This window comes from Pipistrellus kuhlii, unplaced genomic scaffold (assembly GCF_014108245.1).
Source record: "Pipistrellus kuhlii isolate mPipKuh1 unplaced genomic scaffold, mPipKuh1.p scaffold_m20_p_12, whole genome shotgun sequence".
In the NCBI taxonomy this organism is placed as follows: Eukaryota; Metazoa; Chordata; class Mammalia; order Chiroptera; family Vespertilionidae; genus Pipistrellus; species Pipistrellus kuhlii.
The window spans coordinates 18,497,931-18,711,359 of record NW_023425427.1 but is presented as its reverse complement, the minus strand read 5'-3'; the positions used below and the strand labels follow the sequence as shown (position 1 = coordinate 18,711,359).

The window sequence follows — 213,429 nt, the reverse complement described above, 5'->3', positions numbered from 1 at the left end:
AGGTGAATACCTGGGGAGGAATGGGAAGGAATGGGGGTTAGGGTACTCGGCACACGCTGATTGGAGATTTCATATAAGGCACATGATTAGGCACTTAGGGACTTAGGAATTGGGGGGCTTAGGGTATTTGGCAGGTGCTGATTGGTGGTTCAATGTCCAGTCCATATAAGGTGCCTGGTTAGGTGCTCAGGAATGTCCAGGCCGCAGGTGCAGGTTACATCATACTCCGTCCATCAGTTGGGGGAAGGGTGGATCTATCATAAAGGACAAACACAAAAAGAATATCCCTTCAGAGAAACAGGGAGAAAATAGTCACAGAATTAGGACAATCAGAAACTATCATTAGGTAGATAAGACGAAAAGGAACTTATGAACAGGTATAGGTGAACACAGGATACCATAGGACCACGCTACTCAAAAATCCTAACCATCAGACATTAACCCAGAACTTGTTAGAAATGCAGAAACTCCTCGGCTGGTGTGGAACATTAATGTCTCCTGGAACTCTGGTTCCTAGAAATTTAGAAATACTGTATTGACCACGAACCAGGAGGTCATAGTTTGATTTCCAGTCAGGGCACATGGCCGAGTTGTGGGCTCGATCCCCATTAGGGGGCCGTGCAGTGGTTCTCTCTCATCGTTGATTTTTTCTCTCTCATTTTCTTCTTCTTCTCCTTCTTCTTCTTCTTCTTCTTCTTCTTCTTCTTCTTCTTCTTCTTCTTCTTCTTCTTCTTCTCCTTCTTCTCTGAAATCAATATAAACATCTTTTTTAAAATTCAGAATCTGAGGACTCACTCACTCCATATTTACTGAATCAGAATTTACCCTTTAGCCTGCTCTTCAGGCCATTCATATGAGCAGTAAAGTTTGAGGAGCTCTGATATCCAACAACATTGCTGGAAGGGCTGGCAGCATAGACTTAAAATGGAGCTTCCAGAAATCCCTGTAAGCCCCCAGAATCCTCATGCCTCTGCCATCAAGATCAGGAAAGAAGCCGCCACCACTATTGCTACAAGAAGCTGCTGAACCAGGACGCTGGTGACCAGTCTGCCACGATCCACGCCGGCAAAATGGATGCCTCTCTTGTTGCCTCTCACCACTTAGTTCCATGTTCAAGTTTCATATAAGTTTATTTAATTGGCAATTCCTGAATCACATTCAAGGGAGTCTGGAAAGTGTAGTTTCCCAATTGTAATGTAATAGAAGGAAGTAGAAAGTGATGTTGTGTGAACCAGTCTACATGTCCACCAGGGGGTTGTCATGGAATCTCTAACAGGTCCTGATAACTTTCCCCTAATATCTATTCTCCCCTTCATCCATGGTAATAGAGGTTTTAGCTGGGCATAAGACTGCTCAGAATAAAGATGTTTATAGCCTCTCTATAGACAGATACAACCACGAGACTACGTTAGGGCCAATTATATAAAAGTGGAAATGTCCCATAACAGCTCCTAGGAATCTCTGAATGTAGACTGCAGGAATATGCCCTTTATGTCTTGTAGTTGTCCCTCCCTACAACATGCTGCTTGATACCATCTTGGACTCTGAGGGCTATACCCTGGCGTTAGCAGGCAGAGCTAGAAAGAGCCTGAGTCCTTGAGTACTTCATAAATCAGCCTTCATTCCTGCTCTGACGACTTACTGCTGAATACACAAAAGACAATTCAACCATTGTTATCTTAGATCATTCCCAGCAGAACATAACCCTAGCCAGTACAGATTTCAAGGGCACTTGAAATTTTGGCAGATCCCTTGAACAGTCCAATAAATTCTCCGGCCATCCTCCCTAGAAAAATGAACGTTTGTACACCATCTTAGGTAACAATCTCAGGGGCTGCATGGTGTTTCTTCCTGAAGATAATAATCTAGGGATTCATGGATTCCTGCTTAAGAACCCCTGGAGCTGAGTTTTTTGAGAAGGGTTTTAACCAACAGGCAAAGTTCTGGGTTAATGTCTGATGGTTAGGATTTTTGAGTTGCTTGGTCCTATGGTATCCTGTGTTCAGAGGAAAGGTAAACACTGAGAAATGGCCCTGAACTTGGCACCAGATTTGATGCCCTTGGTAGGAGCAGTTTCAGGGGGTGAGGCAGGGCAGAAGCTAGACTACAGAGTGCTGAGGGGAAGGGAATGAAGAAAGTGGGCGCAGCAAGGACTATCAACAGTTTGGAGTAGCGTGGCATAGAGGGTGGAGGTGGCCGGGAAACAGTGAAGGCCTTGGGTTCCAGGGAGGGTTTTCCTAGGCTTTCCTGTGCTTCTTGGACCAAACCAGCCAGAGTGAGAGTGGTCTGGGGTATCCCACACTTTCCGTGTCGCAGCCCATTAGGTGGCTTTGGCTTTCACTGCCCGGAAATGATGATGCGACCTCAGAAAGGAGGAGAGTGGGAGCCTGGAAATAAATAGGAAGGGTCTCTGAGGAAACGAAGGCTAGATGGTTTTGGCTCGGCCACATTAGAGGCTCTTAGTGAGGTACCACCCTGTGAGCTCTCATAGGCCCTTGAAATTGTCTTGCTAATAGCACTCATCAAACTTTATATGGTAATTGCTCTTTTATTTCTTTTTATTTTTAAAATATATTTTATTTATTTTTTTACAGAGAGGAAGGAAGAGGGATAGAGAGCCAGAAACACTGATGAGAGAGAAACATTCATCAGCTGCCTCTTGCACACCCCCTACTGGGGATGTGCCCGCAGCCTTCAGACACTCCATGCTCAGTTGCCTCTAGGAACTGCCCCTTTCCCCCCCACCTCTGGAGTTGCTGTTGGAGGCTGGATCTCAGGCCTGAAACCAATGCATCCAACAGCCTCAGCACACCCGCGGAGCTTACATCCAAGCAGACCACAGCTTGTCCCCTGGAGAGGAGAGGGAACCACACCGCATTGTCTGGTTTACCTTCCTAGTGGGAAGCTATTTCAGGCCTTTTTTTTTCCCCCCAATCAGGCCTCAGACTGGTGTTCCTGATGTGCTTCCATGAAGCTCCACCTGCAGCTCCTCAGCCCTGCACCACTCTCCCAGGCTTATCCCTTTCTTGTCCCCCTGAGCCCTTCCTTTTCATCATCCCCCTGAACACATTAGTCACTCACGCCTTCTCTTTCTTTAACATCCATCATCCTTTCAAATGATAAAACCACCTTTCCCGTCAAATATTTATTGTACAGGGAACACTCCCCTGCTCCCCGTGGAGCTGAAATCAGACAAAGGCTAGTCACGTGTCGGAAAGCGGAGAAGGAAGCGGCTCAGATTTATGTCAGAGCCCCGGGGAGCAGCCCGGGCAGTGGGAGCCCGTGGCAGAGGCACCGCCCTGAGTTGCTGACCATTTGTGGAAACACAAAGTACTCATTTATCTCCCGTCTCTTGGAGGAAGTAGGGTCCTTACTGGGGCCTGGCGCTGGCCAGTTTGGCGATCCCTGGGCCGCATGATCAGGTTTCAGTGGTCCTTTAAAGTTCTCAAGCACCCAGGGAGAAGCGAGGCCCCAGGTCAGAGCCTGAGCAGGGCTCCCTCGCACCTCTGAGGCTCCCACTCCCCAGGACATGCTCCCGCTGCTCTGGAATGCGGCCACCTCCAGGAAGGAGACTGGGCTTACAAAGTGGAAATTGTCCAACGACACGTGTAAACATCCCACCAGGACGCCTCCCACTTCCCACTGTCAGTCCCCAGTGTTTGAAAACAAAGCTCAGCAGCCACAGAAAGCCTTTAGGATAGATAAGAGCTGAGCCAGATCCTGGTGGGCCTGGTTTCCTAGAGCGGCCTTATCCTCCTCTGGCCAGAGAAGGCAGCAGAAGGAGTACTTCTCCTGGAATTTTAGCAGGGCGTCTAGGAGGAGGAAAAGGCCCTCTGGATTCTGGAAAACCTGGGTCCCAATCCTATCCTTGCCAGCGACGTGCTGTGTGATTTTGGGTAGTTCCCTTAACTTCTCTGAGCTTCCACTTACTTTCTCAACAGTAAAATAATGATTACAACTCCTCTTAATAAAGTTGTAAGAATCCAATGGCATGATGTCTGCACAGTTCCTGCCTTTTATTCATTACTAACCTGCTGGGAAATACAGTCTCTAAGTAACTTCTCGTTTACCATTTTCAGGAATTCTTTCCTCTCATCTATCAGCTTACCTTCTGACAGATCCTCCCTTCCCCCAAACTGATGGACGGATATTCCTGAGCACATAACCAGGCACATTATATGGACTGTACATTGAACCACCAATCAGCACCTGCCATATACCCTAAGCCCCCGATTCCTAAATCCCTAAGTGCCTAATCATGTGCCTTATATGAAACCACCAATCAGCGTGTGTGCCGAGAACCCTAACCCCCATCCCTTCCAATTCCTCCCCTCAAAAGGCGTGTTTACCTCCTACACGTGGGCTCTTCTCTTTTGCAAGGCAGCAGGGCAGGGTTCTTCTCCTCTAATAAAGCCTGTAGTCTTGGTCTTCAGCCCTCTGTCTCATCTTTCACCTTCGTCCTGTCTCATCATTTCTTTCCCCAGCACCTGGAAAGATTTTCGGGGTTCCTGCTAGCCAAAGGTCCCAGGTGAGCAGCCTCACCTAGGAGCTTGCTAGACATAGAGAATGTCAGGCCCCACCCCAGACCCTGTGACTCTGAATCTGCATTTTAATCAGACCCCCCAAGTTTTTCTCTGGGCGTATTGGAGTTGGAGAAGCACTTGCACTAGCTCGCCCCTTGCTTCTGTTACTTACAGCACCAAATCCCATTGATTTACACCGTTCACACCACTGTGAACGCTGACAGAAGGGGAGCCATCTTAAAGGGGAGCCAAGCAGCCATTCCAGAGGAACGGCCTTGCATGCCCTTGAACCTTTGAATGTTTGACCTGAGCCAGACCTTTGGGCTGGGCCAAACCAACATTGTCTTTCAAACAACTCTGCGAAGCTCACAGGAAAGCAGACGCCCTGACCACAAGGACTGACGGTTACGGACTCTCTTTCTGGAGATACACTCAGTAACCAGCCATGTATGGCTAAAGAGTAACTCAGCTTCAATAGGAACTTCTTCCTTCTATTCATTTAATTATCCCCTTTTCTTTTCTCATAAAAACCCATTGTTCTCACCCTGTCATTGAGACACTATTTGGGTTTCTGCCTGAATCCAGAATTGCAATTCTTTGATGCCAAGTAAACGCTTGCTGCCTCTCATTTTGGCTTTTTATTTTTAGGTTAGCACCACTGAAGAGGAGTTTCCCTCTGGTAAATTGCATACTACATACTACAAACAACGTAACTGTGACACTTAGGCAACAACAAGCCATCATATTAATAAGGTTAATAATAACACAGTCTAACACATGTTTGATATTTACAACATCCTATTACAGCAATCTCATCTGACTCTACCGTGTTTCCCTGAAAATAAGACATCCTCCGAAAATAAGACCTAGCGCATGGAAAGATAAGACATCCCCTGAAAATAAGATATAAAACACTGTCTTATTTTCAGGGAAACAAGGTAGAATACAGTCATATACCGCATAATGACATTTGGATCAACAATGTATTATACCACATAAACAAAGGGGTCCCACAAGGTTATAATGAGCTGAAAAATTCCTGTTGCTGAATGATGTTGTAGCCATCGCCAAGTCATAAAGCATAACACGTACAATTATGTTTAGCACATAATGACAATCATAAACGACTATGCTACTGGTTTATATATTTACTCTATGTATTGAATATATACTTTTTATCTCCATTAAAAAGGGTTGCTGCTGCCGAAACCGGTTTGGCTCAGTGGTAGAGCTTTGGTCTGCGGACTGAAGGGTCCCAGGTTCGATTCCAGTCAAGGGCATATACATTGGTTGTGGGCACATCCCCAGTAGGGAGTGTGCAAGAGGCAGCTGGTCGATGTTTCTCTCTCATCAACGTTTCTAGCTCTCTATCTCTCTCCCTTCTTTCTGTAAAAAAAAAAAAAAAAAAAAAAAAAAAAAAAAGGGTTGCTGTTGTTGCTCTGGCCAGTGTGGCTCAGTTGGTTGAGCACCAAGAGGTTGCCAGTTTGATTCCATCAGGGCACATGCCGATGAATGTTTTTCTCTCACGTGATGTTTCTCTTCTCTCTCTCTCTTTCTCTAAAATAATTGATTAAAAACACATTGCTATAAAACAGTATGCTGTGTTATATGGGCAACAGCCTCTTACATCTCATATTTTTACTGTCTTTTGATTGCATCATTTTCTCCTGGGCTTGATTTGATCTCATGTTGTTTTGTACAGTAACAGGCTCGTAGCTTAGGAGTGCCAGACGAGGTGTGCAGTAGGCTGTTCCACCTAGCTTCGTGTAAATGCACCTTCTGATATTCTCACAATGAGGAAATTGCCTAACTGCATTTCTCATCACACACGTTGTCTTTGGAATGTTCATGCTTACGTGAATTCCCCATACACATGCATTAAAATTTTTATTTTCTCCTGTTGACCTGTCTCTGTTAGTGTGATTATTAGCCCAGCGAGGAGAACTTAGAAGGTGGAGAAAAGTATAATTTTTTTTAGACCCCATAATAGCTTTCTCAAAACCCCACTGACTTCTCATTAGACATCTCTTTCTGCAACAAAGGCAAGGAAATGTGGTTTTATTAGCCAGGCACATTACTGCCCCCAATGTAAGGGTAAAAAAGGTGGGATAATGCCTGTTAGGATAAAAGCTAGCATTCTCTGCCAAAAGGGGCCTGAATGGGAAAAACTCACCATAGCCACCTTGAGAGCAGCAGTGACCTTAGTTTGAGGGATATAGCTAGGGAGGTAGGCAGAAAAATAAACATCCAATCTTCCTCTCCTCCCTCACTCCATCTCTTACCAGGGCTCTCATTCGCCAAACACAACAGGAAACCAGAGGGCAGGAGTATGGTTTGTGGGTCAGGCTTCTAGGGCCAAAAGCAGGGAAGAGAAGGGAAGCGGCTGGATGGAGGGGCAAGAAAGAGAGCAGCACACCATGACAATCAAGGGAAATGGAACTCTGTTTTATTTGGAACGTAAGCAGGGGAGTTCACACTCTCCTGGTATCTGAGTGAATACTGTAACATATCTGTATCAGTCTGTATTCCTAGTTGCATATTCACAGAGGATCTAAGGCACAAGCATATGATTGCTTAGTTATATCTCCTTGTGTGTGTGTGTGTGTGTGTGTGTGTGTGTGTGGAGGGTGTCTGTCCAAGAATTTCTATAGTAAAATACATAAAGATAGATAGATACTTTTTAAAAAATTGATTTTAGTGAGAGAGGAAGGAGAGACACACAGAGAGAAACATTGATTTGTTGTTCCATTTGTTTATACACCGATTCTCCTATGTGCCCTGACGGGGGACCAAACCTGCAACCTTGGTGAATTGGGAGGATGCTCTAACCAACGAGCTATACATGCTTTTTAAAAAATATAGAATGATGCCGAAACCAGTTTGGCTTAGTGGATAGAGCGTCAGCCTGCAGACTGAAAGGTCCCAGGTTCGATTCCTGTCAAGGGCATGTACCTGGGTTGCGGGCACATCCCCAGTAGGAGGTGTGCTAGAGGCAGCTGATTGATGATTCTCTCTCATCGATGTTTCTAACTCTCTATCCCTCTCCTTTCCTCTCTATAAAAAAATCAATAAAATATATTTTAAAAAAAGAAAGAAAAAAAAGAATGATCCATGAATTTGTTATCCCTGTGCAGGGCCATGCTAATCTTCTCTGTATCATTCCAGTTTTAGTGTATCTGCTGCCCAAGAGGGCAGGAAATATATATTCTTATATTATACATTTATTTTACTTACCTCTTTACATGTGACATTTCATGGTTTAATATTACAAAGCTGTGATGTAGGTTGGTCATATTATCTATGAATGCTAAAGATGGTGTTGAAAAATATCTATACTAATAAAAGGGTAGTATGCAAAGTGGTCAGGATGCCCTCACAGTAATGACCGAACAGCAGGCTGAATGGGGTGACAAGGCTGGCAGGGAGGTTAGTGAGAGATGACCAAACGACTGAACAGTAGGCTGTGTGAGGCAACCAGATTGGCAGGGGGGCTGTAAGGGGTGACCAGACCAGTAGTGGGGGGGGCGTGAGGAGCAACCAGGCTAGCAGGGGGGCACTTGGGGACGACCAGGCTGGCATGTAGGGAGGCAGTGAGGAGCGACCAGGCCATTGGGGGTGGAAATTGGAGGCAACCAGGCTGGCAGGGGTGGTGCGGTTAGGGGCGACCAGGCCAGCAGAGGGGGGCAGTTAGGGGTGACCTGGCTGGCAGGGAGGGGCTGTTGGGGGCAATCAAGTTGGCAGACAGAGGCAGTTATGGATGATAAGCCTGGCAGAGGGGACAGTTAGGCAGGCAAGCAGTTAGGAGCCAGATATCCCATCTGCTGATTAAGGCCTGATCCCCAGGATTGGGCCTACACCAGCAGTCGGACATTCCCTGAGGAGTCCTGGATTGGAGAGGGTGCAGGCTGGACTGAGGAATCCCCCGCCCCCCTGCACAAATTTCATGCACTAGGCCTCTAGTTTATTACAAGGGGCCTTGGGTTACATAAAGTGACTCATAGTGCCAGCCCACTACGTGCTTGATTAATAGTAGCTATTGTTAAGGTTTCTATCACCCTTGTCACCTTCAGCACAATTGAGTTGAAGATCCTGGAGACCAGTCCAGCTGTGAGTCAGCGGTGCAATTGGAGGGGACTCAGCCAGTTCCCCTGGGGTGGGTGGTGCTGAGTGACAAAAGCTTGGGTCCTGAGAAACTACAGCTCTGACACCACCCTTCCCTGCCCCGGAACAAGACGTCTCTGGAGAAAGAGACTTTCTCTTGAGCCCTGGATGCCCCGGTGAGCCCCCCTGCTAGGTGCACTGGCGCGGCTTCCAAAGAGCACAGCAGCACCCAGGGATTGCCCCTGAACCCGGGAGGCTGGGCCAGGCCTGGCTCAAGGCCGAAAACACTGAGTGAAGCTGACATCAGCGGGTAGGCCAGGAAGGGAGGGATGGGGCTGGCCTGGGAGCTAGGGCGTCTTGCTCTCAGGGGAAGGGAGGAGATGAGAGAAGAGGGAGGAGGAAGGAAGAAGGCTGTCGGGAGCTGAGCCCTCAGAAGTCTGACTCAGGCCAGTCCTCGGCACAGCTGTAGGGAAAGGGAAGGGAATATTGAGTTACCTCCCAGCTTGAAACTTTTTGTTTTAATTGATTGAGAGAGAGAGAGAGAGAGAGAGAGAGAGAGAGAGAGAGAGAGAGAGAGGAAGGGAGCCAGAGAAACATCGAGTTTTATTGATCCACCTATTCATGCACTCATTGGTTGACTCTTGCAGGTGCCCTACCAGTCAAACCCTCAATCTTGGCACAATTGGAGGACACTCTAACCGACTGAGCTACCCTGCCAGGACCCAATTTGCAACTTAACATTTAAGACCCTTGACTACTTCTTCATTCTCACCTCAAGCCATTCCCTGATGTGCATGTGACCCTTCCACTGAACTACTTACAGATCCCTCCAAAGGCCAGGCAAATCCAGGCCTATTTGGGGGATACAGTTTCCTGTCTGAATTGCCTTGCCTGGCTCATCTAGCTTACCTTGAAGATATCACCTTCTCGAGGGATTCTCCAATTTAGGCATCATTTCTCTGGTCTATGTGCTAAAATCTGTAGGTGTTTGAGGTAGACTAACATGGTCATTTATCAATTCAGTACATTGTTTTCAAAAGTTAATGTGCATCAGAATCCCCCAGAAGGCTGTTTAAAGATGAATTGCTGGGTTCCATTCTAATTCTGACTCTGACTCTAATTCTTGTCTGGAGGTTGGGGCAAGAATTTTCACTTCCAACAAGTAGCCAGGCCTTCTTGTTGCTGCTGGTCCAAGGATGACACTTTGAGTGTCGCAGGTTTAGTGCAAGAAATGATCACTCCTGGATATGATCAGTGATTATTCACTAATTCATTCAGTGAATGTCTACTTATACCAGACACAGGTCCAATGTTGAGTATGCAATGTAAGTAAAGCAGTTATAGTGTGGTGGACAGACAGACATGAGCCGAGCAAGGGCGATGGGCCAGGTACAGAAGGTTACTACAGCAGAGAGGCCCAGGAACCTTACAAAGGGCAAAACTAGGAAAACAAGGACTCCCCCTCAGAGTGACTTTTCCTCTTGGCATAGCGCTGGTTCTATGATTTAAACCCCCTGACCTTTCATATAGATAGTCATGCAGTTAGGACCCTCTCCTGAATTCTCCTCCCCTGGCATATTGCTGGTTTTGACCCTCTTAGATGAAGAACAAAGGGCTGGAGAATAGCCTCATATCACTCTTGTGTAAGCCCTTGCATGACCTCTCCCTTAAGAGCTGGGCCCTCAGGAAAATGACTCACACCAAATAATTTTAGGAAAAAGGCCTTAGGTCTGCTGACCACGGAGACAGAGTTTTGGTCAAACTAGAGACGACATCCAAGTCTCCATTGTATTTCAGCTCCAGTCCCAGAAAAGCAGCAACAGCAGGTGGAGCGATGCATCGGCAGACACCAGGACCAGATGCAATGGCTAATAAACAGACCCCTGCCCGTAGCACTGACCAATCAGGGGAAACCGTGACCCTGAAAGGACACACCTGGGATGCTGATGAATGTTTTATTGAGATCCTTCCCTGAGACCTCCCCTAAAATTCCCGCCTTTAGAAATCAGATAAAACCCTCAAGGTAAACACAGCCAGCTTAGGCTCCCCATGGAGCATGCCCACTCCTTTCCTCTCACTGTACTGGGTGTGTATGTCTGCTGTGTTTCTCCTAATTCTAAGGGCCCCAGCAAGACGTGCACACAGGGGAGTAGCAGGCAGTGGCAGCTTGTCTTAGGCTAACCCGTGAACCTGTCTCCAAGGGCCCCTGGACCCTGACTTTCCAGGGAGCTAACAGCAGCCCTGCCTCTGTGGGTCACTTCTTTCCTATACCATTGCTAGGGAACCAAAGCAGAGCACCGCCAGGCTCCCTCCTGTTGCTTCTTCTGTCCCAAGCCCTCCCTGTGTGTCACTGTCCTCTGCTTTAATAGGCGTGCTCTCAAAATCACCTGGACCAGCACGGTGAGGTCTTCCCTGCAGGAAGTAAAAAACCCACACACGACAGACTCAGTCCCTTTCTGGTGACAATAGGGCCTATGCCCATGGAGCTTCCTGTCAATTGGGATAGACAAATATTAAGCAAAAAACATACGAATCTGTAATAATAAAAACATAATATGCTAATTAGACTGGATGACATTCCGGATGAAGCTGGGGCTGTGAGGGAAGCCTGAGTCCCAAGTGCCAGAGGGAAGCTGGAGCCGGCAGCCGGGGGGAGGAAGGCCTACGCTTGCAGGAATTTCATGCATCGGGCCTCTAGTAAGTACATAATAATGAATTCTAATAAATGCTCTAAAGGAAAAGAAAGACTATTATGGAAAAGAATATGATGAAAAGGATATTCAGATTGGGCAGTCAGGTAAGACCTTTGGGGGAAAAGGGGAATTTATACAGGCATATTTTAAACAAACTTCTTGTGTTTTCAGCCTGCTTCACAGAGTAGGGCATTGGTGGATATAAGAGTGGATGGAAAGATGGAAGAATCATTGCAAAAATGAACAAATGAATGAATGAAATTTAAGATGAATGTATGCATGTATACCTGGATGGATGGATGGATGGATGGATGGATGGATGGATGATAGATAGATAGATAGATAGATAGATAGATAGATAGATAAATGACTGTCTCTGGCACCAATACGGAGAACAAGGACTTATGATAGTACCAGTGAGGCAAGAGTGGGATCTGAGCCGAAACCGGTTTGGCTCAGTGGATAGAGCGTCGGCCTGTGGAATGAAAGGTCCTGGGTTCGATTCCGGTCAAGGGCATGTACGTTGGCTGCGGGCACATCCCCAGTGGGGGGTGTGCAGGAGGCAACTGGTCGATGTTTCTCTCTCATCGACATTTCTGGCTTTCTATCTCTCTCCCTTCCTCTCTGTATAAAAAAAAAAAAAAAAAAGAGTGGGATCTGATAGAAACTTAGCTGCTTTTTAAATTCTATTTCCAAACCCTTTCCATTAATTAAGGTGGCCATACCTTCTGCACTGCCATACATGCACAACTCTGTTATGCTTGCCGCCTACTAACCACCTGTGTGCAAGTTTCACAGGACAAGCAATGCTCTCTGTGACAGTCTTGGGAGGGAAAAGTAGTGGGGGAAGGAAGAAGAGAAAGTTTTTCTCTATCCCTGAGCCAAAGAAGGCAACAGCTCAGAGGGGGATGAGAAGATACCATGCGACTTCAAAAAGTCACTTTAAACGACACATTTCCTGTAATGTGTGCCTTGGCCTCCTAAAAAGAGCGTAGTCTATTTAGAGACTCAACTTGAATCACATAAGGAGAAGAAAAGCATGTAGGGTCTCTCTGGGGTGTTTAAAAAAAGGAGAGTGAAAAGAAAACTACATACAGACTAATTTCTTCCGTTTGAAGACTGTCCACTTCGGGAGGAAAGCTCAGCCAGCTTTGCATGCGTCAGTCTCTGTCTCACCGAAGCACTTAGCCACCCAAGCCCAGCCCTCCCCTGACAAAGGAACTTGAATTCAAAAAGGAATATCCAAAGGATTTAGAGGCAGGAGAAGAGCCCCTTTCTATCCAAAAGAGGACAGAATGAAGAATCTAGGACACAAAATCCCCCAGAGATTGAAATAAAATACTTCTTAATAGTGAAGGACTTGAATAGATGACTCCCAAAAGACCGCAAGAGATTAACAAATGTTAATGAAGATCTATCCCCAATAGAAGCTAAAGAACGTATGCATGTACACTTGTGCGCACACAGATTTTAAACTAGTACAACATTTCTGAAATCATTGCAAGCGTCTTTATTGTTTTTAATTCTTGCCCAAGGAGGTGCTTAGAGAGAGGAAGGGAGAGAGACAAAGAGAGAAAAACATTAATTGGTTGCCTTCCACCCTGACCAGGGTTCTTGCCGGGCTGCCTGGCTCAGTGGTTGAGTGTTGACCTATGAACCGGGAGGTCATGATTCGATTCTCAGTCAGGGCACATGCCCGGGCTGTGGACTCAGTCCCCAGTATGGGGTGTGCAGGAGACAGCCAATCAATGATTCTCTCTCATCATTGATATCTCTATCTCACCCTCTCCCTTCCTCTCTGAAAACAATAAAAATATATTTTTTTTTTAAAAGGGGAAGGGTTGAATTTGACAAGAATATTCCCAGTTCTGACCATTTACGCTAAGGGAATCACTTGAAATACAAATCAACAGCAAAAGAACCCGAATCACAAAGACCTTCATCCCTGTGTCGTATGTAACAGTGAAAGACTGGCAACGGCCTAAGTGTCCAGCAACTAGAGAATGGTGACTAGTTGGACGCTTACTATTTAGTCATGCCCCAGAAGCACTCAGGGGTCTTGGGGATGTAATGGCAGTGGTATTGCCGAGGGACAGCACCCTGACTGAGTCCCTTACGTCCAAAACCTGGTTCTCTGGGCCAGAATCTGTTCTTTCTTAGAGCACCAGGTAAGTCTCACTAATACCACCCAAGCCTGATGTAGCCGTCAAAGGAAATTTATTAGAACATGGTGGATGCCATTCCTTCCCAAACAGCAGCATATGTGTACTCACTGCCCAAGATCTGTTCTCCTGCTGGTTTGGGGATAGATGGGAAGAAAAATCAGAAAGTTGTTTAGTGAGCTGAATCCTATATAATATAGAGCTAATATGCAAATGGTCACCACGCCCTCCCGCCCTCATGCCCTCACACCATAAGACACTCGACACTGGGGAGAGAGGATTGGGGACCAGCCATGCTGCGGCCCGGGAGAGGGACAAGCCACCCGCCCCACTGTCCTGGGTGCCAGCAGCTGCGCCTGCACCTGCAGCCTGGGAGAGGGACAAGCTGTGCACCCTGCAGTCCTTGGAGCCTGCGCCTGCAGTCCAGGCAAAGCTGCCTTCCCATGGTCCCCTGCGGCTGCAGCCGTCCCGGGCAAAGCCGTCCCGGGTCCTGGGTGTCTGCGGTCGGCCAGAAGGAGGGAAGCCCGGGTCCTGGGTTCCTGTGACCAGCCGAAGAAGGGAATCCTGGGTCCCAGGTGCAGGGTGAGGCAGAGGCAGTTAGGGGTGATCAGGCAGGCAGAGGTGGTTAGAGGCAATCAGGCAAGCAGGCAGAGGGGTTAGGGGTAATCAGGCAGGTAGGCAGGCAGGCAAGTGATTAGGAGCCAGCAGTCCCAGATTGCTAGAGGCAGACGAACATCCCCCAAGGGGTCCTGGATTGGATGGGGTGCAGGCCTAGTTGAGGGACTCCCCCACCCGCATGAATTTTGTGCAACAGGCCTCTAGTGTTTAAATAAAAGCAAATGGTTTGGTTAGCAATAAACTCTTTTAGCCTTTTTTTGTCCATGAAGCTCTTTATTGTACCTTCAATTCTGAATGAACAGAGTGGTCTTGGATTCAGTCCCTTGGATTTCACTATTTTGTATACTTCATGCCACTCCCTTCTGCCTAAAGCGTTTCTATTGAGAAATCAGCTGGCAGTCTAACGGGAGTTCTCTTGTAGGTAACTTTTATCTCTCTTTTGCAGCCTTTAAGATTCTTTCTTTGTCTTTAATGTTTGCCATTTTAATTATGATTTGAATAGGTGTGTCTTTTGGGGTTCATCTTGATTGGGACTCTCTGTGTTTCCTGAACTTGGGTGACTTTTTCCTTCATCAGATTAGGGACATTTTCTGCCATTATTTCTCTAAATAGGTTCTCTGTTCCTTTCTCAAATGAATGCAGTGCAGCCACTATGGAAAACAGTATGGAGTTTATTTAAAAAATTAAATATGGAACTGCCATTTGACCCAGTGATCTCAGTTCTAGGAATATATTCTAAGAAACCAAAAACACCAAACAGAAAGAATATATGCACCCCTATGTTCATAGCAGCACAATTTACAGTAGCTAAGATCTGGAAACAGCCCAAGGGCCCATCAGCAGATGAATGGATTAAAAAGCTGTAGTACATTTACAGCCTAGAATACTATGCAGCTGCAAAAAAGAAGGATCTCTTACTCTTTGAGACAGCATGGAGAGACCTGGAGAGTATTGTGCTAAACAAAATAAGCCAGTCAGAAAAAGATTAGTGTCACATGATCTCACTCATATGTGGAATCTAATGAAGAAAAGAAACCAACAAACAAAATAGATTCAGAGACACAGAAGCATGGAACAGACTGTTGAACCTCAGAGGGAAGGTGGGGATGGGTGGGGTGGGTGAGGAGAGATTAACCGGGGAATTTATATGCTGGCCAAGTACCTTTGTTGAATAAACTTGAAAGGCGTGTGGAGGCTTTGGCTAGAAATAAAAGAAAAGGCTTACTCAAGGGTCTCAGATTTGCAGACAAGAAACACAACTAGGCGATATCAGAGTGTTCCAAAGAAGAACAACAGGTGAGGAGTTCTTAGAGTAAACAGTACATTCTTGAGAAGAATCAGTCCTGGGATTAGTTCTTAGCCCTGGGATTAGTTCAAGATGGAAATCCTCTAGATCAGCAGTCGCCAACCAGTGGTCCACCGACCGCGGTCCAAAAGGTTGGTGACTGCTGCTCTAGATAACAGATATGGTCTGGGTAATGAATGTCACGCTGTCTGGATACATGAACTTTTTTTCCTTTAGTTCTTTGGAGGGTTATCAGAGGTTTATCTGGAGGATTTTTTTTGTTTATTTATTGTCTAAAGTTTTACATATGTCTCTTTTTTCAATGGACACCCCCACCCCCACCCCCGATATTCACACCAAGGAGGGTTTTTTTTTGTGTGTGTGTGTGTGTGTGCGTTTTTTAAAATATATTTTTATTGATTTCAGAGAGGAAGGGGGAGAGAGAGAGACAGAAACATCGGCTGCCTCCTGCATATCTCCTACTGGGGATGAGCCTGCAACCCAGGCATGTGCCCTTGACCGGCTTCAAACCCAGGACTCTTCAGTCCTCAGGCCGATGCTCTATCCACTGAGCCAAAATGGCTAGGGCCCCGAGTTTTAATGTATATCCAGGCATTGGCACAGGACTGGAAAGTTTCATATATCCTAGGCTAGTTACAGCAAGAATAGAATTATTTCCTCATGCCTCAACCTACATGATTTTAGTAATTTAGCAACTGCCAAATAAAAAAGTCATGAAACATCTTTTTTTAAAAATCTCAATTAATTTAAATACATATGCATATATGCATAGAGGAAAAGAAAACTTGTGAGGAAATCACCAAGTGCAAAAAGATTGTCTTTAGATGGTGAAGTCAGGGGTAATATTTATTTTTTCATACGCCTATTTCCCCCCCCAATTTTCTACAATGAGGATGTATTATTTTTTGTAGCCAGAATTGTATTTATTTGTTTTTAAGAGAACACATACATCATGTTCTGACCACGTTATCAGGAACAGACCAGACTGACCCTAGCAACACCCACCCAAGGTATCCAGCTCTGGATATGCCTTGTCCTTGTTAATGTCAGAACCTCAGCAAACAACTCCTTCTTCAGAATAGAGAAGGAGGAGGTAAGGCAGGAACCCTTCTAATGAGGGCTTCCGGTAGGAGTGGGGTTGCTCCAGTGATTCCAATTGTCCTGAGTACCTACTATGGAGACATGGGAGTTCTTAGTCTTTCAGCCGGGGTTCGGTGGGCCACCTGGAATAGGATGCTGGGAAACAAGTTGAGTCAGAACCATCCCTGTCCTTGAATAAAGATGGGACTCTACCCCTGGTGACAGGCACCCCCTACTGGGGATGCATCACACATACCATCTCCTGGGGTCAGAGGCGAAACTATAAGCTGAAAGGCAGTGTTTTGATTTCCATGTTTTGTTTTGTTTTGCTGTTGTAGGGGAGGAAAAACACTTTTATCTCTACACTTTTGAGTTCTTAGCTGAGACCCCTATAATAAAAGAGAGATTAACTAGAGAAAAACAAGCAGAACTTTCTTAACATGTATACCTCATGTATACGTGGGAGATAACCAGGGGGAAATGAGTAACTCCTTGAGATGGTTTAGAATTAATGCAGGATTAAATACCATTTTAATAAGGAAAGAGGAGGGTGGCGTAGGCCTCTTAGGGGAGAGGATATTGTTTTTAGGAAAGATAGAAGAAGAGATTGGCAGTATGTTGGTTTGTGACAAAGTTTATCTTCCGTGTGTGATGACGTTGACTTCTAGTCTTCTCTCCTGAGGTGAGAGTTAATCTTCCCTGGTTGACGATGCCTCTGGGAGGAGGAACATTAACCAATGAGTTCCTTTTTGGAGGATCTGTCTGTAGACAAATAAGGACAGTTCATGGAAAGCCTCTCCAAGCATCTGCTGATTTTCAAATGCCTTTGGCTCGAAATAGTCAATACAGTAGTCCCCCCTTCCCTGTGGAGGTACATTCCAAGACCCCCAGTGGATGCCTGAAACTGTGGGTAGTACCAAACCCTACATGTATTTTTCTATACATGCATTCTGTGATAAAGTTTAATTTATAAATTAGGCACATAACAATCACTAATAATAAAGCAGAACAATTATATTAGTAACAATATACTGTAATAAAAGTTATGTGAATGTGGTCTCTCAAAATATCTTACTGTACTGTCCTCACATTTTCACTTAAAGGAAGCACTTTTTTATTATATTAACTAGAGGCCCGATGCATGAAATTCGTGCAAGGGGCTTTATCCGGAAGGTCATCTGGAGGGATGTCTGGTCTAATTAGCATATTGTGCTTTTATTATTATAGATTTTTTTTTTACTGTTGACAGTATTGTAGATGTCTCCCATCCCCCCACCCTTTTACTCCCCTCCACTCATCCCCTGCCCACCCCCCAGGTTTTCACCAAAAGGAAGCTTTATGGCTTTCCTTTGGCATATGTGAACTGCCAGCATCGCTACTCTTATGCTTTAGGGCCATTACTAAGTAAAATAAGGATTATTGAACACAAACACCAGGATACCTTGACAGTTGACCTGATAACGGAGATGGCTACAGAGTGACTAACGGCCAGGGAGTATATACAGTGTGGATTCCCTGGGCAAAGGGCTGAGTCACATCCTGGCAGGGCAGAATGCGACAGTGGGAGATTTCGTCACGCTCTTCCGAATGGCACACAGTTTTAAATTTCTGAATTATTTATTTCTGGAATTCTCCATTTAATATTTTCAGACAAAGTTGACTGTAACTGAAACTGTGGAAGGCAAAACCACAGAAAAGGGGGGCACAAAGCAGTATAATTTGGAGGGGCATGTTCTGCTGCTGTTCATCGCTCTTACTGAAGCTGTGGTTTCCTTCCCGTCAGTTCCTCCCGGCCTGGGCTAGTCACATGACAAGCCCAGAGTGTGGGAAGAGTCTTCCCCTCGGTCCTCACCAAGGCCCCTGCCCCGGCCGAGCCTGCCTGCAGTCTCGTGCCAAACTCACCCCACAGTGCCCCAGGCATGACCTGTTGGGAGGGGAAGAGATTGCAAAACTAGACCACCTGTTCACCCTCTACCAGGCGTCCTCAAACTTTTTAAAGTGGGGGCCAAATCACGGTCCCTCAGAGAGCTGGAGGGCCGGACTATATGAACTACTAATTCCTACTGTAACACCTCAGCTGCGTTCACTGCCCAAAAAACCTGGCGGGCTGGATCAGACTCCTCTGCGGGCCGCATGTGGCCCGCGGGCCGTAGTTTGAAGACCCCTGCCTGAGTGGTTCTCAACCTTTTTAATTCCAAGACGCTTTATTTTTATTTTATTTATTTTATTTTTTTATTGATTTTGTACAGAGAGGAAGGGAGAGAGATAGAGAGCTAGAAACATCGATGAGAGAGAGTCATCGATCAGCTGCCTCTTGCACACCCCCTACTGGGGATATGCCCGCAACCAAGGTACATGCCCTTGACCAGAATCGAACCCTGGGCCCTTCAGTCCCCAAGCCGACACTCTATCCATTGAGCCAAACTGGTTTCGGCTAATTCCAAGACCCTTTAATACAGTTCCTCATGTTATGGTGACCCCCAACCATAAAATTATTTTCGTTGCTACTTAATAACTGTACTTTTGTTACTGTTATGAATCATAATGTAAGTATCTGTGTATCATTGAAGGTATATCTTATGATAAACTATTTGCTAAAATATAAATAAATAAATAGATAAATAGATAAATATAAAAACTAAAATTTAGGATTTTGCTTAAATTTAGCTGTCTTATCGCAAAGAATTGGGAGAAATTTATTTAGTAGAATAAAACCCATGATTATCAATTTGGAGGTTCAAATCGTGTCAACAACACTATTTTGTAGGTTTAAACCGCATCATAAATAACACTTCCTTTTGCAAGGAGACCTAGAAGATAAAAGGACTCACAGCAAATATTTCCTTTCACTTAAAAGTTTTAGATATTGCTTTGACTCAGCTGTTCTAGCACAAGAAATGTGGGAAACTTTATTAACTAAAAGGGTTTTTTGAAGTTCAAATAAATAAATATGAATAGAGATAGGAAGGATCCCACTCTTGGCCATATAATTGGAGAAATTTTGCACAGGTCCATAAAGAGAAATGTAAGAGGTTATTTTATCTAAGGTTATTTGTGATGGTTGGAGAGCTGGACCCAACAAGGCCCTCATCACTGGAATATTCTATCCCCGTAACGAGCAATGAAGTAGATATCCACACAGCATTGTAAATAGATCTGTAAGAGACAAAGCTGAATGGGGAGGGGAGAGTAAGGAACAGAAAGAGATCGCCAGAACAACACAATTGATTGAAATTAAAAATACATGCCCACAAAACAATGCGTCAAGCTTTCCAGAACATTCAGGAATCTTAGTCATGGCACAAACGACAGTCTCTTGGGCATTGGGCACCACTGCCACCTGGTGGTAAGCAATTTAAAGTGGACGTGTTACTCAGTTTTTAAAATATCTACACACTATGAAATGCACAGAGCTTAAATATTTAATTTGATGAATTTTGACAATTAAATGCATCAGTGCAATTATCACTCTGAATAATACATAGAACATTTTCATCACCTCCCGCCCTTTCCAGGAAAACCTCCCCAAATGCTAATCTAGAAGTAACCACTGCTTCGTTTATGTCACTAAAAATAAGCTTTGCCTGTTTTAGAATTTACCAGCTGTGTGACCTTGGGTAAATCTTAAATCTATATGAAGGCTGGTTCTCTCTTTTATAAAGGGGGATAACAACAACACTGAGCATAGCAAATACTTAGCAAGTGCCTTTGAGCCTGAGAACCGAACCCTCCTGAACTTGTCTGGTCCCACAACCATGGGCTGCTGACAGCGCCTGGCCTGGCCGGGAGTGAGCACACTGCCTCCAGAGGCGTGCACCACCACCAGGGGCGCATGGGACACAGAGGCGAGGAAAGACTCTGAGGACCTGCACTGAAGACGTTAGCCCCAAAGACTCTCCTACCTTTTGTCAGGCCACACAGCCACTAACTGCGTTAACCTGCTGCTTTGGCAACATGATACACATACCCCAGCCTGGCCAGTCATAAAAGGCCAATCCTCTGGCCACATTGATGGGTCCAAGAGATGAGCACAGGACTTACCCTATTCAATCAGAGTCCCCCTGGGGCTTTTCTGTAGACTGAAGGAGGCTGTGGAGAAGCTCCCTCAAGTGGTTAAGTCCACAAAGTTAGGATGATGTAAGCTTGCTGCAATGGGACTGGGTGTAGTAAGCCTGCCTGCAGCTGGAGACGGTGTGACTACACCCGGGACTGAAAGCAACCTCAGGAGGGTGTGGTGGCAGCATCCAAAGAGACGCGTGGGAGTGGGAGGTTGGGAATAGGGCTCTGGGGCTCCCAGCACACTCCAGGATCCTGTGAGCATGTTGCACGGCCTGTGGAGGTTGCCACTAAGGATGCTGGATTCCCGACCTGCCACCACACCAGCTGACTGAACACTACTGTGCCCATTATGTATGATGGCCGTGAACGGCATCCCCTGGAGATGAGCACATTCCGCACAACCCCATGTGGTAGCCCCGATCACAGGCGAGCATCTGGAGCTCAGAGGTGAAATGACTTGATCAAGAACCCACAGGCAGCCCTAGCCGGTTTGGCTCAGTGGATAGAGCATCAATCTGCGGATATAAGGGTCCCGGGTTCGATTCCGGTCAAGAGCATGTACATTGGTTGCGGGCACATCCCCGGTGCGGGGGTGTGCAAGAGGTAGCTGGTAGATGTATCTCTCATTGATTTTCTAGCTCTCTATCCCTCTCCCTTCCTCTTTGTAAGAAATCAATAAAATATATTAAAAAAAGAAAAGAAAAAGAAAAAGAACCCACAGGCAGCTCTAGTGGATAGAGCACCAGCCTGTGAACTGAAGGGCCCCGGGTTTGATTCTGGTCAAGGGCACATGCCTGGGTTGCGGGTTCCATCCCCGGTGAGGGGGCATGCAGGAGGCAGCCAATCAATGATCCTCATCATTGATGTTTCTATCTCTCCCTCTCCTTTCCTCTCTGAAATCAATTGAAATACATTTAAAAAAAAAAAAGGAATATCCCACAGGCAAAGTCTCCAGACTCCAGAGCCCAGACTCTGGTGGCCCACTGCCTCCTCACTGCCTCCTAAGGCACTGCCCAGGCCCGAGGAACGCCCCGCATTCCAACTGACCCGCGTGAGCCTGGGCACTGTTACTCTGTGAGCGCTCCTGTGTATCTAGGCAACTTCGTGGGTCCCGAATTGGAGTGAAGCATTACATCTAGGTTTTTGGAGGAGATGCTGGGTTCTTGCCAAAAACTAGAAAAATGTGATCCTTAGGAATAGGGTGCCACCTCTATCCCCTATGGATACAGCATAGAGTGATCGCTGACTGGGCCGCCTGGAGACCAGCCTGCTCCTCAGAGCTCTCTGAAGCCCTGGAGTCCAGTGGAGAATCTGGAGTTGGGCTCCTTGCTGTCCTGGAGTATTCAGTCCTGGATGTATCCCTATCGTCAATACATGAGTGCCAGGTCCTTTGCAGAGCACTGGCGATATAAGGTGAACCAGACGTCCCCTCAGTCTCTCTTTCTGAGAAAGTGAAGATGTTCACATAAGCAAGAAAAAGCCACAGAGTGTTACAGGTGCAAGCTAGGATAGTGGTCTGTACAGATGAGGGGCTCAAAATGGTGAGAGCTGAGGTCCTAGAAAAGAAGGAAAAGGAAGTGACAGAGGGGCGTGCCGGGCGGAGGGTGCAGGATGAGCTAAAGCTTGGATGCGTAGAAGCCTGGTAGGTGGTTCTACCTAATGGAGTGAAGGGTGAAGAGGCAAGAGATAAAGTTCAAGAGGCCAGCAAAGGCACAGTCACGGAGGATGTGTATTGTATGCCAAGGAGTTTGCTTTTCATCCTTGAGTCAATAGAGACTGAATAATTGTAATTGAATTGACTAATAATAGTTGAATAATATTAAGCAGAGGGATCATGTGGTTATTCCTGCATTGCAGAAAGATTGTTCCGGAAGTGGAATGGAGGATGAATTTGGGAGGCCTTAGGCAGGGAGACAATATGAGTAAGGAAGGTGAGAGATCATGGAGGCCAAACTAGAGCAACGCCTGAGGAAATGTAAAAGAGATGATGGATATGAGAGATGGAGAGGAGGGAGGTGAAATGAGTAAGACTTGATTCCCCGAATGCAGACATAAGTGTGGGCACCTGGGTGATGGTCGCACTGTGTACCCAGATGGGGGAACCGAGAGAGGCAGGGTATCTTTGGGTGGGTACGTTGATGTTAAGTTGTCTATATTGAGTGAATGTCCATGAATGTCTCTATCCCTATTTCTATCACTGCTCTAACCACAGCATTTTATAAATACCGGTTTAAGTATCCACGAGTCCATTTCTCTTCCCCACCACAATAAACTGCAAGCTCCTTGAGCACAGGGATGTTCCTCACTCATCTCTGTGGCCCCAGGACCTGGCACCATGACCAGTACCCAGCAGTAGGTACCTCATAAGTGTCCATTGAATGGCAGGATGGGTATCCCCATGGAGGAGTGACTTTAGTTGTTCCCTTCGTTGAATCCTTCTTGAAGTCAGATCCCAAACAAGGAGATGATATCTCCCTTTGAGGGAGTAGGGGGGTGCCCTTTCCTCCCACTGACATCGTGGGGCCCTGTAGCCTGTAGCCAAAAACTGGTTTGGCTTAGTGGATAGAGCGTTGGCCTGCGGACTGAAAGGTTCCGGGTTCGATTTCGGTCAAGGGCATGTACCTTGGTTGCGGGTCCATCCCCAGTAGGGGGTGTGCAAGAGGCAGCTGATAGATGACTCTCTCATCAATATTTCTGACTCTCTGTCCCTCTCTCTTTCTCTCTGTAAAAAATCAATAAAATATATTAAAAAAAGAAAAAAAAAAGAAAAAAGAACTGGAAGTGGCCAGAACTGGGACCTGGACTCAGGTGGCGGAGGCGTCCAGGACAGGACAAGCTGTGGAACTGGCTGTGCCTAGACCCGGCCTCCCTGGAGCGGGTGCCCACACCTGGGCTGCTCACAGCAGGTGGACGGGCGGGTAGGGGCCCTTGAGGCTGGAGGAAGGGTGGAACAGGATGTAGGCTGAGGGGCCAGGGATAGGCCAGGGACCAGCTGACCACATGTCTGTGCCATCTGGCAGACTCAGGCCTGCTTGAGCTCGACTCACCCACCTTAAAAAAAAGACAACATTGTTCCCTTCCCTTATCAGCAAGGCTTGTGACTCAGACCTCATGGATCCTGCATCATCGTCATCAAGGAGGGGCTGTATTTTCTGAGGAGCTGGGCACCAGTCCAGGTCTTAGCAGGCAGCAGGAAAGCTACTGTACTGGTAGGCTAGGGAGTGTTGGCTCAGCCAGCTCACCTGTCCCAGCCTTCACTCTGACGGGGGCAGGAGATGGAGGGATCACCTGCTCCCCTGCTCAAGCCCAGTGTCAAAGCACCTCTGTCCTTACTGTATTGATTCTAGCACTTGGGTAGGTGCCCGTGACTTTTAAGGCTTGGCCTCTGCCCACTTCCAGGTTCCTGGCTTCACAATAGCCACATACATCTCACCTTGCCCTCTCCTTCCCCAGGTCCTCCCAGTGGCCCTGGGACCCAGGCTGGGCTTGGTACATATCAGTGTGCTCACTTCTCAGAGGGATCATGTGTGCAGGCCCAGAGGTGAAGGGATGCACCCACGTTGGTGGCTGGGCTGGGATCCGGGTCTGAGCTGGCCCTCCTCTCCTGCTACTCAATTCCTTGTTTACTCGACTCTAACCACAGTGGGCTCCTTGAGATACGCCTCTGGAGCCCGCCAAGCTTGTTCCCATCCCAAGACCTTTGCACTGGCAGCTCCTCTGCTAAGCAGGCTCTTCCCACAGGTTCCTGCAGGACTTGCTCCTTCTGCTCAGGCGTCAATATCTAAAACAGTGTTTTTCAACCGCTGTTCCGCGGCACAGATGTTGCCTGGTGTGCTGTAGGTGCAGACAAGACAAGAATTTTATAATTTTTCACTATTTTGTTTACTTAATATTTCATAATAAAGTAATTATAAAATACTTTCTTTGTGTTTATTTGATTCATATTCAAGAGAATTACTTTATATATAGTCAATATAGGCACAGAGTTAAATTTTTTAACATTTTCTAATGGTGGTGTGCCTCGTGATTTTTTTCATGAAACAAGTGTGCCTTTGCCCAAAAAAGGTTGAAAAACACTGATCTAAAAGAGCAGCCTCCATTCGAAACTGGTTTGGCTCAGTGGATAGAGAGCGTCAGCCTGTGGACTGAAAGGGTTCCAGTCAAGGGCATGTACATTGGTTGCGGGCACATCCCTGGTGTGGGGTGTGCAGGAGGCAGCTGGTCGATGTCTCTCTTGCATCGATGTTTCTAGCTCTCTATCTCTCTCCTCTCCCACCCTCTCTGTAAAAAAAATCAATAAAATATATAAAAATATATAAATAAAAAATAATAAAAGAGCAGCCTCCTTCCCTTTTGTCACTCTCTCCCCGTATACCAGTGATTTCTCTTCTACACAACACAGCAGGGAAGCCAGCCTCCGGTGTGTTCAAAGCCATGCAACACTGACCCTGGCAGGCAGCGAGCTCCTCATCCCTGGAGGATGAATGGCCTGCTGGTGGGCGGCTATACGAAGGCGGGATTGAGAGATGGGAGACAGATGACCTTTAAAGTTCCTCTCCCTTTAAGAGATGATATTCTTGCTCCAGGACAGGAAATTATCGTTAAATATTTGCTCTGCCTGGCTAAACAGGAAAAGAATAGCTGCCACCTGCCTCGGGGGCACCTGAGGGTCATGAAGCTTCCTTAGGAGGGACAGGAGGATCCTGGAACTGATCACGGATCTCAGGCTGGGCTGGGCTAGGCTGGGCTGGGCTGGGCCGGGCTGCAGATCTGGGGCTTCTGTTGGTCTGTGGGGGTGACTGTCAGGCTGCCTGGGACCGCCAAAGGGTTTCTTCTTCTTCTTCTTCTTCTTCTTTTTTTTTTTACAGAGAAAGAAAAATTGATGTGAGAGAGACACATTGATCGGTTGCCTCCTGCATGTGCCCTGACTGGGGCCAGGGATTGAACCTGCAATCCAGGGATGTGTGTGCCCTTGACCCAGAATCAAACCTGAGACCCTTTGGTGTGCGGCTGACACTCTAAGCACTGAGTCATAGCGGCCAGGGCCAATGAGGTTCTTCTTGGACAAGAATCCTTCCCATTAACGAATTTAACTATTCTCACAATTTATCTGTAAGCTTGAAATCTTCCTAAATAAAAGGTTGTTTTTTTTTAAACTCTGAAATTTTGATTCAAATATTTTTGAGTGAGGTCCAGCTTCTGTAGTTTTAAATTCTCCCATTGAAAATCTAATCTGAAGAGGGAGCTAAAAATCGCTGATCCAAATATGTAAATAAATGTTATGAGTTTAAAAAAATTTTTAATGTTTTTATTGAGAGAGAAAGGGAAAAGGATAGAGAAATATAAACATGGATGAGAAAAAACATCAGTCAATCAGCTGCCTCCTGAATGTGCCCCATTGGGGATCGAGCCCCCAACCTGTGCCCCGACTGCGATTTGAATTGTGACCTCTTGGTTCCTGGGCTGATGCTCAACCACTAAGCCACACCTGCTGAGCATTTTTTGTTGTTAAGCCTCACCTGAGGATGTTTTTTCCATTGCTTTTCAGAGAGAGAATGGAAAAAGGGTGGGAGAGAGAGAAAGAGATAGAGGGAAACATCGATGTGAGAGAGACACATTAACTGTTGCCTCTCTGCTGCTCATCCAGGGGCAGGGAATAAACCTGAAACCCAGGTACATGCCCTTGACCAGGAATTGAATCTGAGCCCCCTTTGGGATGCAGGCTGACACTCTAACCCACATGTGTCAAACACAAGGCCCGCGGGCCAAATCCGTCCCGCCAGGCCTTGCAATGTGGCCCGCACTGCGCTGTCATCACTGCACTCCGCTGCGTTTCCATCACAATGACAGTTTATGACTGTTCAGTAAACCATTCGGCCCGCGATTTAGGCTGGATTTTAGATTTTGGCCCCTTCTCTGATTGAGTTCGACACCCCTACTCTAACCAAACCAGCCAGGGCTTGTTATTCTTTTAATAAATCAGAAATTCTTTGAAAGCAGATAACCAAATATCTCATTCATATATACTGCATAAATATGGGGTAGTTTTAGACACTGACTTTTCTTGGAAAGAATCTTGTCTTCATTAAACCTTTATAGTGTTTTATTTTGTCCTCCCCCCTCATCAATTGTGCCTTCATATGATGCAAAAAGAAATATTTATACCTTATTTCATACACTGCAAAGTATTTTCCTATCTGCCATTAAAACTCTCATCTTCACAGCAGCCCTATGAAAGAGACAGAGCTAGAATCATCACCCCCATTTTGTGAGTCGGTAAACTGAGGCTCAGTTTTTAAAAGTAGCTTTTCTCAGGTCACAAAGTTGGTTGGTAGAGGCACTCCAGCCCCTTTTCTCTGCCTCTTCTCTCTCTCTCTCCTCTCTCTCTCTCTCTCTCTCTCTCTCTCTCCCCCCCCCGCTCCCTCTTCTGACTTGGTTTCTCCATTTTTCTCTTTCTACTTCCAATCTCCCTTTCCCTCTTGCTCCAGCCCTCAGACTGGCATCAACTTTGTGAGCCATCCAAACTTTTCCTCAGTTTGAAAATCTGCCTGCCACCCCACCTCATTTTAGCATCCCTGCGTAGAGGAAGCCCTTTCCGGATGCCCGGGTGCAGAGATTAACTCAGGGTGCCACTCCTGGCCTCTCCATCTGGCCCCAGATAAGATAAGGGGAGGGCCCAGCACTATAAACAGGCCCAGGCTTCACAAGCCAAGCCCACACCAGCCCGGGATCAGCATGGCCGTCCGTCTGTGGGTGGTCGCCCTGGCCTTAGCCGCCCTCCTCGTTGTGGACAGGGGTGAGTGGGCAGAGCTTGGATTCTCTATGGTTTGGCATTGGTAGGTGAGCTTGGGGTGAGGGCAGAGGCTAGGCCTGGAGCACTTCTATGAGGCTTCAATTTTCTGCATATAATTAAAAATTGTTTTTTTTTAAACAATATGTATTTTTATTGATTCCAAAGAGGAATAGAGAAGGAGAGAGAGAAACATCAATGATAATAGAGAATCTAATAAGCAACCGGCCGCCTCTTGCACAACCCACACTGATGATCTAGCCTGCAACCCAGGCATGTGCCCTGACTGGGAGTCGAACCATGACCTCGTAGTTCATAGATCAATGCCACACTGAGCGGCACCGGCTATGCTGCATAAAACTTTTTCTGCACTCCTCCTACCATCGCAGGGAAAGCCCTGGGCTAGGAGAAAGAAAATCTGGGTTCAATTTCTGATTCTGGCTTAGTATTACAAAAAGCCTTTCCCCTCTTGGGCCTACATTACTCCAGCTGTAACGTAGGAGGTTGTCCTAGTTCGAAGCTGCACTGAGCGACCACTGGGCTGGAGATCGGGGAGGCAGAAAGGAGCAGGCCTGTCTCGTCTGCTGGCTGCAAGGTGGTGGGTCTGGAAGGAAGCCTGGCCTGGGTCCTCTTAGCTTCCATCCATTCTGACAGGCTATCGCTTTGGGACTGAGAGCAGCCGCATGAGCACAGGGAGCCCTCTTCCTGGGAGCATTTGCCCTGGATTGGACACGTGCAGCTGGAATGGGGCCTCCTCAGAGCCTGGGGCACCTCTACAGTCTCATACCTGTTGTGTATAGGCTTTGTTCTTTGTTCTTGACCCTTCAGACATATCAGTGAGCTTAAATCCAATGGGAGGGAATGAACAGTAGACAAGATAGGTGCAATGTATGTTAAGCAGTATGTTAGAATATGAGGCAGAGAGAGGGGTTTGGGATGGGGTTGTAAGGATAAATCAGGGGAGCTTTTCCTCAGAGGCTGATGTTTGACCAAAGCTTGAAGGAGGAGTGAGCCATGTGAATATCTGAGAGAAGGAGGTTTCAGACAGAGGGAACAGGCAGAGCAGAGGCCCTGAGGTTGGAGTCTTTGAGATATTGCAAGGAGGCCAGTGCCGTTGGAGGGTAGAGAGAGGCAGGGTTTGGAGTGATGGTAGGGGAGATAATAGAGGCAACCAGGAACTCTAGTGGATGAGGCCTTGAAGGCCAGTGTGAACTTGGCTCTTCCTCTGGATGAGATGGGAGGTACTGAGGTTTTCAGCAGGTATGTTATGAAAGGATCACTCTGGTTAGCTGTTGAGAAGTCTTTTGTACCTGGCTTCTTTGGCTGAGCATGTTGTTGAGATTCAGCCGTGTTGTTACATTATCAGCTGTTTGCTCATTTTTATGGCTGAGCTGTATCTCACTGCATGTGTGTGTCAAGGTCTATCCGCTCTCTTGTTGCGGGACATTTGGCAAGTTCCAGTTTTGGAAATTAAGACATGGGTGGGTTTGGGGCAGTGTGATGACAAGGCTAGATTTGCATTTTGATGCCCAACATCAGGTGTGAACAGCACACAAAGGTCGCTGTCTCAGTTTGTGTTTCCCTCTCTACCTCAGAAATCTCTTGTAATAGCATTTCCAGGCAAAGCTAAAACCAGTGCCTTGTAAACCTCTATTGATGGAGAACTTTCCACTTGTGGAGACAGCCCCTTCATTGAGGCATAACTCCAACTGAGTGAACATTCCGGAACCCAAACCTGAAGTCTCCTTGCTCAGACAGGCTCTGCCCGAGGACGTTGAGGTCTCCCGTGGCCTCAAGACAATCATTCAGAGATTTTAGGAAGCATCCTGCCCTTTTCCAATCTACATAAACCTCTTTCCTTCCACCTGTGGTGTTAGACATGGCTCCCGCCTCATCCACCCGTCACACTCACTAGTCACATCACAATTTGCTCAGGTCCTGTAAGCAGTTCATGCAGACCTTGAGGGGCCTTGGCACACACGTGTGTGTGTGTGTGTGTGTGTGTGTGTGTGGGAAGAGCCAAGTTAGGGAGTGACAGACCTGTGTGCAAATCCCAGCTCTGCCCTAACACGCTGTTTCTTAACCTGAGCCCCTTTGTAGGTTGGTCCAGTTCCCCAGGAAAGATTCAGATCCGCATGTGGTTTGTAGGGCTAACACCCATGAGGGAAGAGGGAAGTTGACTCTGATGCGCCTACAGGGAGCCTTGGAGCTCAGGAGACCCTCCAGCATTGTTCTGAACAGAGACGAGGGGTTCGGGCTGTTGTACCCACATCAATCTGTCATTGGAGGTGGGTGGGTCCAGGGTAGGGGATGTGACCTTGAGTGTGGTAGCTCCATTCTCTGAGAGTAATTCCTAGGAAGGGCCTCACTGTGAATGGCCAATATTCTTGGCAGCTGAAAAAATGAATGTGTCAGTCCCTAGGGTGGGCTCTAGGTAGCAGGCCCCAGCACCCACTGCTGGCTCCATTCCTCCATTACACAGCATGAGAGAGGTATGAAGAGTAATAAGATCTCGTATTCTTGCTTGGCACAGACAGTTATTTTTATTACTACTCGGGGCATAATTCCAGTGGAATCTGACTAATAAGCAACAGGCTGGACTGCTCTTATTTCTAGACTTTCTGTCTCTGTTCGTGTAACCCAAGGTCACATCAGCTTTCTGGGAGCCCCACCATCTGGTAACTCACTGCCTTTCCGCAAGGCATTTGAGATTGGCCAGTGGCTGGAACAAGTCCTCTGATCCCTGGTCTGGGGGCCTAGAGCAGACATCGCCTAATTCTTGCTGTTTTGCCTTTCAGGAGAGCCAGTGTCAGGAGAAAATATCGTTTTCTCAAGAATGGTAAGGCAGCCGCTGGCAGGTCTGGCCTTCCCTCTGCGGAGGGAGCCCTCCTGTCGGAGCTGGTTTGGTTTCCTTTACACCCAAACCATGGCTCCACGGTGGCCAGGGTGGTCTCCTGAGCCCTGTTCCACGGGTTAGCCTTTCCAGGCTGAGCAGGCCCAGCCCCTTTAGCCAAGTCCCCAAACTGGCATCAAAGCCCCTGCCAGCAGTGAGATCCCCCCATCCAGGCTCAGCAGGACCCATGCACTCTGGCTCCAAGCAGAGCCCCGCGCTCCTCCCCACTGCTTCTGAATCCCTAAGTGCCCTCCCTCCCGTCTTCTCTTTCACAGCCCATCTGTGAGCACATGGCAGAGTCGCCAGATTGTCCCCGGACATTCAACCCGGTCTGCGGCACTGACGGGGTCACATATCAAAGTGAATGCCATCTTTGCATAGCCCGGATGTAAGTCCACTCCCCTTCTTCTCCTGTGTTTGCTCGGGTGGGGCTCCATCTCTACTGCATACAAGTCTGAAAGGAGCAAGCCTTGACCTGCCTCCTCCTTCACACACACCTGACATAGGAAGAATCCCCTAACATTTGCTCCCAACAGAATGGGCACAAGTGTAATTCATGCACATGGTTCTAAGCAGAAAACCACAGCTGGTGGGAGGTAGGGAGTGAAGACACTGATCCTGACAAGGTGACCTCATTTGGTTATTTATTCATCCAGTCAACAATTATTTATTGAGCACCTATTATGTACTAGGCACTGGGGAAAACAACAGGGCATAATAAGCTAAGTCAGCATCACTGGCCTTCTGGGGCATACTGTCAGTCTAAGGGGGGAGCCGCGTTGATGGAATGCTAAAGGCTTGAATGGGAGTACACAGGGTTCTATGGGTACAGGGCAAGGGTAGGGAAGACTTCCCGCTCTGAGGGGGTAAGTAGAAATTAGCTAGGAAAAGAAACAAGGGAAGGTAATTCTACTAGTAAATAGAGAAATGAGTTTGGCAAGATCTAGAAGGGAAAGTTTATATTTGAGAAAATATAAGAAGTTGGATATGCTGGAGTAGAAAATTTAAAGGAGAACAGGAGAGAGGCAAGAAATGAGTCTAGAGAGGCAGGACCAAAATATGACCTTGGTACATCTGAACACTCATTTAGTCTCGTGTCTTCACTAAAAGACACTTGAGCTGGCCAGAGCTAAGTGAGACCATGGAAGAGAGTCTTTGGAAGCTACAATGCTTTAGGACAGATGTGCAAGAGAGCACCAGGACAGTCCTAACTTAGGTCATGACTAAACACTCAGGATTATATCAGGGGAGAAGTGAAAGCTGTGAGATTGGATGCCAGGGATGATGGAGGAGGCAACAACATACTGGTTTCTAACTTGTGGGCTTGGGCAGTTGGTGGTGCCATGTGCCAAGGTAAAAAACAGTGAGATGTAGCAGGTTTGTGGGGTGATGATGTCTCTGGACACTTGACATCCCAGTGGAGATATAGAGTTTAGGACAAAAGTCTGGGCTGGAGATAGATTTGCAGCCATCACTATGCTGTGGTGGTTGAAACCCTAGGAAGCTGAAATCTCCCAGGGGAGTGTGTATAAGAAGGAAAAGCTGTAGAAAGATGCCCAGTCACCCCTGGGGTCTGCCTTCCACCGTACTCTGAGTGGGTGGTAGAGCTCAGCAGGGTGTCTGAATGCGCTTTGTCAAGGTCCCTGAAGGATACATTACAGTTTCTGAGGAGGTGGCCTCATCCCTGTCTTCTGTGATCCTAGGAAAACCAAACAAGACATCCAGATCGTGAACGATGGCAAATGCTGATCCCACAGGAACCTTGTAAGCCATGAAGCTTCAGGCTGGAGAGCAGTGGTGGAGTGGAGAGGATGTGACATGAAATAAAAGATCCAGCCCAACCCAGCCAAGTGGGCCAGTATTTTGGGGGACTCTGGGGAGGAGGTTGTGGATCTGGTCCCATCCTCTATGCTCTGAAACTGAAGTCCTTGCCATTGCTCCAGGGCTCCTCAACCACGTCACATGTCCCCCCCATACCCCCACCCCACCCCTCCACCCCCGTCTTCCCCTCATGGCCCGAGATCCCTTTCTGAGGTCAGGGTTCTGAGAGGCCACCCCTTGGCCTTAGCACTCTCTCTGCTCAGTGCTCCTGTCTGAATAAGGCCGAGAACCTAGGTGAGGTCTATGCCCTCTGCCACTGCCAGGGTGCGTGGCCCCAGCTTCAGAAGCCTTTGTGAGGGTTCCACAACTCTTCATGGTTTTTTCCCTGGCTGACGCAGCACCCCAAGCCTCTCCCCACCAACCCCCTCACACATAACACACATGCACACAACCACAGCAAATGTTCAGGTAGTATATACAGTACAACTGAACTGTTTGTTAAAATACTGAACTAGCTCTGGCTGGTCTTTCTGTGAATAGAGTGTCAGCCCTTGGACTGAAGGGTTGCAGGTTTGATTCTGGTCAAGGGCACACACCTTGGTTGCAAGCTCAATCCCCAGTCTGGTCCAGGCACATGTGGGAGGTAACCAGTCTCTCACATCGATGTTTCCTTCTCTGTCTCTCCCCCTCCCTTCTGCTCTCTCTAAAAGTCCATGGAAAACCTATCTTCAGGTAAGGATTAACAAGAAAAAAATATAAAAAATTGGAACTAGGTCTGCTAACAGTTGAAACAGGTGCTGCCTCAAGCCCTTGATGTCCCCCTGCACCCTGGCCACCCACAGCAGGATGACTCCAGAACCTGTTCTCTTTTGGCCAACGTCCACTCCGACTGGCTGTTAAAACACATTGACATTAGACACAATGCCAGCACACACAGCACACGTGCACTCACACAACAGCCCTCAGGAATACAGAGCATTCAGAAATCTGACCAGAGGCCCCAGCCTATAGTATGTGTCAAGCATCCCCTCTTTAGGCTAAAGCCTACAGGAAGAACCTCTTGGTAATGGTGGGAAGGAAAAGAGTGTAGAGCGGCCTGGCCAGATGGGCGCATTTCACATGGACAGTTATTCCTGCTCTAGCGAGGGCAGATAAGGCAGAAAATCCTGTGGGAAAGCACACTCACATTTCAGAGGAAAGTGGGGGCAGGGAAGGTAAGAACTAACATTCCCTGAAACACAGAAATGGGAACTTAAGCAGGAATTGTTGATTAAGATTTAAAATTATTGTAGGTACAGGAAGGTCATTTATAGGCCCTTCCACTGCTACTGACAACAGAAACTCCTGTTCCCCCTGCATATGTATAACATAAAATGAATCTTGGCAGCGAGATGGAAAAGCTGAAATAACTGTGGCTTAAAAGTTTTATTTCACACAGACCTATGCAATAATGCAACTCCATGCTCCTTCTATAATATATTATTAGTCTGCCATCCTCATCCATTTCTACCTCAAGGTCAGAGACAGCTGCTCCAAATCCAGCTACCTTGTCTATATTCCAGCCCTCAGAAAAGAAAAAAATGGCAAACTGCCTCCGAAGATGCTTCCCATAAGGTGTACATAATACTTGCATCTCATTGGCCAAAACGTAATCTTCTCTTGTCCACAAGGAGACTGGGAAATAGTTTTTAGCTGGTTGGTCATGTGCTAAGCTGAAAATTAGAGGTTTACTGATTGTAGCAGAGTGGATATCTGTGACATTTAAGTCTCTGCTCTAAGGGGGACACATGTCTTATATTCAAGTGGCATAACACAGCCAAGTTTCTCAGTGACCCTTTTCTCCCAGCCTGCCACGCATACCAGGAGGAATCACTAAGATTCTGCCTGAGCAATGTGCCAGATACCACAATGGAAAAAATACTTAATTCCCCACTTTACAGATGTGGAAACTGTGGCCTTGTCTCTGGGAACCACTCTGAAAGTGTGGGCTCCTAAAGGCCCTATCTACGTCATGTGACCGTGCTGGTCTGGCCACGGCTGATTTCGCCAGTTTCTTTAGGATTTTTCAAATTGGAAACAAGGGAAACACTCAGTTCCTCTCTGGCAGTGAAGCTGTTTCCTACTTCATGGAAGAAGCAGGATTGAGAGAATGATGCTGACATGATGCTGAAGATCTCGAGAGCAATTCCAGGCAGTGTTTTGAGTTCCTGAAGTCCAGCTGTCCTTGAACTTTCAATTACATGGGATAACTTGAAATCCTGTCAATAAATTTCCATTTCAACAATGTCTTTGAAATTAGGGTTCTGGTTCTTTCAACTAAAAGGAGCCTACTAACCCCCAGATAAGAAAGGGATTCTCAGAGTAGGTAATCTTTACATTATGGAGGGTAATTAGGAATTGTTGACCAAATAGACCGCATGTGGAGGAATCTTATAGTTCTGTGAGGCTGAAGGAAGTTTTGGGGATCATAGAGCCTCATTTGTTCCCCTGAAGTAGGGCGGATCATGTTCTAGGAAAGTGGGCAACTGAGAAGGGATGTTCTCTCCCTGTTCACAAGCAGATACCTTCTGGATGGGCAGGTCAGTGCAGGGAAGGCTGTGTGGCCAGGTCCCAGTAACCACCCTGCACATTTGCTAAACAGCCCATGACTTAGGGCCCCTTTGCTCAACCTTTAAATAATGACTGTTAATACTGTAAATTCCAATGCGTTTGACATTTTGTTTTACAAATATTTATTGAACATCTACTACAAACCAGACAATGTGCTTGAAATATGCTATCAACTAAACAAAGAAGCTCCTTAACCCAGGGAACTTATAGTCAAGTATAAATGGAAAATATTAAATTAGGTAATACCATAAATAAATCATCAGAGCCTATGACACTTGCTGTGAAAGAAAAGTTATGACAAGCTGTGAGAGGGGACTTGATATGTTCTCAGACAGTCCACGGAAGAGGCATTAGGTTCTGAAAGACAAACACCCCTAGGAAAGGGGTGGCAATAGTGGAAGGGTGGCAAGGAGCTGTCCAAACAGAAGAATGGTGAGTGCAAAGATCCTGGGGCAGGAGAGGGCACAGAGCACCTGAGAACCGGAACAAAGACCAGACTGGCTGACCACACTGAGCAAACAGGAGAGTGGCCCAACATGAGATGGGAAAGGGAAGCCATTGGATGGGACTGACATGATAAGATTTGTACTTTATATCACCCACGATGCTCTGTGGAGAATGAATCAGAGAGGACCAGAGAGCAAGTGGAAAGACCAACATGGACGGAGGAAAAGAGAAAATAAGAGCAAACACACATCCCTATGTCAATAGAGGCAGTACAGTAGAGATAAGAGCACGGACTCTGGATCAAACTGCCCAGCTTCGTGTCCTGGCTTAGTTACTAACTCCATGACTTTAGCAAATTACCTAAGCTCTGTTTCCTCATCTCTGACATGGATGAGTATCTATCTCCTAGGTTGTCTGAGGATTAAATGACTAGTACATCACGTGTACTTAAAATACTATCTGGCACACAGTAACTTTTTACTGAATATTGTGGCCCAATTTGACACAGCTACTTCATAAAGCAGTTACGTACTGAATTGCTCGGATTACAGTTGGTGGTGGGCTGGGCCCTGAGCTTCATCCACTTGTCCACTCCATACCACCTTGTCCTAGTCCCACCCACACAGTCCTAAGTTACTGGAACTTCAGTGATGCCCTGTATGAAAAAATGGGGTGACAGAAGCTGACCAGTTTAAGAGTTCTAGCATGCAGAGCTGTTGATCTCCAGTTAGGGTGCTTACAAGAGGCAACCGATCAATGTTTCTCTCTCACACTGATGTATCTCTTTCTCTCCCCCCTGAAAAAAATAGTTTAAATACTCTTCTGATTGCTGATGTGTGTATAGTTTTTAAAAAAATAACAATAGGTGGTGGGATGGGGAGGGGAAGGTCACAAAGTGGACAGGAACAGCCTTGAAGGAAATATAGATCTCAGTACATACAGTGGACAGAAATGCTGTTGAAGAAACTCCCGAAAAGTTTATGGCTGTCTTCACCATCTGTCTGCTTTACTTACTCTGTTCCCCTCTATGTCCTTCCCGAGACATGATTTTGACTTGGTTTCAAGCATAGACTCCATCAACACTGGGTTCTACTTCCTACAGATTTGCTAGGGGACAAGGAAGCCCATACAGCAACCACAGGCCCCACCCCAGGAAAGGCCCCCCGAGATTTCCTGGCCCGTGGCTGTGCAGGTTCACTGGAAAGTAAGTACAAAGTCTGTGAACCAACAACACAACCATTCCGGAATTAGGTCACAATGAGGGATATTTGGACTACTGTGTACCAAACACCTGCTCCAAGCTATTTCCAACATCCCTGACTAGATACAACCTCCAAACGATTCTGATTTACATCTTGGGACTATGGGACCACAAGGGAAAAAAGGCCTCATGTATCTGAAGATCAGGGTGGCCTATAAATCTGAACTACTCCAGGACAAACGAAAGCACCCAAAGGTCAAAAGACATGGGAAGATTTGGGCTCTCAGCCACACACAGGCAGAATGAGGAAACAAACAAGAGCTCTACATAAGATTATAAACACAGTACTTGTTCACTGAGAACAGGTGCACCAATGGAGGTTTTAAGCAGGGAAATATGCTGAGGTGAAAACTGGCAATTGGCCAAGTGGCCCAGCAGCCTTGGAGAAATCAGGTAACTCCTGTTGCAGAGAAGGCAGAGCTGGTGGCACTGTTCTTCAGGGCAGTGCAGCCTCTCCCTGCCTCTCCTCATTTGGCCAGGGCCAAGTTTGTGGATTGCAGCTGCTCTGTCTCCTGGCAGATGTTCTGCTCCACTATGTCGCACTCAGCTAGGAATGCCTGAAAGATCAATGCAGGGCAGTGAGGGTCCACCCGGAGCTAGGCAACCCAAAGGCTCTGTGCTCAGCCATTCTGGAGAACCCATGGGTGACTGACTCATGCTGAAACAGGCTGTGCATGGAGGGCCTGGGCTCCCAAAGTAAAAGGATAGGGAAATGCAGGACCGGGGTTTCTGACAATGCTCTAGGCCACAAGTGGCCGGCAAACTGCTGCTCTCGAGCCACATGTGGCCTTTGGCTCTTTGAGTTTTTAGCAAAGGCCAGCTTAGGAGTACCCTAATTATGTTATTAACATATATAAACTTAAATATAAATTTTTAAGTTTAAAAAATTTGGCTCTCAAAAGAAATTTCAATCATTGTACTGTTGATATTTGGCTCTGTTGACTACTGAGTTTGCAGACCACAGGTCTAGGCCCATAACCACCAAAAGGATGGTGAGGAGAGGAAGGAAGCCTTGACGCTGCACAATTTCAGGGGACACTATACATATGAATGGTGCCTCTTAGAACTGTATGTGTCAGCCCATCTGCTCTCCAGTGATCTTCCTTCCTAATCAGTTTAAATTCAAACATAATTACAGGGACATGAAAGGAGCAATTCTCTTATATTCTGGGTTCATGCTAACTAACAACCAAAACAAAAAGCCACACAACTTCTACTATATCCTTCTTTAAACAGATAAACACATACACCAACCCTTTATACCACGCATGTCAAACTCAAAGGCTAACACAGGCCAAATAAACGAGGCATCTGGCCTACAGGCAGAGAGTTAGACATGCTTGCTTTACACTGTGTAATGCTCTACCACACAACTCACCTGAACCCTTTTCACCAAACTCTTCCTTTTCAGTCTACTTTCTTTGAAATTTTCTGGCAGAACCTATGCAAGAATAAGTTGACACATAAATAATTCGATGAAAATGACTTAAGAACACATCAGAAATATCCATAGTATACCAAGTAGGTCATGAGTCACCAATGGGAATGAGACATGAATTCCAGGAATAATTTTTCTGGGCCGGTATCCTACACGACCCTTCCATGGCTCTTGCTCCTATAAAAGCTCCCTTTGTTCCCGTAGAAACTGATCTGTAATGTGGACTTTGTTCTTTCACAGTTTCCTATGTAAGGATACTATGTTGTGGCCATACCATGAGCTCACTGTGGCAAGAAAAGCACCTTTTACTTCTTTTTTATAAGCCCCTTCCTGTTACCCCATCCTCAAATCCCAAGCAGAGTAATTTACCCTCAAGAATGAGGCATCAGGCTAGTAATATCATTTATTATCATCTATAAAAGGGAAAGTAGTGTCAGTGATTCCCAACAGCCTCACAAGAACTGGGTCCGACTGAATTCTGTACAGGTAATGAGCTCAGTGGAATATCAGTCACATGAGTAACAGGAAAGTGAAGCCCTGTGTTTCTCTGACCACGAGACCATAGACCATTTGGACCCAAGTTTCATGAGGATTAGGAGCTGCTAGCACACATTAATAAAAATGCTAAAGGCCCTATGCTGGTGGGATGTGAGTGGCTGAAAATTAGGAACTGTCTTATCTTCCTGTGTATTCACCTAAGACCTAACAGTATCTTGCATTCAGCAGGTGCTCAACATCCTCAGACAATAAGGCCTCGTTACTGAAAGAGTGCGACAGGCTGAAATATAGTCAAAGGAAACTAGTTCTTCTCAGGTGAATATTTACTTACTAGTGTATCAATCTCCTCCAAGATCTTCATAAACTGCTCGATTGTGGCTTTTACTTTCCTATCCAGTTTGCAGAGTGCTTCAGCTTGCAAATCCTTGGCCAGAAAACCCTGTGGAGAAATAATGCATTCTTGCAAGAATTCCTTGAGGCTGATGAAGAATGCCAAGCTGAGGTACTGATGAAGGAGCCACACTCTGAATCCGAATTCCTCCCAATAGGCTGGGCCAGACCTCAGACCCACAACTTCATCTCTTGGGAAAAAAAGAAAAGCTGGCCCTAAGCCACCCTAAACACTATAATAGGCCACTCTAAAATAAACTACTGGGGCTGCAAATGCCTCCTGAGGCCTGGCTTCAGCAAAGCCAGAAGAGTATACCTACACACAAGAGGCAGACATGAGGAGCACAGGGTTCAGATGTGATAGGGTTGGACTTGAATTCTGACTGCCATTTACTTGCTTGTGATCTTGAGCAAGTTACTTAACCTACCTGTGCCTCCATGTCGTTTTTAAAATAGGGATTATCGCCGGGACCGGTTTGGCTCAATGGATAGAGCGTCGGCTTGGGGACTGAAGGGTCCCGGGTTCGATTCCGGTCAAGGGCATGTACCTTGGTTGCGGGCATATCCCCAGTGGGGGGTGTGCAAGAGGAAGCTGATCGATGACTCTCTCTCATCGATGTTTCTAACTCTCTATCTCTCTCCCTTCCTCTCTGTATAAAATCAATAAAATATATTTTTTTAAAAATGAAAAAAAAAAATAAAATAAAATAGGGATTATGATACTCACACCCCATTAGGATTACTGTGATGATAAAGGGGTATATATGTAGACCCTTAATATAATTTCTGACACAGACATGCTAACAAATGGCAGCATTTACATTATTTTTATTAAATTGTCTTACAGTTTATTCACATTGCTTGGCCAAATGACCAGTTAGCTGGTGACAACAGGGCTCTCTGAAGATGTTTACCAAAGCCGAGAGTTACAGATGCAGATTTGACATGTGATAAACATTAGCCAGTAATTTCAACTGAAGAATTTATAATATCAGTAACAGTCAAAAAAGATTTATGTCTAAAGATTTCAAAGAAGCATTATGAAAAATGGCAAAAGAACATTAGGTGATAGGAGGAAATCAGGTATTTGAAACAGGAGAGGTATTTGATGTGTGAGTTCTCCAAAGCTGACTTGAGGGTGAAGGGGGCAAGGAATGTGGGGGGCCCCTGGGAACTGAAAGCAGCCCCTGGCTTATGATCAGCCCTACAACTACAAGGAACTGAATTCTGCTACAATCACAGGCATTTTTTAAAAAGAGGACCATGAGGTCCAGAAAGAAATGCAGCTCAGTTGACATCTTGATTTCAACCTTGTGAAACCCTAAACAGAGAACTTAGCTCAGCCATGCTGACTCCTGTCCCACGAGTACTGTGAGTTGAGCCAATGATAATATAATTCATAGAAATGGGAAATGATATAACAAAGAAGTTGCCATAGTGCATAAAGAGAGCATTAGTTTGTTAGAATTGAAGGGCAGACTCCTGGTCTTTGGAAGGCTGCTTTCCAGTATGCTTAAACGAGTGGTACTGAACTTGGATTATTTCTTGTTGGAGGGAGGCCTCAGAAAAAAACCAACCCTGCATACACCTTGACCTTGAACTTCCAGCCTCCAGAACTGTGAGAAAATAAATTTCTACTGTTTAAGCCACCCTAAGCAAACTAATACACATGACAAAATGCTTTGAATGGTTAAATCTAAGTGGGGAATGTACAGATGTTCATTCATTCTGCTCATTTTTTCAACTTTTCTAAATGTTTGAAATGTATATATTAAAAAGTGGGAAGGACCAAAAAAAAAAAAAAAAAAAAAGAACATTTGGTGTTAAACAATAGCGAATTGGTTAAGTAAACCATGCTATGTAAGTTTTTAAAAATATGGTCATTTTCAATGACAGAAAATGTTCAAATTTTTATCCAATAAGAGAACAATTTACAAAGTGTACATAACACCATATCAAATATTTTCTTAAGATGGAAAGGTAGATTCCAGTCTTTATTAATGATTATCTTTGAGTTGGGCCTTATAGATAATTTTTATTTTCCATATTAGTGTTCATATGTTTATTTAAAAGTTATATACAATCAGCATATATTACTTTGTAATTAAAACATAACCATACATCCATTAAAGTTATAAAATGTGGAGGTCAAAGACAAATATGTGGTTTGGGGTTGTTTCTAATCCTTACTTGGTTTCTAATATAAGAAACCATCTCTTAATATAAGAAATTGAGTTGGATGACCACCCCACTAAGATCCGCTCAACTTTTACCTTCTATGAATCATCGAAATATCCTTTGCTTTGCTAAACACTTTATAACAAACTAGACCAGAGATTTTCAACCTTTTTCATCCCATGGCACACACAAACTATTAAAATTCTGTGGCACTCCAAAAAAGAAAGTTCTTAGGACAGGTACAAAGTCAACGCCCATAGAGTTACCTGTTGGATTCCAAAAAGCTCTTTATTCAACTCTCCCAGTTGGTCAGCTATCTTCTCCACAGACTTCTCTAAAATTTTCAACTTTTTTAGTTCAATTTCTTCCTCTGGATTGTTCTAAGATGTTTAAGAATAAAATAAAGCCAATAATTACCAAGAACACTATCCTGTCAGATAAAGGTTTTTTTTAAAAATCATAATCGGACTAAACCACTCACCAAAAACAAAGTCTTAACTCTGTTGCTTCTTGGAAAGCAAATTGGAGGATATACATTAAGTTTTCCATCTACAAAGACTCTAGACTAGAGAGACGGTATTAGGTAAACAAGGTCCTGACAATTTGGACTCAAGAGAATAGAGCCAGACTCAACCTCAGCCTAGGGCTGATCATTAACAGCCAGACTGATCCCTGGAGAGTCAATTACTTTTGAACACCTATGAAGTATTCAGAATTTCTAGATAGGTGGAATTCTACTATTCCTTTAAATAGAATTACAAAATGTCATCCACCAACATAACAATGATGAATACTTTTATCACCAGCTTGTAGCTCACTGCCTCACTCTCCTGCTGATCTGTGATCCAGTTGTTACACGGTTGCTCGTTACACTTCACGGCGTAATGACCATTTGCATATTACACCTTTATTATATAGGATTCCCTCTATGCCAGATACTATCCCAAGCGCATTATCTCAATGATTTGTTTTAAGCCTTATCAAAACCCAATGAGAAAACAAAAACAACAACAATGAGGTACGGTACTATTTTAAATGATGAAATTGAGGTTATTGTAACCTAAGGTCACTTAGCCCAAAAGAAGTAGAACTGAGATTTGAATCAGATATGGTTTTACACACCCCAGGACAGCTCTAATCAGGGGTCCTATAGTTTCTTCAAACTCAACCTTTGGGCTCTGCCCAATGCCCATCACCATTCTCCCGGACCCCTAACCAAGAAATCTGGAGTATTTCCCCTTCTCTCACCTAAACAATTGGCAGTCAAGAGTCAGTATCTTCCTGCTTTTATACTATTCCAAATTATTCACATTCTACTTTGTGGCAAAAATCCCCAGTGCCAGTCTCCTAGCAGTTCCAAGCCTGGATGGAATTTTCTTTGCCTCTTCTTTGCTAATCTCACCCTCTTTCCACTCTGAGTCAGCCACCTCACTCAAAGTAAGGGAACTTCATATGACCAACAATTCCACTGTGTCACAATGCAGGGCTGGCCATGGCCCTCCCTCATCACCAACAGGCCATTGTCCTCACCTGTCACTAACTGGCTCTTTTTCTCCCTCAGTTCTTTAGTCTGAACCTTTCTTTCTGGCCAGTTTTTTTACCTTCTGGGATATTTTTAGTAAAAAGGGTGGTTAAAGGGAGAGAGCCTAAAACTTGTATTTATTTTTTAAATCTCCAGGCTTTACAAATTGTTCTTTTGCAAATCCCCTCTAAGTATGGCCGGCACCTTATAACCAGACTGAGATTCCACCACCAACACAAAAGTTGTGTTATTGAGGCAGCACAGCTGCTCCTGACTTTCAGAGTGAGAACCTAACAGAAGCCAGAGGCCATGAGAACAAAACTGGTAACCCCATCACACAGATGGAGACTACATTTGTTTAGAGAGTGCTTCACCAATGCAGCATCTAGATCCCCAATTTTGCCTTCTGCACAGAAATATGCATAGAAGGCCTAAGCATTTGATTTGGTTGTGTTCTGGTGGAAAAAACAATTTACCTTTTTCCCAATTAACATGATTCGGCAACCATTTTGTATTCCAACTGCAGACAATGGCTTTTCCATTTCCTTCAGCGACTGTCCTGAAGAGAAGAAAAGACTGCCAAGTTGTAACAACTGCACATCATTGAAAACAGATTTCAGCAAGGGTCCAGGGGACAAGTGAGTTCACTAATGAGAAGAGGATAAGTTGGTGTAATTTTTCTAGAACTAGGTGTCTTGACTCAGTAATTTCACTTCAGCTATTAATGTAAACAAATAATTGGATGTGTGCCTGCACAATGACACTTTACAATAACTTTTAGTGCAAACTTATTCATATAGAGAGAAACGGGAAAGAGCCAAAAATTCAGGAATAGGGGACTGATGAACTATATATCAGTACAATAGAAGATTTTGTAGGCATTAAAGCTCATTTTTTAAAAGAAACTTCAAGGTCACAATGAATGTTGATAACCCAGTGTTATAAGAAAAAGAAAAAGAAAAAAAAAACGTTATAAAAACTGTATAATCAATATAAGCCTAGTTTTTTCAACTAAAAAAAAGTCCACAAACAAGAACCCACACTTCCGGAAGCCAGAACAAACAAACACAATAAAAAGGTTGAACAGAAATATGCTAAAATGTTATGAGAGATTTTAGCCAGGAGGGCATTTCTTCTTTGTGTTTTTTTGTATTTTGAAACATGAATTTCTATTCCCTTGTATAATTCTAAAGTAAAATGTTTTTATTTTTATGTTTTTATTTTATTTTTTATTGATTTTTTACAGAGAAGAAGAGAGGGATAGTTAGAAATATCGAGAGAATCATCGATCAGCTGCCTCCTGCACACCCTGTACTGGGGATGTGCCCGCAACCAAGGTACATGCCCTTAAGCAAAATTGGGACCTTTCAGTAAGCAGGTTGATGCTCTATCCACTGAGCCAAACTGGTTTGGGCAAAAGTAAAATGTTTTTAAAATAAAAAACAAATAGTTACATTGTGAAGTATAAATAGAAGTACTTCCCATCACTAAATTCTTTGTGACTGGCACCAAATGAGATAAATCTGGCCCCATCAGATACCAAAATAATGGGTAACCATGAGAATGGGAAGACAGAGGGTGGAGGTGTGGAGGAGATATGTGCAGCAGAAATCACATCATCCACTGGGTCTGCCAGGCTCCTGGTAAGTGTGTTCATACAACACCCTCTGTGTCAGCACTCTGCTGAGCATTGGACACATAGCAGTTTCTCTGCCCTCAGAGTTTGTTATTCTAACAGAGAAATCAGATATTCAGCAACTACAAAAACAATTATGTAATAGTAATTTCAATATAAGTTATGCCGAAGTGGTAGGGAGTGCCATGTGAACATACAATGAGAAGAGGATATAACTTAGCCAGGGAAGACTGCCCATGAACTTCATCAAAAATGGTAAGACTGGGCCGAAACCAGTTTGGCTCAGTGGTAGAGCGTCGGTCTGTGGACTGAAAAGTCCCAGGTTCGATTCCGGTCAAGGGCATGTACATTGGTTGCAAGCACATCCCCGGTAGGGGTTGTGCAAGAAGCAGCTGGTCGATGTTTCTCTCTCATCGACGTTTCTAACTCTATCTCTCTCCCTTCCTCTCTGTAAGAAATCAATAAATATATTAAAACAAACAAACAAAAAACCCCGGTAAGATTGCCGAAACAGGTTTGGCTCAGTGGATAGAGCATTGGTCTGCAGACTGAAGGGTCCCGGATTCTATCCCGGTCAAGGGCATGTACGTTGGTTGCGGGCGCATCCCCAGTAGGGAGTGTGCAAGAGGCAGCTGATCGATGATTCTCTCTCATCGATGTTTCTAACTCTCTATCCCTCTCTCTTCCTCTCTGTAAGAAATCAATAAAATATATATATTTTTAAAAATGGTAAGATTTCTGCCACCATCCTGTGACTTCAACTCTAATACCTGTCCAAATGTTAGGAAGTGTCCAGTACACAGTAGGTCCTCAATAAATATTTGCTGAGGAAAATAAATGAAGAAACAGCAAATAAGAATTGTCCAATTTTGAAAGCTAAGAGTTACCATTAGGTTTGGTTAAGCAATTTTAAATAGGTCGTTTAGCCATAAGGGCTCAAAGCTGGAAGAGAAATGCCTACCCTTAAATATGAGTTTCTGAAAAGGTAGCGGGACCCCTGTGGCTTCTTCAACAACCTGGGCCAGATCTTGGACAATTGGTTCACTACTGCCCTGTTGTGCGGTAACATGAAGGTCGTGCTTCTCATTGCCTGAGGAGAGAGAAAAGGGTTCAATTAAGAAAATTTTGCTGGGACCGGTTTGGCTCAGTGGACAGAGCGTCGGCCTGCAGACTAAAAGGTCCCGGGTTCGATTCCGGTCAAGGGCATGTACCTTGGTTGCGGGCACATCCCCAGTGGGGAATGTGCAAGAGGTAGCTGGTCGATGATTCTCTCTCATCGATGTTTCTAACTTTCTATCCCTCTCTCTTCCTCTCTGTGAAAAATCAATAAAATATATTTAAAAAAAAATTTTTTTCCCACATGAACCAACATAGGCTGACACTTCATTTTATTTATGTACCCAGCCTACAGCCTTCAAAGCCCAATTCATATGCCCCCTATTCCAATCAGCCTTTCCCCATCTGTCCAGCTTTCTTCTGGTGATCTGCTCAAGGACTTTTGTTTCCACTATTATAACTGACAGTATGTGATATCAGCTAATATCTGAGTACTTAACATGCACAAAGGGCTGACCAGTCTCATTTCATGCATTATCTTATTTAATCCTCAGAAAACCTCTATGATGTAGGTACTACCTATTATTCCCCATTTCACAGGTAAGTAAACTGTGAGTCAGTCCAGATAAGACCTGTCTAGGGAGACCAACTGTGGAGTCAGCACTTGACCTCTGGTCCATGCTTTTTATCACAAGCCACCTGCCTCCTGTGGTCTGACTGCCCTGTAGTCTATATTGTACTGGCCTTTGTCTCCTTCGCTACAATGGGCAAGGGACTATTTTTCCTCCAAGTCTCTCCCACTGGGCACACCTGGACACATACATGGTTGGTGCTCAGTAAACAGACAAATGAGCCCTGGCCGATGTGGCTCAGTGGATCAAGGGCATGTACCTGGATTGCAGGTTCACTCTTGGCTTCCTGTGTGCTGTCGATGTGTCTCTCACATCCATGTTTCTCTCTCTCGTTTTGGTCTTCTCTCTGACTCTTTCTCCTTCCCTCCCTCTCTCATAAAAGCAATGGAAAAAAATATCCTCAGGTGAAGATTAACAAAAAACAGACAAAAAATACACAAATGAGTGAATAGACTCAAAACAGCAGAAAATTTCTTTTTGGAGCAGAGGTGCCAATTCTCTTTCAGGTATATGAGCAGCAGGAGGTAGTCTGTTTACCATGCACCAGGCTAAGCTTTGAGCCTGCTCAACAGACAAGAAGTCAATGGGACAGGTGTGTTGTTGTTTTTTAATATATTTTTATTGATTTCAGAGATGAAGGGAGAAGACTGAGAGAAACATCAATGATGAGAGAGAACCATTGATTTGCTGCTTCCTGCACACCCTCTACTGGGGATAGAGGCCGAAACTCAGGCCCGGACTCTTCAGTCCACAGGCCATTGCTCTATCACCGGAGGCAAACCAGCTAGAGTTGGGACAGGTTTAGGCAACTCTAACTCACCGAGAACAACTAGATGTCTGGATAGGAGACATCCCAAGATCACTCAAAACTGCAGGATCCAGTTGGGTTCAGTGGATAGAGCGCTGCCTGTGGACTGGAGGGTCCTAGGTTAGATTCCAGTCAAGGGCATGTAGGGAGCACATCCCCAGTGGGGGGCGTGCAGGAGGCAGCTGATCCATGTTTTTAGCTCTCTATTTCTCTCCCTTTCTCTCTGGGAAAAAAAAAAAATCAATAAAACATATTTTAAAAACAAAACTGCAGGACCTAGAATCCTGATCTTCAGATCTGAGGCCCTAGGGTCTCCCACGGTTGGTCCTGAGGAAACCCTCATGGACTTGGCTCGCCCATGAATCCACTGTTTAGTTCAGTGTTAACTCCAGCAGCAGGCACACCCACCAGGTGCCCAGAGTGTATGCTTGGACCCACGGCCCGCTCAAACAGTGTACTCGACACACACAGGTGTCCAGACGTACTGAGCAGCCGTGCACATGGCCAAACACAAGCCTGACACAAAGACCCACAAGAACTGTGCAGGCACACGTGAACACGTGCAACCAGGACCACCGCGTGCAGCACGCATTCGAAGGTCAAACAAATGACCTGGAACAAAACACCGCGTCACAGAGAAAGGTGTATTGACACAAGACCCGCACCAACACCGGCCCCACGGACACAAACAAGAACCCACACTTCCGGGCGCCAGGACAAACAGGACAGGCGCTTCCGGAGGACACGTGGCCACCCCCCCCCACACACACACACAGACCCTGCCGAGCACAGAGCCCCCCGGCCACCCGTGCTCACTGTGGGTGACGGTCACGCTGAGTCCGGCTGCCGCCATTTCTACATTCTGGGCCACTTCTTCGTCCAGAGCCTCTTCTTCGTCCGGAGCGTCCTCTTCGCTCGGGGCCTCCTCCTCGCTCGGGTCCGCCTCTTCGTTCCCGACCACCTCTTTGCTCCCAACCACCGGTTCGTTACGGGCCACCTGTTCGCTCAGCACCTCCTCTTCGCTCAGCACCTCCTCTTCGCTCCGGAGCCCCTCTTCGCTCCGGAGCTCCTCTGCGCTCCGGGCCACCGCTTTGCTCCGGACTGAGCGAGGCCGCGCTCTCTTCCTCACCCGCGGCCCGCGCGCACCGGCGGCGGCGGCGGCGGCGGCGCCCCTGCGGGGTCCGACATGCCCTCTGGCCGCCCTCAGGCCGGAAGATCGCTGAGAGGGAGGCGGACCGCGCTCGGCCGGCAACACCGACTGACGCGACTCCCGGCCTGGCCGAGCGGCGCGCCTCCGGGGGCCCTGTCGCCCGGGGCCCTGCCGCCCGCGGTCGCCTCTCGGTCTCCGCGCGCCACCGCGCTCCGCCAGACCCGCGCTCGCTGCCTGCCCAGCGGTGGGAGCTGAGCGCCGATCCGTGCAATCCCACGGGGCCACTTCCGCGTCCCGCCCCGCCCCGGTCTCCCGGCCACGCCCCTTAGGGGCAAACTCCGCCCCCATCCCGTCCAGAGGAAGCCGCCCTGAGTCCCGCCCACTCAGATGAGGCCCCGCCTTGCTGACCTGAAGCCACGCCCTCACGTCATCCAGCGTGGCCACACCCCCTGCTGACTTTCTATCCAGTACCTCCAAGCTCCGGGAGCTCTCCTTCCCCGGAAAAGGCCGGGCGGAACCCCCGACAAAGGGATCTGGGAACTCCGAGAGGCGCAGTGCGCTTGCGCACGGGGAGCCGGAAGTCAAGACCGAGACGGTGTTGTCTACGCTTCCGTTTCTGGTTCTGCTCCAGTGTTTGGGTTTTCTTCGCGGCCAAGATGAACCGATTCTTCGGGAAAGCGAAACCGAAGGCTCCGCCGCCCAACCTGACAGACTGCATTGGCACGGTGGGCGCTTGACTACACTTAAGCTAGGCTCGGGGCCTTTGAACCCCCTCCTTACTCCACCCACCTCCCGGCTCCCGGCTCCCGGCTCCTACTCCTCCACCCCATTCTCGGTTCCGAGCCCATTAACACCTCGGCCCTTTCCACTCCACCTTTGTTTCTGTTACCCAGGTCATTCCTGACGCCACAAACCAGAGACCCCTGACCTATCACTGTCTCCCCCAACTGGCACCCGACCCTTGATGCCCACTGCCGCGTCCATTCGCTCTTTGCTTATCCCGTACACACTTCCCTCTGTCATTTACCCCTCTTTCATCCCAGGTCAGGACCCTCAGCCTGACATCCTAGGTCAACATATCTGTACCTGATCCTGGATCTCAGTAACAAAACTCAGAACCCTGGTCCTGGGCATTAAGCCTACCACCTTATAAGAGACAGCATTAGATCTACAGCTCCAGCCAGTCTACAGCTCACGATTTCATTTCACACACCTGAGTCTCTAGCCTGACTAGTTTCTGATTCTAGGGAAATTGTACTTAGTCGAGTGACTCTTAAATTATTTTTCTATCCATACGCACTTGAGGGAGACCTGGAAAAATCAGTATCTGGGGGATGGAGTATAGTGTATAAAAGCCTCCCAAAGTTTCTGTCTGAGGATTCTACTCCACCCCCCCTCCCCTTGGGCAAATGCTAGTATAGAGCCCAGCCAAGGCTGGAAGCCTGGACCTCCAAAGTGTTTTCCACCCTTCACCATATGATCCTCTTTATTTTTCTTCCTCCATATTCCTTTCTCTCTTGCTTCTTCTCATGTAAGTATTTATATATATAAAAGCATAATGGATAGTTACCACCGTTCCACTGAACAACGGGTGGACCAGTTGCTATGATGCTCACTGGCCACCAGAGGGCAAATGCTCAATGCAGGAGCTGCCCCCTGGTGGTCAGTGCCCTCCCACAGCCAACCCTCTACAGCCCACCAGCCAGATGGGCTCCTATTGGCCTTGATCACCAACCAGGCCTAGGGATCCCCCACCCACACACGAATTCGTGCACTTGGCCTCTAGTATTACAATAACTACCACTGCCTTTTATTTTTTCCCACTTAAGGTGGACAGCAGGGCAGAATCCATTGACAAGAAAATTTCTCGACTGGATGCTGAGCTAGTGAAGTATAAGGATCAGATGAAGAAGATGAGGGAGAGTCCTGCAAAGGTAAGGTAGGCAGGAGCTGTCGTGACAGCCTAATTTAAGCACCTGTGGAAATAGCATGTGTTGAGGGGCTGCTGAGAGATAACAGAAGGCATGCTCACAGTCTGGTAAGTAGAAAACCTATGTGAGGGTGTATCCTTTAGGGAAGAAAGTTTACAACCAGATATGAAATGGAAACTGGGATTTGACCTGATGGAGGGAAGATACTGATCACATGTCCAAAAGCATGTATGTGGGAATTAGCATATTCTGCTGAGAAAGTGGCAATCTGGAGAGAAAGATAAGCCATGTTCAGGCATAATGAGTTGCTAAGCTGGTCCTGTTAGATTGGTGTAATAGACTGATTAAGGTGGAGTATGCTGGGAAAAAAGTGGCCTTGATAAAGTCACCTTATTTCTTATTTTCCTCTTCTGCTAGGTAGAAACATAGAGTACTGTACTAAAGTGCATGGATTGTGGATGTAGAACTACCTTCTTTGCTTCTATCTTTATATTAACCATTTGAGTGAGGACAAGTTACTTAGCATCACTGAACCTGTTTTCTCATCTATAAAATGGGGATAATATCTACTTAATAGTGTGAGGATTACATGAAGTAAGTAATGTGACCTACAATGCACTGTGTCTAGTACATAGAAACATTCAGTAAATGTTAGGTATTATTAATGTCTGTGAAGTAATAACATCTGCTTTCCCTCCACTGGAGGAGACAAATAAAATGATTTATGGAACTGTATAGAAAGTGACAAGGTAAGAGACAAGCAGCTTTTTTCAGCCATTTTAATGACCAGAAGCAGGAAAGCTCATTTAGATTAGATGGGATGAAAGCTTAAATCATGGTGGTAGTCGGGAGAATGATATGATTCAATCTGAAAGTGAGTTCTGACAATCAGTAATAACTGTTCACGAAGAGACAACAGAGAGAGGAAAGGTAAGGTTGATACAAAGGTTCTCATAGAAGAAGTGAGAGATCGATGGGGCTGTTAGTAATTTCCAAGGAGAGAGCAGGTTGAGGAGTTTGTGTGTCTTTTTGAGTTGGAGTGGATAGCAGGATGTCCAAGTTGGGGATCTCCTAAGGTAAGTGGATACACAAAATCGCACTGTTGTAGCTCGGGTGGGATTAATATAATAGGCACTAGTAAAAAGACATGCAGTTCTTAGGCTGAGATATGGGGTGCAAAGGCAAAGAAGAGTTGAGTCTTAATGACTGTCCTTGGGAGTTGAAGAATAATACAGGAGACACCATATCGGTTAATCTGAAGAAGAGAAAGAGTAGATATGTACATTTGGGGATATGGAAGATTTCTTTTACCATATATTTTTTACTTCTTTTCATTAAAACCTATTTTTCTCCTCAGAATATGGTCAAGCAGAAAGCTTTGCGGGTTTTAAAGCAAAAGAGGATGTAAGTTATATGCAAAATCTCCTTTCTTCCACAGGTTTGACCAAAAGAAATGATCTTCCATTCCTTCAGGTTTTTATACCATTTTATAAGCATTCTTCGTGTAATTACAAATTTCATGTACATATATAGTTAGCTGGCATTTTCTTCCCCTCTATATTCAGCAACATTTGTTGTAGCACCATTCATTTAAAAATTTTTTTTTACTCCTCACCCTAGGATTTTTTTTTTCTGTTGATTTTCAGAGAGAGTGAAATGAAGGGAAGAGGAAGAGAAAGAGAGATCGATTGGCAGATTGCCTCCTACAGGCTTCCCAACCAGGGGCAGGGAGCGAACCCGTAGGTGCCCTTGACTGGGAATTGAACCCATGACCCTTGGGTCTGTGGGCCAAAGCTCCAACCATTAAGCCAAACCACCTAGGGCTCACCATCTAGATTAGTCCTGCAAAGGTTAGTTCCCACAAATGGATAGTTACCACCAGTCCACTGAACAATGGGTGGACCAGTTGCTATGATGCTGGTCCTCCAAGTTGCCAAGCCGGTCCTCTTAGATAGGTGTAATAGACTTTAAGGAGGAGTATGCTGGGTGGGAAAAAAGTGGCCTTGATAAAGTCACCTTATTTCTTATTTTCCTCTTCTGCTAGATAGAAGCATAGAGTACTGTACTAAAGTGCATGGATTGTGGATATAGAACTACCTTCTGATATGGATGTTCTATATTTATGCTGTCCAGTTCAAAAGGTTTTAGCCATGGGTGGATATTGAGTGCTTAAAATGTGGCTAGTATGACTAGAAATTGAAGTTTTAATTTTATTTAATTTTAACAATTGAAGTTTAAATAACCATATATGGCTAATGTCTTCTGTATTGGACTGCCCAGATCTATAGGGTTTGGTTCTCCCATTATTTATTTAATAGAGTTTGCCTTAAGAAAAAAAATTATATATATATATATATACATACATATATATATATACATACATATATATATATATATATATATGTGTGTGTGTGTGTGTGTGTGTGTGTGTATGTATGTATATATAATTTTTTTTCATTGATTTCAAAGAGAAAGGGAGAGATATAGAAATATCAATGATGAGAAAGAATCATTGATTGGCTGCCTCCTGCACACCCCACATTGGGGATTGAGCCTGCAACCTGGGCACGTGCCCTGACTGTGATCAAACCATGACCTGGTTCATAGGTTGACACAACCATTGAGCAACACCACCAGGAAGAGTGTGCCTTTTTAATTTTTGTTTGTGAAATTGGGAGTCTTGGATATTTGTTCCCTCCCACTAGGAGATTTATTTATTTATTTATTTACTGATTAAGGTGTCACATATTAGTCCTCATCCACCAGAATATTTAAGGGTCCTTAAATAGTCTTACCCTTTGACCCAGAATTCCTCTTCCAGGAATTTAGCATAGGAAATAATGTAAAACATTATAAAGGCATATATATTAAGACCTTGTAGCAACAAATGTTATAATATTAAATGGAAAGTAGTGTTATAACTAAAATACATACAAAAGAAAAAGACTGGAGAGTTGCATCAAATGATATTTGCTTGATTAAAGCAGTGATTTTCAATAGGCATGCTGCAAGAATTCTTAAAATATGCAATACCTGACAAGTCAGGAGCACTGACCTCTTTTCCCTTAGATTACCAAATTAAAAAATGACAACAGCCAACATAACAATAGTCATCTGGTGTGAATTCATCAAAACAGCATCTATTTTCTTGTCAGATTGGCAAAAATATATTTTTTGGTCTACTGCAGAATTTTAGTAATTAGTTTAATGTGCCATGAAATGAACAAGGTTGAAAATCACTGGATTAGAGTGATTGTTTTAGCCAATTTTTATTGTATATTTAATTTAAGAACTTTTATAAAAAGAAAATTCTTATTTAGTATTAGACATACTTCCTTCTTGATGGTTTATATCTGTCTCACATTCACCATTCTCATTTACTCTAAAAAGGTATGAGCAGCAGCGGGACAATCTTGCCCAGCAGTCCTTTAACATGGAACAAGCCAATTACACCATCCAGTCATTGAAAGACACTAAGACCACGGTACTTCCGTAGCACCTTTTCCCGTGATTTTATTTTATTTTTGTACTCTTGTGCTCTTTCCCGTGGTTTTTAAAAGACAGTTTAACCAGCATAGCTTCTTAAGACATTGCATTTTTTTCTTAATCTTTTTTTTTAGGTTGAAGCTATGAAACTGGGAGTAAAGGAAATGAAGAAAGCATACAAGCACGTGAAAATTGATCAGATTGAGGTGAGATGTATACTGGCTTCTGTAAGAATGTACTAGTTTTTGCACACCCAGCAGGAGCCATGCTGCTGCCTCTGCCTCGGTCTCCCAGTTTTCTTCCCAGACTCATACCTGCCTTCAGTGCCTTCTGCATAAAAGTGTCTCCATTAACTGCAGGTTTAAATACTAATTGCAGTGTTTGTTAAATAAAGAAAAGAAAACGTTTTTATTGTCTACATGGTTCTCTGTGTAGGCTGTGCACATTTAACCCATAAGGGTATTTTAGACTTCAGCATCCAGTGGTCAAAACTGGACATTAAATTAAGTACAGTGAGAAGGCAATTCAAGAGTGTATGCTAGTATATATATGTCATTTTCCTAATTTCAGTTAGTTTTTGGTAAGCTAGTATGGATAATTAACCACTTCAGTATCATCAATGTGGAATTGTATTTCATGGTTTTAACAGTGACCAGCAAATGTGCTTTTTTTTTTTTTTTTTTACAATTTATTCGTATGCAGGTGGGACTTGGGTGTCTTGAAATAAAATAGTAGGTTTTGCCGGGACTGGTTTAGCTCAATGGATAGAGCGTCGGCTTGGGGACTGAGGGGACCCGGGTTCGATTCCAGTCAAGGGCATGTACCTTGGTTGCGGGCATATCCCCAGTAGGGGGTGTGCAAGAGGCAGCTGATCGATGACTCTCTCTCATTGATGTTTCTAACTCTCTATCTCTATCCCTTCCTCTCTGTACAAAATCAATAAAAAATATATTTAAAAAAAAATAGTAGGTTTTCACCTCAAATATTTTTATTTTATTGTATTTATTTATTTATTTATTTTATAAATATAGCTCTTGGTTTGGCAATATGAGCTATCGGTATATATTTTTTAAACTTTATTTTAAATATATTTTATTGACATCTTACAGAGAGGAAGGGAGAGAGATAGAGAGCTAGAAACGTCAATGAGAGAGAAACATTGACCAGCTGCCTCTTGCACACCCCCTTCTGGGGATGTGCCTGCAATCAATATACATGCCCTTGACTGGAATCGAACCTGGGACCTTTTAGTCTGCAGACCGACGCTCTACCACTGAGCCAAACTGGTTTCGGCCCACCTCAAATATTTTTAATTAAAAAAAAAAAAAAGAAAAGAATGTACTAGTTTCTGAAATAATTCAAATGAATGTGTATGTGATGGGAGGGATACAGAGAGGGATTGAACTTTGAGCTTCTCATTTAAATATGTAACTTTGAAAAAGGGCACCAAAGATTTCCCTTTCCTTGTTAATGCAAGGTTCCTAATACCACATATGGCTAATCTACACTAATAAAAGAGAAACATGCAAATTAACCATCACTCCGCTACACCCACAATCAGGAGTGAGAATACAAATTAGCCCAACCAAGATGGCGGTGGCCACAGAGCTAGAGCAGGAGGAGGCTTGGGTTGCCCCCAGCAATAGAGGAAACCAAGCTTCCTGCCTGCCCTGGCCTCCACTCAAGGAGGCGCTGAAAAAAAAGAAAGAAAAGAAAAAAAGGAGGGACTGGGAGCCTGGATCACTGGGAGGCATGGCCAGCCTGAAAACAGCCCTCAGCTCCTCACCCAGGTTGGCCAGGCACCCCAGTGGGGATCCCCACCCTGAAGGGTTGTGGCCAGCCTGAAACAGCCCTCAGTCCCTCACCCCGTTAGTGGGAATCAATTGGAGATGATCAGGACAGCAGGGGCGGTGGGGGGGGGGGGCAGTTGGGGGTGAGCAGGCAGGCAGGGGAGCTATCAGTTGTTGAGAACTTGTTTTGTGCTCTGCATTTTTTTTGTACATCGTCTTTTAAAAAATTACTTCTCTCTAAGTTCAGAGGAGAGAATAGGGCAAGAGGTAGAGTAAAATGGTAAGAAATTAATAAAAATCGTATCATATATTCCTATAGGATTTACAAGACCAGCTAGAGGATATGATGGAAGATGCAAGTGAAATCCAAGAAGCACTGAGTCGTAGCTATGGCACTCCAGAGATAGATGAAGATGATCTAGAAGCAGGTAAAGTTTTGGGAAAAGCAATGCATGTGTAATGTCAGAGTCTGAAAGGAGCAGCTGCCTGGGACCTTTTCCCAAATGCTAGAGAAAATTCCTGTGAGGGTTACTTGAAAAGTACTTTATGGTCCAGTCTTTGGGAAGACAGCTTGAGAGGCAGCCACACTTGACTTGCACACTCTACCTACAACTTTGGGATGGACAAGCTCTGAAGGAAGGTCCACTCAAAGGACCCTGCTGACCGGTATCTAAACACTGCATTTCCCTACTGTTTTTCTTTTGATTTTGGTCTTCCTATTTTGCTACTTGAATTCCTGTCCCTCAGACTAGCAAAGCAGATCAAGAAACAGCAGTTGATAAGTACTTGTCATGCATCTACTATATACCAGACACTGTTAGGTTTGGAGATTCAGCACTGGAGAAAACAAATATGACCCCTGAATTCAATACAGGGGTAAGAAACTGCTGCTTTCAAGTAATTACAAGAGCACAAGTGGTCAGAGAAGTATGGGGTGCCATGAAGCACATAACTGGGGAATCTAACATGTTTGGGATGGCGGTGGACATAGGACCTAAAGGATGAGCAGGGCCCGCCGGCTGCCATAGCTCAGAGGTTGAGCGTCGACCTGTGAACCAGGGGGTCACAGTTCTATCAATATTTACAGTCAGGCTCCCTCTCCATGTTCTGCTTTTGCCTAGAGCCTCCCCAACCCTACTCATTTCTTAATTTTAAAAAAATATATATATTTTATTGATTTTGTACAGAGAGGAAGGGAGAGAGATAAAGAGCTAGAAACATCGATGAGAGAGAGTCTCGGCCTTAATTTTCTTATTTCCCATCTATAATAAATTCGATTTTAAAAAGTATTAGAAAACGACATTAATTATTACTAGACCTAATAGAATCTCCCCCAATGAGTTTTTGCCTGCTATTATCCTTCCTCCTGGTCACTTTCTACTCACTTTACCATACACTTTTTTGAAAAGCCTGATTCATGTAATGATTACTTAGTATACAACAATTTCTGCCTATTTTCATTGTCTTCTTTCAAGTTCATCAATAAATGAGAGAGAATTTATAGTTAACGTTATCAGGATTTTCTCATTTGAATTGGTCAACTGATAACTATAGATTCTTCTCGTGAAGACTGGGGGCCTTATTAACCCATGAAGAATGTTTGTTTTGTTTGTTTTATTTTTTTATTTTAAAATATATATATATATTTTATTGATTTTTTACAGAGAGGAAGGGAGAGAGATAGAGAGCTAGAAATGTCGATGAGAGAGAAACATCAACCAGCTAGCTGCCTCTTGCACACCCCCTACTGGGGATGTGCCCGCAACCAACATACATGCCCTAACCGGAATCGAACCTGGGACCTTTCAGTCCGCAGACCAACGCTCTACCACTGAGCCAAACCGGTTTCAGCTGTTTGTTTTATTTTGATTTTGTTTTTTCGTAGATTTTATCACATCAGTTCCATTGAAAATTGCTTATAATGCAAATCTTTTATTTTGAAAATAGAAATTAATAATCCCTTTTCCTTTGTTTTTATATGTTCTTTTAATAAATAATTGGGCTTTCTTAACACAAGCTGCCAGTTTTCTTGGTTCCACATTTTTTTTTTATGTTGACTATTTCAATTTCAGAGTTGGATGCACTGGGTGATGAACTTCTGGCTGATGAAGACAGTTCTTACTTGGATGAAGCAGCATCTGCACCTGCAATTCCAGAAGGTGTTCCCACTGACACAAAGAATAAGGTGAAAGCTTTTTCTGTTTATAATTTCTATGCCAATCATAAAGGTTTATGCTTGATCACCAGCTGGGATTCTAAAAAGTACTATTAAGTTTAAACAAGGAAAGACTGTCTCGGTCATTATTTTGGGTACCCTTGAAAGCCCAGTTCTCTTGCATTAGATTATGAACAAGCTGTGTAGATGGTGTCACAGAGACTCAGGAATGTTTTTATACAATGACAATTTATTTAATACTAGAGGCCCGGTACACAGATTTGTGCACCAGTGGGGTCCCTTGGCTTGGCCTGTACTCTCTCGAAATCCTCAGGGGATGTTGGACTGCTGGTTTCAGCCAATTCCTGCAGGTCAGGCCAAGGGATCCCACCGGTGCACAAATCCATACACCAGGCCTCTAGTAAGCATATAAGATCTTTGGTTAATCTCTTCCAATCCTCCTTCCTCCCCCCTTCCCTCTGAGATTCATCACTCTGTTCCAGCTTCATCACTTCCTTCTTTACCTTTCATAAAAAAAATCTCATTCTCATCTTCTGATTTTGATTTTCATGGATTAAACATTTGGAGATGAGTTTTAACCATTAAATATTTGTAATCTTTTTTTTTTAATCAGTTGAAAAATAGTGGCACTATGAGAATATACTAAGTGAAATAAATCAGGAAAAGCTAAAGAACCACATGATTTCACTCATATGTGGGATATAAAACTAAAACTCATGGACACAGACAACAGTGTGGTGATTATCAGAGGAAAGGGGCCTAATATATAGTTTGGGTGATGAGCACACAGTATACTATATAGATCTTGTATCTTAGAAATGTACACTTAACCCTGTATGATCCTAATAGCCAATATCATCCCAATACATTTAATAAAAATTTAAGAAAAGATAAATAGTGGCACTAAAACATTGCTCCCTTTTTACAGGATGGAGTCCTCGTGGATGAATTCGGATTGCCACAAATCCCTGCTTCATAGACTTGCATCGCTCAAGTACATCTTGTAAAATAAATACATATTCTGGGACTAGGAAATACTTATCTTTCCAAATTTACCATGACAGATTATGGCTTCTTTACTTTCTTTGAAGGAAAAGTTAATTACATTACTCTTTTTTTTTTTCCGTTAAGAGACTCAACATTTGGGGGATGCTTTCTTTGTACTACATTTTTATTCCTTTTCTCTTAGGAAAGACTAACTTACTTAAAAGTATCAATGGGCATGTATGATTTCATTCCTTAATAATTTGAAATAAAATCAAGGAAATGGGACTCTTTAGATTTTATGATAGTTTAACTCCATAATCTCAAATTGACCTGATAAAATTGATAAGGCAGATGGGATTTCTGGAACTGTTAATATTATGATTCAAAATCATTTTCTATTGTGGTATTATAGGTTGGTTAAAGTGATGGCTTTTTTTGAAGAGTATTGTTATGTCTTGTGAGTAAACCATTACTGTGTCCAATATTGGAATGGAATTATTGCTATGTCATGAGTGGATGGTTTTATTCTATGGTTCCCTCAGTATTACAGCCTGACTTGTAATCAGTAATGAATATTTCTTGATATTTAATGTATAGGACATTTATTTATACTCAATAAATATTTTTCAAAAGGATATAACTTTAATAATATCATTTCCGCCTGAAACTTCCACTGTAGAAACCACAAATTGAATGTAATTTTAATGTTGCTTGGCCAGTGTTGCTCAGTGGTTGAGCATGGACCTATGCACCAAGAGGTCATTGGCTCGATTCCTGGTCAGGGCACATGTCCAGGTTACGGGTTCAGTCTCTGACAGGGGACATGCATGGAGCACCTGATAAATATTGATAGTTCTTTCTCATCCATGTTTCTATCTCTTTCCCTTCCTCTCTCTAAAAGTCAATTTCAAAAATTTAATATAATTTTAATTTCAATTCAGCCTAAAAACTCCACTATAGAAATCGATTTTACCCGGTGGCATTGTGGTATTGAGGAAAGATTGAGGAACAATCCAGGCTTGGGCCATGGGTCTGCTATGTAATAACTACTAGTAGCCCTCCTCGCTTCTATTTCCTTAGTAAAATTATGCTTACCTCACAAGGCTTTTGTGAGGAATAATGGAGATAATTGTCATTAGTACTTTGTTAACTGCAACAGGCTATTTTCACATAAGGGTTTATTTACAATAAAAAAGCAGGGGCTTTTTTCTTTTCTTGGGAGTGCTATGGCAAGTCCAACTACCTCCATACCCCCGTACTCGCTGGCCGCAGGCCAGATGGGACTTGGTGGAAAATTGCACTGGTCAGCCACCACCAGTGCACACGTAAGTCCTAATAAACTCATCTCTTTCACAGCCAGTCATCCAGTTTATTTATTTGGAATCCACAAACAATATTCTAAGGTTTTTTTCAGACCTCAGTTTTTTGCATAAAATAGGAAAGGCAGAGTAAATGTTTGTTTACTTCCATTTATTTACAAGTTTGGAAAATAATGAATAGGTTTCCTAGTGTACCAGTAATAAATTATTGCCTTTCAGTTCCAAATTTACCTTTTTGCCTGCTCTGTGAAATGGATTTGAGCCTTTTAAATATTTATCCCTTGCCTGCTTTCAGGTATTAAGCTTTATCAGTAGAGGGCACCAGAGAGATATTGCAGGCAAAAAGGGGTTTGTTTCCTGTTTCTATTATAGTTAGGCTTCTGTGTTCTGGGCAGTTTCTTCGCTGTCTGGCTCCTGTAAGGCATATGGCTTCTCCAGCAGCTGGCTTTTTCAGAGTAGGGTAGCTAGCAGCCAGAAACTTCTTCTGGCATCTCCCTCAGGTGGTTTGTAGTGGAGTGTCTCTTGTGATACACCTCTCTGTAAAAGGCTCTTCCCAACATCCCACAAGGTAGATTTATGGCAACCTCTTTAAAAAAATAACACACACATACACACGCGTGCGCGCGCGTGTGCGTGCGCGCGCAAATACTAGAGACCTGGTGCATGAAATTCGTGCACTGGGGGGATGAGGGGTCCTTCAGCCCGGCCTGCCCCCGTTTGCAGTCTGGGAGTCCTCAGGAGATGTCTGACTGATGGCTTAGGGCCTGAGGGAGCAGGCCTAAGCTGTCAGTCAGACATCCTTCGCGCTGCTATGGAGGTGGGAGAGGCTCCTGGCACTATTGCTGCACTCACCAGCCATGAGCCCAATTTCTGGCTGAGCGGCACTCCCCCTGTGGGAGCGCACTGACCACCAGGGGGCAGCTCCTGCATTGAACATCTGCCCCCTGGTAGTCAGTGTGCATCATAGTGACCGGTTGTCCCACCATTTGGTTGATTTGCATATTAGCCTTTTATTATATAGGATATATGTATATATGTATATAGATGTATATATATATATATACATATATTCTATATACATATATGTATGTATGTAGAGAGGGAGAAAGAGAGAGAAACATCAATGATGAGAGGGAGTCATTAATTACTGCTTCCTGCACACCCCCTACTGGGGATCAAGCCTACAACCCAGGCATGTGCCCTGACCTAGAATCAAACCTTGTCCTCCTGGTTCATAAGTCAATGCTCAACCACTGAGCCACCCTGGCCTGGCAGGTTTCTGGCAACTTCTGCCAGGACAGCACCGCAGTGGCTTCCTGCCACCTAGTGAGCCAAAGGAACATCTCTAACAAGGTCTGCACCTCAATTCTGGGGAGATCTTCATTGGATACTATCTCAATCAACCTTAGAGGTAGTGGCTATTCCTTATATTGCTACTCCTATATTCTTTTAGAGTTCTCTTTTGATTCTTTTATTTAGTTAGTTAATTCTCACCCAGGGAATATTTTTTCATTGATTTTTAGAGAGAATGGAAGGGATGGAAGAAAGAGAGTGGGGAACATCAATGTGAGAGACATATTGATTGGTTGCTTTCCACATACATGCACACATGCATCCCAATTGGGGTTGGGATCAAACCTGCAACTCAGATTTGTGCCCTTGACTGGGAATTGAACTTACAACCTTTTGGTGTGCGGGCCACTGAGCCACATCAGCTCTTTTGATTATTAGCCAATCCTTATTACTCCAATCCCCTGTTATAGTTAATATGTCCTTAAACAATTCCTCTCCTGTTCAAATTACTGTATAGTTCTCTCCTGAACGGACCCAGACTGACAAAACTAGTAATTTCTAAAGATGACAACAGGTTTGTTTGATGAATTGATATGTCAAAATTAAGGACAAAATTAATAGACTTAATGGAAGATGAAAATTGAAATGTCTAAGACTGACAAGGAATTGGTATCTATACAAGAAACCAACAGCAAGAAAATAGAGCAATGAGCAATGGATATGAATAAGCAATTTAAAAAGAGGAAACAAATGTCATTAAGAAATGTCAGGCTCATTAGTAATTAGAAACAAAATAGGAAAATGGGCAATGGATATAAATAAGGAATTTAAAAAGAGGAAACATAAATGCCATTAAGAAATGTGAGGCTCAGTAATCAGAAACAAAATAATGAGAGCCCATCGCACCTATTGTTTGGAAAAAATTTGGAAACTGCATAAGGGTTATATCTGAAATATACTTCAGATCTTTCCTTTTTTCTCTCCACATTTACTGTCACTCTAGTCAAGGCCACCATCACATTCTGCATTTGCATAATACAAAAATGTAACTGGTCTACTTCTATACTTGCTTCCCCTAGAAGCAAGAGAATCCGTAGGTGTAACTGCTTAGAGCCTTTCAATAACTTCCTATTGCTCTTAGAATAAAATCCATCAGCATGGCCTGTGGGTGATCTGCACTATCTCCTTAAGCACCTCTACAATTTCATACTGTGTCCCTCTCTTTGCTCACTATTCTCCAGCAAATATTTTAATACCTTGAAGACTTCAAGCTCTTTCCTTCCTTCCTCATAGATTTTGCATATGCTGTTCCCTCTGAGTCTTCACATAGTTTTCTTCTTCTCATCCTTTGTTCTCCTGAAAGAATCCTGGCTACATTTTTCTCTTTTTTTTCTTTTTATTGATTTATTGATTTTAAGAGGGAGAGGGAAACATCAATTTTTGTTTTTCCACTTATTTATGCATTCATTGGTTGATTTTTATATGAGCCCTGACTGGAGATGGAATCCTCAACCTTGGCATATCAGGATGACACTCTAACAACTGAGCTACCCGACCACTGCTGGGCACATTTTTCTGAAACAGATCCTAGTAAGTCTCTATTACTATTACTCTGCTAGTTTCTTTCATAACAACAACACAATTTGTAATTATTTTACAAATGTTTAATTTGTAAATATAAATTACTTAGTTTTTGCCCAACCAGTGTGGTTCAGTGGTTGGCCCAAGAATAAGAAGTCGCTGATTCACATTAAAATTTACTTTTTAGAGAAACAGTGTTTGACACTGTCCTGCACTAGAGAGTGAGAGGCGTAGCAGATCTACCTAATACAAAGTCACAAACCCAAGCAGGCAGCTAAACTGAGGAGACCAAGAAACAACCTCCAAATGAAAAAACAAGAGAATTCTCCAGAAGAAGAGATATGAAATAGAGATAAGAAATTTATCTGAAACAGAGTAATGATAGTAAAGATGTTCAAAAGCATGAAAAAAGGTATAGTAACTATGAAAACAAATAGACATAGCACAAATGAACACACTGGAAAGAATACACAGCAGATTAGGGGAAGCTGAGGATCCAATCAGTGAATTAGAAGACAGGTAGAAAGAATATAGGGTTTTGTTTTTTTAAATATATTTTACTGATTTTTTTTACAGAGAGGAAGGGAAAGGAATAGAGTTAGAAACATTGATGAGAGAGAAACATCAATCAGCTACCTCCTGCACACTCCCCACTGGGGATATGCGCTCAACCAAGGTACATGGCCTTGACCAGAATCAAACCTGGGACCCTTGAGTTGGCAGGTCAATGCTCTATCCACTGGGCCAAACCAGTTAGGGTGAATATAGGGTTTTTAATATTGCATTCATAAGCTGTACACTAGGTTTGTTTGGGTAACAACATTAATAATGTTATTTTCATTATCTTCCAAGTATTTGGATGATTAAATATAGGGGTGGGCAAATAATTATTAATAAATAATAATACAAGAATAGGGTGGGAACCTGGTGGAGGGGGGAAGAAACAAGGAACCTGTGTAATAATATGAACAATAAAGATTGATTAAAAAATAATAATAATAATACAAGAATAAACTCTGTTTTGTGTACTCACACCTATAAAGCTAATTTTTTTTTAACTTTTTATCTCCCCTACTAGACAATGCATTTCATGAGGGCAGGAACCATGTTTATATTTTTTCACCATTTACCTCCAGCACTTTAAGCGATGCCTGACTGAGACAGAGTATGCATTAAAATGTGTGTGAATGAATGAATCTATTTCCTATTCTTATCAAAGCCTGGGCCAGTGAATTACTTTACAAATGTAGATACTTAACCCTTAAATGTTGTGTTATATTTCTTAATGCAACAACAAAACAAACACTCCACACATTCACTTTTTAAAATATTTTATACTTTAAAAACTATCAGTGCCTACAAACTTTCTCCCTCATATCTCTCGTATTTGTTGTCATCTGCCCAGTCAAGTTCACCATTTCCAACAAGTGGCTTATCGTTTTCTGATTTGTAAGAGCTTTTTGTATATTATCCATTGTTTTGCAGACCATTTGTCCCAAGACTGCCTTTTGACCACTTAATTTTCTTTTTCACATATATATATGTATATATATATATAGTCAATACAAAATAAATACATATACATATTTATTTATTTTGTATTGACTTCAGAGAGGAAAGGAGAGGGAGAAACAGAAACATCAATGCGAGAGAATCATTGATTGGCTGCCTCCAGCACGCCCCACACAGGGAATTCAGCCCATAATCCGGGCAACACAAAGGAGCATGGAACCGTGGGTCCACGCTCAACCACTGAGCCAGGCCAGCTGAGCAGTTTTGTGTTTTGTAACCCGAACTACTGTAGGTGATGTCCGAACTGACTTCAGAAGACCAAGGGAAATTGGTCGGGTGGGAGAGCAAGAGGGCAGAGTAGCAGGTGAGCTCAGTGAAAGCTTGACGAAAACGACGATTACACAAGTGCCCGCGCCTCCGCCCCACACCCGCGTTCCTTGCAAGCTGTAGTCACTAGTCTCCTCCTTCCGCCCCGAGCGTGGCGCAACTGTCTGACGTCATGATTGCGCCACACAGTTTACTCTGGCCGCGCAAACTCTGTGGCGCGTCCACCCGGCGCGCAGGGGCGGACGTTCTCTCAGCGCCGGAAGTCGAGGGCACGTGACCGGGTGACAGCACTCGCTGGACTGCAGGGCTCGCTTTAGGTGTTGCGGCACGCACGGGATGGCGGAGGCTCCTCCTGTCTCAGGTACTGCTCTGGTCCGTGTAAGAAGTGGACCCTTCTCTAGTTGCGCAGGTTTGGTCAGTGACGAGTCCTAGGGCTTCGGCCATTCATATCGCGAGAGTGGCGCCTACTAGGGTTGGGGATAGTGGCTCGGAAGGGCCAAGACGCGCGCGCGCGTCGTGCTGACGGAGACCTCGACCATCCTGGACGAGGTTGCGAAATCCGGCCTCTGGTTATCCAAGGGAGAGCGGGTTTGTCCCAGAGCCCAGCGAGTATGGATGTGGGTGTCCCGTACCCCCCGGGGCAGCAGCTGATCTCCGATTAGCGGGCGTCGGTGTCTGGCGGGCTCTCGACGCCTGGTGGCTTTGCACGCTGTGCCGAAGGTGTATTCGCGCGTCCCGGTGCAGCGGCGGGGGCGCGCGCTGAACACCTGTGGTTTCCAGTCTCGGCCTTCTTCGAACTCTCAGTGTGGCTGAGTCATTTTCTTCACCCGTCAGTGGGGAATCATGTAGTTAATGCTTGTGAAGGCCCCCGCCCTGTACTGTACCTGCTCCATAATTGTTAGCTCACTTCCTCTCCCGGAGTCCCCTCTGTGTACAGAGACAGCCTCATTTGGCCATGAATGTAACATCCATTTCCATTTTCTTCAGAGTGTACCTTAGGTCTTTGTTTTGCAAACTTTTGGACAGTCACCGAAAAGAAACCTTAAACTTAGAGACCTCAGTGCACACATACGTAAATTTTAAAACAGAATCAAAAATTTCTGGAAGCAGGGGCTTTCCTTACTTTCTCAATACATCATTTTCTGTTTCTTTTGAAGAATTTCTTGTCACAACCCACTACATTGATTTGGTTTCAGGCCTCACTCTTTCTGGAAAAAACAAAACAAAACAAAAAAAACGGCAGCAATTTGCAACATGAAATTTGTAAACAATCATTGATTTGAATCTTAGTTCTGCTATCTATAACCAGCTGTTAGGGTACTAAGAAGAGTATATATGTATTTGTGTACTGGATGGCAGATAAAATGTATGTATTATTGTGGATCTTGGTCAGAAAGTTGGAGAACACACAGCATTGGTATACCTCATTCCTGATTTGGGTATTAAGTCATCTTGGTGGGTGGGAACCTTTCATGCTGGTGTTTATTATCCTGCCACCCATTCTCTTCCCGTCTCCTCTAAAGTGGATCCAATAATCTCAGGCTCACTTCTGGTGTACATTTCAGTGTTTGAAGAAGAATGGGATGGGATTAGTTGTGAGTCATAGTTTTGGCCAACAAAACTCCCCATCTACTGAGAGACAAAGTCCATATTGCAAAGATCTCTCCACTCCTTATTTGCCTGAGCTTGCTTTTGCCCTCGTTTCTATTCCATGTTCTTATTTCAACTTGATCTCTAACCCACACCTCCATCCCCACTCAAGATTTCGTTCTTTTGCCTGTCTCTGTCCTCAGACAGCAGCCCAGTCCGGGGGGCTGTCTTTCTGCCCATGTGCGGACTCTTATGCCAGCTTTGTCTCTGGGCTTTATAATCTACAGTTTACTCTGCTCCACCCACCCATGGACACCTACAGCGCTGCCATGTGATCTTGAATGTAGGATCCCACTTGCACGATAGCAATGCCTTGGTATGAGACATACCATTTACTGAGTAACTTCCAGCAAATAGTGTGGGGGAAAGGGTGTTTCAGATCTGTGTGTCTCAGGTCCAGTTTCCTGACTCATGTGCCCTTTCCCCTTTCTTGTGTCTCTTAAGGCTTTTTCTGAGAGCTTTGCCTACTAGATCATGTCTAGTGGAGCACATTCTGTATATGAATAGGTACTGTCCTGTTTAGAATATCCAGTAGTTGCATCAACTCCCTACTGCTTAACATGAAACACCCTTTTTCCATCCTTTACCAGGTTATTTACTGACCCTTTTTTGCTTCTTTAAGCGGGAAAGGACTACATAATACCGACTTGGTCTGATCTAGACATTCCCACCTTCTCTGCCAGTTTCTGAATTTGTCTAATCCTTTCACCATTTTGTAAGGCTCTCTACCCCATCCCAAGAATCCTGCCTATATGAAAGCTTTCAGAACAAATTCTAGGTTGAGTGAGAGATTACCCTATGACCTTTTTGATCTTGTTCACTACTTTTGTGTATGTTTCTATGGTACCAGCTGCCCAGCCTCTGACTGTAGTATGGTGATAGTGAAAGAGCATGGACTCCAGAACCATAGAGCCTGGGGTGGAATTCTAAATCTGCTTTAGAAAACTCTTGTGGCCTTGGGCACGTTACTTATTCTTTCTCTGTAGCTGATTTCTCATCAGGAATGTGAGGGAAGATTAAATGAGCTAACACATGCAAAATGCTTAAAATAGTGCCTGGCACCTGTTAAGTACCTAACCCGATTATTATTAAACCAAAAGCCCCCAGGCTGTGAACTGCGCCCATCTGTGGTTGGGTCTGTATGTCTCAGATAGCCTATAATCCCAACAGCAATAATAAAGCACCATTTTAACCACCTTATACAAGTTATTAATTTGTATTACTCTTCATAGCAATTCTTTGATGTAGGAATTATTATTATCTCCATTACATATAAAAACTGGTGTTACAAAACTTTCATAAAGACAATAAGTAAACCCTCGGCTCTTTGGCCCTATAAATTCATAGTATATTTTATATGCTACATATAGTTCTCACTTGGCTACTAATTAGTTTTGTATCCTGAGGCAAATCATTTTGTCTTTGTGCTTCAGACAAAATGAGACTAAGTTGACTATATAAAGAAGCATTTGGGGGGAATAAATGTATAGGGCATATGTTTAATTTTTGAGACTTTGGAATTCTGAACTATATTATAAAGCTTATGTATGGAACAGATAATAGATATTCCTGGGGGGGAAGAGATGAAAACTAATGTACTTACTATGCTAAGTACTATCTATATGAAATCGTATTTAAATTTCATAATAACCCTTTAAAATAGTATTATCATCTTTTGTCATGGGTGAGGATGCTAGGCAAAAAGCAATCAAGTGATATATCTAAGCTCGTAGCATAAGTTGGAGGGCCAGACCTCAAACTGATTTTGGCTGATTCCTAAGCCTGTTTACTTGATATTGCACAATGCTACATTGGAGTTTCAAAAGATCACATGGAACCTGCAACTGATGTCTCATCTCTGAACTATTTGCTGACTTAAAATTCTTTGAGAAAGTAAATGCATGTATAGATAATGCCTGATGGCCAGGTGAGCAGTTTTACTTAGCAACTCGCAGTGCTGGCTATTGGTGAAGCTACTGGACATGCAATGATCAGTCTTCTGCAACACCTTGAACCCAACACCTTCACAGGAAACACGTTTTACTAAAAGCCCGTTTTATACGAAGTCCTTAGGAAAATAACTTTTAGATATGGCTTTCAGTCTGATGAGTTTCATGGTCAACTGACTAATATCCTGGCATGTCTGTTTCTTGTGTCCTAGGTACTTTTAAATTCAATACGGATGCTTCTGAGTTCATTCCTCAGGAGAGGAAAAAATCTGGTCTACACTGTGGGAGTCAAAGAAGACTAGATTCTAATAGGATTGGTAGAAGGAATTGCAGTTCACCACCTCCGTGTCACCTTTCCAGGCAAATCCCTTATGATGACATCTCTGCTGTTCATCAGTACAGTTACCATCCTTCAGGAAGCAAGCCTAAGAGTCAACAGCTTCCTTTCCAATCCTCTGCTTCTAATAAATCACTCAAGAACCTTCAGAATCAACCTGTACAGAAATTGAGGAGTGAAAAGCAGCATATCAGAGTCAAGAGAGTACAGAGTGTAACTGACCAGACCTCAGATGTATCTGGCTTAGAAAATGTGGCCAGATCAGAGAGTGGGACAAAGCTCAGAGAACACAGCCCTGCTGAAAGTGAGAAGGAAATTGTTGGTGCAGATCCCAGGGGAGCAAAACCAAAAAAAGCAGCCCAGTTTGTCTATAGCTATGGTAGAGGGCCGAAAGTCAAGGGGAAGCTCAAAGCTGAGTGGGGTAACAGAATGACACCCAAACCCGAGGATGCCGGGTCTGAAAATATCAAACCTGTGGGGGCTATCCACCCTGACTCTTCAGATACATCCGTTAGAAAAGGAGTACCGGATGGGTCTGGGGCCAGACGCAATGAACAGAGAAGACACTCACAGAAGAGGCCTCCCTGGGAAGTGGAGGGGGCGAGGCCACGTCCAGGCAGGAATCCGCCGAAACAGGAGGGTCAACGACATACAAGCGCAGGCGCCAGAAACAGCATGGCCCCCATTCTAAAGGACAACCTTACCGAACGACCAGCAAAGTCTGCCTGCAACAACGGGAACTTGGCAGTTGTCAACAAGTCTTCCAGAAGGATTGACCCAGAGAAATGTGCCATAAGGAGGCAGGATCCTCTCCCCCGAGGCAAACAGAACCCCGTGCTAAAGAATGTGGAAACTCACACAGGTAAATCTACCTGGATGGGTAGGAAATGTTTTGTTTTTCTGATTTTAAGGTTTGTTTTTAAAAATATATATTTTATTGATTTTTTTTTTTTACAGAGAGGAAGGGAGAGGGATAGAGAGTTAGAAACGTCAATCAGCTGCCTTCTGCACACCTCCTACTGGGTATGTGCCCGCAATCAAGGCACATGCCCATGACCAGAATCGAACTTGGGACCCTTGAATCTGCAGGCCAATGCTCTATCCACTGAGCCAAACCAGTTAGGGCTGATTTTAAGTTTTTGAATAGGTAATATATTCACACAGTTTAGAAGTCAAAAAGTATAAAAAGGTACACAGGTGGCGCAGTTAGTTAGAGCATCATCCCATACACAAAGAGGTGTGGGGTTCAATTCCCAGTCAGGGCACATACCAAGGTTGTGGGTTTGATTCCCAGTCAAGGTGTGTATGAGTGGCAACTGATTTATGTTTCTCTCTCTCTCTCTCTCTCTCTCTCTCTCTCTCTCTCTCTCTCTCTCTCTCTCTCTCTCTCTCTCTCATCAATTTAAAAAAACAACACAACAAAACAGCCTGACCTGTGTGGCTCAGTGGTTGAGTGCCTACCTACGAACCAGAAGGTCATGGTTCGATTCCATTCATGGCACATGCCCCAGTTGTGGGCTCAATCCCCAGTGGGGAATATGCGTGAGGCAGCTAATCAATGATTCTCTGTCATCGTTTCTGTCTCTGTCTTCCTCTTCCTTCCTTTCTGAAATCAATAAAAATATATTAAATATTTTAAAAACACAAAAAAATCTATATCCTCAGGTGAGGATTAAAAAAAAAAGAACACAGTGAAAAGTCTCTTTCTGTCCTTGTTCATCATCTGTCTGGATTCTGCCACCACCACCTCCTCTCCCCAGTAGGTAACTATTTACTTAGTTTTTATGTCATAAGCAAATACAAATAAGGAATTTTTTCTTAAATAAGGAATTTTGTAAGGATTTTGAAAAATGCATATATGGATGGTATAGATATTTAGTAGCAAGAATTTTTTTTACTTTATTTTTATTAAATTTTGTAATAAAAATACAGATCTTCTTTATACAGTCCAAGACAGAATGAGTAATCAAAAGTTATTTTTTTTATCATAAACTAAATAACTGATAATGAATACTGACAGAAGACTACACAATGTACCATAATATTATAAAATGTAGCAACTGATTCTTCTGTGTTCTCTTTTCTTTTGCATGGGTGAATATTTCTTTATTGCTTTTAAAAATTTTTAAATTTAATTTTATTGTTGACAGTATTATAGATGTCCTCCAATTTTCCTCCCTTTTCCCCCTCTTTTCAGCCCCTGCCCCACCCCACCAGGCCTTAACCACACTATTGTCTGTATCCATTGGTTATGTATATATGTATATAAGTTCTCTGGTTAATCTCTTCCTTTCCATCCTCCCTATCCCTATTTGTGATATGTCAGTCTGATTCATGCCTTCATGCCTCTGGACCTACTTTGTTCGTCATTGCAAGATTTTTTTGGATTATGAAAGCACAAATAGAAGATGGTAATATCTCCATTACCTCTCCTGGTTCCAGCCTGCATCATCTTTTGTCTGCTCATCTGCAAGTGTTCCTAACAAATCTTGCATCTCCAGTTTCTCTCAGTTCATCTGTTATACTAGGATCAGAGAGTGATCTTTCTAAAACATATTGAATTGTGTCACTACTACCATCCCGCCCCCTTTTGTTCACTTTTTTTCATCACCTATATTTTTTTGGCTTCTGCCTTACCCAACAACCCCATTTTCTGCTGCCCATCGCATTTTACTCTCTGGACTCTATATCTTTTTATCTTTGCATGATGTTGCATGTTTTGGCTCTCTAGAATGTCCACCACCCAGCTCATTAGTGAATTCTTAACTCATTTTTCAAAAGCTAGTTTAGTCACATTTCCAGGAAACCTTTTCTCACCTTTACAGATAAACATTTTTCAGCCCTGTGGTATGTCTTTCCCTTACATCTACATGCTTTATTATAGCAATTACACTGAAAACCATCATTTGTTTATGTGTCAGTGCTCTTCACTTATTTATAAGCTTCTTAGAAGCAGATATATCTTTCTCTTTTTTTTTTTTTATAGATTTCAGAGAGGAAGGGAGAGGGGGAGAGAGAAACCTCAATGGTGAGAGAGAATCATTGATTGGCTGCCTCCTGCACGCCCCTATTGGGGATCCAGCTCACAACCCCGGGCATGTTCCCTGACTGGAAATCAAACCCATGACCTCCTGGTTCATAGGTTGATGCTCAATCACTGACATGCTGGCCTGGCGAGACTGTATTTTTCTTGACTGTTAGAAAGTTCTTCCTTATTATAAATACTTTCTATTCCCTGGTTCAAGTTCTAGCCTTTGAGCCACACAGCAACTAGTCTCTCTTCTCAGAGTTCCTCTCCCCCTCATTGCAAATCAGCTTCTTGTAATATTTGAAGACACTTCTCATTTTGCCCTGAGGATACATTTCACCTAGACCAAATAGCTTTATGGACCTTCACAGTTCTGGTCTCCCTCCAGTTTAATGTGACATACAGCCTAACGCGTGAAGCCACCCCCTGCCTGAGTCTATAGTTCTTTTAGTTCTAATTTGCTTCACCAGGTAGTCATTATTGGGACCTTGATTTGTTTGTGAAGCCAAGCAGTGTTATACCAGAGTTGCTTCTGAATTTGTAAGGCTGGTTAATGGTCTCCTATCTATATACATTAAAGGCTAATAATGCAAAGTGTCCCTGTGGGAGTTTGGGAGTTCGATTGCTCGCTATGACATGCCCTGACCACCAGGGGGCAGTGCGGAATGAAGGAAGGCCCTGGCCAGCAGCCAGAAGGCCCCATCAGCCCTAATCAGCCGCAGGCCTGGCCTAGGGACCCTACCTATGCGTGAATTTCATGCACTGGGCCTCTAGTTTCATAATGAATTATCACAAATGTAGTGGCTTAAGATACCACAAATTTATTATGTCGCAGTTTCTGTGGATCAGGAGTCTGGGTCCAGGTAGCTGAGTTCTTCATTCAGTCTCACAGAACTGAAACTTGGCTGGGGATGCAGCCTCATCTGAGGTGTAGGGCCCTCATTCATGCTCACTGGTTGTTGGTAGGATTTAGTTCCGTGTGTGTAGGACTGAGGTCCCCATTTTCTTGCTGGCTATTGGAACACTCTCAGCTCCTAGAGGCCACCTGCAACTCTGTACCACATGGGCCCTCTCCACAACTTGGTAGTTTACTTCTTTAAGGCCTATAGGAAAGCATCTGCTATAGATTCTTCAACCCTCTCTGATGTCTGTCTCTGATCTCTAGACTATTTTAAAAGGGCTCTCCTGATTGGATCAGCCCACCATACTCAAGGGGTGGAGATTATACAGAAAATGCATACCCCAGGGTGGGAGTCTTGGAGGCCATCTTAGGGTTCTGCCTAACAAATCTTTCTTGGCCTCACATCCCTACATTTTCTTGAGCACACTGTTCATATTTATTGAGTAAATATTGTGTGCCAAGCATTTCTAGATACTGGAACTACAATGCTAATGCGACTTACATTCTGATAGGGAAGACAAGCAGAAAGCACTTACATTTTTAAAATATATATATATTTTATTGATTTTTCACAGAGAGGAAGAGAGAGGGATAGTGAGTTAGAAACATTGATGAGAGAAAATCATTGATCAGCTGCCTCCTGCATACCCCCCACTGGGGATATGCCCGCAACCAGAATCGAACCTGGGACCTTCCAGTCTGCAGGCCGACGCTCTATCCACTGAGCCAAACCGGTTTCGGCAGCACTTAAATTTTTAATTTGTCAGGTAGGTGATAAGCTAAAAAGAAATATAAAACAGGTTAAGAGGACAGGATAACAGGGGCACTAGTATAGAAAAATTTGGTCTCTTTGATGAGACATTTGAAGAGAGACCAGAGGGAAGTGAAGGAGTGCACCCTGAGGCTCTTTGGAGAAGAGCATTCTAGACAGAGGCAGATACAGGTTTAGCCTGGGGTGGGAGGGCAGGATCGGGAGCAGTGAAGGTAGTGGGGAAGCAATTAGGAGGAGATCAGAGAAATCACACGAGCTGGATTATGTGAGGCTCTTCGATCTGGTTCTGAGTAAGAAGATGAGAAGCAACTGGAAGGTTTTAGGAAAAGGGCTGGCATGATCTTCCTAACATTCTAAAATGAGCCTTCAGCCTGCTGTGTGGAGATTGGGCTTTAAGGAAGCAAAGGGACAAGTTAGGAGTCTGTTGAAGGAATGCGGGTAGTTGATGGAGACAGACTAAACCATTCTTCTACCTTTGTTTTAAAATCCTTCTTTCATTGAACCTAATGCCACGTTACCTTGTAACTACATCACCTGCCATATCTTATTTATTAGTCTCCAGATCTCCCAACCCTCATTTATTAATGCTTCTAGCTACATCTTTTCTTTACCTCAGTGGTTCTCAAAGTGTAATTCCAGACTAGCAGCCATTAGCAACACCTGGGGACTTGTTAGAAAAGCGTATTCTTGGGCCTTTTCTCAGATTTACTAAGCAAATTCTGGGGCCCAGCACTTTTACCTTTTAACAAGCTCCCAGGAGATTCTAAGGCATGATCAAATCTGGGAACTAATTTACCATATATCTTTCTGTTATTCTGAGTAACTTTAGTGATCATATGCATTGTGTCATCTTCAAATTCTTTGATATCGTTAACCACAGGGACTTGGACCTTCATTTCATTTCCATACCGACTACCGGGGAAATAATCTTGGAAATGCCTCATCTCTGAATTATTAAAGTCTGTGTTCCACTCTCTGACCATAGATTCCTGTCCTGGCTCCCTCAGTTTCTTCCACCCGTTACCATTTTTGCCAGCCTCCTACCCCTCTGCATTCCCTCTCTAGGCGGGACTAACCATAGGTCATTTGAAGTATCCTTCTGCCAAGCTGTTCGGTAGAATCACATCCCTGGATTGATGGTGCAATCTCTCTTTCCTCCTCCTGGGTAACAGAATGCTGTTCCAGGAGATTACATAATAGTACAGATTTGGCACTGCTGCAATTAATTTGCCTTCTCAGGGAAGCCTCTCTGATCACTTTGTTTAAAACCATACTTCCCCCACTGTTAGCATTCCCATTCCTCCTTTCCTGGTTTATTTTCCTCCATAGCAACTTATCACTATTTGATGATGCTACATGTTTTCATAATTTATTCATTTATTGTCTACTTTCCCCCCACTAGGTGATAAGCTTCATAGGGCAGAAGGTCTGTTTTCTTCACAAATATCCTAAGTGTCTAGTGTGCCTGACACAGTAGGTTTTAGTAATTAAAAAAAAAAAAAATGCTTTTATTGATTTTAGATTGAAAGGAGAGAGAAAAAAACACATCAGTATGAGAAACATCAATCGGTTGCCTCCCGTAAACACCCTGATCAGGAATCGAACCTTGGGCATGAGCCCTGACAGGGAATTGAACTGGCAGACTTTTTGTGAATGGGACGATGTTCAGTCAACTGGGCCACACTGGCCAGGGCCTAATAGATATTTTTTGAATAGCAGTCTCCTACATCATTTGGCTTTCAGCACTGCCTATATTCTCTTGTACGACTTTGGTCAGCTGTCCTTCCTTTTCATCTAAGACTACTCCAGATTTTTTCCTCTTATATTTTCTTCCATCAATTTTTTTCGGATTTACTATCCCACATTCTCAAGCTGAAGATCTTCCCAAGTCTGTTCTACCCGCCACAAGAAAAACTTATCCTGTTATATGACCTCCCAGTAGTGATTCCTATCCTTCCATTATAGTCAAATCAAGAGTCATTTGCCTTCCCCCCGCCTTTTCCCTATTTTGATTAACTTCTCATTCCTCTGCCATCATTACCACGTGACTCAAAGCTGCTGGTAAGGTCATGAATGGTTTCCTATTTGCCACATCCAGTGGAAAGATGTATTTCAGTCCTTATTATGCTGAACTTCCCTTTGAATTTGATGCAAAGATGGAGCATTTTTATTTTTATTTTTTAAATATATTTTATTGATTTTCCACAGAGAGGAAGGGAGAGGCATAGAGAGTTAGAAACATCGATGAGAGAGAAACATCAATCAGCTGCCTCCTGCACACCTCCTACTGGGGATGTGCCCACAACCGAGGTATATGCCCTTGACCGGAATCAAACCTGGGACCTTTCAGTCTGCAGGCTGACACTCTATCCACTGAGCCAAACCAGTTTCGGCAAGATGGAGTATTTTTACTTATTTATTTTTAAAATATATTTTATTGATTTTTTACAGAGAGGAAGAGAGAGGGATAGAGAGTTAGAAACATTGGTGAGAAAGAATCATAGATCAGATGCCTCCTGCAAACCCCCTACCAGGGATGTGCCCGCAACCAAGGTACATGCCCTTGACCGGAATCGAACCTGGGACCCTTCAGTCCACAGGCCGACGCTCTATCCACTGAGCCAAACCGGTTTCAGCAAGATGGAGTATTTTTTTTTTAAATGTAACTTCTGAGTAATATATAATTAAAAAGTAACTTCCTTGACTCATTTGTTCCTTCATTCAGTCATCTGACAAATATTTATTGAGCACCTGGTATATGTCAGAAACTGGAAATACTACAGTGAGTAAGGCAGACAAGGCAGTGTCCCTGCCTCACAGAGCACACAGTCCTGAGGTGTTAGTATTTTTTGTTATTAAATCGGACAAAGTAATCTTAGGAGAGCTAATACAGAGGATTAAAATGAGCTTCTGGGTCATATAGGAATGAATTTTAATTTTGGCTTTTTAATTTCTAGTTTTGTACCTTGCATAAGTGATTTAACCACTTTGAGCCTTAGTTTCTTCGTCTATAAAAACAATGCTCATATTTTATATTTGTTAAGAGAATTAAATAATATGTGTAAAGTGCGTTAGCACAGCATTGGGTTGGGTAATTTAAGGTTATTTTATTCTTATAACCTATTTAGACTTAAAAACAAATAAAATAACCTGAAATACTAGTAATGCCTAAAGTATGAACTAAATATATATATATATATATATTTATACACTCATCTCTGAGAGCACCTGACTATATTTGGGATAGAAAGACTTTGCTGAGATTGTATTTGAGGAAAAAGTCTGGAAGTAGGTAAAGATTTTGAGGAATCTGGAAGGAGTCTTATAATGCCATCATGGCGAGCTTCTGGAGCCAGGGCTGTTTCTTTCTGTCTAGTAGCCCTATCACAAGTATGCTTGTGATAGGAACTAAGCATATCTTTATTGAGAGAATAGAAAAAGAAAAAGAAAAAAGACTTTCAGGGCAAGAACCATCTTACCACCATGGATTGGAAGCTATCCAGGCTTCAGTTTCTTGCAGTTGGCCATTCACTAGCCCCACCCTCTCCTGAATCCATGGATCTGGTAGATTCAGAGCATCCCACTTTAAGTAGGACAAGGCAGGGCCATACAGTGTGCTGGTCCCATGGATGCTCAAGTTGTGTGGTGAGGGGCATTGCTGGATAGTCTCTTAGGAATGTTTCCTCAATTGTGGGAATTCCCATCTGAATGTCTACTCCCTAAATCTTCTACCTCAGCATATTCCTGCCTCTTGGCCTGCCTGTGAACAGATTCAGACATCCCTTAAAACCCTTGTGTTTGGGTTCTTTCTGATGCTTTGCTGATCCTTGGTTGACTAATGTAAGGATTGGTTTTCTATGTTTGAGTTTATCTGTTTTGTTTTTTAAACAGGTTCTCTAGTTGAACAACTAACTACAGAAAAGTATGAGTGCATGGTGTGCTGTGAATTGGTTCGCGTCACGGCCCCTGTGTGGAGTTGTCAGAGCTGTTACCACGTGTTTCATTTGAGCTGCATAAAAAAATGGGCAAGGTCTCCAGCATCTCAAGCAGGTCAGTTATTTCTCTCTTCTTCTTCTTCTTCTTTTTTTTTTTTTTTAATTTTCCCCTCCCTCCCTCGCTTGCTCCCTCCCCTGGCCTTATTTCTCTCTTCTGAGTGGTTATTCTCACCCATTTGATATATTCAGTTTTTAAAATGTTATTTAATTCTTCTTGAATATTTTATCTGCAGGGAGAATATGTTGTCTCAGTCACGTATTTCAGATGGCCAGTATTAAGCTGTAGATCTCAAACCAGCTAAACAAAACAGTGTTAAAATATATTTAAGGTAAAATAAAATCAGTCACGTCTACTGAAATGGTGGTTTTTATCCAAATAGCAACTATAGAAAACATTTCTTATTTAGTTGGCTTTAGAAAATTTATAGAAACCCACTATTTAATTCATAGTTGGAATATTGAAAGTTGTTTTGCCTTTAACAAATCTGCTCCGTAGTATTTTGTGTGCTTTTCTCAAAGGATACTAGTACTTATGAGTAATGCAAATGTTAATAACATGCTTTCTGAATTGTGGCTCTTTTTCTAATTTAAGATATCTGGACTTTCATGCATGTACTCAAAATATATTATCCTTTTCTTTTTTTTCAAGCCAACATTCAGATAATGGTTATCTTGACATTAGAAATACTGTAATAGGCCTTGGCCAGGTTACTCAGTTCATTGGAGCTTCATCCCAATATGTTAATGGTTGTGGGTTCAAACTCCAGTCAGGGCACGTATTACAATAGAAGCAACCGATGAATGCATGAATAAGTGGAACAACAAATCAATGTTTCTCTCTCCCTCTCTCTCTTTCCTTTCCCCCTTCTCTTTCTCTCTAAAATAACTTTTAACAAAATGAGAAATAGAACATTATCACTACAAAAAGAAATGAAAATGATGTGATGAGATGGAGGTATTAACTAACAATATTGTGGTAATCATATTGCAGTATGTAATATATTAAAGCAACATGTTGTACACCTTAAACTTACATAATGTATGTCATTTAAATAAAGAACAAAATGGATATCCACTTGATGTATCTAAAGTCCTTATAAATATAAGCCTAAATACAGTATTTAAGAAAAGCATTCAGAATTGTGATTTTGTTTCTTTAGTGTCTAAATCCTTACATGGGAATTACCATCACTGCTTCAATGTTATGGCTTATTATAGGTTTAATTTTTTTTAAATGTGTGCTTTTTAAAGGAAATTATTTTTGTTTCCCCCCCCTTTTTCTTGGCAGATGGCCAGAGTGGTTGGAGGTGCCCTGCCTGTCAGAACGTTTCTGCACATGTTCCCAATACCTACACTTGTTTCTGTGGTAAGTTTTTTTTGCATACATTGAAGTCTTTTCCACTTCATTCATTGTACTTCAGTTCCCAGCCCAGGAGAGGTGTTCTGTTAGGCATGTTTTAGAAGTTACTTGTAAGAATTCAAAGGTACAGTGGCCTACTAGACATCATATACATGTTGTCTGTCAGACAGAGTCACAGATCTTTATGCCCTGACAGACTATTCTGTAGAAAAGGGTCTTTACATCATGTCCTCCAGGCTCATGCTGTTTCCAAGTTGTAGTGCAGTTCTCCTTGGTCTTCACTTTAGATCAGAGCTGATCATATGGCAAAGGCAGGTATAGACATGGGCTTCTCAACTTCTAGCTCTAACAACTTTGATATTACAGATTTGAGCAGCACAAGGAAAGTAATATTGAAGTATACTTTATTTTAACCCAAGGAGTCAGTTATTGATGTTTATAATAGAGAGATTTTCTGTAGACCAGCATTACTATCCTTGTGCCCTCCCTCTTTATGGAATACTCTTCCTGTGTTTTTTTTTAAATTATTATTATTATTTTTTTTTAATAAGTCTTTTTTTTTAAAATATATTTTATTGATTTTGTACAGAGAGGAAGGGAGAGAGATAGAGAGTTAGAAACATCGATGAGAGAGTGTCATCGATCAGCTACCTCTTGCACACCCCTTACTGGGGATATGCCCGCAACCAAGGAACATGCCCTTGACCGGAATCGAACCCGGGACCCTTCAGTCCCCAAGCCGACGCTCTATCCATTGAGCCAAACCGGTCCTGGCTCTTCCTGTTTTTAAATAGCTCAGTTCGCCCTGGCCAGTGTTCAATGGTTAGAGTGTCGGCCTATGCACCCAAGAGTCTCAGATTCAATTTCATGTACCTGGATTGCAGGTGTAATCCCTGCCCAGTCACTCAGATGGGGCACATGAAGGAAATAACCAGTTGATGTGTCTCCTTCCCTCTCTCTCTCCTTCTTCCTCTTCTTCCCTCCTTCCCTCCCTCCCTCCTTCCCTCCTTTCTTTCTTCCCTCCTTCTCTTTTCCACTAAAAAACAAAGTGTGACTCTAGGGTAGGGGTGGGGAACCTTTTTTCTGCCAAGGCCATTTGGATATTTATAACATCATTCATGGGCCATACAAAATGATCAGTTTAAAAAACAGCCTGTTATATTTGGTCAAACATTTTATTAACTCACCCCCTAATGCCTTGGTAGGGCCAGACCAAATGATTTCTTGAGCCTTATATGGCCCGAGGGCCAGACATTCCCCACCCCTGCTCTAGGGCAAGGAGGAGTCCTGTGCCTCAGTTTTACTCTTCTTGTCTCTGTGCTCAGTTGACAGAGGATGCTTACTAAACATTTGCAGTGACATTAATTATAAAAATATAAACCCTTCATGCCTACTTTATAGCTTTAAAATAGAGGACTTATCTTCTTTCCGTCTCTTACTACTTCTCTCCACCCCCCATTGCTCTCTTCCCTTATTCCATTTTTACAATAAAAATATATATATTTTATTAATTTCTTACACAGAGAAAGGGGGAGGGATAGAGAGCTAGAAACATCGATCAGCTGCCTTCTGCATACCCCCCACTGGGGATGTGCCCACAACCAAGGTACATGCCCCTGACTGGAATTTCATTTTTTGACCCTTATAGCAGATATTCCCATATCAATTCAAGGGCCTATTTGTAGGAGGCTTATTTTGTAGGTGTTGTTCTTGGATTAAATGTGTCCATTAGTCAAAGGGGCATTTTTATAAGTAAAAATAACCTTATATTTATCATTTCCAGGTAATCTACCATTTAAGATTTATCATATTCAGTAAAGCTTTTGATTAATAGCATTATATTCAACATTTTATTTTAGAATGTAGGATAATGTGTTTACTGAAGTAATGAAAACCATATTGATGTTCCATGCTGTCTAGCTATGTTGTGTTATTTCATTAAAATCTGGGATGCATTTGAAGTTTTTACCATTTGACTATCTGATCTGATATGTTTTAGGCAAGGTAAAGAATCCTGAATGGAGCAGAAATGAAATTCCACATAGTTGTGGTGAAGTTTGTAGAAAGAAACAGCCTGGACAGGACTGCCCACATTCCTGTAATCTGTAAGTTGGAATACTAGACCCCTGGGGATTCTTGTTGGACACATTTTGCTCATGGATTTGAGTATACATATCTGGTTAGCATGAAACAGGATGGGGTAAAGGGCAATATACTATCATTTACTGAACACTTATCCTGTAAAAGTTAACTCATTGAATCCTTCAAATAGCCCAGTGATGTATATAGATATTTGTCGTCTCCATTTTACCCATGAGGCTCAGAAAGGCCACGTGTCTTGCCAAAGGTCACATGCTAGGACATGATGGAGCTGGTCTTTCCAAAGCCAGTGTTCCTCTCACTATATTACTCTGCTGGCTTCTAAGATGAAATATCCCTGATACACAGATAAACTGATATCCAGGTCAAAGAGAGAATACAGGACTGAGTTCTGTTTGGGAAAAAGTAATTGTGAAGGATTCTGTTGGTCAGTATATTTAGGATGTGAATTTCTTCCCTCCAATAAGCAGAGAGCTTTAGAACATATTCAGTCTAAAGCAGTGGTCGGCAAACTGCGGCTCGTGAGCCACATGCAGCTCTTTGGCCTCCTGAGTGTGGCTCTTCCACAAAATACCACAACCTGGGCGAGTCTATTTTGAAGAAGTGGAATTAAAAGAAGTTTAAGTTTAAAAAATTTGGGACTCAAAAGAAATTCCAATCATTGTACTGTTAATATTTGGCTCAGTTGACTAATGAGTTTACTGACCACTGGTCTAAAGAATAAGATAAATGTATTGATACATAATAAACAGTTAATCAGTTACAAATGCATTTTCTACAAGGGGTGTGTGCAAGAGGCAACCAATCGATGTATCTCTCTCACATTAATGTTTTCTTCTGTCTCTCCCTTTCCTTCCCACTCTCTAAAAATCAATGGGGAAATATCCTCAGGTGAGGATTAACCAAAAAAGAAAGGAAGAAATATCGATGACATAGAAACATCAACATCAATTGGCTGCCCCTGCTGGGACTTGAGCCCAAAATCCAGGCATGTGCCCTGAATGGGAATTGAACCAACCACCTAGTGATTGGGTCGATTCTCTCCCACTGGGCCATACCGGCAGAGTTTTGGTCTCTTCATGTCATAGCTCCTATAAAAAGCAGAGTTTTGATCTCTTTATGTCATAGCTCCTATAAAAAGCCTTCTATTCAGAGGTCCAATTCTGACCAGTAACATATTGCTAAGCCCAGTTCTTTCCATGAGTCCCTTTCCCCTTTGTTTTCTCCCTGTGTTCACAGCATGCCTCCCCTTCATGTCAACTTTTCCCATCATTAGCCCATTGTCTGGCTATTATTTCACTAGCTGATGAGAAAATGTCTGTACTTCTCATGGACTTAATAAATTTGAGCTCTATTATGGTGCTCATGTTCTAAAAGACTCCATTGGCCATCGTGCCATCCAACTGAATGGCAAGCAATTTTTATCCCTGCACACTGCACTAAGTGGGCCAAGACCATATTTGGAAATGTCATCTCTGACTATCAGACCCAAATAAAACAAGTATTTTAACTTGGGTTTTACTTTTCTGGCTAAATATTCTAAGATGATAATGCTGTCAATTCTTTTTATATAAAAACGTTGTTGTCTTTGTTTAAATTTAATTAACTTTAGACAAATACGAAAACATTTCAGAGTAGATGCATTTGTTGCCATATTACAATGGGAGCCAGCTGGGGCTGCTTTGTTCAGATTTGGTTTATATATGATTTATTTATCCATGTTTTTCTTTTTTAGGCTCTGCCATCCTGGACCTTGCCCACCCTGTCCCGCCTTTATGACTAAAACATGTGAATGTGGACGAACCAGGTAAAGTTAGAATTGTACTCTAAAGAAGACTTATTTTTCTTCATTGATGATTTCAGTGTGAATCTCTAAAATAAAAATTAGTAGGTAGATGTAAATAGTACTTATTTATTACCATTAGTAAATAAATGTAGGCATAAATAGTACTTTTCTCTAAATAGTAGCTTTTTTTTTGCTGCCTCGATCCTGATTTGCAATCTTATAAATGATTAAGAAGTTCTATGCACAGTGAGATTACTTATTGAAAAGCCAAAGTGACAGCCCAGCTGGCTTGACTCAGTGATTGAGCATTGACCTATGAACTTGGAGGTCCTGGTTCAATTCTTGGTCAGGGCACATGCCCAGGTTTCGGGCTCGATCCTCAGTAGGGAGTGTGCATGAAGTGGCTGATTAATGATTCTCTTTCATCATTGATGTTTCTATCTCTCCCTCTCCATTCCCCTCTGAAATCAATAAAAATACTTTTTTTTTCTTTCTTTTTTATTTTTTATTTAAGAAAAGCCAACCTGACAGGGACTTATTTTTCTTAACTTCCCTTCTGGGTGAAAGAACCAGAATTGAACCAAGGCTTTTTTAGGTTTAGAAGGCAGGAACTGTTTACCTGTGGCTAGCACAGTACCTAGCATCTAGGAGGGTTTTTGTTTGTTTGTTTGTTTGTTTTTAATATATTTTATTGATTTTTTACAGAGAGGAAGAGAGAGGGATAGAGAGCTAGAAACATCGATGAGAGAGAAACATCGACCAGCTGCCTCCTGCACATCCCCTACCAGGGATGTGCCCGCAACCAAGGTACATGCCCTTGACTGGAATCGAACCTGGGACCCTTCAGTCCACAGGCCGACACTCTATCCACTGAGCCAAACCGGTTTCGGCTCATCTAGGAGGTTTTCAGTGAATATTGTTGAATGAAATAAGTGACCCCAGAGCCTCTCCTTTTTCATTACAGTATAATTTCTGCAAGGATCACAGATAACTGTGGAATGTCTCTGAGGCCCAGAAAGACCATAAAATCATTTCTAAATCACTTGACGAAATGGCATCAGGCAGATTTTCAATAATAAGCATAGTTTAATGTTTATTAAACTTAAGAGGGTAACAGTATTGCCTGAGAGTCACATTCAAGAGATCTGGACCAGAAAGACTAGGTCGTATCTGGGCTCTGCCACTAACTAGTTGTTGACCTGGGTAAGTTGCTTTGTCTCATTGAGCCTTATTCTCACTATAGAGATTATAGTGTTTTCCTCAAGGGGTTGATGTTAGCTATGATGCTGAGCACTGGCAACTGATCGTCTTAAATCCATAACAGTGACTTTTTAGAACAAAATGTGTACTTGAAATAGGAGTAGGGGTTAGGATAAAACTTTCCATGTAGGAGAATAGACTCCAAGTTCTAAACCATTAAACTGGAAAGAGACCTGAAGACAATTGTCCGAAAGCCCTGGCTTCAAGTCCTTTGCTATCTGATAACTCAGGATGTTTATTAGAACAAAGCCAGAATGATTTCCCATCCTTAATCAAAGTCACATATAGTATGTTCTTAAATTTTATAGCTACATAAAATGCAGAGTGCCAAGCCCCAGGAGATGCCATGCTCATTCTGAGAATGTATATGTAGTGACAACTCTCCAACTTTCCTACTGCCATCTCTAAGTTACTGTGGGAGCCCCAGGCCCTTTCCCCTCCTGCATGCTGCAACTTAGGAACTTAGAAGAAGTTGCATATAATAAAAACTTAGGAGTAGCTTTCAGTTCCTCATTGGTCAGAAAATAGGGGATAGAGGGGCAGAATGGGAAATAAGGAAAGCACAGGAGGAAAAAGAAGCAAGCGGAGAAGGACAGAGTAATTAAGGAAATAAGGGTTGGAGGAGGGAAACAAAGAAAAAGTGGGGAAACAGGACCAAGAGAAAGGTTTAGTAGCTTTTGGGGAAAGGCTTGGTCTTCGGTACTAATTTAGCTGTCAAACAGGAGTTTAATGTCCAACATTAGACCAATGCTGTCTTTACACCTACTGTCTTTGCAGGCACACAGTTCGCTGTGGTCAGGCTGTCTCAGTCCACTGTTCTAACCCATGTGAGAATGTTCTGAATTGTGGTCAGCACCGCTGCGCTGAGCTGTGCCACGGGGGTCCGTGCCAGCCTTGCCGCATCATATTGAACCAAGGTAAGTGGTGAACACATCATCCAGCAATACTTGTGTACTTTTCTGAAGCATTATTTATGGTTTTCTTGATGACCTGGATGTAGTCACAAAGACTGTTAGCTTTTGCGCCTTGAATAGAGAGAACTAAAGATATATATTAATGCTTAGATAGTTTTTAAAAATATATATATTTTATTGATTTTTTTACAGAGAGGAAGGGAAAGGAATAGAGAGTTAGAAACATCGATGAGTGAGAAACATCATCAGCTGCCTCCTGCACACCCCCTATTGGGAATATGCCTGCAACCAAGGTACATGCCCTTGACTAGAATCGAACCTGGGACCCTTCAGTCCGAAGACCGATGCTCTATCCTCCGAGCCAAACTGGTTCGGGTAATGCTTAGATAGTTTTCATTATCTTCATTTCATAAAACCAGTATAGGTCATTGTCTTATAGAATTCGGACAATAAATTTTATTTTATTTTTTTTGAGGGAGAGGGAGAGGATGGGAGAGGGAGAAATATTAATTTGTTGTTCCACTTATTTATGCATTCATTGGTTGGTGCTTGTATGTGCCTTGACTGGGGATTGAACCAACCTTGGCATATCGGAACAATGTTCTAACCAACTGAGCTACTTGGCCAGGGCTGGACAATAGATTTTTTTTTTTTTGACAATAGATTTTTTTATTTTATTTATATATTTTTTATTGATTTCAAAGAGGAAGGATAGAGAAAGAATATGTGTTTATCAATGATGAGAGACAATCATTGATCGGCTGCCTCCTGCAGATCCCCCACTGGGGACTGAGCCTGCAACCCAGGCATGTGTCCTGATCAGGAAGGAATCCAACTGTGACCTCCTGATTCATAGGTGGACCATTCAACCACTGAGCCATTCTGGCTGGACAAAGATAAATTTTTAAATACAATTTTTATGAATATTATTTCTAATGTTTTCTTAGAAGCATTCTATTTTATTTTTTACTAAATGTATGAATTTAAGATTTGCTATGATTTTATAATGTTATATTTATTCTGATGTTGGTTTTTTGTGCAAGTAGATATCTAAGTATACTGAGAAAGAAGGAAAGCATCATTAGATCTGCAGAATTTCTATTCTCTTCTGGTCTGCATTTATTATATAGGGTTTGGTGTATTTGCATAGACTGATTTTAAAAATATATTTTTACTGATTTTAGAGAGGGAGAGAGATAGAAGCATCAATGATGAGACAGAATCATTGATCGGCTGCTTCCTGCACATCCCCTACTGGGGATTGAGCCTGCAACCCAGGCATGTTCCCTTGACCGGTATCAAACCTGGGATCCTTCGGTCTGCAGTCCGACGCTCTATCCACTGAACCAAACCAGCCAGAGCTTGCATAGAGCAATTTTAATGAGTTACATTTTCATTACAAACTTAAAGTGATACTTAGAAAAATTATGTAAGTTGATAACAATTCTTATCAGTCTTCATTACTTATTAATATCGATACATCAGAAACATAACTCCTTAAACATAACGCATTCGTTGCTGACCCCAAGAAATAAAGGAATCCATTGTTTCTTGAACCACAGAAAAATCTTAGATGTTAGACTAGGTTCCCTGTCTAACAAATAAGCCTCAAATTATTGAAAATTTTATTTAGTGTGAATACTTGAACATGATTACTTCAAACTCAACTCACAATTCTTGGTTTTCAATTATGGCCTTATGGACCAGATATTAGTTCCTTAATTTAGAGACTTGCTTCACTTTAATACTGTTTTTAGGATATGGTACAGAGGCACAAGAGTATCACATGATTTTTTATTTCCTTCTATGATGAAATTTTTAGGTGGGACTTAGAGCTGCTGTATATGCCACATTCATTTCTGCATCAGGTCTGATCAACGCTAATGAATAGTATTTTGTGTTTTCCTGTAGATTATTTGGAATATTTTAAGAACCCATACGGGTAACTAATCTCATGTTTTTGAAATTGTGTCCTAAAGTATGCTACTGTGGCAACACCTCGCGAGATGTGTTATGTGGAACGGACATAGGAAAGTCTGATGGATTCGGTGATTTTGGCTGTTTAAAGATATGTGGCAAGTAAGGTTTTTATGTTTTTCTCGGTTAGAATAAAGTTGTATTTTATGCAACAATTGTTTAATAGTCTGTTGTTGTTTTTTAACAGGGATTTGAAATGTGGGAACCACATGTGTTCCCAAGTGTGCCACCCTCAGCCCTGCCAGCCATGCCCACGGCTCCCCCATCTGGTACGCTATTGCCCTTGTGGGCAAACTCCTCTCAGCCAATTGCTAGAACTTGGAAGTAGTGGTCGAAAAACGTGCATGGATCCTGTCCCTTCATGTGGAAAAGTGTGCGGCAAGCCTCTGTCTTGTGGTTCCTCAGGTAACTAGTAGACATATGAATGTAAATGTTTGGCATCAATGACTACTTAATCAAAATAATTTTAAATTCTAATTATAATATCAGAGGTTTTTCTAAATATTAGGATCAAATTTATATGAGCACAAATCCTTTTCTCCTCAAAATATCGTTAAGAAAATTCACATTTGCCCAAGTGATTTATCTTTTTGATTTGGGTATTTTACTGCTAACTAAGATTATTTGACATAAGATACTATTCTGTAGGGGGGAGAAGGAGCGAGGATTAGTTTTCTTAGCGGCAAACGCTACTATGAACTCCAGATATACTAATCCAGGGTTTAATATTTAAAAGCATTTTCATATCTTAACTAAAATTCTAAATACACTAAGTGTTAGCAATTTCAGCCACTCAAATGTCATTCTTTATAGCAAAATTTTCCATTTAGCTGAGGATAATACCTTCTGAGCATAATTTTAGGTGGACATTTTTCTAAAATTACCTTCTTCCTTTAAACAGAGGTAACCGAAGAAAATTTATTTCCCATGATTGACCCAGAGGCATCATTTTTAAAAAACTAAATATTTTTGTTCAGATTATTACAGATGTTCCTCTTTTTTCTTCCCATAGCTCCCCTCCATTCAATTCCAACCCCCCACCCCATGTCCTTACCTCCTGCCACTGTCCTCATCCATAGGTCTAAGATTTTTGACCAATCTCTTCCCATACCCCTCATAATTTCTTCCCCCTGAGAATTGTCAGTCCACTTCCTTTCTATGCCTCTGATTCTATTATATTCAGTTCATTCTGTTCATCAGATTTTTTATTGACTTGATTTTTAGATTCACTTGTTGATAGATATGTATTTATTGTCACTTTGTTGTTCATAATTATTATCTTTACCTTTTTCTTCTTCCTCTTTTTTTTTTTAATATATTTTTTAAATTGATTTTTCACAGAGAGGAAGAGAGAGGGACAGATAGTTAGAAACATTGATGAGAGAGAAACATCGATCAGCTGCCTCCTGCACACCCCCTACTGGGGATGTGCCCGCAACCCATGTACATACCCTTGACTGGAATCGAACCTGGGACCTTACAGTCACAAGCCAACGCTCTATCCACTGAGCCAAACCGGTTTCTGCCCTCTTCTTTAAAAAGAAAAACACTATATATTTCTATTGATCTCAGAGAGGAAGTGGGGGGCAGGGGGGGGAAAATATCAACGATCAATGATGAGAGATAGATTTATTCTTTCTTTTTAAAAATGTTTTTATTGATTCTTAGAAGAAATGACAGAAAGACATTGATGAGAGAGAAACATTGATCAGCTACCTCCCTGCATCCCCCTGCTGGGGATCAAACCCACAGCTCAGGCATATGCCCTGACCGGGAATCAAACTGAAGACCTCTCAGTACATGGGACAATGCTCAACCAACTGAGCTACATGGGGCAAAACAGATCCCTTCTTTTACTTAGGCAAAGCACCATGCAATCCAAAGCATATTCCAGTGACTACTGCTGGACTCTGTCCTTGCTGGAAAAGGCTCAGCCTCCTGGATAAAGGGAAAATAGGGGGGAAAGCATTGATGATATCCTTCTTCCCTCAACTCTGATCCTGGAGTTGTGGGGAACAGAGGTAGAAGACCAATGTCGCTAAGGAGTTTGGGAATCTGCATTGAGTAGTTGCAATTTTCATTCTTAGCTCTTTTCATTTTTATTAAAGATTTCATTCATACCTGTGAAAAGCTCTGCCATGAAGGAGACTGTGGACCATGCTCTCGCACATCAGTTATTTCCTGCAGATGCTCTTTCAGAACAAAGGTAAATCCTAAAAAATGCTTAAGTTTTTGTCACCAATGCCTTTTAAATTGGTGATTATGGAAGAGGGGGCTCAATCAAAATAATCTCCTTTTTATTCTTGTCCTACTACATATGATCCATTTAGTCTAGCCAGTGTATACTGACACCTTATGGTTGTGGGATAGATATCTGGGATGGAGAAGGGATTGGCAATAAAAGCTCAAAGGCCAGTCAAGGGGATAAGGCAAGTATAGCTCAGCAAATCAAATGTGATAATGCTAGATGTTGGGAGATAACAACAATAGCACTGTTGCAACGGATTAACTAAGAAGTTAGAGGGGACATAGTCCACAAGATTGCCCTCACTTCTGACACCCACTGCAAGAGTTTAGACAACTGCTGAATTAGAACGGTCCATGTGACCACCCTCAAGGTTTGATAATTCACTAGGTCTCTCAGAATTCAGTGAAAGCTGTTACAGTCATTGTTACAGTATATTTCAGGGAAAGGATACATTACCATCACCCAAAGGAAGAGGCATGTAGGGCAGAGTCGGAGAAAGTACCAAATGTGAAGCTTCCACTTGTCCTCTCCCCATGGAGTTGGAATGTTGTTACTTTTTCAATATCAGTGTGTACAGTGGAGTATTGCCAATCAGGGAAGCTCCCCTAGTTTTTACTGAAGCTCCATTGTGTAAGCATGACTGACTGCCATTGAAGCTGATCTCAGTTTGCAGTCCTTCCAGAGGCCTACTGATAATGTGTGGCCCAAAGCCCTCACCCTAAATCACATCGGTGTCTCTGGTGCGGTCATCTCCCACCCTAAGACTGTCCAATGTGGCCATCCTGACCCTCAGTCGTATTATTAGACTAGAACCCAAGTTACTTGTGACCCAAGGCCCCAGACAAACAGTGGCACTCCTATCAGGCGTGATATTGCAAGGGCTTCAATATTACCTCTCAGAATCCAATGACGAAAGTCAGACCTCTCTTAAGGTAACGATTCTCACTATACAACTCTTTTATAAGTAAGTTGACAAGTTTAGTCAGTGTGTCTACTTTCTACACTGGGCAGTTTGAATTGGACTTTGTATTATAAAAAGGGTGTCTTACCATTTTGAAATGAGGCCTTAGTGCCCATTCCTCTATCTGCACCAGAAGAGGCAGAGAGCCTTCCTGTGGAAGTCTTTGGGTAATCAACTTGAGGAACAAACTGAACTATCCTGCCCTCTGGCCTACTGCTAACCATTTCAATGTATGCCGACCCTGTCCCAGCAGAGCACAGGCTGAGGTGCAGACAATTTTGAGCAGTTGATTCTATTTTTTAAAAAAATATATTTTTATTGATTTTGTACAGAGAGGAAGGGAGAGGGAGAGAGATAGAGAGTTAGAAACATTGATGAGAGAGAGTCATCAATCAGCTGCCTCTTGCACACCCCCTACTGGGGATATGCCCGCAACCAAGGTGCATGCCCTTGACCGGAATCGAACCCGGGACCCTTCAGTCCCCAAGCCGACGCTCTGTCCATTGGGCCAAACCGGTCTCAGTTGATTCTATTTCTTAAATACAGCCCAAGGTCTGGGTGTCAGCTGACTTTCAAGTGATTCTGAGGATATAATCCATAAATGGGAGGTGCATTAATAGTTAAGCTTTAGAATAAAATAAAATGTAAAACCACAGTTTACATGCTAAAGTTATGTGAGCACTATGGGGTTTTTGTTTGTTTTTCCTGAAAGAAACCACAGAATGCAAGGGGTAGAAAGGAGTTTTGAATGTCATGTACAAGGCTACTTGATGCTTTGTGAATACAACTGGAAGACAGATGCTGTGATTTAGTAATCACAAATTTAGGAATGTCCAGAGGTGCTCTTTGTGACGAAGAATCACAAGCAACATTGGTTCACATGAGCTCAAAATGGTTACTGTCGATTTGCTTTCTTCCTAGTAATCCTTTTTTCACTCACCTTTTTTTGCTTCTCATTCACTCTGTATCCTCACTCCCTCTAATAGTGGACCCCATGGCAGTAAGAATATTCTTAAAAAGCTATGTGTAAATTTTTGCAAATAAAAGTCTTATTGTAAAATTGCTATACAAGTTCACAAATTCATTCAATATATGAATTCTGTTCAACCCTTTGACAAAGAAAAAAAAATCTCTTCAAAATACTGATAATCATCACCTCATTGTACAGCCAGATTTTTCATGAATGTAGATTTTTTATGAAATGTCTTTAGTAATAGAATGACCTTTTCCATGGAAGTAAGTTTTCTAGAAAATAAAACATTTATTAAAGCTTCTAATGTTTTAATCACTTTGGTGGGAGTCTTTGAGAAATAAATGGCATATATTACTGCCTCTTTACAAAGAATACTGTATTTGTTTTTATTAGTAATTCATATTTATTATAGAGATTTATGGGAGCTCTGCCTTTCCCTAGATAGATTCCACTCCAGGATGTCATTTCCTCTGTACAGTCCAGGATTAGCCTTAACTGGAAAACTCAGGCAATTTCATGAGTTACTTTTGCTTTATATCTCTAGAGAGCATGTAGGGAATTTTTTGGTAACATCAAACCTAGCCAACTCATCCATTTATCTAAAACACCTTCTGGCCAAAAGCTTCAATTTCTTTGACCTCTTCTATTATCAACTCTAATGGCTGCCCTTTTTTATTTTCAGGGTCATTTTCACTAAGAACTAATGTTTTTATCATTTTGCTTATTTCTGAGTACAATGCAACCTGTAAATGTCATCAAAGCCAAATACAAATGTATTTAATAGTTGTTGGACAGCCAGCCAGGTTCACTCTACCCCAAATGACTGACTTGTTCCCCCCGTACCAGCCTCATGCTATTCAGGATCATGCTTCCACAAAATTACATGTGATACATCTTTAGGGCTATTCACACAATGCAAACCACAGTAATAAAACTTTGAATGCCAAGGTGTACTCTAATCCCACTTTGCTACAGTCCGGCTAGTTTGTCAAGAATGTTCTTAAGTGTGTAAAGTTGTTTGCCCCTGCATTAAATGATACCAGATTGTTACATATTTTCAACTTTTTATTTTTTTGTCTGTATGTACCCTTAATAGGCAGTTATTTCTCTTTGCTTTGCTTACCTTTAGTAGTCCTTTCCATTTAGATTTTTAATACCTAATCTGCTATGCATTTGGAGGCCAGACCATAAAGATTGTTACAATTATATTTGCATGAAAAATTAGTAAACCTGGGGCCTTGTTGTAAGTAAAGCATATTAATATAGGAACTGGGCTAATCTTGCTCTAGATAGTGAAGTTGGAGAATAAATTGCCAGAGAAGTACAGCACATTTGAGATAAACATGTTACATTTAGCATTATACAATAGTTGTTTTGTTTCATTTATTCTTAAAGTAGTTACTTTTTCTTTTTCCATAGGAGCTTCCATGTACCAGTCTCAAAAGTGAAGGTATGACTGGGAAGGGGCATGAAGAAACTTTCTGGAGTAAAGGAAATGTTCCATAGGATTATGTATTGAAAAAGGACTTGAACAGATTCTTTTCCAAAGATACACAAATGGCCAAGTACATGAAAAAAGTTCAACATTAGGGAAATGAGCATCAAAACCACAACATAGAATCTGTTTAAGTCCTTTACCTATTTCAAATGTGTTGTTGAGTTGTAAGAGTTCTTTATATATTGTATTTTGGATCCTAGGTCCTTATGAAACATGATTTGCAAATATTTTCTCTTTTGGGTGTGGGTTGCTTTGTCACTTTTTTCTTCTTCTTTCTTTTTAGTCATTTAATATAAGAGGAGGTCACAAATAAATCCTCTTTAGATCATGACAATTTTAATCTGTCCCATAAGCATAGCCACTAAAATCTTTTAGGAGAAAATATGGTAGTCAAATGGGAAAATTTTTTCATTTTCTTAAAATATTCCTTGATGCACAAAAGCTTTTAATATTGATGAAATCTAATTTATGGTTTTGTTGTTATTACTTGGGCTCTTAGTATCCTACCTTTTTTGAAAGTATATCTGTAGGAAGAATTTCTTAAAATGGAAATTACCACTTAAATTTTTTTCTTTTAGAGAAAATGGAAGGGAGGAGGAGAGACAGAGAGAGAAACAGCCATGTGAGAGAAAGACATCGATTGGTTGCCTTCCACACGCACCATGACCAGGGCCAGGGATCAAACTGGCAATCAAGGTATGTGCCCTTGACTGGAATCAAAACCAGGACCTTTCAATCTTGACTCAGTCCCTGGCTATCCACTGAGTCAAACTGGCTAGGCCACTACTTAAATTTTTAATAGTTACATTTGTCCTCCAAAAGTTTATACTCTCACCACTAAATATGTGTGCCTTTTTTCCATACCTTTACACATACCATATATTGGTCTTTCTTTTTTCTATTTTTTGACAATCTGGCAAGTGAAAAATTGTATCTTATTTTATTATGCATTTTCACTATTAACATTTTTGCCACTTATTTACATAACTATTTTAAAATTTTTAACTGATTCTAGAGAGAGAAAGGCAGAGAGAGATTGGTAGCCTCCAACAGGCTCCTCAACAGGGAACTAACCCACAACCTGGGTATATTCCCTGACTGAGAATTGAACCCACAACCCTTTGGAGCATGGAATGATGCTCCAAACAGCTGAGCCACACTGGCCGGTGCTTATTTTCATTATTACATTTGCATTTCCGCAGTCACTCAGATATTTGTTATAGCCTTTGCTTTGTTTTTCTTTTTAATTGTCCACGGCAGATGCTACATTTATATGCGATAAGAGGTGTAACAAGAAAAGGTTGTGTGGACGGCACAAATGTAATGAGATATGCTGTGTGGTAAGTGGACCTATCATTAGTCACAATCAGATTACATTCTTTAAGGGGCTGGGCTTCTGGAAGCATCACCCATCTGGAATGCAGCCCAGATTTAGAAATCACTGGACGGGACCCCCTGAGCAGAAGTTAGAGAGCTGCCCAATGAAGCTCCCTCAGTCAGGTTAAAATGTCAGTCAGTGGCAACATGGAGAAAGAAAAATACGAAAGACAGAGGCCTCAGGGCCCTGAGCTCAGGACTGCTAGATGAGCAGTTCTCCACGAGAGATTGTGTGTTATCCCAGCACACAGATTGGGCTTGCAAGTTTCATATATTCCTTGGGTCAAGTTAGAAGGAAAAATGTGTTGAAAGAGCAAGTTTTAGTTATCTGTAATATTCACTTCTGTGGAACTAAATAAAGAAAGCACTTCTTGACAGTCAAATAGCACAATACCAATAGCAAGGTAATACACATGTACACACACATATATGTGTATGTGTGTATATATAAAAATACATAATTGTTTTAAATTTTATTGACATGGTGAAGAATAATGAATTTGTATAGTATATCAAGACTTATTTATAAGCTAGTGTTTAAAGGCTTAAAGACTTCTTGTTACTGAAAATTTTACAAAAGCAGAAAGATATATTAGTCCTCTATATCCAATATCCAACTTTAGTGACTATCAGCTTATGATTAATCTTGTTTCAAACAAATCTCTACTAACTCCACATCCCTTGAGTATTTTGAAGCTAAACTCAGACATCATTTCATCCATAAAGATGGAGAGCTTTTATTATTACTGCTAGAGGTCTAGTGCTCAAATTTGTGCATGGGTGGAGTCCCTTGGCCTGGCTACTGATCAAGGGCCCGTCTCACCCAGTCCCAATTGGGGCCTGGGAAGATGCGGGGGGAACAACAGGAACACACTGACCACCAGGGGGCAGCTCCTGCATTGAGCATCTTCCCCCTGGTGGTCAGTGTGTGTCATAGTGATGGTCGCTTAGGGTTTTATATCCATATAGACTAGTAGCCCTTGCACCAATCTGTGCGCCAGTAGCTCTCTGCCACCCTCCTGTAGTTCTCCACCCTCTGCCCCGCCTTCCTCTAGCTCTCTCCTTCTCCCCCTTCATAGCTTGCTGCCCTGCCCTCTCCTGTAGCTTTGTGCTGCCTGATTGTAGTTTGCTGCTCCACCCTCCTGCAGATTCATGCTCTGGTTGTTACTTGGTTGGTTGTTATGTCTCAATGTGTAACGGATGATTAGCATAGTCCTCTCTTATTATATAGGATTATTATTATTAATCTTGTTTATGATAAACAAAATAGAGATAATTTTATAAACAAATATAATCCTCTTCCTAGGATAAGGAGCACAAATGTCCTTTGATTTGTGGGAGGAAACTCCGTTGTGGCCTCCATAGATGTGAAGAACCTTGTCATCGTGGGAACTGCCAGACATGCTGGCAAGCCAGTGAGTGTCCACACTGTATACTTTATTATAAGAATTTTTCTAGGAATTTAGGTATAATGTATTCTGAGAGAATTATATGCTTAGAGTAGTATGAATTACCTAATAAGTCTTATTAATATTTTAGATATATTAAATTTTTAAAAACATTATTCCATGCCCTAGCCAGTTTTACTCAGTGTGTAGAGAGGCAGCCTGTAGACCAAAGGGTTCGATTCCGGTCAAGGGCACATACCTTGGCTGCAAGCTCCTTCCTGGCCCGGGCCAAGGTCAGGGCTAGTGCAGGAGGGAACCAATTGATATGTTTCTCTCACATTAATGTTTCTCTCTGTCTTTCCCTCTCTCTTCCACTCTCCCTAAAAAAGAAAATTACTGGTAAGGATTAACCAGTAAGGATTAACAAAACAAAAAAAGTAATAAAAATTGAAAAGACTTCTTTAAGAAAAAAAAGTTATTTGTAATGCTATATTGTCCCTAAATGTATGAAACGTGGGATATAGGCAATGGTTCATTAATGGGTACCTCTCTTACTACCTGCTTCTTAAATATTATAGCCCTCGCTGGTTTGGCTCAGTGGACAGAACGCCAGACTGCAGACTAGAAGGGTTCCGTCAAGGGCACATGTGTGGGTTGTGGGCTCAGTCCCCAGTATGGGGCCTGCAGGTGGCAACTGATCAATGATTCTCTCATCATTGATGTTTTTATCTCTTTCTCCCTCTCCCTTCCTCTCTGAAATAAAAAATATATATTTTTTAAAAATAAATAAATAAATAAATATTACAGACCCAGATTCTGTCCTTAGCATTTTTTCTTTCTATCAATGATTTTCAATCTTTTTCATTTCTTGGCCCACATAAGTTAATTACTAAAATTCTGTGGTACACCAAGAAATGTATTATATTTTTTGCCGATCTGACAAAAAATATAGGTATAATTTTGATTGATTTATATACACGCACAAATGTAGTTATCTACCCTTTTTGCTCCAAAGTGACATTTTAAAAAATCAGGTGTCTGTACTTGTGTATAAGGATTTCTGATACCAACAGTTAACCAATCAGATGCAACCTTATGCTTTGTTACCAATAAGATGCAACTGTATTATTGACCTGTATAGTATATTTATGATTCAGGACAGGACATTCACACTGGACAACTATTGTTGCATTGGCTCTTGTCATTTTATTATTTGACAATCTAAGGGAAAAGAGGTCAATGTCCCTGTCTAAATATTCAGGTATTGCATGTTTTAAAAAATTTTGCAGCATACTGGTTGAAAATACTGCTCTATATTATTAGCAGCAGTTTGCAAACTTTTTGGCCATAAGACTTATTTGCATTCTTAAAAATTATTGAGAACCCTAAAGAATTCTTTTTATGTGAGTTATAGTTATCTACGTTTATTATTTTATCATACGAGGAGTTAAAACAGATTTTTAAAATATTGACTTATTCATTTTTTTAATTGTAGTTACCATTGTGTGTTAACATAAATAACAATTTTTTTAAAACTATATTTTCGCCGAGACTGGTTTGGCTCAGTGGATAGAGCGTTGGCTTGGGGACTGAAGGGTCCTGGGTTCGATTCCGGTCAAGGGCATGTACCTTGGTTGCTGGCACATCCCCAGTAGGGGGTGTGCAAGAGGCAGTTGGTCAGTGACTCTCATCGATGTTTCTAACTCTCTATCCCTCTCCCTTCCCTTCTGTAAAAAATCAATAAAATATATTAAAACAAAAAAACAAAAAAAAAAACCCTATATTTTCAAAAAAATTAGAAGAGTATATGCTTGATTAATAGAAAATAACAGATTCTCATATCTGCTTCTATATCAGTCTGTTATAATATAGTTGAGGCATATGGGAGGGAAATCCAGCTACACACAGCTAGTTGAAGAAGGAATTGAGTATTTTAAAACTTTTTACAGATAATTGTGGGTATTCTTTTTTGATATTACACCAAAACTTCATTTCAGAAAGTACTTAAGTCAGAATTTTTGTTTTTAGTCTTGGTCACATTAAAATTCATTGGTTTTTCTTATATTTTGAATGGATCTTTTACCCATGCATGATTTTACAATGTCATACATTGATCATTTGGAAAATAGTTGTCACTGGGTTATGCATATCTTTGAAGTTTGATAGATTTTGTGTTATACTATTAAAAACTTAGTGCTATAATTACCATAAGACTCTTAGGAAAAGTATTAGAAAGTTGTCAAGCTTATCATAGTGATAATTATATATTTTCAAATATTCTATTTTTATTTAAAGCTTGAATCTTAAAATTGGCAGCAGTCATTTTTCTTAGTGACAGGCTCACTTTGTTCATTTTTTATAAAATGTCTACTACATATCCAAGTCTGAATAACCATAGTTTGTCAATCATTGTTTCAAGTAAAAATGGTATTTTGTACAAATAAAAAGTTAATTTAGCTCACAATTCAGCGAAGTGCAGTTCTTCAGAAAACAACCCATTTTTTTTTTTTTAAATCCTCACCTAAGGACATGTTTTTATTGATTTTAGAGAAAGGAAGGTAGAGAGAGTCGCACACACATATTGATGTGAGAGAGAACTATCGATTTTGACCTTCCTGTACTTCCCCAACCAGGGATTGAACCTACAATGTAGGTATTTGACCCTGAATGGGAATCAACCAGCAACCTTTTGGTATATGGAACGATGCTCCAACCAAGCACCTGGCCAGAGCACAGCAGAGTTTTTTGTGTGCTGCAAAAGCGCATTATATGCAGATTCTCCATTTTATTCCGTAGAATATTAAAAAAATACAAATTCAAGATTCAAAGGTGGTTTTTTGTTTTTTGTTTTTTTGCTGCTTCATCAAGGACTTTCCTTAAGTGAAACTGACATTTTTATATTTACTCTTAAGTACTTGGCAGTGAAAAATACGATTACAGTTTGATCCTACTACCTTGATTTGCATTAAGGCCCTGGCAGGTTTTTTTGTTTTTGCACCAATATAGTAGAAAAAGTAAATAATGTCTTAGTATTATTATGAAAATAATTTTGACCTCGTGGACTTATTGAAAGGCTCTCAGGGATCCCTAGATATCAACAGAGCACTTTTAGAACTGCTGCGTTAAAAGATTGGCCTAAGTCTAGCCTGGTATGCCTCAGTGGCTGAGCGTTGACCCAGGAACCAAGAGGTCACTGGTTCAATTCCCAGTCAGGGCACATGCCAGGTTTGCAGGCTTAGTCCCCGGTAGGGGAGTGTGCAGGAGGCAGCTGATCAATGATTCTCTCTTACTGATGTTTCTCTCTCTCAGTCCCTCTCCCTTCCTCTCTGAAATCAATAAAGATAAAAGATTGGCCTAAGTCAGATTTCCCATAATTATGTCTTCTTTAGAATGCTAGGCTCATCTCATTTCAAAAAGGAATTGAGTCAGTGCTTTGTTTCAGATCACACACATGGAGTTCTACAGAAAAACATACATGGCCCCTTTACCAAGGTATTTCACATATCAGCTCATCCTTACAATAATCTTTTTGAGTGGATAGATAATAGTTTGGTATCCTCATTTGACAAAAAAAAAAATTTAGAGGGACTTGCCTGCAGTCCCTGAGCAAATAAATAATAGGTGTAGGACTAGGTGCCTAAGTCTCCTGACTGTTTTTACAGGGCTCTTTCTACCACATCGTCTAATCTTTGCAGAGCTTGCTAGAGAGTGTTGACTATATAAGAGCAGTGGGTGGGGGATCCTAGAGGTCCCTAGTTGAGATCATAATCCAGTGCCCTAGTTGAGAACCATAAGCCAAGGGCCTGGCCTCTATCAAGACCCAAAGTGGGAGAACTGGTTCCCCTTGGATCTATGGGTTAAGTGAGCTACTTCTTAGAGCTGTCCCATGTGAGCTCTCATTTTTACTTGGTTTATGAACTGTGCCTAATAAACTCACAATGTAGCTCTGTGCTTCCTTTCAACTTTATATGTCAAGCACCATAGATGTTGATGATATTATGAGAATTTTTTAAATTGCTTCAGTGGCTCTCTGAGGTTTATATTCAAACTAGGGACCTGTTGGAGGAATATTCCTGCAAGACTTCGGGCGGGCTTCCTTCTCGCCACTGCCACCTCTCCCACCCCCCACCTCTCCTGCTGGGGCAGGGTGGGGTGGGCACGCCTCGCCCTGCATGCCTGACCTGCTGTGCCTGCTGCCTCCGCCGCTGCCTCCACCACCACCATTGCACACCTCATCCCGCACGCACTGCCAGTGCTTTCCCTCCAGTGGCCGCAGCTGCCTTGTTTTCCACTTTCCCTCCCTCTTCCTTCCTTGCTGTCTTCAGCCTTCACTCCTCCCTCCCTCCATGTATGCACATTAACTGCCATCTTTGTTGTTTTAATTTGCATATCCATTCTGATTGGCTGGTGGGCGTGGTTTGTGTAGCAGAGTGATGGTTAATTGCATATACTCTGTTATTAGGTTAGATCACATGTGTCAAACACAAGGCCCGCGGGCCAAATCCGTCCAGCCAGGCCTTGCAATGTGGCCCGCACTGCGCTGTCATCACTGCACTCCGCTGCGTTTCCATCACAATGACAGTTTATGACTGTTCAGTAAACCATTCGGCCCGCGATTTAGGCTGGATTTTAGATTTTGGCCCCTTCTCTGATTGAGTTCGACACCCCTAGGTTAGATGTATATTTTTGTATGTTGGTTACTGTGGCTCTCATAATCTCAATCATTTTCCTAACCAAAAGAGTTGTACCTTTAGTGGAAGTCTCATGTTCTCCCAAAAAGAGATGGCCTATAGATCTGTTGTTTATAAAATACATAAAAAACCGTCTATGGTCTTAGAGTTCATTGTAGATAAAAACAAAACACGTTATATCTGTCTGCTCCACACTTTTTACAAAATAAAAACTTAAAAAATAAAAAGTAGCCGAAACCGGTTTGGCTCAGTGGTAGAGCGTCAGTCTGCGGACTGAAGGGTCCCAGGTTTGATTCCGGTCAGGGGCATGTACGTTGGTTGTGGGCACATCTCCAGTAGGGGGTGTGCAAGAGGCAGCTGGTCGATGTTTTTGATGTTTCTAGCTCTCTATCTCTCTTCCTTCCTCTCTGTAAAAAATCAATAAAATATATTTTAATAAATAAATAAATAAAATAAAAAATAAAAAGTAGCCTAGCCCTAGCCAGTTTGGCTCAGTGGATAGAGCATTGGCCTATGGACTGAGGGGTCCCAGGTTCGATTCCGTCAAGGGCACGTACCTCAGTTGCAGGCTCCCAGCCCTGGTTTGGGGCATGAGAGAGGCAACCAGTCAATGTGTCTCTCTTGCATTATTGTTTCTCTCTCCCTCTCCCTTCCACTGTCTTTAAAAATCAATGGAAAAAATATTTTTGAGTGTAGATTAAAAAAAAAAAAAGAGCAGCCTATTCTCTAGAAATATAAGCCCCTCAGAAAAGAAAAGGTGTGTGTGTGTGTGTGTGTCTGTGTGTGTGTGTAAAATATGTGTGTGCTCATCCCAAACTCATGAAGGGTTATTTTGTTTCACCCGCTGCTTCACCAGGTTTTGATGAATTATCCTGCCACTGTGGTGCATCAGTGATCTACCCTCCAGTTCCCTGTGGTACCAGGCCCCCTGAGTGTACCCAAACCTGTGCCAGAGTCCATGATTGTGACCATCCAGGTGGGTCCCATCCCCTTGCCTCCACACCTACAGCCTTCTCACACCATGTCATTTAGAATGTTGCGTGATGGTCTTCACTGTTCTGAGAGCATGCTGTCTGATGGCACCCCTCGCCCCCACAGTTGCTCAGAGGCTGCGTCTGTGAAGATGGGTCTGTGATTGGAGCCACAGTTGGGAATCACAGTGGCCTTCACTGCTTTGCTCTGTTGATGTCAAACACACCTGAAAGGCCAAGAGAAGCCCTCACTGGTCTTGTCAAGTTGAGCATCTTTTTACAAAATTAAAAGTAACTTGAGTTTTGTTGTTATAGAAGCAATGTATGTCTAATATATAAAAAGAAAGAAAAAAAAGATAAAGTCAAAGGATTGAAATATCATTTATGTCTTCTTTTAGGAATTAAACTTAGTGTGTATTTTTGGTGTGATTCTTCTGAACTCTCTCTCTTTCTTTTTTTTTTTTAAACTCACCAAGGATATTTTCCCCCATTAATCTTTAGAGAGAGAGTGAAAGGGAAGGAGGAGGGGAGCAAAGGGGGGTGGGGGGAGAGAGAGAGAAAGAAAGAGAGAGAGAGAGAGAGAGACTGGTTATCTTCCACATGCCCCATCCAGGGCTGGGATTGAATCTGCAACTGACGTACGTACGTACTGTGCCCCTGACAGGAAATCAAACCCAAAACTCCCAGTCCACAGGCTGATACTCTAACTGACTAGGGTTGAACTTAACTCATTTTAACTAGCATTTCCCCTCTTATTGTAATTTTAGCCCCTTTCCTTATCGATGAATATTTCTTACAAATAGATTTGTCAATGGCTGTGGATTGTTCTGTTGCATAGATGGACTGTAACTTATGTTGCTGGGCATTTTAACTGTTTCCAGTTTTTCTCTAATAGTCTGCTGCAGCTACTTATCACCCCCAATTTTTTCATATCTATTTAGTCTTGTTACAGGCGGTTCTCAACCTGTGGGTTGCGACCCCTTTCACAGGGGTCGCCTAAGACTGTCGGAAAACACAGATATCTACATTACGATTCATAACAGTAGCAAAATTACAGTTATGAAGTAGCCAGGAAAATAATGTTATGGTTGAGGGTCACCACAACATGAGGAACTGTATTAAAGGATCTCAGCATTAGGAAGGTTGAGAACCACTGCTCTAAGACCATATCAGGTCCATTTCATTTAACCAAGTCCCAGAGGCAAACCTGAAATTACTCGGATCATCAGATGTAATACTTACAGTAACTCTGGCCATCTGATTCATACTGACAATTAGACAACTATCGATAGCTCTGAATCTTTAAGTTAATAGAATAAAACGGAATTAAGTAAATTATTTTATTTTTCCATCACCATTTATCCTTCCATCTACCAGTAAGTTCTTTTTGAAGTGAAAAGTTTCTTCCCTAAGGATCTTAGGAAGGCCCTCCCAGCTTAGTTTACAACAGCATGAAGTAAATGCTCAAGCCAGTACTTACCCACTTCTCCTTTATACTCATTTGCAGATGTTACAGCTGAAGTCCAAAGCCTGTTGGTTATGCCCATAGTATGAGCTTAACCATTTGTGAATTTTGTTTTAGCTTGTTTTTGTTCAGCATTCCTTTTAACTTTTTTTTTTTTTTTTTTTTGAGTGATTGTCGTATATCCAGCATTCTGTGAGACACAGAGGGAGATTTAGAGGAAGAAAAAATATCCCATGACCTTGAGGTTCTTATATGCTCCCTGAGAGGAAGAGGATGACACACCTAACCATTGCATGAAGATGGGCCAGATAATATGGCAGCAAGCCATCCACTTAAGAACCAAGACATGGGGGCTGTAAGAAAGCTCAGGGCAGGGTGTGGCCAGCTAGGGAAGACTTTGTTGTGGGACATGAGTTTGGATGAACTGCCTCTTATAGGCAGCAAGAAAATTGAAAGGGGTCAGCAGAAGCATGGTAGGTGGATGAGCAACAAAGATGTCTGAGCAGAAGTGAGCAGTTGCTGTGTAAGGTAGAGCCAAAAGAATAAGTAGAATGGACAGACCAGAGGGCTGTGCTAAATACTCCAAGTGTAAAAGTCCCCTGTCTACGCCATTACAACATGTATAATAATTTATGTGGCTTTATTTAAACACTTTCTAATTTTACCTTTCTCTTTCTATAGTATATCATTCTTGTCACAGTGAAGAGAAGTGTCCCCCTTGTACTTTCCTAACTCAGAAATGGTGCATGGGCAAACATGAGGTAAGTTTACTCTGTCATGTTCATTATTCCAGCCAGACATTTATTTTTATTGAATCACTTTGAGTTGTTAGTCTCATTTTTTCTCAAAATTAATACACCCACAAAGCAGAAGTTTGCTATTGACATGTAAAAAAAAAAAATTTTTACAGTATGCCCTAGCTCTGTGGTCAGCAAACTGTGGCTTAGCCACATGCGGCTCTTTGGCCCCTTGAGTGTGGCTCTTCCACAAAATACCACGGCCTGGGCGAGTCTATTTTGAAGAAGTGGCGTTAGAAGAAGTTTAAGTTTAAAAAATTTGGCTCTCAAAAGAAATTTCAATCGTTGTACTGTTGATATTTGGCTCTGTTGCTAATGAATTCGCCATCCACTGCTCTAGCTGGTTTGGCTTAGTGGATATAGTGTCGGTCTGCAGACTAGAGGATCCTGGGTTCGATTCCAGTCAAGGACATGTACCTTGGTAGCAGGTTCCCCAGCCCTGGTTGGGATGTGTGCAGGAGGCAACCAATCGATGTGTCTCTCTCACATAAATGTTTCTCTCTCTCCCTCTTCCTTCCACTCTCTATAAATCAATGGAAAAATATTCTGTTGAGGATTAACAGTAAAAAATATAAAGGTAAAAGAAAAAAAAATATAAAAGTAAATTAAGGTATACTTTGCATAACTATATACTACACATACACACACACACACACAAATACACACGGAAATAACACTCTAAATGGTAATGAGAATATAGCCAAGTCATTAGGGGAGGGGACAACAGAGGGCACTTAATGTGCAAAAGTTATCTCCAGTGCCATGGTAGTCGAGTAGGTAAGTGTTTAATGATCAGGAACTTCAATCTACCAAAATACTGATTCCAAAGTGTTACAAGCATGTACATCCTAAACTTCAAAGACCTCTTCAAGAGTGATAATTATGTGTCACTAGAGTCAAAGTATGTTTTTCATTTTGAGAGTTTTTGAAAAAATTTGAGTGATTATATAAAGGTAACCTTTGGTTCCATAGGAATACAATTCCTGCATCGTTTTCCTGGAGTGAGGAATCCCAGAAGGAGGCAATTTCTAAGAAAAAATGAGTTGGGGGTTACAATGGCTAATTAACTTAATTTTTTAAACGACAGAGTTGTCTAACGTTGTGGAGTCTATGAGTTAGGAGATATGAGGAGAGTTGAGTATTTAATTACACATAACAGTCCTGCCTTGGCCAGGTAATTCAGTTGGTTAGAATGTTGTCCCAATATGCCAAAGTTGTGGGTTTGATTCCCTGGTCAAGGCACATACAAGAATCAACCAATGGCCGAAACTGGTTTGGTTTAGTGGTAGAGCATCGGTCTTCGGACTGAAGGGTCCCAGGTTCAATTGCGGTTAAGGGCATGTACTTTGGTTGCGGGCACATCCCCGGTGGGGGGTGTGCAGGAAGTAGCTGGTCGATGTTTCTCTCTCATCGACGTTTCTAGCTCTCTATCTCTCTCCCTTCCTCTCTGTAAAAAATCAATAAAATAGCCAAAACCGGTTTGGCTGAATGGATAGAGCATCGGTCTGCAGACTGAAAGGTCCCGGGTTCGATTCTGGTCAAGGGCATGTACCTTGGTTGCGGGCATATCCCCAGTGGGGGGTGTGCAAGAGGCAGCTGATCGATGATTCTCTCTCATTGATGTTTCTAACTCTCTATCCCTCACTCTTCCTCTCTGTAAAAAATCAATAAAATATATTTTTTTAAAAAGATCCATCTTTAAAAAAAAAAATCAATAAAATATATTTAAAAAAATTAACCAATGAATACATAAATAAGTGGAACAACAAATCTCAATTTCTCTCTCTCTCTTCTTTTATCTCTCTCTTTCTCTTTCTCTTCCTTTTCCTCTTTCTCTTCCAAATCAATAAAAACACAACAGACAAACAGCCCTGCTTGAGCCCATGGACTGTCAGTGCCCCAGCTCTCAGGATTTGTCTGTCAACTTAGTGCCCTAGAGAAAAGATTGTCTGATCCCCCAGTTGGTCATAGCATTTCAGATATTCCTAGTTATGTGGCTTCACATGCTTATTACTCACCTTGGGAAGTTTATATCTCAAATCACACCTGGCTGTTCCCACATATCCTTTTGGGTCCTAACAAGCATTAAATAAGGTTCATATTTGTTTTTTATCTTAACTTTCTGACTTTGAAAAGTTGCCTAATTGTTTTCAGATAAAAATTACTTTTTGAAGAAAATGTCTTGCCCAGCCAGCATGGTTCAGTGGTTGAGTGTCGACCTGTGAATCATGCGTGGGTTGTGAGCTTGATCCGCAGTGTGGGGCATGCAAAAGACAGCTTTCTCTTCATCATTTATGTTTCTATCTCTCCTTCCCTCTGAAAACAATAAAAATGTATCTACACTAATAAAAGAGAAAGATGCAAATTGACCTTACCTTTGCAATGCCTACCAGCCAATCAGAAGTGATTATGCAGATTAACCAACAAAGATGGCAGATTAATTTGCATACTCAGGCAGTTAACGGCCGGGGGTGGAGCCGGATGCTTGTGTCGTTGCCATGGCACCGCCCAGGGGGCTCAGAGTTGGAGCAAAGGTGACTCCAGCCAAATAAGGGCAGTGCTGGCAGCCAGGGGAAGGAAGGCCCATTCTTGCATGAATCTTCGTGCATGGGGCCTCTAGTGTTTTTTATAAAAGAAAGAAAAAATGTTCTTTTTGAAAGTTTAGAAATGTTTAGATAGAAAGTTAAAACTCACCCCAAATCCCACATGGAGATGAAAAAAATCTGACTACTTCCTTCTCTCCTAGTTACGAAGCAACATCCCATGTCACCTGGTGGATATCTCTTGCGGATTACCTTGCAGTGCTGCGCTACCGTGTGGAATGCACAGGTGTCAGAGACTCTGTCACAAAGGAGAGTGTCTTGTGGATGAGGCTTGCAAGCAGCCCTGCACCACCCCCAGAGCTGACTGTGGCCACCCATGCATGGCACCCTGCCACCTCAGCTCCCCCTGCCCTGTGACTGCTTGCAAAGCCAAGGTGTGTATTCCCGGCTCCAGCTGTGGTACAGACTCTGGTTCTCTGAGTCTAGAACTGCCTGTAGCGGCACCTGGGCATGCATCCTTATCAGAGGTCATTGGTTACAAGAAACATCAAGTTAAGTTAGCAAGAGAAAGGTGGATTAAATTGCATAGATTTCTGTCAGCCCACCTTGAGATGGCCTTTTAAATATATAAGTGTCTGTTTTGTGCAAGATGTTTTACTAGGTGTTGGTACTATACCAGTGAATGGGAGACACATGGCCCCTTCAATTAGATGGGTCAGATAATTAATTACTCAATTATGACTGATGTCATGAAGGAGTATTACACCCGTGTAAAGGGAGCTGTGAGAGTATGTGAGAAGGGGACTAACATGGTCTGAGGGATTAAGCAAGGCACCCTTTCCCTTCCCTTCCCTCCCCCCCAGCCAGGAGGTAAAAGTAGTGGGATGAGGAGTAGTTGGTTAGGCCTTGACTGGTTCTGGGTCAAATGTGGTCTCTGGTTCATTGATAAAAACTCCATTCTAGGCCTGTCCTTTCAGGTGGAGTTAAGGATGAGAGAGGCTTTAAAAGTGAAAGCCGCCTGTTCACGTTGTTGCCATGTACTAAATGTCTCTCCATGTTAATCTTCTCTCAGATTGAGCTGCAGTGTGAATGTGGACGAAGAAAAGAGATCATGATTTGCTCTGAAGCATCCAGTACTTATCAAAGGTTAGTGCTACCTAAATGGTAACAATTGGTGGATCTAAGTAAAGGGAATACATGTGTTTATTGTAGGATCCTTGCAACTTTTGTAAAAGTTGGAAAGTTTTTAAGAAAATTTCCTTGAATTTCATTTTTCTGGTTCAAAGAAAAGGTACTGCTTTATGTACCTTTCCTTTCTGAACTTTAATTTATAAAATAACCTCTTTATTTCTCCTCCTCCTTTTTCCTCTCTCCCTTTTGGTCTTATTACACCATGAAATCAGAAGGAAAGATGTCCTGAAGTTACTTCAAAGGCCCTACCAGTGGTGGTGGCATAGCTAGGACCAAGTCCTGTGCTCTTCCCCTGGGTGGGGGTTTCTGACTGTCTCTGCAGCCTCCAGAAATCTTGGGACCCATGTGTGCACACAGGGATCTGAGTAAAGAAGGGGAAGTGTTAGGAATGGATGGTTGTGGCCATGGATAGAGATGTGCCATGGAGATAGGACTTTATAACTATGCAGACGACAGAGAGTGGCAGTGTTGGGCTACCTCAGAGTACCAGGCATTGCCCTGAATATTCAAGGGGCCACTGAGGAATGGATTATTTCATAGTTTCCCGTGGAGCTAGCTGCTTAGACTCTGATTGGGGAGATGAGCCATCAGTAGTTAATAGCAGATGGGCTTTCCAGGCCACACAAATTGTTGAGTGATAGCTATGCCTGGAAGGAAGTCTGTGTGCCTTGTATGAGGAGGTTCTTGTAAAACTGCAATGCCTTTTCTTCCCTTTCTTTTTTATACTTCAGAATAGCTGCTATTTCCATGGCCTCTAAAATAACAGACATGCAGCTTGGAGATTCAGTGGAGATCAGCAAGTTAATTACTAAGAAGGAAATGCACCAAGCCAGGTAATTTTTTTCTTTTTTAATCTTCACACAGGATATTTTTCCATTGATTTTTGGAGAGAGAGAAGGACAGAGAGAAATATTTATTTGAGAGAAACAGATCAACTGGTTGCTTCTTGCACATGCCCTGACCAGGGCCCAGGCCGAGGAGGAGCCTGCAACCTAGATATGTACTCTTGACCCCAGGACCCTTCTGTCCACAAGCTGAGGCTCTATCCATTGAGCAAAACTGGCCAGGGCAAGCCAGGTAATTTAAAAATATGTGGCTGTGCCTTTTTTCTCCTATTAAGCTTAATTTCCAAAGGGCAGGAACAATTCATTTCTCAGTACCTCACAGTAAAACCATGTTCACAGAGGTATTCAACAGACCTTTGGCATTAAGAGTCACACACAGTCTAATCAAAGGAATTTTACTCAGTGTATAGCTGAGCCTAGAAGAGACTTTTCCAGGCCTCACTCCAGCCAGTAGCCAGAGGAAGCAGAGGTGTAGATGTGTTTAGCCTGGCCCACTGGAGAATAGAGAACCAGAGGTAGCTATGTCTGGAGGTGGAGGTGGGGCTGTCAGAGGGGTACTGGGAACATTTTTGAGGACTGAGCATGGAGGGGACATTCTGAGGCCCTTCTGAGGATTCCTCAACTTAAATAAATAACTCAGGCCTGCCCGCCCGTTCTTGACAAGGACCTCATCCAGCCATCCTCTGACCTAGAGTTTGCTCTGTTTCCAGGTTGACTGATAACTAAGATCTTATTGCTAGCTAAAAACTGTGAAACCTGTGCTCTGACTTTATTTTTTTCATTTACTTCCCAAGGCTGGAATGTGATGAGGAGTGTTCAGCCTTAGAAAGGAAAAAGTAAGTAATGTCAGCTATTGTTCATCTAATTGTCCTTAAGCTCTGTGAAACTATGGGAGGAAGCAACCCTCAGCCATTCACTTGCTTCTGCTCTGTGTATTTTCCTGCTATTGGAGAGCAAGAGAAACTTGATCATCAAGAATTGAAGTATCCAAGGATAAACTACCTAACACGTTTCAGCATATTTCTGAAATGTGAGCTCATATGGTTTGGGGCACGATATAAACATCACATGCCACAGCATGCTTATTCATGACTAGCAGACTTCCTGTTTCCACTGGAGATAAGAGACTTAAAAAATTTTTTATTTGAGGCTTAAAGTTTTTTAGTGAACTTTCATGTTGAAGTATAATATATTTGTAGAAGATCAGAAGTATATAGATCAGTGAGTCATCACAAAGTAAATACAATGTTATAATCAGCACCAGGTCAAGAAATGGAAAATTACCAGAATCCTCTCTTATATTCCACAAAGATATAACCTCTTATTCTGACTTCTGACACTTCAGATTAGTTTTGTCTGTTTTTGAAATTTATATACGTAAATGATGAAATCATATAGCTTGTATTAGTCTTGTCTGGCTTCTTTCCTTACATTTATGACATTCATTCCTGTTGTTGCATCTAGTAGTACTTTGTTCACTTTCATTCCCACATATTTTATTGTATTAATATATCATAATCTTTTCTATCATTAATAGATATCTGTTTTATCAGTACTGGGCTTTTTTTCTTTTTTAATCTTCACACAGGATATTTTTCCATTGATTTTTAGAGAGAGGGGGAAGGACAGAGAGAAATATTGATTTGAGAGAAACACATCAATTGGTTGCTTCCTGCACATGCCCCAAGCAGGGCCCCAGCCAGGGCCCAGGCCGGGGAGGAGCCTGCAGCCTAGATACGTGCTCTTGACCCCAGGACCCTTCTGCCCACAAGCTGAGGCTCTGTCCACTGAGCCAAACTGGCCAGGGCAAGCCAGGTAATTTAAAAATGTGTGGCTACGCCTTCTTTCTCCTATTAAGCTTAATTTCCAAAGGTCAGGAACAATTCATTTCTCAGTACCTCACAGTAAAGCAATGTACACAAAGGTATACAAATAATGTTCTGTAAAGATTAAAACTAAAGATGAAACACAGCTCTTGGCACAAGCCTAGCACGTAGTAGGTATTCAGTAAATGTCACTTACTGATTACAATTGGCTCTCTATTTCTGAAAACCTTTTAAATTTCTCCCCAATCTTAGAGTGATGACATAATGACTCTCACTGTATGTTTTTTCTTAAATACCCACTGACCTGAGAAAAAAAGGAAATGCAAATTTAAAAGAAAAAAAAAAGTCTTCTGAAGTTGCAGATATATACTTCATTGCAGAAATGAAAAACTGGCAGGCCAGATTTTCCCACAGACATGTTTTAATGGTGTTTAAATTTGAATTAGTTTTAATTAGCCAATTAAAACATCAAAAAATCGCCCCCTTAGGAATGTTCTTGAATTTTTGAAAATTAAGCTTACTTTGAAAAATTGGAAAATCTAGCAATAGTAAACCAGATTCTTATGAGCATTAAGCTTGCAAAGGACCCCTGTCTCTGTATAAGTGAAAATAATACTAAGTGTTAAGCTCATCTTTAAAAAAAAAGACATTACCTGGGTGTTGGTGAGCTGCCATGAGACTCATACACTGTTGGTCAAAACACAAACGGGCAGTTGTGGAGGCCATTGAACATGTGATGACCAGGGGTCTGAGGTCCGTACAGTGTAACCCAGTAATCCCACAACAGGAAAAATTTTCCAGAGAAATCTTAAAAGTTCTTGGCTCAAAGATACTGTAATATCACTTATAATATTGAGAAATGAGAACTGTTAAATGACCCTAAAGGAGGAAAGTTTAAGTAAATTGTGGGATATACATAGTTAGAGGATTACGCACAAGTGTGTGAAAACCAAACAATAATATGAGAAAAGCTAATCATATAATGATGGGGGGAAAGAGGCCAAGTTTTATCAGTGTATTTATAGGGAGAGAAATCTGAAAGGAAATATACAAAAATGCAGTGCATATGTTGTTAACAGGATTATTTATTTTCCAGACTTCTATAATGTGATGTTAATTTTAATATTTATAGATCTACTTAAATAATCTGATGTTTAGGTGAAACCTCATCCCTCATTGACCATGTCCAGTACTCTCAAACCCTCAGCCTTCTTTTTACCAAAAAAATCTAAGTCCCCAATGTTAGCCTATGGCTTGCTCAGACCCATATAGATCTGTCTTGTATACTTTCTTCTGTGAAGACAATACTGTATTTTATCCCAAGTTGTTATTATTTTTTCCTTAATAATCGGGTTTACCAAAATGAGATCACCCTATATAATAAAAATGTACTATGCAAATTGTCCCCTCAACCGGGAGGTCGTCTGGGACTTTGACCAGAAGGCAGGGCCTTCCAGGGGAAGGGAAGGAGGCCCTGGTCAGCAGCCACTAGGGACCCTACCAGTGCACAAGTTTCGTGCACTGGGTCTCTAGTTAATGTATAAAGAACTTGGGACATGGTGAGCACTTTGTGTTACTATAAGATAGTTTCCTCCTCCTTTCCTTTTATTTACATACTCTTCTCTTACTTTTAGGCGATTAGCAGAGGCATTTGATATCAGTGATGATTCTGATCCTTTCAACGTACGTTCTTCAGCATCAAAATTTAGTGACAGTTTGAAAGAAGATGCCAGGTATGTAACTTGTTACTTACTCTCTTGAGTAGGCTTACAAGAATGTTTTGTCTTTTAAGATAGAACTAATATGTACTCCTCTGTGATTGAGCCAGTTAAAGTTTATATATCTATTACAGGAGATTATATAATGTTTAATAAAAATCCTTCTCTTGATTTCTCTGAACTATTCCTTGAAGAATTGAAGTTGGTGTGTGTGTGTTTGTGTGTGTGTGTGTGTGTGTGGCCCCTATGGTATGTGTTTGGGCCTCCCTGGGGCTGGACTAGCCTAAACACTCTGGTCAAATGCCAATTCTGTCCACCCAGGTCTCATATTGTCCACTTATCTCCTAAACCTCTGATGGCTATTTCTTCTTCCACCTTCTCCTTTCTTATATTTGTATTCTCTTTCTTAGTTCAGTCATAATCAATATTCTGTTATCTGACAAATCCTGGCCTCTGCAGTTTTTCTGCTCACATTGTCCATTATAGTTCATTTAGTTCACTTATTCTTTGTCCCCACTTTACAGGCAGAAAGGGTGGGCAGGAGGGATTTTCATAGAGCAGAAACATGAAGTTAACTGTCGTGATTTCTCATTTCAGGAAGGACCTAAAGTTTGTCAGTGACGTGGAGAAGGAAATGGAAGCCCTCGTGGAAGCCGTGAATAAGGTTGAAATCAAAACATCCCATTGGACATGTCTCTGAGGCCAACTTGATAAAAAGTCAAATCCCAGAAGCACTGTTGGTATAGTGTAGTTGTAGAAAAGTCACAACTTCCTCTTAAGGATTCTTGTCTTTCCCAAAAGCCCAGCCATAATAATATCCACAGAAGCCCTGTCCTGGTTTAGGAAAGTCATCTGCAGTAAATTACATGTAAATAAATATCCTAGTTCATGGCCTAAGGGTGGGTGAAGAAACCTGGACAAGGGCTTTCAATAGTGATAGTTCAAAGGTTATGTGAGATACTTAGGGAGACATGCCGGGCCCTCAGATCTCTGAAGGGCTGTTGTATAATAGGACACATTAGTTCTTTATTATCCCAAAAGCAGGAAAGAAATCCTTGGGTAAAGGTAAAAAGACGGCTGACTAGAGGTGAAGACTAATGGGCGTAGACTTTTTCAGGAGTCTCAAGAGAGTGAGGCTTCACCCAGCCGGCATGGCTCAGTGGTTGAGGGTCAACCTATGAACCCGGAGGTCACTATTTGATTCATGGTCAGGGCACATGCTTGGGTTGCGGGTTTGATCCCCAGTGTTGGGCATGCAGGAGGCAGCCAATCAATTATTCTCTCTCATTGATGTTTTTATCTCTTCATCTCCCTTCCTCTGAAATCAATAAAAATATAATTTTTTTAAAAAGTGAGGCCTCTCCTGGAGGCAGCCAGGGATGTTGAGAAGGTAGCTTGAAACAAAAGAAGTCTTTAGTCAGGAGCAGCCGGCTGCACAGTGGCTCCCTCTTCATTCTGTGGAGACTCAGAAGAGTGAGGATGAGATGCTTTAGCTTCACATCTAATAAAGTTTTCCTTCCCATCATCTTTCTTGCCCCCTATCATTCCTCCCCTTCGTTCTCACTTTCCAGCAGGATACTAACACAAAGGAGGAAATGGAATAACTGTTCATCTTCTAATTAGGAAACTTGAGCAAATGTATTTTTCTTTTTTTCTTTTTAATATGTTTTTATTGAATTCAGAGAGGAAGGAAGAGGGAGAGAGAGAGTTTGAAATGTCAATGACAAGAGAGGATCATTGATTGGCTGCCTCCTGCATGGCTGCCCCACGTGGGTCAAGCCTGCAACCCAGGCATGTGCCCTGACTGGGAATCTAGCCATGACCTCCTGGTTCATAGGTCGATGCACAACCACTGAGCCACGCTGGCTGGGCCTGAGCAGATGTATGTTTCTGCTTGGGTGTCTGTATCTGCACATATATGATTTTTAGTGCAGAGGTACTTTTTTTAGGAAGTGAGATTTTCTTGTTTTGTAAGCTGTACATTTATTTAGTCATTTCTTGGGATTATCACCCTCTCCTCACCTTATGGGCCACCTCAGTAGGAACCATTCACCGTCTAAGTCTTAGTTCCCTTATCCTTGTCCCTCACCTGGGCAGCTACTACTGTGTGGCTGACAGTAGGTGAAGTGCATCAGCCCCCATCTTCCCACACCGCTGTCCTGGTTTGGCAGCCAGTGAAGTGCTGTGCCCTGTAGGCCTCTAAAACTCAGCTGCCTTTCTATTGCCCCAGGCTGTTCTGGTGTGGGGGGAAGGACCTTTGTAAGCATATTCGGGTTTCAAGATAATTTTTTTCACTCATTCTCTTTTCCCTTAATATAGGGAAAGAACAGTAAGAAGAGCCACTTCTTCCCTCCCATGAACAGAGACCACCGCCGGATCATCCACGACCTGGCCCAGGTGTACGGCCTGGAGAGCGTGAGCTATGACAGTGAACCGAAGCGCAATGTCGTCGTCATTGCCGTCAGGTGGGTTGGTCTTGCCATCGTAGGAGGAACTGCTTGGTAGGGCACACTGGACCCAGGAAGCAGTCTGTCAGTGTTTGCTTTCCTTACTTCCTCTCCCGGAAGAATAGTTCTCCTTCTGGGACAGCCACCCTGAGGTGATCTAAAGGTCCAGAGAGCCAAAGCTTCGGTCCACAGAACAGACGCACCTAAAGAATACAAGCCTCACATCTGCCCAGATCCACATCTGTCACTGGAGGCAGCATTCCTTAGGCTGAGGGAGCAGACCCTGAGGGCCTGGGTTGGGTGCCTGCCCATCACATCTGTCCCTTTTTCCCTTCTGTCCTGGCATGATGGAAACAGAAAGAATGCTGCACTGTGACTTAAAGCGTTTACCATCAGAGGAAACAGGGGCAGTAATGTGAGACAGGAGGGGACAAGGAGGATCTAGGATAAAGATGAGATGAGAAAAAGAAGGTAACCAGTGGTGGAAGGGACGAAGGTTATATGAAGGTGACATGTCTGAGCAGAGAGATGTCATATCAAAGAGTGCTCAGTCACATCATAGCATCACGGACTGGATTTCTAGCTGTTGGCCTGTCTCCACAGAGAATTCTCACTTTTCAATATTTTGTGTTCTTTTATCAGAGGGAAGTCTGTTTGTCCAGCTACCACGTTGACAAGTGTACTTGAAAAGGAAATGCAAGCACGGCCTCCACCCCCAATTCCTCATCACAGACAGTCAGACAAGTAAGAATTGTTCAGCTGCTTTCCAAAGGGTCCTGGCTGTTCAAAGAAGCTAGCAGGGCTGAGCTATCCTGGGCTGCCCCAGCCATTGGTGGCTTCTTAGGCCTGGCCTTGGGGTTCCATGTTCAAATATATGAGGTTTGACTGGATGTCAGACACATTTGTCATGTTGTAGAGGTTCCAATTTGATGTTTGCTATGCCTACTTCCGCTCAAGGAAGAGCAGTCATGATGTAATTTCCATGGTGTCGCTGGAGACACTGGAAAGTGGATTCAGCCTGTCACACCAGATGACTTAGAAACATCACGCAGTTTACAGCAGTTAACTCTGGATGGAAGTGGGATGGGTGTGGGGAGTTGGCAGGAAAGGGGGGATCTTTTATGTTTTGCTCCACTTCCATACGATTTGAGTCATTTTTACAATAAAAACATGCATTCATAATTTAAAGAGAGAAGAAAACCACATTGGCAAGCAATAGCAAGTCTGCCGGGTGTTTTCTCAGGAGCAAGGAAAGAGCACTGTCCCTCCCCCTCCCTGCAGAGGGAGCCGGCTGCCTTACTGTGATGAAGCAGGACTGTTGGAAGTTCCTCTGAAACCCATAAGGCTCCTACTGCTGTTCTGGCCTTCCACACAGAAGCCCTGGCAGTACCTTCTACACAAAACCTCTGGGAGCATGGGTACAGCCGTGTACAAGGTCAACATAAGGGTCATAGCAACCGCTGTGGGACCAGATAGAGCAGCTGGGTGTTGCCCATTGGACACAGCCCCAGCAGGAGCGTCTGGGGCCATGTAACCCCCAGTGTCTGCCCCAATCATCCCTGGGAAGTAAGTGGCCTAGATTCCAGTCAGCGCAGATTGCCTGTCTACTTGGGCAGTGGTTTTGGAAACAGGTGGAGTATTTTACATATTATTCCACAGCCGCCTCCAGTACCACCTGGGCATAACCATGTGTAGTCATGGTGTCTTCCCCCTCTCCCTCCTTTGTTTGCTTAATTTTTATATAAAACTGTATTGTTGAAAATTTTTAGAATAGAGAAAATAGTATTAATATAATAAACCCCTGTGCACCTATCACCAAATTTCAACAGTTCTTAGCTCATGTAGACCCTGCTGTCTTTTTTTTTTTAATGTATATTTTTTAAATTGATTTCAGAGAGGAAGGAAGAGGGAAAGAGAGAGAGAAACGTCAATGGTGAGAGAGAATCATTGATCAGCTGCCTCCTGCATGCCCCCTACTTGGTATCGAGCCCACAACACAGGCATGTGCCCTTGACCGGAATCGAACCTGAGACCCTTCAGTCCACAAGCCAACACTGTCCACTGAGCCAAACTGCTAGGGCCCTGCTATCTTATCATAGCTTCACAAATGATAAATCAGCCTATTAACTTCCTAAAGACCTGAATTTGGGTTCTTCCAGAAAGAAAAGATGTATTATTCTTTGATTGCTTTTCAGGAATGCTGGGAGCAATAATTTACAGAAGATAGAAAAGGAGACGGTAATTGACTACTTTGATGTCCAGGACTGAGAAACTCAAGATGCACTTAGATGAAAGAATGATTAGGTGGGGATTCGTTTGCCAGCAGATAAATCATGCTTATTCCCAACTTCATGGTGGACTTATAGCCTCTCATACTGTCTTGTATTGATATGTTCAAAGCATGAGTGTGTCAGAAATCCCCTGTCCTCTGATCCCTCAGTATGAAGTGTCTTTGTGCAGCTAGATGCTGGCTGCACGGTCACTAGAGATTCAGTCATGTATTTGCAGAAGCTCCTCACACCTTCACTGTGATTGCTCAGAGGCTTAGAACATTGGATTTGATTTGGACAAACCAGAATATTAGCCTGAATGAAACCCCCTTTATGACACTTAGTCATAGCCTCAGTTATCCATCCTGAAAATGCCTGCAACATTAGATGCACCTCGCTTTCTTAATCCAGACTAATCACAGACACAAGCAAACTTCTCAGTCTGAAATATCAAACATTGAATTTGATACACCATATCCAGAATCATATGTGTTATGTTGAACCCAGCTATCTTATCTGAGTCTTTTGCCAAAAACTGTCATAGATCTAGCTAGTTGAGCTTATTTTAGTGATTCTCAGTATTATTAGTTCTAGAACTAGCAGAGAAGATGGGTGGCTTTAAAGAATTCCATGTTTTAGAGTCCGGGGAGCACCTCATACCACATCACTGAGTGTGTCGGTGACAGTCACTTCAGCCATCCGTCATGATGGCTGAGAACAAGCTCCTCCCGCCACGTTCACACTGGCCTCTGTATGACCAGAGTAGCCCCAGCGCCTTCTCTCTGGTTGAGAGAGTCTCAGGTAGACTTATCTTGCCTGAGTTGCTTTCTCCCAGGCCTTCAGCAGCCATATTAGCTCTCCCTCTATCTGAGCCCTGAACTTCTGTTTGAATAGTCAAAAAAGTTTGTGGACAGTCCAGGGCTTATCCCAGCAGCCCCCGGAGGCATTCTTCAAGCTCCTTTAAGGCAGGTGCATTGCCATTTACATTAGTTTGGCCCTCTGCATTGGCACCCCTCAGCACGGAGGCCAAACTTCCTACTTCCTTCTGCTTCAAAACAAGCCACAAGCCCAGAGCAACAGGAAATTTGAGAAGTGACTTTACAAAACTAGCACTTAATATTCACAGAGCAGGGCTAGTCTTTGGTCCAACCCAGACAATCTGCCTTGAAAAGCATCAGGTACAGCTGTGGGAACAGGAAATTGGAGGGGAGAGATGATCTATAAAACCATCTTATGTGGGCCAACAAGAAGCCCACGGACATCTGTCACATCTTTTAATCAGTGGGTTTAGTGGATGAACTGTACATTGAGAGAACAGCAGGAGGCAGGAAACCTGATTTCAGATTCTAGCTCTGTCCTATAACTTGCCACTTGGTGGAATGGAGGTATCGAACTACCTCACCCGGGTGGTGGTGATTAAATGAGGTAACATAGGTAGAGGCACCTAATCTATGATAGGTGTTGAAAGTTTATAAAAATTTATACTTGATATCTGGAAAATATATAAGCATCTTTTGTCTCCATATATTAGCCAAATAAAAGGGTAAAGTGGCTGAGCATGCCTCTTCAGGTGAATACTTGTGTTCCTACTTAGCACCAGCCTTGTACTAGGGCTTTGGGGAGCAGATGTGGCCTGTTCTTTAGTTAGTAATCCAGTAGGGGACACATACCTAAATTTATATAGTGGGATGGGTTGGTCTGGCAGAAATCAGTCATTAGTCTTATTAAAAGCTAAAGAGTTCTACAAGTAGTTTTTGTGAATGGTAGGACTGGGTTAGCTTTCCTGCTTAGGGGAAGGACCTCTCTCTGGTGGGGAAGAGAAACAGGAGGAAGCATTTGAGCTGCGTCTAGAGATAGCAGATTGCCATGTGGAGGAGAGGCATGCCAAGTGAAGGTAAAGGGCATGAGGCAAGCCGGTTGTATGGCTTGTGGTGGGTTTGAGGAAGGGATCTCCCAGAGTGGGCAGACAACTGGAAAGACAGGTGATGAAGCTGCAAGGGTAGACAGGTCAACTTGAGAGCCTTGGGGAGCCACTGAGGGATTCTAAGAGAAAGGCTCGGCTGGATTTATGATCTAGAGCTGGAGCCAGCAAACATTTTCTGTAAAGGGCCAGATAGTAAGTATTTGAGCCTTAGAATGTAGAGTTTCTATTGCAGCTACCATTGTACAACTCTGCCATTGTCGTTTGAAAGCAGCCACAGACAATACATGAGTATTAGAACTCCATTCTAATAGCAATTGTATAAAATCAGAATCTCATGTCATTTTTACGTCACAAAATATTGTTATTTTGCCTAACCTTTTAAAAATGTGAAAACTATTCTTGGCTTGTGGGTTGTACAAAAACAACAGATGTGGCCGTGGACCTTTATTTGCCCAGGGATTGAAGGGATAACAGGTAAGAGGCCCAGCTGAGAGCTCTGGGAGCAATCCAAGTGAGAGGATGAGGGTGGTTGGAATTGGTGCTGCAAACAGGGAAGACATTTCAGGAGATCCAGGAGGTAGGATAGGATGCCAGGAAGCAGCAGAGAGAGAGAGCTAGCACCTCCTTTCCCCCCACCACACACACACACACACACACACACACACATACCCCGCCGCCGCTGCATCACCAAAGAGACCCCAGACCCCTCAGCTAAAGGAAGCTGCTGCTCATTCTCCAGTGAGCATTGGCCTTGGACAAGACCACATGAATGTGGACTAAAGGAAAAGCTATCCCTCCACCCCATACATAGAGGCTATGGGGACCAGGACTCCACACTTACTCCCCAAGAATCAGGTGTATCTTTGCTCTCCCCTCTAGCCCCACACTGTCCAGCAGGAGTTTGTTTATGGGGCCAGAGCTTTCCAGAAATCAAGTTCTTATCTGTAGAATTTCCCTCGGGTAGGGCTGACTCCTCTCCATAGTGGAGCCCGGCTGGCATGCAGTTGGAGGTTGTGTGTGGAACTGGAGATGAAAGCAGCCCTCCAGGTTGCAGGTCTGTCTGAAGCAGCTCTGGATGGTGTCCTGGCCAGGGCCCAGCCAGGCCTGGGGAGCAGGGGTGAGGTCAGTCTTGTGAGGGAGGTGCAAAGTTTCAAACCAAAGGTTCTGAGATTTAGGTTTGGCATGTCCTTCCCACATGGTGCCAGCCTTTGTGCTTCACGCCTAAAAGCCCGGAGACTGTCCTCTAAGGAGTACCTGCTGCTGGGCCACCTCTTCCAAAACCAGGGACAGAGTGCCAGGCCAGGCGAGAGCTTCTCCATCTCAGACCTCCCTCCCTCTGCCACACTCATCAGGCACATTCTCCCAAATTCCCCATATGACCTCAGCACAAATGTCCCAAACCATCTCATGGCCTTTTAGAGCTCACAGTTCCCCAAGGCATTCTCTAAGCCCATTCAATCTCTGTCCACAAAGGCCCCGATCGAAGGAACTAGGCTCCATGGGGTCTCACTTGTGTGTGCCAAGTCAGGACTGGATAGCCAGGCCTTGGGTTTTCCAACATAGAGCTGCCCTAGGCCAGGAGGGGCCTGAGTCCTCAGGATAAGGTACATCATCTTTCCCAAACAGTTTCCTGGGCATATTCCCAGTGGCCCAAGCTGCCTTCACCACAGGCTTCATGCTGCACAGCTCCTGGGAGAGCCAGGTGTAAGAACTCAGCTGAACTGCTAGGATGCCCTGCTGGCTGCCTCAGCTCTCTGTGTGACTCTGGGCATTTTGCTTCCAGTGTCTGGGTATTGGTCTCCCCACCTGTCAAGTGGGTAATAGTTGTACGCTGCTCGGAGCCCTTGGTAGGCTAGTGGGGAGACAGGGTCTGAGAGGTCAGAGAGTGCAGTGTCATTTGGCATCTCAGCATGGTCACATCTCCGGAGCCTGTCCCAGGACTGTCTCAAGGGCAGCTCACACCAGGGTGGGGTGGGGGGGACTGCAGTCACAACATTGCTCTGATAGGGGCTGAGGCTTTCAGATACACACACCCTTACCCCACACCCACCCCAAGTCTGACACCTGGGTGAAGAAGTCAGAAGTCCTTAGTACCCACACTTTTCCAAGTATCTCTTTTGAGTGCATAATATGCGCTAAGCACAGTGCACATATTTTACTTCTCAAAGCCCCATGAGGTAGGTATTCTTATCCTTACTTCACTGACAGTTGAAGGTTAGGTCACTAACCCAAGATCACTCAAGTTAATTACTGGGGATCGAATATTTCTGCTAGGTCTGACTCTAAAACCTGTGTCCTCTCTGCTACACAGAGCAGTGGCAACTCACACTGGAGGCCCTGGGATTGCATGACCCATGAGGTCAAGACAAAGTTTACACTGTACAAATGCAGAGAACACCAGCAACCCCCCCCCCCCAAAAAAAGAAAGGGGTTTTCCTATAATGGCCACGAGGGGGCAGTATATATCCTCAAAGCTAGAGCCTAGGGATGGTGTGGGAGTATGTTACGCTTTTTTTGCCTCAGGAGAATTCTTTATTTAAAACTTTATTATCTTAAATGTATCACATTTTCATTTTTAATTTGTTTTTTATTCTTGACAGTATTACAGATATCCCCCAAGCTAACCACCACCCCCCCTTTTTTTTTCTAACTCCCATCCTACTCCAGGGCTTCACAGCACTATTGTCTGTGTCCATTGGCCTTACATACATGCATATAAGTCCTTTGGTTAATCTCTTTCCACACCCCTATCCCCTTTCTTATGAGATCTATTCTGTTCCGTGCATCCATGTCTCTCGACCTATTTTATTCATCAGTTTATTTTTTAATTAGATTCTACATATAAGTGAGATGTGATATTTGTCTTTCTCTGAGTGGCTTATTTTGCTTAGCATAATATTCTCCAAGTCAGTCCATTCTGTTGCAAAGGGTAAAAGATCCTCCTTTTTACATCTATCTAATATTCAGCTTTTTTATACATTCATCTGCTGATGGGCACTTGGCTATTTCCAGATCTAGCTATTGTAGATAATGCTGCTATGAACATAGGGGTGCATATGTGTTTTCTGATTGGTGTTTCAAGATTCTTAGGATATATTCCCAGAAGTGGGATCGCTGGGTCAAATGGCAGTTCCATTTTTAATATTTTGAGGAAACCTCCATACTGTTTCCACCAGTCTGCATTCCACCAGCAGTGTACTGTGGCTCCCTTTCTGCACATCCTCACCAGCATTTATTGTTTATTGATTTATTGATGGTGGCCACTCTGGCAGGTATTATGTGATAATCTCATTGTAGTTTTAATTTGCATCTCTCTGATGATTAGTGATGTTGAGCATTTTTTCATGTTTCTTGACCATCTGTCTGTATGTCCCCTGGAGATTGTCTGTTTAGGTCCTTTCCCCATTTTAAAATTAGATTGTCTTCCTTTTGTTGAGTTATATGAGTTCTTTTTATATTTTAGAAATTAACCCCTTATCAGATGTATCATTGGCAAATATGTTCTCTCATACAGTAGGTTCCCTTTTCATTTTGATAATGGTTTCTTTTGATGTGCAAAATTTTTTTTTAGTTTGATGTAGTCCCATTTGTTTATTTATTTATTTATTTTTTACTTTATTTCTCTTGTCCTAGAAGATATATCAGTGAAAATTCTGCTAAGTGAGATGTATGTGATTTTAATGCCTATGTTTTCTTCTAGGATGTTTATGGTTTCAGTCACATACATACTCATATCTTTACATATAAGTATTTTACCCATTTTGAGTTTATTCTTCTGTCTGGGTAAGTTGGTAGTCTAGTTTCATTATTTTGCATGTACCTGTCCAATTTTCCCAACACCGTTAATTGAAAAGACTATTTTTACTCCACTGTATGCTCTTGCCTCCTTTGTCAAATACCAATTGTCAGTAATTACGTGTCGATTACTTGGGTCTCTGATCTGTATGCCGCCTGTTCTTGTGCCGGTATCATGCTGCTTTTTATTACAGTGGCTTTGTAGTATAGTTTGATATAATGCTTCCACTTGTTTGTTTCTTCCTCTATTTATTTCAATGTCTTATAGTTTTCTGAGTAGGTCTTTTACTTCCTTGATTAAGTTTATTCCTAGGTATCTTATTTTTGTTGTTGCATTGGTAAATGGATTTTTTAATTTCTCTTTCTGAAATTTCATTATTAATGTATAAAAATGTCATTGATTTCTGGATGTTAATTTTCTATCCTGCTACTTTGCTGAATTCATTTACTAAATCTAGTAGTTTTTTGGTGGAGTCTTTAGGGTTTTCTATATACAATGTTATATCATCTACAAATGACAGTTTTACTCCACCTTTCCAATGTGTATGCCTTTTATTTTTTCTTCTTGTTTGATCAGTGTGGCTAGGACTTCGCGTCTTTATTTATATATATATATGTGTGTGTGTGTGTATATATATATATATATATATATATATATATAGAGAGAGAGAGAGAGAGAGAGAGAGAGAGAGAATATGCAAATTAGGCTGGGACACCGTAACGGGTCACAACCAGACAGGAGGAGGTTGCACGCACAGGTGAGGCCCAGAGCGGAGACAGAGACGGGGGGGGGGGGGTGCCTTCCAGAGCCAGCTCATGTGATCCCAGAGTGGACACAGGCAGGAGGGCTGGGGGACACCTGTGAGTCAGGTGCGGGTCCCAGCTTCCCACAGCACCAGTCCAGCCTGACTCCCATGGCGCCAGTCCAGCCCGAGTCCCACAGTGGCCGGTGCTGTGCCAGTCAGGCCCAGGTCTTGGCTGCCCGCGGTGCCAGAGAAGCAGGGTTTCAGGTAAGAGGATGCAGCATTCCAGAGCTATCTTGAGTTTGTGGTTTCCAAGGAAACAGCCACAGGGATGATAAACCCCAGGGACTTCATTTAATTCAAGCCTTTCCTGCAGTGAATGACCCCAACCCTCCCTAGATCAGGCAGGTTCCTGGGAAGGGCAATCTCCACGCAATACAGGGCCCCAGTTTCGTTCAGGCAATCTCATGGATGTTAGCTCAGGAAAGCGGGAAAGGAAGGGCAAAGGCATCAGTGGCATCAGGACCACAACCGGTCACCAAGAGGTGCAGGGAGCACCTCTCGGCCCGGTGTCCCGCAGGGCGCCTCCTCACGCAGCGGGAGGCGGGGCACCTCCTCGAGTGCTTTTATTTACTCGCTGGGCCGCTAGTGTTGAATAAGAGTGGGGAAAGCAGACATCCTTGTCTTGTCCTGTTCTTAAGAGAAACGCTTTTAGTTTTCGCCCATGTGATGTTGGCTGTAGGGTTGTCACATATGGCCTTTATTATGTTCAGATATGTTCCCTCTGTTACCACTTTGCTGAGAGTTTTAATCAGAAATAGGTATTGGGTTTTCTCAAATGCTTTTTTCCTGCCTCCATTGATAGGATCATGTGATTTTTGTCTTCCAGTCTGTTTATGTGATGTGCACATTAATTGATTTGTTAATATTGCATCCCCAGAATAAACCCCACTTGCTCATAGTAGATGATATTTTTAATGTATTGCTGGATCTGATTTGTTAATATTTTGTTGAGGATTTTAGCATCTATGTTCATCAGGGATATTGACCTGTAATTTTTTTTCTTTGCAGTATCTTTATCTGTTTTGGAATTAGGTTAATGCTGATCTTGTAAAAGGAGCTTGGAAGTCTTCCCTTCTCTTGAATTTTTTGGAATAGTTTTGAGGACAATAGGTATTAGTTCTTTGAGTGTTGGGTAAAACTTGCCTGTGAAGCCATATGGTCCAGGACTTTTGTTTGCTGGGAGTTTTTGTAAATTACTGTTTCAATTTCATTAGTAGTTATGGGTCTGTTTAGGTTTTCTGATTCTTAATGACTGAGTTTTGGGAGATTTTATGTTTCCAGAAATTTGTCCATTTTACCCAGGTTGTCCAGTTTGTTAGCATATAGTTGTGTAGTATTTTCTTTCTTACAATCATTTGTATTTCTGTGGTGTCAATTGTTATTTTTCCTCTTTCATTTATGATTTTGTTTATTTGGGTCCTCTTTCTTGCAGAGTCTGGCTAAAGGTTCCTCAATCTTGTTTATCTTTTCAAACAACCAGCTCTTGGTGTCATTGACCTTTTGTATTGTTTTTTTAGTCTCATGTCATTTATTTCCACTCTGATCTTTATTATTTCCTTCTTTCTAGTTACTCTGAGATTTTCTTGTTATTTTCTTTCTAATTCTTTTACTTGTAGGGTTAGATCACTTATTTGAGCTTTTTCTTGTTTCTTAAGGTAGGCCTGTAATGCTGTGAACTTCCCTCTCAGGACTACTTTCGCTGTGTCCCATAGATTTTGTGTTGTTGTGTTTTGTTTTCATTTGTTTCCTGGAAGTTTTTTATTTCTTCCTTGATTTCACTGATAACCCATTCATTGTTTAATAATATGCTATTTAGCCTCCATGTGTTTGAATGTTTTTGACTTTTTTTATTATAGTTAATTTCTATTAACAGGCCATTATGATCCAAGAAGATGCTTGATGTGATTTCAATCTTCTTAAACTTACAAAGATTTTATGTGTTAACATGTGGTCTGTCTTTAAGAATGTTTCATGTGCACTTGAGAAGAATGTATATTCTGCACCTTTGGGACGCAACATTCTGTAAATATTAATTAAAGCCATCTGACCTAGTGTGTCATTTAAGGTTACTCTTTCCTTGTTGATTTTTTTGTATAGAAGATCTAGCCAGTGATGTCAGTGGGGTGTTAAAATCCCCTACTATGATTGTATTGCTATTTGTATCTCTCTTAAAGTCCTCCAGTTTTTCAGTATATTTAGGTACTCCTATGCTTTTGTGCATATATTTACCAGGATTATTTTCTCTTGTTGGATGATTTAATATTAAGCAATGACCCTCTTTGTCTCTTTGATGACCTTTTTTTTGAAGTCTATTTTGTTAGCTATAAATATTGCTATCCCTACTTTTGTTTTCATTTCCATTTGCATGGAAAAAATTTTTTCCATCCTTTCACTTTCATCCTGAGTCTTTTGTTCTGAGGTGGTTCTCTTATAAAAATCATATATTTATATATATATATATATATATATATATATATATATATATATATGTGTGTGTGTGTGTGTGTGTGTGTGTGTGTGTGTCATATTTTCTTACCCATGCAGCTACCTTTATGTCTTTTTATTGGAGCATTTAATCCATTTACATATAAGATTATTATTGATAGGTACTTATTTATTGCCTTTTTTGTCCTTTTTAAAATATATTTTTTATTGATTTCAGAGAGTGAGAGAGGAACAACAATGATGAGAGAGAATCATGATCAGCTGTCTCTTGCATGCCCCACACTGGGGATTGCAACCTGGGCATATGCTCTGACTGGAAAGCAAACTGTGAACTCCTGATTTATGGGTTGACGCTCAACTACTGGGCCATGCCAGCTAGTGCATATATATCTTCTTCTTTTTCATATAGTAATCCCTTTGGCATTTCTTACAATACTGGTGGTTTGGTGGTAATAAACTTCTTTAGCCTTTTTTTGTCTGGGAAGCTTTATTTCACCTTTAATTTTGAATTATAGCCTTGGATTGAGTAGTCTTTGTTTCACATCCCTACTTTTCAATTCTTTGAAGTATTCTTTAAGTAACAGAAGTATGTTATTCCCTCTGTCCTGTAATTTTGCTATTAAGAAATCAGCTGACAGCTTTATGGGAGCTCCCTTAAAGGTAACTGACTGTCTTTCCCCTTAAGATTCTCTGTCTTTAACATTTTCCATTTTAGTTATCATGTGTCTTGCTGGGGATCTCTTTATGTTCATCCTGATTTGGACTCTCTGCACTTCCTGAACTTGTATGACTTTTTTCCTTCCCCAGGTTAGGGAAGTTTTCTGTCATTATTTCTTCCAACAGGTTCTCTGTCCCTCACTCACTTTCTTCTCCCTCTGGAACCCCTGTGATACAAATGTTTACATTTGTCCCAAAGTTCCCTTAACACATAGTTAAGCGCCAAGCCTGTTTTGTCTTCCTTTCCTTTTAGCCCTTGATATCCGATTCACTGATATGCTGGATGTACCAGTGACTGACAAGGTCCGGACGGAAAGTATAGTGTCAATCACCGGTGACTGACATGGCACTTAACGTGTTGAGCTATCCTCATGCTTTTTAAGTTTTTTATTTGTTTGTTTTACTGCTCTAATTTAGTTTTTCCTACCTTATCTTCCAAATTGTTGATTCTGTTATCTGCTTCAGCCAGCCGACTTTTAATACCTTCCAGTGTATTCTTAATGTGAGATATAGTATTCTTCATTTTCACTGTGTGTGTTTTTTTAATTGAAATGATGGACACATGCTTCTCTTTTATTTTTATTTTTTTAATATGTTTTTATTGATTTCAGAGATGAAGAGAGAGAGAGAAACATCAGTGATGAGAGAGAACCATTAATCGGCTGCCTCATGCACGCCCCCTACTGGGGACCAAGCCTGCAACCCAGACATGCGGCCTGGACTGAAATCAAACCTGGGACCCTTCAGTCGGCAGGCCAACGCTCTATCCAATGAGCCAAAATGATTTGAGAGGGAGGGAGATAGAAAAAAGGAAACATAGATGAGAGGGAAACATCAATCACCTGCCTCCTGCATGCTCCCTATGGAAACTGAGCCCACAACCTGGGCATGTGTCAAACCAGTAATCAAACCAGTGACCTCAACCACTGAGCCACACCAGCCAGCTCTTTTTTTAAATACGGGTTCTCTCTGCTAGTTGATATACACGATATAAACACAGAGAGAAACACAAATCATGCAGATATCTAAAGGAAGAATATTCCAGGCAGAAGGAACAGCAAACATGCTTGAAGGAACACAAAGCCATCAGGCTATAAGGGAATGAATAAGGGAGAGAGTACCAGGGCCCTTAAGGCTACTGGAAGACAGAGCAGAGGAGTAAATGATAAGCTGTAGTTCATTTTTTGAAAAGGTCATTCCAGGTGCTGTAGAGCTGAGTTAGAGCAAGGGAAGAGCCTGGGAGACCAGTCAGAAAACCACTGCTGTAATACAAGTAAGAGGTGACAGTGGCTCAAACCTGGGGTGCTGAGAAGTGGTAACACCTATGGGATTTGCTGATAACTGCAAAGTGGGGTGTGAGAGGAGACAGGTGTGACTTCAGAGTTTTTGACCTGAGTAATGGGAAGATGAATTTGCCATTTACTGAAACAGGAAACATGTGGGAAGAGCAGGCTTGGAGGAAGAAAATCTGTCCAGTAGGCAGTTGTGCATGGGAGGCCACAGATAATGCCTGGATACAGAATTGGGATGGAAATTAATTTTGGCAGCTGTTGGCATGGAATAGTATTTAAAGACTGATGAGATAATGTTGGGCTGGCAGGGGGGATGTGGAGGGAGGGGTCTTAAATGAATTGTGTTCTGGAGCCTCAGGAGGTACAGATGAGTCAGGGCAAGTGAGAGAAGCCCACACCCAGGAAACTTGGAAGAAAACCCCAGAGACCCTAACCCCACAGAACTCCACTCCAGTCCCAGCTCTGGTTCTGGGAATCTCTGACTCTTGAACTTTCTATCTCTCCCTCTCCTTTCTCTCTTAAATCAATAAAAATGAAAAATAAAATCAGCCTTCAGCCTTGCTCCATCACCATGGATTGCAAAACTGAAACCTGAAGCACCTTAATCCTCTGAGCCTCATTATCCTCACTTAACAGATGAGGAAACTGAAGCCCAAGAGGTTCCATAACCTGCCAAAGCTTGATGAGGGGCACTGAGTGTGTGTGGGGTTTTATCTGTTTGTGTGGTTTTAACTGTTACTGTTTTTAGTGTTATTTTAACTGTACCTGCATGTAATATGCATGTTTACAGACTATATTCCACCACATTTAAAAAACAAAAACTAGCCAGGTTGCCATGGCCAGTGTGACTCAGTTGGTAGGAGTGTCATTTAATACCTGTGTCCCCTGCCCCCTCCTGCTTTCTCTCCTGCCCTGTCCTTCCTCTTTTCCTCCCTGCAGTGAAACCTGCCTCTCTCCTCCAGAGACCTCCCTCGCCAGCCTCTACCCCATGCTTTGGTCTCCCCTCTCCTCTAGGCCCAGCCTCAGTTTATCCTATCCCTCTTTGACCTCATCACCTTTCACTCCCCCTCCCATTCCAGCAGTGACTCCTCTGTGTTCCCATCTCAGAACCTAGCACTGGCCCTTCCTCAGCCTGGCGTGCTCTTCCCGTGTCCATGAGGCTCTCACTTCCTCACCCCTTCAGGTTTCACTCAGAGTCACCTCAGTGAGGCCTCTGTCTTTACACCCCCACATACTTCCTATCCCCCTTTCCTGCTTTTCCTTCTAACACATGTTCTGCACAGAATATCAGCTCCCATGAGAACAAAGACTTTTGTGTGTCTTCTTTGTGCCTGTATCCTCAGCACTGGAGTGGTGTCTGGCATGCTGTAGGCTTTCAGTCAACATCTGCCAAGAGAATGAAAGGGGTCTGTGCTCTGCACTGAAATGCCCTGTGACGGGGTCGGGCTCATCTAGCTTGACGTTGGGATCAGAATCTGCAGGATGTTATGGCAACAGGCCTAGAGCAGCCTGTGGCAGAGCAGTGGACAGTAGGCAGGGGTTCGGGAGGGACTCGCTGGCTGCCTTGGCTCTGAGGCCATCTCCCCAGGGACATGAAGGTGCCAGAGGGCTGAAGTAGTCACTGAGGGGCAGAGGAGGGCAGCAACCAGAACCCTGGGACCCATATATGCCTCCTACCTGTGACCGAGGCCTTATGGTTATGCTGCTCTGAAACACCAGGAATTAGACCACTCTCCTTGTGTTCACAGAGCCTCTGAGGCTAAGAGAGGACAAGAGAGAGGCTTATCCAGGGTCACAGAGGGAAGCAGTTGGCTGGAATTTTAGCTGTGGATCCTTCCCAGTTACTCCCAGGCCTGTTCCCTGGTTAAGCTCCACTGGGATGTTAGACGTACTTCTCTCCTTTCTCCCCGGGTCCCCTATAAACTCAGCACCACTGCTCTCCCCACCACCTGTTCTCATGCTGTAGCCATTTGTCATCTTTTAAAATATATGAAACCCATGCACATACATAGCAGTTACATATTAAAAAGCATCATCATGTAACAAACGCATAAATTGTTCCCAACTCCAAAATAGCTTGCACCACCCCTATGCTCCTCCCCATCTCATCTTCCATTTCTATAACCCTATATCCCTGGAAGAATCTTTTTTTTTTTTTTTTAAGTAGTTTTGTCATGTGTTTGCTCAAAGAATATGTTACTTTTGCATGTTTGTCAACAGTCTAACTGGTGTCATACTGTATACAGTCTACTGCATTGCTTTTTATGCTTCCAAAATTTTACCTTGTTGCAGGTAGCTATTGTGCCTTAGTTTTTATTTATGTATCAGATCTGTTGTATGTGACTGTACTGCAATGTAAGTATCTGTTCCCATCTTGATGGACATTTGGATTGTTTCCAGTGGCCCCTGACTATCCACTTTGTGCCCCCTTTCAGTCAAACCTCCTGAGGGGCCCTCTGCACACCTCACAGCCCCCTCCTGCTCACTGACACTCCTTTCACTCTTCCATGGCCCCAGCTATGTCCACACACCTACAGCTTTTTCAATCTCTTTCTTCAACTCTTTTTCTGAACTCCAGACTATACAAAAGACATAATTGTTTATGGAGCATTTATTATGTGCCAAGCACTATTCTCAGCATTGTGTATGTTTTATTCCATTGAATATCCACAGCAATGCAAATGGCAGGTAATAATAATATTAAAAACAACAACTACAAAAAAAACACGAGGCCCAAGAGGTTGAGTAACTTGCCCTCCAATTCCCATAGACAAGTCAAGCTCAACACGTCCGCCGTATAACTTACCTTCCTTTCCAAACCAGTTCCCCTCCCGTGCTCTGCTCTCAGTGTCACAGGCCCAAAGCCAGAAATTGAAAGTCAGACCTGACTCCTGCCTTGTCCTCACCCACTCCTTCATCCAATGCCAGCCCAAGTCCTGAGTGTTTTACTTCCTACTTATTGAGCAAAACCCTTCTTTCCTCTCCACACCCACCAGCACTGACCTATTGGGTGTGCTGCTGCTCCTCTCCGATTATTGCCTCTCGCCATACTTGTTTGCAGGCCCAAATATCTCCCTTTTCCACCAACCTGCACACAGCAGCTCAGGAGGACTTTCCAAATCTCTCCTCTCCATGTGCCCACATCCAGAAGAAAGCCCAGCCTCCTCTGTCCTCTGTCCCCTCGGCCTGTAACGTGCAGCAACCAACCCCAGAAAGCATCCCCCACCCCCACCCCAACTCCGCTCTGTCTCCTCTGGGAAGCCATCCTTGGCCTCCACTTTGAGACCAGACTGTGCGCCCTACTGTCTCCGTGTAGCTCCCTCTCCACCGCTTAGCTCTTGACTCCTGTCCCCATTAGACTTCGTTTCTCAAAGGCAAACACCCAGCTTCCTCCACTCAAGGCCTGCACACAGGAGGTGCTCAATAATTGCTGAAAGGATACACACAAGCATGATAGGAACCATGGACAGTGCTGCCTTCTGAATCCCAGAAAGTAGGGTGATTCCTGTCTAGCCCCAGAGTTGGTGTCTCCTGGCTGCCCTACCTCCATCCAACCTCTGGGCCTGTCCCCTTGCACTCCATGAGGCTTTTTCCGGTCTCCACACCTTTTAGAAGGATTTGCCTCTCTGGGTCTTCCTTTCTAGCTCTGGAGTTTCTCAATGTGGGACAGCTCTGGCACCAGGATTAAGGAAGAGAAGTCTAATCCCTTAACATACGTTCCGTCTATCTACATCAAGCCTTTTCAAGGGTGGGGGGTAATTTTGCCCCCAAGAGAGAGAAAATTGATTATTGGAAGGTGTAAATGAAAAAGTTTATTTGTATATAAAGCACAGGTATACATAAAATACACAAACAGATAATACAGTATATTAGTAGCTGTGGTATTAAAATATCATGTAATGGGGGCGGTGGGGCCTAGCCCTGGTGGATGTAGCTCAGTTGATTGGGCATCGTCCTGTGTTCCAAAAGGTCTCCAGTTCAATTCCTGTCAGAACTCAATCCCTGATAGGGGGTGTGCAGGAGGCAGCCAATCAATGTTCCACTCTCACATCAATATTTTTCTTTCTCTCTCTAGAATTCAATAAAAAAAGAAACACACACACACACACACACAGCTTCTGAGGTAAAAAAAAAAAAAAAAAAAAAAAAAAAGTTGAGAAACTGACCTACACGCTTGGGCTTTGTCTATCTGCTGCAAAACTGAAGGAGAGTCTTGAGTCTGTCCCGGCTCAGGGTAGCGGCTCAGGGTATCCCCAGAACTGACCGCCCACCAGCTAGCTGTTGGTCTTTCCCCAAGCCATCCCTTCCTGTCCTGTGCCTCAAAGCCCACTGTTCTGTGCCTGGCATCTTTTGATCTATTCCTCCCGTAGCCTTTCCCCATTCTCCCCCCAGGGGGCACCCCAGCTCCCAGGAAGAAGTTGGATGCCTCTTAGGCCCATTCTCTAGCTTTGGGCTATGGCACAACTCTAGGGTTCCCGGGAGAACCAGGAGGGGAGCCTAACCATGGGAGGCACCCAGGAAGCAAAGGTGCCACTGTGGGACGGCTTTATTGTGGTGGTGGGGTCACAAATAATCTTAGAATTGCTGGACTTGGATGTTGTCACTTAAGGGTGGGATAGGCTGGGCTGGAGTTCTGTTGTCGAGGGACACGGAGACAGAGGCAAGGGAAGAGTTCGCCGTTTGGTGAGGCGTGGTCTTGGGCAGGACAGGTGCCTGGTGGTCTTCAAACTCCACGGGATTCTCCAATATCGGGGGCTCCCGTGGGATGGTGGAGCCAACGAAGACCACGTAGATGATGCCACCTAAGTAGGCACCGAGGAGTGGTGCCACCACTGGCACCCACCACCAGTTCTTAATCCTGCAGGCAAGAGGCAGAGGCCTGGTGAGGGGGCTGACACCAGCGGTAGCAGCTGCATCCACCTCACGTCGAGACTGGGAAGTAGGCCTGAGGGTAGAGGAGTGGCCCCCATCCTAACCCAGGAGTCACCCCTGAGCCTGAGACACTGGTCAGCTTCACCCTGATTCAGGGACAGGAGCTGATCTGGGGCAGGATTTACGTTCAGTCCAGAAGCAGGATCTGCATCCGTGCTAATCAGAGGGGAGGTTGGGACCCACTCCCGCCTCCCCAGACCACCTGGCAGCTCTGCAGGACTCTGCCATGCTGTTCCTCATATCGCCCCCGCCCCTCCACGCGCAGGAAGCCCACAGAAAGCTCCAAGGAGTGGGCTGGGCTGGACACTACCTGAAGACCTCTGTGCCCCAACCGGCAATGAAGGTGAAGAAGCGGGGAGGCAGGTCCCGGGATGGGTTGATGGCATATCCTGTGTTCATGCCCAGAGACACTCCAATGATGACGACAAGGATGCCAATCACCAGGGCCTGTGTCCCTGGCAGGGCTGGGTTGTTACGTTTGTCCGTGATGGCGAAGAGACACAGCTGGAGCATCCCCGTGACGAATACCTGGGGAACAGACGTCACAGCAGCCACCCAGGGCCCCTCGCCAACCCAGGGCCTCAGCAGTGCTCCCAGGCTGAACCCCCTGGCAGAGTACAGTTTCCATCAGAGTTCCTATCCCTCTATGGCGAGGGGCTGCCTGGCAGCCCCTTTCTGAGGTGGGGAGAGCATATAGAGGGACAACCACCCGGAACCACTGACCTCATCCAGGAAGCCCTGCCACAGCGTCATGTAATCAGGAAGGTAAGTGGCAAAGATGTTAGCAGTGGCTACAGGGCCGGTCGCTGTCAGATGTCCGCCCGTGAAGTCCATAATGGCCGCTGTGGAGACATTAGAGTGTGAAACTGCCCCTAATTCCTTCAGCCCCAGTGTAGCTCCAGAAATAAGGATGGAGCATCTCCAGGGCTTTTCCCTCCCAGACATTTTCACAGGCCAGGATGCTGAGACCAGATCTGCCCATATTTCAGAGGAGGAGGCTGAGGTCAGAAGTGGACAACCCAGGACAGGACACTCACCGTAGAAGATGCCATAGATGCTGGCAGCAGCCAAGAAGGAGCCCACGAACTGACCCAGTACATACACAGGGAACTTCTTCCAGGGCAAGCGGCCCAGTGCACAGTTGGTGAAGGTCACCGCTGCGTTCATGTGGGCCCCTGCAGGGTGGGCAAGTGTGTCGGGAGAGTGAGAGCAGACCCAACAGCAGCAGCAATATGGAGAGCCCCAGCAATAACAATGAGGCAAGCGTTTATGCAGTGCACGCTCACTTAACTCTCACAAGGACCCGAGGCAGAGACCACCATCTCCATTTGATCATTAAGGGAAGTGAGGAGTAAAGAACTTAAATAGCTTGGCTAAGTTGACCCAGCTTGTAAAAATGGTAGGTCAAGAAGGCCCTTGAAAGATCTGGGTATGAAGGGGCGTTTTGGGTATGCTCCCTCCAAGTGGGCAGTTGGGTGAGGTGCTGGATGACTGGGAGAAGGGATGGCTGGAGGTGGGCAGGAAGGACCTGCAGGGGATTCCTGGCCTTGACAGTCGGGCGGGGCCCAGGCTCACTCACCAGAGATATTCCCTGCCACGTGTACTCCAAGGGCGACTCCGAAGCCAAAACCCAAGTTGACACCGAGGAAGCTCCCAAATTTTTCTCCTAGAACCATATGGGCCACGGAGCCAAGGCCAAACACCTGCAAGGGAGGGCCTCTGAGGGGACTGCCTCCCAGAATCCCCAGCCTCAGAGGAGGGCTCAGAGCTCAGTTCGGGCTCCTCACCCTTATGCCCTGGGCCTCCCCGAATTGCCCTGGGAGACCCTCTGCCATGCCCTCTTCCTCCAGAGACTTCCCTCCTCATGACCTCTCCCATGGTCCCCGTCAGGGCCTCTAAGACCTGACCAGAGAGCTGAGTGGGGAGTGTAAAAGCAGCCAATGTGGGATAGCTGAGTCAGAGGCTCTTATGGACACATCCATACCCCCAGACCCCAAGTCCACCTGAAGTTCAGGGATGGCAGGGCTCTGAAGAGGACCTGGCTGCAGTGGATTGAATCCCTCAGAGCATCTCACACTTCAGCCTAGCCTGAAGGAAGATTCTTCAAGGGATCTCCAAACTTCATGCCTGGAGTCTGTCATGGCCCCCACCCACACCAGCCCTGGAAGCCAGTGGGGTTCTTACTCGCACCCTTAGCAACATTTCTATTGTCCTTATGTGTAATTCCTAAACTTCTAGCTCTTACCCACGCCTAACTGCGAGGTCTCAGGTGGCACCCCCAATGACTCCCTTTGCAGGAGAATAGAGGCCTGAAGCTAGGCCCTCACCTCCTACAGCCACCCATCTGAATCTCTAGCTGCCTAGCTCTTCAGCTCTGATACCTGCACCAGCCTCTCCCTTCCTCTGCAGAGGCCTCCCTCTCGCCTGTATCTTCCACCCTCCCCTTGACTGGCTCCCACAGACTCATGTCTCTTCCTTCCTAAAAGTAAACCTTCCCACCTCAGCCCAGCCTTCCTGTCCACCTGTGGACACCTCTTCCCCTCCTGTCAGTCAGGCTCCAGGAAAGAACCCATTGCCTGGCTCTTTTATTCCCTTGCTCTCCCTCCTCAATCTGGCTTTTGCTTCCACATCTAACCAAGAACTTCAACCCTCTGATTTCCCCAAAGGCCGCTTCAGACATTGTCTTACCTGACTCTGCTGACTTCGACTCTCTTAACCACACTGCTCCTGGAAAGTCCCTCCTCTCAGCCTCCATGACATGTCTCCCTCATGGTTTTCCTGCTACCTTCCTCTAACTGTACAGGCGTCTTCAAACTACGGCCCGCAGGCCACATGCGGCCCGCAGAGGAGTCTGATCCGGCCCGCCAGGTTTTTTGGGCAGTGAGCGCAGCCGAGGTGTTACAGTAGGAATTAGTAGTTCATATAGTCCGGCCCTCCAGCTCTCTGAGGGACCGTGATCTGGCCCCCACTTTAAAAAGTTTGAGGACCCCTGCAAGTCTAACAGTTCCTTCCCACAACTTTTTCCTTCTTCTGCTTCATGAGTGTAGATGGTCTCAGGCCTCCGTCCCTGGCCCCTTTCATGTCTCGCCCCAGTCACTCTTCTTGAGTCTTCTTACCGGGTCTATGGCTTCAGCTATGCCTATTGCACTAAAATTCCCAAAACCTGCACCTGGGAGCCAGATCCCTATTTCCCAATACCCGTTGGAAGTCTGGGTGTTCCCAGGCATCTTGGACTCTGTTGAAAGCTCACCTTCTCAGAAAAGGTGATCCTCATCCTATGTTCCCCATTTCAGTTGGCCAAACCAGAAACTTGGATGTCACAAATGAGAGCTTTCTCTCCCCTCTCCCCCACACCCAAACAGTTATGTTTACATTCTTCCCAGATCTTCTTCAGCCTCCTCCTCACAGCCAGAGTGACCTTTCAACACAGAGTTCTGATCATGCCAGCCCCGCATTCAAACATTCACCGGCACCCCTTCGTTTCTAGGATAAAGTCCAAGCTCAGTAGGCCTCCACTCAAGACTCTTTAATTTCTGCCTCTCAGTTTCATATCTGCTCCAACATTCTCTATGTTCAGCAGTAGTATTACCACTAAATAATAATAACCACTTATTGAAAATTTACTATGTGCCAGGCACTGGTAAACATTACATCTCCACTTCCTTTAACCCATAACACCAACATATGCATTAGGTACTATTAGTCTCTCCATTTGACAGATGGACAATCCAAGGCTTAGAGAAGTTGAGTGACTTGGCCAAAGTACGAAGCCTGCACATAGCCAGAATTTGAATCCCAGGCAGTCCTAAGCCAGACAGCCTGAAACCAAACAATCACACTGCTCCCTGCATGCCTCTGTTTTTCCATATGCTATTCCCTCTGTCTGGAATACCTGATCCTAGATCCTGACAAAATGGCATTCTGCTTTAAGGCCACACACAGCACCTCCTTTAAAAAGCCCATGTGTTTTGGACATGTTGACTCCTAGGAACCTCTGGGTGTCCAGACTTGCTGGAAATCAGAGTTTGGATGTGTATCATCCAATGTGACGACCACCAGCCACATGTGGCTATTATGTGCTTGGAATGTGGCTCGTCCAAGCTGAGATCTGCTTTAAGGGTAAAGTACAAATTCATGAAAGACTTGGTAGGAAAAGGAGAATGTAGAATCTCATTAATAATTGTATATTGGTTGCATGTTGAACTGGTAATATTTTGGCTCTATAGGTGAAATATAATAGTTATTAAAATTTGTTTCATTTGTCACTTTTTACCTTTTTAAAACATTTAAAATTACCTATATGGCTCCTATTGTATTTCCCTTTGGTAGTTCTAGAGTTTTCGAAAAAGATAACTTGGAGAATGGTGGACATGAGGACTATTTCTGAAGCAACAGGGAGGAGGAAAGCGGGAGAGAGAATGCAGAGTGAGAAGGCACCCGAGGGCTGAGCCTGGAGGGCATTAGATGTGCTCGCTGCAGCAGGGGTTGACATGAAAGAAGAACCAAGAGAAACTGTGTCCTGGACATCAGGGAGAAGCAGCGTTTCCAAGGAGGGTGTGGCCCACACAGTCCGGTGCAGCCTTTGGGTCAAGTTCATGAAGGCCTAGAAAGCCTCCCTTTGGATGGGACAAGCCAGAGGTCATTGATAACGTGGTGAGCACTGTATCCTCAGGCCAGGGGGACGGGAGCCAGGTCTTGGAGGCTGAGGTGAGTAAGCTGAGAGGAAGAGGTGAAGGGCTCCAGGCTAGACTGCCCTTTGGGAACCTGCCTGAGAAGGAAGGGAGCGAGAACGTGATAAACAAAGGGCTCGTGGGACGAAGGGAGGGGCGTTTTGTTCTGTGTGGCGCTGTTTTAAGGAGAGAGGCTTGGGTATGTTACGACCCAGAGAGGGAGAGGCTGGAGATGAAGGGGAGAGAGGAAGGACAGGTTAAAGTATCTCAGTAGACTGAGGGAGGGGACTGACAGGGTTAAAGGAGGGGCCCTGCCTGAGGGTAGGGGGAGAAATGTGGATGGATACACAGGTAGGTGTGTTCTGGTGGTGAGAGGGACAGGTGGGTAAGGAGCCAGACACAGAAGCCCGCCTGATGGTTTTCTCTTTCAAGCTGAAGGCCAATTATGCTGAGTGAAGTAAGCCAGTCAACGAAAGAAAAACACCACATGACCTCACTCATTTATGGATAATAAAGAACATAATAAACTGATGAACAAAAAGATAGATACAGAGACAGTGAAGCAACAAACAGACTGTCAAATTATAGCGGGGAGGGGAGGGAGATATGGGGGAGATAAGAGATCAACCGAAGTACTTGTATGCATGCAAATAAGCATAACCAATGGACGCAAAACTCTGGGGAGGGAGGGCATGTATGGGAGTGGGGGGGGGCAATGGTAAGATATGTACACATAAAATACCTTAATAAAAGAAATGGGGGAGGGGGGAGAAAGCTGGAGGCCAAGCCATTTGCTGATTTAGAAAATAGGCAGTCCATGCTAGCCAGTTTGGGTCAGTGGATAGAGTGTCGAACTGTGGACTGAAGGGTCCCAGGATCGATTCTAGTCAAGGGCACATGACAGGGTTTCGGGCTTGATCCCCAGTGGGGGGTGTGCAGGAGGCAGCCAATCAATGATTCTCTCTCATCATTGATGTTTCTCTCTCTTTCTCTCTCTCCCTCTCTCTCTCTCTTTCTCTCTCCCTCTCCCTTTCTCTGAAATCAATAAAAATATATTTTAAAAAATAAAAAACAGGTAGTCCAGCCGGCATGGCTCAGTGGTTTAGTGTGGACCTATGAATCAGTAAGTCACGGTCCAATTCCTGGCCTGGGTTGTAGACTTGATCCCCACTGTGGGCCAGGCCAGAGGCAGCCAATCAATGATCCTCTGTCATCATTGATGTTTTTATCTTTCTCTTCCTTCTTCTTTTCTTTCTGAAATCAATAAAAGTATATTTTTTAAAAAGAAAAAATAATAAAATAAAAAGCAGGCAGAGTACAGAGCAGCTTTGGGGAAGTCTGAAGAAAAGTGAAATAGCCAGGATAGAGTAAAGCAGAGGCAGTGAGCAGGGCCCACGGCATTTCTCAAGATCCCTAGGACAGACCTAGCCAGTTTGGCTCAGTGGATAGTGTCAGCCTGTGGACTCAAGGGTCCCAGGTTTGATTCCGGTCAAGGGCATGTACCTTGGTTGCAGGCACATCCCCAGTGGGGGGTATGCAGGAGGCAGCTGATCAATGTTTCTCTCTCATTAATGTTTCTAACTATCCCTCTCCTTTCCTCTCTATAAAAAATCAATAAAATATATTTTTTTAAAAAGAGAGCCCTAGGACAGGGGCAGAGGGTAGGATGAGGCAGGAAACGACAGGAACAGATGGGATGTGGGAGTGGGGAGTTGAGGTCAGGGCATACTGACAGGTTTGGGCGGTGACAGGAAGTGCAGGGAGTGGAGCCGGCATGGCAGGTCTGAAGACCAAGGGTCCTTCTTTCCAAGCAGGAGCTCAGAACCATTTGCTAAAAATAATGAATGAGCGAATAAACCCCACCTGGTCTCCGGGGTCGTGGCTGCGAAGTGGCAGCCGTGGGCCTAATCCATCCCGCACACGTGCTCGGTTTGGCTAACTTAGTTTTAACCATCAGAAGTTTCCGCTTCTCTTGAGGAATCAGAAGCTCAGGTAATCCGAACCCACATTCCACCCTGCATGGCCACCATCAGCTGGGGCAGCTGCGTCCTTGCACAGGTCGGCACTCGGCCGTTAGGCCCCCTCCTCTCTAGCTTGCTCTCTCTCTGGCCCCTGGAGCGAGTAAGTTTGCAGCCCCTGCCCTCTGGTCCAGTTCACGTCTACAGCTGGTTTTTCAGATCCCTGATGGCCCAGCTCCTCCCTTCCTGCTCAGTGAATGTGGCCAAGTCCTTCCAACAGTCAGAAAGCCAGCCTCGAGGACAACACGCTCCTAGATGGCAGAGAGGAATTCAGCCCATTTCCCTCCTCCTGGCCGCAGTAAACGGAGCCCAAGGTCACACTTGCTTTCCTGGTAAAACCTTTACCCCGGTGATTCACTGAGCTTCCTATCAAATTGGCACAGGCCCAACAAATAACAATCACACAATGTCTGAGGTGAGCTTGGACCTCCCAAAGTTCTTTTACACGTGTTACTTCTGTTAATCCTCACAGCAGACTGAACGGCAAATGTTTCTGCTCCCACCCTACAGGCGGGGACAACAAGGCTCAGGGTGAGGTCTTAGACTATCTGCAGCCCGAAAGTGAGGGCCTTAGCTCTGCCGGGGGCTAGCTAACAAACCAGGGTGTTAGAAATCCTGCCATCACCAAACTAAGACACAGAGCATAGAGGTTAAGGGTCAAGACCATGATGCTAGACTAGACTGGATTTAATATCTTACCTTAAAATGTGACTTGGGGCAAGTACCAGTCCATGGAGTCTCAGTTTCCCCCTCTGAGAAATGGGGGTAATTTCTCAGAGGGGGAAACTCCAGATTTGGGAAGGTATTGCCTGTAAGGGGCTGAGTTTAGAATCAGTGCCTGGCATGCGATAGGTGCTCAATAGTAATCTCCATACAAGGAAGAGAAACGCAGACATGGGCAGGCACCCATGGGTGGTGCCCTTTTCCCTCAGAGCTTTCCAAGGAAGCACCCTCCTGCCTCCAGGGTTCCAAGGTTTACTAGCCCTCATGGGACTGGAATGTTTTGTCATAAATGAATTACTTTTCCCTGGATCGAGGCAGGACAGAACCCAGGGCTATCCTCCTAGCTCAGGAGCCAAGCGGGAGGGTGAGTAATGGGGGAGGGAGGCGTGGGAGGCAGGGAGGAGAGAGCAGCTTAGAGCACTTGTCTTAAGGACCAGACACCAACACAGGGGGCCTCCATGTGCACTGGGTGTTGGGCTCTTGGTCTTCCTCACGCAAGTCTGCCAGCTCGGTGTTAGTGTCATGTTTACTAACGAGGAAGCCGGAGTGTTGACAGTTGATACGTATGGAAGATCACACAGGGAGAAGGCAGCAGAGCCGGAATTCAAACCCATCTCCAAAGCCCACGAAGGCCCCATCCAGCACATTTTGTGACTGAGAAGGCACACTCCGAGGCACAGAGAGATCTGCTCCAGGCAGACCTCAGTGGCAGGATCAGGCTAAGGACACAGGCATCCAGAGTCCCTTGGACTCCGTAAGTCCCATCATCTCCTATCCTGGGGCGCGCGCGCGCGCGCACACACACACACACACACACACACACACACACACATGCAGTTATATTCACGTGCATACACACACACACATGCAGTTATACTCATATTCATGTGCATAAACACACACACATATGCAGTTATATTCACGTGCACATACACACACACACACACACACACTCAGGCACGCTCACACTGTCTCACACACACTGTCTCTCTTCCCCCCACTTCCTCGGCCGTGCTCCTGACTGCCTTTACTTTTCTTCCCAGAGGCTGTCCCTTCTTTCCATGGACCTGGGCCTCCGTAAGGTGCAAACAAGCAGGGCTACAGCTTAGGGGCAGAGGCTGGCTGGGGAAGGTGGCAGAGCTGAAGCAGGGGAGGAGGGAGTTTCCAAGAAACAGCACCTCCCGGCTGAGGTCTCGGTTCTGTCCTCTCACCCACTAAAGGAGCCCTTGCCAGGTCCCCAGTGACTTCCATGTTGTCAAACCGCATGGACCCTGGTCAGTTCTCACCTCTCTGTCTGTGGGCCCCCCACACTCCGCCACCAGGTCACCGCCCACGTTCTCCTTCCACCCCTCTGGCCGATACTTCCCAGGCCCCTTTGTGTGCCGTTCTTCACTCTCTCTCCTCAGCGTATTGTCTCCTCACATGCACTCTCACTGAACAGATCTTTAACCACCATCCATATTCTGATGAACTCTGACTCCATACTTCCAGCCCAAGCTTCTGTCATGAGCTCCAGGCCTCTAGAGCCAACACCCCTTAGATTTCTTCCCAGGCACCTCACCTGATCATGTCCCAACTGGCTTGACCTCTCGCCGTGCTGGGCCCAGGGCTCAGAATGGCCCCTCCTTGATTCCACTTCTGTGGCTGCCTCAAACGTGTGCTTTCTTCTCTATCCCTGGCCCATTCGCCATTCTCTATCATAGGTCTTTGCAACAGTCTCTTAACTGGTTCCCCTCACTTCACTCAGCCTTGTCCATTCTGCTGAGACTCCACACTACACCCAGAATGTCCTTCTAAAAATCCAAATCTGGCCGCATCATTCCCCTGTTTGAAGACCTTCAGTGTCTCCCCATTGCCCTCAGTATTCATTCTCAAAACCTGACACTTGCTCTGGCCTGGTTAGCACACTGGCCTGCACACTGAAGGGTCGTAGGTTCGATTCCTGGTTCAGGGCACATACCTGGATGATAGGTTCTATCCCCAGCCCTAGTCAGGGTGAGTGCAGGAGGCAATCGATCCACATGACTCACATCGATGTTTCTCTCACTCTCTCCCTCCTTCCCTCCTCTCAGTCTCTCTAAAAATCAATGGGAAAAAATATCCTCAGATGAGTATTAACAAAACAAAACAAAAAAAAAAAAAGAAAAGAAAAAACACGACACTCAACATTCTCCCCAATCTTTTTCCTCTTGGTCCCCCTTCTCCCCATTTCCAGCCATGCCCCCTGACACTCCCAGCCCATGATTTTGTTCTGTCTCCACAAAGTATGAGCCTTTTCTCCCCCAAAAAGACGGTGAGAAAGGCAGAGCTCTCTCCTTACTTTCCTGTGCTTCCCCCTCGGGCTCCGGATCAGAGGCGGGGAATGGGCAATGTGGCCCAGGAGGCCAGCAACGGGAGGGGGTCATAGGTTGCCCTTACTGAGCCCCAGCCTCGTGAAGTCTTGGGTTCCTGCCCCTTCCTCAGAGCCCCATCATGACACTCACCATCATGACAAATGTGCTCATGAGCTCGGCCAGGAACTCTCGCACCATCTCCTTCTGCAGGATCGCTTGCATCCTTATTACCACGGGCGACGAGATCATCCTGCCCCTGCAGGTGGACCTGGAGCAGCAGCCCAAACCCATAAGCAAAAGTGAGACTCAGTGTACTTGCTACCTACTCATCAGCCCTTTAACTCGCGGCTGAGTTAATGGGTAACCCAATGGCCTGTCCACACACACCTCCTGGTGCTCCGGGCTGCTGAGACAGCTGGGGTCAAAGACACCTGAGTGTCACAGGGACGTGGAGAGGGGCTGGGGGTAGACAATCAGGTCATGCACCTTCTTCTTTCTGGTGGGGACTGTACCAGTGGGACTGTACCCACCAACAAGGCCACTTGCAGAGGAGGCAGTTGGGGATCTGATTAATGTAATCTGTGGTGCCCATGAGCCTTGGGCGAGAAGCAAGTGGGAGAGCAGAGAGGAAAGTGGAACTCAGTTGTCTATCTGTCTGCCTGCCTGCCTGCAGGAACCAGGTACCTGAGGACACAGGCAAGACATCAGGCAGGACCTGACAGCCGAAAGGCATTCTGCACGCAGCACAGGGTGAGACAAAGCACTGAGGCCTGCAATGTGCACCAGGTTCTGTCAAAGATGAGGGGTCTGCAAAGTGCACTCGCTCAAAACCAGGCCAACGCAACAGACGTTTAGTGAGTGAGTGAGTAAGTGAACAAATGAGAGAACAGGAGGGAGGAGAGGAGGATCTTACTCCTTGGTATATTCTCGGTGCCTAGCACAGTGCCAGACACATAGGTGCTCCAATATATTTTGTAGGACAAATAAAAACCAGGAGATTCATCTGTCTTACTTTCCATCAGACCCCCAGAACTTTCTGCAGTGCCTGGCACACGGTAGATGCTTGATAAATATTTATTTAATAAACTCATGATTGGATGGACAGAGGAAAAAGTGAGTTTTAGTCTGTTGGCTGTGGGGAGGGATAGAGCTTGAGTTGGGAGGAGATGGGGTGCAGAGGCTAAAGAAAGAGGGGTGGAGGTAACTCCAAGTGTGGCCGTTGGTGCGTGTTAAGACTGGTGACTCTCGCCGAAACCGGTTTGGCTCAGTGGTAGAGTGTCGGTCTGCGGACTGAAAGGTACCGTGTACCTTGGTTGCGGGCACATCCCCGGTAGGGGGTGTGCAAGAGGCAGCTGGTCGATGTTTCTCTCTCATCGACGTTTCTAGCTCTCTATCTCTCTTCCTTCCTCTCTGTAAAAAATCAATAAAATATATTTTAATTAAAAAAAAAAAAAGACTGATGACCCTCCCCGTTGACTGCCCCAAGCTGACACGAGGCACTTACTACCTTACCCTCTTGGGACAGCAACATAACCCCCACCCACCCCAGGCCTCCTAAATTTCCCCAGCCTCACCGCAGCCCAGAGTAAGCAGAGGGAGTGAGAAATGTGAACCGGGCATAGATACACCACCTTTTACTTTTCTGGCGGGGTCCCTGTGTTCATTGCTCACCCACCCCAGTCCTTGCTCTGTCCTTATCCCAGGAAAACAAACTCAGGGCTGCGCACGGGAGGAATATAGAGTGTCTGGATGATCCAATGGCTCCCATCCAACCCCAGCTCCCATGCACCACCACGTACGGTCCCCTGGCCCCCATGACTGGCCTCCTTAGCCCTCAGGAGGAGCCGAGGAGCAGCCTGAGGCAGTAGGGACCCAAGAACAGTCCTGGGAAGGTGCCACAGAGGCAGAGGAGGGGTGGAAAGAGCAGGAAGTATGTCCTATGGGGAAAGAGGTGGGGTGTGATTTTAAATAGAGCAGTCAGAGTGAACCTCATTGAGATGTGGCGTTGGAGCCCTGGCCAGAGAGTTCGGTTAGACGCAGGAGTGGGGGAACCTTTTTCCTGCCAAAGGTCGTTTGAATATTTATAACATCATCCATGAGCCATGCAAACCGTCAACTTAAAAATTAGCCTGCTGTATTTGGTCAAACATTTAACTCACCCCTAAAGCCTTGGCAGGGCCAGACCCAATCATTTCACAGGCCTTATATGGCCCAGGGCGGGAGGTTCCCTACCTCTGAGTTAGAGCATCATCCTGATACACCAAGATTGCAGGTTCGAGCCCCAGTCAGGGCACAGACAAGAACTAGCCAATGAATGCATAAATAGGTGGCACAACAAATCAATCCTCTCTCCCCCCTCCCCTCTTTAAATAAATAAATAATTAATTAATAAATAAATAAGACGTGGCATTTGAGCAAAGACACAATTAACTATGGGAAGAGTATTTCAAGCAAAGGAACAGTCTAAAGGCCTGAGGTAAGGAAGCTCCAGTGTGGCTGGGTGGGCAGAGTTGGGGTGGGGTAGGGGAGATCAGAGAGGAAACAGACTAGGTCGGTAGGGCCTTGGCCATTGCAAGGACTTTGGCCTCTATTTCACCCAAAAAAACCTGAGCCTGAGAGGGTGAGAAGTAATGAGTTTAATTCATTTGAGCACCACCACTGACCAACCCCTTGGCCCTTAACCCAGGTCTTTCCGAGTTTCCCTCACCCCAGGGCCCAGCTTCGCTAGTCCCCATGAGCTACTGAGGGCATCAGCTGGCATGAGGGAGAGGCTTAGAGTGGGGCAGAGCGGGCGCTGGTTGCGCTGGGGGTGGGAGATGGGGGCTGGCATAGGGGAATGAGTGGGTACTTACCCCTTATTTTCTTCCGCTTGAGTCATTCTGGCAGAGATGTTTGGAAACTGTGGAAGCAAAGAGAGGTCACTAGGGCTTGGGGGTGCAGAACTCGGCCCCACATTCTCCTCAGACCTCAGCCTCCAGGGGAAGCTACAGGACCAGTTGCTTCTGGTTCCAACCCCTCAGCCCAGCCAACCTGGCAGGGTGTAGGCATGCGGTGCGTCAGCCAATGGGAAGAGGCCCTGGAGTCCTACCCCCTCTCCCCATGCCGTCCTCAGGACCCTAACCTCTGCACCAGGCCCTTCGGAGCTCCTCTGACCTTCCCATGTCTGTGCACCCTTTGGACAGCGGGGATGACCACAGTCTCCCCGCAGTGGCTCCACCCTCACATGCGCGGCTGTTATTGCCTTGAGCCTAACATCACGCCCTCTTGCTGCTGACTTAAACCGTGACTTCCCAGGGCTTCTTCCTTCCACACACATATGCCCACAGGATGAGGCTCTCAAAATTCATTTGATCCAGCCGGGACCGGTTTGGCTCAATGGATAGAGCGTCGGTGATCCATACCCCGCTTCCTCAGAGCAAGGTTTATCCTTCTCACCAGTCCTGGAAATTCCTTATATTCCCATTTTCCTTGCAAATGGCAGCACCAACGTAACTCTTGAATTTCCCCATCCTGTGTGTCCCACTCGTTCTCTAGCCCAATTCCCTCTCGCTGCAGCACAGTCACAACCCTAGCCCTGATTGCAGAGCGGCTTTAGCCCCAGCCCCAGCCTCTCCAGGGGGTGAAACCACTCCAGCAAAGCCAGCAATAGCCCATCTCTCGGAGCCTCATCCCTTCTACTTCCATCCAATGTCCTGGTCTCCACTGTCCCCTGGTCCCACCCCCTCACCCTGCTGACAGCCCAGCGCCACACATCCTCCCGATCTGCTCCGCCACTGGTCCTCCCAGCATTCCATTTACGGGGAGGAAACAAGCCCAGAGAGAGTGACACAGGACTAAACCAGAACAGACATCCAGGCTTTCACCTCCCATCGGGGGCTTCTTCCCCAGAAGGGTCACATGGTCACCTCTTCCCCATATGGTTCCCAGGGAGTGGCATTCCCAGGCCTGGGTCCCAGAGGAGTTCCCCTTGTCCCAGCCCTGCCGAGAGCCAGACTCACTGCTGAAACGCCCTGTTTCTCAGCGTCCACTCCGGGGCCTTCTTGGTTGCAGCAGGTCTCAGTCTTCTTTCTCCATGACTGTCCCAAGCTCTGGCTGCTCCGCCAGCTGGGGCTCTGCTGTCCTTGTGTCCCCTGTCCAGGGCCCGCCCCTCAGCCCTCTTGGGGCGGCTCCAAGGGCCGCTCTGCTCTGCTCTTCTCCTCCAGAGGAGAGGTCAATGGAGCAGGGGTTTGGCCCGGACCACTTGAGCCAAGTCCAGATGAGCTGCCCAGAATAGCATCACGTCTCCTGCCAGCAGTGCCATGGAAACCAGGTTCTGAGACAGCCCTGTGAGGTCAGAGATGGAGCTGAGGGTGGGCGCGGGCCTCATGGTCCCAGAGGAAGGACCTGTCCTCCAAGCCAAGTGTCCAGCCCAGAGCCAGAGGAAGCCCTCCCTGGCCCCAGGCCCCAGGGAGGCCCCAGAGGCTCCTGAGTGTCTGGCTGTGGGGAGAGTCATGCAGAATGTGGACTGGAAAGTTCTGGAGATCAACAGCCAGGTGCAGAGGTTCAGGGGAGACCCTGGGTCAGTGCTCAGGAGCCCCTATTCTGAAGGAGGAAGGAGAGACTCAGGCCCTGAACTTACCCAGTCTGAAGGGGAGGAGGACACAGGAGCCATATTTGCAGGAAAACCCCAGTCTGAGAGGGGAGGAAGAAAGCCAAGCCCGGTCCTCTGGGGCCCCTAATCTGGAGAGGGAGAGAAGAAGCCTGGGCTCAGCCTCCGGGAGCCCCCCTCTGAGCAGGGGGTGGGACACCTAGGCCCTGTGCTCGAAAACACTTCCCTTGGGGATAGCGAGTGAGGCCCCTGTGGAGGAACCAAAGCTCACCAGAGTGTGGGGCTCCGACCCAGGCCGCAGGAGCTCAGGACTAAGGCGGGGTCAGGCGCCAGGCGGGGACCCGCTGCCTTCTGAGAGGACTTCTGGAGCTGGGGCACAGCTGGGCCTCCAAGGATGAGGCAATTCGGGATTTAAGCAGGTGACCCAGTGCTGAGACAAAAGGGAATGGCTGCTGGTCTGCAAATTGTAAGGAGACCCGTGAAGTAGACTGGTAGGTGGGAGACAGTAAGTCCGGGAACTCCTTGTGGGGAGGCAGTGTAAGAGCTGGAATAGGACTATCCTCTAGAGGGGGCCAGTAGACCAGGTCAGGTCTGGAACCTGGGCTGCTCAGGTCCCCGTCCGACTTGTCCTGCAGGCCATGCTTCAGGGAGAGGCAGGGATCAGCTGCTGCATTCTGAGTCAGAAGTCATCCTTATGAATGAACTCTTTCATTGCCACACACACACACACACACACACACACACACACACACGCACACACACACGCACACTCAGGCTCCGCTCCTCACCTCTGCAGACTCTGGTGGGCTCAGGATGCTGTCCTTCCTGAGACAGGAGAATGTACCCTGGACATGGGGGACACCTGCCTTTAATCCTTTCTTGTGTGCGCTTTTGGGGTAAGGGTGAGGTAAGGGTCAAAAGTGGAGCTGAGGTCTAGGATGAGGTCAGAGCTTGGGCAAAGTTGGATTAGGCTGGTATCCGGCTGGTGAGGGAGGAACGTGAAATCCATGTTGAAGTTGCTGGTTAAGCTCATTTACTGGGCTGGGTGCTGGGGACCAGAGGTGGAGAAGACACAGTCCCGTTTGTCTCCTGGGAGAGAGAAGATAAATGGCAGGCGATTTAGAATACACTGTGAGAAGATGGAGGGAGTACGGGTTGCAGCTAAGCCAGCCTCCTGGAGGGAGGTAAGAATTTTCCAGAAGAGATGGCATGGGAGCTGAGTCCACCAAGGTGAGTGGGGGAGGGTGGGATGAGGGCGATGATTTGAAGCCCAATGGGATTGTGGGAAAACCTGGGAACTGTGAGTGGCTTTCAGAGGGAGGGCTGGAGAAGCGAGCAGGGGCAGACCATGAAGAACTTTGTCTGCCAGGACACAGGATCAGGCTTTATTATCCCAAGGGCCTGAGGAGCCATCAATGGGTTCTAAGCAAAGAGAGGAGCAAAGTAGCCAATGTAGGGTCCTTGAGGCCCTGGAGCATCCAGTAGGCCTGAGCTTGGGAGAGGGTTCCAGCTGGAGAAAGAGAACAGGAGATATGAGCGCCTGGGCCTTCACCATGAGAGTCGATGGGGTTGCCAGGAAGCGGGAGAAAGTGGGGCAAGAGACAGGGGCAGGATTCTGGGGACACGAGGGTGACTGAGAAGGAGCAGGTGAGGAGGAGATAGACACCCATACACTGGGCTGCCAACAGGCTGCCAGGAGCTCAAAGGGGCTGTGGCCCCAGAGCTGGATGTGAGAAGAGACCAGCCTTGGTGAGCTGGAGATGGAAAATGGCCACAACATTGAAGACATGGTGGCTAAGGAGACAGGAAGATCAACTGTGGAGAGAGGAGCGGCAGCTAAAGGGGCGGCGAGGTTGGGTGTTTGGGTCAGAGTTGGGTCTATGCAGAGCCTGGGCGGATCTCCAGGGTCAGTGGGAGGATGGAGAGCAGAGAGGGGACCTCCGGGGCCCATCTGCGCAGGGTAAACGCTCAGTAGGGCCATTAGATAACATAGATGTTCTGCTAAATTTGAATTTCAAAGGAACAACATTTGCCACAACCGGTTTGGTTCAGTGGATAGAGCGTCAGCCTGCAGACAAAGGTACCAGGTTCGATTCCGGTCAAGGGCATGTACCTTGGTTGCGGGCACATCCCCAGTAGGGGGTGTGCAAGAGGCAGCTGACTGATGATTCTCTCTCATCAATGTTTCTAATTCTCTATCCCTCTCTCTTCCTCTCTGTGAAAAATCAATAAAATATATTTTTTTAAAGGAACAACATTTGCAATATCTGTAACATACCTATACTAAAACACGATCCATTGTTTCTCTGAAATTCAAATTTTAACTGGCTCTGAACTGCCATGAAGACTGCCTTCTCCTCCCCCCCCAACCCCCTGCAGGAGTAAGTCCTCACTGGGCATCTAATTCCTGCACAACCTTGGCTCAGTCCCTGCCCTAGGCCTCTGCTTCCTCATCTGTGAGACGGGGTCGGCAAGTATGTGGCTCTACCACCCGGTCACTCTTGGCATCCAGACAGGCCCCAGGGAAAGGTTGATGAAGGTAGCAACAGCCCATCAAGTCAAAAACTAATTTGGCTGAAAATGAATTGGTAAAATGAGTATGCTGCGGGGCAATTTTTGCAAACTTTGATGTTTCTTTAGGCATGCAGTCCCTCTTTCAGACATTGTTCAGTTTTCTTGTTCTAATTTTGTCTGCAACACACTATTTTTACTGGCCAAAGGTTGGAAATAACCCCATGCTCATTCATTTCTCCTGACACCAAAAACCTGGCAATGTGAACTGGTGAGTGGTGACACTCATGTTCAACCTAACTGGAAATTTAAATATTTATGAACACATAGCCAAGCAAGTCGAGCAGATATAATTGTCTATCGTTGGAGTGGAAATTTTTTTAAAATAGAAAACAAATTTGAAAATCTCAGATTCTTTTTTTTGTTTGTTTGTTTACTACCTAAAATAATAAAAGAACAAGACCTACATAAAGTTTTTGTACAGTGCTTTTGTCACTCAACACATGTATTCAGAATAGCTTTTCACGCCCATAGGTCCACACCCACATCCTGCATGTGACTGTACAGCACAGAACTGTAAATGTGCCCGACTCTCCTCCCTCATGAACAGCATGGGACCGACACAAGTGGTTGAAACCCAATAAGGAGTAAACATGCAAATAGATTTTTTTTTTAATGAGGGTGAAGGAAAACACCTAAAGATGCCAAAAATTCTCTGATCTTCTCCAAAATGCCCCCCAAAGTGCTGATGTGTAAAAAGCTAATCATTTTAGCTAATTATTTGTTTCAATCAACATGCCATTTGATTAACTTACCGTATTTTTCGGACCATAAGACGCTCCGGACCATAAGACGCACCAGTTTTTAGAGAAGGGAAATGAAGAAAAAAAGATTCTGAAACAAATAGTGTCCTAAAATATTTTATGTGCATTAAAACCCAACATCACAGTCATAAACACATGTAATCAACCCTGTAAAGTAAACAGCAGCATTTAGAACCATTTTAGAGCCGGGCAAGCACACAGAGACCACACAGAGCCGGGCAAGTAAAAAAACTTTTTTTTAAAGTATATGTGTAGGCTATATTTGGACCATAAGACGCAGGGACTTTTTCCCCCCACTTCTGGGGGGGGAAAAGTGCATCTTATGGTCCGAAAAATACGGTACTTGTCATGCAAACTACCTGCAATTAAATGTCTTAGACTCCGGGTTGTTCTGACTCCTCAGAGCCCGGGGACCCTTTGTGTCCCTGAGGAGGCCATCACATCGGTCAGTGAGGAAGGAGCCGCTCTGGTGCAGGGGCAGGGCTGGGGTGGGGGCACAGTACAGGTCCCTCCCGGAGCCCGTCTCTCTGAAGACTTCAAGTTGTGAGATTCTCTCCCTCTCTCTCTCTCCCCCCCCCCTCTCATATATTCCTATTTATTTCAGAGAGGAAGAGAGAGGGAGAGAAAGATAGAAATGTCAATGATAAGAGGGAATCATTGATTCACTGCCTACTGGGGATCAAGCCAGCAACCTGGGCATGTGCCCTGACTGGGAATCGACACTCAACCACTGAGCCACATGGTGAAGTTGTGAGATTCTCATTCTCCTAAAAAAGAAAATACCCTTAAGCCTCTCCTAGGTAAGTGTTCCCATTCCAACTCGTTTTTCAGGTAGAAAATTGAGATTCAGAGCAAGGTAACAACTTGCCTAAGATCACCCAGAACCAGAACGTCTAGACCAGAACTCTGGCCCCGCCCTCGGGAGCCAGGGCCCTCCCAGAGAGGAGAATCGGGGGCAAAGGGGCTAGTCTTGGGCAGGGTTGAGGGAGGGCATCACAGGCAGGACCCAGGATGGCCTTTAACCCTGACATTGCAATAACCATACCCCCAGCCGGCTCTTGTCCTTCCTTCTCAGTCATGCCTGGACCTCCAGGACCATGTGGACAGAGACTAGAGCAGACAGGGTCAGGAGGCACAGCCACTTGCCGAAGGGCACACATCCTGTAAGTCAAAGAACCAGAATTCAAACCCAGGCCTGCTCCACTGTGAAGCTAATGTCAGACTGCCTAATGTGGTATCAGAAACCGGGCATAGAGTTCAGGCCTGTCGCTTTCTATTATAGTATGAGCTGGTGCTATCAGGGAAGGCTTCCTGGAGGAGGAAGTCTCATTGACAAAGTTAGAAGATGATACTGAAGGAATCGGCATGTATAAAAAGCATGTGTGTCTTTGTGTATGTCTGTGTGTGAACATGTGTGTGAATGGGCAGGTGTGTGTGTGCATGTGCATATCTCTATCTGGTCTTGCATGTGAAAACTACTCTCTGGTCGAAACCAGTTTGGCTCAGTGGATAGAGCATAGGCCTGTGGACTGAGGGGACCAGGCAAGGGCATGTACCTTGGTTGCGGGCACATCCCCAGAAGGAGGTATGCAAGAGGCAGTTGATCGATGATTCACTCTCATCGATGTTTCTAACTCTCTATCCCTCTCTCTTCTTCTCTGTAAAAAAAAAAAAAATCAATAAAATATATTTTTTTTTAAAAAAAGAAAGAAAACTAGTCTCTGTCTCTCTGTCTCTGTCTCTGTCTCTGTCTCTGTCTCTCTCTCACACACACACACACACACACACACACACACACACACACAGGTGCACACATGAGTATGAGCCCATTCCTCCGGGTTAATGTTTTCCTGCCTGCGTCAGCACAGTCCCAGTGAGTGGGCAGCTCACTGCAGGAACGTGCCCTATCTGATCTGGTCAGGTGCTGTGGGCCCGGAACAGGGGGGTTTGGTGGGCAGAACGCCCATCTCAGCAACCTCAGGGCAAGCTCCTCTCTCTCTCCTCTCCTCTCCGCCTGAGGAAGGAGGCAGGCCCAGTGGCCTGGCAGCCCCATTGTGATGTGACTGCCCTGCCTCCCCACTCACACTGGGGGCTCCCCACGTCGGGGAGCTTCCTTCTCCCCTCCACACAGTGAGGCCAGTGGCTCCCTTAGTTTTGCCCTCCTCCCAAGGCCTCTCCAAACACCGATGTTCCCCTGAGGACAGACGGAGAAGAGACCTGGAGGGAATGGCCACAGGGGTCCCCCTTCGGCAGAGAAGCAGGCCACCCTGTGGGGTTTTGTTTGCAGCTTTAGGAGAACACAGCGATTACATGAGGGCCTGTGCCGGGAGGTCTGCGAGGGCAGGGCCTGGGGCAGGAGCCCCTGCAGGCCCTGAGCCTCAGCGGGGAAGGCTTAGTGAAACACGGGCACCTGAGCAGGGTAGAGCCTTCCTGGTTCCTGGGCCTCTCCCAGTGGCAATGGACCCTGGGGGGCAGGCTGGACCAGGCGGGGGTAGGCAGACAGACACAGTCTCTTCTGCGCTGGGCACAGCCCAAGATCCAGGGGGAGTCAACCCCAGATGTGCTAGCTCCTAGCCCAGCTTGAGATGCCCTAATAAGTCTTTGTAAAGGAGAGACAAGGATGGAGCCTAGAGGGTGGACCACGACACACATCTCCTGCTCCCCACTGCCGGGTTGTTCCCCACGGAGCAGGCTTAGAGGCTCCCTGCCTCCCTCAGGCTCCATGTCCGGGCAGGTTTCTCCCCACCCTAGGGCCACTTCTGACTTTCAAAGCCCATGCCACTTCTGCTTTGTGGGCGGCCTCCTACTTTACAAGAGTAAATAGCCTAAACCGGTTTGGCTCAGTGGATAGAGTGTCGGCCTGCGGACTGAGAGGTCCCAGGTTTGATTCTGGTCGGGGGGCATGTACCCTGGTTGTGGGCACATCTCCAGTGGGGGGTGAGCAGGAGGCAGCTGAATGATGATTCTCTCTCATCATCTCATCTCATGTTTCTCAATCATCAATGAGAATCATTGATGATTCTCTCTCATCATCTCATCTCATGTTGATGTTTCTAGCTCTCTATCCCTCTCTCTTCCTCTCTGTAAAAAATTAATAAAATATGTTTTAAAAATAAAATAAAATAAAAGAGTAAATAAACATTATATTTTATGCCCTGGCCAGGTAGCTCAGTTGGTTCGAGTGTCGTTCTGATACGCCGAGGTTGTGGGTTTGATCTCCAGTCAGGGCACGTACAAAAATCAACCAATGAATGCATGAATAAGTAGAACAACACACCAATGTTCCCCTCTCTCTCTCTCTCTCTCTCTCTCTCTCTCTCTCTCTCTCTCTCTCAAATTTTTAAAAATTCAAAAAAAATTACATTGCACAACTGTATTGATATAAAGATGAATAAATTAATATTGTGTATTAAAACATTTTTTTTCAACCTACAAGTTTATTTTTTCTTATTTTAAAACAAAACATCTTTGGTGGGCTTTTAAATAGAACCTCTTCGGGGGCACTGTGCCTGGAGAAGTCGGCCCTGCACATCCCCCATGTCCTCTCCGACCGCACAAATGCGGCCATCACCCCGTCTTATTGCCCATCCAGGTCTCACCCCACTGCTCAGACCCAGCACCCTCTCTCGTTCTTTCTCATGTGCCTAACGGGCATATCTGCCTTCACCTGCTCCAGCCCAACCTCATTTAGAGTTCTCCCAAATCTGTCCCCTCTGGTTTCAAAAGCCTTTTTTCTTTTTCTTTTTCTTTTTTACGAAGTGTTTAAAAACAAAGTCCAGCCATTATGTCATTTCACTTCTACATTCTTCAATATCCATCTCTAAAACGGACATTTTCTTACGTCATCACAATGCCATCCACACCTAACAAAAATGAACAATTCCATGGAAATATGGAGTACCCACAATTCTTTCAAAGTATCCTTTTTAATTAATTTGTTAGTTTGTTTGAGCCAGGATCCCAACAAAAATCACACATGGCTTGGGTTAAGGGCTCTCAAACACTTCTCCCTCTTATTCACGTCACTGGCTGGTTGAATAAATGTGGTTCTATAGGAAGTCCATTTTCTAGCTTGGTCTGTTTGCTTCCTGGTGGTGTCATTTAACTTTTCCTCCATCTCCTCCATTTCTCAGAATGTACAGGAAGTCAGCTCTCATAGTGTGTGTTAGTTGGGTTCCATTTGGGGGATGGGAGGAGTCCTTTGTGAACAGTGCTGTGTGCTTCCTCCTGCATCCCATTCAGAGGCACATGGTGTCTAGCTGCCCCGTGTGTGGTGATGCTGGCCAATCCGTGGGCTCAGAGGGCGGCAGTCTGATCCTCCCATCGCCAAGGTTCCCCATCAGCTATTCACCTTCCAGTTCCATCCTTTGATTTTTGCCGTAATCAATTTCAAAATTCTTGCACATTAAAGAATTTTAAAGGAGAAGCTCTGAACAGCAATCTCTTGCCCTAACCGGTTTGGCTCAGTGGATAGAGCGTCGGCCTTCGGACTCAAGGGTCCCAAGTGCGATTCCCGTCAAGATCATGTACCTTAGCTGAGACCGGTTTAGCTCAATGGATAGAGCGTCGGCTTGGGGACTGAAGGGACCCAGGTTCGATTCCGGTCAAGGGCATGTACCTTGGTTGCTGGCATATCCCCAGTAGGGGGTGTGCAAGAGGCAACTGATAGATGACTCTCTCTCATCAATGTTTCTAACTCTCTATCTCTCTCCCTTCCTCTCTGTACAAAATCAATAAAATATATTAAAATAAAAAAAATAAAAAAAAGATTATGTACCTTGGTTTCGGGCACATCCCCAGGAGGGGGTGTGCAAGAGGCAGCTGATCGATGTTTCTCTCTCATCGATGTTTCTAACCCTCTATCCCTCTCCCTTCCCCTCTGTAATACCGTATTTTTTGGACCATAAGACGCTCCGGACCATAAGACGCACCAGTTTTTAGAGAAGGGAAATGAAGAAAAAAAGATTCTGAAACAAATAGTGTCCTAAAATATTTTATGTGCATTAAAACCCAACATCACAGTCATAAACACATGTAATCAACCCTGTAAAGTAAACAGCAGCATTTAGAACCATTTTAGAGCCGGGCAAGCACACAGAGACCACAACAGAGCCGGGCAAGTAAAAAAACTTTTTTTTTTAAAGTATATGTGTAGGCTATATTTGGACCATAAGACGCAGGGACTTTTCCCCCCCACTTCTAGGGGGAAAAAAGTGCGTCTTATGGTCCAAAAAATACGGTAAATCAATAAAGTACATGAACAGCAATCTCTTAACCCGGAGGAAAGAAAGGTCTGATAGTAATGGAGCCTCTGGTACCGGGTCAATCAGATGAAGAGGGGAGTCGGAGCCAGGGATGCTTCACGAGAAGGCGGAAGGAGTGAAGTGGTGGCAGAAGGAGCACTGGGCAACCCTGGGCCGAAGCGGCCAGGAGTCTGAGGCTGGGGCTGGTTTGGGGTTTGGCTGGGGCAGGGGCACTTCCCGATCCAGGCGGTGAGCTGTGTGGTTCACAGTTCAGACTTCAGAGCCAGGCAATCTGAGCTGGAATCCAGTTCGGCCTCTTAATTGGCTTGGGTAACTTTGAGCAAGATATTTAACTGGGTGTCTTCCTCTGTCCGATGGAGATTCGACTCCTGACCTCTCAGGGCTGCTGGGAGGACAGACTGGGTGGGAAGGGGGGTGGCAGGTGCCTGGTGGAGAGCAAACACTGTGTGGTAGAGAGGATGCCTGAGGAGGGAACCCTACACCCACCCCCTCTAGCCCTCCCTGACCGCCTCTCGCCTGACCCCAGGGCCACGTGGGAGGGCGGGGGGTGGAGTATCGCTCTGCTCATCCCACCGACAGCAAGACCAAAGCCCAGGGACTTCCACCGCGACCTCAAGCCGCTCCAGCTGGGAGTGTCCTGTCTCCCAGCTCTTCCCATTGCAGACTGGCCACTTAGCTCTCAGATCTTGATACCCCGGTCGCCTCCCTCGGTCTGGGGGTGAGCATAGCCACTGCCATCACCAGCTCAATCAACAAGCTCACCAGTGGCTTGGGGGCCCGGGTGTGACAGGGCCTGGGGCGGGCAGCCTCCTGGGGGTGGCCGGCCCGTGCAGTCCATTGTGAATAAACAGTACAGGCACCAGCACTGTATGCCGAGTCCCCTGCCCTGAGCGGAGACAGTTAGGTTGTCAGGGCGGGCGACTGTGCATGTCAGTGGGTGGGTTGGAATGGGCGTTTCTGCCCTCCTGGCTCCAAGACCCTGAGCCCTGGAGCAACAGCCTGGGTGGGGCAGGGATCCCGAGCTCCTCCCTCCCGCTCTTGTTCCAGCCTGTCTGCTCCCACCCTGGCTGCTCCTGCACAGCCCTGGCCCCCCAGTTAACCTCTCACCTGCTTTCCCCAAGCAGCTGAGGCAACCCAGCCTAGGTCTTCAGTCAGGTAGGATGGCGGAGTTGAAATATCCCCCCTCCCCCTCAATCACATCTTTCTTTTAACAGCACTCATTAGACTGGGCACTAGCGCCCCCTGTCGGCGGTCTAGCCTGACTCCTTTGGCCATGAGTCCATCCCTTCCTCCAACTCCACCCAAGGGACTGGCAGGGTCAGCCTTCGCCCTGGGTCCTGCTCTGAAGGGAGACACCAGCCCATTCCACACACCTTCGCTGTGGTTTTCAGGTTTTCTTTTCCACGTCACCTGTGCTGCTGCTTCCTTTCTTGTTTTGTTGACTTTGGTGCTGTCTGTTTGCTCTGGCTGAACCTGTACAGCCTGGGGTTGAAAACTCTGAACTTGGAGAGGTGTGAGCCTGGAGAGAGAGCAAGCTGGGGTTCGGGGTGGGGAGGTAGGGGCATAAGGGCTGGGGAAGGGATGAGATAGAGACTGGGAGAGCTATGAGCTGGTTCCCAATCTCTGCTGGGGGACACTGCTATTCACCACCCCCACCCCACACACACAGGCCATCAGTGTTGGGAGGGGGCAGGGATGGGTGGGCAGACTTTCCCAGCCTCACCTTGGGCAGGTCTTGGCCTGTAACGTTAATTTGTTTTGAAGCTCGGCCCCAGAACTCTAAAAGCCTCGCTTCTCTAGGAGATCTGAGCACCCCTTGTAGGTCAGAGTGCAGGTTCTCTGGAGATTGTTACCTGCTTCCAACCCCCTAGTCCTTCACCTGGACAACTCGGGGGACACCGTCATTCTCCGTCTGAAGCCCCCAGGACCAAGGACCATCTCCAAAGGCGCTAAGTGAAATCTTGGAATAAAATCCAGGCTTCCTGGCTCCCAGCCCAAGCTCTCTGCCTCACTTCAAGCATCTCTCAGATCACGGAGCATGATGGGAAGGAGCCCCAGGCCCCAGGCGCCGTGGCAGGAGCCAGCACACACAGACATGGGCGTTGCTCATGTGCAGAGTGCACACAAAGCAGGGGCATGGCACCCAGGGGCTGACATGCTTCCCTCAGGTCCCAGCAGACCAGACACCCCCTGGACCTTATGTCCTTCCAGCCTGAGCGAGGGTCAGAGAAAGCTCTGGCTCAATGCCCACCTGCCACACTCACTCTCTGTTCCCAACCCTCCTGTGTGGCCTGAGGAGTGTGCATGCCCTCTCAGGGTTAGGATGAGGGAGCCACCCTGGCCCCCAGCCCGGGGCTTAAGGGATAAGCTTAGAGGAACTCTAAGTGCCATCACCACTTAGGACCAGCCCCGCCAGCTGGTCCGGCCCAGCCCTCCTTGAAGAGGATGAGCTGTCATCCGGAGCCCTCCTCACCTGCTTCCCACCCAGGCCGCCGCCTCTGATGGCTCAGCAGACTCCAAAGCTGCATCCCTCGCTCACACCCGTGCGCATGCGCTCAGGGGAGAGCTGCGCGTTCCCCCCAGGCCCCGTCCGCCTCAGTCCCCGCGCGCACACACACACCTTCCACCCCTACGGACCTCATCTTTGCACATCCCACACGGCCGGGCCCATCTGCTCAGTTCAAACATGGGCACCCACCTCAGACTCGGGCATGTCACACACAGCATAGACCCCATGGAGAGGGACACACGGGTGCGCCATCCCACACACCCTCTGCCCCTTCCTGAAACAGGCCATGTGAGGGTAAGGGATGAGTCACCTGCTCACCCGTGGGACCTGCTGAGCCAGCAGGATGGGAACTCCCAAACTGACAGATTGTGGCCTCAGGGGACCAACGCCCCGAGTGGTGTCGGCCCCGCCACCAGCCTCCACTCCCACCCTTATTACCTCCTGCCCACACCCTCAGCCAGGACTCGGGACAGAAAGGCGCCTCTATGCCTTTCAGATTCATGTGTATGGTTATATTCATATTTGTATCTCCGCAGCTGAGCTGCCATCTGTCACCTTTAGGGCTACCATCGAACTTCAGTGTAAATACAGATGCCGGAGGAGGAGACCAGGATGGCAGAGAACCCATCCTCTCTCTCCCCTAAACCCAGGCCTCCCGTCTATGGCCTCCGTCAGGGAAGCCCTTCCTGTCAATAGACAACTCCCCCCTCTCGTTCCTCTTAGCTCCATGTACATTTGAGTCACGAGCCCCACTCTGGCTCCGTCCAGGTAGCTAGCTCAGTTGGTTGGAGCATTGCCCTGTACACCAAAAGGTTGAGGGTTTGCCCTAACCGGTTTGGCTCAGTGGATAGAGCGACTGCCTGCAGACTGAAAGGTCCCAGGTTCAATTCCCGTCAAGGGCATGTACCTTGGTTGCAGGCACATCCCCAGTAGGCAACGGACCGATGTTTCTCTCTCATCGATGTTTCTGACTCTATATCCTTCTCCCTTCCTCTCTTCTCTAAAAAAATCTGACCAAGGGAAGCTCCTGTGTTGAGTGTCTGCCCCCTGGTGGTCAGTGCGCACCATAGCAACCAGTCATTCTGCTGTTTGGTCAATCTGCATATTAGGGTTTTATTATAAAGGATGTTTCCTCAAAGTGTTTTTTGTTTTGTTTTGGGGCCCTGACTGGGAATCAACCCAGGTACCTTTTGGTGCACAACACAATGCCCCAACTGAGCCACACTGGACAGGTTTTATGATGTTCACAATATAATGGTTACAGACATGACCAACTTTTAAGTTTAACCTGAATTATTAACATTTTCTCTATCAATTTCTTAAGTCTAGATCAAGGCTCAATAAACTTTTTCATAAAGGGTCAAATACTAGAGGATACTTTAGGCTTTCCAGGCCTACAGTCTCTGTGGCAACAACTCAGCTCTGCCATTGTAGCATAAAAGCAGCCTCAGACAATATGTAAACGAATTAATCTGATGAACATAGCTGTGTTTCAATACAACTTTATTGTAGACACTAACATTCAGATTTCATATAATTTCCACTTGTCATGAGATCTTATTTTTCCCCCAACTATTAAACAATATAAAAACCATCCTAGCCAGGTAGCTCACTTGGTTAGAGCATCATCCCAATACATCAAAGTTGGGGGTTCAATCCCCAGTCAGAGCACATATAAGCATCAATGCCCGCCCCCATCCACTTCCTTCCTCCTTCCTTATCTCTTTCTAAAATGAATAAATAAATAAAAATAAAAATGTTTTTAAATATGCATATATATAAAAACCATTCTCATAGGCCCAATTTCGCCTATAGGCTATAGTTTGTCAATCCCTGCTCCATGCAATCAATCAAAACAATAAATTAAGCCCTAACTTGTAATGCCAGTCAATTTAAATTATGTAAATCCTGCCACATGGCCGACGTCATACCACCAACCCACCGTGACTGAACAGGGATTGGGAAACGGTGAGTAGCAGCACACCATTAAACAGGGGTAAGTAATTCCTAGAGCATAGATAGCAGTCATCTGTAATGACAGAAAGGGATGAGTTGGATCATTTGTTCCCTTGGTTTTACAAAATGATTTATGGAATTACACATTTATGTAACTTAATGGCTGTGACTAATAAACAACTTACAAAATTTAAAAAACTTAATTATTGGCTCTTATGAGCCTGTTGCGGGAGCTCCGAAACTTTTGCCGACTGGCCCTCCCAGACTCAGGGCCCATGTTCCATCCACCCTGACCTCCCCTAGGCTGGACATGGTGCCTTCCCTGGGTTACCACAGCCCTTTGTGCTTCTCTTTTGGAGGCAGTAAGGGATCAGCTGTCACACTTATTGCCGTGCCTGTTTTTCCTCAGGGGGAAAACACAAGGACTAACAGTCTTTTTCACATCTGCTTCCTCCCTAATCCAGCATCACCTGCCCCTCCTGCATCCCTTAGAAAATACCAGGCAGCCCTGGTCTGTTAGTTCAGTGGTTAGAGCATTGGCCCTCGAAACTAAGGGCCGCAGGTTCGAGTCCTGGTCAAGAGTACGTGCCTGGGCCGAAACCAGTTTGGCTCAGTGGATAGAGCATAGGCCTGCGGATTGAAAGGTCCCAGGTTCGATTCCAATCAAGGGCATGTACCTTGGTTGTGGGCACATCCCCAGTAGGGGTTGTGCAAGAGGCAGCTGATTGATGATTCTCTCTCATCGATGTTTCAAACTCTCTATCCCTCTCTCTTCCTCTCTGTAAAAAATCAATAAAATATATTTTAAAAAGACAAGGCAGTGGCAGCCGGACCCGGAGCAGCAGCGGCCAGGCCCCAGAGCAGCAGCGGCCAGAACCAGAGCATCAATGGCCAGCACTGGAGCAGCCAGACCTGGGGCAGTGGCAGCCAGGCCTGAGGCGGAGGCGGCCACGACCAGGGTGGCCAGTCCAGGAACACCCAGACCCGGAGTGGCCGGGCCTGGCTTCGCCGGGCCCAGAGCAGCCGGGTTGGGAGCAGCCAGGCCCAGAACAGCAGTAGCCAAGCCCAGAGCATCCAGGCTCGGAGCGGCCAGGCCCGGAGCAGCCGGGTCTTGTGCGGCCAGGCCCGGAGCAGCAACTGCCAGGCTGGGAGCAGCCAGACACAGAGCAGCGGCTGTCAGGCTGGGAGCGGCCGGGCCCAGAGCAGCCGGTCCCAGAGCAGCCGGGTCAGGTGCGGCCAGGCCCGGAGCAGCAGCTGCCAGGCTGGGAGCGGCCAGGCCCGGAGCAGCGGCTGCCAGGCTGGGAGCGGCCAGGCCCGGAGCGGCCGGGTCTGGTGTGGCCAGACCCGGAGCAGAGGCTGCCAGGCTGAGAGCTGCCAGGCCCGGAGCGGCCGGGCCCGGAGCAACCGGGCCCAAAGCAGCCAGGTCGGGTGTGGCCAGGCCTGGAGCAGCAACAGCCAAGTCCAGAGCAACTAGGTCAGGAGAGGCAGTGGCCAGACCCGGAGCAGCTGGTTGTGGAACGAACCAGAGCAACAGAGGCCAGGCCCGGAGCAGCCAGGCTCGGAACAGCTCGCTCCTCGCCTGCCCCTCCCCCACGGCTGCCTCTCAGACATGGCTGGAAACTTTTGCGGGAACTTGAGGGTCTGCTGAATCAAGTGATGAAGGCTTAGATCTGGATGTGTTGAGTTATATAGCACTGGGGTGTTGATCTGTGAGTGCCTTGTGTGGGGCCTAGATGAGGTTGGTTGACCTATCTGGAAATGTCTTTTGTGTGAAGTGTATCATTGGGCATGTGGAGGTATTATTGATATGAGAAAATGCTAAGTAACAGATTTACTATCTGAAAAGGGATTTACTATCGGGGAAAGGGAGGGAGGAAGAGACTGAACGTAAACTGTGCACCTATGGATGAGGACAATGGGGGATGGGGAGGGGGCGGAGGGTGGGGTGGGAACCTGATGGAGGGGGGAAGAAATGAGGAACCTTTGTAATAATATGAACAATAAAGATTGATTTTAAAAAATAAATAAATAAATAAACTTCTAGGATTTAAGATTTAAAAAATAATAATAATAATAAAAATAAATAAATAAATAAATAAAAAAGAATATGTGCCTGGGTTGCAGGTTTGATCCCTGGCCCCAGTCAGGGCAGGTGGGGAAAGCAATGGATTACTATGTCTCTCACATCGATGTTTTTCTCTCTCCGCCTCTGTCCTTCCCTCCCTCCCTTCCACTCACTCTAAAAATCAATGGGGAAAAAAATATCCTCAGATGAAGATTAACAACAAAAAAGAAAATGTGGCTGAAACCGGTGTGGCTCAGTGGATAGAGCGTCGGCCTGCGGACTGAAGGGTCCCGGGTTCGATTCCGGTCAAGGGCATGTACCTTGGTTGCGGGCATATCCCCAGTACGGGGTGTGCAAGAGGCAGCTGATCGATGACTCTCATCGATATTTCTAACTCTATCTCTCTCCCTTCCTCTCTGCAAAAAATCAATAAAATATATTTAAAAAAAATAAAAATTAAAAAAAATAAAAATAAAAATCAACGGGGAAAAAAATATCCTCAGATGAAGATTAACAACGAAAAAGAAAATGCCTGGCAGAGGGAAGGCACTCATAAACATTTGTGGAAGGAAATAGGAGGGGGCTGGAGCCTTGTGGAGGGACCCTGGGCAAAGAGACAGGGTTAGAGATGGTTAAGTCTGATGAGAGAGGCTTAAACCTGGGGCTCAAAATGCCTGGGAAGATGGGGTCAGACTGCTTCCTAGCTGTCATGGGAGCCACCAGGCAGGGATGTCTGATCGGCCTACAGTGAAACCTCGATATCACAGGCTAATTCGGGGAGGGAGTGTCCCGTAAAGCCAAAAGCTCGTTATTTAATAAAGTAGGTTTTCCATTGCCTATGTTTAAAAAATTGACAAATTAGCTGCAGACACATTTGTGTAATTAAGTATGTATGAAAGTTTAATTTCACAGAAAAGCTTTCTATATACATTACAGTAATTTAAACTTACACTGAATAGGTCTAGTAATGGGCACAGTTACCTCTCACTGAGAGTAAGCCAATGCAAAGGGCTGGGTGGGTGTGGCTTAGCCCTGCAGTGTCACACCACCCCCAGCAACGACAGAACCAGTGATGGTTTGTAATGTGCTGTGATCACCTGCTGAACATTGTTTACGAGCAGTGAGTGACTCTAGGATTTAAAGATGTAGACGATAGCTGTAGGTATGTAATAGTTATTTATGCCCGCAAACTTATTAGTGCTCTTTCCAGCACATGGCCTACTCGCTAAAATTTGTTAAAAACAGTCAACTAATAACAAACAAAAAAAAGAAACCTGTTAATTATAAGCAAATCTTGGTTAAAAGCATTTTTAAATTAACAGAGTATTAATTTTTACATATGATGTATGGGCTGGAAATTTTGTCCATTAAATTTGAAATCTGTTAAATCAAAGTTCACAAAACGGAGGGTTTACTGTCCTTGCATCCTGCTGCACCGCTCACCCCACCGCTCGGTCCAGGCCCCCCATCCATCTCCACCCTCCTTCTGCTGTGTGTCCTCTTAGCTCCCAGGACTTTAAGAGGAACATATAATGTTTATATATATATTTATATACCGTGTTTCCCCAAAAATAAGACATCCTCTGAAAATAAGATCTAACGCATGGAAAGATAAGACATCCCCTGAAAATAAGACCTAGCGCAACTTTGGGAGAAAAAATTAATATAAGATACTGTCTTATTTTCAGGGAAACAGGGTATATATATATAACTTATATATGTTATTAATTTTTAAAAAAAATATTTTATTGATTTTTTACAGAGAGGAGGAGAGAGGGATAGAGAGCTAGAGACGTCAATGAGAGAGAAACATCGACCAGCTGCCTCCTGCACACCCCCTACTGGGGATATGCCCACAACCAATGTACATGCCCCTGACCAGAATTGAACCTGGGACCTTTCAGTCTGCAGACCGATGCTCAACCGCTGAGCCAAACTGGTTTCGGCATATGTTATTAATTTTTAGGGAGAAAGAAAGGGAAAGAGAAACATCGATGTGAGAGCAGAACATGTGAGAGGAATATCGATCGGCTGCCTCCTGCACGCCTCTCACCAGGGATCAAGCCCACAGCCTGGGCATGTGCCCTGACTGGGAATTGAACAAGCAACCTTTTGGTGTAGAGGGCAATGCCCAACCAACTGAGCCACAGTAGCTGGTACAGGAGCACTTTGTCTTTGGTAGGTGAGGACCGAGGAGAGTCTCCCCAGTTCACGGAGGAATACCTGAGGTCTTGGGCTTGGAGCTGACTGTTGCAGCCTTAGGTGTCCCAGGGCTTTCTCCTGAACGGCACCTCCCCCGAGTCCTGACTACAGGGGGGTTATAGCCTTGTTCCCAGGTCATCCTGTCCATTGCCCCTTCCTTCTGAGAAGGCCGTTGGCATAAAGGACTGGGTGGCATGGACTTTTCCTTCCTTCCTGGGAAGCAGCCCAAATAAAGAGGCACCCCTCCTCCCTGTCCATCATCAGCTGCCCAGTCTGCAGTCTAACCCGAATCCCTCCCGCTTTCATGACATGGCCTTTCCTCCCATCCTAGCAGTTACCTCACCCAGGGGCTGTTCTCCGCCCTCCAGCCCCTCCTCAGCTTCACAGCGGAGCCAAGGCCTGGCCCAGCCCAGCATCTGTCACCACACAAGGGTGGCCGGCTTGCTGGAGCCACCTCTCCCATCCCTGACCTTTGCCTAGGATCCACCCTCATCTACCCTGTCTCCACAACACACACACACACACCCCTCTTTCTGGGGCCCAGACACCACTGTCCACCTGCCCAGGCTTGCCTCCTGACACACCCAGCCCAGCCAGTAACGCTGCGGCAGAATGTCTCACTCAGACCAGAGAAAGGAGCAGGAAGAGGAAGCCTGAGGGGGCAACTTTCCCTCCCAGTTTGGGAATTCCCATCAAGAACCCCAGCCCCCCAGTCACCTGACACCCCGGTTTAATGTGTGGGCTGTCAGCATAAGAAAGGTTCAAACCTGTAAAGATTTGATTTTTTGTGAGTTTATTTGAGCCCAACTGTCAACAGTTGCCGGGAAGTAAAACCTCAACGGATTGAGCTAATGTTCCAGAGAATGTCAGTTTTTCCCCTTGTTTTAAACATTACAATCAGAAGAGAGGACGTGAGTTACGTGAAATCCATTGGTGATAGGTTAGGGAGGTGGGAGGAAGCAAAGTGAGGAAGCCTCTGGGATTGGATAAAAAGTAAAATGATAGGTAGAGACATCTTTTACATAGCTGGGTACAGGAGAGTTAATAGTCAATAATGAACACTTGGTAACAATAACAACCAGGGGATTTAATGGCCTCTGCTCTGGTGGGGTGGCTGTGTTTGGAGGGTCCGGGAAAAGGTAAGTTACCTTGACTTGCCAAAGGTAGGTTACCCTAGAGGCAAAAGACAATAGACAGGCTTGATGAAGATGGAGATTGACTTGCCAGGGAAGGTTCTAGCCTAGGATGTGACTACCTGCCATAAACTGCTTTTAGTTAAAAAGTGTGTGTGTGTGTGTGTGTGTGTGTGTGTGTGTTTGTGTGTGTGTTGTTTTAAATTTTTTAAAAATATTTTTATTGATTTCAGAGAAGAAGGTAGAGGGAGAGAGATATAGGAACATCAATGATGAGAGAGAATCACTGGTTGGCTGCTTCCTGCATGCCCCCCACTGGAGACCGAGCCTGCAACCCAAGCATGTGCCCTTGACTGGGATCAAACCCAGGACCCTTTAGTCTGCAGGCCAACACTCTTATCGGCTGAGCCAAACTGGCTAGGGCTAGTTAGAAGGTTTTAATGTCAGACCATCCTATGTGGTTACTGTAGGTCTCTGAGTTTGTACGGCTACCATACAGGGCTCTCCCAAGCCTGTCAGGTTAGCAGGTGACCTTTTCAGTCACAGGACAAGGTGAGATCGCAAGAGGGACTTGAGAGTGTGGCCCTGAGAGCTGGCCCGAGGCCTGGAGGTAAGTTAGACCCAGGTCTGGATCCTACATATGGGCTCCGATCCCTGCATAGGGTGGCCTCCTTGCTGCACAGCCACCAGCAAGGAGAGTCAGAGGGTTCCCCTGAGGAAGCTAGCTCTGGGGTCTGGCTCTGGCAAAGGATAGCCTTGCCCTGCAGAATTTGGGGATGCTGGACACCTCTGAAATCACTCCCAGCTCAGTGCTGAGGGGAGGAAAACAGAGCAGCTCAGCCACCAGGATTCCTTACCAGTGGCATACTAAATGGGGGTGGGGGTGGGGTGGGTCAGTCTATCCTGGGAACGAGCCATGGGGGGTGCGTTATTGGCAGAGAGCTTACAAACAAAACTGACTAAAAGTCAGGCTGCTGCTTGCTATGACCATCAGCAGCAATTCTAAAGAACAAAATACTTCTCCCAGGTGAGGTGGGCCACTGCCCACGCCCCCTCCTCCCCCCACACACACCACTGCTCCTAACTCCATTTCACCCCACATTCTGCTCATCAAATCCACATTATCCCTTAGTCCATAAGACATTGGAGAATGTATGGGTCCTTTTAGGACATCCTTTTCTGAATGTCTATCTCTGAGCTTCTTTAAAAGAATGAATCAGCCTGGCCAGCATGGCTCAATGGTTGAGCGCCAACTTGTGAACATGGAGGTCATGATTCAATTCCCGATTAGGACACATGCCCAGGTTTCGGGCTCAATCCCCAGTGTGGGGTGTGCAGGAGGCAGTCGATCAAATTCTCTCACATTATTGATGTTTCTCTCTTTCTCTTTCCCTCTTCCTCTCTGAAATCATTAAAAATAGATATATTTTTAAAAATATGTTTTATTGATTTTTTTTTTTTTTTTTTTTACAGAGAGGAAGGGAGAGGGATAGAGAGTTAGAAACATCAATGAGAGAGAAACATTGATCAGCTGCCTCCTGCACAACCCCTACTAGGAATTGATCCTGCAACCAAAATACATGCCCTTGACAGGAATCAAACCCAGGACCCTTCCATCTACAAGCAGATGCTCTATCCATCGGGCCAAACCAGTGAGGGCAATAAAATATATATATATATTAAAAAAAAAAAAAAAGAAGAAGAAGAAAAGTATTAGTCAGTTCCTACAAGAGTACTTGATTCATTCACTACTTGTTCATTCATTCATTCAATGGCCATGGAAGCCCTTCCATGTGGTAGGTACCAGATGCCAATGCAAAACAAGTCACAGTCCCAGCCAGGGAGGGCAGGTGGGGAAGCTGGTGAGTAAATAAGAAGTCACAATGCTGCCTGACTGGAATGGCTTAGCAGTTGAGCATTGACCTATGAACCAGGAGGTCACAGTTCAACCCCTGGTCAGGGCACATGCCCGGGTTGTGGGCTCGATCCCGTGTGGGGTATGCAGAAGGCAGCTGATCAATGATTCTCTCTCATCATTGATGTTTCTATCTCTCTCTCCCTCTTCCTCACTGAAATCAATTTAAAAATATTTTATTTGAAGTTATAAGTCATATAACTAAAAGGGGGAAGTGTGGGCAAAATAAAGGCTACATACTAAACCTTACAAACTCAGGAGAAGCCTGCATGGCAGGCCTTACAGACTCAAAGACCAAAAGTAACCGTATAGGATGGTGTGAAGTTAAACTTTCTTTTTTTTTTTTTTAAATATATTTTATTGATTTTGTAGAGAGGAAGGGAGAGAGATAGAGAGTTGGAAACATCGATGAGAGAGAGTCATCGATCAGCTGCCTCTTGCACACCCCCTACTGGGGATATGCCCGCAACCCAGGTACATGCCCTTGACCGGAATCGAACCCGGGACCTTTCAGTCCCCAAGCCGACGCTCTATCCATTGAGCCAAACCGGTTTCAGCTGAAATTAAACTTTCTAAAGGAAAGTTAGAGTGGGCAGTTCTGTCCTAGGCCTGTATCTTCTCTGACAAAGGTCAATCTTTACCTTAATGGAGCCTGTCCACTGTCCTTTTGCATCTATGATAACATACGAAATGTCATCATAACTTCCTTTTTCCAGATCCCACAGGACATAATCACTGCCCCAGAGCACAGACCACAAAACCCCTCATTGTTACTGTTATTGTGTTGTTTACTGCTAACTATCTGATAGCCACCAATATAAATGAAGTACATATCTATCCGGTTTAATTTTTATCCAGTTTCAGAGAACCTCAGATTCACACACACTTTACTTTCTCTTGCTTTGCTTTCTCCTGCCTCCCTAATCTAGCACCAGTGAATTCTATGTAAGCTCCTGTGGCCTCCCCTCTGATTCTGGAACATAAAATAAGTGGTTCCCTCACCGGTGTGGCTCAGCTGGTTGGGCCCTACTCTTCAGGTTGCTGGTTCGATTCTGGCAGCCATCAATTTTGGCGCTCACATCAATATTTCTCTCTCCCTTTTCCTTCCACATTCTCTAAAAATCAATAAAAAGCTCTGGCAGGATGTGTGGGAAGCAGCCAATTAATGTTTCTCTCTTTCTCTCTCTCTCTTACACACACACACACACACACACACACACAATAAAAGCACTAAAATTCAATTTTAAAATATATTTTTTAAAAATAGTAAAACTGCCATTTCCTGAAGCATTTTCTCAATCCACTGAGATTTCCCCTCTCAACAATTATCATCAGTTTGGCTCAAATGAACCAGGAGGTCATGGCTTGATTGCCAGTCAGAACACATGCCTGGTTACAGGTTTAATCCCTAGTTCGGGGCATGCAGAAGGCAGACGATCAATGAATATCTGTCATCATTGATGTTTCTGTCTCTCTCTCTCCCTCTCCCTTTCTCTCTGAAATCAATAAAAATATAGAAGAAAAATAGAAATTAGATATCAGAAGTAATAAGCACAGGGGCCTATGGGAGTTGAGAGGAAGGGCACTGAACCAAACTGGGGGGTAGAGTGGCAATCAGGAAGCCTTCCTGGAGGAAGGGAAATTCTGAGAGGTGAGAAGTACTCAGCCAGGCAAATGAATGAGGACAGAATGGGTGTTTTCCCCTGAAGAAGAGAAATTGCATGCAAAGGCCCAGCAGGAGCATGGGAAATGCCGCCACTGAAATCTGTGTGTCTGGAGTGGGGGAGGAACATGGGCATGACAGAGAGGGCAGCCTGGGACAGATCATGATCTGTCTTGCACTTGTTCCTCAGAGGGATGGGAGTCATTGAAGGGCTGTAAAGAGAGGAGTGGCAGGGCGGCTCAGTGTGCTAGAAAGCTCAGTGCGGTTGTAGCTCAGAAAGTGAATTTGTGATGGGAGGAGCAAGAGTGGAGCAGAGAATCTGGTCAGGAGGCAGCTGCCGTGATGAAGGCAGGAGATGGTGGTGGCTGGGACCGAGGAAGTGGCATTGGGGACGGACAGGGGGGCCAGCCTGGAGCGGAGTACTGAGAAATGATGACTGTGAGGGCGCTGGAGCAGGAAGAAGTGCCTCCTGGGTGTCTGGCCAGGGTGTCTGACTTTCCCCTCTCTGAAACACAAAACAAGGGGAAAGCAGACTTAGTGCGTAATCAGGTCTCATTTTCATGTTTTCGATAAGAATTTCTTAAATCCTTATCACTTCTTATCACGTATGGGAGTGGGGGATTGGTTTTGTAGATTAAGGCAGCCCTCAGAATACTCCTCTTGTGCAGAGAGGGGTTACCCTGAAGGATTAAAGTAAAAATTAGTGAGAGATGCGGCAGAAAGGGTACATTTAATTAGCACCACCACATTTAACTGGTCACTCATTCAGGCCTGGGGCTGGGAGATAGACACGAGGCTTTGCCTCATAGAGTTTATAGTCCAGTAAACCAAAAAGTAAAACAGGATTATAAAACACTGACTCTTCCACATAAAACATTACCTTTGCCTCTGTGTTTTTTTTTTCAGTTTATTTTATAACAAATGCATAGCTTTTGTTATTTAAAAAAAAAATAATAATAATGCCCATCAAAGAATGTGTGAAAACTATAAGAAATAAGAACAGATTGCTCACAATTCAGAAACAACACACCTATTAATCCTTTCGATCCTTTTCATCCTTGAAGCATTATTCTCTGTTGACCCAATTGACAATAATTCTGCATAAGCCTGTTTGCATAATGCCCTTTTCACCTAATGTCATTACAGAATAATCATCACCTCTTCAGAACCATGATTTTCATAACTTCAGAGACAAACCATACTGTATTTAATCCACCCTCTGTCATTGGTTATTTAGCTTGTTTCCTTATCACTTCTTATCACCATATGGGAGTGGGGGATTGGTTTTGTAGATTAATAGGCGTTGTGTTGTTTGTGAGCAATCTGTTCTTATTTCTTATAGTTTTCACATATTGTTTCCAAGTGTTTGTGCCAAATCAGCAAAAAACGCCCTTGAAAATGGACGGCAAAAATCCAGAGAGAATGAGCAGTTAATATGTGTACAGCACTTAGCACAGTGCCTGGCACTGTTAAGTGTTCAGTAAATAGTATTTATCCACTCAACAGAAATTCATGACCCTGTGTCAGGAGCCAGATAGCGTGCTAGGCTCTGTGGGCCTGGCAGTGACCAAGACAGACCCAGTTACCCTCCCAGCGAGTCCAGTACGGTGGGCAAGACGGCCTTAAACACATGATGACATGATTTATAGGTAGATGATCAAAAGTGTTACGTGTCAAGGTTCTGGGGGCTATGAGAGTGTATTGTGGGGAGAAGGTACTAGTCTGGGGGGACATCAGAGAATTCTAAAAAGCTAAATAATAGTTGATTTAATCAATGAAGCATGCCTGTCCGGAGCAGAGGGCAAAGTCAGGGAGCACGGCCATTCCAGGAAGGGAAGTCCACAGGATGCCAGAGGATGGAAAGGAAGAGGCAAAAGCTCAGAGGTGGGCACACGTTTCTGGAAGTCTATGCCAGAGGAGAAACGCCCATTTCAGGAAGATATGCAGGATATGGAGGCACTGAGGATAAGGAGGATGCTGATGACTGACAGGGAGGAGGCAGAGCTGGGCAGTGCTGGTGAACTAACAGAGGGGATGGAGAAAGAGGGTGGCAGTCCGGAGGACCTAGAGGTGATGGAAGCTGGGACAGGTGGTGACAGAAAGGTGACAGGGACAGGAATGGTGGTGACAGGGCTGGGGGTAGAGGCAGTTGATAAAGAACAGGGTTGGGCTGAAACTGGTTTGGCTCAGTGGATAGAGCGTCGCCCTGCAGACTGAGAGGTCCCGGGTTTGATCCCGGTCATGGGCATGTACCTTGGGGGTGTGCAAGAGGCAGCTGATCGATGTTTCTCTCTCATCGGTTTCTAACTCTCTATCCCTCTCTCTTCTCTGTGAAAAGTCAATAAAATATATATTTTTAAAAAAGGACAGGGTTGGTGCACTCCCTCTGGGGAGCAGCCCCCGCCATTCCCTTCTTCCTCTTCTCCCCCCACTTTTCCCCACAGGCATGCATCTCCTGAACCCTAAGGGACCCCACGAGACTGGCGACCTGGGGAGCAATAGGCAGCGGCAGCTTATCGCAAGCTAGTTGCCCCTGTTCCCACCACCCCCTTTTCTCTAACTTCCCAGAGAGCGAGGGCTGTACTGCATAAGCCCTTTCTTGTTTTACTGTCCCCGGGTTTGGTTTGTTCTGTTTTGTTTGTTTTGTTATGTTTTAGGGAGAGCCTTCCAGTAAAAACCGAAAGACCTACCAGACAAATTTAAAAAGGAGCTGTAAGCAGTACTTACTGTCCCCAACTTTAATAAGCTTCCCGCATAGTAAAAAAAAAAAAAAAAAAAAAAAAAAAAGGCAGGGTTGGTGCAGATCGCAGGGGCTGACAGCAATGCCGGAGAAGGCGCTGGGAACTGGGTCAGGTGACAGCTTAAGACAGGGGCAGTGGCTCTGATGCAGGGATGATGGTGCAGGTGATGAGTGACAGGGTCAGCAATGAGCGGTGACCACGGAGGTGACTTCAGAGTGGCAGGAAGTGTGGGTGGTGATGATGTGCTGATGGCAAACTAGAAACGCCCACCCTGCGCCCTCCCCTGTGTTTTGACACAGGAACTGTTTCCTAGGCCTCGGTTCCGTGACTCAGGTCCCGGCACCAGCCAGGCCCAGATAAGATCTCCAGGCGCAGCCACAGCCGGGAGGGCTGGCGGGGTGCCTCTCCTGGCTGCGCCCTGGCCCAGCAAGGGGCCCAGGCAGGAGCCTTCGTGTCATCTCTGCCGCCGCCTCCTGGGTCCACATCAACCCCCATTGAGGTCCACCGAGAACCCTAACCTCTCCTTTTGCCACCGCTGTCCTAGTCAGGACTTTATTCCATCAGCTCTTCCCACAGCTGGCCCCATGAGAAGTTCCTGGGCCTTGTAAGGCTTTGTCACAGCCATTTCCTGGGAGGAGAGAAGAAGGAAGGTGGGCTTCAAGGCTGGGGCGAGGGGGCAGCGCAGAGTCTGAATAATCCCATCCAGTCATCCTACAAACATGTGCAGGGCTCCTTGCAACACATGAGGCCTGACTTGCACAAGCAGACCTATGTTTCCCTGATTCCATGAAGCTCAGACTGGGCGACAGGCATTAAGTGGCATCACCATGGAGAGAGTGCTATTCCCTTGCAATAGATAGCTTCTTTTTTAAGTTAATTAATTTAAAAATTTTACTGATTGATTTTTTCTTTTTGTAGAAAGAGAGGAAGGAAGAGAGAGACAGAAACATTGATTTGTTGTTTCCCTTAATTATGAATTCATTGGTTGATTTTTTTTTTGTAAATTTTTAAATTTATTTTCATTGATTTTAGAGAGGAAGGAAGAGGAAGAGAGAGACAGAGAAATATCAATGACAAGAGAGAATCATTGATGCCGAAACCGGTTTGGCTCAGTGGTAGAGTGTCGGCCTGCAGACTGAAAGGTCCCGGGTTCAATTCTGGTCAAGGGCATGTACCTTGGTTGGGGGCACATCCCCGGTGGGGGGTGTGCAAGAGGCAGCTGGTCGATGTTTCTCTCTCATCAACGTTTCTAGGTCTCTATCTCTCTCCCTTCCTCTCTGTAAAAAATCAATAAAATATATATTTAAAAAAAAAGAAAGAAAAAACGTAAAGAAAAGAGAGAGAGAATCATCGATTGGCTGCCTCCTGCATGCCCCACACTGGGGATCAAGCCCACAACCCAGGCATGTGCCCCTGACAGGAATCAAACCTGGGACCCTTTAGTCCGCAGGCTGATGCTCTTATTCACTGAGCCAAACCGGCCAGGCTCATTGGTTGGTTCTTGTATGTGCACTGACCAGGGATCAAAACCCCAACCTTAGCATGTCGGAGGAAGACAACACTCTAACCACCTGAGCTACCCAGCCGGGGCCTGTAACTCCTTTAGTGGAAGGTTTATCTTCACTTTAAACAAGCCCTGTCCATTGTTTCCGTGCTTCTGTGTTAACACATCTTTGAAAAATCCCCTTTCGACCCCTCCTTCTACTAGTAAAGGGTCAACACCCTGCAGAGAGCACATGTTACTGTGCTCTCCATTTGACTCAAATAAATTTTTATAAAAATTCTCTACTTCCCTAGCTAGTTTGGCTGCAGACTGAAGGGTCTCAGATTCGATTCTGGCCAGGGGTGCATGGAGGGGGCTTGCAGGAGGCAGCCAATCAATGATTCTCTCTTATCATTGAAGTCTCTCTCTTTCTCTCCTTTCCTCTCTCAAATCAATAAAAAAAATATATACTTTTTAAAAATTCTCTACTGGTTTGGGCATTTATATGGCAATGCTAAATAAGAAAAAGGTGCCAGGGAGAAATTGCTACTGTGGAAGAGCCAAAATGAGTTACAAGAACAGGGATGTCTAGAGGGGATAAATACCAATGGGGAAAAACAAAACAAAACAAACAAACAAACAAACAAACAAAAAGAACAGGGCCCTAGTTGGTTTGGCTCAGTGGATAGAGTGTCGGCCTGTGGACTGAAGGGTCCCAGGTTCAATTCCCGTCATGGGCACAAGCCTGGGTTTCAGGCTTGATTCCCAGTAGGGGGCGTGCAGGAGGCTGCTGATCAATTATTCTCTCTCATCATTAATGTTTCTCTCTCTCTCTCTCTCTCTCTCTCTCTCTCTCTCTCTCTCTCTCCCTCCCTCCCTCCCTCCCTCTCACTCTCTCCCTTCCTCTCTGAAATCATTTTTTTTAAAAAGAATAGGGATGCCTATTATTCAACTTGAGTGTGTTGGTCTGTGCAAATAAGCTTTCTACATCTCCCCAAGCCTTCAGCAGTTTGTTGCTAACATGAAGACCTTCTATGACATAAAAACACTTCTCTGACCTGTTCACTGTGCATCTAGTCTTCGTCCAAGGTGGGGTCTGCCTTGGTGGTGGATGGGCTCACAGGGGCCACCAAGCAAGAGCCCTGGGCAGCTTCTGTTTCCTAGATCATCCCTGATCAGGATCCTGCCTAAGCTGGCCCCACCCACCCTTCCAGTCTCAGCTGGAACTCCAAGCTCCAGTTTTCCCAGCTTTCCTGCCCATAAAGCCAGCCTGTACCTCTATATTCAGACCTGAAGGATGAGAATTAGCCAGGTGGGGTGTTCCAGGCAGAGGTAACAGTTTGTACAAAAACCTGTAGCCTGGAGCTCCCCACCTGACTAATTCTTTCTCATCCTTCAGGTCTGAATATAGAGGTACAGGCTGGCTTTATGGGCAGGAAAGCTGGGCCTTAAAAGGGCCCTGCACTTGATTTAATATGGTTGCTTCCCTGTTTCCCCAAAAATAAGAGTGTTTTATATTAATTTTTTCTCCCAAAGTCGCGCTAGGTCTTATTTTCAGGGGATGCCTTATCTTTCCATGCACTAGGTTTTATTTTCGGAGGATGTCTTATTTTCGGGGAAACACGGTATCTTGAAACTCTTCAATAATTTTTGAATCAGGAGACCTGCCTTTTCATTTTTCACTAGACCCTACAAATTATGTAGCCAGTCCTACATAGGTGCCCCCCAGACACACACACACACACACACACACACACACACACACACGGTAAAATATCACAAGTCCCAGTTTCCTTTGGTTGATTGTGTTGTCGTTTCCTTCACTAATTAGGCTTTACGTTCCAAGAAAACAGAAACCATTTGGTAGGCTCTGGTTTTCCCTTTCCTAACAGTGTTCAGTTTCCATCTTAGAACCCATTTTGTTCAGCTGGTGCTCATACCTTGCACGGAACACGTGACTAGGCTAATCCAATCAGGTCAGATTGGTCTAGTGACCCAGCATGTGACCGAGCTGGTCCAATCAGAGTGCACCTTTGGGTGTCTGCTGGGCAGAGATCCTCCCTCTTCCCTGCCAGAATCATGTAGCCTGGAGCTACTGCCTCGTGCTTAGAAACACAACAGGATCTGGGCTTAGGATGAGGTTGACACCTTGGAGGAAAGAGAGGAGAAACAAAAACGACGTTGATGCTGGATCAAGCCTCTCCTGAAGTTTTTATCTGGTTTGTCAATTCTGTGAGCCAACCATTACCATGGTTGCCCAAGCTACTCTGAGTCCAATTTTTGCATCTAGATGCTTCTTACGTGGTACTGTATATATTTTGCTCATAGTATTTCTGGTACCTGCTGCAACCTGGTGTAAAATAGATCCTCAATAAATATTTGATGGAATAATAAACAAATAAATGAATTACGCTCAAGCCCTCTGGCAGAAAGACCAGAGGTACTGCTTTGCACCTGAGACCTTTCCCAGGAGCCTTTGTGCAGAGTTCCGCTGGTCTCACTGCTCCTGCACCCCTCAAGGGATCCCTGCAGGTCCCTCACTTTTCTGGTGAGGGCCCACATCCTGGAACAGCCCAGAGCTGGGTCCTTTTCTGCTCATCCCCAGCAGCCAGGGCTGCGGTGAGTTCTCTACGACTAGTTATCCCTGGGCTTGGGAGCTGCACCCGGAGACTGGAGACCCCAACCTGGACTGGCCACTGCCTTGCCCAGTAGCTTCAAACAGGTCACCTGTACTGGAGATCCAGCCTCCTGCTCTGTAGAAGGTCATAGAGGACATGGATGGCCCTGACTCTCTGGCTGCCTAGAACGCTAAACTTTTGTGAGACAGGCAGAGCAACCAGGTGGAAATGGGGGTTTCATTCAATTCAGCTGTTCTCTCATTCAGCAAGTATTTGTCAACAGCTGTCACGTGCCCTGCCCAGACCCTGGGACTTTTCAGCCGCATTCTTTACGCTTCCTGCTTCCTGGCCACTTACTCTGAAATCTGGGTTGTGACCTCAAAACCTAAAGGCTTCCCAACCCCACATCCTGGCCTCTCTGGCCCCGTTTCTTTACCCTCTAGCTCTGCACCTACCCTCTCACGCACATTTCCAGCCTGTCAGACTTATTGCGTGGAAGTGTGGCTTCTGGCAACACAGGAGAAGGCGTGTGTTCAAGTGTGAGTGCTGAATACATGTGTATGCATTCGGCATGAGAGCACTGAGCGTGTCTGTGTGCCCGTGTCAGTGTAAGGACAGGTGTGTGTGCTAGAATGGGAATGTTGGCAGTGCACTGGGTGCACATGAGTGTATCTATGTGTGCTTGAGCATCTGAGTGTGTGGATGAGTGTGAGACAATGTCAGAGCATGACCATGCCTGTATGAGTGGGTAGCACATGAATGTGCATAGGTGTGTCAGTGAGTGTGTAAGTGTGTGTGTGAGAGAGAGTGTGTACACATACGTCCTTCAGGCACACCCTCATGTGTATGTGGGCACACACGCACCTCCAAGAGCCAAAGGTGATACAAGCTGTAAACCCGCATCTGATAACAGGGAGACTTTGTCCACAGGCCGGGGTCCTCTCCGCCCTGCAGCCCTGACATGGGCCTGGAATCCCCAGTGAAAGGGCCGCCTCCAACAGGAAGAGCTCCCGCAGCCTGAGCCAGCAGCTCCGCCGCCTCCACCTCAGGCCGGGCCACCTTCTCCTCTCCGGCAACCAGTTTCCGGCCGGGCCCTGCCAGTGACCCTGAGCGGAGAGGTGAAGAATGAAGGTGGTGGGCAGGACATTCCAGGTGCCTCCTCAGCTATGGGGGGCGTCTCCATGGAGACGAGCGGCGGGCCATGACCAGATGACTATCAGGGCTCCCAGAGTCCTCTCTCCCCTCGCCCCGCTGCTCCCAGCCGGGCCTCCTTGGCTCTGAGCGCCGTGAGGAAGCCTGGCAAAGCCTCGCTCTTCACAGGGGCTTCTGGGAAGCGGGTCAAGGTGACTGGACCTGGAGGTATGACCCAGACAGACAAAGGAGGGGACCCTGGGCCAGGTTAGTCAGTTTTCAGCCTGCTCATAGCCTCCTCCCCCATGGCAACCTCGACTGTCCCATGAGTCCCCCTTCGTGCTCTCCCCACCCAGGCCTCCTGGTTTGGGGCCAGGCGCAGGAATGAGACGGGAACACAGACCCTCTTCCTATTCCCAGGGCTGCTGGGACTCCCCGTGTGTTGGGGAGAGCAGGAAAAAGCTTCCGGCGTTAGCGTCGTTATCTTGGTCTCAGCCCCGTTCTTGAGCTGAAGGGGAAGGGCGGTGAGGCCCGCAGAGGGGGCTGTGCAACGAGATTCGCAAACACAGATTGGGACCGTGCTCCTGCCCTCCACCTCCCTGGGAATGGCTCTCTCCCGACGCCACACATACTCCCCCCCAACCCCTAATTGGTGACAGGACTGCTTTCAGCCCACACGGGGAGCTCAAAAGGAAGCATCCGAATCGTGATATTTCATATTGTTATTATATAGTCTATAGCACTTCCTGCCACACCTGGCATTGTTCCACACGCACGTTATCTCATTTCATCCTCGCCTAATGAGGTAAGTGCTCGTATTATCCCCATTTCACAGATAAGAAGCCAAAGAGCGGAGAGGTAGGCTGTCTGGTCCGGCAGGAACAGTGTCTCCTGGGAGGGCTGCACCGAGAAGAGCTGGGGGGACTGTGCTCAGAGGTGGGTGCAGGGCCACAGGGTCCCACAGGGATAGCCTGGGACTATCAGCAAGCAGCCACTGCCCTGCAGTGGCGGGGGGGGGGGGGGGGGGGGGAGTGAGGCAAGAGCAACGTGACTGAGACACAGTGGAAGCCCCAAAAGGGTACCCATACCCTGACCTTTCTCTGCCCGCCCCCAACCATCCCACCTTCCCTGCCCTCTGATTTCCTAGCCTTGCTTCCCGCACGTCAAACCCAACTAGACATTAGCCTCCTGGGGCACGGAGCAGGCTGGCGTTGGGGCCTGGGGGACAGGGCACTCCACATGCCTGAGGTCCATGGCCAGGAAGGACTGGTTTGGAACAAAGGTGACCTGGGCCCAAAGACCTGCTCCCTAAGATGTTGTGAAGTGCCTCCTCCCCCCGGGAAAGGGGGATGAGAGGAGCCAGGTGGGGACAGAAGACTGGATTCTAGTCCAAGGTCTGCTGCCCTGCTCCATGGCCCTGAATGAGACTCTGGGCCTCAGTTTCCCCTTTACACGAAGAGGAGGTGTCCCACTCTGGGGCAGCCAAGGTGCCCAGACCAGACGGAGCCTGGGTGCCCGCTGCCCACCTCAAATGCACCCGCCCCAAAGGCTGAGGCCCCAGCGCGGAGCCTCGCAGTCCCAGAGGAAGCCATTCCAGCTGCCGGGCAGACACACCCACTCCTCTGCCCGCCTCGGGTCTCAGAGTTGTCCCAGGCAAGCTCCTTCGGGCTCCCTGAGGGCCCAGCTCCTCCGTCTCTCCTCCCTCTGTGCTGCCAGCATTCCCTGGCACCCAACTCAGAGCCCCACCCAGGACGGCTCCCCCCTCCCCGGGAGGAGGTGCAGGACCCTGCCCAGGCCAGCACCCCCACAGACCCCTCATCGGGCACCCAGGGCGTCTCTGACCGCAGAGATCCGTGTGCCGGTGGAGTATTCTCTTCTCTCCCCTTCCCACCCCACCCAGCTCTACTCCACCCAAGCTTCCCCAAGCCTGGGGGGCACCCCACCCAGGTTTTCAGACAAACAAAAATCAAGGAGGCAGCTCATTACCAAAAATTAAGGAGGTGGCATGCCCTGGAGGGAGATGAGCAGGACTGGCCTGGCAGGTGCGCAGAGATGGGCTCCAAGGTACACAAGACGTTTGCTTGTGAGAACACAGAGTCAGACCCAGACACAGAGACAGGCGGAGACAGAGGCAGAGACAGAGGCAGAGACACGGTGGGCAGAGGCACGCAGACCCGCAGAGACAGCCAGACACCCTGAGAGGGACACCCGCACCCTCAGCCACCCTGGGACTTGCACTGGTCTGCGCTCACACCGAGGCGGGCGCTCAGGGAGACAGGAGCCAAGCTCTGGTTGAGGGAGACGGATTCCAACCCAAACAGAGAGCGTTAGGGAAACACGGCTCCTCCAGCATAGGCCATGGGAAGGAAGGACAGAGACGGGGCGTGGGAGCTGTCCAGCCCCCTCTCTCCACCCCCACCACAGGGTGATTCTCCTCCCAGGTTCACCTTGGAGATGGACTAAGATGCCTTCCTAAAGGAAAGGGAGAGCTTTCTTTCTGGAATGTGCTATCAGCCCGATCGGCTAATCAGCGGCATCGCCCCCGGGAAGTGTGTGGGGAGGTGGGAAGCTTTCCTCCTGGCGCTGGCACTCCCTGCCACTTGGCTCTGGTCCCTCCCAGCCCCGGCCCTGCCTCACTGCTCCCGGCCAGGCCTCACCCTTTCTCATACCAACCGACCCTCCATCCAGCGTGTCCCCTCGGCTGCCTGCTCTTCTGCCCTCCACACCAGTGTGTGTGGCCCCCTCTTAGGTCTCCCTTCAACCTCACCCCAAAAGCCTCCTCTGGTCCGGGCACAGCAAAACCATCATCCCCACTCTTCTCCCTCCCCCCATCCCCCCCCCCCCCGCCCCCAGAAAATTCAGAATCTGTGAAGTGAACCTGATGCAGAAGAGGATGCTGTGAATTCAATGGCCTTCAAAAAACAGCTCTTAGCATCTCTCTTTCACCACCACCCTCCCCCCTCCCCCAGGTCTGCAGGGGAAAACCGTGAGGTGAGGTGACGTTTATTGACGATTCTCCATCACCATCGGCTGGTCATTGTGCTACGTCCTTTTTCATGAATTATCTTCCATTACTTCCTCCTCTCAATATCTCCCAACTCACAGGTGAGGAAACTGAGGTTCAGATGAGGTTCAGAGGGGAGAATGATCACCCCCGGGTCCCACAGCGAGAGAGAGGGCACGCTGGGCCTGGGATCCAGGCTTGACTACTTTCCTTAACCAGGTAAACTCCTTCCCCAGGCCTCCCCCCACCAGAAGGCCTCCCATCACCGCCTGAGCTGATGGGTCAAGGTGAACAGCAGGGTTTGAGGAGAAAGGATGTGGGAAAGACAGGGGCATGCTGGGAAAGACAGCAGGTGGGGAAGACAGCAGGCGGGTGCAACGTGGCTGGAATGAAACTCTGAAGCCACATGAGTTGCCCTCCCTCCCCCAGAGCCTGGGAAGGGGACACTCCCTCTGGCGTGCTTCCCTCCAGCATTCCATCCGCTCCTCCTGCGAGCTGGGGACAAAGAGGGGTGGAGACCTGAGATGGAGCTGCCTCCTCCCACCCTACCCCCAGCGTCCTCGCTGTGTGCCCCTGCGTGTGCCCCCCACCCTCTCTGGGCTCTGGGCTCCTCATCGGTGAAATGGCTGGGGAGTGAGAGCTGGCTTCGCCTCTCACACTCACGGTTCTCAGGCGATGTTCTGGGGTGTTCACACTCACACCCCAGGAACCCTCGGCGCCCCTGGGGTTAACTCTGCAGGAGGCTTGGGTTGAGGCCACCTTCCCTTTTATTCTCAGTGAAACTTGAGGACTTGGGTGAGGAAGGAGAAGGTGAGAAGGAGCATGTGATCACCTGCCAAAGCTTCCTGGATCTGGGGTGCCAAGCCCTTTGCCTTCCTGTGCCGTCGGGGTCCCAGCCAGCGTCAGTCAGTCCAACCCCAGCCTCACAGACTCGGATGTGCCTCAGTCTGGAGACCTGAACGGGGGGTGGGGGAGGGGGCAGGGTATGTGCAGCTTGGTCTCTGGTATTCGACTGTAGAAGAGGATGGGAGAGTGGGGAATGGCTTCACAGAGAAGGAGGTATTAGAGCAGATCGGGAGGATTTTAGGGAGCGGACATCTCGGAGCAAAGGTCCGAGGTCAGGAGGGACAGGGGCACTCAGGGAAGTCTGGGGTGGATGGAGCATTGTGAAGGGATGGCTGGGGCCAGGGCCAGGGGCCAGGTCCTGCAGCGGGGGGGGGGGGGGCGGGGAGGGTTGGATTGTCTCTGCACAGTGGGGAAAGCCATGGAAAGAGACCCACTTTCAGCAGGGGTTTCAGAACAACCCCTCTGGCTGCTGTGTAGACTGACGGGGGCGGGGGCAGGCCGGCTGAGGGGCTGTGACCAGGCAGCGAGTGGATGTTGGCGGAGCCTGCACAGCTGCGCGCTGTAGAAGGCGATGTAGGATCCCAGTCTGACTGGCCTCCTCCAGCAACAGAGAGCTCACTATTACCTGGGTAGCCGTCCTCCCCTTAGGGCGGCTCTGCCTGGGAGAAAGTTGTCCCCGACTCAAGCCTCTCTTCCCAAGCTGATGGGGAGTGCAGGGATCAGGAAGGAGATGGACACCCAGGGAGAAGGGAGAAAGTGCAGAACCGCTGAGTTCAGGCTGAGAGGACGGGACTCTCTGACCTGTCCGCGTGCTGGGCATGCTGGGTATTTGGGTCCAGACACACGGACGCTCCTTAGCTTGCCCCAGGGAAACAGCGGGACCAGCAGACAAATGTTGACACCATGGGCAGTTTTAGGCATATATTTTATTGTGGTTTGTTTGTTTTTTTTATAAAAGGCAAGAAAACCTGTATTATTGAGTGGAGGATTAAAAGAGTAAAGACCCTATTTGGAGCAGAGTCTCCAACCCCTCCCCACTAAAACTAAAACATCTCCGCTATATATTTTTTTTTTTTTAAAAAAAAGAGAAAATATGAAACTTATGACCTGGACTTCACCCCACTTTCTCATGCCTACATCATGGCAAAAACACGTTATGCAGCTCCTACTTATATACAGTGAAAGGCTCACACCTGGGCTGTGGCCTCCTCCTCCCAGCCCCGCCCATATCCCCAGCGTGCCGTCCCCAAAGCCGCCCCGAGTCCCTGCTTGGAAAACAGGACAGACACACACACACACACACACACACACACACACACACACACAGAGAAACATATCTGGGTTTCTGCAGCCCCTGAAACATGCAGGTCCCTGACACTCTCCTCACTCACCACCACCCCCCTTCCACTCCCCCCACAGCTAAAATCCTTCCACTTGGTCCTTTGCCCTGAATATCTGGGAACACACACACACACACTCTCACATGCCCGCTGCCCACTCCCTCCCGGGGGGAGACAAAGTTCTGTTGGCCCTACTGTCCATCACAGCTTAAGGACAGTGGCCTGAGGTCCTCCGTGGGCAGGGTCCAGTGGGAAATCCTGGAGGGACCGTCCAGAGGGGTGGGGGCAGACAAGGAGCTTCTCAGCCTGGAGGGGGGTCGTGAGGGGGGCTTCCGGAGAGCGGGCCCTGCACAGTCCGTGGATGCTCCAGGGAGAGGGGCAGGGGGCGGCCCTGCCCGCTCAGACCTGCTCCTTGTGCTTCACGTGGGCCAGCTTCACGTTCTCCTGCTCGGTGGAGGGTGGCGGCTGCTCCAGGTGGCAGCCGATCATGACCTGGTACACGAAGACGCCCGCGATGGAGCCCAGGAGCGGGGAGACGATGGGCACCCACCACCACTGGCGGCCGGTCCTGGGGGGGCAGAGCATGTAGTGTTAGAGGCGGGTGGGGCCGGCAGAGGGAAGGCAGGCTGAGGCTGGCTGGCTGGCTGGCTGGCTGGGGGTGGCACTCACGTGAACACCTCCGAGCCCCAGCCGGCGATGGCGGTGAAGAGGCGGGGGCCGAAGTCCCGGGCGGGGTTGACCGCGTAGCCGGAGTTGAAGCCCATGGAGGTGCCGATGACCAGAACCACCAGGCCCACGGTGAAGGCCTCCAGGCCCCGGGGGACGGGGTTGTTGTAAGGGTCCACAATGGCCAGCACGCACACGATGAGGGAGGCGGTGCCGATGAACTGGCGGGCAGGGAGGGGCAGGTGAGGATTGCCCACCCCACCCCCCGCCCCACCCTCCGGCCCCTCCTCTGGGCCTCTGGCTTCCTTCCAGCTCCTAGTCTTGTCAGGGCCCGCATTCTCCTCGATGGGACCGGGGCGCTGGGATTTTTTCAAGGATAAGAATCCTCTGGGGCCGAAACCGGTTTGGCTCAATGGATAGAGCGTCGGCTTGGGGACTGAAGGGACCCGGGTTCGATTCCGGTCAAGGGCATGTACCTTGGTTGCGGGCATATCCCCAATAGGGGGTGTGCAAGAGGCAGCTGATTGATGACTCTCTCTCTCATCGATGTTTCTAGCTCTCTAGCTCTCTCCCTTCCTCCCTGTACAAAATCAATAAAATATATTTAAAAAAAAAAAAAAAAGAATCCTCTGGGGAGCTGGTTCAATAGAAAAGCTGCCATTCTGACTCGGATGGAGGTGTCCCCCCCACAACTCTGCTTCAGACAAGGAGTCCTGTCCCGCAGCCCATACCTGGTCGAAGAAGCCATTGACCATGTCCAAGTGTCCGGAAGGGTAGGTGGCAAAGATGCCAGCGGTGCCGTTGGGGCCCGAGACTATAAGCTGGTTGTCGGCAAAGGCCCAGATGGCATCTAAGGGCAGATAAAACCCCAAGTGGGTGAGGGCAGAGGCCTGGGCCCAGTTTCTCCTCTGTGGCTGGGCCCACCCTCCCAGGGGTCACGGGTAAGTAGAACCACTGCTGTTTGCGCAGGAGCCGGAGGCGGGGAGGTGGGTGGGGTGAGGGCCTGTTGTTGCCCAACTCGTTTATTTCCCCTGTGCCCCGCACCTGGGGCTTGTGCGTGAATGAGTGAGTCATGAGCCGGGGGCCTGGGCAGGCCCCAGCGGTCTGCCATGGGAAGGCCCGATGCCAGCAGGTCCCCAGCGGAAGGAGGGGGCTGTGGAGGAGGGCAATGCTTACCATAGTACAGCCCGAACACGATCCCAGCGCCCAGGAAGGCTCCCAGGGTCTGGGCCAGGGTGTAGATGGGCAGCTTGATCCAGGGCTCTCTCGCCAGGAAGCACATGGCAAAGGTCACCGCAGGGTTCAAGTGGGCCCCTGCACGGACAGGAAATGGGACCCATTGGCCATCGCCTGCCACCGTGGGGAGGCCAGGATCCCATACCATGCAGAGAAGGGTGTCCGGTGCCAGAAGGCGGATTGGGTTGTGGAACAGGCCAACGCTGCTCATCTCCGATCCCAAGGTGAGAGTCAGAGTCTAAGTTACTGAGTTCCTTCTCCACTGCCCTCTTCCCAGGGCTCAGAGCCCAGGTCACCGCTCTGCCCTGCCCTTGGGAATGTCTCCCCACCCCATCCCCACCGGGACCTCCAGGAAAATGCTCTGAGGGTGGAGCAAGGCCTTACCGGAGACCTGGCCAGCGATGAGGATGCCCAGGGTGACGGCAAAGCCGAAGGCCAGGTTGATGGTAAGGAAACCGCCGTGGGTGCCCCGGCTGAGCACAACCTGGGCCACGGAGCCACAGCCGAACATCTGTGTAGGGAAACAGAAGAGGCGGGAGGGTGAGGCCCGGCGGAGGGAAGGGTGAAGCCAGCAACCTCTGCCTGCCCCATCCCGAGGCTGGAAGGCCGGGCCTGGGCTTCAGCCGAAGCCCCTCCTGCTGCCGCTGCACTCGGAGAGGCAAACGTGCCCTCCCACCCACGAGGCCCCAACTCCACAGAACAGGTCCCCGTGGGAGCAGAGTCTGCAGCTGGGAGCCTTAACGATGGCTGGTCATCTTCACTGATTTTTCCTGAATCTTAACAGGAGTGGGTGGAGGGCAACAGTTTTCATCTTAGCAGTTTCTCCCAGGCCTCCGCTCACTCACCCCCCCCACCTGCATGGCCTCCCTTTTTGCCCCAAAGAAGAGCTGCTAGGTGGTGGTGGCTGTTGATGATGGTGGTGGTGATGGTGGTGGTGGAGATGGGGCAGAGTGGGGTGGGGGGTAAAGAAATAAGGAGGAGGCCAAAAGTTAGGTTGAATCCACCTCTCCTGAATCTGGGATGTCAGAGCCCCTGGCTCCCCAAGTATCCCCCAAAGCTGCCCCGGCCCCTGCCCAGGTCTCCTCTCTCACCTTCCCGTAACTAAAGGTCTGATATCTGGCCAGCAGGCAATTTCCGAGACCCGTGCTAAGGGTCCCTGTCCATTTGGATGGGTCATTGCCCTGCTGTACGGGGTTGTTAAGCACTCTCATTATCACCCCTCAGAAAGATGAAGAGATAGTGGGGAAGCCAGCGGCCGGGGTGATGCAGGGCAAAGGTGTGCCGGCAGGTGCCGGCAGGTGCAGGCAGAGATCAGAGGTGGTGAGTGTGCGGGGGCAGGAGGACTGGCAGGCCTGTGTGGGTCTGGGGAACCTGCCGCGCTTGGCAGGCTCTGCTCTCAGTTCCTCGCCCGCCTGAAGGCCAACCCTGGCTCCATCCCAGGAGGCCTTGGAGTGAGAAGCTGTCAGAGCCAGTTCTACCACCTTGGAGCTAATCTTCCTCTTCCTCACCCTCCCTCTCCCCGGCCCCCCCTCCTTCCTGGGTACCCCAGAGGAACGGGCTTTCCTTGCCCTGAAGCCCATTCTGATTCCACCACTGCAGGCTCTAGGCCCCCCACCCTCAGAGGTGCACGCAGGCAAGCCCTCACCCGCCTCTCAGGGGTCTCCCTCGCCTGGCTCCTTCTCTGCCGGCTGCCTGCCCTGAGGTGCTGCTTTTCACTGACACCCAATGCCTCGCTCACCTGAGCCTGAAGCCCTCCTTCCTGGGCTCAGCCCTAGGCCTGACTGCGTCTTCTGGGGAGGTGAACTGAGACTTGGGAGAGGTGGGGAGGCCCCTCTGCGAACGTGGAAAACAATGACCCCTGTCCTGGCTGTTCTCAAATGGGGGGGGGTGGGTGTTCTTCGGGGACTGAGGGACACAGGCTCTGGGAAGGGAGAATGACAGGCACCTGCCCCACGCCTGTCTTGGCACAGGGGAGAGAGGGTATGGGGATGACCCGTAGGTCTTCTGAGGGGCTGTGGATAAGGTGCCCCCTGGTTTCCTTCTCCCCACTTCCTGTTTCCAGAGGTGAGTCTCTCCTCTTCCATCACCATCACCCATTGGGGGTGGCCACGCCAGCCCTCCCTGCCTGCAGGGGCTGGCAGGTCTGCATGACCTGGGGCTGGGGCTGGAGCTGGGGCAGGAATGGAGTAGCTACCCACTACAATGGAGCAACTCAACCCAGAGGCAACCTGCGGGGAAAACATGTAACCACCACGGAGCGGCCGGCAATGAGAAACTGGGACAGGAAACGGGGACTCTTCACTGCTGTGTCTGCCAGACCCCCCCCCCCAAAAAAAAAAAAATGCAAACAGAATCACCCAGGAACAACCCAGGACCGAAACTGTGTGACCAGGGAGTAACCGGGCCCGGGGAGGAACCCAGGCAGGGGAGGTGTCCACTCCGGGAGCCCAGAGAGTCGCTCAGAGCCTGGGTGCCTGACAGGGTCTGGGAGCGGCTCCGCAGGAGGGGAGCAATGGCAGGGACACGGCTTCCTCCGGCTGGGCCCCACGGCCCCCCACAGCCCCCTATCTGCCGGAGCCTGCCTTCCTCTCCTCTGCTATCCGCTGCTGTGTGCACCCTGCGGGCCTCCGCCCTCTGCCCCAGCCCGCGGCCAACTGTCCTCATGGGAACTTTTGGACTTTCTGAGGCTTAATTATTCATTAGGGACCAGATATCAGAAGCCAAATAGCCTACTAGGGGCCCATCTGCCCCTGCCCCGTCTGTGTCCTGGGCTGGGGCTCTGAGACCTTGGGGAGCTGTGGGATCCTTGAAGAAAGGGCTGGAGGTCCCAGCGGCTGGGCTGGGTCCCTGGGCAGTGACCGCCCTCACAGATGGGGTCACAGCTGGGGGGTGGAGGGAGGGTGAGAGGCACAGGGGAGAAGGAGGGTGGGGATCCGAGCTGGGAGAAGGCTCAGGGCTGCCTGGGAAAGCACAGCTCTGGGATGAGCAGGGTTAGGGCGCGTAGAGGCGGGGACAGAGGGGATTCCCTAGGTCCCCGCACTCACCACCAGGATGAGGGTTCCCAGGCACTCGGCCAGCGCCTGGCGGAGCAGCCGGTAGCGGATGTGGAGCATCTCCCCGCAGCGGTTCACCAGCTCCTTCTGTCGACCCATGGCGGGGCAGTTAGCGGCGGGCAGGTGGCGGCGGAGCGCAGGGAGGCGGCGGGCTGGGCGCTGTGCCCGGAGCGGCGGCTGGCGCCCTTTATAGCAGCGGGAGGGCAGGTCCCGCCCGCCCCGCGCCCGCCCAGCGCGCCCCGCCCGCCCGCCCGTCCGGCCTGCCCCGCAGGAGGGGGCGGCCCCCCACACCTTGCCTGGGCGGTTGGTGGGGATGCGGGGTTGGGGGGGAGGGGGATGCGGGGTTGGGGGAGCTCATGAGGAAGGTGGAGGAACGTGGGGTGTGAGGGACCTTAGGAGTGAGGCTGGCCCCGGGGAGCATTGGGGGAGGATGTATGTGTCTTGGAGGCCATGGTGGGGTGGGTACAGGCACGTGCAGGACGTGGCTGGGGAGAATGGAGCTGCCAGGGAGAGTGCCTTGGCCCCTGACCCCCGAGCTTTTTTTTTTTTTTTTTTTTTTTTTAATATATTTTATTGATTTTTTACAGAGAGGAAGGGAGAGGGCTAGAGAGTTAGAAACATCGATGAGAAAGAAACATCGATCAGCCGCCTCCTGCCCACCCCGCACCGGGGATGTGCCCACAACCAAAGTACATGGCCTTGACTGGAATCGAACCCGGGACCTTTTAGTCCACAGGCTGTTGCTCTATCCACTGAGCCAAACCGGTTTCGGCCCTGACCCAGAGCTTTGCTGTCCTCCCCGCCATGGTGGGGGTGAGAGGAGACATGTCAGGAAGATCTACAGGACGGCGGGCCCAGCACGTCCTCCCTCAGTCAGGGGGCTGGCGGGGGAGGCTGTGGGCCCCAGCGGGGGAGATTCCCTCTCGGAGACCCAGCGCAGGCACACACAGAGCATGTGCGGAGCTCCAGCCAGAGTGCACGGGCCTCTGCTCCTTCTGCTGTGAGCGCTTCATATGTTGTATGACCCGCTGTGTCTACACATGACATCTGTCTTGTGTGCCTGATCACACTCGATGGGCATTTCTCACAGCTGTGCACATCCAATCTGCTCTGGCTGAGTTAGCTGAGGCGGTCACACATGTACCTGAGTGCATTCTGCACATGGCTCCAGAGCCCGAATGGAAGCTGTCCTGACATGTCACATGCCACATATTTGCCCGAAGAGTATGTTCCAGCTGGGTTTGTTTTCCTTAATTTTTTTGTTACTCGTCACCCGAGGATTTTTATTTATTTATTTATTTTTTTTTTTTTTAGAGAAAGAGAGAGAGAGAGAGAGTGGAAGGGAAGGGGGAGAGACAGAGAGAGAAACATCGACGTGTCAGACTGGTTGCTTCCCGACCGGGGCGGGGATTGAGCCTACAACCAAAGTAGGTGCCATTGACCGGAATTGAACCCACAACCTTTCAGCCCTCCAGCTGACGCTCTAACCACTGAGAGCACCCAGCGAGGGGCCAGCTGTTTTTAACCGTCTCCCCTCCCGCTCTGGTTGATCCTGTCCAAGGAGAGTGTCCTTTTAAGAGATTCAATTGCTGCCCTAATCGGTTTGACTCAGTGGATAGAGTGTCAGCCTGTGGACTCAAGGATCCCAGGTTCAATTCCAGTCAAGGGCACATACCTTGGTTGCGGGCACATCCCCAGTAGGCAGTGTGCAGGAGGCAGCTGATCGATGTTTCTAACTCTCTATCCCTCTCCCTTCCTCCCTGTAAAAAAATCAATAAAACATACTTTAAAAAAAAGAAAAAGATTAAACTGCCTAAACTGTTGGGGAGTCAGCCCCATCTGAGGAGTGGGTGCTGTTCAATAATTAGCAATCTGGGGTCTGATGGCCTGGGCCCAACTCCCACAAGACTGGAAGCAAATGTGCCCTCACCCAGTCCCTTTCCCAGCACTGCCAGGGGAGACCAAAGGAATTGCTTTTGCCCGATGAACTTAATCCAAGTGGGCTAAGGGCCTTGGGGACTCGTCCCTTGAGAAATGGCTGTCAGAAATAAAGGTTCCAAAGGTGACTAAAGCCCAAAGAGATGGGGTTTAGCAATGCGTATCAGGTAAATTTACACGCATGTACCCACATGTGTGCGAGCGTGTGTGTACACACACCCACCCACACCCTGAGGCTGACAGCCACACAGCCTATGGACACTGAGCTCTGTTCACATGCTCAAGCGGTCTCAATTACATGAGAACCTGGTCATATGTATGGAACCCACATGCAACACCTCTCATAACCTTGGCTCAGAGAGAGGCACCCCACCCTCTGGGCCCCCATGGGCTGGGAGGTCCCATGGTGAATCAGGGAGCCATCACTGAGCGTCTGCCCACAGCCCCGCTGCCAGTGTGTGACTCAGGATGGAACCCGAGACTCCTGGTGCCAGGGCCCAGATTGGGAAGGGGGGACATGCTGCCCTCTCTTCTCCCTGCCTCACATGCACTTCTCAGCTCCTCACTGCCTGGGGCGGGGGATGCAAAGGCAGCCTAGGTGGGAACAGGCAAGGGAGTCCTCAACAGTGAGCGGAAGTGGAGAACCCCAGCCCAGAGCACCTTCTCCTGAGCCTGCCAGCCTGGCCTGGGGCCCAGAGCAGGGGAGAGGAGCAGGGGCAGCTGCCACCAGCAGGCACACACCAGGTTCCTGTACACAGTTTGCACTCAGCACACACAGGTGTTCCCATGTGCTGCAGGAGAGGGCCGATTGCACATGCAGCCAAGGACTTGCATATTTTGTTCACATTAAGCGGCATTTATTAACACGTGTGCACATATATGTACTCACATGTGAGTGGAGGTATGTACGTGCCCACCTATAATCTGAGGCTACCGTTCACCACACAGCATCTTTGCCACCCCCTCTAGTGGATGCAGCTCCGTGCCAAGGCACATGGTTTGTCCCCATACACTCCCACCAAACTCATTCCTCTCTGTAACTGGTGGTTACACGCATGTTCATATACGTGCACACACATGCACACTGGTATGTGTTGGGGTTGGAGCTGAGAAGGTATGGGTAGGGCTTCCTACTTCCTAATGGGCCTGAGAGGGCCCTGCCTGGGGGAGGGGAAGGATGCAGTGCCCTGTGAGGATCCCTTGTCCTTGTCAGCTCTCCTGAGGTCACTTGGGACTAAGAGGGGTCAGGGCCGGAGGGCGTCGGTCCATAAACGCCGGGCCAGTGCAGTCCATGTGCATGGCGCCCCCTGGCTGAAACGGCAGAAGGAAGCCCGGCTTCACAGAGAAGAGAGTGAGTCTGACGAGGCCCTGGCTGAGTCACACAGCCTCCCCGGAGCCCTCGGGGCTCCCTGTCCGCTTTGGGAAGGAAAGCCAAGGCCGAGCGAGCGCAGGCTGGAACCCAGCCCACCTGGGAGCTCCTGGGGGCGGCTCCATCTCCCAGGGCATCTTGGGCAAGGTCTGTGTCTCACCTGGGTGGAAGGGCTGAGCTCAGGGACGTTGACCCACCCCCCCGTGGGAGGCCGTGACTCCTTGAGGTCAGAGCTGGGGGAGTGGGTTCCCGGTCCAGGGAAGGGCTGAAGATGCAAGTCCCAGCCTGCTGAATCAGAGGGGTTGGCTGGGGCCCTGGAAGGAGTGGGGTGTGGAACGCCCTTCGTTTCCTGCCCCCAAAACGTTTTTTGCCTGAATGGGTGCAGCCTGAAACAGCAGAAGGGACATGGGCTTTGCAGCCAGCAAGTGGGGTGAAGAAGAGCAGCGACATAGAAAATGAATAATGTTACAACCCCCGCGCCCAGCCTCCCTGACCCCCCGCCCCCCAACCTGGTCCAGAGCATTGGAGCAGGTGATGGAGGAGCAGACCAAAACAGACATAGGCATTTCCAATTTATTTTTATTTACTTACTTATCCTCATCCAAGGATATTTTCTCCACTGATGTGGAAGGGAGGGGAGAGACACACAGAGAGAAACATGGATGCGAGAGAGACATCGATCAGAGATATGTGACCTGGACCCAGAAGCGAACCCTCAACCCTTCAGTTGTGGGCTGACACTCTGACTACTGAGCCAAACCAGCCAGGGTCACGTTTTCCAGTTTATTTAGTTTTTTTAATGCCTAAAGAAAGTTGTCACCTTTTTAAAAATATATTTTATTGATTTTTTTACAGAGAGGAAGGGAGAAGGATAGAAAGCTAGAAACATTGATAAGAGAGAAACATCGGTCAGCTGCCTCCTGCACACCCCCCTCAGGGAATGTGCCTGCAACCAAGTTACATGCCCTTGACTGGAATCGAACCTGGGACCCGATGCTCTATCCACTGAGCCAAACCAGTTTTGGCGCATTTTCCATTTTAGAATGTATTTCCTCCCATGTACAAAACGATCCCAGAAGTGGGAATACTTTTCCCTTTTCACAAATGCCAAAACTGAAGTTTGGAGAGAAGTCACTTGCTAAGGTCTCATTTGGCCACTGAGTACTGAGCTTGGGAGTCAGACCCCATGGGGACGGGGAGAGGAAGTGGAAAGGACAGAGACCGGGGAGCCACAGGAAGTCCCTTCGCGTGTGAGCCCCCTTTCTAGAGGGCGCACCCCTCTCAGGCCACTGCTGGGCTCCCTTCCTGTTCCTGGGCCTTGGGAGTCGGGGTAGCTGCAGGCTGGCTTGGGGAGTGGAGAGCAGAGATGAATCACTGCATTATGAGCGTCTCCAGACTGGGGGGCGGGCAAGCATCTCCTCCCCCTGTGCCAACAGTCAGCCCCTGTCTGCCCTGTGGATGGGAACTGCCCTTCAGGCACCTCCAGCTGATGAGCATCTGGACCTTGAGAAAAATTTTCCTTTTGACACATATCCTGGGGCCTCTGGGTTCGCTTCCTAGGGTCCCTGGGATGCCCTCGGCACCCTGTGAGGACAGCAGAGGGTCATGGAGGGGAGTCAGAAGGGAGGGACAGAGACGCAGACCTCTTGCTGAGTCTTAGGGGCAGGCTGGTGAGGGCAGAGCCCTCTTACAGACCTAGAATTTCAGTTCTAAGCCTGGCTTGGCCACTGACCAGTCAGGGGACTTGGCCAGCTCTCTTCCCTCACCTCTCAGAGCCTCAGTGTCTTCATCAACCACCTGGAAGTTTGATCTGGAAGTTTCAGGTGGAGTCCTCTCCCAACCCCAGACCCAGGGCCTCTGTCAGAACTAAACAAGACTGTGGAGTATTTTTGGGCTTTGGAAACTGTATTGTACAGTCAACATAGAAGAAAGGATTCATTCCAGAAGCTGCCTCCTTAATCAGAGCCTCATTTCTTCATGTGTGAATAGCCACATGTGTTCTTGGCTGTGTGTATGCATGTATCCAAAGAGGTCTGCGTGTACATGTGGGCAGCCATGGGGTCCACACATGTATGTATGTATCCATGAGCATATGTGGGCAAATGTGTGTCCAAGGGGGTCTGTGTTTGGCCTTTTCTAGGATTAGTTATGGGTCTGTGTCCAGTGTTTATAAAAACCAGAGACAGGAGACGGGGATCTGGTAAGGAGTCTGAAGACGCACTGGGTGGACACTTGCCAGCCCAGGGAGAGCAGAGGCAGAGACATGAAGCTGACACAGACCGGGCTATCATCGCAAACAGGGCACTGGTTCCCACCTCAGGACCAAATTCCTGGAGCCCCCGGGATTCAGACCCCATGGGGATGGGGAGACGAGCCTTCTGATTTCTTTCTTTCTTTCTTTCTTTCTTTCTTTCTTTCTTTCTTTCTTTCCTTTTCTGTTTCTTGCTTTTCTTTTTTTTTTCTTTTTTTCTTTTGCTTTTCTTATTTATTTATTTATTTATTTTTCATCTTTATTGTTCAAATTATTACAATTGTTTTTCCTTTTTACCCCCCATAGCTCCCCTCCACCTGGTCCCCACCCCACCCTTCTGATTTCTCCTCTCCCTCCTCACTAACAGGAAAGCTCCTGGACCCAGAATAAGGTTGCTTCAGAGGATGAGGAGTTAGAACCAGAGTCAAGGAAGCTCACAGGCTTCCTGTGGGGCCTGAACGAAGGCCCGGCATTTGCCTGGTCCCCGAAGCCAGCAAGAGCCTGGGGCCTCCTTTGGGCTGAGGCAATCAGAGGGCTTCCTGGAGGAGGAAGCATTTGGCTGGGGATTTTGGGGAGAGTCTTCCAGGTGAGAGACTGCAGGGGCAGGCCCTGGACAGGATGGGTGCTGGCCAGGTGCATGAAGGGCGCAGCCGCAGGGAGGCCAGGAAGAGACACCAGTAGCACAGGAAGGGCCTTGGGTTCCATGTTAAGGGCCTGGATCTTAGCCGGGGGTGGAGAGAGCAGGGACATTTAAGCTCTGCTTCTTTAAGCCTCAAGGGCTCAGAGGAAGCTGTCTGCAACCGGAGCTGGGAAGAGGGAAGCCAAAGAGGCAGAGCCTGCCCCACCTCCTGCTCCAACCACAGCATTTTCGCCATTTTACATCAAGGCTCTGAACAAAGTTACAATCGACAAGCATTTCACTAAGTACAGTGGCTTAGCCCAAGCTAGCTTGGCTCAGTGGATAGAGTGTCCCAGGTTCTATTCTGGCCAAGGGCACATGCCTTAGTTGCGGGCTTGATTCCCCCTCCCCCTACACACACACACACACACACACACACACACACACACCCAAGTACGGGGCATGCAGGAGGCATCCAATCAATGATTCTCTCTCATCATTGATGTTTCCATCTCTCTATCACTCCCCCTTCCTCTCTGAAATCAACAAAAACATTAAGGGGGGGGGGGGCGGGGGAGAACAGTGGCTTATGGAGACTTGAGGGTTTTAAGCAGGAGACTGACACGGTCTCCATTTGCCATTTAGAAGGATCCCTCCAGGTGGCTGAGTGGAGGCCGGGTAAGAAGGGGAAGGACTGAGGCCAGAAAGCCTGGAAGGAGCCGCAGGGGAGAGAAGAGGCCAGAGCGATGGCTGCAGGGAGGGTGGGAGGTTGGGATTTGGGACTTAGTGGGCAGGGCAGGTGGGCAAGAAGCTGAAGTTGGAAGTGGACAGAATTGCGTAGGCAGGAACCTGAAGCCTAGGTGGGGCCCAGGAGAACTGCTCGGAAAGGCCCGAAAGGGTTAGGGGTTGGGAGGCAGTTTCGGGAAGAAGACGCTGCATCTGGTGTTCCAGAAAGGTGATGGGTGTGTGAGAGCCCTGGTGTACGCTCCCCTCTTCCAGCTCAGTCCCGGGGCTAATTACAGGGCAGCCACCGGCTGCCTGCCCCGGGGGAGAGGACTCACAGGGGAAGGAGCCAGGGGAGAGTGCAGGCTGCAGCAGGAGGTGCTGCAGTCAGACCTCAGGAATGACTTCCTGAGGGCCTCTAGGGTCAGTGGGATGTGGGCTCCGGCGAGACCCCATTGGTTGGGAGACAGAGATGAGGCTGCTGTGGAGCGAGGTTGGGAGAGGTCAGGGTGCCACATCCGACTATCTTTTTCAGCCAAACAGTTGGCCGTCAAGTGGAACAGGGACTGGATCTCCATGATCCTTTACTCCCTCAGTCAGGGCCCAACCGTGGCATGGTCAGTCTTTGGGAGACCCCCTCGCTGTCGTGTGGAGGTTTCCAGTCCCGGGGAACAGAGGAGACCTGGGTCTTGATTTTGAGGAGCTCCCAGCCAGGGAACAGAGGAGACCCAGGCTTGAGCTGAGGAGGACCAGCGTGCTCACGCTCCCACCCTGACCCCTATGCCTGACTGCTCCTTCTCTGGGTCTTGCTGATAACAGCTTCTTTCAACTGCCTTGGGCAGAGGGAGTGGGGCAAAGCTGGCAGGGGAGGGGGGCAGGCTTTTCACTCCTCCCTGCCCCATTGTTCAGGCCTCTCTTGTCCTTTCTTCCTCCTCACCCCACTCCTTGCCCTAAGAAACCTCAGACTCAGCAGCCAGGACACCTAGATTCTGTGGGGCTCCACTTCCTACTTCCTGTGTGACTCTGGAAGCTCATGCACCTCTCTGGGCCCCATGCAAACCAGAAAAATCATCCTCCTCATCTCCTTCCAGAAACTGAAGTGGGAGAGGGAAGTGTCTCTCTCTGGGTCTGGAACCCGCTGGTCCCCCTTAGTTCCACGGGGCAGTCTAAGCTGCCCCTTCGGGGAAGGGGGAGGCTGGCCTTTCCTGAGGAAGGTAGGGGTGATTCACGTTCCCAGGCTTCCCCTCCCCTTTATGGCTCACCCGGATTAATCTCTGACTCACAAAGCGACCGGTTCTGTGTATATTTATGAGGTGGGGGGGAGGCGGGGAGCGGGCTTGGGCTAGACCAAATCTGACAATAGGTCAGTAACCAAGCACCCTCAGGACTGTGTTGAATGTCACTTGCTGGGAGGACCCCCTAGGATTGGGAATCTGGTTCTTTTTCTCCAATGGAGTTGGGCAGAGAAAAATTGGGTCATTAGCTGAAAGGATTCTGGTTTAGAGAAGGTTATTGGATACCACAGACAGACCGAAGGGATGACCCTCTGAGAATTCACTAAACGCAACTACACAGAGAGGCTTGGTTCTGACAGAATTGGGGAAACGGAAGCCCCAAGAAGGGGAAGGCTTTATTCAAGCCATTTATTTATTTATTTATTTATTTATTTATTTATTTATTTATTTTTATTTAATTTTTTTGGCGCCCTAACAGGGACATGAATAGTCAAGTCATGTAAAGCTGCAGGTAGGAATCCAGAGTTCCAGCCTCCTCCCGTCAGCCTCCCCGCGTCCACCTGCAACGGTAAACGCAGAGGCCCAGAGGCAGATGCACCCATGGGGATGCGTCACCCACATCAGCCTGCAGAACCTCGCTCACACGCAAGTTCCTTCCCTTTCCCCGAGGTTCCAGCTCCTCACGCCCCCATCCCCTTCCAGGGAAATCATCTTAGACCGCCCCGGCCTCATCACCTATTCCCGAGAAAACCTGTGGAAAACAGGTTGGAGCACAATGTGAGGGAGAGTCTGGCCCTCCTGCTTCCCTCTCCGCTGCTCCCTCCCCACTCCCAAGCTGGATCAAGTTCAGAAAAGATGGTGCAGCTCCTTGGTTTGAGTTCTCAGCCCTCTTCCCTAGCCACAGGGGGTACCGGACAAAGTCACTATCGTGCCTATTTTAATTTAAAAAAATATACATTTTTATTGATTTCAGCGGGGAAGGGAGGGGGAGATGAGAATCATTGACCAGCTGACGGCCCTCTTCCCACTGAGGACTGAGCCCACAACTCAGGCATGTGCCCTGACTGGGAATAGCACTGTGACCTCCTGGTTTATAGGTTGACACTCCACCACGGAGCTACGCCGGTCTGGCGACCATGCCTATTTTAAAGGCGGAGAGGCTAAGTCCAGCAAGAGGAAGTGAATCACTTAGGAAGGTAACAGGGCCGGGGCTTATTTCCAAAGTGGGACTGGCGTGTCCAGCGCTTGAAGCCACCTGCTGCACAGTACTGCCTGGGGCACTGACCCCTGCTTTCACTGCGATAATCCAAAACTGGGTTTGTGGGAAGGGTCGGAAGCTACAGACCTGAAGCTGACTTTCACAGAAAATAAACCCTGGCTGCTGATGTGCAGAGTTCATGAATGAACAGCACTGGGAGAGATGTAGACCCTAGCTCACAAAGCCAATCAATGGCCTTAGCCAGTTTTGCTCAGTGGATAGAGCATCGGCCTGTGGACTGAAGGGTCCCGGGTTCGATTTCTGTCAAGGCCACATGACCCAGTTGCAGGCTCTAGCCCAGTAGGGGATGTACAGGAGGCAGCCAATCAATGATTCTCACTGTTGATGTTTCTATCTCTTGCTCCCTCTCCCTTCATCTCTGATATCAATCAATCAATCTTTCTATCTATATGTATTTTAAAGACAATCAATGTATTCGCTATGCTAATTTCAACCATAGGCCCCGCTGTCCCATGAGTGATAGGTAGGGGCTGGCATGGGTTCACAAAGACAAGGAGACCAGAGTTCCCACATGTGGCTTATCATCCTGAGGATGAAGCCCCATAGACAGGCAGCAAAGTCCCCCCTCCACAAACAGGCCCCGGTAATTTTCTGTTCGTCTTTCAGAAAATAAGGTCATTGGAAGTACGCCTTCATAGGGCCTGTATGAGTATATGACCAAATTCCCGTAAACAAGATGCTCCCTGCCCCCAAAGAGCTTACATAGAGGAGACAAGGTTAAAACCCCAAGGAAAAGGTAGACAAGCCAAGAACATGAGAAAATTAAATGATTTATTTTTAAACCAGAATTTAAGACAATGGAAGAGTTTGTGGTGCAAACTCTTCCATTGTCTTAAATTGATGGCAAAGCACAGTAACTGCTCCAATGAATTCAGAGGCAAAAAGCCTCTTGGCTGGGGTGAGGGAAGGGTTTGAGGAGGAGGCACTTTTGATCTGAGTCTAGAAAAATAGCAAGATTAGGGGAGATGGAGAAGGGAGGGGCTGCTGTATGAGGTATGGATCGGGTGAAAGGAAGCAGCATCCTCCCCCAGAGCACTGGAGCTCCCGGAGCAGGACTCGGTCTGCTCCCCAGGCTCCCCACGCGGCACACTGCGGGTGGTCCGTGACATGAATGGGCAGAAGCAGAGGTGGAGGGTGCTGGACACTGAGGCCAGGGCAGCACTCTGTGCTTCTGCATCTCTCCTCGACGTGGGGGGAGTGACCAGCCCCCTCAACCTCTCACCCACATAGCTTCTCCCTGTCCTCTGTGCTTTTCCAGGTCCCACCCTGGAAAGCAGCAGAACCAACACAGGAAGGCAGGCTGCCCCTTCAGAGTTATCTACCAGCCCCACTCCGCTGCTCGGTGCTGGTGCTCTGACCCGCAGGAAGTGCCACATCTGCTCTGGGCCCTGTGTAAAGGCCAATAATGCACCAAAGGACATGCAGAGGTCTAGGCATATATCCTGGCAATGGGAAGGGGACAGAGTCCCAGCCCTGGGCACATGTCTCCCTTTCCTGGCTTCTGGGCGCAGCCTAGAAACAAGTCCCAGGCCAGGGCTGACAGATGGAACTCCTGGGCTCATTCAGTACCGCCTGCTTCAACTTCTGAGAGTTCAGTCAGGTCCAGGGGACTCCATAAGACACATGGCCCCTGCCCCACTGCTGGTGCATCAGACAGAGAATTGGGGCAGGACTTTTCCTGGGAATGACTCAGTGTGTTCAAGTCAGCAGGCTCTCCATGGAGGGCCCCTTTGCAACGAGGGTGGAGGTCCCGCCACCGACGCCTTGCTCCGGAGATCTGCCATCCTGCTGTCCACCCGCAGCTGCTCCTGAGCCTGGAGCTCACACAGTCCACCTCTCGCTTCGGGCCTCCACGGCCCGTACCAGGCCTTCACCCAGGATGGCAAAGTCCTCCAGGATGGCTTCTACGTTGGGCACCATCACCATCTCCCCGCCTTGAGACACCACCATGCGCCCCTTTGTGTTGGAGGCCTGTGGGAATCAGAGGAATGAGGTGTCACAAAAAGTCACACCCAGAGACACCGACACATTCACGTCACATCTGACACAGGGTCACTCGTGGAGCAGGCCACACACAGACACGCACGCCCACGGGGGACCACACGCACACACTCAGGAGCAGATGGCTGTCACCCGCCAGCGCACCTTGAAAGGGTGGGGCTGGAAGCTGGTGGGCTTCCAGAGGACTCCAATCACCTCGCCACCATGCTGGTCGTAGAAGAAGAGGGCCAGGTCCCCGTAGGCCTCCTAAGAAAGAGCAGGACGGAGACAAGGTTACAGGACAGAGTCACCTCCATGTCCCCTCCCCAGGGTCGGTCAGCCCTGAGGACCCACCCTGAGCTGTGCCAGGTAGAGCCGAGGAGGATCATAGCCCAGCACGGGCATCAGGGACGAGGGCGCCGGCTCCCTGAGCAGGCCCCGGCAGAAGGAGGCAGCTGGGGAGTCCACAGCCTGGCGGTGCCGGGGGATGTGGCGGGGAGACAGGCGGATCAGCACATCATACGTGTCCAAGGGCGGCCGGAACACTGTCTGAGAAAGGACAGGGAGAGTCAATAGTGCCCACTGAAGAGTTCAGAACTGACCACAAACCTTTCTACATGTCCACCTTGACTTCTCCCCCTTGATGTGATCACCCATGATGGGCCTGAATGCTCACGTGGAGGCAGAAACAAGAACCAGCTGGTGTGAGCTTGGGTCTAGCACAAGGAGCATAGGCTGGGAGCGTGAGGCCTGGATGAAGCTGGGCCCCGGTTCTCCTCTAGGCCCCGCCACTGCCAGTCACCCTGGGCAGCTTCAATCTCAACGAACAGGGGGCTGGGCATCCCCTGAGGGCTCCTGGAACTCCGGATTCCCAGGTCAAAGGTGGAATCCCCAGAGCCCCCCGAGTCAGTCCTGCTCAGGGGCTTACCCTGATGTCTCCAGGCCCCCGGGGATCCATCAGCTGCTTCTCCAGGATCGGCAAGGCCTCGGCTGCCAGGACCACAAGCTGCTGCAGGATCTGGGGACACACACGTGTATCAAGTCAGTCTGACCTGACCACAGGTGTCTCTCAGCTCAGGCCAGGCCTGCTTTTCCCGTGGGAGAAAACCACACATTTGGGGGCAGAGATGGAAGTGAACCTGGGGCGAGGGTCCATCCTGCGTCCAGATGGAGTGTTTGCGGTCCTGAGGGGTAATGATGACCATGACGGGGAGTTGTTTCCGAGCTTCCAGGAAGCCACTGCGGATCTCCGCCTGCTCCTCCGCTGTGGGCAGGAGGGAACCTTGGCTCAGCTTGCCCCGCTCCCCCAGGCGCCCCCCCCCCCCGCCCCAGGTCCTCCTCCTGTACACCCAGCGGCTACCCATCACAAGGGCTTTCCAACGCACCCCCAGGTGGCAAAAGCGGTGAAAGGGACACGGAATTCGCCTTAGTCAGGCAGGGCGTTAACTGCCAGCCTCAGCTCAGAGGAAGAATTTTCCACTGCCTGGCACCCATCTGGTTTCCAGGCCCGTGCAAGCTGAGGCCTGGCCCCGGCCCCCTCCCACCCCAGGCTCCCCCACACCTGCGGGATTAGAAAGCTGACACCTTCCTCTTCCTCTCTGCTGGGACCAGGAGCTCCTCACATTACAGCCAGAAAGCATCACTCCCACCCCACCCCCAAGAGCTCTGGCAACTTTTCTTTTTTTTTTAAGAGAGAGGAAGGGGGTGGAGGGAGAGACAGAGTTTGCTGCCCCACTTGTTTATGCATTTATCGGCTGATTCTTGTATGTGTCCTGACCAGGGATAGAATCTATAACCTTGGGATATTGGGACAATGCTCTAACCAAGTGAGCTACCCACCCAGGGCAGTGGGCATCTATTCTAATCTGACCCCCCTTCCCTGTTCCTGGTCATCACGTGACCAAACCACAGCTCTGAGTCTCAGAGTTCCCTAAAGGCTTGCTCTGGGCCTCTCCCTCCTCCTAATTCCCCACCCCAAGGCAACCAGGGTCAAGTGTAGCAATCTGGGACAGGGGAGGTTCGGGAAAAACCTAACAGACTGACCAGGAAAAACCCTGCCTGCCACACTCTGCAATCCACAAAGTCCTACCACTCACCATTGAGTTCATTGTTGAGGTTGACAATGAGGGGGTTGTTCTTCCAATCAAAGGTTGATATCAGGAAAAGGAACCGAAGGAAGCCCACCTGAGGGGAACTGGGGGAGAAGGAGTGAGCAAAGTGGGTCCAGGCCCACATCCCCAAGCTTCCTGCAGTCTAGGGGCTAGACCCCTTGGCATGGATTGAGGGTATGCCTCAGCCACCCTCTCCCATCTGGACTGAAGGTGCAGCACAAGGGATCAAAGCTGGCCCCAAGGGGGACTTCCTGGCAGAGAAAAGGCGGAGGGAGTCACCTGGGAAGGGTGAAGGGCTCAGGGTGCAGGAAAAGAGCGGCAGCCACCAGGTCCAGGCTCTCATCAGTGAAGCCCTCGCCCAGGAGCTGGGCGCGCACCCACCGCTTGGCCAGCCGAGCCACACCCGAGAAGGCTGGGTGCTGCTGCTGGAGTCTGGGGGGAGGAAGGGGAAGAGGGAGTGGCAATGAGACTCAAGCACTCAGGGCCCAAGACCAGTGTTTCAGCCCTCGTGCCACTGCTTATTCAAACTTCACCAACGCTAGCTCCGTGCTAACGCATTACATGTACGACCTCATGCCTTCCTAACTAATGACCCAAGAGGTCAGTCCTAGCATTACTCCCACTTTATAGATGAGAAGAATAAGGTCCAGGGGAATCGGCCGATAGGGATTTTTTTTTTTTTTTTTTTTTTTTTTTAGCCAGTGAAATAGCAAAACCAGGATTTTAGAATTTGCCTGACACCAGAATGCATATCCCTAAATATTACGCCATGTGGCCTCCCACAGAGGCAGGCAGGCCCGAACAGAATGGGGGCAGAAATGGGTCTACAGACACAAGAGCCCATGCAGGGGCCATACCCATGCAAGGCACTTGTGAGCAGCGGCAACTGCTTTGTGTCTTTCTCCAGGAGGAGGGAGGCAGGCGTGTCCCTCAACGAGATCATCCCCTCAGGGCTCCGCATCTCCTTCAGGATCTGGGGCTCCCGCTGATAGGCCACACGGACCCGGAACACAAACCCGTCCTGTTGGGAGAGGGCACGGGATGGGAGGTTACGTGTCTGCCTGAGGCGCCCTGACGCGTCTGTCCACCCCTCACCAGGGGTGCCCCTGCCCTACACCAGCCTAACCTTCAGGACGTCGGTGTGTGTGGCCGTGGCCCGGCACTGCAGCCCGTGCTGTTGCGCCAGCAGCTCTGCCAGGCGCAGCTGGAAAGCCGCCCGAACCCGCCGTATGGCCTCAGCATCCTGTGGCCATTGGCCACTGCCCTCCAGGTGACACACCACTGGGGAGAAGAGCGAGAGGTCTCGGTCTGCAGCGTGGGGTGGGGACAGTCCCTTGCACCCCCTCCGAAGAGCCCCCTCACCAGTCATGGGCTCCACGTAAGCTGGACAGGGCTTATGGGGCCGGGGCAACAGCGAGGCCCGCTCTGGAAGGTGCTTGTAGAAGGAGGAGGCGGGCCAGACGGGAGCTGGTGGGAATACCTATGGAATAAGGAAGGCTGAAGAAGGGGCCTGGGACTGGGAAGGGGGAGTGCCCAGAGTCAGGAGCTGGGAGAATACCAGGTGGGTCAAGCAGAGATGGGGATCACCAGAGAGAAAGGGCTCTCTCTCCCTTCTCGCGCCTCACCTCAGTGTAGCGCAGCACCGGGTGAGCTCCTTGCACAGCAGACACAGTCAACGGGAGACCATCCAGCCCCCACAGCAGGCGGCTGAGTTCATCATAGCAACGCACCGCGGCTGCCAGTGCCTCCTCCCCTGTGCTGGAGGTCTGTGAGGGAGAAAACAGTCAGGAGGCCAGGACCCTGTGGAACTAACCCCACTACCGCCAGGGAATCTGCCATCACGCAGGCTGCTGCAGAGCCAGCACCCCCTCTGCTGGACATTCCAGGAAGTGCAGTCTGGCTAAGGTGGTAAGGGCTCTCGAACCCCAACCAATCCAGCCATACGGGCTCCTCTACAATCGTTAGCTTGACTGCAATCCCAAACCAGGGTCTGTACCTCTTTCAAGCCTTGGATCAGTGCATCCAGGTGGCCTCCCATGTAGCGGACACAGGTCTCTGGAATGTCAGCATGGCTGGAAGAGGGGCACAGGCACAGTGCATGTATTGGGGGATAGGAGTCCACTGTGGATGTGAGCTGCTCTCCCCAAAAGCCTGGGCCTGACCCTCTTAAAAGGCTCCCCAGCCCACAGATGCCCCCTGGCATTCAGATGCCCACACTCACAGTGCCAAGAGGTGGGTGACCACCTGGTGGGGAATTAGGCGCTTCTGGGACAGAGAGCTTGCCTCCCAGACCACAGCTTCCCGAATGGCTCCATCCTGGAAACGCCGAAGCTCCGAGCGAGATCCCCAGAACTGGCGGAAGTCAGCAGCCTAAGGAGAGTAAAGGAGTAATGAGAGAGAACAACAAAGAAGGGCTCTGTCAGAAATCTCCCTGAAAGTTCTAACTGGTTTGTCTCAGTGGATAGAGCATCGGCCTGCGGACCGAAGGGTCCCAGGTTTGATTCCAGTCCAGGGCACATGCCTGGGTTGCGGGCTTGATTCTCAGGGAGAATCGGGAGCCTGGAGGATCAATGATTCTCTCTCAACATTGATGTTTCTCTCTATCTCTCCCTCTCCTTTCCTCTCTGAAAACAAGAGAGGGCCAAATTACCCCTCAGACCTCAGGGTTCCTCACCTCGGGCTGGTCAGCCTCTGGACCCAGCTCAAGGACGCTGGTCAGTCCCTCAGGCCGAAGGAGCAATCCCAGAGTCAGGGCCCCAGCGTCTTTGTGCTTCGGTGGATCCTGGCTGATGTCCCACTGTAGAGTGCAGAAAGGCTGAGCTTAACCCAGGAGTTCTCCATCTTGGTCTAGAAACCCACTTGTTAATTATGGATGGTGTATCTTTTGTATCTCCTGGGACCCTAAACCCGGCCCACCTTTGACCCACAAACTCTGACCCCTCCATACCACCTCACCTCTGAGACTGGGGGCCGAGAGTGGGCCAGCAGGTGCAGCCGAGACCCCAGGCCCTGCTCCAGGAGGGTGGTTAGTGGACCCAAAACAGCTGAGACATAGTCCCCACCGTGGTCCTGCAGCTCTGGCCATAGCTTCAGCCGGTGACATGCTGCCTGCAGACGGCTCAGTGGAAAGAGACTGGAGATGGGGACAGAAGGAGAATCAGGGACTGCTGGCCTCTATCACTTCTATCCCCCCCAAACCAGGAAAATCTGAGCACTTGCCTAAGGACCTCTGCCCCATCACTGTAGCCCCAGGGAAACAGGACCCACTGACATACCCCACCACCCCTAAACTTACTGCAGGACGTGGTCAAAAGCCCGGATCATGGGTTTGGGAGTCATTAACAGCAGCTGGAACCCATCGTCAGCTTTGCTGTCCAGCAACGCCATCGACAGCCGTGCCTCGTGCTGCACCTGGGGCACAGAGGCTCAGTTGTGGGACTGCCACCACTGGACTCTCCCCTCGTGACCTGAGGGCTCAGACTAGGAGACACGCCTGCCCTGAGCTCTCTGGAGAGGAGTTTCTGAGTCCTGGTGCTGGCAGCAAAGACGGAGGCTGGGCTGGGACACCAGAGGAGCCTTGGGGTGGGGAGCCACTGGTACCTGGTGATAAGTGGAGGCAGTGACATCAGCACAAAGGTTGAGGCGGCCTGAGGAGTCCAGGAAGACAACAGGGAAGGACTGGTGGAAGTCAGCCAGGGCCGGCTTGGAGGGGGAGAGAGAGAGAAGCCTGTCAGAGTTGAGGCTCACCTTCAGGTCTTCTTGCCCAGACTCAGCCCTGCCCCCCACTCACCAAGGAAGGATCTGAGCTGAAACATAAACTGATCCCGTTGACGGTCAAATCTGTGGTGGCTGAAGTGAACCAGAGAAGGTGGGCGTCAGAAAAATATTCCTCTCCCTGGGGACCCCTCCTTCCGGCCAGGTGGCTGCCACTGACTCAGGGACTCAATCTGTTCATCTATCTCAGTGTTTCCCAAAGTGTGGTATGTGTACCCCCAGGGGTACGGGAAGAGTTTGGTGGGGATATGCACTGCACCGCGCTTAGCTGCACCTAATTCTAGGTTCTCATGAGTACGAGGGGTACTCAGCGTTATGAAAATTATAGAAGGGGTAGACATATGTCAAAAATTTGGGAAACTCTGATATCTGATGGTAAGATATCAAACTGTCCCTGACAAGACGAGAGGATCCCCAAGACAAGTGGGATTCTTGGCCTTTCCAGGCCTATTTGCCTCACCCAGAAACTGCAGGACACTTCTCAGGACCTGGTAGCCGCTCATGGTGGTGTGGATCTTGCGTGTGGACACGAGGAAGGCCACCAGCATGGAGACGAGGAACCCACTAAATCCTCCCAGGCCCTGAAAGAAAGATGGAGAGAGAGGCCCTAGCTCAGAGCCAGCCCACCACTCGGCAAGGCAGGGAAGCCGAGCCATCCTCGACTCACTTTGTCCAGTTCTCGCTGCCTCAGCCAGACCTTCAGGAGGGCCACACCATCCTTCAGCCCCGAGGCTGAGCCCAGCACAGTTGACAGGAACTGCACATGGGACCGGAGGGCTGTGTCCTGCAGGACCCATGTGTTGTAGTGAGGGGTGGGAGGCTCGGGACTACCTGTGGGACAAAAAGAAAAGCTGTGAGAAAAGTTCTCACAACACCCTTCCCTCCAGCTCCACTGTGACACCAGCGCCTGCTCACCATGGCCCGGAGGACTCGGCCCTTGGTACCAGGCAGAGCGCACGTTGTTCTTGGAGGGCAGCAGGCGGCACGGGCGGAAGAAGTCAGGTGGAGGGCACGGGTGGAGACGTACAGTGACCAGGTGCTCATCCTTCCCTGGAAGGGGACAGAGGATGCTGAGACCCCGTAGCCCCTGGAGCCAGAGGGACCCCTTATCTACTTGAGGGCCCCACCCACTCCCATCTCAGAATTTGAGATCTCTATACCTTCCCCTTCAAACTTGAGGCCCAAGCCTCTCACCTTGGACCTATGGGTCCTATGCTTCCCCCACTGGATTTATCACCGCATCCTGTGCCCTAGGCCCAGTGTGTGTGTGTGTGTGTATCCCCACCCACCATGAGGCCGCAGCAGCAGCAAGGGTTTCAGGTGGCAGCCGTTGGTGTAGGAGAAGCGAACACTGCCAAAGAGGGGGTCTTGGGCCAAATGGTGAGCCAAGTGGGCCAGGTAGAGGGCACGCTTGCGGAAGTAGCGCTGGTTCAGCCCATCCTTGTCCTGTAGGATCTCCTGACGGGGATCAAGAAAAGAGAGATGGCCACACACTTTAAGTACTTGCTGTTCAAGAGTTTGGGGGCCCAGATAAAGCCAAGGTGAGAATTATAGCTTAGCAACTCCAGGAATTTTCTGCTGGCCAGAATTCCCAAGTAAGGGCTAGCAACACCACACTCAGTTTGCAAAGGTGTAAAGGGACAGCAACTGGCCTAAGGGCTCATCTGAGTAGCCCTCTAAAGATAATTGCAGTGATCTATTCTTTTGATTTAGAATTCAGATTTCAATCCACTGATAAGCAACAGGTGGGGAAAAGGGAGGGACTCTGGGATTTTTAAGTAGTACAGTAGCAAGCCATTCCATCACCTCAACTCTGGATCTCACCTTGGGCATGGTCAGTGCTACATCCACATTGATGTCCGGCCGGATGGAGGTGCCCAAAAGGTAGCTGCCCACAACAGTGACCTGGGCTGGGGGCAGGAAGCGGAAACAGCCCTTCACAGTATAGGGCACTTGGTGGAGAGGCACTCGAACTCCAGCTGGGAGCCATGCCTGGTCAGTCAGCTGTGGGGACAGAGACGGTGATGCATTGATTTGATTGAACACGTCCCCTGGATGTCTAGTATACCTCTCAAATATAAAACGTCAACATGTTTGAAACCAAACTCCCGATCTTTTTGTAAACACATCTTCTCCATGAAGGCAATTCCCTACTAGCTGCTCAGGCCAAAAACATTTATATCACCATACTCATCTGTTAAGAATTCCCACTTCACTTTCAAAAGACATCCAGACATGGCCACATCTCTAAACCACCATTTTTTAGTGATCACTGCATAAGAGGTTCCTAAGCCCCTTCCCTGATTTCACCTACGTCCCACTCTGTTCTACTTTTTAAATAATGTTATTTATGTATTTCTAAAATTTGTATTTATTCAAAAAAAATTTTAAAAAAATTTGTATTTATTGACTTTAGAGTAGGGATGGGGAATGTCCGACCCATGGGCCATTTAAGTCCTGCAAAATCATTTGGTCTGGCCCTGCCAAGGCATTAACAGGGGTGAGTTAATTAAATATTTGACTAGTCCTAACTGGTTTGGCTCAGTGGATAGAGCATCGGCTTGCAGACTGAAGGATCCCAGGTTCGATTCTGGTCAAGGGCACATTCTCTGTTGTGGGCTTGATCCCCAGTATGAGGCAAGCAGGAAGCAGTGGATCAATGATTCTCTCTCATCATTGAGGTTTCTATCTTTCCCTCTCTAGCAGTCTAATTTTTAAGTTGATAATTTTTTATGGCCTGAAAATGATATTATATGATGCACAGCCAGTACGGCTCAATGGTTGAGCATCACTATAAACCAGGAGGTTGAGGCTCAATTCCTGGTCAGGGCACATGCCCAGATTGTGGGCTCAATCCCTGTTAGGGCTGTGTAGGAGGCAGCTGATCGATGTTTCTCACTCAACAATGTTTCTGCCCCTCCCTCTCCCTTCCTCTCTCTTAAAAAAAAATTTTTTTTATTAAAAAAATAATCACAAATCACTCCCATCCTCTGATATTCCCATAATCCCCTTACTTCGACCTACTTTTTTTATTTTATTATTTTCACAGTGCTTAATACCTTCTAATTTACCATGTAGTTAGTTTACTTGTCATGCTTATTACCTATTGTCCATAACCCCAACACTAAAACAGGCTGCTTTGTTCACTGATGCAGCCTAAGAACACAACTACTGCAAGGCATATATAAACATTTGCTAAATGAATGAACATGTGACTGATCACACTCCCAGCTTTGCCTCGTGGCTACGAGAATAAGCTTCCTGGTACCCTAGCCTCTCCAGAGCCCTGTTTCTGGGCTTTCCAGTGTCCTATACCACCGGTCTTACCTCTGTCTCAGGGGTTGAGGGCACCCTCATGATCTTTTGGTTGACATTCCGTAGGAAAGCATCAATCCGCTCCTTCTTCTTCTCTGACAGCTTCACTTCCTTCAGTAGCTCCTCTACCTATAAGAAGGGGTGGGGAGAGTCTTTTATCCTCAGGATCTCAGGTCTGCCCCTCTCAGCTAAGCCCCAGCCACACATGGTATACCTGTAAACGAAGCAAGCTGGAGTGGAACAGGCTCTCAGTCTCCCGAAGGCGATTCAGTTCCTCGCTGGTAGGTTCCTTGTACAGTTCTGCCCGGCTAAGCTTCACTGGCTGCAGGAGACCCTCCGCTGGAGACCCAGCCGCTCCATGCTTCTTTGAAAATTCCTTCTTCTCCTCCTTGACTGTGCCTTCCAGAGTTGACTCCATCATCTGTGCCCAGTGAGAGGGAGAAACCAGCGTGAGGTCATAGATGTTTATCGATAATTCTCTGCCTGAAGTACCACCTGATAGGATATGATGGGTAAGAGCTTTACTGGCATCTGCTCCCTCTTTTGAATGGGAGTCAGATTGTGTAAACACTCAGGATCATCATTCCTTATTAGAAGGTTACTGAGCTCTAGACAGAACTCCTTGAGGTGAGGGTTCCCTGTCTACCTGACACACAAGCAAGGAGCACCGGCAGGGGTAGTAGCTGACTGGGCCCTATCCTAAGCCACACCTGAGTTCCTTGTATTTCCAGGGATCACGCATCAGGGTGCTTCTAATTCTGCTGGGTCCGTCCTGGGACTTTGCAAATGCCATCTTCACTCTTTCTCTATTCAAATCCTGCCAGGTTCCATCTCCCCTAGCAAGCCCTGACTAACCCTGATCAGTACTGTATATACTAGTGCAGCGTTTTTCAACCGCTGTTCCGCGGTTGCCTGGTGTGCCGTAGGTGCAGACAAGACAAGAATTTTATAATTCTTCACTATTTTGTTTACTTAATATTTCATAATAAAGTAATTATAAAATACTTTCTTTGTGTTTATTTGATTCCTATTCAAGAGAATTACTTTATATATAGTCAATATAGGCACAGAGTTAAATTTTTTAACATTTTCTAATGGTGGTGTGCCTCGTGATTTTTTTCATGAAACAAGTGTGCCTTTGCCCAAAAAAGGTTGAAAAACACTGCACTAGTGCTTAATTAGTGATGGAAAGAACTAGAACTTACTGGCTCTGGCGAAAACACTAAGTCACCCCAATCTCACAATAATCCTGGAAGAAAACGAACACTTGAAAAAGTCCCGCGAGCCCGAGGTTCCAGAGTTGGTATGCCTGCCTATACTGTGAGCAGACTTCAAATCCTGGTCAGCGGGATCCCAAACCTTCTCCACTGGAGCCCTGGGCCCCGCCCCCCATGCACAGATCCACATGCGCCACCATGCGCCCGGCGGGAGGCATCGGAAGGATGGAGCCGATCCAGAGAGACCCGCACTCGTGCCCCTTGCTGGACAGCAGTCAAGCTTTGCCACCTCCACCACGTGGAGCAGCACCCTTTCCTCCCAGATGGCTCACCCACCTCCGGATCGCCGGCAGCTCCGGGAAGCTGGGCTCCCACAGGCGCTGGCCCCATCCCTCCGGGGTACAACTTCTTCCCACAGCGACAGAACCTCCGGAGCCCCTCCGCAGAAGCTGGACCCCCTCAGCAGGCCTCCTGCACACTCCAAAAAACCTGCTGGGGTACCCCAAGAAGAGACATTGCCAGGGCCTCCCCAGAAAACGCCAACGAGCCACGTGCCGCAAGACTCCGCCCAGCTCCAGAGTCATTGGACCAGTGTCCCCAAGGGTTGCTCGCCATTGGTTGCTGTCAATCTTCGGGGCCGCCCATTTTAAGGGAGGAGTCAAACAGATTTGCTTTACGGTCTCTTTGCGACACCAGACAGGAAGCTGACCGGTAGTTGCTGGCCGCTTCCTTTTTCCTCACTTCCTCCGCTTGGGTCAAGAGGACCAGGGCGGGGCTGATGTGCGCCCTCTCAGGCGTGTTTTATTTATTTACACCAGTGATTCTAATCCCTTTTCTTCGTCCACAGCATCTTAGTAATTCACCAGTCTTGTCAATTCTACCTCCAAACTATATCTTGAATTTACTCGTTCTGTTTTTTACTACAAGTTTAGTCTGAGTTGCATCATTCTGTCCCTAGTTTATTGTAATAACTTTTCTCCAGTTTATTACATTTTCCAAATGTACTGAAACGTTGCAATAGGAATATAATGAACGCCATGTAATCATAGCCCAATTATAAAGTTTAACCTTGATTCAATACTATGATATAAAGTTCATGCTCAAATTCTGCCTATTATCTCGATATCTTTTATATACTAACAGCTTATTTCCTGATACAAGGTCATGCATTCATTTAGTCGTTTTTCTTTTCTCTCAATCCGGAACATTTTCTGATCTCATCCTTTTTTGGTCTATTATGACAACGTCTTTGAAGAATATAGGACAGTTTCATTTGTTTATTTTAAATATATTTTTATTGATTTCAGAGAGGAAGGGAGAGCTAGAAATACCAATGATGAGAGAATCATTGATCAGCTGCCTCATGTACGCCCCATACTGGGGATCGAGCCTGCAACCCCATTATGTGTGTCCTGACTAGGGATTGAACCAAGACCTTCTGGTTCATAGACCTACACTTAACCACTGAGCCATGCTGGGCAGGCTAAAAACAATTTTTGATGGTTTATCAATTATCTTCCTCTTTGCTCTTTGAGTCCATGAAAGCAAGGACCAGATCTATAAGCCCAGTGTCTAGCACACTGTGAATACTCAATAAATGTCAAATGAATGAATGAATGAATGTCAATCTTCTAGTTCTGTCTCTTATCATTGTCTCCATCAAATTTATGCCAAGCCATATTGAACTACTTGGAGTTTCCCGACTCTATCTTGCCCTCTTGCCCTGTATCTTTGAACTTGCTGTCTTCTTTGCTCAGAATATTTTCGTTGTTTCCCCCCCAGCTTTATTGAGCTATAATTGATAGCATTGCTTAAGTTTAAGATGTACAATGTGATGATTTGTTGCATATCGTAAAATGATTACCACTGTCAGGTTAATTAACACATTTAACACATCCTTCACCTCACATAACAACCATTTATTGTGATGGTAATGGTAGTAGTGGTGAGGACATTTAATATTTACTCTGTTAGAAACTTTCAAGCATACAGTACAGTATTGTAAACTACTGTCATCATGCAGTACATTAGAGCCCCAGATTCATTCCTCTTATAAGTGGAAATGTGTGCCTTTTAACTAGCATCATCTCATTTCCCCCACTCCTCAGTCCCTGGCAATCACCAGTCTACCCTGTGCTTCCATGAGCTTGGTGTTTTGAGATACCACACATAAGTGACATCATATAGTATTTTTTTTCTCTGACTTACTTCACTTGCTAATACCCTTATTGTCACATATGGCAAGATTTCCCTCTTTATGGCTGAAGAATGCTTTGATTGTTAAGGAAGGTTTCCTGGAGGAGATGGGGCTTGTGCTAAGTCTTGAAGCATGATTTCAGTTTTGAATTGAGAGGATGAAGCAGCACTGCTCAAGTCTGAGGAAGACCAAAGAGATAAGAAATTAGTTGATCACTCATCCCACATTGGATGACACTTAAGAAATGTCAAATCCTGTGCTTAGTATAAAAGATAAATAAGACATGATGGTCACAAGCCAGAAACTAGAATACTACTCTTGCCCTCACATTTGCAGGCTTGTCCTTCTACTCATTTAAATATAATGTCACAGAGATTTCTTCTGTCTCTGCCCTGCCTCCATTTAAAATAGCATCAACCCCTGCCGTAGCAGGGTGGCTTGGTTGATTGGAGCAACAAAAGGTTTCATGTTAGATTCCCAGTTGGGACATATACCTAGGATGTTGGTTTGATCCCCCATCGGGGCGTGTATGTGAGGCTCCAATAAATGTTTCTCACATCAATGCTTCTCTCTCCCTCCTCTCTCTCTAAAATCAATAAAACATCTTTCCGAGTGAGGATTTAAAAAATAAAGTTGCATTCACCTCAACATTTTTAGTCTTGATTTCCTTAATCACCTTTAGTAGTATTAACCAAAATTTGCAATAATATTGTTTACTTATTACCTGTTTTTGTCTGTTTCTATCTCATTCTCTAGAATGTAAGCTCCATGAGGGCAGGATGCAATAATTTCTGTCTCATTCACTACTGTATCCTTGGAATTTAGCACAGGACCTGTCACAGAGCATACACTCAATACATATTTGTTGAGTGAATGAATGGCTCTATCCTAAGAGTAACTCAGAGGTTGGGAGAAGAATGTAAACAAATAATTGCTTGTAGGGGTAATAATATGCAGTTGCTGTGGGCATGTTAGACTAGAAACATAATGGCATAGTGGTTAGAAGCAGTCACACTAAAGTGGGATGGCCAAGGTTCAACTCCAGGTTCTGCTATTTATTCATTGGGTGACATTTTTATTATTGATCTTAGAGAGAGGGAGGGAGGGAGAAACATCAATTGGTTGCTTCCCACATGCAATGGGCAACCCAGGCTTATGCCCTGATGGGGAATCAAACCCATCAATTTTTGGTACACAAGATGATGCTGCAACCAACTGAGCCACACCTTTCAGGGCCATGGGCTGACTTTCCTAACATCTCTAAGCCTTATTATACACAGTTATATAGATATTCTAGTAATGACCATGTCATGGATTTTTTGTGAGTGTTAAATAGGATACTGCTTGCCTGTCACATACTGATGCACAGCAAATGCTAGCTATTATGTATTAAAGGAAAATTGTCCCTTATGAGCACTACCCAAGACTTACATGCATTAAGATATGCAGAATGAAAACAACCTTGGCCTCCTAAAGTCAGAATTAACTTTTCTAAAGCAAGTGCTCCTCCCTTTTATTTATCTTACCAAGATTGATTTCCATGTATTTTCTTTGTGCAAGAAAGGTAATTGATTCTTCAGGAGAGCCCTGGTTGTACCAGGTGATGCCACAGAGACGGAGGGTAAATATCCTGGGGCTTTTTCACCACTAGAGGGCACCAAATCAGTCAACTCAATCTCTATTTGCCATTATGAAACAATATGAGGAAGCACTAGTAAACTGTTTCTGCCATTCATTCTTCTTTTTTTAATTAATTTTGGAGAGAGAGGGAGGGAAAGAGAAACATCGATGTGAGAGAGAAACAACAATTGGTTACTGCCCATACATGCCCCAAACTCCCAACCTGAGAATGTGTCCTGACCCGGAATCAAATCTTTGAACCTGCAATCCTTTGGTGTACAGGAGAACCCTCCAATCAATTGAACCACACTAGTCATGACTGCAATTCATTCATTCACTTAAAAACATATATAGCCGAAACCAGTTTGGCTCAGTGGATAGAGCGTTGGTCTGCGGACTGAGGGGTCCCGGGTTGGGTCCCAGGTTCGATTCCAGTCAAGGGCACGTACATTGGTTGCAGGCGCATCCCTAGTGAGGGATGTACAGGAGGCAGCTGATCAATGTTTCTGACTCTATCTCTCCCTTCCTCTCTGTAAAAAATCAATAAAATATTTAAAAATAAAAATATATATATATTTATTTCTCTTGAAATGTTCATGTTTTATTTGATTACAAAAATCCACATTTTTAACCAGTATCCACATTTTTAATTGGTACTGGTTAATAATGCAGATTTTATAATCAAAGAAAACATGATAATTTCAAGAGAAACATCTAAAATACTTTATTCAATGTAATGTCCATTGCTAGCTACACATTTCCCCATATTTCCGGTAATTTGTGGATACCGTTCCAATAGAACTTTTCTTGTTTTGAGGAAGACCATTCAGAGACCCAATTTTTCACTTCTTCGTATGTTTTGAAGTGCTGCTTAGAAAGTGTGTGTGTGTCATTAATTGGAGTGTAATCTGAAGGAGCAAGGTCTGGTGAATACGGCAAGTGGGTTAATACGTCCCAGGAAAGATCTTTTAATGTGTCTTTAATTTGTTTTGAAGTGGGTGATGGTGTGTCATCATGAAGTAAAATTACTTTGCCTTGTCTTCTGGACCATCCTGGTGGTTTTATGATCAAAGTGTGGTTCAAATTGATTATTTGTTGTTGGTAGCGATCAGAATGAATGGTTTCATCTGGTTTTAGAAGCTCATAATACACCACACCTTCTTGATCCCACCAAACACAGAGCATTGTCTTCTTTCTGAAGCGATTTGGCCTTGCAGTCGATGTTAATGGTTGACCTGGATCAACCCATGATTTTGTGCGTTTGGAATTCTCAAAATAAACCCACTTTTCATCACCAGTCACAATTCGATAGAAAAAAATTACTTTATTTCATGCCATTGAAGCAACATTTTACTGATGACTTTGCTGTTTCCCATTTGTCTTTCGTTCATTTAATGTGGCACCTGTTTTCCTTCCTTTGAAATCTTTCCCATTGCTCATAAACAATCAGAAATTATTTGCTGAACAACGTTTAATCTTTTTGCAAGTTGTTTTTTAATTTGACGCGCATCTTCATCCAATAATGCTCGTAATTGTTGGTCTTCAAACTTTTTTCAGTTGACCCAGATATTCTTTGTCTTCCACATAGAAATTATCACTTTTAGCCGAAACCGGTTTGGCTCAGTGGATAGAGCGTCACCCTGCGGACTGAAAGGTCCCGGGTTCGATTCCGGTTAAGGGCATGTACCTTGGTTGCGGGCACATCCCCAGTAGGGAGTGTGCAAGAGGCAGCCAATCAATGATTCTCTCTCATCGATGAGTCTCTCTATCCCTCTCTCTTCCTCTCTGTAAAAAATCAATAAAATGTATTTTAAAAATAATCATCACTTTTTAAAGAAAAATATATATTTTATTGATTTTTTAGAGAGAAGAAGGGAGAGGGATAGAGAGCCAGAAACATCGATGAGAGAGAGACATCCATCAGCTGCCTCCTGAACACCCCCCACTGGGGATGTGCCTCCAGCCAATGTACATGCCCTTGACAGGAATTGAACCTGGGACCTTTCAGTCCGCAGACCGACGCTCTATCCACTGAGCCAAACCGGTTTCGGCGAAAAATAATCATCACTTTTAAAGCATTTAAAAT

The 213,429-nt window shown here is 46.5% G+C and overlaps 7 protein-coding genes, 2 long non-coding RNA genes, 2 other non-coding genes and 1 pseudogene across 23 annotated transcripts; 3 read left to right on the top strand and 9 right to left on the bottom strand.

Annotated features, from left to right (window-relative positions):
- Positions 1-7,617: 7,617 nt before the first annotated feature.
- LOC118716827 lies at positions 7,618-7,718 on the bottom strand (annotated as a pseudogene).
- Positions 7,719-27,234: 19,516 nt separating this feature from the next.
- On the top strand, positions 27,235-32,070 carry SPINK4 (serine peptidase inhibitor Kazal type 4). The gene is made up of 4 exons (XM_036433576.2): positions 27,235-27,338; positions 30,131-30,171; positions 30,501-30,613; positions 31,929-32,070. The coding sequence occupies exons 1-4, from the start codon at positions 27,278-27,280 to the stop codon at positions 31,972-31,974; spliced, it is 261 nt and encodes an 86-aa protein (XP_036289469.1). The 5' UTR covers positions 27,235-27,277; the 3' UTR covers positions 31,975-32,070.
- A 2,691-nt stretch (positions 32,071-34,761) lies between these two features.
- On the bottom strand, positions 34,762-47,537 carry BAG1 (BAG cochaperone 1). 3 transcript variants are annotated; one of them, XM_036433567.2, is made up of 8 exons: positions 47,456-47,537; positions 47,339-47,401; positions 44,988-45,116; positions 42,867-42,949; positions 41,135-41,248; positions 38,632-38,739; positions 37,743-37,805; positions 34,762-36,921 (listed from the first exon to the last, which is right to left on the bottom strand). In XM_036433567.2, exons 2-8 carry the CDS (start codon positions 47,373-47,375, stop codon positions 36,832-36,834), a joined length of 624 nt encoding a protein of 207 aa, XP_036289460.1. In that variant the 5' UTR covers positions 47,376-47,401; positions 47,456-47,537; the 3' UTR covers positions 34,762-36,831. The 3 variants fall into 3 exon arrangements, with proteins under 3 accessions (XP_036289460.1, XP_036289458.1, XP_036289461.1); XM_036433565.2 differs by having other exon boundaries at positions 47,438-47,534; XM_036433568.2 differs by having other exon boundaries at positions 47,339-47,396; positions 47,451-47,523.
- A 651-nt stretch (positions 47,538-48,188) lies between these two features.
- On the top strand, positions 48,189-58,085 carry CHMP5 (charged multivesicular body protein 5). The gene is made up of 8 exons (XM_036433574.2): positions 48,189-48,397; positions 49,502-49,606; positions 50,961-51,007; positions 52,994-53,087; positions 53,224-53,295; positions 55,199-55,307; positions 56,952-57,064; positions 57,984-58,085. The coding sequence occupies exons 1-8, from the start codon at positions 48,329-48,331 to the stop codon at positions 58,032-58,034; spliced, it is 660 nt and encodes a 219-aa protein (XP_036289467.1). The 5' UTR covers positions 48,189-48,328; the 3' UTR covers positions 58,035-58,085.
- On the bottom strand, positions 57,482-83,440 carry LOC123652131. The gene is made up of 3 exons (XR_006741266.1): positions 83,367-83,440; positions 71,282-71,285; positions 57,482-57,492 (listed from the first exon to the last, which is right to left on the bottom strand). It is a non-coding gene; the product is annotated as an uncharacterized LOC123652131 (long non-coding RNA).
- On the top strand, positions 63,894-136,321 carry NFX1 (nuclear transcription factor, X-box binding 1). 7 transcript variants are annotated; one of them, XM_036433557.2, is made up of 25 exons: positions 63,899-64,435; positions 67,886-68,872; positions 76,603-76,761; positions 77,995-78,072; positions 80,066-80,171; positions 81,902-81,973; positions 83,990-84,129; positions 86,106-86,205; positions 86,291-86,508; positions 88,212-88,309; positions 91,705-91,777; positions 93,044-93,123; positions 94,467-94,575; positions 100,096-100,215; positions 102,357-102,436; positions 105,219-105,449; positions 106,088-106,161; positions 106,938-107,039; positions 107,846-107,887; positions 110,512-110,610; positions 111,193-111,259; positions 112,915-113,060; positions 113,685-113,786; positions 115,238-115,346; positions 135,553-136,321. In XM_036433557.2, the coding sequence occupies exons 1-24, from the start codon at positions 64,411-64,413 to the stop codon at positions 115,308-115,310; spliced, it is 3,381 nt and encodes a 1,126-aa protein (XP_036289450.1). In that variant the 5' UTR covers positions 63,899-64,410; the 3' UTR covers positions 115,311-115,346; positions 135,553-136,321. The 7 variants fall into 7 exon arrangements, 6 of the variants coding, with proteins under 6 accessions (XP_036289454.1, XP_036289453.1, XP_036289450.1 ...); XM_036433558.2 differs by lacking the exon at positions 135,553-136,321 and having other exon boundaries at positions 63,900-64,435; positions 91,705-91,735; positions 93,041-93,123; positions 115,238-115,389; XM_036433556.2 differs by lacking the exon at positions 135,553-136,321 and having other exon boundaries at positions 63,900-64,435; positions 115,238-115,389.
- LOC118716789 lies at positions 92,053-92,185 on the bottom strand. Its single transcript, XR_004987253.1, has one exon. It is a non-coding gene; the product is annotated as a small nucleolar RNA SNORA29 (small nucleolar RNA).
- On the bottom strand, positions 130,820-145,055 carry AQP7 (aquaporin 7). The gene is made up of 8 exons (XM_036433570.2): positions 144,962-145,055; positions 143,820-143,866; positions 141,118-141,235; positions 132,803-132,926; positions 132,261-132,398; positions 131,947-132,065; positions 131,534-131,751; positions 130,820-131,149 (listed from the first exon to the last, which is right to left on the bottom strand). The coding sequence occupies exons 2-8, from the start codon at positions 143,843-143,845 to the stop codon at positions 130,867-130,869; spliced, it is 1,026 nt and encodes a 341-aa protein (XP_036289463.2). The 5' UTR covers positions 143,846-143,866; positions 144,962-145,055; the 3' UTR covers positions 130,820-130,866.
- A 25,200-nt stretch (positions 145,056-170,255) lies between these two features.
- Positions 170,256-170,319, bottom strand: LOC118716837. Its single transcript, XR_004987288.1, has one exon. It is a non-coding gene; the product is annotated as a U7 small nuclear RNA (small nuclear RNA).
- A 10,561-nt stretch (positions 170,320-180,880) lies between these two features.
- On the bottom strand, positions 180,881-185,896 carry AQP3 (aquaporin 3 (Gill blood group)). Of its 2 annotated transcripts, XM_036433572.2 has the most exons (6): positions 185,707-185,892; positions 183,047-183,173; positions 182,603-182,740; positions 182,158-182,276; positions 181,430-181,647; positions 181,159-181,328 (listed from the first exon to the last, which is right to left on the bottom strand). In XM_036433572.2, the coding sequence occupies exons 1-6, from the start codon at positions 185,812-185,814 to the stop codon at positions 181,160-181,162; spliced, it is 879 nt and encodes a 292-aa protein (XP_036289465.1). In that variant the 5' UTR covers positions 185,815-185,892; the 3' UTR covers position 181,159. The 2 variants fall into 2 exon arrangements, with proteins under 2 accessions (XP_036289466.1, XP_036289465.1); XM_036433573.2 differs by lacking the exon at positions 181,430-181,647 and having other exon boundaries at positions 180,881-181,328; positions 185,707-185,896.
- Positions 185,897-196,046: 10,150 nt separating this feature from the next.
- On the bottom strand, positions 196,047-208,098 carry NOL6 (nucleolar protein 6). 4 transcript variants are annotated; one of them, XM_036433555.2, is made up of 27 exons: positions 207,863-207,908; positions 207,515-207,627; positions 206,524-206,730; positions 206,322-206,438; positions 204,819-204,998; positions 204,284-204,452; positions 203,910-204,044; positions 203,662-203,825; positions 203,455-203,575; positions 203,011-203,069; positions 202,821-202,922; positions 202,516-202,631; positions 202,176-202,353; positions 201,895-202,017; positions 201,442-201,590; positions 201,217-201,292; positions 200,846-200,986; positions 200,583-200,700; positions 200,347-200,501; positions 200,078-200,241; positions 199,500-199,652; positions 199,206-199,303; positions 198,249-198,373; positions 198,038-198,127; positions 197,464-197,658; positions 197,275-197,376; positions 196,047-197,100 (listed from the first exon to the last, which is right to left on the bottom strand). In XM_036433555.2, exons 3-27 carry the CDS (start codon positions 206,728-206,730, stop codon positions 196,951-196,953), a joined length of 3,387 nt encoding a protein of 1,128 aa, XP_036289448.1. In that variant the 5' UTR covers positions 207,515-207,627; positions 207,863-207,908; the 3' UTR covers positions 196,047-196,950. The 4 variants fall into 4 exon arrangements, 3 of the variants coding, with proteins under 3 accessions (XP_036289448.1, XP_036289447.1, XP_045436014.1); XM_036433554.2 differs by lacking the exon at positions 207,515-207,627 and having other exon boundaries at positions 207,863-208,096; XM_045580058.1 differs by lacking the exons at positions 196,047-197,100; positions 197,275-197,376; positions 199,206-199,303; positions 207,515-207,627 and having other exon boundaries at positions 197,488-197,658; positions 207,863-208,098.
- Positions 208,099-209,164: 1,066 nt separating this feature from the next.
- LOC118716403 lies at positions 209,165-211,698 on the bottom strand. The gene is made up of 2 exons (XR_006741264.1): positions 211,250-211,698; positions 209,165-209,901 (listed from the first exon to the last, which is right to left on the bottom strand). It is a non-coding gene; the product is annotated as an uncharacterized LOC118716403 (long non-coding RNA).
- Positions 211,699-213,429: the final 1,731 nt, after the last annotated feature.

Excerpts from the sequence above, each read along its gene's own strand:
- SPINK4 (XM_036433576.2), top strand. The coding sequence starts at position 27,278 with ATGGCCGTCCGTCTGTGGGTGGTCGCCCTGGCCTTAGCCGCCCTCCTC. Across the intron at positions 30,172-30,500 it reads ATATCGTTTTCTCAAGAATG|CCCATCTGTGAGCACATGGC; the intron begins GTAAGGCAGCCG and ends TCTCTTTCACAG. Across the intron at positions 30,614-31,928 it reads CATCTTTGCATAGCCCGGAT|GAAAACCAAACAAGACATCC; the intron begins GTAAGTCCACTC and ends CTGTGATCCTAG.
- BAG1 (XM_036433567.2), bottom strand. The coding sequence starts at position 47,375 with ATGGCGGCAGCCGGACTCAGCGTGACCGTCACCCACA. Across the intron at positions 45,117-47,338 it reads CAGCGTGACCGTCACCCACA|GCAATGAGAAGCACGACCTT; the intron begins GTGAGCACGGGT and ends CTCTCTCCTCAG. Across the intron at positions 37,806-38,631 it reads TGGAGGAGATTGATACACTA|GTTCTGCCAGAAAATTTCAA; the intron begins GTAAGTAAATAT and ends ATTCTTGCATAG.
- CHMP5 (XM_036433574.2), top strand. The coding sequence starts at position 48,329 with ATGAACCGATTCTTCGGGAAAGCGAAACCGAAGGCTCCGCCGCCCAAC. Across the intron at positions 48,398-49,501 it reads TGACAGACTGCATTGGCACG|GTGGACAGCAGGGCAGAATC; the intron begins GTGGGCGCTTGA and ends TTCCCACTTAAG. Across the intron at positions 53,088-53,223 it reads TGAAAGACACTAAGACCACG|GTTGAAGCTATGAAACTGGG; the intron begins GTACTTCCGTAG and ends CTTTTTTTTTAG.
- NFX1 (XM_036433557.2), top strand. The coding sequence starts at position 64,411 with ATGGCGGAGGCTCCTCCTGTCTCAG. Across the intron at positions 94,576-100,095 it reads CCAGACATGCTGGCAAGCCA|GTTTTGATGAATTATCCTGC; the intron begins GTGAGTGTCCAC and ends CTGCTTCACCAG. Across the intron at positions 106,162-106,937 it reads GCATCCAGTACTTATCAAAG|AATAGCTGCTATTTCCATGG; the intron begins GTTAGTGCTACC and ends TTTATACTTCAG.
- AQP7 (XM_036433570.2), bottom strand. The coding sequence starts at position 143,845 with ATGACTCAAGCGGAAGAAAATAAGGG. Across the intron at positions 132,927-141,117 it reads TGAGCACATTTGTCATGATG|GTGTTTGGCCTTGGCTCCGT; the intron begins GTGAGTGTCATG and ends CCTCCCTTGCAG. Across the intron at positions 132,399-132,802 it reads CGTGGCAGGGAATATCTCTG|GGGCCCACATGAACGCAGCG; the intron begins GTGAGTGAGCCT and ends CCCACCCTGCAG.
- AQP3 (XM_036433572.2), bottom strand. The coding sequence starts at position 185,814 with ATGGGTCGACAGAAGGAGCTGGTGAACCGCTGCGGGGAGATGCTCCAC. Across the intron at positions 182,277-182,602 it reads CGTGTTCGGGCTGTACTATG|ATGCCATCTGGGCCTTTGCC; the intron begins GTAAGCATTGCC and ends ATCTGCCCTTAG. Across the intron at positions 181,329-181,429 it reads TGGGGCTCGGAGGTGTTCAC|GACCGGCCGCCAGTGGTGGT; the intron begins GTGAGTGCCACC and ends CTGCCCCCCCAG.
- NOL6 (XM_036433554.2), bottom strand. The coding sequence starts at position 207,916 with ATGGGGCCAGCGCCTGTGGGAGCCCAGCTTCCCGGAGCTGCCGGCGAT. Across the intron at positions 203,826-203,909 it reads GCCGAGTCCTCCGGGCCATG|GTAGTCCCGAGCCTCCCACC; the intron begins GTGAGCAGGCGC and ends TTTGTCCCACAG. Across the intron at positions 203,070-203,454 it reads AAGTGTCCTGCAGTTTCTGG|CCACCACAGATTTGACCGTC; the intron begins GTGAGGCAAATA and ends GGTTCACTTCAG.